The sequence below is a fragment of the Lepisma saccharinum genome, chromosome 13, assembly GCF_977018435.1.
Source record: "Lepisma saccharinum chromosome 13, izLepSacc3.1, whole genome shotgun sequence".
NCBI classification, from domain to species: Eukaryota; Metazoa; Arthropoda; class Insecta; order Zygentoma; family Lepismatidae; genus Lepisma; species Lepisma saccharinum.
In genome coordinates this window covers 67,904,537-68,192,894 of record NC_139241.1, presented here as the reverse complement: position 1 = coordinate 68,192,894, position 288,358 = coordinate 67,904,537, and the positions used below count along the sequence as shown (strand labels likewise).

The 288,358-nt window shown below is 39.2% G+C and overlaps 3 protein-coding genes across 3 annotated transcripts; 1 reads left to right on the top strand and 2 right to left on the bottom strand.

Moving 5' to 3' along the window:
• The first annotated feature begins 65,978 nt into the window (after positions 1-65,978).
• Positions 65,979-67,871, top strand: LOC145996808 (putative glutamate receptor). Its single transcript, XM_083133341.1, has one exon. It carries the CDS (start codon positions 65,979-65,981, stop codon positions 67,869-67,871), a length of 1,893 nt encoding a protein of 630 aa, XP_082989467.1.
• An 8,441-nt stretch (positions 67,872-76,312) lies between these two features.
• LOC145997022 (carboxypeptidase B-like) lies at positions 76,313-233,273 on the bottom strand. Its single transcript, XM_083133643.1, has 5 exons — positions 232,735-233,273; positions 89,424-89,529; positions 84,904-85,053; positions 79,354-79,923; positions 76,313-77,573 (listed from the first exon to the last, which is right to left on the bottom strand). The coding sequence occupies exons 1-5, from the start codon at positions 233,203-233,205 to the stop codon at positions 77,380-77,382; spliced, it is 1,491 nt and encodes a 496-aa protein (XP_082989769.1). The 5' UTR covers positions 233,206-233,273; the 3' UTR covers positions 76,313-77,379.
• Positions 233,274-254,892: 21,619 nt separating this feature from the next.
• On the bottom strand, positions 254,893-288,102 carry LOC145997021 (glutathione S-transferase 1-like). Its single transcript, XM_083133642.1, has 6 exons — positions 288,018-288,102; positions 281,386-281,552; positions 278,889-278,947; positions 263,078-263,219; positions 262,316-262,433; positions 254,893-255,246 (listed from the first exon to the last, which is right to left on the bottom strand). The coding sequence occupies exons 2-6, from the start codon at positions 281,524-281,526 to the stop codon at positions 255,011-255,013; spliced, it is 696 nt and encodes a 231-aa protein (XP_082989768.1). The 5' UTR covers positions 281,527-281,552; positions 288,018-288,102; the 3' UTR covers positions 254,893-255,010.
• Between the last annotated feature and the right edge of the window lie 256 nt (positions 288,103-288,358).

The window sequence follows — 288,358 nt, the reverse complement described above, 5'->3', positions numbered from 1 at the left end:
CATGAGTTACGGGAGAACATCCGCCGTGAAATCCAGGCAGTGACACCCGACGTTCTGGCAGACACATTCACAAACTTACAACGTCGTGTTCAAAAGTGTTTAGACGCTGGGGGAGGACATTTCCAGCACCTCATGTGATTTCATTTAATTTATCACATATACAGGTATATCAGGTACGAATTTTGTTTCATTTCCTCTCTACCTACCCTTTTTACACAACAATTTCAATGCAATGGTCATTAAGGAATGGTATATTTGAGTTTGGTAAAGTTACGTCAGTCAATATTGCGTATTGTAGCATCACACAGCACGAGCGCGAAGAAATGGGTAGGAATTCTTCTGCTGTCGTCTGCGTCGGAAGGCAGGAAGGGTCACATGGGCTCTAGAACCAATCGCGTGGCTCTCGGCTCCGTACGCCGGCGTTCAAGAAAGCATTGCGCGCGTGCTGTAGAGTTCCAAGCTTTCCCTCCAGATAGGCAGCAAGGAATATAGAGTCCTTTACGCCAAACCTGCCCGGCGTCCGGCCAAAAAAGGCATTGAAAGAAAATGCTAAAACGAGTGTTGTTACTGGAGCGTTGCTTGATTGATTGACTTTGTTTATTTTACTTCGCTTTTTTGTGCCACTTTTGGCTAATTTGCGAAGATGGGGATGAGTGATGATATGATGAAATTGATGAATGGACACTCACAAATATCCATGCTCAGGTCGGGATTCGAACCCAGGACCCCTGGCGTCGTAGCGTGATGTGCTAACCACTCCGCCACGGGGGCCGGCTGGAGCGTTCCAAGCGGTTCGCGAAAAATAGGTATTATAATGCCATGAAGGTCAAACATATATGAAATTAGTCAAGTTTTACTTTATATTTACAGCATTTACGCATTTTTGAAATTTCAGGGAACGCCGGGCGTATGGGCGTACTAGAACGCTACGCCACTGCATATTTCACTAAAAAAAAATAGAACGTTTACGGTCAGGTAATGAAAAATGTTTGCAACACTTAATGAAGTTAGTTGTGATACATGGTATCACAATTTGCCCCATACTACATGTCACAACCAGCCCTAGGGGTATAATTTTCCTTTTAATGTCAACTCTTGGCGTAAGTTTACTTTTGTTGGGTTCAAAACCGCTCGCATCCTGACTATATTGTCTAAAACTCTCAGGATATATTACTAGTAATTTCAGTTATCATGAAAACTTTAAACCCAGTGGGGTCGGGTGCGGTTCACATACGGGTGTTCACAATAAAATTTTTATACTGATTGGAGATTTACTTCTCTCCCCTTGTAACTTCATATTCAATTGAAAAAGTAAGAATAACAGTTCAACTTATTTTCAACTATTTCCCACAAAAATCACGCTATATTTGAAGTAATACAAGATTTTTCATTCAATTAACACACTTTTGATTACGCAATTTACAATTAGTAATGGCTAGTGCAAACTAATTAGTATAACAAGCAATCTCAGGTATGTACAATGCAAGACTACCATACTTCGCAATCTACTTTCTATTACACCGACCATATGTTAACCAACGATATTCATTCAGCTTTGAAAGCACGTGCATCGTTAGCGGGACAAAGGGGTGGACGCGTCCAGTTCAGAATAAAATATTTTGCGTATATAAGATATTTGGGTATTATACAGAATGCTCTCGCCCCGCCCACAATATCTCGGTTGGGAGTACTTACATCTTGTACAATGCAGAGGTTTGGCTGGTGAGGGCCCATCCTTTTTACTTCCGTTTGTTCTGCTTCGCTCATTCGCGAAAATGAAGTTTCTTTCAAACTCCTAACAGTATTTATAGTGTACAAAACACAACACTACACTACACTACACTACACACACGCACGTCTGAAAGCCAATGCACATAAATTCACCCAACCGCTTGCCAATAGATATCGCGCTCTCAACACCACTCTAATCGCGTTTTGCCGGATGCCGCCAAAGAGCATAAGCTTTTTTATTGGTCCGCAAAACGAACGGAACTTGACCTTTCCAAAAATAACATGTCCCCTTGAAGTTCTCCTACAGCAACAGTGTTGCCAACAATTGAAACGCAGAAGTTGCTAAATCTTCAACATGCGCTAAAAGTTGCTGAATCAAATTTACAGGTGAAAAATGCAAAATACATTTTTAAAAAGTGCTGTAAAGAACAACTTACATCAGGTTTATTCCAACCAATAAATTAAATTTCAATGTTTGTGCGTTTATATGTAGATTGAAAAATTACTTAATTTCAAATGAGATAATTTTATGCACATTTCGTTTTAATTTTCTAACTTCAAAGAAGAAAATATTATGTGCAGCAAAAATGCATCTCTAGTATTCTGAAAGTTATATTTTGTTCCTCACAATAAGCATATTCTAATAACGTAGAGAATAGTAAAAATAATTTTCTAACATCAATTGATAACTGTTTTCGGTAACAGGTATTTACACCTAGGACTCCATACTATTCTGAGTATAGTTACCAAAAAAATGCGCGTTCAATTGATGTAAATATAGACCGCACTTTCCTTTGCAATTTAAGTTGGTGAGAGTTATTTTTTTGCATTAAAAACGTCGATTACTAAAAAAAAGTTGCATAGTCTGAATGGCCCTTAGACGCAAATCATATAAACCTTGAAAGATATGTAACTCCTGCAGACCAGTTTCTAAAGAAAAGTCGCTCGTCACTATTCCGTGAACTTTAGCGCCCACTGGAATTTAAAATTCGCCAGTTTGAGCGATTTCTCACTAAAGTTTGCAACTATGTAGCTCAGACTATCTCGAGTCCCCCTAGACATGCCTTGTATATGCTGCACTCTGCTGCCGAATGCAAGAAGTATTGCTGCTTGAATCAGGGCTCCCAGCACCATATGTTCGCACAGCCCAGTGAACATTTTCGCGGTATAGTGGCCAACAGGCACGTATCCAGAGGGGGGGCTTAGGGGGCTCGAGCCGCCCCCGAAAGTTTTAGGTTTACACTAGATAAAATGACGTTTTTGGTTTCTTGTGGTGTGAAATAAAATAATGTGACAATAATTTAAGGAGAGAAATAATTATCGAGGCAAGACGGCGAATGTTTCGTAACCCTGTTATTGATAATAGCACGTATCCAAGATGGGGCACAGGGGGCTCGACCCTCTCCCCAGGAAATTTTTCAGTTTACGTTAGATAAAATTAGGTTTTTGGCTTCTTGAATAATGTGAAAATAATTTAAGGAGAGAAATAATTATCGAGGCAAGACTGAGAATATTTTATACCCCTGTTATTGTTAATAGCACGTATCCAAGGTGGGGATGAGGTGGCTCGAGCTCCCCCTTAGGAAATTTTTCAATTTACACTAGATAAAATTAGATTTTTGGCATCTTCAATAATGTGAAGATAATAAATTTATAAATCTGAGAGAAATAATTATCGAGACAAGACGAAGACTGTTCTATAACCCTATTATTGTCAATAGCACGTATCCAAGGTGGGAATCAGGAGGCTCGAGCCCCCTTCAGGAAATGTTTCTGTTTACACTAGATAAAATTAGGATTTTGGCTTCTTGAATAATGTGATGATAATTTGGGAGAAATAATTATCGAGACAAGACAGAGAATGTTCTATAACCCTGTTATTGTTAATAGCACGTGTGCAAGGTGGGGTTGAGGTGGCTCGAGCCCCCCCCCTTCGTCAGGGATTTTTTTTCACTAGATAATAATTTAAGGAGAGAAATAATTATCGAGGCAAGACGCGAATGTTCCGTAACCTTGTTATTGATAATAGCACGTATCCAAGATGGGGCACAGGGGGCTCGACCCTCTCCCCAGGAAATTTTTCAGTTTACGTTAGATAAAATTAGGTTTTTGGCTTTTTGAATAATGTGACGATGATTTAAGGAGATAGACAATTATCGAGGCAAGACGGAGAATGTTCTATAACCATGTTGTTGATAATATTGCACGTAAACTTTTCTTGCGTTTTCGGTGCTGTCGCAGCGCACTTGAGCACTATGTAGAGACTTGTCAGCATTTGGAAGCTGCACAACAAAGGTAGCGCCACACGTAGGGCGATTCGTTGTAATTTCTAATCTCTGGAAGGCGAGAGAGGGTACGTTCTTGACTGAGAGGAGTCAACTACTGGCAATATTAACGAATCGTTTTATCTGTGGAACGTTCTAGAATATAATGAAAATATAAATACGCGGATTCAATTTTTCGGTTCATCTCTACAAAGAATCGGTTAATGAGATTTCAGAGGTAAGTGTGACAATTCATACAGTCGATTAGTGATCAGTCAGCGTCCTCTGGTTGCTTTAAAAGATATAGTGATTCGAAAATGAAGACATTGATGACAGTAGAACTTCCGGGGCCTCAATGTAGTGCTAGTTCGGGTCGAGGGCCGAAGAGATCAAGCCCTCTCTCTCTCTCTCTAAAGTGAATATTTCAGCAGTACTGGATTTTGGAGTGGTTTATTAAAACAGAAATAAGCTGCATAGATCAACTGAAAATCAAAGTTTTGAGTGATGATTTAGTTTTGCCAGAACTAAATTTCGTATATGCAGTCCGAGAATTTCATGCTATAAAAAATACTTTTGTTTAAGCCTACTGGGTTCAAAATACATTCAAACACTTAACTACCATAAAGAGACAGCCGAAAATGTTATGAATGTCGAGAAGAGAAAGCAAGAAGATGTTGCATATGTAGACATTTTAGGCGGAAATCGCAGGCTCTACCAGGACCCGAATCAGGGCTCTACCAACTAAGTCACCTAGCCATCCTTGACTTCATCTGATTTTTCGTTAAAATGTCTACATAGTACATGTCCTGTGTAGCTATATCAAATCGTAAGGTGTTGCCTGTATAGTGAACAAGCACAGAAAATATAGGAGAGAGAAGAAAACTGAGGAGCATTCCCATCGGTTGATGAGAAATTTTTTCTTTGTGGTCAACAAGAGCTACTACTTCGAGGTGACAAGTGACAATGACAGTGGCCTAATAAGAGAGATTTCACACTGTGTCGCCTGAGGATTTCACAAGTCGAAATTAGGTTTGTGCGGCCTTTTGTGTCGCTACGGTGTGAAACGTTGCTGTTGATTGGCCCATTCCAATCGACATGTAACGCGTGTCCCTTAGGTCTGAAAACTTCCTAAGTCTTGAAAATCCAAGTCACAAGGATGGAAAATTAGGGCCTTGTTAAGGTTAGGTGTGAAGGCAGGCAGACGACAGCACCTTAAAGGATCATATACAAACCTACAGGAAGAACACATCTTACTTCAATCTCCAATACGGAATAATAAAACTTCTGGTGAGTTGATTTTAAAAAATGTGTCCGAGATAAAGAGTGGCGTGCCCAGGATTTTCGGAAAGGAGAGGAGTTAGGCATACTATTTTTGGTGGTCTGTCCTGATTTTGTCATTTTTTCCTGTCATTGACGTTCTTTTTTTTTTTTTTTTAAAGGAATATTGGGTCAAATGGGGTTATGACCTCACCAACCCTCCCTTGGGCACGTCACTGGAGATAAATGAGTAAGCATTTGATCATACTGGGAGACGAAACATTAAATGTGTTGGGAACAGAAGGGTTTTCATTGTGCATTAATTGTTTCGTGAACCAGCTGTATTCGAGAAGACTTCATTTGTTTCGTGCCGATATATGACAAGACAGGGGAAGCTGTGACAGGCATTTTTGAACACTTGTGAGTGCTAAGGCCTGAATCTGAACAATTGGGTGGGTTTCGGCTTTTATGTTTTTATGCCTGATGAGAAGAAATGGGCAAACACACATACTGAGATGGTTCCGGCACACAATGTTAATGCATGGAAACAGAGGAGTCTAGTGGTAAAAAATGTTCCGATTTCACTTTCTGGTTAAAATGACAGCCTTACAGTGGCGACGATTTAAGGGATAGTTGCTCCCCATTTTTTTTTGCCTTAACATTTTGGCCTCTTAATGTAAAGCCTTGTCTACCAAACTTTCCTTGCACCGTCCCCCGCCCCCCCCCCCCCTGTTTTGGAACCGAATTGCCACCATGGTCTTAAACATACAATTGTGAGGTTCTTACTATACCCCTTAAAAAAATGGTGTTGAGCCCCCCCCGAAAGGAATTCCTGGATACGTGTCTGGTGGCCAATAGTCCCTTAGCTGTCCGTCTGATGCGACACGCACAGCAATTGTGTTCAACGCAATCCGTGGAACACAGTGGGAGTCAGTGTTACCAACTCTCTAAAAAAAAGTTATCAGACGTGAAAGACGTCGACTCCGAGTAAATTGTGTGTATATTTTCGAACATCAAAGAAGTATTTTTTCGAAAAAATATGTGTGTGTGTGTGTGTGTGTGTGTCTGTGTGTGTCTGTGCATTTAATATGTACGTAATTTAAAACATTTACATGAGTGTTCACGTGCTCATGCGAACATTATGACGCGACGCGCCTGTGTAAACCCGATAATATTTAGGACAGAAATTAAGTGATGACTGCTTAAAAACGAGGCAGTGTCTGCTGCCACGTTCTTTTTCTGCTGGAACCTCAAAAGAGATGCGCGTGGCAGCAGACTCGGTCTTTGTTTTATCGTGATTTCATCATGCTATGTATGCAATTACGTCTGTAACACATACTGTGAAGTTGTAGCGATTACTTTCACATAAATGTTTTAATATTAGGTTCCTTAGCATTGTTCTAATAATAAACCTAAATGCTCTCGTAGTTAGGTTAGGTTCCGTTAGCATTAAAATAATATCGCTAAATGCTTTCTAAAGAAAAAGGTTCTAAATTTACATTCATTCCCACTAATCATAAACTTGCATTTTTCTCATCTTCATCTGTTCTAAAGATTTGTAACATCCTCTTAGCAAACGAATTACTTGGCAGGAGCAAATTTGACGCTTATTCTTACTGCTGACACTTGCGTGGCAGCAGACTCGGCCTAAAAACAATACATTGCTGCCCACTAGTTCTTTCTGGTGCAAGGCACACAACTAGACAACTTTGAGCGTACTCCTGCTGTCATGATGCCAATATTGTACATATTACCAGTGGCGTATCTTGAAAATTTGAATAAGTTTACTGCAAAAATTCTTACTTATTATGCATGGGCGTCCGGAAGGGGGGGCAAGGGGGGGCCGTGCCCCCCCTGGAAAATGAAAGTTAACCAAAAATTATGTATTTCACACATATAATTTCATTTTAGCCACAATAATATGTGTTAATTATTGCATGAACACCATAAATTCAAATTTAAGCAATGTTTTTTTAGGGAACAACACTATTTTTGGGGAAAATGTGCCTTGTTTGCCCCGCCCTGGAAAAAAATACCTTCCTTGTCCCTCCCTGGAAAAAATCCTGCGGACGTCCATGTTATTGTGTATATATCCGTTATCTATATAAATTAGATATAATAGAATTAAAACGCCAGTGCATGCAAGTAAAACTTAAGCTAGAGTCCAACAACTTGGACTTCAAATTGCCCGGCAATTTAGATATTTTTTATAAAATTTCCCTTTTACCGAAAATTGGACCTGGCTTTCTCTTCACCAAGGCAAATTTCCCTTCATGTAGGAACACTGTGTCTGCCGATCGCAGGAGACAGGAACAAGCAGTTTTATTCCGGCAACGATGTTTCGGACTCCCCGTGGGATCCATGAGTATTACCGTGCAAATTGTCCATCAGCAAGTTCGTACACTTTATTTGACCCAGTAAGAGCTTCAAGAATTAAAAGAAGACCCAAAACAACCTCTTGACAACTTCTGCACCAGCATACATAAAAATCCATCGCTTAAAAACACATAAGGATGTGAGAGAAAAATTAATGGAGGTAGTCATGTAAAATTGCACGATAATACTAATGGATCCCAATGTACAAACGGGAAGGAAACCCGGTCAACGAATACCAACTAAACATTAGTTTTGACACTGTACAATATTTTGTAATTACACGACTTTTGTAATTACCTTCGTTCAGTGGTGGCGATTGGGTTCCAAAACCGGGGGGGGTTAAGGTGCCAAGGGGGGGGCAAAGGCAGTATATTTTACTTTGTATATAAGGTTTTGCATAATGCGGGGGCAAAAGTGGCGAAAGATTGGGGGGCAATTGCCCCCCTCGCCCCCTTAATCGCCGCCACTGGGCTTCGTTTTGGAAGTTGTTCAGAGACAAAAATGGTAATTGGCATCGGGGGTGATTTTAAGGGGGTTTCCATTTACCACTTTGATTTTTTACTTAGTTCTTTACTGTATTAATTTGAAAATTTTAGTCTCCTCAAAATATCAGGAGGAGTTGTAATCCCATCAGCTCCCCTCTGCGTACCGCAATGAGTAGCAGTAATCAGTGTCTGAACATCATTGTCCCTCGGCATACTGAGCGGGAATTGATTGATTGATTTAGTTTATTTTATCTTGCTTTTCTGCCACTTTTGAAACAATCAAATACACACACACACACACACACGCACACGCACCCCCCCCCCCCACACACACACAAACAGAACAAAGATAAGCCTGATACAGGATTATTCTGGCCGTAAAGTAAATTCGGACGCCAGTCTCTCGTTAGTCTGCAAAATGCAGTCTAGGATGTACAACGTTGAACAGAGGTTGATATTACCAAAGCTTAACCAAAGCTAGGGTGACCAGATATTTGTTGACCAAAAAGAGTATAGTCTATAGGTTGAAGGTGCGCATGCACAAAACATAAAAAATAAAACGAAAATAAGGGTGGCTATTTGTTATTGCTTCTATTATAGCTCCTATAAAATACGCTTGCACTCTACAGATTCAAATTACTTATGGGTCTAATGTAATTAGCTAATTACAAATACTTCCTCACCAATAGGCACCATCATTCATACTTCTGGGATGATTTTGCTTTCTTGAGTATGTTCAAGTCATTCTTTATTGCCAGTCCAAATTCTTTACATGTCATGTCCACATTGAATTTCACTTGCATTACTTGTTCAAGTGTTGACACCAGGAGTGTACTTTTCCTCTCTCCAATAAGTTTTCATGACACTGAAGACTCTTTCACAATCAACATTTGTACCAGGCAGAGTAAACAAGAATTTTACAAGAGGCACAATCACTTTGAAATTTGACTCAGCCTGTACTGACATCCACTTACCCATCATTGGTTCTTTTCTTTCTGTGGATTTTAACGCATTTTTATGCGTAAAATAATGAATGAAATTAAATAGCAAGGAAAAGAGTATATTTGGGGATTTTTGCAAATTGAAAAGAGTATAGAGTATATGAACCTCTAAAAGAGTATAATACTCTTAAAAAGAGTATGTCTGGTCACCCTACCAAAGCTTAACTGATACCCAAAACAAAATTATGGTTCTCAAGTAGCTCCCATATTATTGACATTGTGAGCGCTGTATTTAGCAATATTCAAGTTTTTCTAACTTGAGAGTTCGCAACATGCAAACCAACGATCTTTCTGCGGTGCGAAGGAGTTCATGTTTCAGTTTAACTGAGTTCCGAATTGGAAATTGGTATGGCTTGATGTCACTTCGGTGTTTGCACGGAACGACCGATTGGTTTCTCAGAAACGGTGATCGGAGGCAAGAGACTTCCGTCAAATATACATTGAGTGATAACAGAGTGTAAGGTGACATTGCAGAAGTGTACCCATTCACGATATTATCTTTATTTCTCCGGATACGACAGCAAAACGTAATTGATGTACCCAATGTTCATCACACACGACAGTGTGTTGTCTGGCTGAGATGTATGGGCAGAGAAAATAGCTACTTCTCTTTGAATGTCATTTATTCATTCCCAAACGAGGGTCCCAGCTTTTCCTAACATGTTCAAGCTTGAGTTGTTAAAAGAGCCTTTGTTTGCATGTTTTTTCGTCACCTGATAATGATGAGTGCGGGTGAGTACTCATGTAAGGTATTGGAAATTGGTGCAAGAGACAGTAAGTATGAGTTGAAACTATCTTGAAGAGGAACGATGAGTTAGTCTTGGGTTAATCGCGGGGGTATGCGGTAACCCGTAAAGTTGGGACAGGGATCGGGAAAATAACATCCCCATCTCGACTTCAGGAAATGATTTCTCGACCCTTCGGGATCCCGAAGAGTTGGGAAATTCCAAATGTCATTTTAAAAAGTGGTTAATTCTCAATGTTTTCTGCATTTTAAGTGTCTGATACTACTCGGAAATTGTTAGTTTTCATTCCACAAATGCAAAAAGTAATCACTCGAGGGAAAAATCACATGTAGAATTCCAACGTGTCTGCAAAATTCTTAACGTCGGGAAATTGAGAATTTTTTTCCGTCCCGAACGTCGTGATTTAAAAAAATTCCCGTCCCGACCAAAACATTTCTGTGCCGCACACCCCTAGTTAACCGAGTATGCTCTGCAGAAGATTCATATTTTTAGGGAACTAACTTCACTCTTAACTTCAGTCCACCTTTCGTCATCAGCAGTACACGTTATCGAAAATTACGTCAGCAACTGTCTTCAGTCTCATGTTTAAATACTTCAGTCAGTCAGAAACTGAAGTTGAGAGTGATGTTATCTCCAGAACTCACTGGTCGATGAAATTCCCAAGATGAGAGTGAACTTAGTTCCCGAAAGCTCGGAGTCTTATCCAGAATACACGGGGTCGATAAGATGGGCTTACGTGACACTTAGCTCCAGAAAGGAAACTTATTACACTCAGAATTCCTACATCGTAAAAAACTATTCGATATTGTCATCATCATTGCTAGGGTACTTGTCAAATCAGAACGAATAATTACAAAACCCACATGGAAATCGCAACTGAGGACGTGTCTAAGATAGCAACTAATGGTGGCACATTTCATACATGACGCAATGGCTCATCAACTACTTCGGGTGCTGCATGCACAATGAATTGAGTGTAGCCGTGAAACAAGATCCTTTAACACATGCATATTATTATATGAATTGTATGCTAGCAGCATCGAGGCTCAAGGGCATATGCCTTCGAAGAGGATTGTCAAAAATTGCTCCCAAGACAAGCCGTCAGAAAAACAGGCGTCAAGTATACCATTCTCAATCGATTCTACTTATTAAACATAAATATAAAAATGCAATAAATATATTTTTTTAGCCCACTACTATAATTATCATATAAAATAACTTTAAACCAACGTCGTGATAACGGAGTTTATTCCTTGAAACCAAGGTGCTAACAACGTTATCTATTGAGCGGTAGACATTTCGAAGTATGACGCCATACTTTCCCAGACATCAAAGCGGCAAGTAATGCGTTACGAAATAAAACTAATTTTGGTTACCCATTCATATCTTGTGGCAGTTTTTCCACCCTGCCTTTCGGTTTGAAAATCATTGGCTACGAACTCAACGACCACATTACATATAATATTACCAATTTGATTTTTATTTTATTTTAGGGTTCCAATGTATTTTGGCATGCGTTCTCATGATCGCTTGTAGACCGTAATTCTTATGAGTGTACACTTCTCTTTATTTACGAATTTATAAACCATGTAGAGTAACATAATTTCTTCTTGCTTTTTGCAGGTTAATGAGTTTCTGCTTCGAAGAATGGTGCAAAGCATTCCGGATCAAAACATGATTGTGTTGAACAAATGTTCTCTTAATATCTTCTTTGTCTATATGTTATCATTTCACTGCGGCCATACATTTTACACCTCCCAATCTCACCATGAAGTGGAGCAGTATCTTGGAGCACTATATTCCAAATACTTCTCGTGGTCCAAATTCATTACTGTTGTTGATGCTACTGAAGATGCAACTTGTTTTTCGGTGCAACACTTTCTGTTTTTCGCCAACTACCCTCCTGTTTTGCTGGAAACATATGGGAACATTTTCAGCAGACGGACGCTAGAGACAGTGCCTGGACATCTGATTCTCACCCTTGTAGAAGACACTGAATCTCTGAGGTATTATGCGACTCACGGAATGGACAGGCTTTCTGGAATTGGAAGAGACGATTTTGTACTGATTCTCATCTGCGATTCAGAGGATGTGGGTGAAATATTCCAGTTTTTCTTAGACGCGAGAGTGTTGAATGTTGTGGTAGTTCAAAGTGAAGTTTTGCCAAACTTAGGTGAAGATGACAAGCGTGGTATCATAGAACCACGTTTTGTCATATCAAGATACTATCCATTCCTCATTTACGTGCAGAAGGAATCTCGTGGCGCATCTGAATTGAGAAGTGGGAACACTGGTATCTTTTCCAGTTGGAAGCCGAGAAATCTTCACAGAAGCTCTGTGAAGGTAACAAGTGTACAGGCTGATGCAATGCCATTCTACTGCAAATCACAACTAGGTGGTGTTTGTCCGCACAACGGATATTATACCACCATATTGAAGATCGTGAGCGAGAAAATGAACTTCACAATGAATCCCTCCATACTGCACAATGAAGGAATGTTTGGAACGAAGTTACCAAATGGAACGTGGACAGACTTGATCGGCGATCTTGTGTATAAGCGAGCTGATCTTGGATATTCTGTAATTGGATTTCTCGCTGCGAGGCAAGAGGTTATTGATTATACAATTCCTGTCACTATTCTCCCAGTAGTCATTTTGGTCCAGAAGGGAAGGAGACTACCTCAATGGATGTCGCTAGCACTTGGCTTCACACTGGATCTCTGGATAGCCATAATCCTCACACTGGTACTAATAACTGTGTGCTATAGAGTTTCCAGTAAGATCTCACCATATTCGGCTAGCAGGAATAGCTTCATGATTGCATTCCTAGATATGTTTTCCGTACTTCTGCAGATATCATCGTACCAACCAAAGTCTATATCACAAAAACTTATATTCTATTGCTGGGTGTACTTTTCGTTGATCATAACAGCTAAATACCAAGGCGGGATAATTGACTTTTTGACAGTTCCTAGGTACTATTCAGATATCAATACCTTACAACAGATCGCAGATGCAGGGATTAAAGTAAGTGGCTTCAGATTTTACCAGAGTTACTTTACTGATGTAAACAATCCAACGTTACTTGACATATACAACACGTTTGATACAATCTCAGACTATGAACCTAAGTATAGAGATATGGGGCATAGCAATGCGATGGCTCTCATTGGACCGAAGACAACTCTGAACTTCAAAATATCCACGATTTTTGACTGTTCATCGTTCCCTTTTCACTTTGTGAGGGAACATGTGGGACTTCAGTTTCTTGGAATTGGTTTCCCAAAGGGGTCACACCTCGTTCCCGGATTTGATCACATCATCAGAAGAATGCTTGAGAGTGGACTCACTGAAAAATGGGCAAGAGATATTATTAGAACGTCAGAGAAACGGAAGAATTGTAAGAGCAACTGCCGCCCACAGGGGACCATAAGACTTTCTACTGGTCATCTGACAGCAGCTTTCTCCATATGTATAGGAGGATGTGTCATGGCTTTAGTTATATTTATATGTGAAATTAGTTTTGCATAAGGGCAGAAGAAAACGAATGTATCTATTGTTGAGTTATTGGCGACGAATTAGAACGAAGTGAAAATCTTCTTTGCGTACACTGCCATAATTCATTATTACGTAAGTCAGTAACAGTATTGTTCTCTTCTTAGGAAGAGTTATGGAGTTTTGCTGTATATTTTTAGAAACTTTGCCTATCCCAAACTTCACTGTTTGCATTGTGTGTTCAGCAGCGGCACTATTGTGTTTTGACGTGACGTAGCAATCATCTTCCAATCTACTGTATTTTACATTCACATCACATCACATGTACGTATATTGCAATAATTATGCTATGACTTTATGTGATTAGAGTTAAGTTGTTTTTAATGGGTGCTGCCGAAGATATGGTAGCCGCTTCATTCGAGTGGTGGTCCACCCTCCCTACCTCTTCATTTAACGTTGCGACTGGTACGTTAGGAGAAGAACAATATCTACCTCAAGTGAGGAAACTGTACCGAATTCTATTCTTGCCCCGAAAAACTTTCACAAGTGTTTCTCCTCAAGTAAAGGGACTTGTTGTAAAGTGGGCTACTCTCTGATGGCGCTCTAGACTTATGTTGCCAAGTTAACGATTTCTGTACTTTCATATATTTCAGGGCATTCAGGTATTTTTTGGAGAATTGTGCATTTAATTCAAAGTCTTTCCCCCGATTGGGTGAGGTGACTACCATCCACGATTTCAGTCTGTTTAAATTTTAAAATGGGAAGAGAGTTCGAGAAGACTCGTGTCCAGTGTGTTTTATACTATTTTGATGTCAATGTAAAATTTTAATAATAACTAATATTCATTGTACTACAGCGTATCATTTCACTGGTTGTAATCTCGTTGCTCTAGTAACCACAGACATACAAAAAGAGAACACAATGTTATGGAAAATAAAGCGTTAAGTTCCGTGAAAATTTACATTTCGAGACAGGATTTTGATTTTACATGGTAATGTGCGGGCTTATTTTGTCGAACTGTAATTGCATGGAGTAGTTTCCTTCCATATACGGATTTTCTGCTGACAGTGCTCCTTTTTAGGCTCTTCAATAAGAGATAAGCTCGCGCATGTCAATAACAGCTGGTAACCATTCTACTATGAGTGTGGTACGCTCGAGCATAGAACGCTGGAGAGTGGGTAAAGCCCCTATCACACGGAACTGGATTTCTAGTTGGAATGCCCTAGTTGGCGCTGAACAACTAACTTTCTAGGTAGCAATCATGGCCGCCTGGCTGACTGCTTGACTGGTTTGGAGGAACAGGACATGTTCTAATTGCTACTTGCTTTCCTCGACTGGATTCTGTGGAACAGCCAATCAGAGCAAAGTTTCGCCATGTGAAGATAATCTGTGAGTGTGCAAAGGAGCGTTTTTGTCTGTGGTTTCCGAGTGTTACTCCAGCAATGTATAACGTATACAGCATGAAAGGCGCGTTGAGTTACACCATCTATGCCAAGTGCATGGTGTTTAAATTTGAAACAACTAAAATATTCTTCCATACGTGTACAGTAAACGTTGTAAAGTATGCATTTAAGCAGCGCCATTGTTTTGTACCTAATAACGTTTTATACGAAACGTTATTCCTCTCGGTTGAATAGTTATCGGCTTTCAAAAATGTGAAGTGATACATTGTTTACTTCTCACGCGGCCGCCATTACAACTTCCCTCGTATGGGAACAAAAGTCTATCGACAAGTACGCTGATAAGTATCGTGTGAGGCGAAAACTAGCAAATTGATAGCAAGTCCAGCGCCAACTAGGGAATACCTACTGGAAATCCAGTTCCGTGTGATGCGGGCATAACTCATACGATTACAAGAGAGTGGTCCTATGCAGGACTGGAGTCTGGAAAATTTCTTTATTTATTTAAAAAAGGATTCCAAATACAGCATTAGACATATTACTTCGTAATAGAATATCAAATAACAATAACAATTAACAATATAAACTAAAATTACATGTGATAAAGTCACTTAACATATTTTTACACAACAGCCTACTAAAACGTGTCCGCTTTTAAAAGATGTATATTCGGTTTGCTAGATGTTGTATTGGCTGGGTAGTTTGTGGAAGAGAGAACGCTGGATGAGACAGAATCTTGGTTTCTGAGGCAAAAAGTTGAGTGCTTCTTGTGGTTCGAAACTGCACTCAAAAGTGAATTTCATGGAGAAGGAATGCGATCAATTCTGATGTTCCCATTGGCTGTTTCGTGGAGTAATATATGTTCTGGCAGTCTGTGCCTCTAATGAGGAGCATGGATATTTAACATTTTCAGAAGTGTTGCAAGTTTTTTGTGGATGGAATTCGGTGACGAGAAATGGCTAAGAAGAAATTTAGAACGGAATTTAATTTATCTGAACTTGAGCGGCATGCCGTAGACCAGATCTGGGTGTAATATTCAATTTTAGATGAAATAAAGGCTTTGTAAAAAGTGCTGAGAGCAGTCAGGTTGTTTATTTCAGTGAAACGATAGAGTGGACTCAGCACACGCATGGAACCCTTAGTGACTGCGGAAATGTGCTCAGGGAAGGGGTGTTTATCATCAAATAAGACGCCTAGGTCCTTCTGTCCGGCAACTCTTTGAACGCTATTATTTTCTATGAAATATTTATTGTTATTTTTCTTTAAGTAAGAAGCAGCTCATGGTAACATATTTATGAGGGTTAAGTTTCAAGTTCAATATTTCACACTACTTTATAAGGGAGTCTAAATTCTTTCGAAGAAGTACCATGTCATTGAAATTTGATGTGGTAGTGTGTATTTGGCAATCATCAGCGAACAAAAGATGGTTTCTACGTGAGTCTGAAAGATATTCTGATCATCAATGAACAGTAAGAATAGTAGAGGTACAAGGACACTGCCTTGGGGTACACCAGAAGATTTCACTAGATCAGAAGAGGTTCCGGAAAGTTTAACCTTTTGTTGTCTGTTATAGAGATAGTGTTTTAGCAAGGAGATAATTTTTTTTCATGAATATTGAATCCATGAGATAATGCATGTAGTACGTAATTGTGGTGTATCGAGTCAAAAGCTTTCGAAAAATCAACATACATTACGTCCACTTGGTAGTTTTCAGATATGCAGGGGTCCAAAAGTGTGGAGACACCCGAATGAAACTTGAATGACATACTGTTCAGCAAAACTAACATTTTAGGTTTGTAATAGGGGTGGGGGAAAATGTTATAGGGCATATGACGTTGACGACCGGCATCTTGAAACCCACCATCTAGAATTCAACTTAAAAGTTTAAATAGGAAGGGGGGATATAATATATCAAATCAGGCTAGAATTTCACGAGAAATGCAATGGTAAATATTTTTTCGACGAATCTTTAACCAGTAAAACGTTATGACTGAATTCTTGTACCAATTTGCTCCTTTTCGAGATGTCAGCAAAAAGCATCAAAATGTTATAACGATAAAAGTTGTTTTTGGACTTTTAATGTCGCAGTTTCGTTTACGCTAGAACATATTTTTGTTTTACATTTCTAATTTACACTTTAAAACTGCTTAAGAAAACCCAAGGATTCTTTACTGTTTTTTATCACAAACTTTTAAAATGAACTAGCGGTTAATTCATTTTTAATTTGCCCTGGAAAGCTGGAGGGCTTTGTTTTACATAGTTAAAACTAATACAAAAATTACCTCCAGTTGCCTTCGGTTAGATTAATCTTAGGTTAGTAACGTGGATTAATAAACAGAAAATAAACACTTTAACCTCAATTAAAAGAATATGGTCGACCTACTTACGAAATTTACTCAGCGCTGCGATTTCAATTTGACTGTAAACAACACTTCCGATATAAAAATAAACATCTCGAGAGCTCTCGACACTAAGGGGGGAAACACTATCGGCAGTGGCGGATTAAGCTTCCTCGCCGCGCACAAACTTAATGTGCGCCCTTCTCAAAAGAAAAGTAGTAACTTATTTGCACTAACCCAGTACGTAAGTTCCGTCTGAATATGTGATTGAAAATGGTTCCCCAAGGTCCCAACAGATTTCTGCCTTGGTTAGAGTGCCAACTCGCAGTTTTTGTGTTCTTCAGAATTTTCGTGTGATGCTATAAAAAAATAGAATATTTGAAATGTTTTTCTAGTCTGAAATGCCGTGAGTTGCGATGTTTGTCTTGCCCTTGAACAACCTGCATGATGCACAATAAACGGCACCAGTGCTGCACGAATATACCAAATTATTCCGCAAAATTGATTCTCCATTTACAAGTTTACGAAAAAAACACTATTATTTAAAAATCTTGTCTTACCTGCTATGAGTCTTTGCGATTTAGAAAAATCGTTTTCAGCATTCTGATTAATTCTACGTCTTAGAAGAATGTCAATTGTAGATTCGTTCAGACACCACTCGGCAGGATCGTCACTAACGAAATTTGCACTCTCACTGTCACAATCAGGAACTCCTACGAACTGAGGGGACACTACCTCAGGTGCACTTTCTTCCTTCACTAAAACCACAATATTTTCGACATTTTGCGTTTCACAGAGTTCACTCGATGTAGCCGCTTCCACTTCAATTTTTGGACTGCTTTCGGAAATCACTTGTTCCTTTCGCCTAAAAAACGTGTCTACTACCAAGCTTTTTCTGTAAGGTTGCTTCTCTTTCACGCTTTTCGTTTGCAAGTTTACGATAAGCCGCCCCACTTAACTTTGTTCGCTTCATGCTGCCTGCTGCATAAAGAAACAAAAAAAAAAAAAACAAATCGCAAACGCACTAGCGACAAACTGAATGCACCAGCCAGAGAATCCAGTAAGACAAAAACTAGTTGCGGTCCACGCGAAAGCTGCACTCACTCACTCACTTATCAGCAGTATGTTTATTTTTTTTTTTAAGACTGGCATTGTTACAGATGCGAGTTTCAAGCAATCAGTCTTCTTTCCTGCCTGGCCATTAACAAAAGCTTAGCGGAAGATCGAGTGGTATGTATTTACAAAAACAAATCAACAAAGGCTGGGCGGCTTGCATTGTCATTGTAAGCGATAAAAGCCACAGAAAGGGTTAAAAACAAATTGATTGGCGCCTGAAGGAGGTAGAGCAACGAAACATTTCTTGATAACACATAAATTCGATACATCAAGGTTTCTTTCGTATGAAGTTAAACTGTTGCAAACCGTTGATTTGAAACATTGGTTTCATAGGTCTATATTGTCACTGTGTACGTAAGACACTTTTTATTATTCTGGAACAAAGGTTTGCCGCCCCCAAGAGTTGCCGCCCCTAGGCACGTGCCTAGTGGGCCTAGTTGGTAATCCGCCACTGACTATCGGCAGAAGCTCCTTGAAGTCTTCTTTCCGCCGTTTCTTCTTTCCCTCGAAGATCTTCGAAGTCTATCTTCTTTTCACTTCTCGCGCTATAAATGTTGCCACGAGAAAAACAGTCTGTATTTGAATCAAATTCCGAGCGCACTTTTCTCAATCACGCGAACGTTCAAATGTCCGGAACACAGGTCACTGTTAACTGTTCACTAGGCAGACGACATCTACAAAAACAGTCCAAGAATAACTAACTGCAACTTGCTGCCAATAGCACAGGCAAATTCGCGAATTCTCCATACCCAGAGATCTCTACGCCAACTGCTGCATGTAAACTTCTGCAGCCTACGCGCGACGTAACGCGGCCTTTCACTCAAAAGCTCTACAAACACTGCTCGAAAAACTTCACCGCGTTTTTCTTTGTCCCTTTACACAATGCATAATAAGGACAGTTCATTTTCCCCGAGGGGTGTTAATCTCTCTAACCTCTTTCTTCTCGGAAGAAATAATCAGTCCTCAAAATAATCTGTTATAATGTCTTTAGTGCGTAATTATATTGCAGGAGTCCTTAGAAAGAGCGCTTCGCGGGCTAACAGCAGACGTCGCTCGCACACAATTGCCGATATTCTCTCGTGTCGTCTGCTCCTCAGCCGAACAAACAGGCCGAGGTAGCAAGAGGCAACCATTCGTAATGCGCAGCTTTTCGTGAATGTATCAGATTAAAATCGTGTGCAATGGAATGCGAACTTCTCTCCCTAGACGTCACTTTGATCTCGATTCGTTACTGACCCTCTAAAGACATCTTAATGCTTTTTCCTGACACCTCGAAAAGGAGCAAATTGGTACAAGAATTCAGACATAACATTTTACTGGTCGAAAAAACCTTCATCATTGCATTTCTGGTGAAATTCTAGCCTGATTTGATATATCATATCCCCCCTTCCTATTTAAAACTTTGAAGTTGAATTCAAGATGGTGAGTTTCAAGATGGCGGTCGTCATCGTCATATACCCTCTATCATTTTCCCCCACCCCTATTACAAACCTACAATGTTAGTTTTGCTGAACAGTATGTCATTCAAGTTTCATTCGGGTGTCTACACAAAGTTGGACCACCCGGTACAGTTGATAGCGTCGGATAGTGAAATGCTCAGGTTGGTTAAGGAGGAGCTCTGCTGCATTTATGTGTGGAGAGGTAAATTTGTAGACGCAGTTTTTTATTTTCGTTTCACAGGCGATAGCTAGTGGTGATGAGAGGGAAATGTGTCTGAAAGAAGCAACAGCACCCTTGTATGCAGATTTATATAACGGCACCTCATTAGCCTTTTGACATGAATCTTTGAATATGTCCTCATTGAAGCATCTGTTTAATAAAATAGAGAAGGGGATAGGGAGAGAACAAGCAGCGTTTTTGAGGAAACTAGAAGTAATTTCAACAGTACCATTTGCACGATTTTCAGGTAATAGAGGTAAGATACATTGCAAGAGAGGTTGATATTTGGATAGATTACATCCTCTACCAAGCGGGAAGAAATGTCTTTACCAAGAACTAAAGTTTTCCTCTAGGGAATAGTGAATCTACAGCTATGACTAATACAAATAACAAAAAGCTTATCTGACTTCATCAATACAATTATGGTTCTCCAGTGGTTCCAACATCTATGATATTGCGAGTGTTGTAGTAACTAATATACAACTTCGAATCTAGGAGACCACTATGTGCAAACCAACGACCTTTTGGCGGTGCGTAGGACTTCATGTTTTAGGCTATCTCAATACCGAATTGGAAATGGTTTCGAAAGAGAGATGTTGATCAGTTCATTCCCATGGCTTGATGCCAGTTTGTTGTTTGCACGGAACGACCGATTGGTTTCATTCGAAACGGTGATTGGTGCCAAGGGACTTTTGTCAAATGTACATTCACTGATAGTAAAGTACGTGGTAATATTGCACATGCGTACCCATTCACGATAATATCTTTATTTCGCCGGGTACGACAGGAACACGTAATTGATGCACCCAACGTTCACCACACACGAGAGTATGAGAGTGTGCTGTTTAGCAGAGATGTATGTACAGACAAAACGGTTACTTCTCTCTGAATGACATTTACCCATTTTCTTTCTACAGCTTTTCCTGACATGTTCTAACTTGAATTGTCAAAAGAGCTTTTGTTTCCATGTTGTCGCGTCAACGAAGACAATGTTAGAGCTTGCTGATGAGTGCTGGTGAGTACTGCATGTAAGGTGTTGAAATTGGTGCAAGTGGTAGTAAGTATGAGTTGCAAATATCCTGCAGATGAACGATGAGTTATTCTTGGGTTAACCGAGTATGCTCTGGAGAAGATTCAGAATTTTAGGGAGATAACTACACTTTTAACTTCAGTTCTCATTTCTAGAGTTAACTTTACTGTCATCAACAGTATACGTTATATTTTATTACTTATTTCAGGAACTGTCTTCACTCACATCTTCTAAGATTTCAGTCAGTCATTTGAGAGTGAAGTTAGCTCTAGAACTCATCTGGTTGATGGCATGCCCAAGATAAAGAAAGCTCGGAATCCTATCCAGAATTCTCGTGGTCGATAACGTGGGCTAATATGAATAACATTTGCTACAGAAAGGAAAATTAACATAATCAGAACTCCTACATTGTAAAAATAACTATTCGATATGGTCATCATCATTTCTAGGGTATTTGTAAAAAAAAAAAAAAAAAAAAAGGCGTCAAGTATACCATTCTCTTGAAATAACTTTAAAGCAACGTCGTGATAACGGAATTTGTTTCTTGAAAATAAGGTACTAACAACGTTATCTATTGAGCGTTAGGCAGTTTTCCCTCCTGCCTTTCGGTTTGAAAACCAATGGCCACGAAATCAACGACTGCATTACAACCTTGGGTTGTATATTACCAATTGCATTTTTTACTATTTTATAGTTCCCCCAGATATTTTGCAATGTGTTATCATGATCGCTTGTAGACATTAATTCTTATGAGTGTACACTTCTATTTATTTACGAGATTATTAACCATGTAGAATAACATAATCCCTTCTCGCTTTTTGCAGGTTAATGAGTTTCTGCTTCGAAGAGTGGGGGAAAGCATTCTGGATCGAAACATGATTGTGTTGAACAAATGTTCTCTTAATATCTTCTTTGTTTATATTATATCATTTCACTGCGGCCATACATTTTACACCTCCCAATCTCACCATGAAGTGGAGCAGTATCTTGGAGCACTATATTCCAAATACTTCTCGTGGTCCAAATTCATTACTGTGGTTGATGCTACTGAAGATGCAATTTGTGTTTCGGTGCAACACTTTCTGTTTTTCGCCAACTACCCTCCTGTTTTCCTGGAAACATATGGGAACATTTTCAGCAGACGGACGCTAGAGACAGTGCCTGGACATCTGATTCTCATCCTTGTAGAAGACACTGAATCTCTGAGGTATTATGCAACTCACAGAATGGACAGGCTTTCTGGAATTGGAAGAGACGATTTTGTACTGATTTTCATCTGCGATTCAGAGGATGTGGGTGAAATATTCCAGTTCTTCTGGGACGCGAGAGTGTTGAATGTTGTAGTAGTTCAAAGTGCATTTTTGTCCAATTTAGCTCGGTATGACAAGAGTGGTATCACAGAACCACGTTTTGTCGTATCAAGATACTACCCATTCCTCAATTACATGCAGAAGGAATCTCGTGCTGCATCTGAATTGAGAAGTGGGAACACTGGTATCTTTTCCAGTTGGAAGCCGAGAAATCTTCACAGAAGCTCTGTGAAGGTAACAAGTGTACATGCTAATATAATGCCATTCTTCTGCAAATCACAACTAGGTGGTCTTTGTCCGCACAGCGGATATTATACCACCATATTGAAGATCGTGAGCGAGAAAATGAACTTCACAATGAATCCCTCCATACTGCATAAGAAAGGAATGTTTGGGACAAAGTTGCCAAACGGAACGTGGACAGATATGGTTGGCGACCTTCTGTACAAACGAGCTGATATTGCAGACACTGTATTGGGATTTCTTGCTGCGAGGCAAGAGGTTATTGATTATACAATTCCTGTCACTATTCTCCCAGTAGTCATTTTGGTCCAGAAGGGAAGGAGACTACCTCAATGGATATCGCTAGCACTTGGCTTCACACTGGATCTCTGGATAGCCATAATCCTCACACTGGTACTAATAACTGTGTGCTATAGAGTTTCCAGTAAGATCTCACCATATTCGGCTAGCAGGAATAGCTTCATGATTGCATTCCTAGATATGTTTCCCGTACTTCTGCAGATATCATCATTTCAACCAAAATCTATATCACAAAAACTTGTGTTCTATTGCTGGGTTTACTTTTCCCTTATTGTAACCGCTATATACCAAGGAGGCATCATTGGCTTTTTGACTGTTCCTAGGTACTATTCAGATATCAATACCTTACAACAGATCGCAGATGCAGGAATACAAGTGAGTGGCTTCAGATTTTATCAGAGTTACTTTAGTGATGGAACCAATCCAACGTTACTTGAGATATACAACAGATTTGAAATAATTTCAGACTATGGACGAAAGTACAGAGAGATGGTGCACAGCAATACAATTGCTGTAATTGGACCGAAGACTTCTCTAAATTTCCAAATATCCACCCTTTTTCGCTCTTCAACTTCCACTTTACCTTTTCACTATGTGAAGGAACATGTGGGACTTCAGTTTCTTGGAATTGGATTTCCAAAGGGATCACACCTCGTTCCCGGATTCGATCATAGTATCAGGGGAATGCTTGAGAGTGGACTAACTGAGAAATGGACAAGAGATATTATGAGGACCTCGGAGAAACGGAATAATTATAAAACCATTCACAAAGAGCAGGGCACCATAAGACTTTCTATTGCTCATCTAACAGCAGCTTTCTCCATAAGTATAGGAGGATGTGTCATGGCTTTAGTTATATTTACATGTGAAATTGGGTGTCGTAGACGGATCCAAATTGTACATGAGGGTAGAAGAAAACGAAGAGCTGTTATTTACAGGTGAAAACGACATGTTTCGTTGCTTTGTGTCACACAGCAGCTACTCCTTTCTTAGTAAAACATATAAGTTGATAACAGCATTGACCTCTTCAGAGGAATGATTATATAGTTTTTCTGTATATATTTAGAAACTTCGCCTAACATCTCTGTTAGCATCTTGTATTCAGCAGCGGTGCTATCGTTTTTGACGTCACTTAGCAATCTACTATATTTTACATTCACATCATTTGATTTGATTTATTTTACTTAGCTGCTTGTGCCACTTTTGGCTAATTTGCGAGGATGGGAATGAGTGATGGATGATTGATGAAATTGATGACTATACATCACAAACGTCCATGCCCAATGCGTCGCAGCGCGATGTGCTAACCACTCCGCCACGGAGGCCGGTTACATTCACATCACATTACAAAATATTACATATGGCAATAATTATGCTATGCCTTTATGTGATTAGGGATATGTTTTAAAAGTGTGTTGCCCGCTTCATTAGAGGAGTGGTCCACTCTGCCCCTTCATTTAACATTGCGACTGGTACGTTAGGAGAATAACATTCGCCTGAAGTAAAGAAGCGTTAACGAATTCTATTCTTACCCCGGGAATAGAACTGTTTAACCATGACTCTGAATTAGATGAACAGGAACAACTCTGAAAGTGGCATACAAGCCATTCGCACTTATCGTTCATAAGGGTTCCATTTCCATACACCGCTTGCCTTCTTATTCAACTATCGATATAAGGATAAAGTTTTTATATCTACAACAAAAGCAGAAGAAAGAAAACCGACACAATTCCATAATATCCCCCTGAATAATGGACAAAGGAAACTACAGCAAGGTCTTCCCGAATAGAATTTACAGGAAATAGTATTTTCTAATATCAGGTGCGTATAATTTCTTGCTTGTACGTTTGCAAGCGTAATATATTGTGAAATATTTGAATAAATAAACAGATGGTATTGAATATCGTTTCACTCTTGGATAAAGACCGAGTAGATTGTACTTTGTGACTAAAATTCAAGGATCACTTTATGATTTCGGGATTAGTTTACTTTAAATGTACGGAGGAAATCTTAGATGTATTTGTTTGCCTCACGGATAAAATATAAACAAGACCTATTGTGTTTTATTGCATCAAAGGCTTCGGCAAAATCCAAAGGGAAATTTTAATAAGTAGATCTTATGGTTTAAGTTATTCAGATATTACTTAATCATGTCTTATTGATCGGGAGTAGCGACGGTCTGGTTGCTATACCATCTGACTGCCGTGCGGGAGACACACGTTCGATTCACGAAAGTGGACGATTACAATTGGGAATTTTTCCGTATGAGCACATGTCTAAGCCGTTATGGGGTTCACCTATACTGATCCATATATTTTACTTCAGCATCTCATATACATTTTGTGAGCTTTCCCACAGATTTTCCTCTTTCCAGTGAAGCCCCTTTGTAGATCGAGAAGGTACTGAAATCCTAGCCTAACCACAATTTATATTTGTTTACCATTGGGCAAACTTTGGAATAAATGGGGTTCCAATAGCTTTCTGTTGCCAATTTCCATTTCCTAAACATTGCAATGCTTTTAATTGTGTGTTTCCATTAATCCTTATTTACTTCTTCCTGTTTAAAGTGGAATATCGTCCGAATGTTTCTGAAATCTCCTTTTAACAGTTCCTTCGGTTTGTCCTATGTAGTCGATCAAATAAACCTCAGGCAAATCTTGCGGGTCACCATTATCCTTTAGTGCTCAACGTTAGGTTCTATAGTTACAGGAGGTTCACGCATTAATTCAACGCCAAAATCTTTAAAATTTTTGTAATTTTTAACAGTATTGATCCAAAATTGTATGGTTCAGGATATTGCTTTTTGTCTTAATTCAAATTGACTTGCAGCAATTAGAAACATTTGTTGTAACAGACATTTAATTTTCTCTTTGTCTATAGCCCTCGAGAGAGACAAGAGAAATGCACTGAAACTTTGAACTGGTTCGCAGTTCAACCAGCCATTTATCACATGAATTATTGAAGGTGTTTCCAACTCAAGGTAACTTATTTATGTTAATTTCACATGAATACAAACCCATTGTTGTGTTTGGCATCCTCACAAAGAACGTTATAGAAAGAATTGAATATAAATGTGTGGGTTGCTTGTGTGCTTTACAACGTAGGTGTTCCTCATGATGTTTTCCCGTCAATATTCACAATACGCCAGGAAGAGTAATATACAATTCCGTGTTTTGCTCTTTAGAAGCTCGTCGTATTTGGTATAAAGGAAAGTCGTGCTGTTGGTTCTTCAAGGGCAGCACAAATGTTACGTCTCAGTCAAGTTCGTTTTTTCATTGTCACAATCTTTTGTTCGCAACAATATACTCATAGTTTCATCAATTCCCAGCCTGAGTTTCATGTGGAAGAAAACCTTGGAAAGTTGTGCTCCAAGTACTTCAGTTGGGCTGAGTTCATTAGTATCATTGATGGGAACAAAGGGGAGTATTCTGTGACACTGAAAAGCTTCATCAGAATGACAGATTATCAGCCTGTGCTGATCACGACACCAGAAATTTCAGGAAACGTGGACAGAGGATTGGGAAAAGGTCTCGTTCTCATGTTTGCAGAAAACGCAAAATCCCTGAGGAATTACATCACTAATCTGGAAAGAAACCGCTTCGGAAACAAGAGGGAGAACTTCATAGCTGTCTATCTGCGTCATGCGGACACTGAAGAAGATACGAACGAAGTACTACGATTATTTTGGGATGCAACGTTGTTCAATGTTGTGCTGATTCTGTCTGTAGGTACGCTTGAGGATAGTCGAACTAACAGCAGCAGTGATTCTATCTTTGTGATATCAAGGTACAATCCTTTCCTCAATACCATCACAAGACAAACATTTACCTCCTCTGACATAGAGACTGGGAATATGGCGCATTCTGAAATCTTCACCCATTCGTATCCAAGAAATCTTTACTCTTATCCAATTAGGATCACAACGATGCATACAAACTTTCTGCCATTTTTCTGCAAACTGAAAGAATCGGGTTCTTGCTCGAGCGAAGGGTATTACTCCACCATATTGCAGATATTGAGCGAGAAGATGAATTTCACCATGAAATATTCCAGAGAGTACTTAGGACCAAAGTATGGGACGAAGCTGGCAAACGGATCGTGGACTGGTATGATTGGAGACCTTGCCGGCAAGAGAGCTGACGTCATACATGCAATCACGGGATTATCCGCTGCAAGGTTAAGCGCTTTAGATTACACCGTGCCTGTGAATGTCCATGAATCAATTATTCTTCTTGAGAAAGGTAAGAAGGTGCCTCGGTGGAAATCGCTCTATCATGCTTTCACTGTAGAACTGTGGCTTGCGATCATTGTTAGTCTGAGTGCTGTGTTGATATTTTACAACTTTATTTGGAACTGCCTACCATATACCTCTGGAAGACGTACCTTTGTCGCAGTGTTCCTCGACATGTTTTCGATCCTTTTGCAAGTGTCTGTGAATTTACCACTAACTGTTTCACGACGATTCTTGTTTTGCGTGTGGATATTTTGCTCACTGGTTGTGTCGTCCCTTTACCAAGGAGGTATTGTTGATCTTCTAACTGTTCCTAGGTACTATCCGGACTTGAATACCTTGAAGCAAGTCGCAGACGCTCAACTGGAGGTCACAGGACTTAGGTTTTACAAGTCACTTTTCGACGACAGGTCAAACCCAACTATGAGTAAGATATACAACAGGTTCCGCGCTAAATTAAACTACTCAGTCATGGACATATTGGCGGACGAGAAGGTGGCTCTTATTGGACAGAGACCCAGCATGAAGTACAGAATAGCCAGACAAATGGGATGCTCCTCATGTAGGACACCATTTCACTTTCTCAAGGAAAAGATAGGGATTCTACAGGCTGGTTTCGGCCTTGCGAAACATTCACCGTATCTTCCCAAGTTTAATGAAATCATCAGAAGGATTCATGAAAGTGGACTTATCGACAAGTGGGAGGAGGACATCCTGAGAGATTCAAAGAAACGGAGTGAGTGTAAGGATACGTGTAACTCAGACTCGATCGTCAAACTTTCTATGTCTCATTTGCAAGCTGCTTTCTATATTTTGATGCTGTGGTGTTTGGTTTCATTTATTGTGTTCCTGTGTGAAATTGCATCCAAGAAACGGAGTTAATTGTACCGAAGCGTGTAAAGAAAGTGAAATTTACCAACTTGATTTTGAAGTGAGTTATACGATTACCATGTAGGTTGTCCATCTGTGCTCCCATTAACTTTTCTTTCCCATTCTCTGTGTATTCAATATAAGCATTTGCACTGATAAAAGAGTAGAGGCCCTCTTGTGTTTCGCTGTTGTTTTTCTTTCACTTCCTGAGCCTTGCATCGCATACCACGTCAATAGCCACACTGAGGGCCAATATTGCGTTCTACTATGTTTGGGATTGACTGCACGAATCACTATATTTAAAGAAACTGTACATTTGTCATTTATTGTTATCAATAGCTATGTGGTCAACCTGATGATTGTTCGCCAGTGCACCTCGATGAGCAATTGTCATTATTTGTGAAATCTATGCCATACCATATATTTTAGGTCGTTTGTACTTTTTCCATGTACACTTTAATTGCTGTAGTTACTAGTTTTTGGAATGCAACTAGGGTATTAACTTATTTTGTTCATAGTCAAATAAAGAATTATATTTTGAGAAATCTTCTGATTAGGTGCTTCAATTTCGATGTAGTAATTGATGTACTTTAGTGGATTACGTGTAGACATGTGCGTATATATAGTTCACGTAAGGGAGGGGGACAGTGGCGGATTAAAGACATTCTCTAGGAGGGGACGGGCATCCATTACGGTGACCCCCTCCCCCGAACTTTCGGCGCCCAGCACACTTCCCTCACAAACTACAGTCCTACCATATGTCATAAAATCACTGTCGTAACTAAAATGTTGGAGACCCAGCCGTGTGCATTTTTTTTAAGACATAAAATGCATGATAAATGTATTTCGAATATAATTATTTTTTTTTACATGTAACATATACCGTGCGTCCAATTCCTTGCGAGGCCGAGAGATCGGGAGAAGTGTTGAGGGTGGCGCTAGCGGAGATGCTGACATTTTCGACCAGTAACTCCCTAACTACGGGCCAAAAAAGAGTCAATGTGAGCGAAGCGAGCAAAAAAAAAATTACAAAATGTATTTTTATTTGCATAATATTTGACATCGAAAGGGACAAATGTCCCTCTGTGTCCCCCTTAAGGTGCCCTTGTCTGTCAATATTTACCCCCTCTAGAATTGATTTTTTGTCATTGGCGGGCAATGCCTCCCTGTCCCCCTGGGGTTGCGCCACTGATGTAACATAGAGCGACGTGAAATATAAAATACACGCGCAACATGTGTAACCTGAATTACATAAATTTTCTCTCAAAAGTGTCTCCCTTTCTTCCAAACAATTGTTCATGCGTTTTAGTCAAAATCAATAAAGAGAAGTCTTACTTCTCTCTCTGGTAAATTACAGTGCGTTACAGAAAACAAAATACATTGCGAGGAAAGCGAGAAAGAAAATTTTTAGATGCATTTTCTTGCAAACTGAAAACAATATTGATTTAATATGGCGCAAATAATTCCACGGGGCGCTATGGCAGCCAGGGCTGACACCCGCCGCCCCCTAGCTACGGTTCTGAACTTGATGAGACTAAGAAAAGCACGTAGGTATTGCGAGAGAAGCGAGCAAGAACATTTAACGAAATGTATTTTCATTTGCATAAAATTTGAAACCGGGGGTAATTCCCCCTACAGGTGCCCTTGGCCGTCAATGTTTGCCCCCCTAGAATTGATTTCCGTCCAAGGTTGGGGAAGGAGAAATGCCCTCTGCTTCCCCTGTAGTTACGCCACTGTGTAGCACACCAATCATTCTAAGTTGTTTAACTTCAATAAAGACTAATAGATTTCTCAAAAATCAAAATACCTTGATTTTTGATTCCAATAGATGTAGCTAACTGTCGGGAACAGTGGAGCGGAGCAGTTTCACGTATGTCTTGCCCCAAACAGGCAAAAAGAGCGCTGCTGTGTCACCTTCCATGGTTGCTAATTCTTAGCTCTTGGGTATCTCATAAAATGCCATAATGTTTGATACATTTCGTTCCAACTTTGTGAATTTATCAATAAATTAAATAAAGAAAACTCTTGTGAGAGGCGCAGGAGAAGAATGATCGCCCCCTCAAGCCTTTAATTCGCCCTTGCAACAAGAAGATTGATAGTTGTACTTCGCCTAATTTTTCCTTGTCACCCTAGTAGCGCTGGGATGTCAGCTGTTCTCTCTCCATGGCTATGGCCTTTCCACAGTGACTGTGTCATGAGTCACGAGGCAGAGGTAGCGGGAATATTTTCTAGATTCTCTGTGAAGGAGTGGTCACCTCACGACTCCTTTGGTCCACCCTAGGACCTTCATCTTAAGTTCATTTCGTGCTTATCTTTCGTTACGCCTTCCCCTTACTTCATCATCCTTACCGTCATTCCTCCCTCTTCGTCTCCTATCTGTCGTCTCCCTCTAATATTTTGTCGGCTGCCATCTTTCATCACACCCATCCTTCTTAATTCTTATCTTTGTTCGCCCCCTGTCTCTCGTTTATCATTCGTCGCCCCTATCTTTCGTCATTCTTATCTTTGTTCGCCTCCTGTCTCTCGTCGCCCCCTTATCATTCATCGCCCTATTTATCGCCATTCTTATCTTTGTTCGCCCCCTTATCGTTTGTCGCCTCCTATATTTTGTCGCCCCTATTTTTCGTCACTCTTATCTTTGTTCGCCCCATTATCATTCGTCGCTCCTATCTATCGTCATTCTTATCTTTGTTCGCCCCATTATCATTAGTTGCCTTTTATCTTTCGTCGCCCCTATTTATCGTCATTCTTATCTTTGTTCGCCCCCTTATCGTTTGTTGCTTCCTATCTTTTGTCACCCCTATTTTTCGTTACTCTTATCTTTGTTCGCCCCCTTATCATTCGTCGCTCCTATCTATCGTCATTCTTATCTTTGTTCGCCCCCTTATCATTCGTTGCCTCCTATCTTTCGTCGTCCCTATCTTTCGTCATTCTTATCTTTGTTCGCCCCCTGTCTCTCGTCGCCCCTTATCATTCGTCGCCCCTATGTTAGCCACTCGTTGCACTCGCCGTTAAGCTTCCTGCTCCCCACAATGGTAGTTCTTCGTAAAATACCACAATATTTGCATTTTGAAGAAATAAAATGAGATCCTTAAGGGTCTGTCGCCCCTCCGTCCCCCCTTTTCCACTCTTGTATATTTCTTAATTGACACTACGTGTCATATATTTCATTCCAACTGTGTATATTATTTATCAATATGAGAAAAAATAAAATAGGTCCTTGGTGGAAATCACCCACGACGCCCCCCTCAAGGGCCTCAGAGGGGGCGGTCGCCCCCTCCGCCCACCCTTTTAGCCACCCTTAAAGGGTGGTCAACTTTTGGTATGATTAGGGTTGCTATATTTTCATAAGTGGAAATCCGGAACACTGCTGGCCAGAAGCTTGTTGGGGAGGGGGCGGGGTGATAGACCTGACAAAGTTGTGTGTATGTACATGTCCATTTACACTTCTTAAAAAAACAACAGAAATCCATTTCGAAGTACGTATAGGTATATCATTAATCTTGCAATTCCTTTTCGTTGTCATAATGAACTAAGCTGCTATCTCACAATGTCGAAACTTTATTTGAGAACTGCGGACTGAACAGTGCGGACACCCAAGCACTTGACTGTTTACGGTAAACAGCTTACTATGCAATGGAAGAGATTTGCAACTGAAATTCAGTGCTGCTAGAAGATGGCGGCGCTATCGTGAAGTCAAATATATTTGCAGCATCTTCTTGTAACTCGATAACTCTTTTATTATTGAGAGGAAGCGGTTCAATGTACAGTTAGATTGTTTAGTAAAATGAGCATTTTAATATTACGCATTTAAATATAAATAATGTTGAGGAAAGTATAGTCTTAATCATTTCTTCCTTCAAACCCGATTCCAGAACATTTTTGCATCCCGACGAAACTATTCGGGACACCAGGACAAATTATATCCTTCCGGGATTGTCCCTCAAAATCCGGGACGTATAGCAGGCCTAGGCATGATTAGGCTATCAGAATCCAATCTATCAACCAGGGCATCCAACAATTTGACACATTGTTCCAATGAATGAGGGATAGCCATTTCACATTTTTGGAAGAAGTTGTTGTAATTTTGCAATGTGTTGAATATGTTCAGAGAAACGTGAGTTCAATTCTACTACAAATGGACTAAAACTGGACAACGAACAGGGGCGGCGCCAGAAATTTTCGACCGGGTGGGCAGAAGCTCCAAAGTGATAGATTAGGGTGGGCAGTATAAATGTAAGACCATGTATGTGTACGTAAGACGTATGTATCCCCCTCTCTCTCTTACACTCCCGATTTTCCTCTTACTTCTTTTCCCTTTCCTTGTTTTCTTCTTTATTCTTTTCTAATCTATTCTCGCATCTTGTTCCATTTCCTTTCGTTTTGTCTCTGATGGACACAATTATTTCAAGGAAGTGTTTACACATGCGCAGCCATACCCCAGCCATACATTCTAATCACATTCTTTCATGCATGTTAATACAGTGAAATAAATGTGAATTAGGTTTAAGCTTGTTTGCAAATACAAGGCACATACTTGATTTTATGTATTCGGGACAATGATAGAAAGTGCGATGGTAGACAATCGTGAAGTTTCTCGTAATTTAAATGCATGTTCCTGAGCATAATATTTTCATCGTACGAGTTTTTGATTGAAAGAGTTTTCTTACTCCTTGGGGGTTACTTTTCTTAGCTTACAAGGTTTGTACAACTGACAAATGTATCTGAATATTTGTAGTAGCAGCGATTAGGTGCCAACATTTGAGGGGCAAGGACAATATACGCAGGGGTGCCCATCCCCCAAGGCAAATGGCGCATCCCCACAAAAGTCATGTCCATGTCATCTGCCACCCCCCAAAAAAATCATATCATTTGCACCCTGAAACTATATCGTAATCCCTACACCGAAAGTAACTTTTTCTTAGCTTTATGTTACAAATGATGCACCTGCTTGAAAATAAGCAGTATACCAACACTAAGCACTATATTTTAAGAAGTGATGTTACTCATGAATATGGAGAATATCGCTCATGTCTTGTAACGCAGCTATAGCACATCCACCTCAGTAAAGCGCCAAACGTGCATTGTTGTAACAAACACATTATTGCGAGCGAAGCAAGCAAGAACATTTTTACATCCATTTCATTACAGGCTTTCAAGAATATTAATTTAACGGGGTGTCAATACTTTCTTAGGATCTCGGGATATTTAGTCTTATCCAACTTCTGTTATGGCACGTTCGGGGTCGAAAAAGTGTGGATACCATATCGCTAAATACGGTCTCCAAAATTTAATGTTCAAACTCTCTCTTCGCTACAGAAATCTCTTGACAATCTAAGATTTAACACTTTATCAAAAGCTTCCTATCTCCCCCTTTAAATTTAATACTCAATCCTACCACAAAAATGTCCATGCCAATTTTAGACTTACTGTTGATATTGAAGACTAGATATTGCCTCCTCCAAAAAATTAATTCTCAGTCTCCACATCAGAATTTCTGCAACATTCTAATACAATAGTAACACACAAGAATTGGATACCTTATTGCTCAATGTCCCTCTAACTAAAATACCCGCCATAATCTAAGACAGAGTTGAATACTGTCCCCCGCCAACGTTTAATTCAGAATTTCCCCCAGAACACATGTGTCAATTAAGGCCTCTTATATATGAATTTGGTTTGAATTGGTGTTTTGAGTCCACTTTATGCACAGTAAGGCTAATCGGGACTGGACCTACAGTGTAAAGTGGAATCCGAGCTACTTGTGCCTCCACCGGTATCGAACCTGGGACCCCTTGATTACAAGGCAATGACGCTACCACTGCGCCATGGGGGAGGTCTGTCTAATATATATGAGTTGGACATTTATCCCCACCTCGCACCTTCAATAATGACCTTAAACGCTTTCTTTTCTTCATCTAATGGATTAAATATGGTGAATTTAAAGTATAAAATTTTTACCTGTATTTTGGAAAAATATATAAATGTTCAATTTTACATTATTTGAAGGGAAAAAATCCCCCAAAGAATCTCGATGGCGCAGCCTGCACCATAATCCCCCCTGTGGGCACCCCTGAATATACGTTTTCTTGGTAGAAAAGACTTAGTATAAAGAGGCCATAGTGCGGGGGCAAAAAGTGGCAAAATGTGGCTGGGGAACTGCATTACCCACTTCCCGCTCCTCCTAATCGCCGCCACTGAATGTTTGGATTAAAATGAACGTCTTATTAGGAATGATTTAAAACACACACGGAAAACAAATTATTTGTTCATTGTCCATTAAGTATCCCTAGGCTAATGAAAGGCTAGATTGACAAAATATCACTCGTCATAAGTAATAAACAAGTAAGATTGAGAAATCTGTTCAGAATTTAAGAGATGATTAGCTAAGTTGCTATTCGTTTTCTGATGAACTGTCATATTACTAATGCGGGAGAAACAATAACGTATGGTTACATGAACATATTTTTTGAGGTAACAAAATGATTTAGGACACAAGGAATTCATCGAAGTTGATCATCGTACCAGTAATACTTGATCTATTTTTCATTGGGTTGTATGGAGTGACCATTTCGAACACACTAGAATGTCAACCTCTATCCTGTGCAGCATACCCTGCAAACTTTATTCTTTCAGGGCAACGAGTCCTTGGCGCCTGGAACCACTGTCAAAGTAATAATTTATGAGTGTTTGTATTTTGAGTGTCAGCGTGTGTTTGTTATCGCCCCTTCGTTACTTTAATCTAATCACCATTGAACCTTAAACGTCGTCATTATTAAAATTAGCAGAACAATGACTTACAATAAAACAAATCAACCAGAACTTACTCTTCCAAAAATGGAGTTGAGGTGGTAATTTCAATCGCACTGCGTTTCAGTAGTGGATCAAGGCAGCTAATTCCGTGAACAATGACGTTGTTTTCCGAAAGTCTCAAATATTTGTCTCAGGCAATCACCCTCTTAAAATATACGCATCTTCTGTGGTGACAAAATGCCACGTTTGTTGCGAGTTCTTTCTGTATATTTTTCCCCAATGGTCCTGTGTTTGACTCCCCCCTCTCCTCTGGTGGAAGCACAATGCACACTGGTTCGGACTACACGTTAAACTGTAGGTTTAGTCTCGATTAGCCTATCTGAGCATGAAAGTGGGCTTAGAAGCAAACTAACAAAATCGTCTTCTATATACTTCGTGACATAACTTTTTTCTTTACTTCAGCTGCATCTACAGATTCTGTTGACATTTTCGGCTGATTCAGGTGACAAAATTTATGTGTGGAACGAGGATTTCTAAATAGGATAAGCCACTCATTAGCAATTGAATAATTCTGTAGCTTTTTTCCATATATAACTGATTTATTAAAATTTATTCACTTCGGTATTGTAGTGATTGTTGTGATCCCTTCTTATTAGTAGAACGAATATAAAGTTGATATTTCGTATACCATATTGATATTTGAAGATGACAAAATGAAAAAAAAAGGACACTTCTGGAATTTCAATGCAGAGCTAATTAAAATTACATTATACTCTGTAGCAGGCATATCCAACTTCAATCAAGCAGTGATCTACTTTTTTATTGTCACAACAGGCAGTGAGCTACTATTAATCGTTCATCTTTGCAAAAATTTGTACCTACTCAGACATTATACATTATAGAAGTTGAATTCAAATAATGTATATTCGTATAATTACAATAGATAACTGCGATCGACCAACAAACGCCCCGCGATCGACCGGTAAATCGCGATCGACGCGTTGGACATGCCTGCTCTATAGCATACTTAAACCCGAAGGTTTATGGCTTCAGCAACACAAGCCTTCCATCTGTCCCTATCCTTGGGCAACATCAATACAATCTTTCCCATCATTACCGATTTATTTTAGGTCCATCTCAACGTTATCCCTCCATCCTCGTCTTATCCTTCCTACTGGTCCCTTACCATCAGGTTTCCCAACAAGAATCCTGTAAACTATTATTTCCTCTGCCATCTCTGTCACATGACCTGCCAATCTAACTAAGTCTTCTTGATTAAATTAATCTAATATTAATTAAAAAGTCGAAATAATTTATTGTGTTGCTGGAGAAAGTAACGATAAGATGATATTTATTTTTGTTTATTTGGAGATTATTTTAACCATAGCAAGGCCAGAATATATATACGTAGTGGATGCCCGGAGCTGCAGCCCTCAAGTTCACCCTCAATTCTGATTTAATCTTGATCATACCCTGCATAATTTTGAGCCTCCTAAGCCTATTAGCTGCTTTTAAACATGGAAGTATTAATTTGATCACAGTTTTTGTTTCAACAATGACAAAAGTGGCTTTGTATGGGTTGATAATATGTGTACATTTCCAGCATAGATAATATTCACAAGTAAAATATACATGTTATGAACACCAGGTTACACTTAAATATATAATCATTCATATATCCCCGAGTGTATGCACTTATTGAATTTGATTGGGTGGGCAATCGGGTGGGCACAGGAATTTTTGGGTGGGCACCTGCCCACCCGTGCCCACCCCTGTCGCCGTCCCTGACAACGAAGGTACATTGTAATATTATTGTGTGCTCTCACTGGTGCAGTCTGTGAAGTGAAGTTACTACAATTAGTAACTTCTATTATTACTAGTAAATTGTAAAGTCTGTGACGTGAAGTTACTAAAATTAGTGAATACAATTCCACGTCACGCTACTTAGTATTGATTCTTTTTCTGTCCATCTTGTGTCAAACAACTTGAGAATGTTAGGATGTTTACCTAGTTTTGTTGCACTGCCTTTTTAAAAACCAAATTCCTTTAAGAAGACTCGAGGGGGAAAAAATATAACTGATTTGACAGTCCCAATGCAGTTTCTTATCGCAGAAATTCCGAAACTATCAGGAAATTGCAGACATTTGGTCTGCAGTCCCATCTGTTGTGTGGAATTACATAATTTCCTTCCCATCCGTATCCCGTCTTATACATCTCGAATTTAGGAGGACAAAATAAGTCCGAAGAAATTTTTATGAACAAGCGGATAAAACAGGAAATCTGGTATTTTTACTGAACCAAAAAAGGGGGGCGAGTTTGAACTCGTTGAACCCCCCCTTAAATACGCCCATGTAGACATATCTAGACATGAATTTATAGGCTACACTATCTCTATTGACGCTTCGCTACTGCACAAGAAACAGTTGAGGAAAAATATCTCACGATATAGTCTACTATCCGACTTGATGTTGAGTCTGATGAATAAAAAGAAGCAGTTGTGAGAGTGAACTATGCAATAGTGGAAAATATCGCGAGTGTGAATCTGATAATCCAAAATACGTGCTATAAAGTTATGACAAGGTCCTTTATAAAAGGTAAGCTAAGAGGTTATAGGCGACGATTTTAGGGGATGCCAAGCGGGCATAGTCATGGTACAGCGCCTAGAATAACGTAGTGTGGAAAACGGCATGCTTCTGCGCTCTCTGGATGGTTCCACTCGAAAATGATCCGCTAGAGGCGCTGGTGTTGACCCCGGTGCTTGGTGTTCGACTGCTTATAATGGAAGTAAATGGAGTTTTCGCTGCAACGTCTGATTCTTTTACATGAAGCATTTCTATGAATGTGAACTTTGCTATGATATTTGGTACAGTGGTCGCGAAGATATTAACGAACATTCCAGACAGTCGACCACGTCCTGTTATCGTCATACTTTCGTTAAAAATACGGGAGAAAAAATACGCGTGGAATGCTCTTTGCAACTAAATTTTTGTGTATGAATTAGGTTCGTTATTATTATCATCATTTCTTTTAAAGATATACACACTGAAGCATTTGTATTTTGGATATTTACGGTCTCTTTTCTTCCGCTTTAAACTAATCGCGGCGATGATGATAATGATGATTGCATGAAACGACAAGGGGAACCCCACAAAACTTTCTTAGTGCCATCGACATGAGTGTAAGGAAACTTTCAAACCAATGGGACAAGCGACACGGGATATTCACACTGTCACACTAGTGACACACACTTCCAGACTGTAAAATAGCATTCATTGCACATGAGGGTCCAAACAGAAAACGATACGTTCATATGGCGTATTCGCGTGCTACTTGTTACTTCGATCGGAAAGCTCCTTAAAGGAAGGGTGCTGAGACCGAAGCGACGCGCTACAGGGGGAGTTCCCAACTGAGTGACAAGCGACTTGGTGCCTTCAGTCTATTAGCAAGCGTTGCTTGCGAACAACAGATAGGCGACACATTACAACTACAGATCTAGGCGACACGATAAGCAACACGTGTCGCTTTGTCGCTTCTGCGTCGCTCAAACTGGGCCATTTCCTCAATAGTTTGCAACATGTTGCAGTGGTTTGTTGTTCGCGCATACACGATGCAATGAGTGTCTTGCTTTAGTGAGATTGCGCACCAAAGCGACAAGCGGCACGCGACACTTATCGCTTAAGGATTTCACCAACCGAACGCTGGCCTGTGCTTCCCGTCATGCCGCTACGATGTGAAATGTTGCTCTTGATTGGCTCGTTTCCAAGCAACATGTGTCGCTTCGGTGTGAAAGTTGCCTTGGACCGAAGGACCCGTGTCGCTTTGGTGTGAAATCCTCGTATCGTTTGTCGCGTGTCGCTTTGGTGTAAAATCTCCTTGAGGAAACGGTGCAGTCAGAGCTTGTGTCCCTACGGTTCGAAAGGCTGCATTGATTTCCGACTGCTCGCTTTCAAGCGACATTTGTGGTTTGTCGCCTCGGTATGAAATATATCTCAGGATACTATTTATATCCTAATAACATAGAAAAATAAACTCTAATACACTGTCCAAGACCTGACGTCCGAAATCACATTGCGATGTTTCTTCTTGTGTTACGCATGCTATTTATTTATTAATTTTATTTTACTTTTCTTTCCAAATTAATGCCATTTCGTGACTGCAAATCACTCCACAAATATAACTGTTTCCATCAATTCACTTACCGCCTTTCTAGAGAAACAAATGTACACAATATATTCCAAAAACTAACTAAGCCGCATTACTTTCATAACAAAATTAGCACCTGGGTCGATCGCACTGCCATCTACTTGTCATCGACTCGGGGAACCAGTTTCTTGGGTCGTTTTCCACACTACGTTTTTCAAGGCGCTGTAGTCATGGTATCCCTCGAATATTTACTGTGTATTAAGAATTTTTGTTTCAAACTGATGGAGAAAAATATAGCATATTTCAAAGACCTTGTGGTAAGTTTCTTCTCTAAATCACTTGCTCATTTTCTAGATATTTACACATGATGTACAACTATCTACTACATTATTGTGATTTTTTATTGCTATATTAAGGTTACTTTTTGACTCTGCCTCGTATAAAATGCAGAGTAAATATTGTCTTACCTAACCTCACGTAAAATGCGGTCAATAGAAAGAATTGGACGTGGAGTACATGAAAGTTCCAAATCAACTCTGGCGCTGTAAAAGCTGACAGAAAACAAGACGCATTAGTTTACGCCTTGAAAATATTATTAATTGGATACCTCAGTCAGATTCCTAATCTTCTGCTTCGTCACTAATGGATCTATACAGTGTGTTTAGAAAGTCCTGGAGAATTGTAAAAACCTATAACTTTTAAAGTAATAGATTTATTACAACGAAATATTGTTTGTTACACAGAAGAAAATTTAAAATTAATGTTTGATGTGATGGTTTGGTTCATCGCCAGATCTCCAGCTGGACACCATTTACGTCCGAACACTCTTGCACAGAGGCCTGCACAAGACCTGGAGCAGACATCGCTCCTGAAATGCCATGCAACCTGCGCAACATCCTCGCTTGAGCAGCTTGTATGCCCACCTGCCCAGATCGTTCCTGGCAGGCATTGTAGACCCGCCGGGTACCCGCAGTCTTACGATACCTAGTAGGTCTCAGTTCCTTCTTTCCATCAACTGCAGGCCCCTCCCTCTGCATGACGTAGTTGCTTCGAGTAGAAACTGCACCGGGCCCACACCGTTCTGCAGTGTTGCCAACTGCAATAGATTTTCACTACTTAAAAAAGGGAACTCAAAGCTTCGTAAGCCACATCACCAATGAAATGAGATTTACGAATGTTGCTACCCCCCCCCCCCCCACACACACACACATTGAAATAGGTTTTCCGTGGCACAGGATCCATAAGTATATGTCGTAAATAACCAATATACGTATATATAGTGATATAGGGCAGGACTGAAACATGTCACGTTCGACGCTGACGTCGCGAGTCAAACAACACACTGTTCTACTGCGAACACCAGGGCCGTAGCCAGCCAGGGGCATTGCCGTTACCCTCGTTTGAGGGGGGGAGCAAGTACTTGGATAAACGTAACAACAACAACAATCACAATAATAGTAATAAAGTAGCATGAAAGGCATTATTATCCTCATAAATCACGCAAAAAGGGGGTAGAAGTCGGTTCTCACGCATTTGTGTTGAAACAGAGGATTAGAAATATTTTTTCAACACGTCAATTTCACATTAGCTAATAATGGAAAACAAGCACACAAACTATTTTTGAAAGAAAGAAAGTGCATGATAAATGCATTCCGAATGTACATACATATGGCATGTAAAATTTCCATCTACAGTATTTTCTTTTCACATGGAGCGACGTATTACATAATTAATTCATCCAACTCGTAACAAACCAACATTAATAGCAAATAATATCACGGTCCGCCATAGCATTCTCTGTTTTAAAACTTTTCTCACTTAGATCGTTCGGCGCTCAGGGCCGACTCCCGCTACCCCTTTGCTACGGCATTGAACTTGATGAGACTTGTACTTTAATGTTTGACCCCCACCCTGACCCCTCCGCTAGACAATTTCCGTCCAAGGTTGTGAGCAATGCACCCTGCCTCCTCTGGTTGCGCCACTGCGTGCCTGGTTAAGGCACCATGCAATGAAAAACAATTAGTTTTCAGTGAGGAGATTTTTGTTTGCTCGATCATTCATTTAGATAAATGAAACTGTAATATTGCGTGCATTTCCTGGCAATAAAATAAAAACTGCTTACGCTGAACTGAAATCGCTAAGTATATAAATTCTCCTTGGAGAAGAAGCTCCTCCTAGGACTTCGTAGGATTTAGTAGCTACGTAAGTAGGCAACACTGGCTGCAGCCGTCCACGTGGTGATGAAACACCTGGAGCGACACGCTGCCGGAGGGCTGTTTTTTTCCAGCAGGTTTTGCAGGCGCCAGGGTCTTGTTGAATGTCCAGGTACCTTGTAAGCGCAGAGCGCCTTGAAGATCAAGAACCCGGGTAAAGACGCAAGTCGACTCGTTGCCGTGGGCAGGCGAGCAGGTAAACCTGTTATCGCGTGCAAGCGGGCAGTGGGTAGGTAAAAGGCAGACTATGCTGGCCCTTGCATCTTCACTTGAATCGAGGGTTATAGTGCAGTTACTTTAGACGATTTTTTTCGAAATAAAGGATCTTATTCATAACAAGAGGTAATTTGGAATATAGCTTCTTTATAGAATTAAAAGTCCCCGGCGATCACCCTGCCGCCAAGTCCACCATATTGAAAAATGGCGCAAAATGAATTTTTTCACGAAATAAAGGAACTAATTGACAATGGCTTGGTGTTTGATATATATATATATATATATATAGGGTGGGCACAAAGTCGCTTTCCCCAAAACAATGATTTCTTCATTTATTGGGGAAAGCGACTTTGTGCCAACCCCCTGTATGCGTGTGTGTGTGTGCATGTGTGTGTGTGTGTGTGTGTGTGTGTGTATGTGTGTGTGTGTGTGTGTGTGTGTGTGTGTGTATATATTTCTTATAACACTAGTAACATCAATTACAACATATTAAGTGTTCTGCAGATCATTGACACGGTAGATAACACCGCAATATTGCAAAAATTTCAATGTTTCACATGAGAATGGAATTGACAGATACCAGAATGGAATTTGGCAAAAAGGTTTAGTATGCAACGTCCACCCACGCAGTGCTCAGCACCACGGCGCAGGAGTACTGGTACTGGCTGCGTTCAACACGCTAAACACTGCAGTTGGATGGTCGGCAAAAGTTACCCATATGTGCTAACTGATTCAGTGGTAGTACAAGGACTCAGAAATATCTCAGGGCTTGCTAGGTGTAAAGAAAGACTAAACCAGGTTTATACATATATATGTAACAGTTTATTATAATCGTATCACAAAGATGTCCTTTAGCACACTTACTCAAGTGTCTTTACCTTTACCCTTACCACTCACTTGCATCAACAAATTGAACAGTATAAATGACAATAAAAATGGCTAACCATCTCATGTCATAAAACATTCACACTGTACTCAGAATTTGAACTCCAGGCCTTTCTGCCAAGTACTTACTGATTTCAAAGAGTGCTTCTCGCTGAGCTAATTTACATTTTTTTCCATTTCACATTCCACTTTTCTGGTTTTTGACCTTTAATTATCATGTCCCAATAATTGATAACATTTACCAAATACAACGTCCACGCAGGGTCTAATCCTGAGCTAAGTTCATCAACGTAGAGGTGGACCCGTTAACATTTACAGAATACAGCGACCACGTAGGGTCAAATAAAAATAAGCGAAACTAATAACCGTAGAGGTGGATCCGTTAACACATTTAAACATTTAGCATGCATTATTCATCCATACCTTCCCAACAAAACACAATACTGCGACTTCGCAGGGCTGTTAAATGTGGCGACCTCGCAGGGTCGTTACATACGCCCCTTCCTCGGGCAAAAATTTTTGGTAGAAATTTAAAACTTACAATTTCTTAAAAAGAATTTTACTGGAAATATTAAAGATCAAACTGGTAAGAGTCTCTGTCTCTTCTACACTAAAGTCACTTGGTCCTCTTCTTCCCCTACTACTTCTCTTCTTCGCTCCGGAGAACATCTGTAAAGGCGAAGGTTGTCGAAGTTGACTCTGTCGACTGGGTTCTTGGTCGTCGGGTTCAACAGCAGGGCAGTGTTGCTTCGAACATCCGTAGCGACATAGGGGCCAATAAACACCTCAAATAGCTTGGTGATTGTCTTATTCCTTCTGGAATTCAGCTTATGGTTCCTGACAAGAACCAAGTCACCTTCTTGCAACAGGAATGCATTTCCTTTTACTTTAAACTTCCTTTTCTCACTTTTGGAGCGTTCTCTAGCTCTTGCCATGAATAACTTTTGATCCCAGTTGTCTATTTGGGAATCGGCTTCATCGATGGGCCAGTTGAAGTGGTCCAGAACTTCATTAGGCACAGGCCTGTTAAAGAATAACTCTGAAGGTGCGTATCCTGTAACGTCTGAAACAGAGTTGTTTAGGAGCCATGAAATTTCGGTTAGATACTTTGACCAAGACTGGTGCTCACGATGACAGAACAATCTGAGTAACCGCACTATTTCTTGGTTCATTCGTTCGATGGTATTACTACTGGGGTGATAAGCAGTGGTGAAGTAATACTTAATCCCTTTCTTACCTAAATACTCCTTCCACAATCCCGAAATAAACTGTGTTCCTCTATCAGATAGAATTGCTCTCACCTTTGGAAAATGGGAGAAATATCCTCTCTCCATTACATTAAGGATTTCCCTGGCCGTTCCTCGTCTCAGAGGGTAAGTGGAGACAAATTTGGTCCCTACATCTACCATGGTCAAAATATACTGGTACCCATGAGACATAGGTAACTTTCCAATTAGGTCGACTGATAAAAGTTCATGAGGATTTTTCTGGTTAATGTGTAGCTTATCCTTCAATATACCTAATTTGTCCATTTTCGTTTTAGCGCAGGTGAGACAATCCCTAACATGTTTGGCTATATCCATCTTCAATTTAGGCCAAAAATATCTACTCTTAATTCTCTTAAGAGTTTTAGCCATGCCGAAGTGACCCAGTTCGTCGTGGTTCTCCTTTAGGACCCTCTTTTTCAGATTCTCGGGGACACACAATTTCCAGGAGACTTCATCTCCAGATGTTTTCCTAAATAAGAGGTTTCCATACACTTGATACAACCTTTTTATCCTGGATTCAACTGGGGAGTCGTTAACTTCCTCTTGCCTCAGAACCTTTAATACCGGCTTGCAGAAATTATCCTCTTCTTGGGCCTGGATCCAATTCTCTACATCCTCCACTTCTCCCCTTTCTTGCCAAACGTAGTTCACATGGAAAAATTTGGTGTCCTCATCCTTGACGCTCTCTTCGACTGGATAACGGCTGAGTATATCGGGAACCGTGTTTTCCTTTCCTTGTATATAAATAATTTCAAAAGAGTAAGATTGTAGTTTCAGGGACCATCTGGTGAGTCGACAGTTCCAGTTCCTGGAATTTTGGAGCCAAACTAACCCTCTGTGATCAGTGTAGATTTTGAAATGTCTCCCGCGAAGATAAATCTCAAACTTGCTTACTCCAAAAAGTATGGCCAGGCATTCCAGTTCATGAATGGAGTAGTGTACTTCATTGTTCTTTAGCTTCCTGCTAGCATACTGGATTACAGCTTTCTCTCCGTTCTGCTCCTGAAATAAGACACATCCTAAGCCTTTGGTCGAAGCGTCACACTGTATGCAGAACTCCTGGTCTAAATCAGGTTGAGCCAGGGCAGGAGCGGTTACCAGTTCTTGTTTAAGCTGGTCGAAGGCGGATTGTTGCATTGAACCCCAGTTCCATCTAGCGGTCTTAGAGAGTAACTTAAGCAATGGTTCTGTCTTAATTGAAAAATCTTTTATGAACTTCCGTCTCCAATTTGCGAGCCCCAAAAATTTCCTGACATCTTTCTTAGTTTTAAGTAGTGGAAACTTCAGGATGGCTTCGTTCTTTTTCGGGTCTATTTTAATCTTATCTCCCGAAATTAAATGGCCTAAATAAACCAATTCACCTTTAGCAAAGTTACATTTGCGAAGTTTCACCTTAAGTCCAACTTCTTCTAATCTATGGAGCACCTCTTCTATATGTTGGATATGGCTGTCGAAATCCACATCAAAAATCAGAATATCGTCTATGTACACTGTCAGATAACTTTCAGTTTCAGGTCCAAAAACTGTATGCATAACTGACACAAAGGTAGACACAGCATTAGATAAGCCGTAAGGCATCTTCAAGAATTCGTACTGGAGACCTTTGTACGAAAAAGCAGTGTATTTTCGGCATTCTGGTTTCAAAGGAATCTGTAAATAGCCTGAAGCTAGATCTAAACTCGAAAAATACTGGGCTTGTTTAAATCTCTGCAATGACTCATCAATAGGTGGCACTGAGCTTTTAGGAACAATCATAATAGCATTTAATAGTCGAAAATCCAGGCACGGTCTTACACTACCATCGGGCTTATCCACCACTAGTAATGGATTTAGATATGGTGATACCGATGGTTGAATAATGTTCCAGCTTTTCCACAAGCTGAGTTCTTTTTCTAGAGCGGCCCTTTTCGAGAGCGGCACTGGATATGGCGGGCGATGAACTGGTTCGGTACTTTTTAAAAGGATCTCACATTCTGCACTTTCCATGGTACCGGGCTTCTCTGAGAACACAGCTATATATTGATTCAGCACTTGCAGCAACTCCTGTTTCTGGGAATCATTCAGAATGTCTATAGTTTCGACCTTCTCCTTGAGGTCTGTCGGTTTATACATCCACTCTTCGTCTCTTTCTTGGACCTTTTGGATGTACCGCACAATTTCAACATCCAGTGGATTCCCTACATCTTGATCCGGAGTTTTTCCAAAATACAATTTTACCGAGTCTCTTCTGAAATTTATCTCGGCCTCGTGCTGCTTCAAGAATGGCATGCCCAAAAGAAGATCTGTACCAAACCCTCTCAATATAAAAACTTCAGTACTGAACACCATACCCTCAATCTCCAGTTCCACACGTCTGCTGCCAAAGACACGCTTCCTATGGCTCCCAGAAAAATCCACCAATCTTATCTCTGGAACCTTCTGCACTTGAATACCTGGAATTTGTTCCTTTAACTTAGTCCAAATTTCATAACTTAAAATAGAGCATTCGCTCCCAGTATCTATTACACAAGTCACTGGTATATCTATTAACTTTGCAGCCACTGCTGGTGATTTATATCTAATCCTTGATTCCCTTGCGGATTTCAGTTCACTCTGTAATTTTACTTCTTCTGTTTCAGTTAGTTGAAAGTTAACCTTTAGTTCTTGGATAGTTGTATCAGGTCGCTCCTCTGAGGCCCCTTGCCTAAATGGGAACGAAGCACCTAGACAAGGATCTAGTTTGTTTGGCAGTATTGAGACCTTTGATTATGCAAGAAGTCCCGGGTTGTTTCTAGGGCTTCCTCCTGCTCAGAGGTCAAAACTTCTCTGGAGGGTGACTGTCTTCCACTTGGTCCCGATTCTCTAGGTGAGGGTCGCCTAGGAGAATTAGGACTACTGCGTCCCTGATTGTTCCTCCTCCAATCGGGAAATCTGCGATCTGGCCCTCGATTTGGTCGATAAGATTCCCATCGACCATTCTGGTTACGGTTCAGTCCTCTGTTACCTCCAAATCTATTAAAATTCCGAGTGCTCCAAGAGTTTTCAGGTTTAGTGTCACCCTTGGTCTCAATGCTTCGCACTTTGAAATTCTTATGGGGAAGTTCTCTACCTTTGAAGTCCTCTTTATTTCTCCAGAAGTCGGGGTCATCATATATTTCAAAGTCCTTGAGGAAACTGGTCAATTCGTCGACTGTTCTGGGAGAGTGTGCAAGGCAGAGATTTCGAGTTCTATAAGGTAACTGACCAATGATTAAATTCAGCACCTCGCTCTCGCTGAAGTTGTCACTTAGATTCCTATAGGCGGCGTAAATGCTCCAAGCGAAGCTCTCCATATTTTCATGTACTGGACGGGAATATCTTCTATTTCTTACTGCGGTTAATTGTCTCTGCTTAGCCTTCTCGGAGGCAAACTCTTCTTTAAACTTTATGCAGAAATCAGCATAGCTAACAAAACTGTCTATGTTACCTGCCAGCCAATGTTCAGCTTTACCTGTGAATACTCTAGGTAGCAATTCGAGTCTGTAATTGTCAGGCACTTGCATGAGCTCGAAGCTTACATTGAGCTCACGAAGATATTTCTCAGCTGACTGAGCTTCGATATCACCCTTGAACTTGGGGATGTGTGCGATGTCAGACATTCTAGGCATCTTAAATTCGGTTCTTCGCCGAGGAGATGTCCCGCCGGAACTATCTGCTTCTCTAGGCCGCTTACGCTTATCCGATTGAATGGTTCCCATATAGAAAGGATTCTGCACCACTCTAGGAGGTTCATAAGAGGCTGCTTCAGGATTCAGACTTCTATTTCGTTCAATGGAATCTGGGAGAACATCAGAAGGCACTCCCGGTTGTAGCTGCAACCGTTCAATTTTATCTTGCAGTTCGCCTACTCTTCTGACTATAGACCCAGTCTGCTCATGTATTTCTTGCCGAAGAGATACCTCCAATTTCTGTGTCTCTCCGCGAAGAGAGTTCACCTTTTCGCAGGTTGCTTTAGCCATCGTTTCTGCAGCTACTTTCTGTTCTTGGACCGCCTTCTCCATAACTATGGTCTGCTCACTCAGAGTCTTTACTGCTGAACTTATGGTTTCTATAGATGCTTCTATCTGCTTAACTCTCTCTGGTTCTTCACTTCCATTTTCCGTCGTAGACTGAGCTACCAATTGCAGACAGACCTCTAAATTTTTCTTCATTTGTTCCTGCTCTTGCTCCATTTCACCACGCCAGACAGCTAAAGGTTCTAATTGTTCTTCCACTACTTTCACTACTTCCAGCTGACAAGAGATTCTAATTTTATCTAATTCCTCCCTAAGACTTTCTAACTGGTCTGTCTTATGTTGGGAGAAAAGTGTTCGCATCTCTGTTCTGCTTCTTTCAGCTTCTTGCTGTCTCCTCTCTTCTTGACCTTGAACTAAGGCATGGAGAGTTTCTAATTCTCTTTCTCTCTTCTCTTCTGCTTCTCGTTTTTCCATTTCTCTTTTCTCTTCTGCTTCTCGTTTTTCCATTTCTCTTTTCTCTTCTGCTTCACGTTTTTCCATTTCTCTTTTCTCTTCTGCTTCACGTTTTTCCATTTCTCTCTTCTCTTCTAGAGACTCTATTAGCGACCTAAATTCTTGTGTCTCTAGTTTTCTTTTAGCTTCTTCTTCTGCTTTCTCTTTCTTTCTAGCTTTCTCTAATTGAGCCATATCTTTCTTTCTCTGCTTCTCCTCCTCCGCTTTTTCTTTCTTTCTCTCTTCTTTATCTCTCACCAGCCATTCTAATAACCAATGGTCTGATGGGGTCGTACTAGGAGCACTTGGTTCTTGTCCTAAAACCATCAAGGGTACCGATGAGCAAGTCTTGCATCTGGACTCTGCAGTGGAGACTGAGGTCTCTTCTTGCCCCTCACATTTCCAATGAAACTTCTGTAGACATTGGCAACACTGGAAAGACTCCATCTCTCCTCCGGTATCCTCACAGCATCCGAACCCAGTTTCTTCATCTACGGTTTTCCTCCCTCTGCTTCTTAAGCTCATACTTGACGCGTCCCTTTCCATTTTGGCACACCGTCTATGGTTTCTTCCACTACCGACACTATATCTTCACCTTCGTGAATTCTTTGGAAGAACACTAACACGACACTTATGAGCCCTTTCTAGTCCTTGTAGCTAAAAGGCTCCCACTGGCTTGCTGGTTTCAGTCTTTACAATCTCTCGGGCCCCACGTTGAGACGCCAAAACTTTATGCAACGTCCACCCACGCAGTGCTCAGCACCACGGCGCAGGAGTACTGGTACTGGCTGCGTTCAACACGCTAAACACTGCAGTTGGATGGTCGGCAAAAGTTACCCATATGTGCTAACTGATTCAGTGGTAGTACAAGGACTCAGAAATATCTCAGGGCTTGCTAGGTGTAAAGAAAGACTAAACCAGGTTTATACATATATATGTAACAGTTTATTATAATCGTATCACAAAGATGTCCTTTAGCACACTTACTCAAGTGTCTTTACCTTTACCCTTACCACTCACTTGCATCAACAAATTGAACAGTATAAATGACAATAAAAATGGCTAACCATCTCATGTCATAAAACATTCACACTGTACTCAGAATTTGAACTCCAGGCCTTTCTGCCAAGTACTTACTGATTTCAAAGAGTGCTTCTCGCTGAGCTAATTTACATTTTTTTCCATTTCACATTCCACTTTTCTGGTTTTTGACCTTTAATTATCATGTCCCAATAATTGATAACATTTACCAAATACAACGTCCACGCAGGATCTAATCCTGAGCTAAGTTCATCAACGTAGAGGTGGACCCGTTAACATTTACAGAATACAGCGACCACGTAGGGTCAAATAAAAATAAGCGAAACTAATAACCGTAGAGGTGGATCCGTTAACACATTTAAACATTTAGCATGCATTATTCATCCATACCTTCCCAACAAAACACAATACTGCGACTTCGCAGGGCTGTTAAATGTGGCGACCTCGCAGGGTCGTTACAAGTAACATTTTGCGTCTCATCAGGGGGCTATTTTCGTGTGTCTCGTTCTGTTCACAAACTAAATTAAAGTTGCTACAATCGTAATGTACACCTGTAGGTAACACACCACAAAGGACATATTTAATCAAAGAGGTCGCCGCTTTCATCGTTGTCATGAATAAAAAGGAGTGGATTTCGTGCAGGACACACCTTGGCAAAGGGCACGGACATCTTAACCCTGCTTGCATGGAACTGCATTCTCCACCACAGTTTTTGGAACAGATTTGTGATCACAGATGGGATGTTACCTAGAGGTGTACATTACGATTCTGACAATCTGATTTAGTTTGTGAACAGAACGAGACACGTAAAACATAGCCCGCCTGATGAGACGGAGAATGTTATGGAATGTTGTCATACCTTACATACCAAATCCATTTGTCAAAACGATGTTACTAGTGTTATAAGAAAGATATATATATAAAACACCAAGCTAATATCAATTAGTTTCTTTATTTCGTGGAAACTTGAATTTGTCCGCCATTTTTCAATATGGCGGACTTAGTGTATGGGTGATCGCCTGGGACTTTTGATATGATATTATTAATGCTATAAGAAAGTTGTATACTAAATTTCAGCTTTTGAATTAGTTTCTTTATTTTTCCTAATTTGGCTGCTATTACCAGACGTTCTCTTTTACCCGAACATAACCTCTTATTCAGGCCCTAAAAATGGTCCTGGAGGGTTTTTAGGAAAATGGGAAAATGTCCTCTTTCTTGGCGTATAGTAGACAATTACTTCAACCTCAAGATTCATAACACAATTTTATATTTGTAAATAATTGTTAATATTGTTTCCGTGATCAATTTCAAAGTACGGAAATACAACACTCTCAATTGCAAGCGCAAAGACAAGAAAATTTTCTTCCAACAAACAAAAATTGTTGGGCTTTTGCGTCTCTTCTGTTGTCGCCGCCTAGGGCCTCCCCGATGGCGCAATGGTAGCGTCGTCGTCTTGTAATGAAGGGGTCCCGGGTTCGATTCCCGTTGGAGGCACATAGTCTTTAAACTTTAGGTCCAGTCCCGATTAGACTTACTGTGCATAAAATGGACTTAAAACACCAATTCAATCCATATTGTCGCCGCCGCGTCCCATGAGGTTTTGATTTCAAAGCATTTGCGACATCTACCAAGTTTCTAACAATAGGCAAGAATATGCGAGACTTCGTTTGATTTGAGTTTCATGACATGAGAATTCAGCATTAGTATAACACTTCTGTAAAAATCTTTTGTGAACTCTAAAAATGTCCTCTTTTTTAAAGTTTGTCGTCTGGTAATTCTATTTGAATCCGAGAATTGCCTTCTGACGGTGCTCGTGTGAATCACACCACTTATCTTGAACATCAGGTTGTCAAGATTGGTCCGTTTCTGTTCATCTTGACGTTGTTTGAAACCTTCTCCGCACCGCACCGCACCGCAGGAATCGAAGCCGGGATTTCCCGCGTGGTAGTCAGACGCCTTAACGACTGGGCCACTGCGACTCAAATACCCGTATAAACTATATGAAACAGTAAAATAATAATTTAAGGAAAATATTACTGTGCATTCAAATATATTCACTTTCTTGCCTCAAAATTCATAAGAAGTTGCCAACACTGTTACAAATATATCTTTATTTGATCCTCCCTGGTAAATTTTGCAACTTCGTTGATGATTCTGTGGACTCGTTTCTTCTTCTTTTAAAAGAATCCTTTGATTTGCTTTGTGAATATCGAATGTTGGATCAAATATACTGATTGAGAAATCACAAAGGAGCTTCAAGTTTATGAAACAAAACCGTATTATCTATTTATAAATGTTCACTTGCTACACTTCCGCTTTGTATATTCTCTGTGAGAGTCGCTTTCGGCAAGATCAAAGTAGTTCCGGAAACTTCCTGTTCATTTCATCCTCAATATGCGTATTGATAATTGAATTATACACTGTTAGAAGTTATCGTAAAAGTCACGACGTTCTACCGTTAAACGGTCTGTCTGCTAATTTGAAGAAAAAAACCGCGACCGTTTTTTACATAAATTTGAATACTTTATAAATATATTTGGGGCATTCCTCCTTGTCAATGTGCCCCTGAATCTCAATTTTTAAACTTAAATGCAATGCTGTAACTTTTATTCTATTTTCTGAGTGAACAATTTGGATATAAATTCAAATATCATACATAATGAAGTTAAAAAGTAGAAGGTATTTTACAGATTGTTCGTTTAACTTTTTGATTTTCTTTTGTTTTCTATCGTGTCCCACCCGTGCACAGTGGTCCAAGTGACTGCAAAACCTGGCCAAAATCCATGGGCGGAGTTTGAGCTTTTGCTTTGGGCGTGCCAGACTCTGGGAGAAGCATATGATATTATAAACTAGGGGATATTCAATAACCCTCAGGTATTGAATATCCCCTAGTTTATAAGGGGTGCGGAGGCCTTTCCCCGGAAATTAAAAACAACAACTTCAAAACACTGCGTTTTAGGCCTTTTAGATTTGAAAATATTAAATTTCCTCGCTTAAGTAAACACATATTAGTTAGTATATTGATTGTCAGTTTTAAAAGAAGCAAAACAGTACGATTATTGCATTTTGCATTTTATTATTTTTTTATTGATTCAATACTCGTATTACTTTAAAAAAGTTACGGTACAATAGTAAGTTTCATAAATTTTAGAAAAATTAAATTGAAAAGTTATTTTGATGCCTCAGCAGTAACTGTTGACTCAACACAAAGTAATTTTACATTTTTCTTTCTTCAAACTGTATACATCAATCAAATCGTCTAAGACCCGCTATTGCGGTGCAATTACCACACATGCCATCATGCCAAACGTCAAGATTTGCGGTATGGTTCATAACAAAAATGTATAGCTAAACTTAATCATGTGGTTTTTTTTTAGTCTCTTTTAAGTTGGGGGCTAGGCCCCTCCAGAACTCCGCCTATGCCAAAATCTCCAAATTGAAATTGTGAAAGTAGGTTTGGTACCCTTATAATTCTAGAGTAAACGGTCCATTCTATTGAAAACTACCTGACGTTACACAATAAGTGTCGCTCTCAGTTGGCTAGCAACCCTTGAAGTGTGGCTATGATGTTTGTTGCAGAAATGACTTTTCCACGTAGTTAGTTTTGCGTCTTTATAAATATTTATCGGATGCCAATTGCGGTTTGAAACTTATTTTTGTTAGTTTTAAGCTTTAGTTATCAGGAGATACTTTGGTCATCTGGTTTAATCAAGTATTAAGTTGTTAATGTACCGGAACTCAAGTTAGCCACAGATTTCTTCTTTTTCAATACTTCTCGTTGAGTTACAAAACGACTCAAACAAGCTCAAGTTAAGATTCAACCATCTTATGTTAGAATAATGTTTCTAGTTTCAGGATCCAAAAGTAATTTTTGCCCGTTGTTGCCCCTTTTCAAAAAAAAAGTCGTAAAATGCAATTGGATGTGCGAGATCATAACGCTGCTTAAGTTGGGTTGGGATGGACATCTCGGCAATTTCAATTAAGCAGAGAGCCAAAGAAGAGGGATTTCAAGACACAGACAATTTCTTCACATCCCTTGTGCAGCTTAAGATACACTATGAATGTAAGAAACTTGAAAAAGTTGCTATTTGAAAAAATATTTGACTTTCAACGACAAATTTTGCTGTCCGATCAGGCTTCAATTAAAAATGAAACCACGGCTCTCACTATCTTATGGAGTAGGCCTAGACGTGAAATTTGAGATGGGGACCAAGCAGAAAATTGAGCTGCACTTCTCGCTCTATCAACATGCCAGCTTCCATTCACAAGATACTTGTCCAGCAATTATTTCGGCTGCTTAAGATGCCGGAAACAAGCATATAAAGAACTATTATCCGTAGCATCATACCTGGACCAATTTTCGGGAGGGTAAAAAGATGATGAATGTTATCCTTCGACTCCTTAAATCCAGTCATCCCCACAGAGCAGTCTGAGATAGACACTTCAAAACGATGTATTAGACTTCCTTAAACGTCCCCTCCAGTCACTGGCTGATGCTGATAATGAATTGGCATTAAAGCATCATAATACTGTCCAATATTGTGTTCCTTCCCTAAGGTGATAGAATATGTGAAAAAAATCTGCATTCTGAGATCATAGACTTCATTTTTTATGAATTTTTACCAGGTTTTCCATGCATCTGGACCACTATGCCGTGACACCAAAAAACAATGTTTCCTTTAACTGTTAGAACGGAATTGACTTTTGAATATTCTAGTGGAGTTGAGGGAGAAATGTAACAGTTAAAGGAAAAAATAATTATTTTTTGGTGTCACGGGTGGGATACAATAAAAAACAAAATTAAATCAAAAAGTTAAACGAACAATATCTGGGCCAATCCATAACACTTCAGAAAGTAAAATTAGTCCAAATACTATTTAAACAGCATTAAACTTAAGTTTTAGCTTTACTTTAGGGCGGGACACTAAATAGTTACTAATTTAATGTTTACATGTCCTTGAATGGCTTTAAGAGTCCAGATTAACAAAGAAAAGTGGAAAATGTGATAAAGGTTGTCTTCTTATATTAAGACTTGAGTGTATAAGCAATGCTCAATAAATTTGTAATTTTCACAAATAAATTTGGTTATTATTAAAATTTATGAGTTGAGGAGGTTCTTTTCCCCTATGATATTGTTAAGTTAAAGTGAATAACATGGTATTAACTAAAGTTAATTAATGAGATATTCACATAGGGCACACCTGGAACTTTGAGTGGTCACACCCGGAACTTTTTTTTAAAAAAATATTAACAGTAAAAATAAAAATGTTTTCACTGGAATAAAATACATGACATGAAAGGTTACAAGCTACATAATAAATAAAAAAATATGATGGATTAAAAAGTTATAAAAATACACAGAGTTTTCAAGTTGTGTGGCGGTAGGTGAAGCTTTTACGACCGTGTGAGTCACACCCGGAACTCCTGCTATTCTTGAATTGCCCAAAAACAACGTTGTTCACAGAGCTCACTCTTGAGGACAAAAACAATGTCATCATTCTGAAACTATAGTAATGCTATGGATGAGCTCAATGTTTTTGTTCACAAAATATTTGGATTTGAAGCGTGTGAGTGTCACACCCGGAACTCATGGATTGGCCCATGTAAAATACTTTCTAACTTAATTATGTATAATACTTGAATTTTTATCGAAATGATAATTTTAGATTGGTCACTCACAAGATAGAATAAAGTTACAGCACATTTAGGGTGACCAGATATTTGTTGACCAAAAAGAGTATAGTCTATAGATTTAAGGTGTGCATTCACAAAACAAAAACAAAACGAAAATAATGGTGGCCATAGGCGCCGACTCCATGGTGCTTGTGGGGGCTTGAGCCGCCCCCCCCCCCAATGTTAACGATGTGGTGACAGAGCCCCCTAAATAATTTTGCTTAAGAGGATCTAATGTATTATTTTGCTTCTCTTGTAAAGTTTACTCTGAATTGTGCCACATGAACTTAACTTTAAATACACATTTGAAATGTTCTAGACCATCAACTTTATGGGGGGGGGGGGTGAGCTGAGACTGCTAAACCATCAACTTTGGGGGGGGGCTATGACCAGAGACAGCAAAACACATGAATTATTACTATATACTAACCTATATAATTATGAGTATTGTTAACATTTTTACTAAAAAAAGTTTCAAAAGATGTGCATGAACTAGGAGAGTGGATGAAACGTTCGGGCTACAAATGGGTCTCACATGATATTCAGAACGAGATCATTGATATATTAGGGAGATCTGTTTTGCGCTTCGTGGTAGCAGATATTAAAAATCGGGAATATTTTGCTATTATGGTTGACGAAACTTGTGATATATCCATCCGTTAACAATTGACATTTTGCATTCGAACAGTAATTGAAAAATTTAATATTTTTGAGGAATTTATTGGGCTTTTAGGAGATTCCGAACACTACTGAGGCCAAAACTTAAAAAAGGGAGGGAGGGAGTCATTCATTAATTTATTTCAGTGATCAGAGCTCCCCCCCCAATAATTTTGACAAGTCAGCACCCCTGATGGTGGCTATTTGTTATTGCTTCTATTATAGCCCCTATAAAATAGATCTACACTCTACAGATTCAAATTACTTGTGGGTCTAATGTAATTAGCTAATTACAAATACTTACTCAGTAATGGGCAACATCCTTCATACTTATGGGATGATTTTGCTTTCTTGAGTATGTTTAATTCGTCCTTTATTGCCGGTCCAAACTCTTCACAGGTCATGTCCACATTGAATTTCACTTTCATTACTTGTTCAACTGTACTTTTTCCCTCTCGCCAATAAACTTTAATAACACTGAAGAGTCTTTCACAATCAACATTTGTACCAGGCAGAGTAAACAAGAATTTTATAAGAGGCACAATCATTTTTAAATTTTACCCAGCCTGTAGTAAATCTTATACACTGACCTCCACTTACCCATCATTGTTTCTTTTGTCCCCCCTCCCCAATCTTCAAGATGTTTTTCAACGGCTTTTGAAATTGCACAGTAAGTGTCAAAAATATCATTATCATTAAATTCCAATGAATTTGAAATATGTTTTGATTGTTGATGGAATATGAAAATGACTCATAGGAAATTCTTGAGTCAAGACCTCAGTTTGTTGGCATCTTGACGTTTTCCGTTCTGTGGATTTTAAAGCATATTTACGCGTAAAATAATGAATCAAATTAAATAGCAAGGAAAACAGTATATTTGGGGATTTTGGCAAAATGAAAAGAGTATAGAGTGTATGAACCTCTAAAAGAGTATAATACTCTTAAAAAGAGTATGTCTGGTCACCCTAAGCACATTTAATTTTAAAAGTTGAGATTCAGGAGCACTTTGATATGGATTGCATCATAACTATTAAAATTGCATCATCCTGTTTTTTTTAACCCAACCCACGGTCATAGGCACGCCATGAGTTACGAAATCAGCTGAATTCTCAGATATCGGATATCAAAGAAGGTTTCGTGAATGGTTTGTTCACTTTGAAGGACAGGCTTCAAAGATTCTTTTGTGATTATTCTATTAGCATGTGTCTTCGTAAAATCACAAAGCAATATAAAGGTTTACAGTTGCGTTCATTGTTGATAGATTTCACACCAGGAACGTCAATTTCGATGTATTACTTTCCAACACGTTTCTGACTAAGCAAATTACTTAAACGTATTGAAAGTTTTGGAACTAAACTAAGAAGAGACATTTATCGCTTCAAAGAGTAAGTATATCTTAAACTATGGTTAGGAACAGTGCCTCCAACTTTTGAACAATATTGTATAAATTTATAAAACACACAGCATAATGTCATAAGCCCATATCCTCAATTACTTTGGAATACTGACAAGTATCAAATTGGAGCTCTAAGAAGCAGGGCCCGGGACTTTGTCCTATAAATATGTGAAATATGTATGTAGTCATGTCATAAAAAGTGAAAAATATGTCATGAAAAATTAAAAATATGTCAGAAAAATGCAGAAATATTCCCAGTAAAGCCAATAATACCCACAACAGTACTTTCGAATTTCTCATTATACGGGATGTCAGTATCTTCCAGGAAAGATCGGCTAGGACGGGGGTTTAAATTAACTCAGAATACTTTTAACCGAAGACTGTAGTGGGAAAATACTGAAAATATCGTGCAATTATCCTAAGTTCAATAAACTATTATGTCAGATTTACACCTTTGTGGAACCTAAAGCATAATTGGAAGTTTGTTACACCTCTGCTAAATCTAGGCAATCAGTACAGAAACAACTTTTTAGACAGATTTTGATGTTGCGCAGTGTATAAATTCTGCAATACTGAAGATCTCTTCGAATATTCTACCCCGGTTTCACACAACTTGCGAAACAGAATCTTGTCGTCTGTGGAGAACACATCACTCCTAAATTATTTTAACATGCGTAGCTCTTCAGTCCCACCGCAATACAGGAGGCATTCTATTCACTCGCATTGCTACATATTGATACGTGCCTGGCTTAAATGACAAGTGATCTTGAAACTCCCGTGCATGATTGCCAATATTACCGAATGTTATATTTACTTTTGTTCATATTATTCGTCGATGAGCTTACCGACGACCTCACAGCCGCTTCTATTAATTACCTTCTTCTCGCAGATAACTAAAATTTTTAGAGAAATTTCCACTTCCAACGATACTCATCTTCTTCAGAATGACATAACAACGTCTTTTTCATGGTGCCTGACATGGAAACTTTCATTAAATCCTGAAAAATATAGTACTCTCACCATCTCTCTCAAAAAGAATCTTTTAAAGTCATCTTACTCCATCTTTGGCAATAACATCAAAGCAGACCTAGGCATTGTTTTCGACCAAAAACTCAGATTTGAAGAACATATTACAGGCACGACAAAAGAGGCTATGCGTCTCTTAGGTTTACTGAATCGTTTCACCGAAATTAGTGACATCTCAGCCCTCACCTTGTACTTCAAATCATTCATTTTCCCAATAATAGAATACTGCTCTCCCGTCTGGTTCATGGCATGTCCCACTCAGCTCTCCAGAATCGATTCTGCTCTTAACTTTCTCCTTGCTATAGTTCCTTACAGGGTTCCCTCATTACTCAACTTTCCAACACCACATCTCCTGTCCTTTCTAAACTTACAGACTCCCTATCAGCGCCGTTTACTGAATGATTTTAGGTATATTTACAAAATTGTCAATGGCAAAATCCGTTGCAACACGCTCCTCCAGGAATTCCACTTTCGAGTACCTATGCGCTCAACACGCAACACAAATCTATTTTACACCAAAAAGCCTAGACTGGAAATTAAAAAAAGATCGCTCTTCCACAGACTTCCCACTCAATATAACGACCTCCCATCAAGTCCTGATGTATTTTCCACAGAGTACGCCTTTCGGTCAACCATCAAAACATATGTTGCTAAATAATATTTAATTGTGCTGACTTGACTTATTTATATTAATATTTTGTCTTATTGTGCTATTTTTATTTTTGTTCTTTTCACTGTTACTGATTTCAGTGGAAAATGGTAGCGTGCTGAATCTGAAATGTTATCAATAAATAAATAAGTAGTAATATGTATATGTTGCATAAATAAAGTCTTATGATCCCAATATAATCCTTGCATAAATAAGTTCGGTAGAAATAAATAACCCTCGATTAAAAGGAAGTATATTTTCCTTAATTAATTTAAGTTATTTTATTATTCCATTATTTTCGTTATTTATTTTTATGAACTTAGTAAATCTATCGGGTTGGGGGTTCGGACCCCCTGGATCCTCCCACTAAATACATCCTTGATCATAGAATAACTATGTGTCAACAAGCAAGTACCATGTGGTAACAATTATACGAGGGGATGCTGAAAAGTTCGTAGCCCGGCGTACAAGGAATGCACTTGGAGTGATGAAACTTCGTAGTTACCCAACACACTCCCCTCGAAGCTCAATGCACTTTCTGGCCCGGTGCTCCAACTTTTGCAAACCACTTTTCTCCTCGCACCAATGCTCAGCAGGTTCGTAGCTAGAACTGATTTCCAGGGGGGGCTCACGGGTTATCAGGGGGAGCTTTGTAGACCAAGTCCATTTTCGAAAGTTTAACAGTATTAAATGAAGGTAAATTACGTGTGTGTGTGGGGAAGGGGTCATCAAGTTAATGTAAAACATAAAATTTAGAAATATGCAAATACTACAGTTTTTTTCTATATCTTCTAAAACATCTCGTGAAGTTGGCATCAACCCTTACTACACACTCCATACTACTTTTGATGATGCAGATACTTATATCATACAAGGAAAAATACACAATATTCATGGTGCCTACAGTACATTCCACCCCTGCCCGAAGTAATAAAACTCTCCTTCGTTCCCAAAAATTGGGAGCTGTCGACCTTTGACGCAGATGTGGAAGGGGCAGTGAACTTTCTAAAGTCTAGAGAATCTTCGATCTTCTACCTAGACTTCGGCTCATAAACAAGATGAATGGATGTAATAGTTGCTGTCTGCATTTTCAATTTCCACTGCAAACAAATTATGGCAGTAATCACCTCCTGACAATGCCCCTGCCCATCGAGCAGCAGCAACACAGCAGAAATTGCGAGACCTGGGCTTTCAGTGTCTTGATCCAGTGGCGTAGGCACGGCGGTGGGCTCACCCGGCTCAAGCCCCCCACATTTTCAATAAAACTTTCGATTTTAAATTAGAGATAGACGACCGAGTACGAGTGCGACACATTACATGCTTTTTCTCTTTATATTCCGTTAATTGTCCGAGGACAAAGTCTCATAGTTAAACTGAAATTTGGGCATCGATACATTGCGAGTTGACACTTGGATGCTTGGTCATAGCATCCCTGTTTATGGAATGGCTGGAGTGGTCACAGTGCATGGAAGGAAGGTGGGTAGAATTACACGGTCAGCTGGCCTCGGTATTTACTACATTAACAGGAAATCTTACTGCCCTAGGTTTTTCCTGGGTTTGGAAAGTTGGGGAAACGGAGTTTTGAAGACAAGAGAATGCGGTTAGTGTCTGGTCGGTGGAGGTTCTCAACAGACTCACTTTGCAAAGACGGAGACTGGATTTTGTTTTATAACCTTTGGTGAGTCTAAATTCATTTTAAATTTCATTGCATTATGTGTATTGTATTTTAAAATATGTTTCATATATAGGTTTAGGGGCAAATTGTTTAATTATGTTCCCAAAATCCTCCCGCCACCTTTCCCGCTTTTGAAATTCCTGGCCATGCCACTATGTTTCTTAATTTTAGGCGCAACTTTGTTAAGTATTTTCCCAACAAGCATTGCCCCCCCCCCCATTTGAAATTTCTGGCTACGCTACTGTCTTGATCATCCACCCTATTACCCCGATCTGGCTACATCAAACTACTTTTCTGTTTCCTCAGCTCAAAGAACACCTGAAGGGACGCCATTTTGCCTCAGATCAGGAGGTGATTACTGCCACAGAGCATTGGTGCGAGGAGAAACTTCAGATTTTTTTTTAAGTGATTTGCAAAAGTTGGAGCACCGGGCCAGAAAGTGCATTGAGCTTCGAGGGGAGTATGTTGAGTAACTACGAAGTTTCATCATTCCACGTGCATTCCTTCTACGTCGAGGTACGAACCTTTCAGCATCCCCATGTAAGTTAAGCCGCAGTTTCAGCCGGCGCGGGGACCGCCTTTATGGCAGTGACCCTCTGTTGCCGCGTTTACATACGAAGGAACTTGCAGTCAAACAACCAACCTTAAAATCCCTCCTCCCCAAAGCAGCCAGCAGGGAAACAGGATTTTGTCAAAATAACCGTTCTTTACTGTGAATGGACACAGCTTGACACGGCAACTCCACTGTAAGAACAGTGTTAAGTACGAGGGCCACTATTTATATTTTGAGCCTTGGCAACACTGATTGAAGTTAGGCGCGATTTGACGTTTCCACGGAATCGTCTAGCATTATTGACCATAACGTACTTCAAATGTTTTGTCAATAGCTTCATTTGTGTTGTTTATGTTGCCTTGGAGATTGCGCGACAACAATAAAATGGAATTAACTCGTGAACATTTTCGTGCGATGATTTTTTACGATTTTCGACGTGGATTATCAAGACAAGAGTGCATCGATCAACTTACTTCCACATTTGGCGATGAAGCCCCATCCTTTGCCACTGTGAAACGCTGGTATAACGAACTTAATCGTGGCCGCCATTCGCTCACCTATTAGATTCGCGAAGGTCGTCCAAAATCAGTTGTTGTTCAAGAAAACATTGATGCTGTGCAAAACCTAATACTGCAAGATCGTCATGTGACATACTGTGAGATTGAGGCAACCATAAGCATTAGTTCCACCAGCATATATAAAATATTACATGATCATTTAGCTGTGAGAAAGGTATGTTCTCGTTGGATCCCACACAATTTGACAAAAACTCAAAAAGACGCTCGCGTCAATTGGTGCAAACAAATGCTCAATAAATACAATCGTGGTGCTTCAAAAGAGGTATATAAGATTGTAAGAGGTGACGAATCATGGATATATGCATGTGAGCCGGAACGTAAACAGCAGTCGACTGTATGGGTGTTTCAAGATGAACCCAATCCAACAAAAGTTGTTCGCGCTCGAAGCACATCGAAACAAATGGTCGCCTGTTTTTTCGGGAAAACTGGTCATGTGGCAACTGTGCCTTTAGAGGAACGTAGAACGGTCAACTCTGAATGGTACACAACAATTTGTTTGCCAGAGGTATTCGGTCAAATACGGAAAACACACAAACGCCGTCGGATCATTCTTCATCAAGACAATGCCAGCTGTCACACATCTCGTCCAACAACCGACTTTATGAACAGTCAAAAAATCGAATTGATGGGTCATCCGCCGTACAGTCCTGATTTGGCACCCAATGACTTCTTCTTGTTCCCGAATGTCAAGAATAAATTGCGTGGACAACGATTTTCGTCGGCGGAAGACGCTGTTGATGCGTTCAAAAACCGTATTATGGAGGTGTCTCAAGAAGATTGGAAAAACTGCTTTGACAAATGGTTCGAACGAATGCAAAAGTGTATTGACCATAAAGGAGAATACTTCGAAAAACATTAAAGCAGTTTTCAATGCCAAATTCCTGTTTTTTCATTGTTAGGCTCAAAATATAAATAGTGACCCTCGTACAACTACATCAGCCCAAAGATGACCGCAGGATTTTTTGTAGAGGGCGTGGGAGAGGGGTCAGAGTAAAATGTCATAGGGACCTTCAGGCATGGAGACTTATATTTTAGCTCTTTTTGTTGTTGTTATTATTATCATTTTGCAAATCATGAAGTTGAAACTTTGCCATTGTTGGCAAGTTCATACTTGAGTCCACTACCATAATAATAATCTTTGGCGCAGTCCGAAAGGTACAAAGTTCAGACTTCAAGTATGGTCTTGGCGGAAGTGACGCCACTTAGTACAGTTCGAAAGCGCCAAGAACAGAAGCATGCAAGTGCACAGCTCGCAGTGCAGATAGTTGGTGACTAGGTCACGTGATTTCCGCACTCGTTGTTCATTTGTTTAAAATCACGGAGGTAGAATGCCAGCGACACAGGTAGATAAACGTTATGGCCCAGCAAGTTGTTGGTTATAGTTCTTCTAATGTGTGGAAATGTATGTGTATGAGCATTTGAAAATGCTATGTGATTTCTATTGTGAAAAACAAGTGTTTAAACGGCGAGGAAAACAACGAGTACTCAGTTTTATCTACTGATCGTATTTGGTGCTGCAGTCGAAGTGCAATTCGAAAGACGTGTACTTCCAGTCCACGACTTGAAGACCGCATTCCAAGACCATCCTCGGAGGATGCTCGCTTTAAGTACGGTCATGCACCTTTCGGACACGGCCTTTATTTATTCGCTGTCCTATTATTTCATGGGTATGACTATCGTCATGGAAGCTGGATTCGCCTTGCTTTCTTTCCTTGCCAAAATTTTGAGAAAATCAAAATTTTCTGAAGAACTCGAGGATAATCAAAAGTTGTAAGGGCAAACCCCCCTAAAATGACACCCGATTACAATTTTTGTCTTCGAACAACTTTCAAAACTAATGTTAAAAAACAGCAATTACAAAATATGTTATAGTGTATCCTGTCCTCCTGTAGAAAGCAATTATGCAACATCAAACTTTACAATTCCAATCCCCTCCTCCAAAGAAAGAAAATCTGCGTACCCTAGGGATCCAGCACACCCCTAGTTACGACAGTCAGCATAATTTTAATGCCTGTGGTGAAAAGGTTCTCTCATTTATTATTTTGTTGGACGTGTGTTTTAACTTACACAGTAATTTCTGTAAATCGCAGAAAAGAATATTCTTTGCAATAATCTCACCATTCGAATTTCATGAACTTTCTCCAGATATCTCAGGGTCGACCAGTGCCCCTATGGCTTCCCCTTGTGGGTGCCCTTGCATCAGCTTATTATAGTACACAGATTCTGTTAATAAGAATAGCAGAATTTAGGTACAGTGGGATCCATGAGTATTACCGCGCAATTGTACATGACTACCTCCATTAATTTTTCTCTTACGGTACATCCCATGTGTTTAAAGCAATGAATTTTTGTGTATGCTGGTGCAGAAGTTGTCAACAGCTTGTTTTGAGTTTTATTTTAATTCTCGAAGCTCTTATTGGGTCAAATCAAGTGCACGAACATGGTGATGGACAATTTTCATGGTAATACCCATGGATCCCACTGTACTATCCAAACAGGGTGTGAAATCATTGAAGAGAGGGGCTGGGGTGGGGGAGAAAGATCTTAATCTGTACACACGCTCCCGCTGGACGTAAATGTATAATGGTACAAATACATTATTTATGTTTAGTTTTGCTTTCTACTAGGTAAAGCAATGGGATTTCATATTTATATTTTTCTTGCATTCTTGTGCATGTACGTATAATGTCATTGGTGTAGATCTGTTAATGATCTTTTGAAAGAGATAGTGTGTGTTTTCAATATTATCCTTAATAAAGTATATTTGAAGTCAAAACTAATTGCTTATCTTTTGTTGTTATAACAAAAACTTCCCCCCTGAAATTTGTGGTGGGGGAATCCCCCATCCCCCCAGGATTTTGCACCCTGTATTCAAATACTAAATAGCTCATTAGCAATTCTATTTACTATATATTAAATTACAAGAATATTAAATATACATGTAATCTGAAGAATTTTTACGTCATGAATTAATGCAAAAATCTATTGCACGAAACAAGGAATTGTGCAAAATTCCTAAAAGTTGCATATGAAGTAAAGGAAGGCAGGTCACAACAAAATCATGTTCACTTAAATTTTGTAAATTGTAATATTATCAGATGAATAAATAAGTAAGAAAATCAAACAAAAAAGTTGATAGAGCAATAGCATCAGAGACCTAGGTTCAAGTTTAGGTTAAGCCTGCATTTTTCACTGAAAATGTAGTACATTGTACATTTCCCGTAGTAGTACATTTCCTGTGTGCATCATATAGTATATGTTTCACATGAGTATTGCATGGCAAAAACAGTTGAATTATATATTGCTATAAATATTTTATGTGCGGTGTAATTTATATCAAATAAATGGATGATAAAGTTGTGTTGAACCTTTTGGCCTTTGTAAGAAAAGTAGTTTTCGAAAATTCATTCTCTTTCAGAAAGACTATGTTATATTCTAAATTCTGAGAAATTACATCTGCTTGGATTTCCTTTTAGAGCATTCAAATGAATCTCCATGTTGTTTCTCTTCTCTGTTATCTAGATATCTGTGATAGTCATGGCACCATAAAAACCTATTTTCTATCATAGATATATAGACTACAGAGGAGACTAACAAAATGGTTATTCACTTGAATGCTCTAGAGGGAATTCTAAATAGATGTAATTTATCAGAATTGGGAATAACATAGTGTTTCTTGAAACTACTTTCCTTGTACAGGCCAAAGCATGGTCGTAAATCTGGAACAACCATGTAATTTCTGGAGTACATTCCTAGTTTTGTGTAGCTAACTTTACACTCATTTTCATGCACTGACAAGGAAGGAGTACAGTATGTTGTCGTGTAGAGAAGAATATTATACAGTGCATTGGAGAGACAATGTCAAAGTATACATACCATAATATTGCTAGTTGATACGATATGGGTTCTAACAACAGAAGATACAGGGTTTCAAAATTAATTAGATTACCATAAATTAATTTTCATCAACATATAACAAGTTTGCACATACAGGCTTAGAACAGGATGGATTTTTGAGATATTAAAGAGAATAATGATATATTATGTAAGCCGGACATTGCTAATGTTTTAGTTTCTTGATTTATTGGGTAACGTAAGGGCACACCATCCATGCATGGAAATATGTGCACACTTCCCACAGGGAATAAAAAGAAGGAATTCAGAATTCTATCTGAAATGCTTGTCCATCAATCCACTTTCCAACTTTCCACCTTAGTGGAATTTGAAATGGACCAGAATGGCCTTGAAAAAATTAGATGTATTTGAGAATTGAGAAAGCATGGAGATTTAAAGACCAAGGAAATAGTATGTCAATGAAGAAATTAAGAAAATGCCAGGTGACTTTGCGGCACACACCTGTTTATTTTGCCAGTCTCAACTTTGTGTTAAACTATGACCTTTCAAATTCGTTGTCCACATATCATGTCCAAACGCCGAGATGAATTATATTTTGGTCATGTAAATCTACCTACAAGAACTGCTACAGAAAACTTGCAGAACTTCCCTTGGTCATGTTAGCTGATGTGCTTGAAAATGCCTTAATGTTGGGTAAATCAACATTCTAGCATGCTCAATTCTCTTCATTTCATTCATTCGACTCTCTTCCTCCTACAATTATGGCCCACAGCAGTTAAACATTTTGCAAAACACATCTCTCAAATAAAATCTTCTAATTTAAATCACAGCAACAATATGTCATACTTCTTCCTTGTGAGTGATGTGTCTCGATTGGCTAGAATCTTCTCCAGATCTAAACTGGATAGTATCAGAGAGTATCTCTTCATCATTGAGCACCAGGATGTACTTTAACTATAAAAATGTATATGCAAGAACCAGGAAACAACAAGCTGTAACAATGTTCTGCTAATTACAGGTTCTTTACTGACTTCTGCAAGAAGAATCTTACCTTAATACAGCAGGTTGTGACTAGGAGATGGTTACCTTGCGAGAACTTCCATCAACTGCCTTGTTCATTCTCATAATTATTACATCTCAGTATTCTGAAAGTTACATAATTTCTCCCCCTCAAGATCAAGTGGCAGGATACATTGACATGTGCTCCAGTCTCTTTCCATGGGCTGAATTCGTTACTGTGATCGATACAAGTGGTCAGAAATCTTCTGGGCCATTCAACAGTGTCTTGGAAGCATTTAGACACCTTCCTATGTTCGTTGTCACACCTGACAACTCGTGGGATGAAAATGATCTCCACTTTCACAACAGATTGTCCAATGGTGTGATTCTAGTATTTGCTGAAACTGTAGATTCCTTGAGGAACCACATCCTACAATGGATGAATAAACTTTTTGAAAATGCCAGAGAGAATTTTATAATTGTTCATGTGTCTGATGAAGATATTGATGCAAGTGAAGTATTGAGAGTGTTCTGGAATGAGAAAGTACTTAACGTTATAGTCCTTCAAACAGTAAATTCACCGAAGAACTCCAGTGGTACTTTCCCAGAGATTCAGCTTGTATCAAGATACAATCCTTTCTTCAATGTTCTCCGGAAAGAAACTTTCAAATATTCTGAATTGAAGAATAGCAATGTAGCTCATTTTGACATATTCAAACGCTTCAAACCCAAAGATCTACAATCATTTCCCCTTAAGGTGGCCATGATGAACATAGACTTCTTACCCTATTATTGCAAAGCAAAGAGTTCTGGTTCATGCACAAGTGAAGGCTTTTATGACATTTTGTTTAAGGTTCTGGCCCAGAAAATGAATTTCACCATTGAGAATGCTGTTGTCTACAATGGTCCCAGATATGGAGTGAAATTGGGGAACGGGACATGGACTGATTCTGTTGGTGATCTTGTATACAAGAGAATCGACTTTTCTCATTCGATGATGGGTTATCTTGCTGCTAGGCAAGAAGTTATAGATTATACAGTGCCTGTCAATGTCCACCCAACAGCTATCTTGGTCCGGAAGGGAAAACCATACCCTCAATGGATGTCCCTACTTCTAGGTTTCAATATCCAGCTCTGGTTTGCAATATTAGCCAGTTTGATTTTGGTGACAGTGTGTTATAAGTACATCAAGGCATATTCCCAAAGCTCTTCGAGCATACCTGACATGGTCTCAGTGTTTCTCCACATGCTATCAATCCTTCTTCAAGTCTCATTAGACGAACCTCGAGCTACGTCACAGAGGATCTTGTTCTTCATGTGGGTGTACTTCTCAATGATCATTGCTACTCTGTACCAAGGCGGTATTGTTGGTTTGTTGACGGTTCCTCGATATTACCCGGACATAGACACTTTGAAACAGGTTGGAGATCACGGTGTCAAGGTAACAGGCCTCAGATTTTTCAAGACCTTTTTCGACGACGAAGCAAACCCAATATTGTATAAGATATATAACAATTTCCATCTTGTCATAAATTATACACAAAAGGTTGAAGAGATGGCTCATGATAATCAACTGGCTATCATAGGACAAAAAAGTGGGATGAGATATGAGATAGTAAGGGTGATGGGGTGTTCAGCTTGTGGCTCCCCATTTCATGTGGTTAAAGAAGATGTTGGGATTCAGTTGGCTGGAATCGGTGTTTTGAAAGGATCGCCTTACCTTCCAGAGTTTAACTTTCTGGTTAGGGCAGTACTTGAAAGCGGACTCATTGATAAATGGGAAGATGACATCTTCAGGAATGGCAAACGAGAAGGAAGTTGCAAGAGTGCTTGCAGCTCAGAGGATAACGTTAAACTCTCTATGAATCATCTTCAAGCAGATTTCTACATTCTGATTGGAGGTTGTATCATTTCACTGCTCATATTTGCAAATGAAATTACTTGTAGCAAGCTTCACTTGATGAATTCATAGAAGGATCATACCTTGTGCAGAGACATGCAAAGTCTTCACAACTCAGGGATGGCAAAACTTTATTAGCACCATATTTGAAGACAACAGGGAAAGAACGTGCTTTCTCCATTTTATTGATTTTACAGGAGATCACTTTATTTCGGTTCACATGGTCATGAGCACACTCTTTCCCTGCATACATGTTCTATTCTTGGACAATTCTTAGTTAGAAAGACCTTCACAGAGCTATCTGATAACACCTTTACCTCAATTTGGCTAAGAATGGACAAAGCATGTTTTTACCCTGTGTTCTTCATTTGCAAATGTGCATTGACTAGATGGAAAATTGACATAGTTTGAAAATAGTTGTGTGGATGAAGTGTAATAATTGCCAGAAGATGGAAACATCAGTGGTGTATTCCCCAATGTTACCTGGTTTACAGCCAGTAAAACAAACTTTTTTTTTCATATATGTAGAAATTGCTGGAAAATTTGAAGTTGTCAGATTTCCATTTTTCTTTTACTTACATGCCTGCATTGGTGTAATATTTCTATTATGTCTAATGAATATATTATAAATATGTACAATAAATTAGAATTGTTGCGGTAAACCAGGTCAAATTTCAGAATATGCCACTGGGTAACGTATTGCAATCCATGGCCTGCCAGTGATGATGTTGCATGTAAGCAGAATCTCTGTGCAGGCCTTATTATAAAAATTGCACTGGTTAAGTAGGGGTTGGTTATATAAATAGTATACTGATAGTACTATTAGAAAGCAGGTGGTGTCTGGTCTACAAGTCACCGTGAGAGAATAAGCTCCAAATTTGTATATATACTTTATTCAAGGAGTTGAATGCTACAGCATGTTCATTTCGATATTGCATATCAAAGAAAGCAGTAGAGAGGTTACTAATGTTCTTAATGTTCAGTGTGTGTACTTCTGTATGTGATGTGTGTGGATATAAACTTTTTTTTATGATGGGTAGATAACTTTTTTATGCAGATATGAGGAACCCAACTTACAGGTTGTTCAGTTTGGAACATGACCATGATTATAATTTCATGTTACTTTGCTTGACAGATGGCAGTGAGGTGCTGCCGCATGAAGGATTACTCATGTGTGTGATGTAATAGAATTCGAGTCATTGTGTGTGAGAGAGAGCAAGTCCGACATGGTCACAAGTCATGCTATTTCACCACCTTACAAATCGTGCTCTTTTGTGTAATATCAAGTTATTTCAATACACTTTTGTAACTGTAAGTTGTGTGAGATTTCATTTGTTCACCCAACATGGGCTCAACACACTCCTGGACTTGTGGAAGTGTTTGAATGGTGTAATGCCTTTATTCATGGTCATCAGGATATTACAAAATTGAACATACGTGGTGGACAAAAAAGTATGAACACTGCGATATGACACAAAATCTTTATTGGTATGGGGTTTGCCTGAATTACAGTCAGTATTCAATATGAAATGGACAAATACAGGCCATACATAATGTTCAAAGGAATAATTACACTCTCATTCCTTCTGCAAAGAGGTCTCTAGTTTAGAAACTATGGCTGGAGGTGGAAACCTAGCACACATTTTGGCCTCCAAAATACTACCCAAATGTTCAATTATGTTAAGGTCAGGCCACTGAGGAGGCCAGATGAGATGTTCCACTTAATCCTTGTGCTCAACAAGCCATGCTTTGACACCCAGTAGTGTAAATGGGGAACATTTATGTCTTTGAAACACAGGTGTTTGCCAGGGAACACAGTCTGGATCATAGGATGGAGATGAAGGCCCACAAAGCTGCGATATTCTTCTGCTGTGACTCTTCATAGCAGGACTACAAGTAGTCAAAGACCATGCCAAGTCAAGGGGTCCCGGATTTGATACCCGGTGGAGGCACATAGTGGTTCGGATCTCATTTTAAACTGTAGGTCCAGTCCCGATTAGCCTTACTGTGCATAAAGTGGACTTAAAGCACCAAATCAATCAATCAATCAAGACAATGCCAAGATATCACACCCCACACTATCACTGACCCTCCTCCATGCCTAACGGTAGGAGGCAGTCAACATGAAACACTTCTCCAGGCATTCTCCACACCCAAACACATCCAGTGGTCTGGAATAATGTGAATGCAGGTTCATCAGACCAGATGACCTGTTTCTGTGCTCTTGGCACCATATTCCATGCTTCACAGCAATACGAGGTGTCATCAATAGTTTTGGAATAGCATCTGTGCCATGGATTTTCACAGTTCTCGGTTTCCATGGGATACTGTTAATTGATACAGGGACCTAGAGATGGGAGTTTATTTTGAATGTAATCTGGAATACCAATGTCTTGTGATTATGGGCTACTATCCACTTCAACACCCTTCTATCCCTGTCAGCGAGCTTCAACTCTCGCCCACTGTTCTGTTTTGAAGATGAAATTTTGCCTTCTTTACCATAAGCTGTTATCACAGTTGACACTGTGCTCCTTGCAACCCCACAAACGTGACTGTTTTCATCACCGAGGCTGCAGCATGGGCGTCGGTGTAAATTTTTGCAGGTGGGTTTCAGGCCATTGATAAACGTTGATAGTAGAAACAATAACAACAATAATTATTATTAACACAGTTATAAATTCTAGTATACAATAACTAATATTATAAACTAAAAAAAAGTAAGCACATTTTAGTCAAAATAATTTTTTATTATTAATATTGTTATTTAATGGGGAGATTTTGCTATAGTGGAACCACAAGCAAAACAACCTGCGCAGACCCTCGACTCCTGTGCACCGTACCCCTGCAAGTAGGGGAGGAGGAGAGTGGACCATGCTTACTTATAGCCTGAGGTGGATGGAAGAAGAGAAAGCTGCACGGGGACTTTTCGTCCCAAGGTTTTTTCCTTGTGGTCAATCTATACTCAATTCACCAGAGGAGTAAATATCCAGCACAACGGTTTTCTATTTTTTTTTTTTTTACATTTCATGCAGTTAGTGTACTGAAACTCGCAGTTGTTGTACTGTACTTTGTTATTAACTTTCATGTGACTTGATCAAGAAAAGGCATTCAAAGTTAAAATAAATTTTACTAATTAACTAACTAACTAAACTAACTCTCTAGCCTTCTTAAACCCGAAGGTTCATGGCTGCAGCAACACAGGCCTTCCATCTTTCCCTATCTTTTCCATCCCTACCAATTTCCCTTAGGTCCATCTCAATGTTGTTCCTCAATCTTCGTCTTGGCCTTCCTACAGGTCTCTTACCATCAGATTTTTTTTGTTATTTTAGTAATAACGTTTATATTGTATGACCTCTAACCTAACACTATAATTTTTTGGAATTTTTAAAACTGTGGAACCATCTGTTCTTTGGATTAAATCGCAGAATATGAAAATTTAACCTGGTTCCCATATTATTCATTTTCAATCTAAGGCATTTTTTACTTTGGTTGCTCTGTTTGCATACTAACTACATGTACTTTATTTCTGTTATTAACAATGAAAAGAAACTTTCTGCTTTTTTGTAACTTTAAATGAATGATGCTGATTTCCAGAGGGAGGTGGTTCAATGGAGCCACTTGACCCCCTGGCAACCCCCTTGGGCTCCAGCTAGGTGCGCTCCAATGATCACGCCTCTATGGAAGTTTGAAAGGTCAGGCATAACCTCGTTTCACTGGTAGCAAAATGTTCACATACAACCCATAAAACTGACTGCTGATACCACTATGTGGCAGACTTCTGTACCAGGTGGTATGGCTGTACTGCACGAATGGATTACAAGTTTCCATGTGGAGGTCCATATTAATTTGTCCACCACTTGTATGTTTACAATGACAAACATCCAGTACTTGAGGAGAAAATAAACACTAGTATCGTAATGTTACAAACCTTTATTTGCATCTTTTTATGAGTTTAAAGAAACACATTATTATCCATTATGGACATAAAAATAGAATCACTTAAAACATAATCCACAATAACTTCCTTCTTCAGTATGCTCTAGTCAAATAAATAAATAAATATATGTACATATGTACAAAATACATAGAGCAGATTGAAAAAGGAATATTTGGATTTCTTTTCATGTGCAGTCTTCATGATATATCAGAATGTTACAATTGTAAATTCTATAAATTAATTGCAAATTTGTAACCAAGAACTCGCCATTCACAATCACTGACCATCGAAAAGAAATATTACAACATAACTAATGCATACAATTGGACTGAAATCAGTGCATTGGTACTCATTATTTGGTATTAATAACTACCATGTTTTGCAGTTTATATTTCAGGGGTATATAGTCTACAGAAATTATATCATTATTAATGTAAACTGAGAAATAACCATTAATATAATTATATTGCTCTGAATTATGAAAATATACTCTTTCGCTTGAAAATATTAATAGTTCCCACTTGTATAAACAGTATACTGTCTAATATGTATGTAGACCTACAGATGTATGTTGCATTCAATTGTACAGTCACAGACATTTCTGCATTGTAGCGATTTCATTGAAAGTAAATGAGGTCATTACAACCCAGAAGTGTCATTGACTGTACCTGCACTATATGACAACACAAGCTTTTCTAAAATGTTGAATGGAAGCTAATAAATTGAATCAATAATGAAATTTAGAAACATTATAAATAAATTTTGTGTTAAAATATGTCATCTTAGCAGTTGAAATACATAATTCACTTCTGACATATGATATTCCTTGGTTTCAAGTTCCAATTCTTCCGTGCTTATGAGACATTCTAAGATATAGGTAGAGATAATATCTTATTGGTGCCTGCATTCTAAAAACATGAACTAATATTGAGCTAATAGAAATTGCAATTCATATTTTCTAGCTTTTCAATCAGTGTATTCTTCATATTTGAGGTTTCAAATTTTAAAAAAATGTTTCATTGTAATATTTTATGCTACATAAAGATCGACACTTCTTTTCATGTGTTGTTTTCATGTAGTAATTTGATTTGATTTGATTGTCTACATTGCCTCAGTACACATTTCAATTTATGTTAGGTTTGTGCTAAATGTTAGTACATGAAAGAACAACATTTGTCATACATTTACTGTAAATATCCTCCAAATATACTCACAACTGCTATCATAGCTGGCGCCAGTGAGCTGCTTCTTGAGTACCTATTTTAATTTCCACACTTTTTACAATTTTTGGGCAATTTGTGGGGATGTTGTGATCAGCACCACTCTCCAGCTGCCTTTACTATCCAGGTTTGCCCAAAGGTAACCATTTGTTTCAGGTTGGGTGAACCCCACAGCCATTCCATCTTATGATATTGTTTGAAACTACCCACTCCAAGAATTGAACCCAGGTCCCCTGCATGGCAGTCAAATTTCCCATTGAATGATCCACTCTTTATTGGCTATCTCAGAGAGCATCATGCATAAGTTTCTAGTAGGTTAGCAAGATGCCAACAGATGTCTCTCTAGTAGGTACAATTAAAAAAAGAACACATCTGTTTGGAATTCCTCAATGAGAATTCTAATCAATCTTCTTGTGAATTGAATTTTGTGTGGTCTAGGCATTTGTGTTATTTTTGTTTGTTTGTTTGAATTTGTGTTTTAAGTCCATTTTATGCACAGTAAGGCTAATCGGGACTGGACCTACAGTTTAGAGTGGGTAATGAACCACTATGTGCCTCCATCGGATATTGAACTCTGAAACCCTTGGTTACAAGGTGACGATGTTACTACTACTGCATCGGGAAGGCCCTTGTGTTAGTTTTGCATTCCCATTAACCTACTTCAATTACATGTGTCTAGAGAATATAAAGTGCAGTCTGTGAAAAAATTCTCGTAAGTGTCTAAGAGAAATTCTAAACTAAAACTAAAGTCCCACTCCCTTTCAGGATCAAGATCAAGAAAGTTGCTTTTCACTGGGTAATATGTAGTCAATATGTTAAGCTTAATTACCACCATCTTCTAGATCAGAACCTGTTAATTAAAGTACATCACCTATTATACTCATGATACCGAGTCAACACAGAAATTTTGGGTTCCCATGGAAAATTTCAAATAGATCTAATTTTACATAATTTGTAGTGTTACTGTGACATCTGGATGATATATGGGAGAATGAATTCCTGGTGTGAGAGATCTCAGATGGAATTTTTGCTGCATAAAAGCAACTTTGGGGCTCAACCTTTAAGCAGTGTATACCTGGAGAGTAAAGATAGATTGAGTGTGATGCTAATCACATCACCTCCAATATGGTATATGCATGCGTACATTGAGAATGTGCAAGGTACTACTTCTACATGTCTTATCTAAGTCCACGGCATAGTGCAATGTACAGAGAAGAGTTTTGTCTCACTTTCTCTTGCATCATGGTTTTTTAAAATTAGTGACAATATTTGAAAAGAAAATGAAATGACATGAGCTAGAGCTCTAACAGAACTCAAACTACTTTGTGTAACAAATATATTGAACTGTACATTGCTTTTTATGTTATATTTTCTCCTTTCTTAAAACAGTTGACACATCTACACAATCGAAGAACCATCAGGACACCAAGTATCATAAGAAACTGAGAATTAGCATATTGACAATAATTTCTTTTATATATATATCACCAATATAAAATAGATACTTCTTGTTGTTAGTTTTTTCAATCATTTAGCATTTTGACACACACACACACGTATATGCTTTTTTCAGTACCGAGAAAAATTAAACAATGCATGAGGAAATACAAAACAATCATGTTGAACAATAGACATAATAAATACAGTAAACAATGGAACCTCTAAGAATAGTTTCATTATTTAAATTTAAAACTTATACTGGATTCCTTTGCTCTATTATTATTTCAGTAATAATGTTCTGTATTTTCTAATACATTGTTTATTTTTCTTTCTTGCAAGATGATATGTATAGTGTGCGTGCCAGAAAGTTCAGTGAATAAAAAGTTCCAACCACAATAAATTCATTTTTTACACTGGTGTTTAATATAACATGGTTGTTGCTACAAAAACAGTCTGGTAACAGTTTATTGTTCATTTTGTAATCTCATAAAGTTATATAACAAAATTATGAGAATCACATCTTTACATTTCCAAAGTATGAATTACAAAATAGAGAACATATTCATATTTGTATATTAAATTAAAGAGACTTTTGTAATTCTTTTACTTTACAACACAACATTATGTATACACACATAGTCCAGTATTACAAAAATAATTCAATTTTAGCTAACGTTTCCCTCACTTGTTATTCAGTTCTAAGCACTTTGGTATATGTTGCTTCCAAGTTTCTAAAAGACTATACACAGCCAACAGAAACCATTTTGAGTTCTATTTAGTGATTTTTAATAGTGAATTTTAAAAATACATGGAGAATACATATCTTGGCACAACACACTGTCATGGTATATCTTACTATTTTTCAATATTCCCAAAATACAAATTTCTACATATTTTCTGCTTTAACAACTGAAAATTAACTTATTTCTGCTACTTAGATTGACTTAGATTTTCTCACAAAATGAAAATTGCACATTCCTAATCTTTTCAGCAGTAAGGAAGGTTATTGTGTTTAATACATTCAGCTAACTGATTGGTATATTTTGAATCCTGTGCAGATGATATTGTAACTTACAGGTTTTAATGTGAATCAATGTCAAAATTGTTGAATTTTCCACACAAATAAATGCAGATTACAAACATTGAACAAATTTTGAATTACCGACGGGCAAGAGGTACAGTTTATATCATAGAGCATAAAGAACCAAATAAGTTGGAGATATATGCTGCCTGCTGCTGGACAAAGCTAGAATTTTACACGAGCATTTTTTTGGAGGTATTGCTGTACTTACTTTAGGAACATGTTACATAATTTAGTCTAATATAGCCTAGTATGTTTAGCTCAAGATCAAACTGAATCTAGAAACTGAATTTTAAAGCTTTTTCTTTGACTTGCATCTTATAGCTAAATGTCTCGAGCAAACAGTGGTAAAAAGTCTACTGCTCTACGAGTTGGTGTACATATAGTCTGATGGATTTTCCAATATGGCCATCATGTATTCCTGTATGCAACATGAGTCATCATTTTGGCTTATATCTTCCTTGGTATCACACATACAAAAAAATTGTCTTCTTAGATAAATTATTAACAACAAAATTTCTGTTCTTCTGATATAAGAATCGTTATTGTAGGATACACCTTGCAGCTAATTTTCTTCTCAGAAGTTGCAAATTTTTCAATTGTGACATTATAGCTTATTTCTTTTCCAATTGGATAAAAATCTTCTAGTCCAAGGTTTTCCTTAAACAATTAGCCTTAGAATGAGATCCATTTTATGATCTTACACGAAGGCATCACCATTGGGGAGGGGGCGAGAAGAGTATGTAGCTATTCTAGTGAGCAGGCAAGTGGACCAGTGCCTATTAAAGCCCCACCAATGGTGATTCATTTGTGTAAGACCATGAAATGTATCTCATTTTAAGGCTAATTGTTTAAGGAAAATCCTTAGACTGGAATATTTTTATCCAAGTTGAAAAGTAATAAATTATAACTAAAGAAAGTAATGACACGATTAAAAATTTTGCATGTTATGGGAAGGCAATGTGTATGTGAGGTGTAATATTATATCTAAAATAATGATTCTTATCTCACAAGAAAGGTAATTTTGTTGGTAATAATTTATCTAAGAAGAAATAAAAATCATATGTACCAAGGAAGATGTTAGCTCATGTTGCATATAGGAATGCATGGCAGACATTTGAATTTGAATTGAATTTGAATTTTATTTTCTTCTGTTGAAATTCACCATACTGGACATTGCTAGACTTCTCACCACTGTTTGCTCTGGGCATTTGGGTATAAGATATTACTCAAAGAAATTGCTTTACAATTACTTCTAGATTAAACCCTAACTTGCTTAAAATAATAGGAAGAGATTAAAGACTGAACAGAAAAGAGAAAGTTCGAAGAAAATGTCAGACTAACAATGCCAAACTTGCTTTGAGTAGTGAAAACACTAAGTTAGACAGGCAGTGTTTTCATTGTCCATAACAAAAAAACAGTGGTATAGATAAGTTTGTTAATGCTATTTTTAATAGCCATTATCTATCTTAATAACTGACAAAAAGGGTTACTTGCATCTGCCACATGAGCAGAAATACATACTCTAGAATACATAAGCGTTTTTTTTTCATTATTCAAGCATATTCCAGTAGAATGAATAAATATGTACCTTATGCAAAACTGTACCTCGTATCCTTAATATGGGACCAAATATATTGACTGGCTTTGACTAATAGAAATATTAAAGTACCAAACAGTTCAAAGAAATATTAAAGTACCAAACAGTTCAAAAGAAATATTAAAGTACCAAACAGTTTATTGATTCTCTGGAGAGAGTTCAGTCTATTGAATATAATGTATCTGACACATTTATATCCAACATTATACTTCCTTGGGGTTATAATCTTTGAGATTTTTATATGTATATTTGAAAACATTCTACCATGTTTTAAACAAAATACACATGTAAGGAAATAATTATTATCCTCTCTTTTGTTTGGATTCTACACAAATAAGTGTCTTTGCCATTGCTTTTACTGCTGCAAACATTTCCTTGCCTGTTGGGATTATTTGGGAAGCTGGAAGAAGAAATCCATATGTCCCAGTGTCTCGCAGTTCCACGGTGTATGAATACTTGATTCCAGCCACACCTTTAGCCCAGTCATCAGAACCACCTGTAAGAAACAAAATAATTTATCATGAAAATTAAGAGAAGGGGAATATTTCTACAAAACTACACAGGTTTGTGCCTATGCTGATGACAGTTTTGATAGCACAAAATGTGAATAGTCTAAAGGAAATTGGCATAAATTTGATTCAAGAAGAAAAGAAAATGAGATTGAAAATTAATGGAAGTAAAACAAAATATTTGAAAATGACAGCAAGAAAAGGAAGAAATAGTATACAAAACCTAAACATTGGCAACTATAACTTTGAAGGGGCCATAACTTTTGTTTATCTTAGATCATGAAAGTATATAACACACTAATAAGACCAGTGGCTCAGAAAGTTGAAACATTAGTGTCGAAGATGCAAACAAACTACGTGTATTTGCAAGAAAAATTGTGGAATTTATGGACCTGTCAGAGGGGGAAATACATAGAGAATACACAATAATATGGAAATAGGCAATATATTAGAAATGGAAGATATTGTGAGAATTGTAAAATCAAATCGATTAAGATGGATTGGGCATATTGAGAGAATACAAGGAGGAAGGATACCAAAATATATTCACCGTGTCAAGATGGAACGGAGAAGAAAGAGAGGAAGGCCATGAAACCGCTGGCTAGATGAAGCCGAGAGCAATCTGAAAACCCTAGGAGTTAGAAATTGGAGAAATGCTGCAAAGGATAGAGAAGAATCGAGAGCTGTGATTGAGGAGGTCAAGGTTCAACCAGAACTGTGGTGCCAAAGAAGTAAGTATGTATGTATCATGAAAATTCTTCATGATGAAGTTAGTGACCAATTCAAGAAAAATGCCAACCTTGATGGTCAAAATTATGAGTGAAGAGCAATGTCATACATTGTTTCAAAGAACATCATCTCTAGATTGTGAATATGCAACACATGTGTTTCTAAACTCTAGAATTTGTCTGTAAAAAATTACCTCATCAAGTACTATTCCACTAACTTTGATTCAGAGAATCCAGGTTCATAGGTTGCCAATTGCGTCAGTCTGTTACCTTCAACTTTAATTTTATATAGTGCTGGCAGAATACATTTGAAGGAATTTGCTATGCAAAGAAAGAATACTACTTGTAAATTTCCTGGGTTGTATTTGTTCATTATGCAGGGTGTTTCACTAGCTCTAAGCCCCTGATTTTTGCTTAAAAAATCAAACTATATTGGTCATAATGTAATGAAATTTGCTACGGATATACCTCGGTGTATGAGAAGCATGGTGATGTCATTGGGGATGGTGCCACAATTTCTCTAGTCCTTGCATGGGCATGTGCATTGGCCCTGCTGTTGTAATGCACCTGATAGAGGTTCATGTTTGTTTTGGGTTCGGTTGAAAGTTCATGTTCACAATCAGTGGTTCGTGAATACAGTACAGTAACAAAGCAGTACAGTATGAGTCAGTAATCAGTGTTTATCGTTTGCACGTACTGGAAAATGGGGTCCATAAAGGAGCCTATATGAACATGAACCCGTATCAGGTGCATCACAACACAGGGCTAAAACTCAGACTGAAAGCACACATCCATACGATTGGCATTTAACGGCAGAATCGCCAAGATGCATGCACATGTCTAGAGGGACTGGGGCGCCATCCCCAATGATGTCACCATGCTTCTCATGTATGTCCGTAGCAAATTTTATTACCTTATGACCAATAGTTTGATTTTTATAAGCAAAAATCAGTGGCCGAGAGCAAGTGAAACGCTGTATGTTTCATGAATCATACAGAAATAAATAAAATATAAATAAAACTGAATCAATATATCATACCTGCAGAGTGGTACAACAATGAAGTGGAAGGCCCTATCTTGTATTGTGTGCCATGAACCTTTGCTAGTGCAGAAAGAGCCTTCTTCCCCATTGCCATCATGTCGTCATAATCCATAACCTTTTTCCTCGTATATCCCCATGGAAGCAACCACATTTGAGCATATGAGTGGAAAGACAAGTACACTCGTAGATTCTCCTTGTGATCCAAGATGAAATCGGACATCGCTTGGGTTTCAGGCTCTGAAAAGGCCCTCGGCCCAGCGTACGTCTCATCACAAGGATCGTCCGAAGCACCCTTTTCCCCCCAGTGGAAGTCCCAGTTCCTGTTCGGGTCAACCCCTTCACATTTACCGAAGAATATCCGAGATATCCCCGATGTTGTTTTCGATCTCGTCTTCCTCCACAGTCTGTCCGTCGTATGGGTATATTCGTAGCCATCTGGGTTAGCAATGGGTAAAATGTACCAGTCGATTCCTTCTACAATTTTTTTATTCACTTTGAAATTTTCTACTAGCTGCTTCAATATGTACATGACTACTGCAGGCGATATCCATTCTCTTGCATGGATACCTGAAAATAATAAGAAAGAGACTGGAAAATGATCTTGTTTCAAATTAACTGTCATACATATTAATTTCCATACTACAGTACAAAAAAATATTTCCTGTTATTATTACTTGCTGTCTTTCTGTTACTATATGTGAGTGTGTGTGTTTGTAAGTGTGCATGCATGGAGGAAAGTCAAGTGGCTTTTTCTTGGGTGATGCATGATCAGCGCTTCAAGTTTGATCACCATTGTTTTCCTTCTTTTGAGGCTGGAGCCAGTGGCGTAGCCCAGTTTTATGTGCCCCCCCCCCAAGTAAAATATCGGGGGCCCCTCACTGAAAAAAAATTATCGAGAATACTATAATGTACATACCATGGGAAAAGTCAGATGGATGGACAGATGTACAATAGTTAACTATTACCTCCACCCCCTCGAACGTACACACAGTTGTAAGGTTGGATAGTTGATGTATCTTTATCTGAATAGGAGGATATAAGAAATTAACTTTGCCCAAAATACCCAGCATTTACAGTTCTTGTTATCAACTTACATATCAATGTGGTAGCTTCTGGAGACTAAATCAGGATATGAATCTTCTCTCTATATATATAAAAATGGATGTATGTGTGTATGTGTGTATATGTGTGTGTTTGTTTGTTCAGCAATAACTCTTGAACGCCTGGAGAGATGTCAACCAAACTTGGTACACGTATCACTTGCAACCTGGAAAGAAATACTGTGGGGGTAAGACACCCCTGGCACCCCTGGGGGTGGGAAGGGGTGGCATGTAAAAATAATCGAGAACCACCGATATTAAATTCAGCACAAACAGATATCCATGACTCTATGCAATCAGCAAAATGATAGTGTTTCCTGGGTTGTCTAACATTCAGGCTGTGTTGCCAATGGAATCCATAGTTTTCGTGACACTCCCAATGCGGTTGAACTCCAAGTTCATCACCTATCGGCAATGGGGGTGAGAGGGGGTAAAAAATAAAATGCCACAAATGACCTAGATTAGTGTCGAAGCCATAGTTTTCGGAATCGCTAAGCTAATTGGTAACATTCACGATCACATTTAAAATTAGTTACATTTTACACTATAGTTAGAATTCATTATTTTCCTGTCTAATACAAGATTGGGATAAATAAATACTCGGGCAACGCCAGGTAATCAGCTAGTTTTCGCTTGACATTTTTTAAAGAAAGAAAATAGGTTACATTAATGCATGCACAGATATAAAAAAAATAATGTTATGGGAAATTGTTTAAAGAGTAGTAAATGTTGAAGTGGATTAGGTTTTAGACCCCAAAGCCATCCCTTTTGTTTGCGCCAGTTCAAAATTCAACAGAAAAGTCGCTCATATTCGCCTACTAATACTAATAGTGACAAATATATTATATATATATAACAGATTACCATTTCAGTTTTGGAGGTTAAACTGAACCTCCAGATTGTGGGTGTTGAGGATGACCCAAGGTCAGTTTGAATCTCCTAAAGATAAATACTCGCAGACGCCAGTCTTGAGAGATAGGTAATTGAGTGGCGATGGGAATCTATGTAGGACACAGAGTTTTAATGTTAGTGGACCTCGATATCATTAATCATAATTTCAACGATGCCATTCCTTTTCGATATATCACTGAACATATATTTTCAGACTTCTTTTTTTTTTAAAAAAATGCCGTTTTTTAATGGATCATCACTGCAGGAAGTGTTGGTGGGACACAGGGAGGTTGCTATCCCCACTAATTAAGAACATTTTCACAAAGCATTCCCTAACTTGGATTATTTGCATGAGCATCCCCCACCTACTGCAATGTCTCCATGTTGATCCAATTGGGCATTATCTCTCATATCGCCAAACTCGATCAAACATACTCTCAGCTAAAAATTTTCATTTCGAGGACTGTAATATAATCATATCAGACTGGAAAAGAAGAGCTGGTTCGACAGAAAGTTTTAAAATAGTAAAATTGACTTTAGAAAATAACCCAAAATAATAGTGACATTTAACGCATGTAGTGTGCGACAGATGAGGTACTAGCCCCTAGAGCAAGGGAATAATTGTCTCCTGGGCCCCATCTTCTACTGAGTTTCAGGACCCCTTTGAGGTGTTTAACAGTTCAAAGAAAAATCTACCTTGTCACACTATAGCTAAGAATCGAGAATAAAGTGTAACACTTGACAAGTGTGGATAATGTAGGAAATGCACATTAACTCTGATTTAAAATTAACACAAGCTTGGAGCCCCCTTAAAAATATTTGTTGGGAAGATACATTTTAAATACCAGATTTAAAACTAATGTAGTACTACTCCAAGTCCATGAATTATGAAGTTTGACTTTTTATTGCTTGGCTGAAAAACTGGATTGATAACTATACAATTTACCCTCTAGACGTTTACAACAAAACTGTATAGGAAGGTATGAGTGTTGTTGTTTTTTCCCCCTATCGATGGCTAACTGCAAGTAAAATAATTCTGCATTTTGAAGAGGATCCACATTGGCTGATCCAGTTTACCCATGCTTATTAACGGATACATTGTCTTATGATATTCTACTGGGAACCCACTCGACCACATCTCACACATTGAAAATTAATAATAATGAACACTGAGTTGTGCAAGTTAATTAATAGTTGACTCGTACAATACAACGAAATCTATGGATACATATTCTAAGTTCATGGACAGTAAATAAATAAATAAAATTATTGCTCGCCTTAAAGAATTTCTAGTTTGAATTGTGTGATTGTTGATACAATCTGTCTCGTAAATAGTTATTTTTTTTTTATTGTAAGCCACACTTCAAAATTTCAAGAGCACGAAGAGCATTGAGGGGCCCTTACATAATTGGGGGCCCCCCGCACCATGGGGGTTGCAGGGGTGGCTGCTACGCCACTGGCTGGAGCCCTTTGCTATCAGTTTTAAGAGCTCCCTAATTGTCCCTTACAATCATGAGCATCGCCAGAAATTTTTGTAAGGGGAAAGGGTCAGGCCATTTATAGAACTTGAATAGTAGAAATAATAATAATGATAATAATAATAATAATAATAATAATAATAATAATATAATGGCTATGTATTATTATTATACAAAATAACTATAATATACAAATAAAAATAACCAATTTTATCCCTAATTATTATTATTATTATTATTATTATTATTATTATTATCAGGGGTAGATAAATTAAAAATAATTCAGGCACTAGCCCCTTTCCTCAGGAGCCAGCCAGCATTTAAAAATATTATTATTATTATTATAACCACTATTTTTTGCAAATACAATCTAAGAGAGCCATGGATCCAACTAAGATAAAGTTTCACATTTTGAAATGTGACATTATAATATCTAATTAATTAATTAATGCATTACAAGGTTGGAATAAAAGTAAGTAATTTTTTGCATGGAAGTGGCCTTCCTAAACAATTCTATGTACATGATGCTACTGGTAACAGCATGAATAACTATGCAATACATTTTAATATATTGCAAAGGTAATGGAAATTCCCATAATTGAACTCGAAATATTAAAATGAATTAGAACTCAATTTGAAAATTCAGGTGCCATGGCAACCGGGCATCCTGTATTTTTGTACCCCTGATTATTGTAATTATTATATCCTTGGGGAGACTCTTCTGCTCGATCCACCAAATGAGTGAATATGTGGCACATTTTTCATTATTATTATTATTATTTGCTTTATTTTACTTCGCTTTTTGTGCCACTTTTGGCTAATTTTCAAAGATGGGGATGAGTGATGATATGATGAAATTGATGAATGGACATGCACAAATATCCATGCCCAGGGCAGTATTAAAAACCTGGGACCCCTGGCATCGTAGCACGATGTGCTAACCACTCCACCACGGTGGCTGGCGTTTTTCATTATTATTTTTCACATTTCGTAGAGTTAGTGAACTGAAATTTCATATAGTTATTCTACTTTTACACACCTCATTGAAGAAAAGCTTTAAAAGTTAGGGAGATATTTTAGTCATAAAGTTTATGTTGCGTGACCTTTCACATACAACACTAATTTATGGAATTTTGAAAACTGTGGAACCATTGGATTAAATGGTAGAACATGAAAAAGAAACATCTCTAACACAGTTTTTCACTTTGGTTATTTTATTCAAATACTAACTAATCTAACTTTTTTTTTGTAACTTGAAATGAACAATGCCAATTTCCATGGGGGTCGGTGTACCGGTTCTAACCCCCTCCTGACGTCTATGCTTACAATGCTAAGACAAGATCCATTTTTGGAGCTCCCACTGGGAATCGAACCCAAGACTGATTGCACTAAAGGTGAGAGTGCTTACCATTAGGCCAGTGGGAGTTCCTGCGACTGCTAATATGATATAAAAAAATAAACTTAGTGCAAACATTGTTCTTTATAAAAGTGAAGTTGACCATTCCCCACCATGTATTGAAAGCAGTCTTAAAAAATTTCAAGTGTAGGGAAGGTTGCACATCCAGTGGGTTTCATGTGATGTCAGGATTCGCACAACTGCCATGTTCGTGGCCAATTTTGTTTGTCGTGTACAAGGAAATATCGTGAAATAACGTGAGCTTCTGTTTGAACAACCAAATACTGCAAAATGATTGATTGATTTGCTTTATTTTACTTCACTTCTTGTGGCACTTTTGTCTAATTTGCAAAGATGGGGATGAGTGATGACATGATGAAATTGATGATTCGAACTCAAACAACCATGCTCAAGCTGGGATTTGAACTAGGGACCCCTGGCATTTTAGCGCGATGTGCTAAACAAGATTCAAATCTCCAGCCTACCCACTTGAATTCCGTATGTTTACAAGAACTAACTGCTTGAAGACACAATGCAACAGTTTGTGATGCAGGTGAAACATACTTATACTTAACTCGCATTATTATAGAGCATTTGCTCAAACTACAGCCTGTAAATAAATTAAATGTGTCTAAATGAAATAAAGAAAACTAACAATGTGTGTAAGATGCAAAAAACTTACCTCCATCTATCCATATGGCCGGTTTGGGTCCATCTCGCTTAGACACTTTGACAACTTTTAGTGGTAGGCCTTCTGATGATTTCCCAATGGAGAGGATTTCGACAATATCAGGATAGGCACTTGTTAGATAATCCATATATTTGAGCATATCTGCACAAGACAGTAGATACAAGAAAATAAGAAACAATAAAGTTCATACTTTATCTTCTAATACAGATGTATATATATCTACAGGAAAACAGTTACTACTCTTTTCTATGAGAAGAATTCAACTAGAGAAAAACAGGACTCATAAGAGAAGAAATTAAATGTTATTTGGCCGATATATAAGAATATCTGTTACACCTTAAATGCATTCATGCATATGTATCACCACTGATATAGGCAGAATTTGAGCAATGGTAAACTTTCTGCCAAAAGTTATGAAAGAGATTAATACATCTGCGAAAACAGATGTATTTCTAGTAAGTGGAAAATGACGACTAAAAAATTTAATTGTTGAAAAAGCATAAGTGCCTATGTCAGTTTAAATGCTATATATGCCATCTTGGTGTCAAAGCACATCACAATCTTGCCACCAAAGATTCCAGGTCCCAGGTTCGATATGTGGAGGTACATAGTGGTTCGGATTCCACTTTAAACTGTAGGTCCAGTCTCAGTTAGCCTACCTGTCCATAAAAGCAGACTTAGAACTCAAATCTTACCAAACCAAAGCACCGAAGGCTCCAGATTAAAATTCTGGCCAAGTATTGGAGTGCTTTTGTTTCAGTTTTAAGTCTACTTTTATGCACAGGTAAGCTAATTGGTAGTGGAGATACAGTTTAAATGGGATCCAAACTGCTATAACCCTCCACCAAGTCCCTCTTCCATGACCCTTTCATTACAAGGCGATGATGACATTACCTCTACCCATCAGCGTGACACTGTGTGTTTCTTTGTAAGTGTCCGTTCATCACTAATCATCACTCATACTCATTGTTATGATTAGCCTAAAGAGGCAGAACAGTGATGAAAAGTAAGAATTGGTATATAGTGTAAGAATATGTGAATTATATCAGTTGTTTTGGAATATATACAGAGCACCATTATATTAAAAAGTTACTTACCTTAGCACGTCATAAAATATTTTTCCAATATTTTACCAAGATCGCTTGGCTTTGTGAATGATACTGAAACAGAAATGTTGAAATATGGAGATGATGGCATTATAAAGATAAGAAAAGAAGTACCCATAGGAGGGCTAAAACGTTGCTATGAAATGGTGACTTCTGACCATCGAACTTACACATTCCTAAGTACAAGCCTTATTCCAAATAGACTCCAATACGTGTCATCTTCACATTTTAATATGTAATTCTAAAACCTTTTAAACCCTCCTACAGCCACCTGATGTTATATTTTTTAATATCACCATCTCTACATGTAAGTTCAGTTTTTTGAGTTTTTTTCAAGTCCACTTTATGTATTGGAGAGGCTAATCAGGACTGGACCCACTGGTTAAAGTAAATCTGAACCACCATGTGCCTTCACCCGGTATCAAACCTGGAACCCTTTAATTACAAGAGCAAGGACATCACCACTGTGCCATGACGTTTCTGTTTCAATATCCCTCAAGAAGCCAAGTAAATAATAAAAAATAATAATAACCCATCGCGCAACAGCCCATAAGAGTCAGGGCCTACCTACTAATGGCCAGCCTCACTCATTCAGTTACAGGGTGACGTGTGATCAGCATGACGAACCCACAGTCATTGTTGTAGGTTTCCATGACTGGGTTACGCTACTCATTCGTAGCTCCCCAATTTCCTCATGATGGTGGGTGGCCATAAGTCCCGTACACTGGTTGAAATCTCAAGAGAAAAGTTGTTATGCTTCCCCCAGAAGACTGGAAACTTGTGAGTATCCCGCAGCCCGAGCCCAAAGCATAACATCTTCCATTGTATGGGATCAAGAAGTCAAGTGATCTTGGTGAAATATTGGAATATTATTTTACCACCTGCCAAAGTACATAACTTTTTTTTAAAAAAATATTATCATGTTGACTATGGTGTGAGTCAAACTCATCAGAACCTGTATGTGTCAACGGTTATGGACAGATTTCAATTGAGATCATATGTGCAAGAGTGGGGTGTGAGAGGGATAGTAGACAAGTAAGATTATACAGATATAAGATACTTAAATAAATAAAATAGTAAATGAAGGTAATATTTAAAATGAAATGAAGAAACTCTCCAATTTCAGAAGTTTTACAAGTATGGATGAATAACAATGAAAATATATGTTACGTAAATAAGCATTCATTTGTTGAATAGGAAATGTCCCATTTCGACACAGAATTTTTGTCAAGCAACAAATTTTATATTTAATACATGTAACAATGTTTATTAACATGTGTGAAAGTTTATCTTTGTTATGTGTAGCTACATGACTTCATAAAAATAACACATGTGTATAGAAATGTTGTTAATTCAAGAAATTTTAGCTCAGTTGGTATAGCATCTGGCTACCATGCAGAAGACCCAGTTTGAATCCGGGGACAGGTGATCTGAATCAGGATTTTTTCTGTTTCTGCTTGGCTCTGAGGCCCACCTAGCCTTGCATCAATGGGTACTTGGGGGTAAAGGTGGCTGGGCATGATGCTGATCGGATCATGGCAACCATGGCCAAGATCCAGAATATGTGGAGCTCTCCCTCCACATCACCTCATATGTTTTCATGGCATGTGTGCGCATGCATAGGGGTGTCTCCACCCACATACATTCAGAGGTATGCACTTTATGGCCTGGTGCCTTTAAATAAATACCAGGGTGTCAGTTTTCTCTGAATTATGGTTCCCTCATTTATTTATTCACAAACCTTGAGCTTCACAAATACAATTATTCCTGGTCTATTCTGGGATCCAGAAACAGGTCGGTTTTGCACACAGTTTTGTACTACCTATTATTATTTTGGCTTAATTCTAACTGTACATTTTGCCGGACCCTGTAGCCGAGGGGTTAGTGCGATGCCAAGGGTCCTGGGTTCAAATCCTGCTAGGGCTTCGTTGTTTGTGAATGTCCATTCATCAATTGCATCACTCATCTCCATCTTCGCAAATTAGCCAAGAGGCACACAATGTGAAGTAAAATAAACTAAATCAATCAATCAGTCAATCAATAGCTGTAAATTGTGAGTTAAGTATCTGGGTTTAGTTTTGTTTCAGTTCTAGAAATGTGTGTCTAGGTTTATTTAAGGCTATTTGTAAATGAGGAATTGATGTTCTGTTTAATGAATAAGACGTCATATGAAATGGTAAATGGTTGCATGTGTAAGTGACATTTATTGGGTTCATGAAATTAAGTAAAATAAAGTGGATGAACTAAAATAAAGTTATTTAAGAGGTAGGGTAAAATTTATTTTAGTTTGGGGATTCAGATTAAGTGTGAGAGTTGTTTATATTTTTTTTCCATTTCTTGATTTTTTTGTAATTTTTATATAATTTTTGTCACCACTATGACACTTTAGTATGAATAAAACTTCTCAGTTGGTTGGCTTGGTAGTTAGGTTGGATAGAGCACTAGAATGACCTATACTTTCAGCTAGAAATTTTCAAATTGTCTATATTTAACTTATAATTTTAATATAACTGAATTTGATACACGAGATTCTTTATATGTCCATGGCTATGTGACAAGAATGCAGTTATGGTATGGTAAAAGTGACCTTGAGATTAAATGAGAATTGAAAAGGTGGAACTTTTGATGAAATTAAAGCTATTCTGCTGACTTAATTGTGTAATGGTGAAGCTAAAGGTTTCATGTAAAATATTCACAGCTGACTGAAAGAAAATCCATTTGATTTTGTTCACAAGCATATTTGCCACTTTCCTTATCATATTTAAATTTTCGAGCCTCGGTGCATTGCCCAAAGAACATTATACTTGCAGTAAGTTGCTAATTATGTATATTATTCTTTTATCAAACATCATAATTGTTCAGAAAAATAAATCGGGATTAAAAAATACATTTCCTTCCTCCCTCATAGAAAATTGATATGTATTAAGCTTTATACAATGAAACTTTTCTGATGTGTCCAAGGAGTAGGGGTCCTCATAACCTCACTTTGGCTGAATATTCCTAAAAAAGAATGAACATCAAAGGCAGGAAAAGATGGCAAAATAAGGGCTGACTACTAAAGAAAAGTATGCATAACCCCTCCTTTCAAAAATCCTGGGCACCACACTGATTTCTGATGGTGATTACAGAGATATAACAGCCACAGGAAGCATCGTAAATCCATGCAATAAAATCTAGGTGCTTAAAACAGGACAGTATGAAATAAGAAACAAAGAAATTGATGCCAGAAGATCGACAAGTCTATGTAAGCCATCTCACATATTCACTTGGTAGCTCAGTGACAATTGATGGAAGACAATAGATTTGAGCTTGTAAATTCCAAATGGTCATCTACCTTGTTTTATATCTCATTAAGAATAATACTTAACTTCACGGTGAAGTCTTTTTATAAATAATCTGTCTTACCTCCATATCGATGGTACCTTTTCCATGACATTGGGTGACCCTGTTGGCTTCTAATTTCTTCTCTCTGCTCTTTTGTTAATCTTGGATTCTGTGTTGTGATTGTTTTCTGCAAGAATAGAAATGATTCTCTTTAGTGAACAAACAGTGTTGAGTAGTCAGTGACAATCTGTTGCATTGTACAGTTAACCAAAATCATAATAGCGTGGAAATTGTCCATCACCATGTTTGTTCATTTTGTTTTCTGCAACGTTCTTCAAGAATTGAAACATAAAGTATGAATAAGCGGAGGGTAACATCTGCTCCAGCACAAGTACAATTACAATTACTAAGAACAGACTGAATGATTAAGAAAATAAGCAGGAAAGTTACAATAGCAAAACTGTTAGTGAACCACATAAAAGTTTCAAATGTCATCTGGACAAATCCATAATCTTATGTGAATGCCCTATGTAAATCCCCACAGTTAAAGCCCTATTTTTACCTGAAAAGCACCTTTTAGATCTTACACGTTATTTTAAAAATAACTTTTATTAAGAACAACCCTTAATTTCAACCACAAAAGGTTTGAGACCCTTGAACCTTGAGACCTTGAATGAATCCAAGCGGCAAAAGAAGCAATGCAACATCAAGGGGTGTCAGCGTTGGTGCAAACTTCCACCACCTTCCAGCCTGCATCACGAAATTGTTAAAATGTGGAGTGAACTGACTGGATGAGGCATTCTCCATTGTTGAATGCTGTACTTTCCAAGTGATTAAAAGGACCATATGTGTAGCATACCAAGCAAAGATGTGGGCAGTTTTGAGACAGAATCCTATCTACAAAAATCATTCAGTTGTTAAAGCAGGGCTGGCATTATTCCAGGCCTCCAACAGTGTAAGAGCACATGAAAATTCCAAGAATATCCCAGTCTAATTGGCTGTTTCGAGTACCTGATGTGACTGTGATGAGTAGGGAAGGCAATCCCGCAAGTGACCAATGACACAACAGTCTAGGTGAAAGGTGATGGTTTGTGCTGGAAATTACACCTCCTGCCCTAGTATAGAAGCTGTTTATCAAGGAGAGAAGACCACTGCAAGCCTGCCTGCAATTTGAGTTTTGAGTGGGTTTTTTTTTAACCTACTTTATGCATGGATAGGCTAATTGAGACTGGACTTACAGTTTAAGTGGAATCCAAACCATTATGTGCCTCCACCAGGTATCAAAGCCATGACTTCTTCATTACAAGGGATAACGTTTAGACAGGTCAATTTAAAGAAAAAGAAAAAAACCTAACCTAAAACAGATTCCAACAAAAGGTCTGTAAACGGGTTTTGTTCCTACTTGATGTACTGATCAACAGAGATGGCCATCGGTAACCTTGAAAATCAGAGAAAGTCCTATAACTTGCTTATTTTTAAGCGTAGAACAATTATTTTTTCATCAATTGTACAGTTTTTATAATCAAGGAATTCATTTCAACCAACAAATTTTGTCTATGGGATCAAAAAGTGGAACCAACAGTGAAAAATAAAAGTACAATACCTGTTTGTAGGTCTAAGTAATTACACAATATCAAGTTATAAGTTTGTATTATCATCACACATTTTAACTATACTGCATACATAATTTTTTCTGTAAAATATCTATTTTACAAAGTACACTTTAAATTAGGTTATGAAAATGTGCAGCAATATGGGTGTACAAAAGTCTTCATTATCCATTAGTCCAAATCACTGTCCTCTACTTCATCTGACACCTGGTTGTCACAATGCGTAACTTGGCACGATCCACATATGGAACTGCATGGAAGGCCGTTTGTTCTGAAACTGCAACGGTTACCATTGCAACCAGTTCTGCAATAGGTATCTCCCTTTTTCCAGTTCAGCTTGCTTATCAAGTAGCCTCCATCAATAACGTATCTTTCCGTACACAGAACAGCATCAATTGAGGTTTGAGTATTACAATGCTCACGGATGGCATGGGCTAATTGTGGTTTATCTGCCTTTCTCAGAATGTGCATGTCCTCAAACAGTGATGTTGGGTATGCAGTAAGCTCATACTTCATCATCACCTATCGTAAAATAGACAGAGAATATGCAGACTTTACAATTCAACACTATGGGATTGCAACTGTTGTGTTTGATGGGTATAACACAGGTCCTTCAATAAAGGATAATACACATAAGAGAAGGGGACCTCCAGATGGCACCATGGTAGCGTCATTGCCTTGTAATCAAGGGGCCCGGGTTTGAACCTGGTGGAGGCACATAGTGGTTCGGATCCCACTTTAAACCGTAGGTCCATTCCTGGTTAGCCTTACTGTGCATAAAGTGGACTTAAAACACCAAATCAACCAAACAATCAACATAAGAGAAGGCAACGAAACATCCATCATCCAATAGTTCATTTCACCGGTGATACTGAATTCGAAGGGAAGCAGGAAGAATTTCTTTCAGTGCTACATAATAAACAACAACTAATCACATTAATCAGTGAGGAAATGGTTATGAGAGGCTGTAAGGTTTTTCAAGTGGAAGGTGACGCTGACGTGGACATTACAAAGGCCACAGTTAACAGTGCGAAGGAACATTCCACCATGCTCATTGGAAATGATACTGATTGGGAATGATACTGATCAGTTCATTCTTCTCTTATATTACGCTGAAGCTAATGGCAAACTACTGTATTTTCGATTGGATAATCAGTCAAGAGGCACTCCAAAAGTGTATCACATCAATAACTTGAAGTCTATTCTTGGCAGTGAGTTATGCGCACAGTTCACAGGATGTAATTCCACCTCCCGTATTTATGGTGTTGGTAAAAAATCGGTATTAGAAAAACTTTTAAAAGGTGATCGTGTCTTTTATTCCTGTGCAACTGCATTCACTTCACCAGGTCAGAACCCTGTTGATATTGGTAAGTCTTGGCAGTCAAGCGATGCTTGTTATTTTTGGTAGCAACAGTACAAGTTCTTTGGCAGCCTTGCGTTACCAGACACTTACAAAGAAAGTCATCAATGACAAATCGTTTGCTGCCGGACCCTGTGGCCGAGTGGTTAGCACATCACTCTGTGATGCCAAGGGTCCCAGGTTCGAATCCCGCTCAGGCTTGGTTGTTTGTGAATGTCCATTCATCAATTTCATAATTTCATCACTCATCCCCATCTTCGCAAATTAGCCAAGAGGCACAAAACGCGAAGTAAAATAAACTAAATCAATCAATCAATCAAACCAAATTGTTTGCTCATTCAGAATGTGTTCCTCCAACTGAGTCTTCCAACAAATTCCACTGTCTAAGAGTGTAGTATCAGACTATGACATGGACATGGATGAGTAGGGCTAGTGAAATGAATCCTGTGAATTGGCGTTGGCAACTTGATGACGATGAACTTGTACCAGTAATGTGTGGTATGAATGTTGCACTAGACACTATACTGAAAATTATACATTGCAGTTGTAGAACTGGTTACAGTGGTAACTGTTGCAGTTGCAGAACAAACAGCTTTCCATGCAGTTCCATATGTGGATCGTGCCAAGTTACTCATTGTGACAACCAGGTGTCAAATGAAGTAGAGGACAGTAATGAAGACTAATGTACAATGAATACTTTTTTTACCCCCATATTGCTGCACATTTTCATAACCTAATTTAAAGTGTACTTTGTAAAATAGATATTTTACAAAAAAAAAAATATGTATGCAGTATAGTTTAAATGTGTGATGATAATACAAACTTACAACTTCATATTGTGTACTTACTTAGACTTACAAACCGGTATTGTACCTTTATTTTTCACTGTTGGTTCCATTTTTTGATCCCATAGCCAAAATTTGTTGGTTGAAATTAATTCCTTGATTATAAAAACCGTAAAATTGATGAAAAAATAATTGTTCTACTCTTAAAAATAAGCAAGTTATAGGACTTTCTGTGATTTTCGAGGTTACTGCTGGCCATCTTGAAAATAACCCACTTCCGGTTGCCAGATTTTGGTAGACTTTTTTTTTCTGTTGATCAGTACACCAAGTAGGAACGAAAACAGTTTACAGACCTTTTGTTGGAATTTGTTTTAGGTCTGAATGTTATATTAACCTGTCTAGTTACCACTACGTCTCAGGAAGGGCCACATCTGCCTTGGGAATCAGCACCAGTTGCATTTATGAAGTTTGCACCAATAACTTCCTGTGGTGTGGTGAATAAGGTTTTCCATGTACAAGCGCCTACTCACAGATGAGTGGAAGAACTTCACCACAGAGAACATTGAAAAGCATATGGTGGTGCAGTACTTTAAAATATGATAAAGATTTTGTATTGGACAAATTGTATATTGCTTATAATCAAATAATAGAATTGTGCCTTTTTGTACACAAATTGCATCTAAAACTGGTTACTTCACTAAATTAAAATTAATTAATAATTACAGCTAATTTATTGTGAGCAGCTAAATGTCCAAAAATGGCGTTCATAAGTCCTAAATCCATCTTTTTTAGCACCTCAAAATCCGTTCCTTACTCATCATTCATTGCCTAGTGCTTTTTTGTCTTATTCCAACACAAATAAAAAAAGTTAAAAAGAAACAATGGATAATGTCCAATTAGCATTGCATGCTAGCAGTGGCAGTGATTGGGTTCCAAAATTGGGTTGGCAAGGACAGTTTACTTTCCCTTGGTATATAAGGTTTATCATAGTGCAGGTGCAAAAGTGGCAAATAGTGAGGGGGGGGGGGTCAACTGCCCCCACACAACCCCTAATTTGTCGCCACTGCATGCTAGTATTAATTCTTGCTGAATCCTATTTCTGCATTCTCACAGTTATTATTTAAAGTTATGTGTCTGACATTTAATGTGTGTTACCTTTTTCAAAAAAAGTTAACAATACTTCTGCTCAATTGTTTTTCAGCAGCGATATTATCAGCAATTGTAACTATGAAGTATTGTTAGTCCTTGAAAAAATGCATGGTTACCAGTGGTGTAGTCAGAGAGCTTCACAAACTGCATAACAATGACAAACAAGATGTTGTCATAGTTATTAACACAAGTTGCATAACTCCACTCTTCATGAAAATTGAGTTACCAGTATAACTGTGTATACAGTTAGAACCGAAGTATCAACATTTCAGTCCTAAGACTAAAATTCTTTCTGATAGAGGCACCATTATTATTTATGCTCCAATAGCTAAACATAGTACAACTGTGCCATTTTCTCAAAACTGTCTTGAAGGGAGTTACACCACTTGTGTTCTGATGAATCCCTTATATAGAACTAATTACACACATTTAACATATATCACTGACTAATAGCTGCCACAACTGATTAAAAATCTCAAGGAAGATGAAAGAAAACTAAAAAAACAAAATAGACTGTTCAACTATTTTATTCATATTGTATTTAATATAAGTATGAACTTATAGGGACATTTTAAAGAGAATGTTAGTGAGGAAGTACCTTTTAGAGTCATGTTGAGAGAAAACGTACGGAGATTGGTGTTTATTGTGAGAGAATATTGAAACCAGTGGAATACATGCTACTAGGTCTACTACCTGGGCAATCATTGTTAACAACAGTTTTTTCCACTCTTTTTTAGCAGTTAAACTAGTTGAAGAGTATTAAGAAATTGAACCATCCATTCAATGTTAACCTCAATCTGAAAATAAACCCATAAACAAATAGGTTTTGAAATAAGGACCAAAGGTAAACATCTTGTATGCATACAGTCTGCATGATAAATGATGCATTGTTCCACCTTTTTTTCATATGCATCTGGGAAGGACAATGCAGCACAAAAAAGGGTAGAAATGCCTTGTCATGCATTATAATACATGGCATCCTGGTTAGAGCTTGCTGCTCTTACTGTCGAATGGTTTGTTTTGGTTGTGTTTTTTTTTTTGTTTTTTTTGCAAGGTAATTTCATGACAGCAGGAAACAGGAAGACAATCAAAGAAAATGAGGTATTAGTATTCAGTACACAATCACACAGGTCAGAGGTTGACAGGGTGAACTGTGTGTGAACCCGAAAGGGAGTGGTTCTGTGACAATTGACTGTCTTGTGCAGTTAAATAGGTTCGTTCATGCACAATTTGAATTGAGTTTAACCATCTGTTGTTTGAACTCTAGTGTTTTTCTTCCTTAAATTTTTCATCCCATATGCAAAGCACTGCTCCGTGACATGTTAACTGGTCAACCTTGTTTTTGTGATTGATTTTGTTATTTCTTTTTGACAGTACAGATAGGGAGGGTGGTGATATATGCATATAAGAAAGGAAGTGTAATACAGAAGCAAATTGCAGAAGAGTTTAGGAACTCTGCAGCAATTGGGCAATAAAGTTCAGCTCCGATATCATCACATGGTGCATCACCTGATGTTGTTTACATGAGCACATGAAAACTTATGTGTGTGTGTGTGTTTGTGTTATAGGAGGGAATGAGTTATCTGAAATGCAGTTACAAGTAGCAGTTGCTTCTTTGAGTAAGGATATCACTAAGTGAACCAGTTTTCTGAAATGAAAGATGGGTGAAAAAAATGTGCATAAATTTGTTTATTCAGTAACAAGATGGTGTTTCAGGAGTTTCATTCTGAACTGCCTCTGTGTTTTTAGAATCTGGCTTGCCCTGGCTCTGTGGCAGAGTATATTAAGTGGTTGACTTTCGTTATCGAAGTTCCCAGGTTCGAATCCCAGCCTGGTCATGCGTGATTATTGACATGTATAGTACAAGCACCTTCCTCGATCCACGTACTTAACGTGCAACGTTAATAGGTGTGGAATCACTTGAATTACATTTTTTTACCCAGTAAGAGTTAAAGTAAGTACAGAGCCATACATTTTCTAGAAGAGGTTGACATTGCCTATAGTCAATTGCAATACCCAGTGGAGGCACAAGTGGTTCGGACCCCACTTTAAATTGTAGATCCAGTCTCGATTAGCCTTACTGTTCATAAAGTGGACTTAAAACACCAAATCAACCAACCAACCAATTGCATGTCAATATTTTTAACAAGAATAGCTCATCCACTAGCCTCACATACAACCTACCAGGTGGCAAACAACTTGTATTGCTTTTCTTACACATTACTTAGTCAGTAACAATCTAAGCAGGCAATTTTAGGCACAACAGAAAGCCTACATGGAAACACAGGTATTTAGGGGAATACTTGGGCTCTATTAATGAGCAATTTTCATCTACAATTTTTGCAAAAGGAGAGTAGTGACGATGCCTAAGGCATGGGTGGGAAGGTGGCCAACTAGGGATGGGATTGGGACAAGTCTCTGTCTCCTTCAAGACTTGTATGATATTGAAAAAGATTACCTAAAAAATGTATTGAGACTTCTTCAGACAAACCAAACGAATATCTACTTTATTATTTATAGGTAAATATATAAATTTATAGATAAATCATGTATTTTGTTTGTAGTAATTACAAAATTTAATTCATTAGTTGAAATTGGGATCCTGTGCTGTGTAGATCCATATTCAGGACGAATTCCTATTTTTTTTTTTAAGGTTTGTAGCTTTTATGACATTTAGACGGTTTGAAAGTTCGTCTGGTGACACAATGTGTATGTTGTTTACTATACATTTCAAGACTCCAGACAATACACACTTGTCCTTGTATGTATAGGAAGGCTAATCGAAACTGGACCTACAGTTTAAAGTGGGCTCTGAACCACTTAGCGACTTTAATATAACAGAAGTTGCAACCACAAAATTTTTAGGATTATGGATAAATTCAGAACGAACATGGTATAAACCTAAATAAATTGAGTCAAATGTGCTACATGATCAGGGCAGTAAGAAATATTATAAATAGGAAAACAGTACTCATGCTATATCATGTTTATGTTGAATCAATAATATCCTTTGCGACACTTATATGGGGATACACGCCAAAGATACGTAAATGAAATTTTTAAAACACAGAAAATGATAATAAGAATTATGGCATTTATGCCTAGCTTCATATTCCGTAAACCATTATTTGCTACACAAAGAATCCTGACAGTCCCCTGCACATTCATTGGAGAAACACTAAATATCATTCACTTAAACCAATCAAATTTTACCAAAAACCATGAAGTACACAGATACCAAACAAGAAATTCCCACTGTTTTCTTCTGGAGAGACACAAAATAAACAGTTCAACTAACAGTATTTATCATAAAGGTCTTGTAATGTACAACAAATTACCTCAAAATTACAAATCAATGAATCTCATGGACTTCAAGAAAAACATTAAAAAACTGTTACTAAAACATTACTTTTATTCTATAGCTGAATGCCTTGCTGCACAACTGTAAGGGGATCTATTCCACTTTATTTGAATTTATATACATATTCTGTACATGTTTGTGTGTGTGTGTGTGTCTATGAATATCAACCTATGTATGTGTGTAAGTGCATAAGATTGTAATGATACTGTACATTGTTTTAAAAAAATGTACTCTTGCAAGAATGCATTGTATTTAGAATTTGTACAATTTTAATTACATGACAATGATATTGTATTGTTTACAAAAATGTTAAAAAAATATGTAACATTGACGAAACTATGGATTATTGTAGTCCCTAAAAGGTGAATCAATCTATCATGTGCTTCCACCGGGTATACTATAGAACCTGGCAGATCTGTAGCCAGGCAGGGGTCAGGGGGGGGGGGGGTACTCAGCATATGTAGATAGCATATGTTATTTTGTTCACAAGTTCGCGAGAGATAAATTCACAGAACATAAACAGCAGCTATTAGATTTGTTCATCTTGTTTTTGACCAGAAGTCTAAGTATACTTAGATATATACCGGCAAGTGTTTAGAAGATTCTCTAAACTTTAGAAAGTTCTTTCATAGTGAAGCTTCTGTAACTTCCCTGCCCCTGTTGCAGCCTCTCGTTTGACAAATATCTGTGACTTTAACGTCATAATCCACATTCCTTCCACAGCTGCGTCAAATGCCAACAGATCCATAATTTTGGGAAAGAAGAGGAGTTTTATTGCTTCGGTCGGGGTACGGTAGGCACTATGATTGAAGTGAATATTGTACATTTCTACTTGTATCATTTAAATACCTGTATCATCATAAATAGTGGGCCTTCCCGATGGCGCAGCGGTAGCTTCGTCGCCTTGTAATCAAGGGGTCCCAGGTTCGATACCCGGTGGAGACAAACGCCACAGTGGTTCGGATCCCACTTTAAACTGTAGGTCTAATCCCGATTAGCTTTACTGTGCATATAGTGGACTTAAAACACCAAATCAATCAATCAATCATCAAAAATAATAGTTGTGTATTAAGGGATGGTGTGAGTAGCAGTTAATTAACACTTCAATAGATGTTTTAGAAGATATAGAAAAAACTGTAGCATTTACATGATATTTCTAAATTTTATGTTTTATAATACACTGGTCGACAATTGATAAGGAACAAACACATACTGACCCATATCTTTTTCATACACAACTCCGTGTCAGTTTGTTGTCAGAAAGAGACCAGTCGAGGGAAGCAAGGAATCGTTGCGCCAATTCAGAAATGAACGTGTGCGCTTGGAGCATCGTTATCAGGAAAAGACTGCAGTGCTGTGGTAGGAGGTGGTACCCGCGGGAGACAGTCAAACACGGTAGAGGCCGTTGGCAGTGCAATACTGATGTGAAACAGAAGAAGCGTGTAGGAAGATGGCGACAAGTGTACATTTAAGTGATTACCAACGGGGCAGAGTGGTCGGTCAGCTGGAGTCTGGGCGAAGTGTCACTGAAGTGGCACGTGTTATGGGGGTATCGAAAAGTGTCATTTCCTGACTTCAGAAAGCTACTCGTACCAGAGGAACAGATTTACGTATGCATGGTGGAGGTCGTGGAAGGTGTACAACTGCTTGCCAGGATCGGTACATCGTCCAGGTGGCAAAAATAAATCGATCTGCCACTCCAGCCCAAATTGCTCAAAACCTTGACGTGCTTCAGGTGTCCTTGTGTCCCCAAAAACCATTACACGACGACTGAATAGTGCTGGGTTGTATGCCCGGAAGCCAGTTAAGTGTGTGCCATTAAAACCAGCTCACCGTCGTGCCAAATTACACTGGTGTGTGCAGCATCGTAACTGGGACCAAGACAGATGGGCAAATGTGATGTTCTCTGATGAATCGCGGTACTGTGTGACAAGTGATTCTGGACATCAAATGGTGTGGAGAGAACGTGGAACACGATATAATGCACAGCACATCTCTGAAAGTGACAGGTATGGGGGACCCGGAGTCATGGTATGGGGGGGAGGGGGCATAATGAAAAATGGGAAAACACCACCGCACATCTTCGCCTCAGGATCCGTTACTGGAGCACGGTATTCTACCGAGATCAAGGTTATGTTCGTTTTTTTCGGGGTGTAGTGGGCCCTGACTTTCTTTACATGGATGATAATGCCTATCAACACAAAACTGTCCAAGTGACAGAGACACTGGAAAGAAAAAACATCACCTGCATGGACTGGCCTGCATATTCACCGGATCTCAATCCCATCGAACATGCGTGGGATGCTCTCGGAAGGCAGGTTGCACAAAGTAATCCCCCAACCCGGACCCTCCAGGAGCTGAAAACTGCACTTCAGGAAGAATGGGACAATATACCCTTCGCGCTCACTAACACTCTCATCGACAGCATGCCAAACAGGTGTGCAGCTTACTGTGCAGTCCGCGGTGGCCACACGCCATACTGATTTCCTCTGGACTCACTCTACACATGCCAAATTGTGATTCATGTTCTTTCTTCACTTTGTTTTGCTTATGCTGGTTTTGCTTTATGACGTCCTGTTTCTTTGATTGATGGGGAATCCCCGTCATCTTTTCTCAAAAAAACCTTAACTGATATCTGTACTTATATATTGTTCACTTGTTGCACCCTGATCACGTAGTCAAAAGTTATTGGTTAAAACGTGTTTGTTCCTTAGCAATTGTCGACCAGTGTATAATCCCCCCAATTTACCTTGATTTAATACTGTTAAACTTTTAAAAACTGGACTTGGTTTACAAAGCCTACCTGATAACCAGTGAGCCCCTTGGAGATCAATTCTGGGTACGGGCCTGGAACCCGGGACCATTTAATTACAAGGCAACGACATTACCACTACGCCATCGGGGAGGTATTTGCCCTAGGACGTAGGGTTACCAGATCGCTGTAAGGGAAATGTAGGACATGCTGCCCCAAAATGTAGGACATTAAGTCAAAATGTAGGACATTCTATAAAACACGTTAGCAAGTAGTTGAAAAATGACACTTTTCAGTTTTTTAAAAAAATATTTTCCAACGAATGTTTAAATACAAAATTTCAAAACTTGCAATCATACTAATCAATGCACCTCTTACTACTTGATTTAAGTGCTACAGAAGGTTGTTCGGGATCTCTGGTGACGATTTTGAAAGCCGCTGGCGGCGATGTTATCAACGTCAGTCCGTCCAAACGGTGCATGCTGAGACATGTCAGTACCGAGAACGCGTGTGCAGAGTGTTGTGCCATTTACCTACAACGATGCCGAAGAAAATTAAACCATACTGGGAGGGCTACATAACAGCCCTTTCCGATGCTAAATATAGCTATTCGGCAATCAAAGGAATGTGCAAGAAGCGTGGTTTTGTGATATCGAAGAACGGGATCGGTGCGGTGTTGAACAAAAAAGGCAAAGGCCGACTGGGCCTAATTCCACAGGGGAAGAAACAGGCAAATCCACGAGCAGCTACGAGTCGTACACCGGACATAGTGAGAAAAGTGAAGGCCCTTGTGTCAGGTGGTAACCCTGCCCCCCAAAGGAGTATCGCACGTAAGTTGGGAATGTCTGTGTCAACAGTGAACACCTTAATCAAGAAGGACCTGCAACTAGAAATGCGGCATAAGCGGCGAGTTCACAAGCTGTTGCCTCGTCACATTGCGGAACGTCGCACGAACGCTAGAAAGCTCTATGAGACCTATCTTGCAGGGGAGAGATGGAAAATTGTGGTGACATTAGACGAAGCATATGTCTACCTTAGTGACTTTCACAAATCCCGCGCTATTTACTACCGCCCTCACGACAAAAACAATTATCAAACATTGTATCGAGAATGCCAGGAAAGTTTTCCACGGGGTTTCATGATCATCGCTGGATACTGCTATAATGGCAAGCTAGCAATTAGCCGTGTAGCTAATAACGTGAAGGTGAACTCCACGTACTATCAGGATGAGGTTTTAACACCCATTTATAACATAGATATTCCGGCACTGTATGTGGGGGCCAAAAACCAGGTCTGGGTGCACCAACATAAAGCATCCAGCCATACCTCCCGTTCGACTCGTCTGTTCTTACAGCAAATGGAGGTGGAAACTGTCATCCGTGCAATTCCTTATAGCGACATTCCGGTCAAGGCGCCAGATGGGTCACCCATGGACTTCTGTGCATTTGGACTCCTAAAACGGGCCTTAGGAAAGAGACGTCCACGCACTCTCAATGGCCTCTGGAAAGCCTGTCAGGAGGAGTGGGAAAAGTTGGACACGATAACTCTTCGGAAAAGTCTGTTGCAATGGAAATTTCGTTGTCGGGCTATAGCGCAGAATGCTGGTTTTCCAATTGAGCATGATCGTTGGTGGCGACATGGGTTTTCATGAACTTATCACCCTTCCAACATTGTCCTGAGAGATCCCGAACGACCTTCTGTACTTCTCAGAGGAGACAATTTTTATCAAAATTTCAGGTTTAGTCAAACTATATATTGATTTTAGAGTGGACAGTCAAACTCGTTGAAATAATAGGGACCAATACCAAACATTTTACAGAGTTTATGAAAAATAATTCTCCCATGAGTCTGTTGTGCTGATGGTAATGAAAGTACTGTCTCAACATTTGAATTATGACCTGTAATGGCAAACAAATATTCAGCACTTACTGTAATTTAAAATGGTTTCATCTTGGGTAGTTTTTAGTTCAATAACAGGGTGTCTACCAAAATAATACATCCAGAAATCTTGACTTTTTCTGGACTTTTCTACATTCTACTTAGGTAAAGTTGGAAATTAGTAATTAAGAAAATAAATATTTATTTAATGAAAATCCCTACCAAAGGAACAGTTAAGATGAAAACTGAAGCTGAATTTAAGAAGAGAATTAGATCTGCTATTTCGTATTAATGCATCCTGAACTGTGTTTGGCAGACAAGCGAGGCTTTGGCGTCTGGACGCACAGCCAGTATAATCTTATGTGGGGTTTGTGTCGGTTGTCCCTATATGTTTATGACTATCCATTCATCCATCTTATCTTACCATCATTCATCCTCATCTTCGCGATTAGCCAACGGGACAGAAAAAAGTGAAGTAAAATAAACTAAATCAACCAATCAATAGCAAAAATTCTTGACCACAAGAATAATGTATTGCCTACTTGTTGATTTTTTACTTTTTCTTGACTTCCATGACTTTCTTGACTGGCAGACACCCTGAATAACTTTGTTCTCTATACCCCTGCTTTACAATCAAATTATATTGAATAAGAATGGCAACACCTTGTTCCATCAGTATAAACCCTAAGGCAAGAAATTCTGCTCAGGCATTGCACAGTGACGTTATCAGAAAGTGGTCCCAAGACTTTGTTCATTAATTGCTTCCGTTTTCCCGTTTGTTTAATAGCAGCACAAACTTTATTCTTTTTGTGCAATGACTGAATCAAAATAAATTTCACTATTGAGTTTGGAAGCGCAGTCCATAGACTTGTAATTTGCATGACTTTTTTCTGTTACGTATTTTCCTAATTAATATTATGTGACGCTCAAAATGTAGGACATTTATGATATTTTTCAAATTCCTCCCGGACGCCGGACATAAGGCTAAAATGTAGGACATGTCCGGGAAAATCCGGACGTCTGGTAACCCTACCTAGGAGGCCGATGTTATGAAACGACAAATGAGACTGCCTTGTCTCTATTTGTAACCATCCTTACCCCTAGTAATCAAGAAAGACTATATCAATACATGCTTATTTATGACGATTACGTTCTTTAGAGGCGTCGTTACTGAATAACAGCATTGAAAATACCTCTACTCTTCATGTATTATACATGATGTTATGATAATGTGTCAATCAGTTTGTGGCAATTAGTGGTATATTTTTAGTACCGTTCTCCATAAATCAGCCCGTCCATTTCAACTTAATATTTAGCGTAATTGTTTGTGCTTGCAATCATAGGCGTAGCTAGAAGTTTATATTTGGGTGTGCACAAAGAAAAGAAATGAGGTCTTGTACCTTTTTAGCATATTTTGCAACACAATCACTTGGCTCTTTAACTGCACTGATGTTTGTAAAGGAATATAAATTCACTAAATTACAGTGTTGAAAATTTCTGAATATATGTAGTAGAAAAAATCAAATTGCATAGAAATTACACACACACAAAATGTTTATAAATGTTACAAACAAATACATCAAAATACACGTCATCTATAACAAGAGACGTCTGTCAAAAGGTACAATGTTCTTAAACTCATCAATAACTTCATTTACATCAATAGACTAAGCTTTTTCCTGTTCCACAAATAGCAATAGCAGGGCTTCCAATCTATCCTGCTTCTGAGTTGCTCTTAATTTAGTTTTAACTTGGGTAATCTTGGAGAAAGCTCTCTCTCGCACGTGCAGCTTGTGACAGGTATAGAAGGAAGGCGCTGTAGTACAGAGTAGAATGCAGTAAATATATCCTTTCTCCAATGACATAAAAAAATCGAAAAACTACAGACACCCGTTTCATCAGCGATAATGCACACGTTTGTACCAAGTAATGACATTTTCAACTTCTTACAAACTGCCGCTTATTTTCTCTCTTATTGAAATATCTGTCTTTAATTCTCTTTGATAAAGCAGCCCATTAGGGTGTGCCTAGGCACACCCGGCACACCCCGTACCTACGCATATGCTTGCAATACTGGTTAACAACGAATTTCATGCTAACAGTCTTATCTTTATTCCCCTCCCCTCCCCACACAAAATGGTCCGCAGCAGTGCTAATTCCCTCTAGCGGAATTTCATTAAACTGCAAAATAACCATCAAACAATTTCGGAAATGAGGATGCTTCGGATTTACTTCACTGTTCGACACGTTTTCAGGTTAATTGTCGCGTCACTTTTCGTGGAAGCGAAATGCATGCTGGGAACCTGCGAGAACACGACACGCTATAAACTCATCACTGTGTTTCCTTTTTCCAATCTTTTTCGTGATTTCTGAAAGATAAGAGAGGTCTTTGTAAAACGGACAAGAGCGGATGCTCATGACTTGCTGTAGAGTCGCTATTGCATTCAGTGTCACGCCACGTATTAGGACAATGGCTGCAGAAAGTAGGTGCTCCCTTTTCCATAGCAAGATTATTAAGATAAATTGTCTCGGCTAATTACTAAATACTATATTTATGAAGCCATGCAACTGTTTAGCCCTTCACTTGATGACAAATTGGGAGGCGAGAGGCATCGGCCTTGATGGAATGTACGAGGGGAGATCAAAAAGTGTTGGCAAGGACCCAGCACGTTGAAGGATCAATCTGGCGGTATGTGTGAATCCAGTATCATTTGTGCTGTATGTTGGAGTCAGTCTTCTCCCTTGTCCTGTTGAGCTATAGGTTTTCTGTCGAAATATGTCTGGCCAGAATCCTTTGATTCAACGAGTCAGTCTTCCACCTCTTCTACTCGTAATTCTGATTTGTCTAGTCGGGCTGGATCATTTCTGCCTGTGGTTCGAGTATGTTTTCTGCTTGATGTTGTCGACCCGACTGTTTCCTGCTTTCAATCTAAACAAGTGGCATCAGTCTTCTGCCTAGGCTTGCCAAGTCGAACTATTTCTACTGTCACTACAAAAATGTCTAGCCTAGCTTCTGTCTCGTCTAGTTGGACAGGACATTATCAGTTCTAATAAGTTGAGCTGGGCCATTTCTACTGACAATTCAAACAGGTTGAACTAACCTGCCTCTTTTTAGAACAGAAACATTTCAAATTAGTTGAATCATCAAACATGCTAAACCAATTCTACCTTCCCAGTTGAGCAGAAACATTGTACTATGGGTTCAAACGTGGCGATCCACTCTTACGTTGCGTCGAGCTGGACTACTACTATTGTCAGTTCAAACATGTTCATCCAATCTTCTACTTCGCCTAGTCGGGCAGGAGCATTCCTACTGCAAGTTCAAACATGTCGAGTTAATGTCACTCTTCAACTCTAAGCAGTAATTTTAGACAGTGCCACAAGAGGTCGTACAGGTCAACTGGGAAAGCATTCCATCCAGCTCGACGAACAACACATTTTCATTTGAACGCTGCTAACTAGTAGTTTTTCCATTATTGAGACCGGCAATGCTGTGGAGCAGCGGCGGCGCCAGGATTAATCATCTAGGGGTGCTGAGGGGGTGCGGAATGAAATTTAGGGGGTGTGGTGTTGAAAACAAAACAAAACATGAAACATGCATGCATGTTTTAACCATTACATCAAATATCAATTAGTAGGCTTCCATGCCAATGAAATTGAACACTACTAGTTAAACTTCATTTTTGCTTGCTTTAACCACAACCACCACATATTTTGTAATTTGAAACAAATCTTGTTTGAGTTTTGTTTTAACTCCACTTTTATGCACAGATAGACAAATTGGCATTGGATCTACAGCAGTGGCGGCGATTTGGTTCCAAAAATGGAGGGGGGCAAGGTGCCAAATCTGGGGGGGAGGCAAGGACAGTTTACTTTCCCTTGGTACATTAGGTTTAGCAAAACATAGTGCAGGGGCAAAAGTGGCAAGAAGTGAGGGGGAGGAACAACTGCCCCTCCCAATCGCCGCCACTGATCTACAGATTAAAGTGGAATCCAAACCACTATGTGCCTTCACCGGGTTTCGAACCCGGTACCAATTGATTATGCAGCGAACCCTACACCATAAGAAATACAAGCACAAACCTCGTTTAGGCAGGCAAATGGCATATATTGTGTCTTACCATAGAAGAAAACATTCCTAACAACAATAATGACGAAAGAAAGACAACAGCCGCTGACCACTGTAGAGACTGTCCCCCAGTGCATGGAAGTACGGCTTCTCTTTCAGATAAGGATCAAAGGCTTGCCCATTGTATACAATAACAAGGGTCTCACTTCAATACAAAACATTCAACGCTCAATATGACGACATGGTTTTCATAAGTGATAAAATAACTACGACAATTCATGACTTAGTGTTTTCGGTTAATAATAGGTTTTGAAAAGGGGGTGCGGCCCCTGCTGTGGAGCCACAACCAGGGCCTAGCATGATCAGTGGCGCAACCACAGGGGGGGCAGGGCGGAAATGAGTTCTAGGGGGGGCAAGGGGGCAAACATTGACGGCCAAGTGTACCTGCAGGAGGCAATTACCGCCCAAAACTTCAAATTTTATGCAAATAAAAATACTTTTCGTAAATGTTCTTGCTCGCTTCGCTCGCAATGCCTACTTTTGTTAGTCTTATCAAGTTCAGAACTGTAGCTAGGGGGCGGTGGGAGTCGGCCCTGGGCGCCGAACGATCTAAATGAAAATAAGTTGTAAAATTGATTGATTGATTTGTGGTTTTAAGTCCACTTTACGCACAGAAAGGCTAATCGGGACTGGACCTACAGTACCACTGTGCCATGTGCCTCCACCGGGTATCGAACCCGGGACCTCTTGATCACAAGGCGACGATGTTACCACTACACCATCGGGGTGGGGCAAAAGTTGTAAAAGAGAGAATGCATTTTCGTCCCTTGAAATTATTTGCACCCTATTAAATCAATATTGATTTCAGCCTGCAAAAAAGTTGGATGTAAAAATTTCCTTGCTCGCCTCTCTAGCACGCTCGCATTCTCCGTAATGCATTGTAAATTACCAGACAGAAAAGTAAGACTTGTCTTCATTGATTTTGTTTTAAATGCATGAACAATTGTTTTGATGGAAGGGAGCGTGCACATTTGAGAGACAATTTATGTAATTTTTGCTGTTGGTTAATTGTGAGATGGATGAATTAGTTGTTTAACGTATTTAAATAATATATGTTATATATAATAGGGTATGTATTAAATAAACTTTGAATACGCACACAATTTAGTGTCCACATCACTCCATGTTTCATATAGGATATATCGTGCATGAAAGTTATACATGTTAATGTAAAAAATAATTATATTTGGAATGCATTTATCAAGCATTTTCTGTCTCAAAAATAGTTTGTGTGCTTGTTTTCCATTATTAATGTGAAATTGAACGTGTTGAAAAAATAATTCAAATCGTTTGTTCGAACACAAATGCTATAGCACCAATTTCTACCCTCTTTTTGCATAATTTACGAGGGTAATAATGTCTTTGATACTAATACTACTACTACCAATGTTGATCCCGGGTTCGAATCCAGGCTTGGGCATGGATGTTTGTGAGTGTTCATTCATCAATTTCATCATATCATCACTCATCCCATCTTCGCAAATTAGTCACAAGAAGCGAAGTAAAATAAAGCAAATCAATAATAATAATAATAATAATAATGTTGTTATTATAACATCATTTTATTAAAATTATTATTATTATTATTTTCATTGATAGGGCTACGTTTATCTTGGTACTGGGCCCCAAGATAAAAATTCGTGGTTGCGCCTCTGAATTCCTACGAAAGCGAATCCATGTGCATGTGCAATTTGTATCTTCTGCATCACATGGTCATGCGAATTTGAACACAATGATGCTCCCAGCAATTGTCTCATTATGATGAGAGATTCGCACGGTAAAAACAGAATAAAGGGACTCGTATCATACTGTTATGGGTTAAATAATTTTAAAATCTCAAACGTATTATTGAAATTACAGGCAAATCCACACTTGGTTTCGCTTAAATTTATTCTTAATGATTTCCACTTCTCATTGTTGAGACTATTAGATTTCACCCTGTGTTACTGGTTACTAGTGTTTGCGATTAAGGAGTTACTTGCAATGCAAACACGGGGGCCAACTTGTCAAAATTATTGGGGGTCTCTGATCACTGAAATAAATTAATGAATGACTCACTCTCTCCCTTTTTTAAGTTTTGGCCTCAGTGTTCGGAATCTCGTTAAAGCCAATTAATTTCTCAAAAATATCAAAATTTTCATTCACAGTTCGAATGCAGAATGTCAATTGTTCACATTCCCGACTTTTAATATCTGCTACCACGGAGCGCAAAACAAATCTCCCTAATATATCAATGATCTCGTTCTGAATGTCATGTTAGAGCCATTTGTAGCCCGAACGTCCCATCCACTACCCTAGTTTATGCACATCGTCTTTTGAAACTCTTTTTAGTAAAAATTTTAACAGTACTCATAATTACATACTTAGTATATAGTAATAAGTCATGTGTTTTTCTGTCTCTGGTCATAGCCCCCCCCCCAAAGTTGATGGTTTAGCGGTCTCAGCCCCCCAAAGTTGATGGTCTAGAACATTTCAAATGTGTATTTAAAGTTAAGTTCATGTGGCACAATTCAGAGTAAACTTTACAAGAGAAGCAAAATAATACATTAGATCCTCTTAAGCAAAATTATTTGGGGGGCTCTGCCCCCACCACATCGATAGCAAGCAACTATAACTTGGTTACTTTCTAAACGAATAATTGTAACTCATTCATTTTCTTAAATTATTAGCTTTAACTCAGCTAATGTGCACATACATATCAACGTTTTATTTCTATTTCTTAACGAACTATAATACAGTTATTGAGTTACAATTAGTCATTTCAGAAAGTAACCGAGTTAGTGCAACTCATTTCACAAAACAACTTAGTTATACAGTTACTCATTTCAGCAAGTACCCATTACCCAGTTATAGATACTCGCGCAACTACAGGGGGGACAGGGGGCATTGCCCCCAACCTTAGGTTGAAACCAATTCTGGGGGGCCAAACATTGAAATAAAGAAACGTAAGGCTAGCAAAATCTAAGAGTTGCAGGATAAAATGATACTTAATATACCCCCCGCCCCAGCCAAAAATTCGTGGTTGCGCCTCTGCAGTTACTCAGAAACAGTAGGTAACTGTTGCTCCTAAATGAGTTGCAAGTAACTCAGTGTATACAGTCATATTCATGCATCAAGGTTAGTGAATAAAAGTTCCATCAATCATTTTAATCAGGCTGTTTAGTTTTAAAGAATGAGGACCTAATAAAAATCAAGACTGTCGTGATTACTTTTTTTTTCTTCACAAAAATAACATGACACGATTTCTGAAATTAACCGGCCAACTTGGAAATGGCTGCTGCACATATGATCTGGCAACGTTGATACATTCTAGGTTGCACCAATGCAGGTCGTTCCTGTCCGATACAGCCAAAGGCATGATTACACATGTTGCATACACAGTTGCTTTATGCAGTTCAGAGAAGCGAATGCAGCCGTTTTTCTTCAGAACTGTTGGAAAAACTAGTTTTAAAAATTATACTGAATTTGGAATGTCTGCTGACCAGAATTTTTCAGAATGATGGAATTTGTTAGGGAAGTTTTGGCACTGTGTGGGCCCATCAACCCCAAGACCTGTGACGCACCCCCTAAAAATGTAGAACATTCCCGCCGCCCCCCCTTTATGCCGAATTACTTACTTACTTTATTTTTGTGAGACAAAATTTGCGGGACAATATAATACATACATATTTAAGCTATATATGTTTACATTAGGTATTGTTTACAATGTAAACATTTGCATGTATATTGTATATTATTTTGACATTGATTCAAATAACATTTTACATAAATGATGATTACTTCTGACGTTGCAAAGTTGTTGCAGAAACTATATTGATAATTTCCTCTTTTAGAAACACTTTAATAAAAATGTACTCACAGGATGAAATTAAGGTAAACATTAACCACTTATCAGCCATGCACGAATCTGGTTTTAAGGATTCTCATGACACTCATTTGATTGTGCGTTCTGTAGAGCAACTTGTCACTGGTATGAAGATCAGAATTTTATGTAATACCTGCAAATTTGGAAAGGTCGAGAACTGAAGAATAACAACTGGTTCAGCAGACAACTGCTTGACTAACCTTTTGTTAATGCGACCAGCACATCCCCCCTTTCCAAATCAATTGTAAAGGCATAAGACGTGGTGTTTAATTTCAACCCCATCTTCGCGATCAACTACAGGTAGGTAGAACTTGTAATGACCCCGAGTTTGCCATTACTTCGCGGTTTTATATTATTATTATTAGTATTATACAGTTAATAATTCATATATATATTCATAAATATATTAATGCCTTCAGCCAATTTTCTAATATGGCCGCCTTTATAATCAAAATTATACACATATCTACAAGTATGAATAGCGGCAAATTTAAGCAATTTACATAGTTTCAACGTTAATCGTTTCATTTGCTTTTAAATATTCTAAAGATTGTTGTAAGTTTAATTTTAATCAAGTTAGTAAAGCCTAAGTTAATAATTTCTGAGTTAAATTCCTTATATCTATTTGTTGTTTCATGTTTCTGGCAAACGCCGTTCGTTTCTCTTATATTTTGAAAGCCATTGTTGATTTATTTAAACTCTTGTGGTGTGAGAAGATCACGCGCTTTTCATTGCATTGTTGCCACCACATACCTAAATTCACTGTGCCAGATTACTGCACATTTCTAATATATTACTGTTGGCTTTTATCAAACTTCCTAGTATTAAAAGGTTATTGTGTCTGGTAACACTGTGTAACTGAGGAGGTGTTTTCGCCTTCCAGAAAAACGGTTAGTAGTTGCGCGGAGAGATTTGAAGTAGCAAGAGGTGCTTCGCGTTACGGGAAAGATAGGCTTACGCATCTCGTGCTGTACCGTTCGAAAGTATTTGAATTGTAATTTTAGTCTTACATGATATACGTGCGTGTCTATAATAAACGTAAAGTTGAACATATTCCGGTTTTTCTTTATTTCGAAAGTGTATTTCGTACTTGTGGATACCTGCATCAGGAGGACAACCTCGTGGGTTGTCATTGGACTTCACCTGTGGATCCAAGGGGAAGGAACGCAGTAACTTAGCCCGAACCCTGGGATTATCCAGCATGCTCTGCTGAGCTTATAAGGTAAGTGTACTTGTGAAGTGCACCGCTACGCGGGACGTAGCAAACTGTACATACTAACTAGGTAGCGGAAGTTGATGACCTAAAAAATATAGGTATAGGTATATGACCTATAGAATGTCCTAAAAAATGGGAAAAATGACGTGAAAATGCAAAAAAATTAGCATTAAATTTGTTGGTTTCAGGTTAAAGAGTGAAATGAAAAGGAAATTAAACAAAATGCAATCTTGCTTTAAAAAAAAAAGGCACAATATACACATTCAAATAAAATATACAACGAGGATTTCCAATGGAAACAACCGAATAATTTTAAAACAATTTAATGAAAAAGTCGTTTCTCCCGAGAAGACAAAGACTGTCACCAGTTCAGCATTTCTTTTGCTCGTAAGTTGCAATCCTGCGAGAGATATGTAGACCTATGATCACCTTGATGAAAAGACTCAAGAATATTACCAAAATTAAAGAAGTGACAAAATATGACGAAACAATACACCGAATATTGCGAAAAATGACGGAAAAATACCGAAAATTGGGGAAAATGACCTAAAACTTGAAAATTGGCAAAAAATCCAAAAAAATGTACTTTAAAATTTCCTTTTTTAGGTTCTAGACGAAGTGTAATATTGTGTATATTTAATGGGCATCTTGTCCGAGATGTCAGAAAAAAGTTGACATTTCATCAACTTCCGCTCCTTAGTAATAACCATAACTAAAAATCAATACGTCAATCAAATGAAACGACCCACCATTTTTGTGTGAACATATGTAGAATTGGTAGCTAAACGATAAAATGCTGTTCCCCCCAAAAATTTCTATGACGCAGTGGCGTCATGAATCCCCCCCTGTGGGCACCTCTGTGGGTTCTGCATGAATTTGCCTGTTTCGACGTACAAGATCATATATTACGGTGCCTATACTCTTATGGAGCTTTCACACCAACGTGAGAAGCGGCATAACCACAAACTACACACACAAGCAAGGATAGGGACAATTAACATCCAGTCTGTAGAAAAATGCTCACTGCGCATGCGCGACGAACATACCGAAGCGACACGGTGCAAACTGTTGAGTAAGCGACCGAGTAAGCAACAAGCGATGTGAGCAGCTTGACGTGCCATTCCGGTTTAGGAACCTTCGGCCGAAATCCTTCGCGCACCTTCCCCTCCATCGGTTCAACTCGTGTTGACTGTTTCAGCCCCCTAGCCACCCTTCTGTCCTGCGTTGCATGTCATGGCCAGCTTACGCACCCGACCTCAACTGCCAGGGGCAGCACTACAGGTATTCTTCTGTCTGTGTTTAACATAGGGGCAAAGGCAGCGGAGGCGGCCCGAAACACATTTGTATCAAGTTCTGCGACACGATAATGCACACCCACACTCCGCTAACATGACAAAGCTTCTATCACATCCTCCTTACTCCTCCGATCTTGCGCCCTCGGATTGCTACCTTTTCAGCTCTCAATCCATCAATCTTCAAGGAAGCTCCTCTGCTGACGAAAATGCTTTTCCAGCTTGGCTTGACAACGCATTTAACCCCAAATCAGCTGATTTCTTCAGGCGTTTAATTGAAAAACTGCCCCAGCGTTGGTAGATAGTCATAGACAATGAAGGAAAACATATTACTGATTAATTTATGACTCTTGTTCATCTGAAATTAGTATCAAATAAACATACTTTTGCCACGGTTAAAAAACGCTACAAACTTATGCACCAACTCAATATTACCAAATGCACTCCTCAGTCTCATACCTTGAGTTCAAAAGATGCAAATGTATATGTAGTATAATATTTGAAAAATTTCCAATAGGGGGAACCCCCGCTCATTTCCCTATACATCGTCACTGCCGACATTTTGAACAGTGCACATCCATATTCTGCACCTAGAGATCAGCTCACAGTGAGGTTCTGAGCTATTGAGTAAAAGGATCAGCAATACTGCTCTTAGGGTTGGCAACGCTGTGTGAATGCTTTTCTTTACAATCGACAATTAATAGCGACCTGCGGCATACAAAATCAGTATGTAATCTGTACCAACAAGCCACAGTCACGTTTGCAGGCATAAAGCGGATAATAGGGAGTCCATGACCATATGACTTGTTCCATTTAGCAGATAAATAATGGTTTAGAAAGAATTTAATTCTTGGCTTTTGTCCGCTGCATCTACGGCAGATGAATGAAATCATTCAAGCATGATATCAGCATGTTCCCCATAAGATAAATCATCGAGATATATTGTGCGGTGTGTAATACGTATTTTTTGCACTGCTGCTGTAATTGTATTCTTAAGTTGCACATGTACTTTGGTGTTGGTTTTGGATAATATATTTTAGTTCTAACTAGTGGTACTCAGAGAAATGTCTTCTATGGCTGCACTTACCTCGTCTCTACTACATTTCTCTTGTTTCCAGTGCACTTAATTTTTCTTCAATACACTTCTCTGCTTTTAACTACACTTTCTTGCATCGCTATGCTTTTCTTGTCTTCATTGTACTTCATTGCAATTGGCATATCTTCATTACACTCCACTTCTCTTCACTACACATCTATTCTCTTGATTGCATGCCAATGCACTTTCCCTCTTTTCACTACACTTAATTTGACTTCAATGCACTTCTGTCTTCACTGCACAGCCTTCATTTCTCTTTACTCCACTTCTCTTCATTGCATCCCTATTCAATACAGGTCTCTTGTCTTCACCACATCTCTCTTCTCTTAAGTACAATTCAATACTCTTACCTTCTCTTCACTACACTTATCTCGACTTCAATAGATTTATCTTGTGTTCACTAGACTTCTCTTCTCTTGACTACACTTAAATGCACTTATATTCTCATCGCTCTACTCAGCTTGCCTTCAATACACTACTCTTTACTACACTTCATTTGCTTCCACTACACTTCTCTTCTCTTAACTGCACTTCTGTCGTCTTGATTGAGTAGCCTGCTTTATCTACTACCACAAGGGTCGAACTCCATAATTATTTTCAACTGGTACCGAAACTAAGATGTTGCTACACCTAAAGCAAACGATTATGATGTAAATAACGATAACAAAAAATAACGGTAAAGTATGTACAATTGGATAACTTTTTGGTTCAACAGCAATTAACAAAATTCATTTTCATGAAGGATAGGAAGAAGTAAAGTGTCAATCTTCATTTTTAAGTAACAGGATTTTCCTTTAAAATTTCACCTCTATACCTTATACATTTAAAAATAGTGTGTGACGTTCTTTACAAATTAATGAAAATATTGTCATCAATGGAGAGAGAGAAACGGTAGGCTTGTAATTATTTCAAACATGTTTAACAGTTATAATTTATTTTTACTCTTACTTTTTAAGGTAACTATAAATTGTAATTGCGATTCAATTAATTGATAAGAAATACCTTTACAAACTCTGATACACGTGACACCCAAAAAATAATTACAATAAAATATTACTGTCCATACATATATATGAGTGTCTCTCTCTCTCTCTTTTGTCTCTCACACATACACACATATACAGGGTGACTTGTAATTAGATGTATTCCCTGAAAGGGGTTAAAGTAGAGGCAATTTGCAATAAATTTGACCATTCTAAAATTAGTAGTTTTCGAGATAATCGAATTTCTATTGTTTTTTTAAAAAAATGACAATTTTCCACATATAAAGATGAATTGAGAAAAAACTGCTCATTGTATGGCACATATTTCAGCGTTTTCTGATAGCTAACAAATAAGTGGTTCGTTGAAAAAAAAAAGTTTTTTTTCCCAAATAACAATCACATGTAAGTAACGGGTGGGTCTAAACTTACAAGTGGTGATAAAAAAAATACACTCTTAGTTTACTAGGCAACGTATTAATAACAAAAATGGTATGGCACGAAGCGTACAAATTACTCAAATTACTTCCTTGAGTCATCGGCTATCCAACAAGGTACAAATGTTGCTAACATTCACATTTGTGTACAAGAAATAATACTTCATTCATCTTCATGTGAATGGAATAAAAGAACGTTACAATTAAAGAACATTACACGTCTTGCTCAAAGTGGGCACCTCCGTTACGAATGCAGGCCCGGAGGTTTTTACGGACATTTGGTCTCGTAACTCGTGATGTGATGGTGTCCTTGATGTGTTGACCAGCTGTTAAGATCCTCTCCCTGAGCTCTTCTTGCGAGTTTACCGGTGTGTTGTAAACTAAGTATTTCATGTGGCCCCAAATTAAGAAGTCGCAAGGCTCAAATCGGGGGATCGAGCCGACCAGGGAATCGGGCCGCCTCGGCCAATCCATTTCTTTGGGTAATTTTTATCCAGCCACTGTCGCACGCCCAGGCAGAGCGTCACGAACAATCATTTGATCGAGCCATTTTTCCTGCCCCAAATCTTAAATGGCATCACTTATGAACATTTTTTGAGGAACGGGGTGGCAATGTTGTTGGAGGATGTGCTTCTAGCTACAAGACGTGACATGATTTACCAGCATGGTGGCTGCCCAGCTCGATCCCCCGATCGATTTGACGCCTTGCGGCTTTTACATTTGGAGCCACGTGAAAGACTTAGTTTACAAGACACCGGAAAACTCGCAACAAGAGCTCAGGGAGAGGATCTTAACAGCTGGTCAACACATCAAGGACACCATCACATCACGAGTTACGAGACCAAATGTCCGTAAAAACCTCCGGGCCTGCATTCGTAACGGAGGTGCCCACTTTGAGCAAGACGTGTAATGTTCTTTAATTGTAACGTTCTTTTATTCCATTCACATGAAGATGAATGAAGTATTATTTCTTGTACACAAATGTGAATGTTAGCAACATTTGTACCTTGTTGGATAGCTGATGACTCAAGGAAGTAATTTGAGTAATTGTTACGCTTCGTGCCATACCATTTTTGTTATTAATACGTTGCCTAGTAAACTAAGAGTGTATTTTTTTTATCACCACTTGTAAGTTTAGACCCACCCGCTACTTACATGTGATTGTTATTTGGGAAAAACTTTTTTTTTCAACGAATCACTTATTTGTTAGCTATCAGAAAACGCTGAAATATGTGCCATTCAATGAGCAGTTTTTTCTCAATTCATCTTTTCATGTGGAAAATTGTCATTTTTTAAAAAAAAAACAATAGAAATTCAATTATCTCGAAAATTACTAATTTTCGGACGGGGTATCATATGGTCAAATTTATTGCAAATTGCTTCTACTTTAAATCCTTTCAGGGAATACTTCTAATTACAAGTCACCCTGTATATTGTGTGTGTGTGTTTTGTGCGACTGAAAGCGTTAGATGGTCGTGTTTCGATCTTGGAACCAAAGTTGCTGGAATCAAGTATCGACATGGAAATGGTCTTCTTTATAAGTGTCCATCGACTTCGTGTATTCAGCACTCACCCTTATAATAGAGATTAGCCAAAATTTGGTAGAAAAGCGCCTCTAATTACGAAAACCACAAACACACATATACACATTGCCGCTCAAAAGTCATAAAAGGTCAACGCCACTGCCCTGCTTATGGCGCTAATAGTCACAGAGTTTCTATCAACCTTCTGTGCCGCCCCTCCACTAAACCAAAATTGTTTCCCAACACCTTTAATTTAAAACATTGTTATGTATTGCTCTACTCTATAAAGTGGGTAAATAGACACAAAAGGTGCTGGGAACTGAATATCCTTCCTACCCAGGTACAATAGAAGCAATTGAAGCATGCTAATAGTATTGTATGTCCAAACACGCCACGAAGAGTACATATGTGGAACAATGGGGCGGGGAGTTTCACACTATAATTGCACTCGTCATGTCTACAGCACGCAGCCTTTGCAAACGTAGAACATAATTGGGGTCAAGTGAGTCAGTTTCTTGTGCAAACGGATCGTGTGTAGTAAAATGTTTTTGTTTTTTCCCTAAGTTTTTACGGTAATTATTGCTTCTTCGTTCCTGCTGTATGAAAATCTGACTTGCTTTAACAAGTTTCAGCTTTGTTCCTATTGTACTTCTTGGAGTTCATGCATTCTCGATATTTAGCATGTACCCGACATGAGTCTTTACGAACACTTTTTGCTCTGGACTAGGCGTTAAACCTAATACAAGAGAGTTTGAATTCCGTACCAAGGATTCCTGTTGGAAATTCCCAAACCTGTTCAGTTGCAGGAATCGACACAAAACTAGAATTTCCTAATGGATGGATCCAATCCTGTCGAAAGATATGGTTACATAGAACGATTATTATTTTATGTATACGGATAAAAGTAGTCAAACTACTTTCGGAGGTATGCGCTTATGCCCTGGTACCTGAAAATTAACCCAGGGCGTCAGTTCCGCGAATTTTTTACGGATTCCCCCGCTTTTCTTTGATTCATCCTATATTTTCCATTTTTTTTTTACAATCATTCACTGTGACATTGGCAAGAATGCCCCAGTGTGAAGAACCAAATTTGTTCGGTTTTCCTGAACAAAGTTGGTTTTACATCATTCTACAAGGTAAGAAGATTAAGATAAAGGTTAGAAATAGTAAGAAGTAAATAAGTGTTAGTGTTTAGCATTAATATTATTTATGATCACAGATACGAAATTACATAAGTGTGTAATTGGGTGAGTAATGTTTTCTTAGGATAAGTTTTATTGTGTGTCGTGTGCATTAGTGTTGATGGATGAGATGAGGACTAGACATTAACACGATTCTATGAATGTTAAGCAGGGTCTATGTTCTAGTATGTGTTACGTTCCTAGCAACTTTCCTCACCCTTTACTCCTATAGTCGGGAGCATGGAGTCTCTAAGGGTCTACACTGAAACCTATCTTCAGGGTAGGTGCAGAACAAATCCAACCAACGTCGTGAAGTTTTAATGAAAAGTTTATTTACTGCTTGAGTATTTACAGCCAGTGGTTAGGTAACTCGTAACTGGAACTTGGAGGTCAATTGTTAATAGATAATTTCGAACTTACTAGAAAGGTCAAACTAGGGTGGTCCAAACCTAGGTTTTACAGAAGAGCGGCATACACCTATTCATTTCTTCCTAGATTAGACCGTTCCTATTTGGCCAGTCTAGGTCTTTAAAGAAGAGCGGCTTGCACCTATTCACTTCTACCTAGACTGACACCAGAACAGACCTCCTCTACGGACCAAATTCCTTCGTATTTATACCCAAAGTTCCAGCCTCGAACACCGGTCTTTAGGTAATTTATTATTACAATACTCTAAATTACAACAGAAAGATATTTGAAAAATACATAGTTTGGCAATTAATAATTTACAAAGAAAGTTTACATATTCATTTGAGTTAACAATTATTTCTTTAACGTTGATAAAATCTTACATTTTGGAAATATACAAATTTAAATGTTCCGCCATTATTTAATTACAATTAGGTTAGTTCATCAAACATGGATAATCTTTGATTGGCAAATCTATATTTACATCATAATAAATGCTCGTTGTCTTAAGCGAGCTGTCTTCATTTGATAGTTACAGAAAGGTGAATACATTAGTTCAACAACGCCTTGATTGGCGCGTTCATATTTGCGTCACAACATGTAGTATCACGGACATTAACAATGACTTGAGGTAACACTATATCAATTTTTCTTTTTACATGGAATTGCAAAGTTACAAAATAAGTAAGGTCGTAACATATGTTATGTTTGAGATAGTGAGCGTATTATTGGCTTTGAGATGTAAGTATTAATAGTAGGAACGGATATGAAAGAACGAGTGGTACCTGATGTCGAAACTACGATTCGATGTTAAAGTATCCAAACTTATGGAAGTCTACGATTCGTTTCTGGAAGTAGGCTATACTAATGTACCTGAACACAATATGGCCTAGTACCCAATATGGCCTATTTGCTGTTAGTTACATGGTTAACTTAACAGATGACGCTAGTATGTCATTTAGACTGTCCGAATGACGTGATTGAACCTGTTGGCTGTACCTATAGTACAGTAACTTGAAGACAAATAAGTGAAATAGCTGAGCCTCTTGATTGTGTTCTTTGTGATCTAATATTGGATATGGAAGTTATTACTTTCTGTATCTTCCAAGTGATAGGTGTTTATATCTCTAGCACATATTATGATGGCTCATGATTTGTACTTTAAAAACAATGTACTTAGTTTATACTTTACTCTAAAGTACTGTTTATAACAAAGGAAAGGCCTGCTTAGAAATATGTCGTGAAGGACATGCAAAAATGTGACATTTGTTACTTTTATGTTCACGTAGAGTGTGTGGGAGTCACTAAGGATGATGAAGGGGCTTTTATTTCACAAACTGTGATGTGTAATCCATGATCTTCTGGTAACAAATTGTGACATGTCACTCCCTTGTTTATTGGTTTGTAAAAATGATATTTCTTTGTGCAAATCTCATATGTCATTATGTAAATAAAATATAAGTGTATCAATACACTTATCTACCTATAAAAACAACATTGTGATACTTTCTTTACAATTTCCGTTGCATATTTTGATGTGAAAGAACAAAATATAGGACTAGGTCATATTGAATACATATGCACCCAATACGACCTAAAAGTAACTTTTTAATAAAATCTTCCTTTCACCCTTGTTATTACTTGGAATTCGCTCTAATTTTCAGTAAACGTTCAAAAATATTCCCTCTTTTGAATCTTGCAATTAGTTTTATATTTCTGACTTTGTACACCATTACATACATTCGCAAACCTTAGGTAGGTCATGTTGGGTTCAGATACCTTATATACAGGGTGTCATTTTAATGGCGCCCACAGACCACAGATTCGTACATAGGACATCAAAACAAACAACTTTTCTCAGTAACATTTTTCTCGTTAGTGCGTTAGTGCGCCTGGATTCTGGCAACCCAACACAATATTTGATCGTATCTGTGACGTAATTTCCTGCTGCGAAACAGCGCACGGCAGGGTTGCAAGGAACACACAAATTTTGTAAAAAATGACAAACTACCAACCACATTATTAGCTGTAAAACGAAGCGAGAAACGCGTCCAGTAGACCGAACATCATAGCCTACCAGCCAGAAGATCAGCAGTCATCTGTCATCTCAGGGGAAGGGGGTAGTGAACCAACGATATGAGAAATGGTAAAAAAGTATTCAAAATTAAGTGTCAATATCGGATTTTGTCTCAGCCTACATGTCAAATATCAACAACAATACATTTTATTGGACTTAAGCTTACATGTGGCTGTTTACGCCCAGCTACATATCAAATATTTGCAAATCTCGTTGCAAGGTTGATATCTACAGGTTTGTGTCCAGATGCCTTGTGGTACTTTTGTGCTGATAACGGAAGTATCCGAGGTTCACGTTGTTACATTACGGCAAAAACATGCACAACCACAGTAACAATCTAATTATGAATCAGTAGCGAATATACTGCCTTGTTCACAGTTGCAAAATATTACATGTGTATCCGGTGCATAGATAAAAACAGTCGTATTGTATTACTACTACTACTTATATCCCTGTTTTTTCAACCATTTTTGTCACTTGCCTCATAATGCCCTGAATATACATTATATTATGTGTTGCTTACCTTTGGAATTTTGAGTTCTTTCATTTCTATTTTGTCATCTGTTCAGTGTGTCACAGACAACTAGTATCAGAAGGACGAAGTGGATAGAGTAAATTGTAGATGTCAACTTGGTAACTAGATTTGCAAATATTTGACATGTAAGCTGAGACAAAATTCAATATAACCACTTCCACTTGAATTCTATTTTCTTTCTACCATTTTTCGTATCGTTTGTTTACTTCCTGTTGGGTTAACGTGTTTTCTAGTTTTGTTTTACGGTACAAAAGGTGGCTGATTGTAACTGTCATTTTTCAGAGAATATGTGTGTTCCTGGCAACCCTGGAATGCATCGCTTCACGACTGGATATGACGTCACAAATGCAATCAAATGTTGTGTGTAGTTGCCAGCATTCAGGTGGTAAAACGGGCTTTTTTAACTACTGTAGCGCCGAAATGATGCACCAACAAGAAAAATGTTACTGAGAAAAGTTGTTTGCTTTGATGTCCTCTATACATATCCGTGGTCCGTGGGCGCCATTAAAATGACACCCTGTATATCCAAAACCTCTTCGAATACAGGATTCGGTACTGGATGAATCCAAACTTGTTTAAATATCACATTTTCTGCTGGTGGTATCCACGCTTATTTATATTAAGAATATGCCACTGAATGCATAAAGATCTATTCAAATCAAGGATTACTCCTGGAAGTATCCTAAACCTATTCGAATACAGCAATCTCTAGCAGAAGTGCCCAAACTTCTCCAAAACTAGGATTTATCCCTGGGAGTACCCAAATCTATTGGAATAAAAGCACTGGGATGTATCGAAACTTATCCAAATTCAGGACTTACTCCTAGAAGTATCCAGACTTATTCGAATACAGGAATCTTTACCAGCAGTATCCAAATTTCTTCAAAACAAGGATTTATTTCTGGAAGTATCCGAATCTAACAATATCCAGGAACCTCTACCATAACTATCCAAACCTATTGCAATAAAGGAATTTGTCCTGGTAGTATCGAAATATACTCAAATCCAGGATTTACTCCTGTAAGTATTCAACCTATTCGACTTTTAAATAGGTTTTAAGTCAGTTAGCACAATCTAATTTGGACTGGACCCAGAGTTTAAAGTGGGATTCGAACCACTACGTGCCTCCACCGAGTATCGAACCAGGGGCACCTTGATTAGAAACCTATTTGAACACAGGAATCTTTAGAGAAGAATCCAAACCTCTTCAATGCCAGTATTTATTCCTAGATGTATCCGAACCTAATCAAAATCAGGAACCTCTACTAGGAGTATCCGAACTTTTTTCAAACCTAGGATTTACTCCTGGAAATATCCAAACCTATTCCAATACAGGAATCTGTGCAGGAAGTATCGGAGCCTCTTCAAATATTGGATTTATTCCTGGAAATATCCAAACCTATTTCAATACAGGAATCTGTACAGGAAGTATCCGAACCTCTTCAAATCCAGGATTTACTCCTGGAAATATCCGAAACTATTCCAATACAGGAATCTGTACAGAAAGTATCCGAACCTCTTCAAATCTAGGATTTACTCCTGGAAATATCCAAACATATTCTAATACAGGAATCTGTACAGGAAATATCCGAACCTCTTCAAATCTAGGATTTACTCCTGTAAATATCCAAACCTATTCCAATACAGAAATCTGTACAGGAAGTATTCAGATCTTTTCAAATCCAGTATTTATTCCTGGGAGTATCCAAACCTTTTGAAATCCAGTAGGCATCAGCCTGTTGAAATTCAAGATTTCCTGGATCAACATAAGAAACGGTGGCCAATTTAGGAAGAAGTAGTGAATAACTGTAAGGCTCACTCGGATGATAGCCGAGTACTTTGATGGACAAACCTAAATGAAGACGTGATACACTTACTTGTGTGCAGTTGGGGAAAGTGTTCTTCCCGCTCCATTACTGTTGATTGCTAGAACAAAAGTGAATTTAAACCGTGTCCATCTTGGGTGTCTTAAGGGGAATCTGTGGCTCGCCGCAACCACACGTGGGACGTTTTTCTTGCGGTATTTGCTTTACCCTCAAGTGCGATTATTTCTTTCTCTTTGCATTGCGTTTTCTTTGCATTGAGGTCACCCAATTTAAGCCCAAGAGGCTGTCTTTTAACGTTTTGATTTGATTTCTACTCCTCTCAAGCAGCCAAGAATTCTTGATGAGACACTCTGTCTAACAACAGTTCTCACTGAGAATGAAATCTGATGTGCAATGCCGTTTTCGAGACTAAGGAGTATACTCTGATTCGATTGAATGACAAGGTAACCTAGTGCATATGGTTCCTCGGCATTGAGAGGTGCTGGGATCAAATCTATCGATTTTGAGTGGGCCACTCAGGGTGCTCTGCCAGCGAGGTGGCTATGAGTGGATAATTACCCAGCATCTCCACATGCCTCGAACTTCAAAGAACACGGCTCTTGCTTGTACGTACGTGCAGAGGACGATTAATATGCGAAATACAGAGTTTCAATATTATTCCCAATATCGAAAATGTGCAGCTCCTGAAGGAAGGAAACATGGCATTGTCTGTCCGGCGCAATGTTGATTATACGCAAAAGGAGCAACCGCAAATAGGATTAAGCATTATTGGACACCAGAATGACAAAAAAAGAAAAAAATTGATACAGCGTCCAAACCTTTCCCTTTTATTTCCCAGCGAACCGGCATGCATGGCAAACAAAAAATTTGAAACAAAAATATTCAGTCTGAAAAATATGGTACTGATGTTGCTAATACAAGTGGTGGTGCTTGTCAGCTATTGGCGTACAATAAACATGCTGATGAATAAACACCAATTCCTTATCAACACTAAAAGAGGTGTTCTGTCACACTAACTCTCACCATGTGCAATGCCATGCTTTATGCTATCCTGCATTCACGTTTTACAGTGTGGCATGAAATTTCTAGCGTATTTTTGTCTATGAGTGGGTACTTCGTTATTTTTCATGTGTATATATCATGTGACGTATTTTCTTGTATCCAAGCTAGGCAATGAGGATGAAAGATGATTTGATTAAACTGATGAATTGGATGCAACCAAAAACATCCATGCACAAACCAGAATTCGAACCCAGAAATTCGGTAGCGAGATCCTGATTGGACCACTCAGATACTCTGTCATGGAGGTGCTTATGTGGATAAGGAACAGTAAAAAAAAAACTATATCATCTCATTTCCTCCAGGTTCCATGTGAGAAAAATGCAACTTCACCTTTCTGAAGATTGATGCCAAGAAGGCAGTGGTACCATAGTAGCTTCTCAAATTTCACCCAACACTTTTTATAACACCGGCTTGTCTGCTGCGGTTATTTTTTTGCCAGTTTGCGGATGTTATGAGAAGTTATGGCTGGCACTATTCGCTATGGGTCAAATTGTGGAGATCAAAGGAGAGAAATGGAGCACCTAAATTGAATTAGTGTTTCGGCCTTGAAAGTCCTGGTAAAGATGTCGAATCGACCAGATGTCGAATCCCCTCCAGGGAACGCCGCCTTAAAGTAGCACTGACCGTGCGGGCGGAGGGGTTTGCGTGCTTTGTTGAGGCTGAGAGCTATGCCAGCGGTAGATTTTCTACCAGCAGGGTTACCCATGCTGGACAGGTCTCAGAAGAGAAGCCAGACTAAGGCGTTCTGCAACGACCCATCTTACCTAATATTCCCTATCCTAATATTCCTACCCAGTCCCAAACAAACAAATGCGAACATCTGCATCTGTGTCCCACATTGTGGAGTGGCAAGTGCCACGGCCTAAAGATGGCAGCCCCATCATGGCACTCGGGGTCAGAGGGCCAATAACCCACTACCCTTAAAATAGATTATTAAAGAAACCAAACGAGGAAATAGCCGGACGGACAAACTGTTGACGACCTTTGGACTTAAAAAGAAAACTCTAGTGGGGTTCTGGAATGTTAGAACATTATATGAGGCAGGAAAATTGCAACAAGTAGAAGCAGAAATGGAGAAATATAAGTTGGACATCCTGGGAATGAGCGAAGTGCGTTGGAATGAATTTGGAGAGATGAAAACATCTAGTGGTATGACATTCCTCTATTCAGGTAGACCAAATGAAGATGATGAACATCGTAATGGAGTAGGCATACTCGTAAACAAGAAGACTGCTCGAAGTATATTGGACTGGAAGCCTGTATCTGAACGAATAATTATGGTCAGATTACAGGCAAAGGTTAGAAATGTGAGCATCATACAATGCTATGCACCCACAAACCAAGCAGAAATAGAAGAAAAACAAGGGTTCTACAAAGAATTACAAGACACTATAAATAAGGTTAAGAAGAAAGATGTTATTATTGTAATGGGCGATTTAAATGCAAAAATTGGCTCGGAAAATGTTGGACTGGAGCAAGTGATTGGCAAGCATGGCCTAGGTGATAGAAATGAAAATGGGGAAATGTTTGTAGATTGGTGTGCCTCAAATGAAATGACTATTGGAGGTACACTATTTGCACATAAAGATATACATAAGATCTCTTGGGTATCCCCAGATCATAGAACTCAAAATCAGATTGATCATATAGCTATAAGTAGGAAATGGAGAACATCTTTATTAGATGTAAGAAGTAAACGTGGAGCAGACGTTAGCAGTGATCATCATCTTATGGTAGCCAGTTTTAGGGTAAAAATTATGGCCGCAAAGGAGAAATTTAATAAACAAAGCACAAAGTTTGACATTGGAAAACTACAGAATAATAGTGTAAAACAGGACTTCAAGTTGCAACTTCAAAACAAATATCAAGAACTAGGGGAGCTGGATGGTGATGAGGTGGAACAAAACTGGGAAAAGGTGAAAAATACATTTACAACGGTATCAAAAGAAGTTTTGGGATATAGAAACCCTAAGAAAAAGAACTGGATGTTAGAGGAAACTTGGAGGAAAATAGAGGAAAGGAAACACATTAAGCAGAAGATTAATATGTGTAAAACTAGGAAAAAGAAAGCAGAATTACAAGAAGAATATAGGAAAAAAGATCATGAAGTGAAATATAGTGCGCGAGCTGACCGTAGAAAATGGACCAGTGAGTTAGCCGGGAAGGCAGAAAAAGCAGTAAATGAGGGAAATATGAAGGAAGTATACCAAATTACAAAGATCTTGTCTCAAAAGAAAACCATACGGAATCGCCCAGTGAGAAATAGAGATGGAGTACTCCTTACGAATAAGGAAAATCAGCTCAATAGATGGAAAGAACATTTTTCAGAAGTATTAAACCAAACCATAGAAGGGACAGAAGATTTGCTTGAAATACCGGAAGAAATGCCAGAATATGAAATAGAAGATGAAATAACTACTAAAGAACCAACAAAAGAAGAAATTAAAAAAGCATTGAGAGAACAAAAGAGTGGTAAAGCACCTGGAATTGATAACATTCCACCAGAAATTCTTAAGGAAGACATGGAGATGACAATAGAAATATTACAACCACTTTTTGCAAAAATATGGAAAACAAAATCAATACCAGAAGATTGGAAAAGAGGTTTACTAGTAAAAATACCTAAGAAGGGAGATATTACTAACTGCAATAACTGGAGAGGCATAACACTACTTTCAGTTCCTAGTAAAGTTCTAAGTAGAATTATTTTAAACCGAATTAAAGGATGTGTTGAGAAAAAGATCCGGAGAGAACAAGCAGGCTTTCGAAGCAACCGTTCCTGTATAGATCAGATAAATACACTGCGTATTATTATAGAACAGAGTATGGAATACTTCTCTAATATGTACCTTATATTTGTGAACTTCCAGAAAGCATTTGACTCTGTAAATAGAATGAAAATGTGGACAATTGTAAAAGAATATGGCATTCCAGCACACATGATTGATCTTATTAAAAACTCCTATGATGGTTCCACATGTCAAGTTGTGCATGAGGGAATACTTACGGATCCAATACTAGTTATTTCAGGAGTAAGGCAAGGATGTATTTTGTCACCAACAATATTTCTGATGGTAATTGATAAAGTAATGAAGAGGGTAACGGAAGGAAAAAGGAGAGGTATAAATTGGAGTCTCACCCAACAGCTAGAAGACTTGTGTTTTGCAGATGATGTTTGTCTGCTGTCTCACACATACCGTAATATGGAAAAGAAATTAGGAGATTTGGATAAGGAAGGGAAAAGAGTTGGTTTAAAGATAAATAGTACAAAGACGAAATCATTAAGAACAAATGTAAAAAAGATGGAAAATTTCCACTTGAATGAGGAAAATATTGAAGAGGTTAAGGAGTTTACATATCTGGGGAGTTTGGTGACAAATACAGGGGGAACAGAAGATGATGTTAGATCAAGAATTAGGAAAGCAAATGTGGCATTTATTCAGCTATATAAAGTTTGGAAAGCCAGAGAAATTTCAATAAGAACTAAGCTGCGAATTTTTAGAACAAATGTGGTCAGTTCTCCTTTATGGATGTGAAACTTGGAAAGTAACGAAGAAAATTACTAAAGACCTACAGACATTCATAAACAGATGCCTAAGGAAACTTCTGGGAATATATTGGCCAGATATTATCTCAAATGAAGATCTATGGAAACGTACGCAAGAGGAACCGGTGGCAATACAGATCAAAAGAAGAAAGTGGAAGTGGATTGGCCACACATTGAGGAAAGATCCATCGGCAATAGAGAGACAAGCATTGAGCTGGAATCCACAAGGACAACGTAGGAGAGGAAGGCCAAGAATGAGTTGGAGAAGGACAATAGAGCAAGAAATATGGGAAGCAGGAAAGACCTGGAACGAGATAAGGAAGATGGCTGGAAACAGAGTCCGTTGGCGATGCTTCGTTGAGGCCCTATGCTCCGTAGCGGAGTAACAGGAAATAAGTCAAGTAAGTCAAGTCCTTATCAACACTAAAAGAGGTGTTCTGTCACACTAACTCTCACCATGTGCAATGCCATGCTTTATGCTATCCTGCATTCACGTTTTACAGTGTGGCATGAAATTTCTAGCGTATTTTTGTCTATGAGTGGGTACTTCGTTATTTTTCATGTGTATATATCATGTGACGTATTTTCTTGTATCCAAGCTAGGCAATGAGGATGAAAGATGATTTGATTAAACTGATGAATGGGATGCAACCAAAAACATCCATGCACAAACCAGAATTCGAACCCAGAAATTCGGTAGCGAGATCCTGATTGGACCACTCAGATACTCTGTCATGGAGGTGCTTATGTGGATAAGGAACAGTAAAAAAAAAACTATATCATCTCATTTCCTCCAGGTTCCATGTGAGAAAAATGCAACTTCACCTTTCTGAAGATTGATGCCAAGAAGGCAGTGGTACCATAGTAGCTTCTGATTGTTGGGAATCAGCCATTAGTTTATGTCACACCTATTTCACTATCCTGATAGTTTATATAGCGAATATTTGATGCCCATTTGTCAATACTGATAGTCACAACCTTTACAAAATAGTGAATATTAAACGTTCTCTGACGTTTCACCGACGCAAGCTCTTCCTTTGAGTTTAATGGAAGTCTTGGATTGTTTTGCAGTCACCTCAAATTTCACCCAACACTTTTTATAACACCGGCTTGTCTGCTGCGGTTAATTTTTTGCCAGTTTGCGGATGTTATGAGAAGTTATGGCTGGCACTATTCGCTATGGGTCAAATTGTGGAGATCAAAGGAGAGAAATGGAGCACCTAAATTGAATTAGTGTCTCGGCCTTGAAAGTCCTGGTAAAGATGTCGAATCGACCCTTCTAAATAAAAATATGTATCATACACCCTTGGAGAGGGTATGAATCAAGGATTCCAGAAATGTAGGATTTAGGGTGAGGGAACAATTCGAAGTGGAAAAAAAAGTAGTATTAAATTTGAAGAACGTCCATTATAGGTAAATGAAACGTAATGAGCCTAATCTACGTGCAGATGTAAGGCTAGATGCCTAATTTGTTATTTTAGGCTTGTTGAGTTTAGTTATCTTAGCACAAATAATACATTTACAGTGTATTTATGTTCAGAGAACCAAACCTAACACACCTAACCTAACAACGTAAGCATTCCTCGAGTGACGTCACAAATCAAGGATGTCCTTACTTTATGCGATAAGGGAGACAAGTGAAGTCAGGGTCTCCCTTATCGCACAACGCTAGAACAACTTTGAACAATAAAATCACCAAAAACCACTTATTTTCCAAACAAATTCAAGTAAAACAATTTAAAATAATGAAAATAATTTACAGCTACTAAAAAATAGAAAATTCAATATCCAAAAATAAAATGAAAATCGTAAATACGGATGAAGAAACGAAGTAAAGAAAGTTGAATCCTAGTGGAAATTCGCAAACAATCCAGGTTAAAAACCAAAGTTCGACCTGGCAATACTGTGTGTTTAGATCATGGATTTCGATAAAGGAAAGCTCCTATGGTAAGTAATGTAAGAAAGTTTATATTATTTCACAGAACAGGAACTTCTAATTGAAAAATGCACAGTGCCAAATCGATGCACGATTGAAGTATTACGAGTGAACATATTTTTCTTTTACGCCGAAACGGTAAAACACAAGGGTCGATTGTGCAGTCTAGCCGGTGAGTCACGATTGGAGGCTCTTTTTCATTACAGCGTGTAACTCACAGGCATTTCAGCATGTTTTGCAGTTAAGAACATAAGAATGGACATTTACTCGTGACTGTTCTAGTGTTGCATTGGCGACTTTGTTACAACTAGAAAAACAAAGGGCGTGGATGGTGTTTACTATTTTGAAGCGCCAGAACTTTAAAACATGGACTAACAAAAGGTTTACAGCACGGTTGTTCGTTAAGGAATACGTTTATCGGCATAGTGAGGAAATTGCTTGAATTGTTGAATGCAAAATAATGTTCGTAACATGTTCTTTCACTAAAGAATAAGTTTATGGGAATGTTTAGGGAGGAAGTTGCTTGAAATGTTGAATGAAAAAGAAATGTTTAGAACGTGTTCTTTGACTAAATAATACGTTTATGGAAATATTTATGAAATAAGTTGCTTGAAATGTTGAATGAAAAATGAATGTTTGCAAAATTTTCATTCATCAGAGAATAGGTTTATCGGATCATTTAGGAAGAAAGCTGCATGTAATGTTGACTGAAAATGAATGTTTAGAACATGTTTATTCACTAAGGTAAACCGGGGTATCAAGGACCACGGGGCATTAAGGACCGTGTGCTAGAATTTCGTAAAAAGCTCAAAGAAATGCAAAGCGGCAGGCGCACCAGCTGTGTGCACGGCCTGTGATCCTCTTTTGTTATTTCAAATGTTGAATGGAAAAGAAATGCTTACAAAATGTTCATTCACTAAATAGTATGTTTATGTTAAATCAACAAAAAAAGAGTTACTTGAAATAATTGATCAGTAAGGTTCCAAGCATAAGGGAACAAGAATTGAAAATTTCACCTCAAATGAAACGATGCATTAAACAGGCTAGCAAGACCTTCTTGAAGAGCTGCCACAGGACACTCCTGCCTCCGAGAAAGCCTTGCGCTATGTCTGTGCTACTTAGCACACCTACTCTCATTACACTTAAGTGGCTAAGTATTCATTTGCAAACACTTCTCCCGACGCGCGATACGTGCTGTCTCCTCCACAATTGTAATTCTACCACACTCGACGCTGCAAAACAGACTAGCCAAATGACTACTTGCCATTCGAGCATCGTTCCACGTCGCTTCCGGGCAGGTAACTGCATGATTATAAAGGCATTGCCTCTTTGCTCGCCCGAAATTGACGTGTCCTGAATGGCGCCATCCTCTTAACAGGAATTCTGCAAGGTTTTGCAAATTTGCAGAACCCAGTGTCAGTCGTGCGAGGAACTGGAACGGTGATTTCGCTACGACGCTACTAAAATCCGTAACAGACTATATTTTAAATATTTTGAAATATCTATGTAGTGACGATTAATGAAACGGAACACACATGCCGGGACTCGAACCCAGACCATTCGGTGGATGACCACCCAACACTACGATACGGAAATTTCTATTCTGATTCCAATATAAAATTAAAAAAGAATTCCATATTATCCTACTATGTTTTTGCACAATGTCAGTGTTAAGAAATGTTACAGTGTGATATGAATTCCCTCTGGATTTGTAGCTTTCCTGATGACGTGATTCGAACAAGTGGCCTCGGGTTAACCAGGCTAAGTTGATGTTGGCTTCCAACGTTTCGAGCGCATGTTGGAAGCCAACATCGACTTAACCTGACTGGTAACCCGAGAACACTTGTTCGAATTACCTCCGGTACACCATAAATTAAAAGGGTGTAAGGGGTGACACTTGTGAAGGCATCAAAATGTCGTTCTCTCTTCCACGTAGAACACCCTGGACAGATTTTTGCAGTCTAGCGAGGCTCTATCATCTGGACTCACAGCCACCATAATCCTCTGTGGAGCTCCTGTTGTGTATGTAGCCCATATGTTTGATTGTCCATTCATCCATATTACCATTCATTCTCATCTTCACGATTAGCCAAAAGTGACAGAGAAACAAAGTAAAATCAAATCAATCAATGAACCATAAACTAAATATTGAAGATACAACTCCATGGGAAGTATTGGTGGCGCATGGGAGGTGCACCCGTACCGACTACAATGCTATATAAATTGCCACGCAGAGTAATTTCCCCATGTTTTTCTCGTCACACTTAACCATCACTACCTTGTCGAGGGTACTTTCCATTTCGTGGTGCAAAATCCAGAAAATCTTCGCAACGCCGCTTGATTTATTTTACAAGATCCCACTGTATGGTAATTTTGCCCCTCATTATTGACTTCCAAAGACACAAGTTCAATTAAATTATCAATTGAATGAACGTTACATGTATGCCACCTTAGCGCGGTTGGATAGCAAGACAAAATGGAAGAATATTTCACTTCCGGCGGAGAACGTGCCCTTTTGGGGGCGGATACTACATTAATTTCCGAACCTAAAACGCCCCTGTAATGGCGTCTTCAAAATGGCGGTAATGACGAAGATTCTAAACCAGCAACAAGTTAGTTTATTGCAGTTATTTATCATTCATGACGTCCTACTTTAACCTAACTTACAGTTTAAAACTGTATTATGATAATAAGAAATTATAAAGACCACTTTATCAAATAATATTAGATATGGCGGCCAATATGGCCGCGAGAAGTCTAAAAATAACCCTTTCAGTTATTTGATCATGTTTTGGATCAAACCTTATGTCTTGGATGTGCCAGAACTCAACGGTAGCATCAAAAATAGTGTGAGACTAAGCCCGTGAAATAATAATAGTTCAATTTTTGACAATCTGTATATGAACAGGGTGTTTCAAAAGTCTTGACACCATAGGACAACTGCGTTATTAGTGCAGATGGTTAGAAAAATGAAAGACAGGAAAGTTGTTGGAAATTAGAAGTTTTCAATATAATGTGCTTGATTTTTCGACGTAGTATGCACCGTTCAGGCTGTTCGCTGGTACGAGTCTCAATGCGAACTGACATTGCCTTGTTACCATATGCTTCGTTCTTTAGGGAACATTTATGTTATCGCAACACCGTACTGTGGTTGGTAAATTGAGAATGATGACGCAAAATTACAGACAAAGTAAGAAGTGTGTGTGCGTGTGGACAGAAACACACACTCACACGCACACATACGCACAAGCACACAACTACAAAACCTGTAATTGTGGCTAATGTTATCTGAAATAGGTTGTTCATTAGGGCATAGTGATATGAACAAAGGATAAAATTTCCCTTCCAATCAGGGTACATCACCACTAAAATATATTTGAGCTCAGACAACATCTTCTGTTGGCGCAAACCGGAAATGCCAATAATAGTGACGATTAAGAGGGTAACGGTTCACGCAGACTTCGCCTTCGGTGCACTAGGTTCGCCGTATCCAGTAAGTTGTGTGTCTCAATGAATAAGAAAAGACATCTGGTACCGTTCATCAAAAGGAAGAAAGCAATGGAGTGGACCAAAACCAGCAGGAAAAAAAATATTAAAAATGTAATGATTCGTGTGTTACGGATTGCTATCTAACGTCATCACTCTGCTTCTCCTCCAGACGCCTCTGGCTCACAGCCAAAGGGCCAGCGGAACGTGTGGAGGACGTCGATATACATATCCAATCTTTAGTCCCATTTTTGGAGATACTGTGGACAACTGGGGCCCTTAATCTCTACTGGTTAGGCTGTCCTTCCTTGTCCCAACACCTTGCTTCTCAGAACTACCTTCGAGGTGTCCTCTACCGTCACTGTCCGGTGGTCCTATAGGGCTGCAGTCACGACAGCTACTGTGGTTATGTTGCTGATGCAGTACATGGGACCTCCCTTGCCGCCGCAACAATTTTGGTTTTTATTTTGTCTTCTCCACGTAGACGGAACGTAGTCTGGATCATATACACCTTCATCGTCCGAAGTGGCAGAGACTTCCTGGACGTCCTAAGAAGGTACTTGCGGTTGATAAATACGAGTACCCTGTTGACACGTATTTTTAAGATCTTTGTTTCTCTCTCACGGTGGCTGGCAGTGCCATCAAGTTCTTCTGGATGATCTTAGCGTTTGTTCCTCTCATGTGCAGGAGTCTCCTGGATCTCTGATCTTGTAAGAAGTCACACTCTATTTTCAGAATTTTCACGGCACACTGGCACTTGGTATAGTTCTCACATTTGCATGACGAAGTGTAAAAAAACTTTCCCTCTGTAGCCGTTTAAAATGACTCCACTTTCTTCCGAAACTGTTTGTTAATCTGGAACTCCAATTCTTCGGAAGCTGGCGGATTCTTCCATTGCTGACTGTGAAAATGAATACTGTCGCCCACAAGTTCTTTTTATATTCTAGAACAAGCTCTGTCACGTCAGTAAACGTCGGTTCCCCCCTCCGACAACTACATCTTGTCTGTGCTGAAGGTAATGTCTCATCACCTCTGCTTCTCTCGGAAGATGAGAACTTGCTAATGGTAATGAATCGCTCAAGAATGTACATTGACTATTAATTTTATTTTAAAGTTCAGTTTATGCACAGCTATGGCATGCAGTTTAACTTAGCTGCGAACCACTATGTGCCTCCGAAGAAAATGCATGACAAAAAAATAATTCTGGGGAAGTTAAGCTACCAGAATTGGTGCTCCGTCGTGACAGTGACGGAGAACACCTCGAAGGTAGATCTGAGAAGCAAGATATTGGGACAAGGAAAGACAGCGTAACCAGCAGATGTTACGGTCCCCAGTTGTCCAGAGTATCTCCAAAAATGGGACTAAAGATTGGATATGGATATCGACGTCCTCCACGCGTGCCACTGGCCCTTTGGCTGTGTGCCAGAGGCGGCTGGAGGAGAAGGAGCGTGATGACGGAAGATAGCAACACACGAATCATTACATTTTTAATATTTTTTTTTCTGCTGGTTTTGGTCCACTCCACTGCTTCCTTCCCTTTGATGAACGGTACCAGATGTATTCATTGTGACACACAACTTACTCGATACGGCGAACCTAGGGCACCGAATGCGAAGTCTGCGTGAACTATAATATATTTTATATTATATATATATATAAATATATTTTAGTGGTGATCTACCCTGATTAGAAGGGAAAAAATTAAGACCTCTTTCGTTTCGAAATTTTATCCTTTGTTCATATCACTATGCCCTAATGAACAACCCTATATCAGATAACATTAGCCACAATTACAGGTTTTGTAGTTGTGTGCTTGTGCGTATGTGTGTGTGTGAGTGTAATTTTGCGTCATCATTCTCAATTTACCAACCACCGTACGGTGTTGCGATAACATAAATGTTCCCTAAAGAACGAAGCATCTGGCAACAAGGCAATGTCAGTTCTCATTGAGGCTCGTACCAGCGTACAGCCTCCACTGTGCATACTACGTTCAAAAATCAAACACATTATATTGAAAACTTCATATTTCCAACAACTTTCCCCTCTTTCAATTTTTCGCCATCTGCACTAATAACGCAGTTGTCATATGGTGTCAAGACATTTGAAACACCCTGTACATATAGATTGTCAAAAGTTGGACTATTATTATTTCATGGGCTTAGTCTCACACTATTTTTGATGCTAACGTTGTGTTCTGGAACGTCCAAAACATGATCAAATAGCTGAAAGAGTTATTTTTAGATTTTTCGCGGCCATACTGGCCGCCATATCTAATATTATGTGATAAAGTGGATCTTTATAATTTCTTATTATCATAGTACAGTTATAAACTGCAAATTAGGTGCAAATAAGATGTCTTGAATGATAAATAACTGCAATAAACTAACTTGTTTCAGGTTTAGAGTCTTCGTGATGACCGCCATTTTGAAGACGCCATTACAGACAAACGAGGGCTTAAAAACTTGGGGTCTGGGGCGCTTTAGGTTTGGGATTTAATGTAGTATCCTCCCCTAAATAGGCACGTTCTCCGCCGAAAGTTAAATATTTTCCGGCGTTCCGACCCCACTACCTTCAATCACCTCAGGAAAATAATATCCCTGTGTTGCCGAGATACGTTCCCATGTTTCCATCCTCAACATTGTAGCGTCGCGTCCAACAATGGCACATTAATGACCCTACCATCATTGCCAGGTGACACACACACTCCATACAGGACTATGGCGATACCTTCTTGTTGCGAACAATGCGAATTACTAGTTACTTGATGGATCCTATCTGTAGCTGTCACTGCTTTGTCTTCATACACTTTCCGGTTTCGCGATAAAAGGTACACCTTGCAGTGTGCATAGGACTACATGAGCGTCCGTACTTAATTGTCCTATTAACCTGGATGACATCACCCCTTTCTTCCAGTTCTTCTTTATTCAGCATGCTGCATCCGGTTTTTTCGTTTGTTTCTTTGTTTTTCTTACATTTCCGGAGTTGTGAATGTACTCTTTTCGAAGTTCCCCCAGCACCCTAGGTCTACTACATTGTCACTTATTTAAAATAACCATAATTGCAATCTCAATTTTGAAGAAGAAGCAGATCTGTGTAGAATTCAGTATTGTCCTTCGTGTCGTATAGCCACATTGGTCCTCTAAATTCTGAAGAAGTGGATCTGAGCAGAATTCGTCCATGTTGATGGATTCGAGTAGGTGTTCTAAATTCTGAAGAAGCAAATCTGTGTGGAATTGGAATTCGTTCATGTTCATGGTTTCGAATAGCAACAATGGTTTTCTAAATTCTAAAGAAGCAGATCTGTGCGGAATTCGTTCTTGTCCCTAGTTCCGAATAGCCACAATTGTGTTCTAAATTCTGAAGAAGCAGATCTGTGGAGAATTCGTTCATGTCCCTCGTTTCGAATAGCCTACATAGTGTTCTAAATTCTGAAGAAGAAGATTTTTGCAGAATTCGTCCATGTCCCTCTTTTAGATTAACCACAATGGCGTTCTAAATTCTGGAGAGATGGATCTTTCTGTTCCTGTAGATTATTTGGAAGGATCCGGTTTGAGGAAATTTCAGTAACTTCCTTGAAAGCTTTCGGTTATACATACAGGGGGAGTCTCTAATTTTCTAGTAAGCTAATAGTTTGAAAGTATATTATCTATTGTACCAACTATCAACGTCACTTGACAAAAACGCATTGGACAAATCGATAGGTTTTATTTTGAGGATTTCTTGTCCCGCTAAGGAGTATACTTCGAAAGTTTTAAATTTAAGATGGAGTAATAATGCTTAGTTTCCTGTATCTTTAGTTTGAAATAACTTTTGTAGGAACCATTTTCTGTTTCGTCCATGCCCCTCGTTTAGAATTGGTGTTCTAAATTCTGAAGAAGAAGATCTGTGCAGAATTCGTTCATGTCCCTCGTTTCGGGTAGTCAAAATGATGTTCTAAATTCTGAAGAGAGAGATCTTTCTCCCTCCTGAAGATTACCAACTTCGCAAATTCAGGATAACTTTTAATTATATGTTTCCGAATTCATGAAGTTTCCTCCCGGATCCTCTTAGCCACACTCACATGCAGATACCAGACCTGCAACATTTGCGAATAGCCAATTTGAAATTCATAAGCTCCGTGTTGTGACTTGAAGGGATTTATAACTGTCAGCTGTTGTGTATAGCTTTCTTTTATGGCAGCCATTAACAAATAATTTTACACAGCCTAAAGGTGCCTTGCACAGAGAGCTCAGTTTCACAGGAGTTGGGAGAGGTCATGACCAACAAACGTGCTCCGTAGCGCATAAGCATATTATCCAGTAGTTCTCAATTAAGGTCAAAAGGGGTGGAAACGGGAGAAATATTAAGGAAAAGCTGGGTGAATTTTATGATAATCAATCTACCGTTTAACCCACATAACTGACGCCAAACCCAGAATCTTCGTTCCATGTGAAAGAAATGGGACATGTCGCCATGCTTTTTTTTTCCAGGCTGTGTTTTTTACCATAGTTATCGATGTCTCGAAAGAGTCACGTCTAGAATTTCAAGTTTTAGCTGGGGGAAAAAATACACCAAAGTCTAAACTGTGAAGCGACAGTCGTTGAGTGACAACTGGTTACTGCAGCGGATATCATTACCAGAGGCATTCCAGCGTTACGTGTGTGACATTCACACATAATATGCAAGGGTCTTGACATGCAATCAGATTTAAATATTCGTGATGCACTTACTTCATGGAATTATGAGGAAAAAAACTTGAATATGATGACATACTCCGAGTGCACGAAAAACATTACTAAAAAATGTGTTCCAGTACGTGTGTGACACTTTAGAAATGCAACAAAATTGATCTGTGTCCATGAAGCACATCAGCTACAGAATTTTTACTGGTGAAGCATGCAAACTGTATGCATTCACAAACATTTAAGCCTTAATACATTGAAAAACAGTCAGATTGATTCATTTTGTTACATGGAGGACCACATTCTGTGGAATTTCCCACCAGTGTTTCGAAGTAACTAGCTTTCTAAGGAATTCTTACTGTAGCTAGCAACTTTTAAAAGTAATCGGCTGTAATTGTAACATTGCAATAGTAGTAACGTTATTAATAGTTAATTTTACAGTTAGTTTACAAGACTTGAATTGTTAACTTGTAATGTGATGCAACTCTGTTTCAAACTATGTGTCTGCTATTGATTTCAAGGTGAAAGAATTTTCGTGGAATCGCCTAGATTACTAACAACAATACTGTTTCTCAGGATAAAATATACATTCCCTATACCCTGTACAGTGTCTCTCAAAAGTTTTAGGACAACGACATTTTAAACTAGGCAACCCAATTTACACAAGGCGTTGGTGGGTTGCGTGTAGAGTTAGGCTCAATTTCAGGGTTTCCACATGCACAATAGATATTTATAAAATACGCGAAAGAAATAAAAACAAATATTATTGTATACAATTATTAAAACTATCACTATTATATCGCATGTGACAAAATTCTTTCTCAAAGAAAGAAAATAGGTTTTCTAATATTTCATCGCTGATGAGTCTACAGAAAGGAAAAGAGGTGAGAGAAAACGAGAGGTGACAAAGGACAAGAGAAAGAGAAAGCGAAAGGATAAGACGAAAAGTAGAGGAGAGAAGAAAGAGAGGATAGACGAGGAGAGGAGATGTAGTGAGGAGAATGGAAAAAGATTCTACAAAAAAAAAAAATAGGAGAGAAGAGGAAAATGGAGTAAAGAGAAAAGAGAAGGAAAACGAGATGAGAGAAGAGACGAGAAGAGGGGAGTGGAGAGTAGAGTAAAGGAGAGAAAAAGAGAAGAACGAAAAGAAGAAGAGAAGAGTGCAGTGGAGTCGGAAATCTAAGACAGGAGAGGAGATACGAGGAGTGGAGATGAGTGCGATGGAGACAAGAGGGGAGAAATAGAGGGAGCGCGATATGAGACAAAGCAGAGGAGAAGGAGGGGAGAGAAGACTGAGAAGGAGAAGAGAAGAACAGAAAAGACTGGAGACGAGAGGAGGGAAGATGTAGTTGCAGAAAATATCGTCTCGGCGTCAAGAATTGATGCATTGATCAAATTTTCGACATGAAACATTCAATAACATTTTAAAATGTATTGGAGAATAGATCGGTGCGAAATGCCTTTTGGCTTAGTTCAGAACAAGATAAAATCTTCCATGTAAGATCTTTGATTTTACCTGCGATTATAGCACTAAAAGCATGAATGTAATTTTAATATTTATAAGAATTATCCAATTTTTGTCCACTTCTCGGTTCGTTGAAATGGAGATTTTGTAATTTAATATTTCCCTGCCCCCCCATCGTTAATTCCAAACTGAATGATTCCGTTTCACACGGCGTGGACAATGAACACAATGGGATAGGTCTAAAACTTACGAAAATTTTCTGCCACCGGAAGGGTTTGAACCTACGACGATCAGATTGACAGTCCTGAACGGTAAACACTACCCTACAAGCTTTCGCTCCTGAAAGTAAGTAGAAGGAGCTGACCAATGTGTAGATGCAAACAATACTTGTTTGTAACAAAGAAAACGAAGGTAGTACGACTCGGCGAAAACATTTAATGGAGAATTGCACATGATGAGACGCTATGCGCGTCCCTGCTCCAGAGGTAGCTGGGACAGAGTATAGATAAAAACGGAGGCTGTAAAGGGGCACTCAGCACACACAAGGACAAACACAGGACATCACGATCCAACAGAGAATTGTTGTGGCCACGGGTTCACGCCAGAGCCTCGTTGGCCTTAGAATGAGGTTGACTTTTGAGCGCCTTCTTTGAGCCCCTTACAACTCATAGCAGTTCTGACCCATTTCTGAACTTCAGCTTCAGTCACTATTGGACTGTCTGAAGATACAAACTTTGACTTCACCGAGGCCTTTATCGCCAGACCCTGTGGCCGAGTGCTGTCGACCTCCGTGGCGAAGTGGTTAGCAGAGCGCGCTACAACGCCAGGGGTTCTGGGTTCGAGTCCCGGGTTCGTCCAGTGGATAAGAAACAAAGAAAAATGTAAGAATTGAAAAGTGTAAAAGTGAGAAAAAGAGTGAATGTTGGGGGATACCTCCGTGTAGGGGGTATTTCCTTAAAAAGAAAAAAAAGTGGTTATCTCATCGCGCTGCGACGTCAAGGGTCCCGGACACGAATCCCGCTCGGGCTTGGTTCTTTGTGAATGTCCATTCATCAATTTCATCCTTTCATCACTCATCCCCATCTTCGCAAATTAGCCAAGAGGCACAAAACGCGAGGTAAAATAAATCAAATCAAATCAAAACCGAGGCCTTTCTCGCTCTCAGCCTTGTCTCGACAAGGTTAGGGTTTATTCTCGTTTTCATTTTTGAAAAGACCGTCGGGGCCTCGCTATACCACCCGCACTCTTTCGTGGTTAACATGTCAACTAGATCTTATTTTTACCACGATTTCTATTTACATGACTCTCAGCTCTTCATGTGATAACCCCAAGGGGGCAGAATCTTGCCCTGAGCTGCTTTGGCTTAACACACACATATTCCGTGTCAAAATCCATTAATGTTATAACGAACGTGTTCTCACGGCGCTGCCTTCTTCCTCGGAAACTTGGTTGGTTCATTCCTCTTCTTTTTTTGTCATCCATTAAGGAAGAAGCAAGATAACCAGTTTCTTAAGCTGCTCGTCAATGTTTCCAGGTGGAGCTCTTAGTAGGTCACTGTTTGTATTTGGGAGGAGATGAAATGCTCTGTGGCATCGCAGGAAAACTAAATTTAACGCGACACTTAGCACAACACGTGTAATTTGCTTTTTCTGCGGAGTAACCGCAGGTTTTGGTTTCCGCGAGAGCCATGTACAGTTGTTCTTTCTGCAGATTTTCGCCTCAAGTTCTCGGAAACAAAACATTCTGTTCCGCTCCAAAGGAAATGCTCTAGAATCTGCAAATGTGACACTTGATTGTCCGTCAAGTGTCATTCTTCAGGACGATGGGAACTCATGTCTAGAAGGGTATCCAATAAGACTCCTCCGGACCTGTCAATTATAAGCTGAAGCTTTTCGCGGTTTAACGATAAGGTGAGTTCCGGGGAATATTAAAACATTTCAGGTGCTAGCTTCACTCTCATCTTCAGTTTAATTTAACGACCGGTGAGTTTTGGAGATTCCGAGCTTCATTCGCATCTTTAGTTCACTCTATCGACGAGGTGAGTTCTGGAGAAGATTCCGAGCTTTCGGGTGCTAACTTCACTCTTATATTCAGTTCACTTTAGCGACCAGGTGATTTCTGAAGACTCCGAGCTATCTGGAGCTAACTTCACTCTCGTTTTCAGTTCACGTTATCGACGAGGCCAGTTGTGGGGAGATTTGCTTTCGGGAGTTAACTTCACTCTCATCTTCAGTTGACAATATCGACTAGGTGAGGAGAATGGGGCAAAATAATTATCACTACTTGCTATTTTTTAAAAATAAAATTACGTTCAGAGACGGTCATGACCCCCTTATCAACCCTTTGAAGTTTGTATTTGTTTATTTAACACATCTGTCCTATCTATTTAGTACATCGACGAGGGCTGATGTACTATAACGTTTGGTGGAAAACGTGTTTAATTTTTTAAGTGAAACTTCATAGAGGGTTCAGGTATTTGCAGATGCATATGCAGATAGGCCTAAATGAAATTTAGGTTTCGTGCTAAATTATCACTTTCATGAAATAGCTAAATTATTCCGTCTGTATTGGAACCACAATACAAGCTATGCACTTGACTTGTATGTGTGTGGGGCAAAAAGTGAGCGGGGGGGGAGGCAACTGCCCGCCCCGATCGCCGCCACTAGTCCTCACACATACATTGGCAGAATTGAAAGAAGCTGATTTTAAGGATTTAAACACGTGCCGATCCAAGGGTTATAATCTGTGAATCGTGTGTGCTTGTAGGAATGGAAAAATAATGCTACGTTCCATGCTGTTCTGGTGTGGACGTAATGGCCGCCAAGAATCAGCAGAAATTGTCTAGGAGATTGTGTTTCTGAAAGTGCTAAAGCCGACTCATAAACGCTGCTTCGTTCACATAGCCGCTTTCAGTGAAATCAATCTTGTATCCAGGAGGTAGACTGTCTCCAGTACAGGACGATCTCTCATTAGCATCCTTTGCAATTTTCCTCATATGTACGTGTCCAGAGTTACATCGGAACACAATAATACATATTTAACACGCTAGATGATTCCAAAATGCACTGTAAGCGCGCGTGCACATCTTGGTTACGAGGCCACATGCCAGGTGTTCCACTGTCATGAAATTTCTCCTAAAACACTGTCTGCTGTACCTTACCTACTGCGTACGTAATACTATCGTATATGCATTTTATCGACGTGTACGAATTCACCTTTCTGTCTTTGAATCCTCGTGTCTTCCACAGCAACCACCGACAAGGGTGCAAGACGCTGTCAGACATCCGGGACACTCCAACAACTACCCTGAACTACGATATAATGCCATGCGTACTACAGGGTCCAGACAGGATTACAAAACGTTACTTCTGTCCAGAGTCATCTCCCGTCCAGAGTCCCCTCACCTGATTCTATGGCGAAACTGTCACCAGCAAGGGAAATATTTTGTATCCATCATTTAACACTTTGAGCAAGCCCAATCTCCGGTGTCGACTTATTAAAATGTCCAGTAAATTTAGTTCCGACAAATATATTTGTTTCATTTGAAAAAGGATTGCTCGAACATTGTGTTCTTGTAATAAAACATTACCAATACTAAATCATTTCTTTCGGGAGGGACACGTGCCCCAGTGCCCCTCCCGCTAAATCCGCCAATGTGTGTGTAAACATTACCCATAATCAGTTGCTGCCCTAAGTGCCGAGGTCACCACACGCCACTGATAATAACATGGCGTGCGCACGAGAATTACGCGCTGACGGTAATGCGACAAGAAATATGATAAAGAAGAAGTCAAAGCGTGTTTTCCTTTGGCTCAGAATAGCCAGAAAAATGCAGCACGCAACGATATAAGATGCAAGGTCAGGAAATTACAGCGAGGAAACACGTTTGACAGCCTTCAGAAATCTCAGCCCTTAAGGTAGATAACCTATAACCTCATGCATTCAGTTTGCATGTAAGAAGGGATATATATCCTTGTACTAAGGTTCCTGCCGCTCCTAATTTCCACATATTAAACCTATATATCCATTGGTTTGGTGTTTATATGCGACAATAGAGGGTAATTTATTTACTTATTTGAACACAACAGGCGAATGCCCAATTACAGTGTTCCATATTTTCTGATAAACATAAAGTATGTCAACGATAAAGTACATTGTAATGTACACAAAAGGAAGTATAGTTACTAAAAAAAAAACATTAAAATAATAATACAAGTACGATTGAAAGAGTAACAAAAAATGTCCAATACAAAAATTGCCTACATGAACATAAAATTTCTAATATTACAACGTACAAATAATATCTTTACACTCAATGTTTCAGATCTGAACCATCACGGACAAAACAAAATATACAGAGATACTTACATAATGCATTATAATTTACATGAAATTGATATAAACACAGTAAAATTCAAGGATGGAAGATATAACCTAATGGTTTGTCTTTATTACATTATGAACTATAGTGAATTGTAATAAAACTTCATTTTGGAACCGAAGTCCTGATTCGTTCTGAGTATTTCAATGAGTTGATATTTAAAACAAAAGATTCGGTAAACTATTAAGTAATAAATATTAGCATAATTTTACAGTCCGTTTTTATTCATTTATAATAGGTAACAGATGGTAAAGCATCAAAGTTTGTGCACAATTCGACATAAGAAATAAACCCAACAAATTCGAAATTACAGTTATTTTAAAGTTAGTATCAGAAGAAGATTAAAAACTCATACCAGAGCTTAGTGCATAAATAGGCGTACAAAATAATAGCCCAGTGCAACCTAAGTTAACTTTCGACCAAAACTTTCGACAGAAAAGACTCAATTGGAAGTTTGTTGGGGGAGGGAGGGGGTACTGAAATAGCACCTTACCATGCACCTTCATGTTATTACGATTGTTATAAATAAATTACTACATACAAGGCTCACGATATAATATTTCCAATTGGGTTCAGTTCCATATCACCTATTATTATTATTATTATTATTATTATTATTATTATTATTATTATTATTAAGTATTATTATTGTCATTTGCAAGAAGATCTTGAAATAGAGGGCTTCTGTCAATATATTATTCTACATCTTAACGTATTTTATCCACGTAATTTTTTACTTGACTTAATTCATTGTAAATGCTGACCACAGTGTACAGTCACGGACACTTCTGGGTTGTAATGATATTACCGTAAGTCAATGTTGTTGTAACAACCCAGAAGTGTCCGTGACTGTACAACCTAATACAGAACTATCATCATTATTATATTTTGTTTAATTTAATTTTGTATATTTCGTACATGTATCTATTTTACATAGCTTGCTGCCAAGGGTCCCGGGTTCGATTCCCGGTCTGTGCATGGGTGCTCTTTGTGAATATCCTTTTATCAATTTGAACATATCATCCTTTTGATTAGACAAATGTGCGGAATAACAATTATGTACAAATATTATATTCAATATATGTAATTATAACTCATTACAACTAATTTGTACCTGTATGGTGAAATTCCACTGAAAGATACCGATTGTTAAAGTTGATTATTTGCGATTATGTAATTGATTACTTGTACTATCGGTCTATGCATGTTTGTATGTATGCTAATTGCATTTGTTCTGTTTAGCCCAGATAACCCTAAAAGAGGACTATAAATAAAAACAAACTTTTATTTGCATAAAATGCTTCATTGCCAACTGAAATATGTGAAAAAAAATAATTATACACTTTCGTTCATATTTGGTCAATTATTTGGCCCGTCCTATATATAGGACGCCAGGAATGAGAATGATACAAATGTCTTGCTAAATTGCATATGTTTTACACAGTATGGAAATCCACGAAACATTTTACGTGCAATCCAATGTCACACTTTACACACCTTGTTGTTGCTTTTGCATGGCACTGTCGGCATCTTGTCTGTTTCTCTTGCGGTATTACCAAGTGATCAATTCTATCGTATCGCACGTCTTCGTTGCCAGATGCGTTTGGGCGTCCTTTGGAATTTGGTTTTGAGATTCTGGCATTGCTTGCAAGCAGGGATGCTGCAATTCGACGACGAAAAGAAAGCAGATCCAGTTCACCTTTGCGAGATTTGTGTATTTGCCATGCATTATTTACTGCTAAGTCAATGCAATGAGCAACAAGAGGAAAGTACCATTTTTTCCCCCTTATGTTGACTCGGTAGAGGCTTATGTTTTGATCACAACGATCTACACCACCCATATTAGAATTGTACATGTGAACCAAATGTGGTTGCTGCACCTGTATGTTCTTTTTCTCCTTCAGGGAGTACCTTTTTGCTGAATGAATAGGAAATACTCCATGTCCATTTGAAGCTAAACACACTACACTGTTATCGTGCCATTTAGCCACAACAATGGATTTGTCACCTGTCACTCTATAGTCAAAGAAACCCCTGTCTTTTTTCTTCATTTCTCGTGTTTCAATGAGAGGACACTTACAAATTCGGTTTTCTCGCACAGTTCCAGTTCCTCTCACATTTTTTTCTGACAACTTCTGAAGTAAGTGAATGGACGTAAAAAAGTTATCAAAATACAAATGGAAAGGAGAATCAGGACTAATACTTAGCAATATATCTGTATATTGAAGTACAACTGATGCTCCCAAACCAAGTTCCTTGTACAGTGGATTGAGTATCGTCCTAGCACCTTGATAAGGCTCAACCCAAGTGACATATCCCAGCCGCGTAGCACCAGTCCAAAGTTTATAACCGAAGCGGATCGGTTTTCCACGAATGAATTGTTTACAGCCATGACGCCCATAATAAGGGACCATTGCTTCGTCTATACTATGGTTTTCTTCCAGTGGAGCCAACTCTTGGAACTTCCTGTTCAGAATATCAAACAAAGGGCGAACCTTAGCAAATTTGTCTGCAGGGTCCAGTTCATTATTATCAACTATGTGAAGATTTGACATGATAAAATCAAATCTGTCTCTAGTTAGGGCTTTGCACACTAAGTCATTATGAGCATCAGAACTCCTTTCCCAGTACATTTTTCGTCGAGGAACTTGTACGTATCCACTAAGGAGAAGAATTCCAAAAAAACATTTCATTTCGTTTGAAGTGATATCTGCTGGACTGTTCTTTGCAGCTGCATACATGTTGCTGTAGGAAACGAACATGTCTATCACTTGTTGATCAAATATTGAGCAAAACAACTCCAGAGGGCTCTCTTGATTTTCAACCAAACACTACACTGGCCAAACAGGTGTATTTGTAACTAAATCACATTTTTTCCACGAATAGATCTTTCGTGTTTTCACGGGAGGAGGGGAGGGCAATTCACTCGCATCTCTTCCCACAGTTTCTGTGGCAGCTTTCCCATCTGTTGCGAAATCTTGAAATTCCTGTAAATGTTGATCACCAGTCTCTTCAATTTGAATTTCGGCGGCTGCTCGCAGTTGGCTACCAGGAAGATGATTTATTGAAACATTATCTTCTTCTCCTGAATCTTCATCCGTGATGTTACCACAGGAGTTGACTGGTGGTTGAAGACAAATGGAAGCACCGTTGGCCGGTATGTCGTCATCATCCTCTTCAATCATACTCATAATGGTATGAAGAGTAAGCCCTCTGAAACAAAAAAAAAGTGATATTCAGCCAAAAGCATAAAATGGATTATATATAAAACAAACGAATTTGTAACAATTCTCTTCCAAGAATGACTTATTGGCTTGCAAAAACATAAACACAGGTTATTACTAACCTCCCTGCTTCCCTCTCACACACACACAGACATACAGTCACTTTTATAGTACATAAGTACACAGGCTCTTAGATCTGATAGTCATGAATTCAAAAAGACTAAGTGATTCTTTGCAATTGATAAAGGATAGCCAAATTCCTGGCGTCCTTCATGTAGGACACCTAACTTTCAGCAGTTGGCAAGCCTGTTTGACAGTTGTTCTCAAAACAACGAAAACTTTATAGACATCTTGGATATATACTAAAACAAATAATCAGCCCACCAATTCAAAAGCACTGTAAATAATGTGTGTTTGACTTACCTGTCATATTTGAAGCGGTAATTCTCCATTTTCTGTCTGATTACTCAACTTAATTCTTGCATAACACAGCACAAATGGCAGTAAAACAACGAACACTAGCTCGATTTGATACGACAAACCTTCTACAAAGTAGAGATGTAGGCACCATCTGTTGGTAGTTCCTTGAACTACGTCCATAATTTTTTGAGTAGGTGTTCTACATGTAGGACGGTAGGGGTATCTGGGTTAGTTTTTTGTGAGTGTGTGTGTGTGTTCATAAATTTATCTTTTGTAAGATTGCTTATCTGCTTTCTGCAATTGCAGAATCTACCTCTGTTGAGGCAGTAATTTAATAAATAAATAAATAAATAAAACAAACCAAATCAATCAATCAGACTTATATACTTACTGCCTACATGCTCTACTACATTTGGTTAATCGTGAGGATGATTGATGATATGATGAAATTGATGAAGGGACACTCGCGAAGGGCCCAGACCGAGATTCGAACGCAGGACCCTTAGCGTCCTAGCGCGCTGTGCCTAGTTCGCTGCACTTTTCGACTCTCTCTCTGCACTCGCGCGTCTAGATGGTTACTCGGTGCAACACAGACTCGTCAATGGCGAAGCGTGACATTTTTACGTAGTCATCGCAAGATTTGCCAAACGTCAGGGACTTTCAACGGAGGGGGGCACAATATTTCTCTGCGATAAACTCCAAGGTCATTGTCAATCCAATGGAAAAGCTCATACCCCAGGCCTTACACTACAAACGACACATAATTCTATCCCATGCGATTAGAATTATTAAATATGATGGTAACTGAAATGCAAACACCTCAATTGTCGCGTTTAAAGGTAAGAACCTTTATGGTCTGCCGCCAATTGTATTGATAATAAAAGGCAGATTTCATATCGTTCAATGTGTGTTTTTCCTCTTAAGTGGAGATAGCAGAAATTCGCAGTAGTAAGCCCAGGATTTTCGAAAAAAAGGGGGGTATTTGTACTTTTTAGTAGTCATTTCTCAATTCCTCATGTTCCCATCTTTTCCTGCCTTTGACCATTATTATTATTGAGCCTAAGCAGGGATTATGACCCTCACCAACCCCTCCTTAAGCACGCCACTGGACACACTGAAGAATCTTGATGACTCCAGAAATACCCTGCCGTGGCTGTAAACATGGGGATGGGGGCTGAAAAAAAGGGCCTGTTATGATTGATTGATTGAATTTAAAATTTTGGGTGCGTCAGCACTAAGGCTATTTTGCACCCGTCATATTATACGGGGTCCAGCCCCTTATCGTTACAAATAGCAACTCTATCGTTGCAGAACTAAAATCATAAAATATTAAAATATTCTGACTTTCGTTAAAAGCTGAGGCTGTACAGGGGCACTCAGCACACACAAGGACAAAACAACAGGACAACACAAACAAAATTATACTGGCCATGGGGCCAGTCGCCAGAGCCTCGTTAGTCTTCAGTCCAGGGTGTACTAACGTGGAAGTGAGGTTGACATTTGGGTGTACTACGTGGAAGATCACCCCTTACACCCCTGGGGGGCCTGTTATGACCCAGACCTTCAAGAGGGGGGGAAAGTAGACGTCATTGGACCTTGTAGGGTGTCTGCCTGTTCGGAAGCGTTCGGCTGTTCTCGGCACCGGCAGAGGCCAGATGGATTTTTAGTTTTGCAAACAATCCCTGTCTTTGAAATTCTGTAAATCAAAAACAGGTTGTCCGATCGTTATGAAATTTTAGTAGGGTGCAGGCAGAAATGTTTTAAAGACAATTGTTAATTTTCAGGTTTTTCTTAGTATTAGGTAGTCCTACAAATACAATATTGGTCTTGTTTTGAAGCTCTTTGCATCTGTTTTTAAAATCCACTATCGTTCTGAATTCACATTAAGAAACCGATGTTCTACAGATTTTTATTCAGCGGAGTAAAGCTGTACGTGGAACGTGGCAACACCGTAAGCATTGAATCGCTTCGCCCGCCGGTAGTTTCCGCTGTTAACGAATATCGCTGTGTGCGCCAAATACACAACCACAATACAAGAAGGAAAGATAATTATTACCAGAATCAACACAGACTCAATATCTCAAAACAATCAACAATGAATGCCGGGAAAATATACTACAGCCAGCTGCCTCATAACATAAAACTGATATCTCCAAAAAATAAACAAATACAAACAATAAAAAAATATTTGACAGAGAGAGCTCTCTACAGTCTCACAGAATTTATGGAACAAGACAATACATGGCCAATGTACTAAACAATATGTATTTTAATTGTATTCTTATTTCAATCATGCAACAATGATAATGTGTTTTTATTTTTATTGTAGTGTAATGTAGTGTGTTTTTCAATTTTTACTTTGGTGTAGTGATGTAATGTACTACACAATGTTTATTCTTTTTTGTTATGATGTGCTAAACTAAATATTATTTCATTATGTATCTTGACGTTTTCCATGCCCTTTTAATCAAGGGTCAACGGAAGAAAATAAAATTCAAAATTCAAATACCAATATTATATTTATAAGGCTATCCAATACTAAGAAGTTGTTTGGCAATTTTTTTAATTTTTTTTTTAGGAATTTTGAAAACCTGAAAATTAATAATTGTGTTTAAAACCTTTCTGCCTGCACCCTAATAAAATTTCATAACGATCAGACAACCCGTTTTTTTTATTTACAGAATTTCAAAGAGAGGGATTGTTTGCAAAATTAAAAAAACAGGCCCCCTTTTTTTCTTCTCACGACGATAAAAAAATAGAAGGCATACTAAAAAAAATATTGGCTATTATAGATTAACGCAGAATTGAATAAGCTAAATTTTGATGTAACTCTTTTTCATGTTGCTCTACTGGTTAATTTTTAATTAGGAGTCCAAACTCGACTATCTATAATTTTTAATTCGATAGTAGTACCAAAGGGGCAGCGAACTGAATTAGACAGGGCTAATGCAAATGGTGCAGGTACCAAATGAACGGAGTAGACGAGTCGGTGTTGAACCATGTAACCAACTAGAAGTCCGAGTGCAGAGAGAGTCCAAAAGTGCAGCGAATTAGACGGGGCTGTTGGATTAGCAAACCATTCACTTACCACTATGAGGACTGCATTCTAAGTGGGTTGCAAGTGCACTGCCAACTCTAGGAAATTCCAATTGAGCAAAGATACGATATGAATGAATCATCCATAAAGTTCTACTTTCAGAACTGCACCCAGATCACGAAGGAGCAGGTTACACTTGAATCGTTGCCAAAAGGAAGACCAAGCTTTTTTAAAAAAAGTTGCACGGGCGTGCCCAACTTGACTGCAGTCACGTATACATTCCCCAGTTGAGTGTTCTGTATGGGAAAGAGGTGGACGGACGTCGCAGGTTGAAGGAAAAATTGCACGAATACTTTCTGCTGGCTGCGAGGGTGAAATGCGACCTTCTTTCTTGGTTCTCGCGTTTTTGGCACACATGACACGGGCATAGCTTTGAAGGTCATCACGTATTTAACCTCTCTACTCGAAGACCAGGAAAAACAAATGAAGCTTGACTTCTGTCATATTCTTCGTTTAACTTGTGGCAAGGCAGTTCATCTTGTTATAGCCAGTCTTCAATTCTTGCAGGGTTGCCAACCTTTTAACACTTCAAAACCGTGTACACGTGACATTAAGTTTTATGCTTTGAAGAGGATCACGGGCGTCGCCACTGGGTGGGCGAGGGTGGGCTATAGCCCACCTTAAAATCGTCTCAGCCCACCCAAATAGAATGAATACATAATATATATTATTTAGATAACGCAAAGTAACAAGCTAGTAAATAATTATAGTATAAAGCACACAAAGAGGCCTTAACAATTGACTAACATAACTCTTTCACTTCTAGATTCTCCATTAGGTTGGTCTCCTTTCATTCCAAAATAATCAAATTAATATTTTAATACATGTAAAAACAATGAGTAAACCTACAAAATATAGGAAAACTTTATTGAATAAATTCGTTCAAAATGGTTATTCCAGAATTATTTTTAGTATTCTGGTAACTGTGACTAAATGAGTTTTGGTAAATTAAATATTTTTTTCTAATGTTATGAGTTGAATATAATTTTTCCATTATTATGTTTACAAGCTTCGTTTCTCTTGTAAAAGCCTAGAGAAACTTTTCTATAACAGATGAAAGCAAATTTCGCTTAATTTTTATAATATTCATTTTTTTTTTTTTTTACAAAATACAGGAAATTTAGACTATATGCCAAATTTTTAACAGTAATAAAAATTGCATCCACATTTTTGTAACAATTGCATTACGAGTATGAATTTGAGCCATGAACAAGAATATGCTCCAGTACAGCACAATGTTCGTGAACGTCGCCCCACTTTAAAAAATTCCCAGCGCCGGCCCTGGCCACGACCACAGAACCAGAGCCCACCTAAAGATATTTTATCCACCCTTGAGCCGACCCCAAGAAAAATTTCTGGCGGCGCCACTGAGGGGGATGCCCACTCAGTGGCGTATTTGTGATTTCATTTTGGGAGGTAGTTTTATTTGGGGGGGTATGGAAGTTTGTATGTATGCTACGAGTCAGTAAACTAAACTATTTCCTTCCGGTTCTAAATACCCTAGAACAGTGATTCTAGCCTAGGCCATTAAATCTATGGTAACATTACACATAATGTAGAAACACTTACTATATTTACATCCTCAGAAAACCCCTCATACACAAAACAGACCGATCGAAGTAATACACCGAAAACTTGACCAAATTCCCATTGCCTGCCACAAGTTTAAACGTAACGTCCATCTAACCTAAACTTAACTTCCATCTAACCTAAACTTAACGTTAATCTAACTTAAACTTAAAGTCCATCTAACCTAAACTTAACGTTAATCTAACCTAAACTTAACGTTAATCTAACGTTAACTTAAAGTCCATCTAAGTTAAACTTAAAGTCCATCTAACCTAAACTTAACTTCCATCTAACCTAAACTTAACGTCCATCTAACCTAAACTTAACGTTAATCTAACCTAAACTTAAAGTCCATCTAACCTAAACTTAACGTTAATCTAACCTTAACTTAAAGTCCATCTAACCTAAACTTAACGTTAATCTAGCCTTAACTTAAAGTCCATCTAAACTTAAAGTTAATCTAACCTAAACTTAACGTTAATCTAACGTTAACTTAAAGTCCATCTAAGTTAAACTTAAAGTCCATCTAACCTAAACTTAACTTCCATCTAACCTAAACTTAACGTCCATCTAACCTAAACTTAACGTTAATCTAACCTAAACTTAAAGTCCATCTAACCTAAACTTAACGTTAGTCTAACCTTAACTTAAAGTCCATCTAACCTAAACTTAACGTTAATCTAGCCTTAACTTAAAGTCCATCTAAACTTAAAGTTAATCTAACCTAAACTTAACGTTAATCTAACGTTAACTTAAAGTCCATCTAAGTTAAACTTAAAGTCCATCTAACCTAAACTTAACTTCCATCTAACCTAAACTTAACGTCCACCTAACCTAAACTTAACGTTAATCTAACCTAAACTTAAAGTCCATCTAACCTAAACTTAACGTTAATCTAACCTTAACTTAAAGTCCATCTAACCTAAACTTAACGTTAATCTAGCCTTAACTTAAAGTCCATCTAAACTTAAAGTTAATCTAACCTAAACTTAACGTTAATCTAACGTTAACTTAAAGTCCATCTAAGTTAAACTTAAAGTCCATCTAACCTAAACTTAACTTCCATCTAACCTAAACTTAACGTCCATCTAACCTAAACTTAACGTTAATCTAACCTAAACTTAAAGTCCATCTAACCTAAACTTAACGTTAGTCTAACCTTAACTTAAAGTCCATCTAACCTAAACTTAACGTTAATCTAGCCTTAACTTAAAGTCCATCTAAACTTAAAGTTAATCTAACCTAAACTTAACGTTAATCTAACGTTAACTTAAAGTCCATCTAAGTTAAACTTAAAGTCCATCTAACCTAAACTTAACTTCCATCTAACCTAAACTTAACGTCCACCTAACCTAAACTTAACGTTAATCTAACCTAAACTTAAAGTCCATCTAACCTAAACTTAACGTTAATCTAACCTTAACTTAAAGTCCATCTAACCTAAACTTAACGTTAATCTAGCCTTAACTTAAAGTCCATCTAAACTTAAAGTTAATCTAACCTAAACTTAACGTTAATCTAACGTTAACTTAAAGTCCATCTAAGTTAAACTTAAAGTCCATCTAACCTAAACTTAACGTTAATCTAACCTAAACTTAACGTTAATCTAACCTAAACTTAACGTCCATCTAATATAAACTTAACGTCAATCTAACCTAAACTTAACGTTAATCTAACCTAAACTTAACGTTAATCTAACCTAAACTTAACGTTAATCTAACCTAAACTTAACGTCCATCTAACCTAAACTTAACGTTAATCTAACCTTAACTTAAAGTCCATCTAAGATAAACTTAACGTTAATCTAACCTAAACTTAACGTTAATCTAACCTAAACTTAACGTTAATCTAACCTAAACTAAACGTCCATCTAACCTAAACTTAACGCCCATCTAACCTAAACTTAACGTCCATTTAACCTAAACTTAACGTTCACCTAACCTACCTACAAGTTTCTTGTGAACACTTCAATTCATGTTAAGTATTAGCACTATGCCATGAAAACTTAAGCTGAAAACAGGTGAGGTTTGTCAGTTGCAGAATGGTGTCTGTCTTTAATCCACAAGGCTGCATACTTTTCAGCAGGAATATCTTTGATGACTGGATCATAAATGGACAAGAATAATTTGTCAATTATTACACAGTTGAGAAATGGTGTACGATATGCTATCAATTCCATTTTCTTTGAGGGGAGGGATACAAACATCCCTGGCAGGGATGAAAATAATTTTATTTTGCCGGGAATTATTCTTTGTGCGTGGGGGGATCTCCGGCACCTCCCGCGTTAATTCGCACACTAAGTAGCACTGTGTAATTTATACAGCGAAAGTTTGATGTACTCATTAAAATATTTCGTAAGTTTTCACTGAGAAGAATTAAGGTCTAATTTCTAGGGCTAGAACTTTAATGTACAAGAAAATGCTCTAAAAAACTACAATACTGCCTTAAGAACACAAAAAGTGTTGTATAAAATTTGCAAAATGCTCTTGTTCATTCCACCAGTCTTCCATGCAATGCACTACTAACGCAATAGGTTGTCAAAGGAAAGCAAGTGCCGATTGCCTCTCAACAAGGACTCATCATTCATCCTCAACGCCGAGATGAGTTAAAAGTAGCGTTGGGTGATATATCGTCACGACGATATATAGAGATATTGAAAAAAGAAAGTTCAGGCGATATCAACTAGACGACATATCGTCACGATATTTTAGCGATATATCGTCACGATATTTGGCAATATACGTATATCATGGGGACGATGTATCACCGATATCACGATACAGAAAAAAATATATGGTCTGTAACGATATTTTCTTGACGATCCATCGCGATATGAAATTTCCGATATTGTGCATCCCTAGTCAAAAGTAGCAGAAAGCAATGCGGAATAACCTAATTCAAAGTATTTTCGTCATCGATCATAAATTGTATTTTAGTTTAAGAACAAGAAGAAGAACTAGTTAAATATTTGTTGAAACAGTGTACATATAATACATCTTTAGCAAAACTATTTTGCCATTATGATCACACAATTTACTTTCTCTTTATAGTGTATGAGAAAGTTATTATGTAATCCTCATTACTGCAAACTATTCTATTCATTTATTTGCCGCACGCACTGCCATCTTTCGGTAAGAAGAGAAAACACTCAAAATTTTAATTCTCCTTAATCCACGTCGTCATAAAGTTCTCCGTTTCCTAACTCTGTCTCTATCTTGAAATGTTTTAGTGACCCAAATCGCAGCATTTGCAACAACTATGACGAAGCTCCAGTGGCGCATTCTCCACGTTCCTGCCGTTAAACAAACTTATTATGTATTATGCAAAGTATTAAAACAAGCCTTTAAACCAGAATTTAAGTAAATTATTTGAAGAACTTAAATACTTGTTTATGTGCGTCACTGATCATTCTCCATCGCAACCTTCTGACGACCTGGTTGTACGCAAAGAGGGCGAGAGAGCCGAAGCCACTGCAAACAGCGTTGGCGGGAGAAAATTACTTATTCTTTCTGCTTTTGTGACACGCTTGGCAAAGGCAGGGGAGATTTCCCTTGGTGAGAAAGGAATTTTATGAAAAATATAAATTTTTCCCCAAAACTCAAGTTTTAGATCATGTGATTTTGTTTCACTTGCATGCATGAATTGGTGTTTTATTTCTATTATATATAATTAATTTAGATACTGGGTATATATAGTAAACTGGAATTGTTGTGGTAAGCAAGTCAAATTTTCAGTATATGTTATTGTGAAGCCCTCACGGTCACCAACCAATCAGCTTCTGACGTGAGTGATATGTAATCATGAACACGAAATCCAACAAAAAAAAATCAAAATGTCGCACACAATTTGCAAGAAATTACGCCCCTGATATCTACTCCTTAACTGCCCCATTAAAGAAACATCTTCGGCAACTTTACAAACCTAAAAGCAGTGGCTAGACCATAATTTCTTTACGGGAGAGAATGTGATCATAAAGGGATGGGAGGTTGATCTTGGGACCCGTGATTGGCCATACATTCTCGTAAATTTCGACTACTTAAAATTTAATCGACAGTTTCCAGTATATTATCTAATATTAAATTTACTTAAAGATGCGAAAACCACAAATAAACAAGATATTTAGCCCTGAAGTTTGACCAGCTTTCGTTCAGTCAGCAAATGAAGAAAAAGCACGTGAAAATTCTAACAGGATTAAACTTAACACTCCCAGCTAAAACAAAAGTAAGATACTATCAGCATCAATGTCGTTCTGTGATAAATAATACGACATAAATTACCATTTATTATCTCGCTATAACACGTCTCCGCTACATAAAAACAACACAGAACATTCAGATTAAACACAATCTTTGGATACATTGTAAAGTTCTCTACTTTCACGTTGATGTGAACGCACACAGCTCTGCACTTTAGATTGCTGAAGTCAAGAAAATATGTAACAAGGTTTAGCACTGTACTTGACAATGAAAGTAGCTCTGCACTTCAGATCACAGAAGCCAAGCCGTAAAGGTAACAAGGTTTAGCACTGTACTCGACAATGAAATTAGCTCTGCACTTCAGATTACAGAAGCCAAGAGAAATGTAGCAAGGTTTAGCACCGTGCTCCACAATGAAAGTAGCTCTGCACTTCAGAGTACTGAAACCAAGAAAATATGTAGCAAGTTTTAGCACTGTGCTCGATAATGAAATTAGCTCTGCACTTCAGACTATAGAAGCCAAGATGACGTGTAACAAAGCTTAGCACCGTACCCGTTAGTGCACGTACGTAGATCTGCATTAGCGACTTCCACCTATCAGATGGACATGGAATAAGGCGTCTACAGGATATGTCCAGGCAACGGAATGAGACATTTTAAATTTTTGCATTCTTGTGATGAATCTTTATTAATCATATCTCGTTATTTTTTTCTTTTTAATTAACAGCCCCCTATAATCAACGCAATGTGATTGATTGATTTGTTTAATTTTACTTCGCTTTTCTGCCACTTTTGGCAATCGCGAAGATGAGAATGAGTGATGATATTGATGAAGGGACAGTCACAAAGAACACCGGGACCCCTGGTGTCGCAGCGCGTTGTGATAACCACTCAGTCATGCAGGTTGGCTCAAAGCACATCCACATATGGATGTGCATGAACCTCAGCAACTTCTGTCTTTGCCATAAAAAAAGGGGCGTTTAGGTTTTGTCTGCCTCACTATTAAAAAAAAAAGCAGCAACACAATCTATTGTCTGTCCTAATAGACCTCACACGTCCTTCCAAACAGGATTCTAAGAAGCAGCAGGTTGAAGGAAACAGTTATGTAACGTCTGACCTGCAAAGACAAACACCAAGTTTCTTGCAACCCAATTTTGAAGGCCTCACTGAAGAAATGATAGAGTTAAGTACACGGACACGCATTGGGATATTGGTTCGAGGATTTTCCAGAGTAGAGACTTCCCACGATAGACCAACAAACCAGGCTACCGTGATAGCCATTTGTGTGTGTCAGAGAGGGACATAATTTGTACTCTGTTCACTCTACCGTGGTACGGGCAGTATTCAACGACTCCATGTAATTTCCTGTGTCGTTGTAATCATAATGTTGCAGTTGCTAATCCCCATGTAATTTTTGCGAATTCGTGGAGATTTTAGTTGTTTTTTTCGCAGTTAGTTTGTAAGATTTGGAGTTCCTTACGCAAAAGTAGCGGGGTCCGCTGTAAAAAGCTTGATGAAAGAGATGCAAGTCTTTGCGCTGGCAAAACTTGGCCCTGTGAGAGACCCACATGGTTGAAATTGGCCCTGATAAGGGCCGTAGTGACTCGGAGCTTAAGCGTTAAGACCACTATTCTAAAATTGGACGAGGTTTCCATTAAAGAATGCCTGTATTATGCCGCCGGCAGGATTTTTCTCAGTGGGGGCAAGAGTGCTTACAAACACAAAACACATTTACTTCTGATTGTACAGTGGGATCCATGAGTATTACAGTGCAAATTGTCCATCACCATGTTCGTGCACTTTATTTGACCCAATAAGAGTTTCAAGAATTAAAAGAAAACTCAAAACAAACTGTTAACAACTTCCGCACCAACATGCATACAAATCCATCGTATAAGATGTAAGAGAAAAATTACGTAATGAAAATGGTCATGAACAATGTGCACGGTAATACTCATGTATCCCACTGTACAAGTGTGTGAATATGCATAAGTAAGTCAAGGGGTGAAGTTTGAATTACTTACAACATAGAAAGCCATTGCACCATCATAGGCCGAACGCTTTGTAGATCACTCACCTGCAACAAAAAAAATGATAGTCTGTGATAATTAGAGTACGCTATTTAAATAAATTAGAAAAACAGTTATAATGTATACAGTAGAAAACTTCTTTGATGGATCATTCAGAACAGACACGTTCAAATGTTACTCGAAATCACTTGCAGAAGAGAGATCGAAAACTTATTTCGAAATATCTAAATTAATCTCAGTACTACCATTGTAAGTCACATTTTTGATCACTGGCCATTACTACTGGCTCATATCGACTTACTTGATTTTATTTTTGTTATTTAGCGTTGCTTTTCTGCCTTTTTTTTTTGGCTAAAACCAACAATGAGGATGGGTGATGATATTGGTGAAGGGACAATCACAAAGAACACTCATGCCCAGACCGGGATTCGAACTTGGAACCTCTGGCGTCGTAGCGCGCTGTGATAACCACTCCAGCATGGAGGTCGGCTCGGCAGATTCCTCTTTTGGAAACTTCATATGACTACAAGGTACATACACTATTCATGTTACTGTTATAAATATGATTAGTACGTGGGCTGTAAATGTAAAAGTGGCAACACTGTTAGGAAGTGGTTGCAATGTGGTTGCAACACTGTCAGGATGTGCTATCAGACAGTGAGCACTGTCAGCTGGGGCCCATGTAATTGTGTGGAGTACCAAAAGTGGTCGGTGCAGCGAGTGCTGATGTGTATGTATGAGGTTTGCACCACAATGGGTAAGTGAATTTCTTCAGAAGGTTAGGATTTGTCAATGAGAACTTGAGGAAAATTGCATCATGCTGCGTTCCCCATATTGCCATCATTATGCAACTATCAGATACGGCTATGTATTGTTGCTACATGCTTCATGCAAGTACAATGGCAATCTCGTGCATTCTTGCCACGGGCCACCTTGATTTTGATCCAAAATTTTACCTTGGGAAACATGTTTTAGAGCAGTACTCAAAATGGTGTTAATTTCAACCTCATACATACACAACAGCACTCGCTACACCGGTCACTTTTCGTACAGCACACATCGACACAGGCCGGAACTGACAATGCTCACTGTCTGATAGCACATGCATGGTGGTATCATCTCTTCCTGACCAGTGTTGCCACTTTTACATTTACAGTCCACGTATATAGAAAACATGTAAGTTATGTAGCCTACACACACCAACCCATGCACATTTAACCCTCTTCATATACTTTATCAGCCTAGCTACGTCCTGTAATTAACTAAAATTCGAACGAGAAAATACGAGAGAAGGTGAGACGAGACTCCTGGCCTCTATGTCTCGGTCTAGTGTCGATTTGTAAACTCGCAACAGACCATCTAATCATGGCTATCAAGAAGACAATTTGTCTTCCGGACCTGTCTTCCTCAGACAGCCTGTTAGCAGAGCAGAACGCACCACAATGTAATCATGTCCAAGGTTAATGGCTGCCTTGAACTTCTCGATTCCAGTCTTTCAGTAGCCACTGATGGCAGGTTTTTGCTCCCACGAATCACCACGGGAAGACTAACAATTGAGTTGTGTCCAAAATAAGGCAGCGTGACATCACTTTCTGGATTTAGCTATTATCCCTGGTGACGAGCTTTTGATTGTCTCTTGACGACAAAATAGCCAACAATTGCCTCAAAGTTTATACTACCGGTATAAGCAGTTGATGCCACACACTAAAAAAATATGCTACAGAGTTACCACCAAAAGTGTTGCCATCTTAGCTTCCAAAAAGTGTTGCCATCTTAGTTTCCAAAAAATGTTGCCATCTTAGTTTCCAAAAAGTGTTGCCATCTTAATTTCCAAAATGTGTTGCCATGTACACATAGAACCCAAAATGTGCCAATTTTAAGAAATCTGCCTAATTATTTTATTGCGTTAACACAATTAAGTGCTGTTAATTATAGGCTTTTGTGTATTAAAATACATAGAAAAATGCATTTAAGGGCACTTTTTACCAGTTGTTGTCCGGTGTGATGTACTAAATGCATCAACTGACACAATCAAGCACCATAATTCCAAAGAAACCAAAATTACATGTTTAACTGTGGCAATTGATGCACCCCACACGTTCACAATCACGGCCATTTCTGTAGGTAAAGTGATCAGCACCACGCTTCTGTCGCCTTACACCACAGGTCACTGTGCGAATTTAGCTTTTTGCTTTTGGGGGTTGGTTAATGTACACTAAGTGGAGTATATGTGATTTTATTTCGAGGGGGGTGGGGTTAGAGGAATGCAAACTTATTCAATGTTACCAGTCAGTAAACCGAACTATTCCCTTGCGGTTCTAAGCACATTAGAACAGTGGCTCTAACATTGCATCTCTATAATAAGCTTTACAGGTTACTTAGAAACAGTATATTTATTTGCACATTCTAAGAATATCCAAACGCATACACAAAAAAAGCTATTGAAGTATTAGCACTGAGATAACTTAACTAAATTTATTTTGTCCAAGTTCAAATTAAATGTAAGTAAACAATATGCTATTTAAAAATAGAACTCCAGACGAGAAGTAGGATGCAAAGGTTTTAAATATTAAATATCTGATTCCCGAATGATTTTTCAGTGATGTTCGTTCCATAGTTAGGAAATTTTATAGGCTATTATATGCTTTCAATTCAATTTCTTTTGAAGGGGATAAAAACATTCCTGGCATGGATAAAAATAAAATTCTTTTCCCGGGGATATTTTTTTTTGTTGGGGGAGGGGATCCCCGGCATGTCCCTGTTAATAAGCACACTGCCCCAAGTACCCATTCATTATTGGATGGGTGAACCTCAGAGTTGCAACATGCATGGGATATTGCTGGGGGAAAAATCCACCTGAAATAACCCACGCCGGGAATCGAAGATGGGTCTTCCGTTTGGCTCACCAAAGCTATGATTCTGTCCATCCCCTTTCCCCCAGGGATGCCCACAGGGGGGAGGGGATTTTTTCCTTTCAAACAATATAAAATTCAACATTTATATATTTTTCTAAAATATATGTAAGAATTTAACTCCTTAAATGCACCATATTTAATCCCTTAGATTAAGAAAGAAATTGTTTAAGGGTATTATCGAAACGGGTTTGGGGGAGAAATATCCAACTCTTACTTATTAGGTCTTAATTGGCACGTGGGTTCTGGGGGTGATTCTGAATTAAACGTTGGGGGGACAGTATCCAATTCTAGGTCTTTGATTATGGGGTATTTTAGTTAGAGGGGGATTGAGCATTAAATTGAGGCGGTATCCAATTCTTGTGTATTATTATTGTCTTAGACTGTTGCGGAAATTCTGGTGTGGAGACTGAGATTTTTTTGGGGGGGGGAAGACAATATCCATTCTTCAATATCAACAATAAGTCTAAAATTGACATGACATTTTGGTGGTAGGATTGAGCATTAAAGATTTGAAGCTCTTGATAAAATGTTAAATCTTAGATTGTCAAGGGATTTCTGTAGTGGAGAGAGAGTTCGAACATTAAATTTTGGAGATTGTATTTAGCAATATGGTATCCACCAGTTTTCGAACGTGCCAAAAGAGAAGCTGGAAAATACTAAATATCCCTAAGAAAGTATTGGCACACCATTAAATTCATATTCTTGAAAGCCTGCAAAGAAAAGGATGCAATATTTTTTTTTTTGCTCGCTTCGTTCGCAATAATATCTTGCGAGAATGCGTGTTTGGAGCCTTACGGAGTGAATGTGAAGTTTCATACTACAGCTGCACTAAAAGACATAAGCGATATTCTCGATATTAATCTCCGTATTATATTATCGCCCTGGGCTTAAGATTTTCTAGCTATGGTTCTGTAATGTCTGGTGAAACAATAATTGAATCGGTCATACGGCTGGAGCATGTTATTTGGTTTACCAAGGTTGAATTTTCTATCTTTATCTGAAGTTGTGTAACAATTTGTGTTAAATACTCAAATTGTGAGTTTTATATACCCACTCACAAAAAATATTTATATGAATATTTACATAGTTTAATTTACTACATTTAACCAATCAACGTGCTAGCTTTAAGTGTTTTTGAAAATCGAACACTTAAAAAATATGGACAGTTTAACATGTCATTTCATTGAAATAGGCATCAATTATTACGTATTCGTCCAAACTATTTTGGGAGATTATGATGAACGATTTTAGGGGCGGTCTTGATTGATGGGCACCCCTGTTTAGGAAGGATGGGTAGATCAAGTATAGTGTTCAGTAAGGCTAAGGAAAAATATACTTTTGGTAGACACGCTGTCGTAATTATATAATTTGTGGGGATTACGATATGGTTTGAGGTCTGTTGCTCAAAACGAAACTCCAACACAAGTTGTAAAGTATACAAAAATATGTAACCCGTGTTTTGGTTGGTTGGTTTCAATATTTCTCCACATGAGTGAAAACTAACACGTAACAGCCTTTTTTTCTTCGATTCAAATCTGCCCTGTCACAGTTTCCAAGCTTGTATCTCGTCCGTCAAGTTAGACACGTGTAATCGAAATAATTTATTTAAAAAATACAATGCGATATACGGCATAGATTATATTTTAAATAACCGTTAATGTATGCAGTGTACCAGTGGCCTCAAAACATGTTGATTAAAAGTCACTCCTCGAGCTTCTTGAATCCAGGGAAAACGTGACGTGTAGATTTATTAGTCTGTATCATTGGGTGCAGTGTCAGACCACAGTTACAAGATTTCTTGGCTTCTGTTGTGTGGAATTCAGAGCTATAGCCTGTGCATCGTCGGGCACTGTATCAGGTCTTAGCCGTCGAATTTCTGATTTTATATTTCTTTTCAGAATCATGTATGGACTATTGAACTCTTGCAATTTTTCCATATCCAGATACCACGTGCCAGCAGCAAATACAACTTCTTGTGCACAAAAGCTCCAAGGTTTTCTTCAGAACAAAAGTCTATAGACTAGAAATCCTTTAACAAACAAACTTGCATCAAGCAGCTGAAGAGTTAATAATACTAGTTTTACTGTCGTTATTATTAATAATTACGTGATTCAAAAGTCTCTCGACATACGAGGGAAGAGTGAAAAGTTTTGAGCCTCACAGGGAAGGGGTGTTTGAGCTACAGTATCTCATTATGATTCCTCCACATAATCACATAATCTCTATATCACCCCCCAGATCAATGCACTTATGCATTCTGTGCTGCAGTTTGTTTACAGTCATCTAGTAGAATGATTTGTCCTGAGTATCACACCACTCAATGACCGCCTTCGTCCGTGTGGAAGTGAAGTCCTCAAAGTGAATTCTTCAAAGCAGGGAAAAGATGAAAATCTGACGGGCAGGTCGGGGTAATAAGGTGGATGGGGAAGTGCGGTGAAGCCACACTCGACCAAATCAACCTGTGCAGTGAGGCCTATCCGACGGCACTGTCGGCCTTTCTTCTCGGACACTTCATTCATTTTCAACCTGACAAAAATAGAAGAGAACATGTGAATTTCATAAAAGTTCGCACAGAGTGTCCTAAAACTCACACCTTGCATTGTCCACAATTTTAACTACCTATCATCACTCCTTCCATGTGAGGTTCAAAACTTTTCACTCTCCCCTCGTAATAGTGTTCAGGATGGGATAAGAAACACTGTTGTTTTCCAGCAAGATGGTGCATCACCCCACTTCGCCAGAATCGTTCGGGACTATCTCGCTGACACTTTCCGCGATAGATGGATCGGCCGTGGCTCACTAACACTTTGGGCAGCTCAATCTCCAGACCTGACTCTCCTGTCTGGAGTTTCAATAAGTCTAGTCTTTACCAAGTAAAGATCAACGCCATAGAGCAATTTACACAGCGAATAGCTGCAGCAAGGAGAAAAATGTCTTCCGGTCTACGCAAAAGAGGTGGGTGCTATGCCTAGACTTACAGGGCCACCACATTGAAATGTACTGAGTTTGTTTTCTATTCTAGAGTACGTTTCAGCAGCACTGTCAATTTTGTCAATAACATGCTTTTTGATTGAAATGTCAAGAGACTTTTGAATCAGCCTGTATGTATATGTGGAATTTAGTGAGTTATATTTCATTTTCAATATTGATATCCTGATATAAAATCAGTTTATTCTAAATTCAGGCATTTTCTATACATAATGTGTTTGGCTTCTGTTGCGAGTGCAGAGCTTTCATCTTTTGCATCTTTTATACTTGTTACGCAGGGTGAGGCAGAGAGGACGAACGTTTTTGGAATGGCTAGTACTCAGTCCCATGGGGAGGGGCAGATGTCCAGCAGGTACCATTCGGTTAGTGGGATCTAAGCATTTGTTTTTCAGGCGAAATCATGGCGCCGTGGACGATGGAGCACTGCGTTTTGGCCTACGACAGTTTCTTGAAGAACATCGAGCCTGTCACGGCAGTGCAGCGTGAGTTTCGTCGCCGATTTAACATCCATCGAAATCAGGCTGTTCCTACTCGTAGCACGATCTTTCGTTGGATTCATGCACTTCGTACACGCGGTACATTAATGAATAAAAGACCGGTGGGCCTCACGAACAGTACGCACCCCAGAAAATGTGGAACGAATCAGACAAGCTTTGCTGCGCAGTCCGAGTCGCTCTGCTCGGAAGCATGCTTCTGAACTTGGCATAGATAATGGTTCGGTAAGGCGTATATTGCATGAAGACCTGCATTTTCACCTCTACAAATTGGTCGTTGTGCAAAAGTTGAGACCAGGGAACTACGCACAGCGGCTGAACTTCGCACGCCAGATGGAAGCAATTTGTGAGGAAAATGACAACTTGATTTTGTTAATGAGTGATGAAGCTCATTTTTATCTCAATGGTATGGTGAATCAACAGAATTGTCGTTACTGGGCTCTTGAAAATCCGAGAGAACTGCACCGCTGCACAGCCCAAAAGTGACAGTTTGGTGTGCCATTGGAAATGCAATGGGAATGCTGTTACTGTGAAATCACAGTGTTACATCAAGATGATAAACAACTTCTTTGTGCCTGAATTACGACGAAAACGTATTCCTATCCGGCGTGTGTGGTGTCAGCAGGATAGGGCGACGGCCCACACAGCCAGAGCATCAATGGACGTTCTTCTGCGTCTTTTTGGTGACCGCCTCATATCCAAGTTTGCTGACATTTCGTGGCCTCCTCGGTCCCCTGATTTGTCCATGTGCGATTAATTCTTGTGGGGACACTTCAAGGCACGTGTATACGTGTAGGCTATTGGACGATTTAAAGGCAGCTATTCTCGTGGAAGTCTCCTACATCGACTTCCAAGAACGCATTCAGAAATGCCTAAATGAAAACGGACACCACTTGACAGATGTTGTTTTTCACACTTGATGTTGTCAAATGCTAATGCAATAAGAACACATTGCTGTTAATTTTTTAAAAAAATTAAGCAATAATTAACGATTTTGTGATTGTTTCAAAAACGTTCGTCCTCTCTGTCTCACCCTGTACATCGTTGAATTCAGTGCCAGGTGGCGTTGTGGGTGCAGAGCTGTTTGCATCGTCTCCTTCTCTTACTCGTACAGTCATAGACATTTCTGGGTTGTAACGATTCCATTGAAAGTTAATGGAATTGTTATAACCCACAAGTGTCTGAGACTGTACAACAAAGTGGAGGCTAATATTATATTCCAATGAACGAGTGAACATATGGACGTGCGCTGTAAGATCACAAGATGTCAAGCGGAAATAATAATTGGCCCATTTTCCCCTTCCTTCACCGCACAGACGACCTGCAACGATGTTGCATAACAAATGTCCATCAAAAGCTGTTCTCAATTAATCATACCGCGAGCCGAAAAATGCACCAATGCCTTATAATGAGAAAAAACCCTGTCGAATCCGGAATGCACTTGTGTAAAAACAAGTCTTTAATTTTTTGTCGGACCATTGACTGGCGAAAATACAGTCTTCGTGACCTTAAAGCTGAAAACCGGTTTGCGATTAGGTTTTGTTTTCTGCAAGGTAACTTGTTTCAAGACTATCGAACGGTGGTCAGGATGGCGAAATTCATTTAACGCGAAGCAGGTGGAACGTATTCATGCATGTTTATGGTAGACGAGGTCGTACATTCGGCTGCACGCGGTCTGTCCAAATCACAGCAATTAACGCCGACTGGGTGGTGGTCAACGCTCATCCTCATCGTCGCGATTAGCCAAAAGTAGCGCAAAACGATGCTACAAATATATAACACTTACAATTGATTACGTTGCAACAACGGACATTAAGGTAACGGGAAATGAATAGCCCTTTATAATGCTTATGTCAGATCTAACAATGAAATTGCTTGTAAAGTATAGCACCGTCATACCCAGCAAAACTTATACAGATCATATTCACCCATTTTTTTTTCATATGCTGTATACTCCTACAAGAAATATACTGAGTTCAGAACAGTGATGTGCGTCTACGCGTAAACAACGATAGTCTACATTCTACACGTAGACTATTTTATACACGTAGATTACGTAATCTATGTAAACAACTTGGCGAAAGGTGATAACTTAGCAAAGGGCGCCGTGGAATTAAAAGAAAATTATACTGCGTATCAGTTACTGATGTGTGAAGAGAACTTTTCACACTCTTTCTTCCAAATTCGAACAATTTCTCATCTAGGAAGAAATCTAATATAGGAAATATTCTAGTGTTTTATGGGGAAAAGACCACTCTTGCCTCACGACTGCCATCTGTTGTTGTTTCTTTCATACTATTTATCTTCTTCCATAGTTGATATATGAAAGGGAAGTGACATTTTCAACTATATTGGTTCCTAACGAAATGTAAAGAATCCTATTTACAACAAAATTTATCTTCTCTTATATTAATTATAATTAATAGAAGAGAAGATAAATTTTGTTGTAAATAGGATTCTTTTCATTTCGTTAGGAACCAATATAGTTCAAAATGTCACTTTCCTTTCATGAAACCCTTTGAAATGCACTTTAGATTGTCTATGTAGTTTATGTAAACTACAACCCAATGTAATCTACGCGTAGCTTACGTGTAGACAACGCATGTAGACGTAAACTTATAGTCTACGGCACATCACTGGTTCAGAATAATCAGCGTGGGCGTATTGGGTGAAAATTCTCATGGGATTACAAACTAGGCTTGAGATTCATCGATTGTTAGGTCTAACGAACGGAATAATAGTACAGTGTGATCCAAGCAAATTGTCCATCACCACGCTTACTCCGTTTGTTTTACGCAATGAGAGCTTCATGAACTGACACAAAACATCAAACATTCTACTTACAGCCTCAGAACCAGTATACGTAAAAATACAGTCCTTAAAAATACACAGGATGAAGATAAAAACCAACGAAAATAGTCATGGACAATTTGTTGAGTAATACTTATGGATCCCACTGTACGTACAACGGATGACATTGGGTTAATGCGGTGCAACGTCCCCAGGTTGGACACCAGTCATCACAAAGTTAGTTACACACAAGGGTGTCGGGAACATGATACTCTTTATCACTCATCAGGGCTTGCTGGGTAGAAACACAACACGGTATTCAAAGTTAAACGCAGTTTTATGATCACTTATATTTCCTATCGTATGTGGACTTACAAGCAAGGTGCAGATTTTCTTACGTTTCTGCCTGTAGAGACGTAAAGAACAATTCTATAGCATATTAAATCACATCACAATCACTAAACACACTTGCATATACGTAGAATTAACGATGGACAAGACAAACGTAAATACACGAAAGTTTCTGTACTTAATTATTATTTCTGAGTATAGCTAGAATGAACCGAAATTAATTACCAATTACACTATTCGGGCATTCCATTAACCGTTACCACGTTTCTGTTGATTTTTCACCTTCACCTGTTTTTCAACTCAGTCTGTCGTCAGGAGAAAACATTCAGGCGGGTTCACTTCCTCTGCTGAGATGAGAAAGTGACGTCAACACGAACAGATTATGACGTATTTCTAAACACATACACAAGTTCCAACCACAACTGTATCAATCTAACTATAGTTGTCTGTGACAGCTTGCACATTATTTGAAGCAACAAACATTTTAAAAATCTTAACTTCTTACAAATATAAAACCTTAAACGCTCAGGTTCGTTACAGCGGACAATTAGCCATGCATAACTAGAGAAAGGAAAGGAAATGTGTGTAGTATTTGCGGATCTGGTGAAAGCATTCGATAGAGTGAAGAGAATTGGTGAAGATTGAAAAGAGGGAGGAGACTCTCATAAGTAAGTACACGAAACAACGAGTAGGGAGAATAGGATAAGAAATGACAGAGAGATGCAAAATCATTTGCAGCAATGTCTATGGCTTATGTCGTTCAATTTCCATATGGAAGAATTGGTAAATTTCTCGTATCGCCCAAACGGATTTCTTCAAATTTACAGGAGAAATTACTTACCGAATGCAGTTTCTTTATAGACCGTGTTAAAAATGTAAACATAAACATTGGTGAGGTCTTGCTGTTGTTGCCATTGCAGATTCACCAGCATAGGAAGTAAGAAATGAGCACTTGTTTTCATCAGTTATGCGACAATAGTCAACAAAGGTATTTGTTAAAGTTCTACTATGAAGGTGTGGACGTCTAGAATCCGTCAGATGATCAATTGCAGAGCAGATTATTAAAATATGACGTGTCTTTGAGGCCGCCAGTTGTATAGCACACTACGTACCACAGAATCTACGTACATACAAGTATCTTATGTACACGCACGACGAACGTTTAGATATATTGAATTATTTTGTAAATGGAAAAGTGAGGGAAAGATAATTCTATAAAACAAGTGATATTATTATATTATAAAGTATGCTTAAGTGAATCTTTACCAACAAATCTGCAGAAGTAATGACACATAACAAATGCTAGTAAATATATGTGCTTTCAACGTCGCCTTTCCGCCTGAGCGATTTAGGGAAAACCTATGATATGGCATGCCACTTTCACTTGCATGAATTTACTTCAAGCAACAAGGGGGTTTTCAGATTGAAGCGACAAGCGGTATCGGGGTTTCGCACAGAAGCATTCGATCTAAAGCAAACAATTCACCAGTCACGCTTGCGCAAATAACAGGCCGGGGCAACACAATGCACGGTATTGATAAAGCGGCCCAGTCCGAGCGACAAGCGACACCTGCTATTTGTCGTTCGGAAGGTATTGTTTATTTTTTAATATTGATTTCCAAGAGACACGTATCGCTGCAGTCTGAAAGCTTCCTTACGCGTCGCTTGGACTGGACTGTTGTTTTCTCAGTACCATACATCGTGTCGCCTCGCTCTATTGTACTCGTTTGCAAGATGAATTGTTTCCTTTAGAGTAAAGGGGCTGTTGCTTGTCGCTTCAGTGTGTAATCTCCGTGCCACTTAAAAGTGAATCCTCAGTGATCAATGAAATTTTTCGAACCGAAGCGACACGACAAGCTGCACGTGTCGCTCAGATTCCCAATGGCGTGTATTGTGCCGCCTGAGACTTCATTTCCCAGAGCGGTAAATACTTATTTATAGACTAAATGGGCCTGTGTCGCTTGTCACTTCGGTACGAACCACTGCTGTTGCGTGTCGCTTCGGTGAAACCTCACTAAGAGGCGTGCTTTTCACCACAACACAATACGCAGATAAACGATCAAAATGGTGTTAACAAAATGCAAGTCGTAAAAATCCTTTCCGGGTATCAGTCCTTTCTTGTTCTGCTTGTATCAACAGGTTTCGCCTCTCTACGTCCGTCAGGAACCTACGAAGTGATACTTGACTCAATAAATTTGTTCCCGATCGAACTGTGCAACCATATGCTACGCAGCTGACACCCTATTTCCTTGTAAAAGAATCTCCACTTTGCCCTTTCATATTAACGTCCATTGCATCCTTAGTGTAACCGGATGTTCGAGGGGTACCAGACGAGTGCGCATGCTCCGCAGTAGCTCCGCCTTTAACACCGTCTATACTTGTGGAAGTTCGGGGCAGTGTTTTCTCTCATCGTTCATTGAATTTTGCCGGTAAATCATCTATTTTTCTATATAAATGTGTGACCGATGCACGAAAGCTCTTGCATCCATTTACTTCCAGGTGGATGTAGCCTGTGTGTGATGACGTAATCCCGGTCAATCCCGGTCAGTGTTTCCAAACACGTGTTTTTGTAACTGAAGAAGGTACGTTTCCGCAAATGGTTTGTGGGGCTATGTGTCAATGGTTCGTGGGGCTATGTGTCAATGGTTCGTGGGGCTATGTGTCAATGGTTCGTGGGGCTATGCGAGAATGGTGTGTGGGGCTACGCATACTTTTTTCGAAACCAATTTTTAACTATTGTAACCTAAAGGTGACCCTACCTAACCTAACCTTACCGGAAATGGTTCGTGGGGCTATGCGTCAATGGTTTGTGGGGCTACGTAGGTATTTTTGGGTGCAGTAGGGTGGAAACACTGCATGCCGAGTACGGTAGTGAAACTGTGATCGCCATTTTGCGTCTTACCGAAGGCAAAAGGAAACGAAGAAAACTTACTCGATATGTCGCAAATAGAGCTTATTTCCGTGAAATAAGGGAAATGCCACCTTCAACAATGTTTCTCAATGCAGAATACGTAAGTACGAAGATTCAAATTAAATGAACTAGCAAATTTCATCCGTTTGTCCGATACGAGAAATTTACAAAAGAATTAGTAAGGAAATGTTCTCATGATGAGGGAGGAGTAATATTAGGAGGAAGAAGAAAGAATACAATTTTTTTAAAAAAATTGAGGACGACATGGAAGACGAAAGAACGGTGAATGGTATGTTAAGAGGAGTTCAATGCCTAATGTGAATTGCAAAAGATGAAATTAAATGTGAACAAGACAAAGGTAATGGTCATCTCAAGAAAAATTAACGTCATAACTCGAGGTGATGAATTACGATAATTGGGATGTTTCATAAGCAGTCATAAAGTCAGAGTGAGAATTGGAACAAGTGTTTAATCTGCACCTTTGAAGAAGGAAATCTGGACGCTACGAAGTAGTAAGAAACGGCATCTAGACGTTTTAATAATGTGGCTATGGAGAAGTACGGAGCGAGTGAAATGATTGATTTTGATAGATTGATTTGGCGTTTTAAGTCCACTTTTCGCACAGTAAGGCTAACCGGGACTGGACCTACAGTTTAACGTGGGATCCGAACCACTATGTGCCTCTGCCGAATGGAACCCGGGACCCCTTGCTTACAAGGCGACGACGCTACCACGCCATCAGGAAGGCCCTGGAGCGAGTGAAATGAACCGACGCGGTAAGAAGAGAAACTGTGCAAGGAAGAGTTGGCGATAAAAGAGTAAATGGATCAAACATTAACAGGCATAGCGCACCTTGCTCATGTACCGTTGGAATTTGGAAATCCCACCTCCCTAGTGCTTTGCAAGGTCACCTACTTTTCTTCAGGCTCCAGTAACTCTTCTTCAGAGGCCTCCGATGAAAGTACGTCGACATTGTTCACGAGCCCGCGAAGCCGCCTCAACTCGCTGATCACGTCGGGGTCCCATTGTGGATGAAGTTATATAATGTTGTACATATTAACGAATACGCTACCACCATTGGGGTCATGCAGTCGGTCAGGTGGTCAAGTTTTTTTTTTAATTCCGTCAAGCTCAAGCTGTGAGGATGAAGCGATCCTTAAAAACACGTTGAGACCCCCTGCTGCAGTACACATTTGATCTTTCCGCTTTTATTAACAGCTGCCAATGTATGGACTCATTGTTGAGGATGGAAAAGAGTTTGGAATGACGTGGATTGGCAGTGATATTCTTGTAAGGAACACAATGTTTTATCTCTGATTCTATTTCGGTGTATTCTTACTTCAGATTCTCTATGCTCTATGACTGACGTCATCCACTTGCAGCAGACATTTATGTACAGTGTCTCCTGCTTGTTTCATTGTCAATAACCGGCATCTACCGGGGCCAAAAGGGTGGTGCGGATTGGTAAACGAAACCAAGGGGATGGTGAGATGGAAAAACGAAAGAGAGGGGATGATGGATATTGGTAAAAGAAAGCAAGCAGGTGGTGGTTAATGGTATACGAAGGCAGAGGTGGAAGGTGATGGTAATTAAAGTAATTGGCCGGTGGCATTAACACATGGAAACAAATGGGTGGTTGCCGTTGACGTTTTACGGAAACAAACAATCCTCCTCACCTCCAGAAGAAGGTGTTGACCTGAAGAGGTTTCGGAACCGCTGCTCTGTTCGCTAGGTTACCATTACCAAGACTTGCCATTTGGCACGTATTACCGGAGCAATCGAACGAGCTCACGAGGGAAACCGTGCCGTGCCTATTCGACCCAATGGAGCTCCTGATCAACAATCGACCGTTCCGCACACGGACTCGGCGGAGTTTGAAATCTGCGCATCCAGTTCCCAATCCCAACCACCCGTGCGTGAAGTTCACACCCGCTGTGCGTGAAACCTGACCGATTTTCCGATGCGTGCGTTGATACGCAGCGAAAGGGAACGCTGCTGCAACAATCGGTTCTCGGGCGGAACGGTCGGCCGAACGGATTTGCCTTCTGGAGGTTAGAGGTTCGAACTCCTGGAGGTCTTCTGTCGCATGCTGAGAGATTCTGATGGCTTCCGATAAGGCATCCTGTTTTCAGGGGGTTGAATAAACCTTGTAATGTACACGAAGAAAGTAAATAATGATACAGGTCCGTAGCCAGGCAGGGATTGGGTGGGGGAGGGGGGGCTCAGTCCCCTTGGAACTGCCATCAGCCTCCCCCCCCCCCTGGCACTGCCGTCAGCCCCCTTGATATTAGATAAATCTATTTTGTGTAATTTGTTTTCAGTGAAGAGTGAAAATGTAGACAGCAGATACTATTTTGCTCACAACTTTGGTGAAGGATAAATTCACAGAACATGAACAACAGCTAATACATTTGTTCATCTTATTTATAAGGATAAGTTTAAGTAGCGGCAAGTATTTAGAAGATTCTCTTCTCTAGACTCTAGAAAGTTCGTTCACAGGGAAGCTTCTTTATGTGTACCTTCGCTGTCCCTGTTGCAATCTGTGGCTTTAAAGTCATCATGCAAATTCCCTCCACATCTGCGTCAAAGGTCAACAGCTCCCAAATTTTCGGAACGAAGGGGAGTTTCATTGCTGCGGCCGGGGGTGGAATGTACTGTAGGCACTATGATTGAATATTGTGCATTTTTTTGTTATATGATATAAATATCTGTTTCATCAAAAGTAGTGTAGTGTTCAACCAAGTAGACGAATAGCAGTATTCAAGTTCAGAAGTTTCAAGAAATGCGTGTCTGCTCTTTAAACATTCAGTTGATTAGTTAGCATGCACCAAGTGACCGTACACCACACTTTACACCACTCCAGAACATGGTACACCAAATAAACTAAGTATACGAGTCGGTGTTGCGGCGTGCTACCAACTAGACATGTGAGTGCGGAGAGTCATTCCTTGCACCAGCCTGTCACTGGGATACACCTGCACTACACCTAGGGTCAAAAAGTGCAGCCACCTAAACGAGACTGTTCTATTCAATAACAAAGTGAAAGTTGCAAAATGGGTATCGAGCGTGCTGAAACGTGCACTTGTCGCGCTTTTCACCTCTCTACTCCAACTCCACCTATTCCCCGGATTCGGTCTAGAAGAGTACGGATGATTTCGCGGACTGAACGTTGCAGTACAAGGCAGCAGATGTCGATTCGGACACCGCCTGTGACTTCTTGCAGAAACCGTTCGCTGAAAAAAAAACATTCACTTTATTCATCATTGCGAGAAAGAAAAAAATCGTGATCGCTTTCGCACAAAACGTGTTGACAGGCTGAGACATTTGAAGCCCATCCTCCTCCTTTAGGCGTTAAGAAGTTGGCCTATAAATTAACCGTTTCAATTTCCGTCAAAAATTAGCTGCATGTCTGAAGTGTGCCCTGAGTCTCATAATCTATCAAGAAGATTCAGGCAACAAGCACGCGTCGCAGCTGTAAAAATGGTAGTTAAGTTTTATGTACTGATAATTGCCCGTCGAGTATAATGTGGAACGACACTATATTGAAGGCTTTTGTTTATAGGCGCCCAAAAGAAGGTTACGAGGGGGGACAAAATTTCCTTTTTGTCGACCTCCGTGGCAAAGCGGCTATCCTCACTCTACGATGCCATAGAACCCGGGTTCGAGTCCCCGGGTAAGAAATGAATGTTTGTGTTTGTCGTGGATGATAAAAGTAGACAGTTGAGAACAATTGATATTCAAGAGAACAGAGAAACAGAATAACAGAGCCGTCTGACTGTCACACTGGAGACCCGGGTTCTATTCCCGTGGCAGGTCGTAACCCTCGCCTTGTAATCAAGGGGTCCCGGGTTCGATACCCGGTGGAGGCACATAGTGGTTCGGATTCCACTTTAAACTGTAGGTCCAGTCCCGATTAGCCTAACTGTGCATAAAGTGGACTTAAAACACCAAATCAATCCAATCCGTGGCAGGTCGTAATTTTTCTGGTCTTGTTCTGCATAAACAGTTTTGGAGTTCATTCAGCCTTAAATAAATGAGTATCTAGGGCAATCCTGGGGATGAAGGCGGCTGGAGCGTGGTGCTGATCACATCATTTCCAAAAAAAATGGCCGAAGAGTGTGTGGGGTCCCTACCTCCACATCCACCTATGTGCCTTCATGGCAAGGCACAATGTTCATTGCGGGCTCCCGATGGCGTAGTGGTAACGTTGTGGAGATACATAGGAGGTACATAGTGGTTCGGATCCCACTTTAAACTGTAGGTCCAGTTCGATTAGCCTATGTGTACATAAAGTGAATCTGAAACAAAAACTCAAATGAAATTATGCTCAATAATGTACATCTAATTAATTCAAGGTTTATTAAAAACTATTGAATTTACGGCAAAATGTGTAATAATCTTTCTTTAAGACAAGATATTGTGCTTTAAAATGACACCTCTTTCATTAAAATCCGTTGAAAAGTTTCCGAAATATTCAACTTAGAAATCTGCGGAGGGGCCATTTTGATGACGTTACTGCGCGTGCCACCCTTTTCTAAGGTTGTGTTAGCCAAAGTTTCATGCTAGTGTCCGGAAGTGAAATATTTTTAGGGTATATAGTGCTTGTTTCCGCTCTACTGGGAGGCTTACCCTTTACCTTACATTGTCTACGGCTAGAGGCCAATCTGTTCTTATATGGTGAATGAAAAACAGATGTGGACTACGACAAACCCAACTCACCAAAATTTCTCATCCTCTGTGCATGCCTTCCAGGTAATTCCTTATTTAAAGAGGTCTGGGTGTCTTCTAAATCATTGAGCTTCATTAGTTCTCCATTGGGACACCGAATCTAACACCTTTCGTCCCCTCCACGTGTCCGCCTGATTTGCATTTAGGCCGTGTAACTGGGCTTATCACGGGATCGCCTTTGTGAGCCGCGCCACGAGGTGACTTCAAATGGTTCTTTAATTTCGAGGTGACTGCTGGGATCCGAGGCATCCGGAAGCTCTGGGCTTTTTACTCATTTTTATGACCCGCCGAGCCATTGGGGAAACGTATTCCGAATACTTCCAGTCACTGAATGTTACCATAAAATTCGGTGTGGAAGCTCCACTTGCCAGCCAGAAACGGAGTTTGAGGTATGGAACCCCTGAGGTGAAATTCTCTCCAAATGAGCCTAAATAGTCCTGCTTTCCTGTTCATTTATTGCCTGTTTCTCGCCTATTGTTTGTTTCCTGTCATTTTTAATTGCTGCTTGCCAAGTATTTGTTTACTTCTCTTTACTTGCAGTGTCTGCTTCTCTTCCATTTAGTACTCGTTTCCTTTCAATTTTAGCACCTTCTTCCCTTACATTTAGTGCCTGTTTCATTTTCATATAGTATCTTCTTCCCTTACATTTAGTGCCTGTTTCATTTTCATATAGTATCATCTTCCCTTACATTTAGTGCCTGTTTCATTTTCATATAGTATCTTCTTCCCTTACATTTAGTGCCTGTTTCATTTTCATATAGTATCTTCTTCCCTTACATTTAGTGCCTGTTTCATTTTCATATAGTATCTTCTTCCCTTACATTTAGTGCTCGCTTTCTCTATATTAGTGCATTCAATTGTATTTAGTGCTTGTTTTCTTTATATTTAATGTCTGTTTCATTTTCATTTGGGGGCCTCTCCGATGGCGTAGTGGTCACGTCGTCGCCTTGTAATCAACGGGTCTTTGGTTCGATACCTGATGGAGGCACATTGCACAGTGGTTCGAATCCCACTTTAAACTGTAGTTTCAGTCCCGATTAGCCTATCTGTGCAAAAGGTAGACTTTAAACAACAATTGAATCAATCAATCATTTTTATTTGGTACCTTCTTCCCTTTCATTTAGTGTATGTTACTTGTTAATTTAAATCCATGTTTCTTGTTCGCTTATGGTGCTTACTTCCTTTCAATTTCGTAGTTGTTTCCTTTCATTTAGTGCTTGTTTACTTTCATTTAGTGGTTGCTTCCTGTATATTTAGTGTCCACTTCGCTCCTATTTAGTGCTTTTTTCATGCTTACCTAGTATAATTTCCCTGTCCATTTAGTGTCCACTTCGCTTCTATTTAGTGCTTTTTCCATGCTTACTTAGTATCTGTTCCCTGTCCATGTAGTGTCTTTACTTCACTTTAAGTTAGAGCCTTTTTCATTTAGTGATACTTCCTGTACATTTAGTACCCACTTCCCTTATACTTAGTGCTTCTTTACGTACATTTAGTGCCTTCATCTCTTATATTTAGTCATCTTTTCATGTCCACTCAGTGCTTGTTTTCTGCCCATTTAATGGCTACACTTAGTTTCAACTTGGTGCCTCTTACTTGGTCATTTAGTGCCTGTTTCGTTACATTTAGCGCCTACTTCCCTTCTATTTAGTGCTTGTGTCCTATATTAGAAATTTTGATACGTTAAATCCACCATTATGCGGATTATAAACTTCTGTCGAATGATCAGCTTCACAACTCAACTTTAAAAAGAGTATAAAAGTAATTCATAGCATTCTGAATCACAAATTTCTATGTTTTCTTCATTAATCACTGTACGTGCCATCAGCATTTTGAAGATATCTTTAAGAGCTCTAGGATTTCTTACCAATTGCATTTTTAGAAAAGGTGTAGGTCACCGAGGCAGTGTTTATGATTTTTCTTTTTTTCTTAAAAAAGATACTAATTTGTTACGAAACAATAAGTGAAATTATAATTGAAGGAGCAGGGTAAAACCAGGCAAGGCAATTTTCTATGGCGTGTTGTCCTGCCATGTTGATGCTTTTTTTCTTTCGTTTCATACATTGGACACTTCCATTCATGAAATCATATTCTTTTTTCACTTTTTCATTGACATGTTCAGTAACATTTTAATATTGAAACTTAATTTTCCTGGAGTTTGACGAGCGTTCACTTGCCTGGTTTTTTACTCTGGCCCTCTAAATAATACTTCCAAACTAGGATTGTACTTGCTGTGCCATAGTATACCCAGCTTCATGTTACTTAAATTATTCATACGTGGATTAAAGAGGCTTGACCTCCACGACACGTGTCACATTCCAATAATAAGTTAACACGACATCGGGATTTGGATGTGTTCGTTCTTTCCCCGTGAGTTCATTACTCAGGAAGATTGAACGTGGAACCCAACCGGGGGACATGTCTGGAGTGCATGTAGAACGGATGCAGACTGAGCCTCCGAACCTGTTTGACTTGCTGGCATGAATTGGCTTCAACGTGAAACACTGTTCTTGAATGTGAGGTTGAGCTGAAGGTTGTGGGTCTGCATGTCCATCGGAAGTTCCTATCCTGCACTCTGGTAAGAGCAGGCACATTCAGGGACGTCGAGTTTTAAGTCCATTTAATGCGCATATAGGCTAATCGGAACTGGATCTACAGTTCAAAGTGAGATCCGAACATCTGTATAGTGTGTCTCCATTACAAGGCAAACCAACCTCCGTTGCACGCTACGACGTCATGCATCCCGGGTTCGAATCTCGGGGTGTTCTTTGCGTCCCTTCATCAATTTCCTTGTATCATCATCATTCTCATCTTCGCGATCAGCGGAAAGTGTCAGAAGTGCGAAGTAAGATAACCAAGTCAATCAATCTATTACAAGGCTATAACAGAGCACTGTAAAAGCATGTTGGAGGGTGTGGAGTTAGGGCTCCCACACATTCTCGATCTAGCCCACAGTTGAGGTGATGTAATGAGCACCACACTCCGGAGACTTTACCCTGGATCACCCACACTGAGACACAACCCCTGATCTCAGATTGGACAAGCACAGGCATGACACCACTGAATGGACAGACGCAATAGTTAGGGTGGTGGGAAGCAGGCAATAAAAGGAGGGGAAACTCATGATTTTTGTCATTTAGCGTCGATTTTCATCCACTTGCGAATTTACTCGTTGCTACAGGGAGGTTATTGCAGCATGACACCGCAAGAGCGTCGGCCGCTTGCCGGCCCAGTCATGCAACAGGTGCCGGCAAATTGCGTAACAGATAGCCCGTTACACAAACCGCTTGTTTTGTAATGTTTCCACTTTTCACAATTATAGTTACAATTACAACTTAAATAAGCACGTACCTTGCCGCAAGGATGCTGGAAAAGGTGTCCTCTAAAATACAAATATTTCTGGCACTTTATTTCTGCCCATATCGCTTCTGACAGCAATGACTCATCCAACATAAAGGATTCAATTTTTCATTCTTGTCTTGCCTTCGAATAAACAAAACCGTGACTCTTATTTTGCAGATAACACAAGATTAATCCTTTTGAACACTAGAGTCAGTGGCGTGCCCAAGATTTTCGAGGGGGGAGGTTACGTATACATTATTATGCAAAACGAAAGCGCAGATAAACGAATTATTTAACAGTGTCACTTAATTTTAACGTGTGAATATTTTTGAAGTAAAGTAGCGATCATACACTGTGTGCGTTTTTTTTTTCTGAGAGCGCCATTTGAAATAAGCACTTTTCCCCTTTTGCTACTATGGGATAAACTGAATATAAAAGGCTATAACTGCTCAACAACTGCATCTTTTTAAGAAATTTAAATTCTAAATGTAAGAATGAACAAAAAGCAACATTTTATGTAAATTCCGACAATTGTGAGTCCAGGGGGAAACGGGGGCCAAATCCCAAAGTTCTATTTTCCCCGTAATTACGCAAAATTTCTGAACGTCGTAATTTCCATATTTTTTTTTTTTCAAAGTTGCGGCAGGAGCATTACATATCCTCATAGAGTAGTCTTTTGTTGTGCTTCCCTCAAAATTTGGTCCATCCAGTGTCTATAGAGCCGACGCTAGAAGCGAAATTCCTCAGATGTCGCAAGAGCGTCAGCGGCTTATCGGAGTAGTGGTAAGCCGCGAGAAGCCTCTCGATACTACGCGAATGCGACAGCTGTCGGCTACCAGTTGTTTAGACGTGTTCACTTCGGTTTGCGTTTATCAGTACTCGTGTTGTTCAGTGCTAGTGCTTTATCGTGTGTTAATTGTTATTCATTCATTAGTTATGCCGCCAAACAAATATAGTCTTGAACAAAGAGTTTTTATGTACGATACTTACGTGAAAACGAACTCTTGCAGAAAAGTAGTCAGGCGATTCGCAAGAAAATTTCCTGGCAATCCTGTTCCGGACAGACATACTGTTTACAACCTCGTTAAAAGATTACGAGAGACAGGATCTCTTGAACCTAAGAAACGTGTTTCCAGACGACGTGTTCTTACGGAAGAAAAGCTAGACGAAATTGGTGAACGACTTGAACATACTCCAAAAAAATCCCTCCGTCGGCTTGCTCAGGAAACAGGCATTTCAAAATCCTCAGCACGAAATGCCACTAAATTACTTAGATTAAAACCCTACAAAATTACAGTGGTTCATGAATTGCAACCGCGCGATCACGCGACTAGAGTTCGATTCTGTAACTGGATGCTGGATAATATTGTTGCTGGCAGAGTAAATCCAGAATTAATCATATTTTCAGACGAAGCTTGGTTCGAATTGAATGGCCGAGTTATTTCACAAAACAATCGCTATTGGAGCGCAGAAAAACCTGACCTTGTGCATGAAGTTCCGCTCCATCCTGCAAAAATTGGTGTGTGGTGTGGTTTGAATGCGCCTAGAATAATAGGGCCTATTTTTTATGAAGGTACTATCAATGGTGAAAGGTATCGAAGAGACATACTACAACCTTTTTTTGAACAATTAACGGACATTGAATGCCAGCAGTCATTTTTTCAGCAGGACTCTGCTACTGCTCACACTGCTTATGAATCACTTAATTTTATTGCCGAGATTTTTGAGGACAGAATTATCAGTACTGAGTTGTGGCCCTCTCGTAGCCCCGATCTTACTCCTTGTGATTATTATTTATGGGGAACATTAAAAAACAAAGTGTATCAGAATAACCCGCGTACAATAGAGGATTTAAAAGAAAATATAAGAAGAGAAATTGCCAGAATCACACCTGAGGAGCTTATGGATGTTCAGAGGAATTTCATACGCAGATGCCGGAAATGTATTGGTGTTGAAGGAGGTCATTTTCAACATCATTTATAACACAGAAGGTTAGTGATCATCATTATTATTAGTTTTAAATATAATTTTACACTTTCGGTTTGCTTTATGCGCCGCGATGCTGTTTCTGTTACGGACTATCTGTTAGGCAATTTGGCGGCACCTGATGCATGACAAGGCCGGTAAGCGGCCGACGCTCTCGCGGTGTCTAAGAAAGATTACATGTCAAAAATAAAGTGCCAGAAATATTTGTATTTTAGAGGACACCTTTTGCAGCATCCTTACGACAAGGTACGTGCTTATTTAAGTTGTAATTGTAACTATAATTGTGAAAAGTGGAAACATTACAAAACAAGCGGTTTGTGTAACGGGCTATCTGTTACGCAATTTGCCGGCACCTGTTGCATGACTGGGCCGGCAAGCGGCCGACGCTCTTGCGGTGTCATGCTGCAATAACCTCCCTGTATAAAACTCGCTCGATGTAACAACGTTGACTACAGTCCGGCAGAATTAACTTGAGGGAAATGGCCGCTCTGTGAGTGATGCAACCGCGGTCGAATTGTCTAGAGCGGGGGACTTCCCGCTGTAACGGCCAACGGAAACCCTAATGTTCGGGCGCGCGGAATGTTACCAACTGTTGAAAGGACTCACGTGCAGTGACTGGTGAACCTCGGGTGTTTTCAAATTACTGATTAAAGGTAAATAATAAACTGTTTATCCATTTATTGCGTAAGATAGAAATCTTATTGCTTATAATTTTCTTCAAATCTCCCATCTCCCGTTGTCGGCTGATTGCCCGTGATTCACGTGAGAGTCAAACGTTCGCTGTAGGTTGGTACTCCTACAGCGGCGCCGGCAGCCATTTCTCTCAAGTTAATTCTGCTGGACTGTAGTTAACTCGTCGTTCGTTTTGCTCCAGCGAATGAAGTTGAAGACTGTGCTACTTTTCTCGCTACTCGCTTGATATTTTACCGTCTGGCTAGTAAACTCGCTGTGTGTTATATATCGCGCTAGTAAAATCGCTCTATGCGTAGTTGTGGTCGAAATGTAGGAAGAAGTAATACGTGCGGGAATTGTTGTTGTTGCTCTTTTGTTACGCCTGGAGGTTGAAAAAAAATAAGAAAAAAGGCTACCGAAATATTATGAGAATGGACGGGAATTTTTCTGTTCGTTTCCATTTTACCTACTTCTTGTCTATAGCCTTGGAGTAAGTCCTCGCTTTCAAGCTGTTTGTACATTTTTTTTGAAACCTTCGTCTTTTAATTTTACATTACAACAGTCTCTGTGTTTGATGTTGCATAACTTAGGATATTGTTCATAAATTTTTAAAAATACAACAATATCGTTGCTGTTCCACTTCATCTTACTAAACCATTAAAAACACAGAAACACCTGGAACGCAAGGTAAAATCTCTCTCGAAACCTCTAGAGCGGGTAGCGAGTTTTTACTAGCTTCGTGTAATCGACACTCGCTGCGTTAGTTGTCACACGTTCACTCGCGGACGAGTTTACTCGCCGGCGAGTAGCTAGAGTGTGCGTCAAATCTCCTGCATATGGCGATAGCCAATAGCAGCGCACTGCAGCGGTGCCATGTCGAAATCTCACACGGAAAAAGAGACAGCGTGGTTGAGCGAAACGCCTTGTCACGGAACTAGACAACGTCGCACGTCTGTGATTCGCTGGTGCTGTTCAGCCGTTCAAGGCCATATGCAGGAGATTTGACGCGCACTTTAGCAAACCCGCCAAATGTATTTGAGCCTATAGGTAGGCACTAACTGATGGTGAATGAAAACCACTGATTCCTTGGAAAACAGACTCTAAATAGATGGTAGAAATTACAAACCACTAAATAAATAGATGCAAAATTACATAAAGTGGACGCATAGACCAGAGAAGCCCCTGAATGGACAGACAAAGCGCTTAAAGAACAGAAAACAAAATGAACGAGAAACAAGCGCTGAAGAACAGAAAATGCACTACAACGACAATATATATATAGGCTTTAAATAGACAGAGAAACCATTAAATACGAAAATCACTAACTGGACACGCAAACATTGATAGAAACAAAGCACTAACTGGATGGTGAAAGCCCTAAATGAACTCGAAGACCATTAAATAAACAAAGAAATCACTAAATTGCCAAGGGAACCACTACATGAATACAGATAACAATTAATGGACAATGTAACCAGTAAGTGGAGAGGAAAAAAACATTAAATAACAAGAATATTAAATAAACAAGGGAGTCACTAAATGGACAAGGAAGCCAATAAGGGAATCACTAAATGGACAAGGAAACCAATAAGGAAATCACTAAATTGACAAGGAAACCAATATGGAAATCACTAAATGGACAGGAACAAGACAGGAACAAATGGACAAGGAAGCCAATAAGGGAATCACTAAATGGACAAGGAAACCAATAAGGAAATCACTAAATTGACAAGGAAACCAATATGGAAATCACTAAATGGACAGGAACAAGACAGGAACAAATGGACAAGGAAGCCAATAAGGGAATCACTAAATGGACAAGGAAACCAATAAGGAAATCACTAAATTGACAAGGAAACCAATATGGAAATCACTAAATGGACAGGAACAAGACAGGAACAAATGGACAAGGAAGCCAATAAGGGAATCACTAAATGGACAAGGAAACCAATAAGGAAATCACTAAATTGACAAGGAAACCAATATGGAAATCACTAAATGGACAGGAACAAGACAGGAACAAATGGACAAGGAAGCCAATAAGGGAATCACTAAATGGACAAGGAAACCAATAAGGAAATCACTAAATGGACAAGGAAACCAATAAGGAAATCACTAAATGGACAGGAACAAGACAGGAACAACGCACAAAGTGGATAGTAAGAGCACTAAATGCACTGGGAAATCAGTAAAGGGTAGGAAACAAGTACTAAACAAATCGGAATTGAGCATTGAGAATGATAATTATATAAAGGCGGAAAGCAAGCAGCAAATGCGCAGGAAGGAAACACAAGAATGAAAATAAGCAATAAATAGATGTGAAATAAACACTAAAATCACGAGAAATAGGCACTTATAAACATTAATCTACCAAATTCACTTATCTGTTTGACTAGTTCTTCCCAAACCCCAAAATAGTGATAGTTTACGCAGCTATTCTGGCATTTTCGTTATCTGTGAACTATTTTGCGGAAGGTTCTGTATGATACTTCTTTTAGAATGAATCGCGTTAGTGCCCTCAAAACGGGAGAATATTAACATACCGGAAGGACTAGGTGAAGAAACAAATGACCACATTAATGTAGGTTTGAAAACCGAAAGATGGGGCCAATTAGGTTGTTTCAATTTAGTGACAAGTAGCAATTATATTTTTTTCGCATCACAGGCACAAAAACTGGTACTTTTCTGCGAGCCGAAAAAGAAGGAGCTTGATGAAAGGCAATTTTGGAGCGAAAGGTGCCAGGACAATAAAAAATGTTGAAGATCAATGCGGTAATATTACCGCAGTCATTCAACGGGGCCATTCGAGCCTTTCACGGTAATTTTGTACGTGAGTAAGAGGCGTAAAATATTCTCAATTTATATGGCTTCTCTTTCCGGCTATTTTTCTGGCTGGAGCTATTTCTATCTACCAATCGTCCTGAAGAGGGTGCCAATATCAGTTCCAATGTGAACTTTCTAACAACAACATCGGATATGCCGGCTCCCGTGGCGGGGTGGTTAGCACTTCGCGCTACGACGCCAGGGGTCCCGGGTTCGAATCCCGGGGCACAAAAGCGAAGTAAAATAAAGCAAATCAACATCAGATAAGTTCTGGGATCAACATCTGTTATCTTCTTGGATCATCATCGGCTACGTTCCAGGAACAACACCTTCTACGTTTAGGATCAATTTCTGTTACGTTAGGAACAACGTCGCTACGTTCTAGGATCAACAACGTTGCGTTCTAGAATCTACACCTGCTACGTTCTAGGAAAAACATCGGCTACGTTCTCGGAACAACATCGGCTACGTTCTCGGAACAACAACGGCTACGTTCTCGGAACAACATCGACTACGTTCTGGGAACAACATCGACTACGTTCTGGGAACAACATCGGCTACATTCTGGGAACAACATCGACTACGTTCTGGGAACAACATCGGCTACGTTCTCGGAACAACATCGACTACGTTCTGGGAACAACATCGGCTACATTCTGGGAACAACATCGACTACGTTCTCGGAACAACATCGACTACATTCTGGGAACAACATCGACTACGTTCTGGGAACAACATCGACTACGTTCTGGGAACAACATCGACTACGTTCTGGGAACAACATCGACTACGTTCTCGGAACAACATCGGCTACATTCTGGGAACAACATCGGCTACGTTCTGGGAACAACATCGGCTACATTCTGGGAACAACATCGGCTACATTCTGGGAACAACATCGACTACGTTCTGGGAACAACATCGACTACGTTCTGGGAACAACATCGACTACGTTCTGGGAACAACATCGGCTACGTTCTCGGAACAACATCGACTACGTTCTCGGAACAACATCGACTACGTTCTGGGAACAACATCGACTACGCTCTGGGAACAACATCGGCTACGTTCTGGGAACAACATCGACTACGTTCTGGGAACAACATCGGCTACATTCTGGGAACAACATCGACTACGTTCTCGGAACAACATCGACTACGTTCTCGGAACAACATCGACTACGTTCTGGGAACAACATCGACTACGTTCTCGGAACAACATCGGCTACGTTCTGGGAACAACATCGACTACGTTCTGGGAACAACATCGGCTACGTTCTGGGAACAACATCGACTACGTTCTGGGAACAACATCGACTACGTTCTGGGAACAACATCGACTACGTTCTGGGAACAACATCGGCTACTTTCTGGGAACAACATCGACTACGTTCTCGGAACAACATCGACTACGTTCTCGGAACAACATCGACTACGTTCTGGGAACAACATCGACTACGTTCTGGGAACAACATCGGCTACGTTCTGGGAACAACATCGACTACGTTCTGGGAACAACATCGGCTACATTCTGGGAACAACATCGGCTACGTTCTGGGAACAACATCGGCTACGTTCTGGGAACAACATTGGCTACGTTCTGGGAACAACATTGGCTACGTTCTGAGAAAATCATCGGGTACGTTCCAGGATAATCACCTGACACAATCTATACTGTTACAACATGACAATGAACACATTGGTCTATTTATCACCTGTGCAAATTTGAATTTGAATTGTATTCTTAAAGTTATTAACAGTATACAAAGTGAAAATTCACAGAAGCAATATCAAGGAAATCAAAGAGAATAACATGCTGTACTGCATCCCTCACGTTCAAATACAATAAATACATATTTTTAAAAATGCATTCTCTATTGAAATATGCTTCATTTATGCCAATTATGGGTATATTATCGTCGCCGTCATCATCATCAATATTCTACTATCAATGGATTTTTTTGCAGAAGTTAAATTATTTTTATGCACATATGTAATGAAAATATAATCCAAAGTTAATGGAGACCTGATCTCCCCTTATCGTTCGACGAAACTTAGCGTATACCCCCTAGAGAGTTTGGGACTATAGCACTGTATCTAACGTCTAGGTGAAGCTTTGATAGTCCTGCAAGAAATACACTGTGATAATAGGGCAAAAGCATTATTTCTTGGGAGGTTTAGCCTCCTTAGTAACCCCAGTGGCTTTGCTCTTATGCACTTCACTCAAACAGTAGCGACAATGTAGACATTAGTGTCCTCCAGCGGGAGCCACTGTCAATAGCGGCTAAGTAAGGCAAATAAAACCAGGAGTTGCCGGCAGCCATAAGCAAGCGTGTGCTAACAAGTGTGTAATGCATTCTCAAGTGCTGTTCCCGCCTTGATTCACACTTTGGGCCGGAGGACGGCTTTGATGTCTATTTCTGGTGACTTAGCACAATCTAGTGTCAACTCCCTTCTCCCTTAAAGAGCAACTTAATATATTTGACAATTAATTTTACTTCACACACGTCAATTTACGTTAATTATTATGAAGGACTGTTAATTACAAGCCAGACTGGTGTAGACTGTTGCAGGAAACCGATAACTTCAAACTGAGGCAGTGTTTCTGGTGAGAATGCCTAGGTCCGCTTTAAACGGAAACATTTTCTTTAACATGTTTGCTAGCATAAATGCTATGTAAATGCTTCCAAAAATCTTGTAGCAGACAGTACTTTACACGCAAGCACTTCATGTAACATTCCGGTTAGCTTCTGCAACTGTGATGTATAAAATATAAACAGCACGTCTGGTTACATCACTAATGGTGAGTGCACAACTAAAATATTCTTTCATACGTGCACTGGGTACGTTATAAAGTATGTATTTAAGCAGCCCTATTGATTTGTACCTTATTACCCAGTGGCTCAACCACAGGAGGGCAGGGGGCATTGGCCCCCAATCTTGGATGGAAATCGATTCTAGGGGGCAAATATTGACGGTCAAGGGCACCTGCAGGGGGCACAGAGGGGCAATTGTTCCACTCGATTTCAAATTTTATGCAAATAGATATATTTCGCAAAATTGTCTTGCTCGATTTGCTCGCAATACATTCTTTTCTCAGTGTTATCAAGTTCAGAGTGATTGCTATACCCTGTCTCAGCTAGCTGTAGAGCAGGGCCGCGCATATCGGCAGAGGAGGAGAAGGAAAATCGAGTGGTGAAAGCGCAGCGTTGCCAACATGTACGGATGTACGGTCCAGACCTTAGTACGTAGGCTAAATGCACGGCTTGTCAAAATTTGCTCTTGCAGTTGTATCCCTAATATTTCCCTAAGAAATTCTTAAACCAATCGTACGGACCTGGAAACAAAAATACGGTCAGTTTGCCATGTGCGTTCGGTATTACCCTTTTCAAAAGTTTGCAACGCTTAGGAGAAAATCGGGTAACTCCCCTCGCCCATTACACAATCCCGTTCCTCTCACTGTTCGTTGGTGGAGCCGTCTCGCGTCACTACTTGCGCAAAGACTTGTTCTCGTTCGTCTGGTCTACAGTTAGCTGGTACGGAGTTTAGTGGCCGGAGACATTCGGGCCTGGGCGCTGAACGATCAAAAATTTAGATCATTGGGCACCTAAGTCCGACAATAAAATTTTAAGACTCAGTTAATAAATTTTAGAGCCCAACTTCGCGACCCACTAGGCGCCCCTCTCGGGACGCACGCCCCATAGGTTGACAAACGATGATCTATATGAAAAAAATGTGAAAGAGAGAATGCCATGTCGCCCAGTCAAATTATTTGCATCCTATTCAAACAATATTTTTTTCAGTTTGCAAAAAGAATGGATCTAAAAATGTTCTTGCTTCGCTCGCAATAATTATGTGATGAATTGTAAATTACCAGAGAGAGAAGAAAGACTTCCCTTAATTGACTGTCTTAAATGCATAAACAATTGTTTGGAGCAAAAGGAGCGTGCACATTTGAGAGACAATTTATTTAATTTATCTGTTGCTTTATTATGAGGTGGATGCATCGATTATGTAATGTATTTAAAAAATATATGTTGTGTACATAGTGGTAAAGAAACTTTGAATACGTACACAATTTAATGTTAGAAAGTTGCATGTGAATTTTCTTATTTTACGTCGCTCCATGTTGCATATGTGTAAAACATATACTCTACATGAAAGTTATACATGTTACATGTAAAAAATTATTATATTCGGAATGCATTTATCATGCATTTCCTGTGTTTCAAAAATACAGTTTTGTGTGTTTGTTTGTTTCCCATTATTAATGTGAAATTGAACGTTTTGAAAAAAAAATATTTCAAATAGTTTGTTCCAACACAAATACTTCAGCACCAACCTCTACAACTTTTTTTTTTTGCGTAATTTACGATAATAACGTCTTTGATACTACTACTACTGCTACTAATAATAATGCCATTATTGTTGTTGTTATTATTGCTATTGTAATTGTTATTTATATTGGTACTTGCCTCCCCCCCAGATAAAAATTCGTGGTTGCGCCTCTGCTAACACCATGTTTTAGGAAACGTTATTCCTCTCGGTTCAATAATTATTGGCTTTAAAAATGTGAAGTGATACGTTGTTTACATCTCACTCGGCCACCAATTCATATGCATTCGTGACCCAAAGTTAGCTTCTGATTGGTTATGCTACGAAAAAGTCTACGGAAATAGAACCAATCATATAATTGATAAACGTCATGAAATATGCCATGGCATCTAAAATGCCATAAGAATTTTCGCTTTACAGTTGTACCATTGCAAAAGAATTACTGTTCCAAGCAAATCCATTGCAAAAGAATTACTGTTCCAAGCAAATCCATTGCAAAAGAATTACTGTCCCATGCAAAATCCTTTGTAAAAGAATTACTGTTCCAAGCAAATCCATTGCAAAAGAATTACTGTTCCAAGCAAATCCTTTGCAAAAGAATTACTGTTCCAAGCAAATCCTTTGCAAAATAATTACTGTTACAAGCAAATCCATTGCAAAAGAATTACTATTGCAAGCAAATCCATTGCAAAAGAATTACTGTTCCAAGCAAATCCTTTGCAAAAGAATTACTGTTACAAGCAAATCCTTTGCAAAAGAATTACTGTTACAAGCAAATCCATTGCAAAAGAATTACTGTTCCAAGCAAATCCATTGCAAAAGAATTACTGTTACAAGCAAATCCTTTGCAAAAGAATTACTGTTACAAGCAAATCCATTGCAAAAGAATTACTGTTACAAGCAAATCCTTTGCAAAAGAATTACTGTTACAAGCAAATCCATTGCAAAAGAATTACTATTGCAAGCAAATCCATTGCAAAAGAATTACTGTTCCAAGCAAATCCTTTGCAAAAGAATTACTGTTCCAAGCAAATCCTTTGCAAAATAATTACTGTTACAAGCAAATCCATTGCAAAAGAATTACTATTGCAAGCAAATCCATTGCAAAAGAATTACTGTTCCAAGCAAATCCTTTGCAAAAGAATTACTGTTACAAGCAAATCCTTTGCAAAATAATTACTGTTACAAGCAAATCCATTGCAAAAGAATTACTGTTCCAAGCAAATCCATTGCAAAATAATTACTGTTACAAGCAAATCCTTTGCAAAAGAATTACTGTTACAAGCAAATCCATTGCAAAAGAATTACTGTTACAAGCAAATCCTTTGCAAAAGAATTACTGTTACAAGCAAATCCATTGCAAAAGAATTACTATTGCAAGCAAATCCATTGCAAAAGAATTACTGTTACAAGCAAATCCTTTGCAAAAGAATTACTGTTACAAGCAAATCCATTGCAAAAGAATTACTATTGCAAGCAAATCCATTGCAAAAGAATTACTGTTCCAAGCAAATCCTTTGCAAAAGAATTACTGTTCCAAGCAAATCCTTTGCAAAATAATTACTGTTACAAGCAAATCCATTGCAAAAGAATTCCTATTGCAAGCAAATCCATTGCAAAAGAATTACTGTTCCAAGCAAATCCATTGCAAATGAATTACTGTTACAAGCAAATCCTTTGCAAAAGAATTACTGTTACAAGCAAATCCATTGCAAAAGAATTACTGTTACAAGCAAATCCTTTGCAAAAGAATTACTGTTACAAGCAAATCCTTTGCAAAAGAATTACTGTTACAAGCAAATCCATTGCAAAAGAATTACTGTTGCAAGCAAATCCTTTGCAAAAGAATTACTGTTCCAAGCAAAATCCTTTGCAAAAGAATTACTGTTCCAAGCAAATCCATTGCAAAAGAATTACTGTTCCAAGCAAATCCTTTGCAAAATAATTACTGTTCCAAGCAAATCCTTTGCAAAATAATTACTGTTACAAGCAAATCCTTTGCAAAATAATTACTGTTACAAGCAAATCCATTGCAAAAGAATTACTATTGCAAGCAAATCCATTGCAAAAGAATTACTGTTACAAGCAAATCCTTTGCAAAATAATTACTGTTACAAGCAAATCCATTGCAAAAGAATTACTATTGCAAGCAAATCCTTTGCAAAAGAATTACTGTTACAAGCAAATCCTTTGCAAAATAATTACTGTTCCAAGCAAATCCTTTGCAAAATAATTACTGTTACAAGCAAATCCTTTGCAAAATAATTACTGTTACAAGCAAATCCATTCCAAAAGAATTACTATTGCAAGCAAATCCATTGCAAAAGAATTACTGTCCCATGCAAATCCTTTGCAAAAGAATTACTGTTACAAGCAAATCCATTGCAAAAGAATTACTATTGCAAGCAAATCCATTGCAGAAGAATTAGTTCTCCAAGCAAATCCGTTGAAAAAGAATTTGGGTTGGGAAGCAAATTAATTGAAAAAACAAATTGGCGTGGTAATAGAATCCAAAGGGATCAAATGCATGCTAAGTTACAGGAAACGTGCACCTGTTGTGACATTCAGAGTTCGGAGTACACTTTAGTATCACCCAATAGCATCCAAACGCTCACAGCGCAGCCACAAGTACATTGTTCTACTTCTTAATGCTCCGACCGCCACTGGAAGGCACATCGTCTGCAACCAGCAATTATGAACAATGTCTTCTTCTTTTTCTTCTTTCTCACCTCGGGGAACCACATTAACAAGCTGCATTCAAGTTGGCAGACGTGAAAATATCTTAAATTGGTCACGTCCTCAAGCCGCAGGTTGTGATATTAGTTGGAGGCGCACTGGACAGCGGCTGTGAATTTCCTTCGCGAATGCAATTGTCCTCGCCAGGCACCGAATACGCTCAGTGGTAGATTCATCATTTTACCAACAAAGGTTCAGGGTTTTATTTAAAGCATTGTTGTTCCTTTGTGAGTATCTTGTCATAATTATAATCTAATCACCATTCATTTTCATGGTCGTAATTCTCTTAAATACAAATATACATTTCCGGTGTGTTCAAGAAATATCATGAATTTCTTTCCTTTATTCTTAGGGCTGTTTATTTCACTTCGCTTTTTTATGCCACTTTTAGCTAATTTGCGAAGATGGGGATGAGTGATGATATGATGAAATTGATGAATGGGCACTCACAAACAGCCATGCCGGGATTCGAACCCGGGATCCCTGGCGTCGTAGCGCGATGCTCTAACCACTCCACCAGGGCGGCCGGCCCGAGATACCTTGATAATAGGTTTGTTTATTTATTTACTCCCGATATATCATCGTTCAGTTTACCGTAGTAATCGGGGGAATTGTGATAACGACATATCAATAATAACCAGCACTGAAACGATATTTTTGCTAAAAAATACTCTTAATCTCTAGAACATGGAAGTTACCTTGGTTCCTGTTCACAGTACTATATATACCACTGCTACACAATGCAGGTGTAGCTTAGAGTTTATTCTTGGCAAGTACCCGGCTAAAAAACGCTCTTCCCAAATGTAACTTCCGGTTATGCCACTGGATCCGAACCACTGTGCAATATGCCAACACCAGGGATCGAACCAGGGCTCCTAAATTACAAGGCAACACCGTGTCGTGAAGGTATATTAGAAGGTGTGGAGGTAGGGTTTCCAAACATTCTCGACCTAGGCCACAGTGGAGGTGATATGCTCAGCACCACGCTCTGGAGGCCTTTACTCCAGGTATCCGTTAATTACAAGCTGGGTGAGTCTGAGAAACGACACGGGTCTCGGATGTTCTACTAACTAGACCATTACAGCTACAACACCAAATAGACCGGTGCGAGGCATGAACTAAAATGGCGCTGACGGACACTGATAAAGTAGCCACTAAATGAACGTTTTAAACAGGCACTAACTGATACTGAAAGCCTAAGACTGCTTGGGAAACAGGCTCTAAATGGAAGGTAGAAACTCTAAATTGGACTGGGAAACCACTAAAGTTTTGGAAAATGACACGAAATGGACGGATAGGCTATTCGAGTTTGTGTCTTAAATCCATTTATTCACAGTAAGGCTAATCGGGACTGGACGTACTGTTTAAAGTGGGATCCGTAAGAACTTCTATTATATCCACTGTACTTCTAATTCGGCAACAAGATACCACAGTTCGTTTTATTTATTTTTAGTCCTGCTTTTATCTCTATCTGTACTTTTAATTTGTTCACAAGATATCATGAGTTTGTTTTCTTTATACTTATAGAACTGCTGTTATCTCCGAATGTCGTGTAAATTATCGAGCTTAATTTCCTTAGCATCTCGCTTAGCATAACCAATCAGAAGCGATCTCTACACACAGAAAACTAAATGCATCGTATCGATTGATGCACCAGAATGCATCTATTGATGCACTGAAGTGTGTTTTATGGCTTCTTCAAAGAATCAGATTCACATTTGATGCATTTGGGTGCATTTTTGTATGTCGTGAAAAAAACACCAAAGTGCATCCATCATTTGATTCAAGTGAGGATTTCTTTCGAGATGCACTTCAATGCAACAGTTGATGTTCCTTGCTGCACCTTCCTGCATCTTTTTGGATGATGCACTTAAACGTTTCGTCTGAGCAACATAAACTCTGTAGCTCACACGAAACGTTTAAGTGCATCATCGAAAAAGATGCATTCTGGTGCATCAAAATGCATCAAGGCGCATTAAAACGCATCAAATGATGCATTGAAGTGCATCTCGACTGAAAGAAATCCTTACTTGAATCAAATTATGCACTTTGGTGTTCATAGGCGCCGACTCCATGGGGCTTGGGGAGGCTCGAGCCCCCCTAATGTTAACGATGTGGGGGCAGAGCCCCCAAATAATTTTGAATAAGAGGATCTAATGTTTTATTTTGCTTCTCTTGTAAAGTTTACTCTGAATTCGGCCACATGAACGTAACTTTAAATACACATTTGAAATGTTCTAGACCATCAACTTTATGGGGGGGGGGGTAAGCTGAGACTGCTAAACCATCAACTTTTGGGGGGGGGGCTATGACCAGATACAGCAAAACACATGACTTATTACTATATACTAAGTATATAATTGTGAGTATTGTTAACATTTTTACTTAAAAGAGTGTCAAAAGAAGATGTGCATGAACTAGGAGAGTGGATGGGACGTTCGGGCTACAAATGGCTCTCACATGACATTCAGAACGAGATCATTGATATATAAGGGAGTTCTGTCTTGCGCTCCATGGTAGCAGATATTAAAAGTTGGGAATATTTTGCTATTATGGCAAAACGTGTGACATATCCATCCGTGAACAATTGACATTCTGATTCGAACTGTAAATGAAAATTTTAATATTTTTGAGGAATTCATGGGCCTCTGGAAACACTGAGGCCAAAACTTAAAAAAGGGAGTGAGTGAGTCATTCATTAATTTATTTCAGTGATCAGAGCCCCCCCAATAATTTTGACAAGTCGGCGCCCCTGTTGGTGTTTCTTTCACGACATACAAATATGCACCCAAATGCATCAAATGTGAATCTGATTCTTTGAAGAAGCCATAAAACACACTTTAGTGCATCAATCGATGCATTCTGGTGCATCAATCGATATGATGCATTTAGTTCTCTCAGTGTATGTCACAAGTGCAGATGCAGTGGAAACTACTTCAGGCAGATATCATTGGAGCATACAGTACACATATGGAAGAATACATAAGTTGTTTCAATTGTAAACACTCGGCACTGGCTCGTAGACAAAAATATCTCAATATATAATGAAGTTGGTGGTTGCTCAATGTTTAAAAAAAAATGTGTATAGTTTCAGTTTGTTTACACATATCTCATTAATGAAATAACCATTTGCCCCTTCTACCTCTTTAAATTTATTAGTAATGTTTTCTGCACAGTTCATCGGAATCGCAAAAGCTAACGGGAAATGCTTCCGTGTAATGTATTGTCGGCTTTTTGGAAGCATTTGCGTAGCATTTATGCTATACTCTGTCCGTTGAACCTGTGTAGCAAGGCAGCGCATAACGGAAGACAAGGGGAGAAAGCGAGCTGGTGGAGCGAAGCCGTGACGACTGCTGCAAACGGCTGGTAGCTGTACTCACAAGTTCATTGCTCCAGCCCTCTCGAGTCGCTACTCGTTCTTGTTCGCTCGCTCTAGAGATTCCCGGGACAGCGTATACCAATAATGTTTAAGGGGGAGAGGGACAATTTCCCCTAGGGCCTTCCCTCTGAGGCAGCTGGAAGCACTGTTGCCAACTTACCTCTTTTGAGGCCAGATCTGGCTCTTTCGTGCACTCGCATGGCTGTGAACTGTGGCACCCGCCCCCTGCTCCACTATGCATCACTAGCCCCGGACATAGACCAACTTTTGCCATGCGTATACATTTTGCACGTGACATGATATTATTATATTGGCTGCGTCGTCTCACCCCCCCCCCCTCTTACCTCCCCAGCTACCTTTATATGGCGCCTTGACTGAGGTGAAGATGAAAATATTGTTATCCGGTAATCCCTTATTTTTGATTCATACAACAATCGGTCGATTTTTGAGATCGGTGATGCCGTCAGATCTACATGGTGAAAACTAAGAATAGATTGTCATCACTTTTAAGTTACCGGTAATAGCATCGCCCCCTCCCCCTTGGCAACTAAAATTACCATGGGAAGCACTCAGCCTTTCTAAATGTAGCTCCTTGAAAGTCAACTTTAGCTAAATTTAAGGTGAGATTTAGCTCTTTTATGCACATCAGGTTGGCAACACTGGCATGATGGCTGTAGGAGGCAAGGAGAAATGCATTACGCTTATAGGAGAATTATTTTACTCGTTTTCTTGGAGATACCAAACTTCCGATGGTGGAAAAAAATATATGATCGAGTAAAGGATCCATTGAAGATGATATTTGCGCTAGAAATAGTCGAAACTCCCATTTCTTTAGCTGTAACTTCAATTTGAAGTTGTCTCTCCATAAGGAATACATGGGATTCTGTAAATACTTATTCATCACATTTTTCAAACATGGTATCTAGCTTAATAATCAACTTTAAAAACCACTTCCACTTCCAGCATGGGGAGAAATTCATACTCTCTAATTATGCGTGGATTTTCTTTAGTAGCAGGGCCCATTCCGACGATATTTAAATAAATGCATAACTGGTGCGAAATTGTCCCTCCTCACCTTAAGGAAATGCTTCCGGCAAAAGCGGGTCTAACCCCGTATGGGAAAGCAGGCAACGAAGATGACGCGGACCAAAACAGACGTTTACATGACGTCATATTTGCGCATGTCGTTTTGAGGTTAGGTTACATGCTGGTCACCTGCGCGGCGGTCCCCGGCCATTCGTCGCTGGATGATCGTGATCGCGGCCACGTGTTTCGCACATTCTCGCCTCAGCGGAGAAGAACTCCGTGACGTGGATCTTCTGGAGATGCCATTTTCCCTCCAGCATCCACCGTCATTAGGCATGCACGTGTTGGCTCCGCAGATCTTCGCTTGCAGTGTTGCCAATTCGATTATTTTTGGACTAGAAATTCTAATGGGTTCCATTGGGTTCTTCTGCAGGACCGGAACCTTTTTTTTTGTCGCACAATTTGAATTCGGTCCAAGTTGTGTATTGTTTCATTTAAATACGGAACTTGGACGCTGTTTAAACTGATCCGGAAAAAAGATTCCTGGACCGCATTTGAATTTATCCAGAGAAAAGGTTCCTGGACCGTATTAAATTCATACAGAAAAAGGTCCTGGACCGTATTTAAATTGATCGGGAAAAAGGTTCCTGGACCGAATTGAAACACTTTACAGACAAAAAGGTTCTTAACGGTACAGAACCCATTTACGCTTGCTGATATTTCTCCTGGACCGGAATTGAATTTATTTAAAATTCCTGGACCCGCAACAACCTTGGTTTAAGAATGAGAATGAGAATCTTTCCAGATTTGTCGAGACTAGACCGAGGCTATATATCAAATTACAAGGGTTGGATAAAAAGTAATGGCAACACTGCTTTCCCGTGAAAGGGGCGAGTCCATAGACAAACTACTAGGAGAGACTTGTTAACTCAATGTTAAAATCTGTGGCCTTAATACGTCACGGGCTAAACTAGCGACACCTATTGGCAGTGCACCCAACTACGTTGCCGATTTGCTTCTCTGTGGGCACGCTAGATGGCAGGCTGTGTAGAGGGGAGGGGGTTGTACCAACAAATATATTTCAAATATTTTTCTAAGTTTCTCCTTTTTACCTTTTAAATATCCTACTGTTAATATCATCTTCTCTTCAATGAAAGCATGAGCGAAATAACTAATTTTGCAGCTATAGGTTACAATAACAGTGCATTAAACTGCATCCACCCACTGCCGTTGCTAACGAGTCCAAAACAAAGCATCCTCCATACATCAAGCTGCACCTTCGACCATTGTCTATCCACGTCTATTGTCCAACTGGCGGTGACAGCCGTTTCAAATTCAAAGCTGAGCTCGCGGAGGCTGGCGAACGTTGAATGAGTGTTGCTAACTCTACCCGCAGAAAATGAGCTAAGCACTGAATGACAGAAAAAAATGTTTTGTGGAAATAAATATCAATGTGAAGCGCTGTGTAATATAAGCTTCATATTACAAGCATCAAATACCAAGGATTACATATAATTCATAATTAATACTAATTAATAAATAATTAGTTCTAAGATGTCTACAGTATTCTTTGGGAACTCAGGGCCAGATTTCGAGTTTCTTATTCAAGGAAAGAAGTTCAACACTGTATTACATAATGCACATGATGAATAAGACCATGTCGCATCCCGGATGGCGTAATGGTAACTTCGTTGCCATGTAATCAGGTGTGTCGGGTTCGATATCACACTGGTGGAGACTGGAGAGTGTGTTCGAAATGGAAGTTTTTAGATGAGGGAATGCTAGCTCGAACCGTGAGTTCAGTTGTTGAATGCTCCTATATTTTCAAATAATAAATTATAAAATAGGACAGATGGGGATGCTTTGCGTAGATATTTCTACCTTGGAGATACCCCGCACATCGTTGTCCATTTCAAGCATTTAATTGTGTGATCCCATTTTAACCTGCTGGGCCAGTCCCAACTAGCCTATCTGTGCATAAAACAAACTTAAAATTCAAGACTTCTTCTGGAGATATTCCTGCGAGAACTTTCAAGTAGATGTCCTAAAAACGTTCAATGTAACTAGGATCAGCAAATGTACATTGTGTTTGGTTTCACTGTTAGTTGGCGATGGAGTGACATCTAGCGTAGAACTATGAAATACTTCGCGACTGAGAAGCGCATAACTTGGGTGCACTGCCAATAGATGTCGCTAACATCGCTGACGTCACGAAGACCACAGCTCGCGGCATTAGAGTTTCACCCCCCGGGGCGAGTCACAGCGCCACAAGCGTTTCGTGGTTGATAAAGGAATGTCAGACGAGGAAGTATAGTGAGTGGGGTGCGATTGTATGTTATTCAGTCAAAAACAGCAGTGCTCTGAAGCAGAGGACGAGAGTGCAAACGCCCTAACAATATGTTTAGGCAAGAAGAACAACGTCTCTTAGGCAGACGGTCAACGCAGCCTACTTCTGCATCTTCTTGCAACACCACCTTCGTCTCGCATTAAGAAGGAAGCGTCGGCACGGTGTCCCATCACCCTGCTTGACAATGCAAGGTGTCACACTGCGAACAATGTGACGGCGCTCCTGCATAACTGGTAGTGGGAGGTACTGGAACATCCACCGTATTCACCGGTATGAGACCGTGTGATTACGACCTTTTTGCCAAAATGAAGGAACCACTGGGCGGGAAGCACTACGACACGCGCGAAGCCATCATACGTGCTATAGGGCGGTCACTGCGGGACATCGACAGAGATGGACGCGCTGACGGTGTACGACGCCTTCCATACGTGTGGCAGAAGGTCGTAGAGATGGGGGGGGGCGATTACATTGAAGGAATGTAACACGTGCTCCTCTGCCAATACAGTCAAGTAGCAATTATACCAGTGTTGCCATTACTTTTTATCCAACACTTGTAGAATGTAAACTATGCGAATGGTTTTGCGTAAATCAAAATTGCTTTATTGTGAAGTTAAGGTGTAACTACCTTACATGATAATTTAGGTAGGATTTTATGTTTTTGCTTTGTTTAAATATTGATTATAAGTATTATTTCTGAGCGAGATCGAGCCTTTCCTTTCGAGATAGGGATTTGTAACAGATCGCGAGACGGGACAAGATTGTACCAAATCTCGTCTCGTTTCGTGTCTGTCAGCATTAAAATTGGCTAAATATCTCAAGAAGCGAGGCCAGATTGGAAAAAGTACGTTGATATTCTGTGAATTGGTTGTTGTTACGAAATAGTGTATTTCATGCATAGGAGGAACAAGGGTTTGTTTTGAAAAAGAAGTGTCAAATGGATCATATTTTGAAGTGTATATGTGTGTGGGGGTCCTGACATTGGTTGATTCAGGTGGGTACATGTATTTCAATTTTTAATTTTACAGTCTGTCTTTGGTGTCCTTCCAGAGTCAGTGTTATTAGGATGAACGTCCAATTTGATGGTTACCATATTTTATCGATTATAGAACGACGTAAAATTAGTTTTTTCCCGTTCGTTATCATGCATACATTGTTACCATTGGGATTAACCAATCGGGTATTAAGACATAGGAGAAATGGATCGTTCATTGTATTCGAAACCAGAGTCCCTCGTGTCGCAACATACTATGGTTCCTAGTATGACATGAACACAATTCGTACGAAATCTTGTTTCTTCTTGTGACTTTTGCTCCATTCTAGACGCGATTAAGCTCGTTCTTAATATTCATATTTGGCAACACTGGCCAATTGGCGAACTGAGACGAGAATGCTTTTTGCTCATTGGATGAAGACAGAGCGTGAGAATGTTCAAGAAGACGAGAACAGTAACGTTAATGGAGTAATGGAATAATTTTCCTTCCAAAATTGGTTAGAGGTTGAGGAAAAGTAGGGCTCTGTTGGCCAGGCTTTTGAGATCTTCTCTCGTGGCACCTCACTTCCTCCGTCAAGAGCTTTCAAGGCAATTGCCTCTTTCCCTCCACTGACAGGAAGAGGTGCAGAGTAGCTGAGATAGACGACTTACCCTTATACTCCCAAGAGCATCGAAATGTTTAGTCTTCTCGGTTCTAATCCCTGTAACATGGTGTTTGTTGTTCACCTACGTAATCATAGTTCATCTTTGTGATTAACCTAATGAAGTCAATGAAAAGCACAGCATCTCTTGTGTCCAGCCCAAGAAAGTAAGGAGAAACGATAGCGTTCCCAGAATCAAAGAAAATAAACATATCTGAATAATTATTGTTTGATGGCAACGCCACTGCTAGAGAAAAATACTACATCTTGTGAACTAAGTTAAACATCAACGTTGGGACAAAAGAAATGTGTATGAATGAACAATTCGAATATGCAAGCCAATATAGAAGCGATGCTTGTCAAAAGAAAAGTGGTGATCTCACTTATGGAAAGAGCAAGCAGAGATAATGGAAGCACTGGGACAAAAGATATTGAACTGATGTTGGCTTATTCGCCACTTGACAGTGCGAGTAGAGATATATGAACTCATCTCAGTTGAAGAACCTATGATAGCTTATAAAACATCTCTAAAAGCAAGTAGAGATAATATCAGCGTTAGGACAAAAGCAAATAAGCATATGAGTGTTTATGAACCATCTCCAAGAGCAAGTACAGATAATAACAGCGTTAGGACAAAAGCAAATAAGCATATGAGAGTTTATGAACCATCCCCAAGAGCAAGTACAGATAATAACAGCGTTGGGACAAAAGCAAGTAAGCCGATGATATCTTATGAATGAAACATCGCTTCAAGTAGAAATAATAGCAGCGTTCATATACATTCAACATTTCTTCTATCATCCTACCCGCGACCACTTTTCTGTCAACCTAAAATGTCAGTACACACCTCTGTACCAACTCAAAGGAGAAAGTACCCTCAGCAACTGATACCGCATTGTCGTAGGTCAGGAGAGAGACTGCGATTACGTGATACCTGACACCACAATTGGAAGGAGAGGGGAAAAGAGAGTTGGCCGAGTGGCCACTTGAACACGCAGAGTCATTATCCTTTATTGCTGGCTTCCGCAAACGAAGGCTCTTTGAGGTTTCACGGCCCGCAACCCAACAATTGCCCTGTGGCATGTAGGCACTCTATTAGGTGCATTGTTGAAATCCAGAGGAGGGTTGTACTCTCTTGTCAATGTTATACTAATGGTTTTGTTGATGACCCTAATCGAGATGTCACATATAGTTCCTCTGCTTAACAGTGGAGAATCATTCATCTTGTACATTGGCGTAGCCAGGAAGGGGCTTGCTGAGACCTGGTCCCAACACGAAATTGTGAAAAATTAAACTAATTAGAATGCAATTTTTACAGAAAGAAATAAGCAATTTTTTTCACAGATTGTGTGGTGATTCGAAAGTAACATAACTGTTTTGATTGACCCTTGCATGTCTTCATGTCATGTTTGAGTTTTTAAGTCAACTGTATGCACAGATAGGCTAATGGGGACTGTACCTACTGTTTAAACTGGAATCCAAACCCCTATGTGCTTCCACTGTGCGGGAGAGTGGGAGAGGAACGTGAGAGAGAAGAATGAGAGGAAGAGAGAGACAATGGATTGAAACTGAGAGAGAGAAGGAAAATATAGAGAGGAAGAGAGAAATGGAGAGAAAAAGAGGCCATCGAACCCGAGGCCCCTTGAGTGGTCGTAGCCTGGGAGCGCACAAACAAAAAGTTGCGTGCGCTTGTGGTTAAAAATGTATACCACGAGCGCACAAAATCCATGGCGATGTTGCCACGTTGTGTAAACTGTTTTTGCCTAACCTAACCTAACCACGTTAACAAATAAGTTACAAACGAAGTCATTCGTTGTATTCATGAAAGTTTTGTTATAATAAACATGTGTAATACTTCTTGATATTTGACTTTTTATGCAATTGATTGAGTGATTGATTGATTTAGTTTATTTTACTTCGCGTTTTGTGCCTCTAGGCTAATTTGCGAAGATGGGGATGAGTGATGAAATGATGAAATTGATGAATGGACATTCACAAACAACCAAACCCGACCGGGATTCGAACCCGGGACCCTACAAGAGGCAACGCAGCATTGGATGTTCTGCGCTCGTGGCACCTTTCGTATACCACGAGCACACACTTTCACATTTTTGTGCGCTAGTGGACTGCACCCCCTTGAGTGCAAGGAGACGATGTTACCACTGCAGCACAAGAGAAGTCCGGGTAATTATTTATAAGTATATAAAATTATAAAAAGTAAAGTAAAGTGTTCCCCTGTGCTTAGCACCACGCCATGAAGGCGTATAGGGGGTGTGGGGGTAACGCCGCACACTTTCTTGATCCGGTCATGAGTGAGGGTGATGTGATCAGCATCACGCCCCTGACCGCCTTTACCCCCCAGGGTTTCCCCCAGGTACCCATGTTATTCGACGCTGGGTGGGTGGCGATCGAACCGGGGACCTTGAGCATGGTAGTCAGACGCGTTACCGGCTAAGCCACCGCGGCTCAGTGGTATATGGTATGTTTAGTATATATAAAATTATATACTAAACATATTTTGTCATTCATACTAAATGCTGAAATACTGTAAATGTGACATTTTTGCTATTTTTAGTGTTCTCACAAATTTTACCAAACTTTCTGCACGTTTTGGGAAAATAACATCGCATATAGAAAACTTTCTGCAATCTGAATTTGATTAGTTTGATAACATTGTGGAAAAAGTGATATTTTATGAATGTTCAGCAGTCACAATTTATATTCGTAGTGACAGATACATTGCAAGTTGATATTTTTAAATATTTTTGACCATTAAAGACTGTTCCTCACACACTTTATGGAGAAAAAAAATCTGCCGCCTCTTACCTCAGAGTGTAAGTGGTGACCTCTTGTGGAGGAATTTAAAACATTGAGGCATTCGATGTCGTCACTGCTCATAGTATTCTCAATGATTTTCACCATTAAAACTCTCGCATATTTTATCTGGAGGTTGGTTCGTTTAGTCATATTAACCGTACATCAGCAGCAAAGCTTCAATTCCCATTTCACAATTCTTGCAGCTGAGATAAAAATCAGAACAATCCTCTGATGATGGTAGAGCATGATATAAGAAAAGCGCTTGCCTGCGTTGAAAATGAAACCCACGCGTGGTCTACTTAACGCCTCGGACACTGTGCGCCACATGCCCCTAATTTTGCGACTGAAGTAGACCTGAAACTGTTCTGAAAAAAACAAAACGAAAAGAAACATTTTGCTGTGTGAAAATGTTTCCGTCTGCATGTGGATCTGTCGGTTTTCCTCTCTTAATTATTTTCAATCTGATATCAAAAATTCGTCATCATCTATCTTCATTGTTTGTAGTCCCTGGCTGGGTTGGCATAAAACTGTAATCTCTCCAGCTGCTTCTTTTCTAACACTCTAAGTTTTTCTATTACATTCCAGTCTTGCTCTCTTCTTCTGACAATTTCCGCTCTGTTATATATTCTTATGTTTCATCCACCACTATTCATTCTTGTCGATCTTCTTCTTTCCACTGTGTTCCAATCTTGCCTCCACTTCTCACAGTCTTCACTCTCTTCCACCCTCTTCTGTTTAACTGTCACTCTTTTCTTTCTACTGTCTTCCAATCCTCCCCTTTTGTGTTAATATACCAGTCTTCTCCTTCCACTGTGTTTTACCTCTTCTCTCTCCCCACTCTTATCCATTTCATTCTGTTCATCTGTCACTCATTTCTTTTCACGGTGTTGAATCATGTCGTTTTCTCACTTTCTCTACTCTCATCCATCTTCTGTCACTCATCCCTTTTCACTGTGTTCCAATCCTGCCTCCTCTTGTTAGTCTCCACTCTTCACTATCACCTCCTGTTCATCTACCACTGTCTTCTTTCCACTGTGTTCCAATCATGTTCTCTTCTCACTCTCTCCACTCTTATCCATTTTCTTCCGTTCATCTGTCACTACTATCTTTTATATGTGTTCCAATCCTGCTTTGTTCTTCTACCTTTCTTTTCCACATCCACTTTGTTCTTCTCCTTGCTCTTTAACCACTATGCACCCCGTTTTATTGCACCATCTTCTTCTATCGCTTAGATTTCCTGTACGATCCATATTAGTCAATAGTGGACATTAGCCTGCGATCCATATTACCCAACCCTGCCGCGATAGGTTCGCAAAACCAACGTGACTTGCAGCACGAGCAAGAAACATTGAAAGGCTACGGAATCCTGCCAATTCATCCGAGCCAATCTTGCTTTATCTGCAGCAGCATTGCAGTCTTCCCGAGCTGCATTGTCCCCCGTTAGCAGGTTCTTCCATTGAGGCCAGCGGAAAGGCAATAGGCAATGTGCACTGCAGTATCCACTCCAATCGCCGCAATGGGGTATTAAGAAAGAACTTGCAGAAATACACGTCCAAGTTGCAATTACTCACACGTCGTTTTGCAGATGTCGAGACTAATAGCAAGTGCCTTAGGGAAGGGGAGAGGGGTCACAAGCACGGCTGCGTTGTTTACAAGCACATCCTTCACGTGAATCCCCGCGGTCGAATTATTTTCTTTTGCAGAAGGCTGGACGACTGACCAACTACCCTCCATACTACTTACTGCGGGATTCTAACCTGGGACCTTCTCGTCAGTAATAAAACAATGTTAATTTCTAGTTATTGTGTCAAGTGGAAGTCTTATTTCGTTGAAGCTCAGTGACACAATACCAGAAATATATTCAGGAAGAACCCACTTACAGCAGTGGCGTATGCTGAGTCTAAAGACCTGGGCTATATCACTATGACACCTGGTCCTAGGCTATGGAGGAAGGGAGAAGACTAGGCTCATTCTTGACGTCTTCAAGGAAAGCACGTTGCCATCCCAACGGCAGTCAGGTTGCAAACTTATAAAAAATCAGGTTAGCCAACCCCTAAAAAATCAGGTTGCCAACTCCAAAGAATTCAGGTTGCCAACTCCAAAGAATTTAGGTTGCCAACTCCAAAGAATTCAGGTTGCCAACTCCAAAGAATTCAGGTTGCCAACTTCAGAATCGCCATTATCTTCAGTATTTTACTTTCTAGGCTTCAGGCTTTGCAGATAGCCTAGCTAGCCTGGAATATACGCCCCTGTCTTACAGTAATAGTAATCGTTCTCCTTGGCGACCTCTAATCAGGAGGTCTTGGGTTCGGGACCCGGTGGAGGCACATAGTGGTTCGGATCATACTTTAAACTTAGGTTCAGTTCCTATTAGCCTTTCTGTGCATAAAGTGGACTTTGAAAACAAACTTGAACTCGTAGCTTCCTCTGTGACGGAGTGGTCAACATAATGAAGTCAGAAGTGCAAGGGTCGAAGCTTTGGTAAGTTATGTGTTTGTCTCATCATCAAGTTAATCTTTCATCCTTGTCGTAGCGATTAGCCAAAAGTGGTTGAAAGGCGACTTCGAACAAGACAAATACATTTGAGAGGGAAATGCCAAGTTTTTTTCCAGTTCACTTCATGCACAGATAGGTTAATCGGAACTGGATCTCCAGGCTAAAATGAGATCAGATTCACTGTGCAACCTGCCTCCAACGAGACCTCTTGATTATCAGTCGGAAAGGTCCGTAAGAGCAGTGGTATGCCAAGGATTTTCGAAAGGCTTTTTTTTTAATAGTAGTCAGCCTTCATTTTGCCATCTTTTCCTGCATTTGACGTTCTTCTTTTTAGGAATACTGGGCCAAAAGGGGGGGGGGTGTTATGAGACCCACCAATTCCCTCTTGGGCACGCCACTGCATGAGGAGACAGACAGAGAGAGAAATATTATTTACATTTATAACCAACGATACCCCAATACCATGTACCAGAGCGTGGAGAGGTGCCGACATTCATGGACCAGCTTTTACGATGGAAAAAAGAAAGTTGCATTTTTTTTGTAAATAAACAGTCAGACCGTAAAATTTTAATCGTAAAATAATGTAAATTTGACTTTAACTTCCAACAGTGTATGAAAGCTCCTAGAACGTGAAATGTCTGGTCACTACTTCATGTTATGACCACACATATGTATACCAGAATGCCCCCTCCCCCGCTACATACTAAAACCAACCACTTTCATGTAAAAACTGGCTCCGTCAACGTCATATACTATGCAAAAGAGACATTTACGACTGGGACAAGCGTCGAAAACCTCTTCATACCTTCTCGCATTATGCATGAGGATCGTCCATCAGGATTTGTCCTGGTCACTCATCATCAATTATATTTTTATTATATTTCCATCTCCTTCTCTGAATGACTAATAATTATAAGGCAATGGGTGCCCTTAGAATATAAAAAACAACCTGTGAGTTTCAGGATCCTGTTCTGTTTTGCTCGCCTTGTAGTTCAAAGGTCCTGAGATGAACTCCCAACTAGGACTTTATAGAGACTTTAACATTTAATAGTCTTGTGGATGCCAATGGCGTACGCAGGATTTTATTTCGGGAAGGGCTCGAATTGTAGCCTAGTAGTTAATATCTGCTTTCTAGAAAGACTGCATACACAATACAATATTTCATATTTCTAGAACTTTCCACTCTCACAAATGACAACCATCAGTCATTTTAAGGGAGGTATGCATTTACCACTTCGGTTTATCTGGAGATCTTCACTGCTTTTATTTGAAAATGTTGATTTTCTCAACATTTTGAAGGGGGCTATAACCCATCAGCCCCCTCTGCGTACGCCAGTGGCCTCAGAGAAGAAGAGTGAGGAGGTGTTTCTGAATCTCAAAATCTCCTCTAAGTAATAGCAATACGTCGTGGAAGGAATTTACATACTATAGCAAGGTCAACGAATTTAGTAGTAAACATTCTCATTCATAGAACGTAATTAACTTATTTGTGGTAATACGTCGTGGAAGGAAGTTACATACTATAGCAAGGTCAACGAATTTAGTAGTAAACATTCTCATTTATAGAACGTAATTAACTTATTTGTGGTAATACGTCGTGGAAGGAAGTTACATACTATAGCAAGGTCAACGAATTTAGTAGTAAACATTCTCATTCATAGAACGTAATTAACTTATTTGTGGTAATACGTCGTGGAAGGAAGTTACATACTATAGCAAGGTCAAAGAATTTAGTAGTAAACATTCTCATTCATAGAACGTAATTAACTTATTTGTGGTAATACGTCGTGGAAGGAAGTTACATACTATAGCAAGGTCAACGAATTTAGTAGTAAACATTCTCATTTATAGAACGTAATTAACTTATTTGTGGTAATACTGATGCATTCATTTCTATTCTTAGTAAACTCGTTCAAAAATACTCACTAAAACTAAGAGACTGTATAAAATGGTAAGTACTTCAACTTGGAAGTAGATTAATAATACCGATCGAAATGCAATTACATCTCAATGTTCTACATTTGGATTCTTGGATAAGAGGCTTGAAGTGCATGAAAAGATGAGCAAGCTTGGGTAAGCTGTTGTATATTTTGATACTTTATGTTCCTCTTCTGCTACTTCTTGTCTGATGAGAATGGGTGATGATAGGTGATGAAATTGATGAAGGGATACTAAGAAAGAACACTCATCCCCAGGCCAGAATGAGAACTCGAAAGTGTAGTGAAGTTAAAACAAGAGGGTGTCTCGTGAATATAAGAGAAGTGTAGTGAAATGAAGATAGAGGAACGTCTAGCGAAAACAAAATAAGTGTTGTAGAAAGAATGGAAGAAGGCTATGTAGCGCAAGGAAGAGAGGAAAATGTAGTGAAAATAAGGGAAGAGTATGTATAATGGAAAGAAGAGTCGAGTAGCAAAGATACGAGAAATACAATATGATATGGATGAAGGGACAAACATACATGGGCGATACACACGAGGCCCACAGGACTATAGTGGCTGCGAGTCGATACGCCAGATCCTCGTTAGTCTGCAGTCCAGGGTGCATTGCATGGAAGGCAGATTGACATTTTGATATCCTCGGAAAGGATCACCCCTTACACCCCAATTGAAGATAAAAGAACGTGTAGTGAAAACAAGAAATGTGTAGTGAAAAGAAGTGAAGAGGTTCTAATGAACAGAGAAGACGATTAGCACAGGTACAAGAAGTAGAGCAAAGAGAAGAGAACAGAGGTTTGTTTGAGTTCACTATATACGCACACTGGCTAATGGACCCACCGAACCACAATGTGCCTTCACATGGTATCAAACCCAGGGTCACTTGATTACAAGGCGACGACATTACCATTACGTCATCGGGGAGGCCCAGGAAGACAGTAGTGTAGCCAATAAAAAATAAAAATAAGGAAAGTGTAGAGAAAAGAAAAGGAGATAAGTATGGTGGAAGCATCAGAAGAGAATGTGTAGGGAAAAGAGGAGGAACCTATGAAGAAGAGAAGGTAAGTGTGCTGAAAATGAGAGAGGAATAGTGTAGTGGAGAAGAGAAAAATGTAGTAAATCACCTTTCCCCTATTGTAAGTAGCGTTTATTTAAGAAACGATGTCCTCCTGCAGCCTTCACACTATTTAAGCCACCTTGCCCTAGAAGGGAAGGGAGAAACCCACGGCAGTCCTTAGCACTCACGCGATTTGAGCACCAGTCCAATCTCCCAACATTAAACTCCTACAAGAGTCGAATGACGGAGGCTTCCTTCTTGCAAATAACAGGCTGCGAGTAGAAAACAAACAAGGGGAACTTCTGTAGCGGATGCCCACATACCTTATCAGTGGACAAATTGCACATCTGCATGCAACCTGTCGCTCCACTTTGCTGGGAACCTGAAATCTCCTCCCAAGGCCATCCGTGACCAGTTTCCAGATACGGAACTGCAATTTTTGTGGTTAGTTTTTTACTCCGATTTTGCGCCTTGACTTGTTATTACTTGTATAACTCATTAGGCTCATCTCCGATTCTCCCGTTTGAGGGAAAAGTATAGAGGAGGAGTGCCAAAGTGATTGGCACGAGAGGATAGTGCAACATATCGAGGAATGTGGACAAGTCTGAGCTCTGTTAAGTACAGGACTACTACACAGAACGTAAATTACTATAGGAGACAATAAGAAAACTCTTTGCAACTTAAATCCTTACGCAATTGAAGACATTCATCAGCTACTTTTTCTACGTAAGCTACTGATAGATTGATCTACTTGTTGTTTTGTTTACTTCGCTCTTCTGTTACTTTTGACTCATGAGGATGAGAGTTCATGAGATGAAATTAGAGAAAGGACAATCACGAACACACATGAACAGGACAGGGGTGTGAAGGGCGAACTTCTGGCAAGTCACCCAAAAGTCAACATCACTTCCACGTCCAAGGTGCACTATACGTGAAAGGGAGATTCACGTTTCGGTGCCTTCAGAAAGAATCGCCCAAATGGGTGACTCGAACCCGGGACCCCTGGCGTGGTAGCGCACCGTGCAGTGAAGTGGCGTGTAGTGAAGTGGATAAGAGAAATGGAATATAGCGAAGAGAAGAGACGTGTAGTGATGTAGAAAAGAGAAACATGATGGAAAAGATATGTGTAGTGAAGAGACGTGTAGTGAAATGGTAAAGATAATTGTGGTGAAGAGAAATGGAATGTAGCGAAGGGAAGAGACGTGTAGTAATGTAGAAAACGTGGTGAAGAAAATATATGTAGTGAATGGAAGAGGAAATAAATGTGGTGAAGAGAAGAGAAGTGTAGTGAAGTGGTAAAGATAAATGTGGTGAAGAGAAAAAGAATGTAGCGAAGGGAAGAGACGTGTAGTAATGTAGAAAACGTGGTGAAGAAAATATATGTAGTGAATGGAAGGGGAAAGAAATGTCGTGAAGAGAAGATAAGTGTAGTGAAGTGGTAAAGATAAATGTGGTGAAGAGAAAAAGAATGTAGCGAAGGGAAGAGATGTGCAGTAATGTATAAAAGAGAAACGTGGTGGAGAAAATATATGTAGTGAAGAGAAGAGGAAAGAAATGTCGTGAAGAGAAGTGTAGTGAAGTGGTAAAGATAAATGTGGTGAAGAGAAATGGAATGTAGCGAAGGGAAGAGACGTGTAGTAATGTAGAAAAGAGAAACGTGGTGAAGAAAATATATGTAGTGAATGGAAGAGGAAAGAAGTGGTGAAGAGAAGAGACGTGTAGTGAAGTGGTAAAGATAAATATGGTGAAGAGAAAAGGAATGTAGCGAAAACCAGAAAATTGTAGTGATGTAGACGAGAGAAATGTGGCTAAGAGAAGAGACGTGTAGTGAACAAAAGAGAAATGAAATATAATGAAAAGAAGATAAGAGGAGTGTAGTGTAGAAAAGACGAGAGAAATGTTAATTTTCCCCTTGCTATTTCCCTACCACTTGTTCTGTTTATTTCTTTAACTGTTTCCTTCTACTCGTTCTATATTTTCTCCGTTATCATACCCTATTCTCCAGATTATCTCTCCTGATTTCTTTACTTCTTCTTAGTTACCCCCTCTCTGTTTCCATTTATGTTTCTGTGTCTTTATTTGCAACTTGTTACCTTTAACATTTTTTTTTCGATTTCTCTTTCATCTTAACGAAATTTCTTTCTCTGGTTCTCTTTCCCTCCCTATCTCTCCATTTTCCACCTATCTATCTGCTGGGATATAGCGTAAATGGTTCATGGAGCCAAAGTTCTCCTTGGACATGTTTTGGTCGAAACGGGCATTTCCATCTTTCCCAGTCACAATTTGATTCAAAATAATTTTAAACTTCTTGAACCTTTCCCCCTTAAAAAATCCTCGTTGTGTTTGTGGCTATCTATCTCTCTTTCTCACCTATTTGCATTCTAGTTCATTATCCTTCCAACCACTTCCAAACAAAGCACCAAACAACCAATGGACGTGTATAACAAGTGGAACGCGATGACGCATATCATATAGAGGCTTAGAATTAACGACATATGTGAGGATGTGGAAATATAGTCGCACAGATTCAGAATACCTGTTCCAGCCGTGGATGTACCTGCACCTGCCACTTTTCAAATGTGACATAAGTGGGCTCTTCCGCTACTTTGAAGACTTTAATTGTCCTTTGATCTGTTCTTGTCTGTTTTAATGGATTGGATTACAACCGTGGCTGATAGGGATGCAAATTGTGTGGGACTGTTGATATCAAAGTTATCAGTTACAATTAGGTACGCCGCCAAAAGCGGGTAAGGGTGGGCGACGGCCCCCATTGCTGAAAATAAATGGCACCAGTCCTGATAGCCTACTCAAATAGAATTTAAGGCCCCGCTGAACCATTGACTGACCATTTTTGGGGTTATGTTACACCGCTGATTGTCAAACAACGCCAAGTGTTGTATATAGGCTTCCAAGATGACGTGATTTAAGGAACGATTTGATTAATTTCACTTAGTGTTTCTGCCACTTTTGGCTAATTGCGAAGATGAAGATGAATGGAAATAAGATGAAATAGATGAAGGGACACATATGAACAGCACACAATTCCCACAGAGGATTATACCAGCCTCGTTAGTCTGCAAAATGTGGTCCAGGATGTACTACAAGGAAGTGATGTTGACATTTGGGTGTCTTGAGAAGAGGTCACCCCCCAGATGACGTAGTGCTAAACTCTAGGCCCAGTCTTGATTAGTCCATCTGTGTCAAAAGTGGACTTATAACTCAAACGGAAACACCAAATACAGAGGTATTCAGCCCTCGATTTCAAGTTGCGGTACACACCTTGGTAGCATATCAGTAAAATTTGATCCTATACAGCACAAATCTCAAAGGGATATCCATAGGATATTCACAATGTCCAGATCAGATCGATTGATATTATGGCTATATTCATTATGATATTCCTTGGGATATCCAGGACTGGAGATTCCTTAGTCCAGAATATATCTTTATTCATAATCAAATTTTTAAAGAATCCAGATAACGTCCCGTACACTTGAACAATGGCCCCACTGATGTCTGAAACATATTCAAAAGTGATCAATAGATTGCCCAGATAGGATCCAAATGTAGTCAAAAAATGTATTTTTCTTATCCTTACAGTATCCAAAGTACGAACAAAAATCTCTAAATTAAAGCAAAACAACCAGATAACGCCCCACTTGCATTCGAAATTTGTCCAAAAGTGGTCCTGGACATCATGTGTGCCGACAAATAGATATCCAGGGGACATCCTATGAATGTGTATTGGATATTCATGCATAGCTTTCGACATGAATATCCAAGGGGCATCCACTGGATGTCTTTTGGACATTTATGTGTTGAGTAGGATGTCCTGTGAAAGTCTGTCGGTGTTGACATTTTAATAGTAGGCAAATTGTCCACCACCATGTTCATTCTGTTCTCCTCAGAATGGGGTAAAAGAATTGAAACAATGATCACGAACGAGGAACACATACGAACATACAGAACGGAGAAAATATTGGGAAAGTAGCGATGGACAACATGTCAAGATCCTTATCTTCCACCTGGTCAGGGGCAAATTGGCAGACAGGCGATTGCATAACCTCACTCTGGAATCCCCTCAAACAAAGGAAGTGTGGCAAAGGTACGTTTTCTTTGCGGCTAATTGTACGGCCTCTTTTAAGATCTTTAAAATGTAACAAACATATAATTTGTGTTACTTGAAGTAAGGATTCTTGGGAGAGAGAAGAGAAGTTCATACTGATTCTCCTTCTGTGAGAAACGCTAGGTGGAATATTGTAACTTCTACGTGTCTCACTGTACCTCTTCTGACAAAGGAATTGCTATTCTGTGGGCGTGCATTAACTTCCTCGGTGCGAAAAGTGTCTGGGAGACACATCCGACTGATTTCCCATGATGCCTCGCGCTGTTTACACAGCACGTGCTCGTTTCTGCCTTTCTGACACTTCTGCCCCACTTCCTTTGTTTGAGGGGATTCCAGAGTGAGGTTATGCAATCGCCTCTCTGCCAATTTGCCCCTGACCAGGTGAAAGATGAGGATCTTGACTGTACATAGTTTGTGTTAGGTTCACCAAATGCACGGACAGGCAAATTTCGCCGGGATTGAGTCACTGAAATGTACTCTTCCTGGGAATCGAACCAGGAACCTATATATGTTCAAAGTTGGAGGAAATGTATATGTAAACACTGGCTAACGTAAACTGTTCTATTATATCAGTCTTCAGGACGTTACATTCTTAAAATTAACCCAGTTAAAGCAAGGGAGGCTCCAGTGCAGGGTGGGCAGAGTGATCCACAGCTCACAGTCAGGTTGGCGCACCCTGTAAAAAGGTAATAAGAAAATTTCGCCATAAAAAATCATTGAAAGTGTAAAAATGATTATGAATATTCATTTTTCTCTGAAGATTTTTCCCACCTAAATCTTGGACAGCCTCACCACAATGTCTGGCGCCACCCACCGAGTTAAAAGTAACTCTAAAAAGTTACTCACCTTGGATTTTTTTATTCACGTCATAATAACAATAACCAGTGCTTTTTTTTCTGGCTGTACGTAACGGTACACCGTACCGGCACCTATTTGTAGGTGATTATTTATGAACATATTACAATGTTTGGAGTAGTTCTTATGATGAACACAGGAACAAACGAACTTGAAGAGTACCGGAATCTTTGTTCCCAGAAAAAAAGCACAGACAATAACAATTACGATTGTTAATAGTAATAGTTAATAGTATTAAGATCTTATTAAACTTTATTACTGTTATTACATATGTGCCTGTGTCCTACATGTTCTAATGTACGTATTGTGGGATCCATGAGTATCATCGTGCAAATTGTCCATGACTATTTTCATTAATTTTTCTCTTACATCCTATGTGTTTTTAAGCTATGGATTTTTATGTATGCTGGTGCAGAAGTTGTCAACAGCTTGTTTTAAGTTTTCTTTTAATTATTGAAGCTCTTATTGGGTCAAAAAGTGCACGGACATGGCGATGGACAATTTGCACGGTGATACTTGTTGATCCCACTGTACATGCACTTGGGACAATCGTAGCTGTGATTTTAGAGGCAAAAATGTAACATATTATCCCACAAGTTGAATTTATCAATAGTTCATCCGTTCTTTTGCGGTAGCATTTGGTTCAAGGCATTGCGGTCGAAGAAAATTTCATTCCACACAGGAACCGTAAAGAAAAGTAACTCTTACTTTCGTTACTTGAAAGAGTAATTGAGTTACCGTCACTTACTTCAAAGAAGTAGCTAGAACTGTTGTACGCATGATTTTATTCTCGTGAGGGGCAGGAATTGTAAAAAGGTGGATAGTACACAACTTCGTTCTAGAGGGCGGGTAACACAATAAAACATTTCGTATATTTGGAGCTTTTCACTCCATTAAAATTGTACTCCAAGATGAAATTAGTATTCCGAGATCATTTTACATGCGGATTGAATTTACACCTTCCGTTTCTTTTGGTTTTTTTTCGAGTTTTTAACTGATTTTAATTTGAAAATTTTGATTTTCTCAGAATTTCGAGAAGAGGCTGTAGCCCCATTAGCTCCCTCCTGCGTCCGCCAGTGGTAACTAGTTACGGTTTCCGTTATTCGAAAAATTAACTGTTGCTTTCAAAGTCTGTAATGGATCTACAGATGTGAAAGTCAGAAACATGTATAATCCGTTAATATCCTGACTAAAGAGGCACAGATATTCTGGGAAGTACATTTTCTTTTTCAGAAGTACCAAAACTCATAAAAGAATTGAAATGGTGTGCACATGCATGTTAGCATAACTTAGAGCTATCACCCGTTTCCTAAGTACTTCGTTCTTCACCTATCACCTTCCAGTGAGACGACAAAAACTTGACAATGGACGCTGACAAATTAGCATCGCTTGCAGAAACATCTCTATGGCCTTGAAATACATCCACGACCAGCAGCGTGCTTCTGGTACAGGAAGGATCGTGAAATAGGGCAAAAAACGTTGGAGGAAGTTGCTGAAAGAAGTAGGTTATATCCATTCGGGGGTATCGCCACCTTTTCTCTGGTTAGGACGTTGTTATTTTTTTTTGAAAAGTTGAAAGTTTTTAGTTGCACCCTTGAAGCTAAGTAGCTCTTAAATATTTACACTGACGCCAACGTGTGTAGGAGACAATGTGTGTTCGCGTGGTTATTCTGTGGTTTCCTCCACGCCACAAGGTGCAAGAACATGTTTGTGGCTTGTAGGTCTTCACCTTTTGGTTCTTGTTGTGACAATCAATAGACCCATACAGCAGAAACCTCCATGGAACATCCATAGGATAAGAACAATGTTCAGATCACATATTAGATATCCATTAGACATCCTTTGGGGGATATCCAGCTCTGGATATGAATAGGATCCCCAGTGCTGGGTATCCATGGGATATAAGGTATATGAACGCGCATGTTGTGATATCTGTGGGAAGAATCGTAATGTCGAGACATTAGATATCCATTAGACATCCATGGGGATATCCAGTTCTGGATATCAATAGGATCTCCAGTGCTGGGTACCCATGGGATATACCATACACGGTATATGTACGCGAATGTTGTGATCTCTGTGGGAAGATTCGTAATGTCTAGACATTAGATATCCATTAGACATCCATGGGGGATATCCAGCTCTGGATATCAATAGGATGTCAAGTGCTGGATATCCAAGGGATATATCATATACGGTATGGTAGACCAGGGCATTACGGATCAATTTTTCTTTACAACAGTTTTTATTGGCCAAGGAATTATGCTAGCAACACAAAACTCTACCAAAAAATTAATTATAGTTTCTACTACATGTGCATAGCATTGAAAGAACCAGAAGTTGAAAATACAATTCAGAAAAAAAATAATTTGTGAGACACTGCAATTGATCCGTATTGCCCTGATAGCAGGGGTAAAGCGGATCACTAACGGGGCAATATGGGTCAGTTTAATTTATGTATATAACATAAGATTAAAAACATAAAAAACATAAAAACAAGTACCGTATACTGTATTACAGTTTTGGGATCTGACATATACCGCACACAAATTGTTTTCTTCCGACAGCATTTACGCAACGCTCATGATACCATTTACGACAGGACTGACATTGAATCCAATCTCCCATCTGCGCACATCTTGGGTCATCATATGAAATGTTACAAAAACTACAAGAATTGCTAGCAATCATGTCTACATTCGACATGACATTTGTTCGTACGCCCTGACTAGTCCTTTTTCTTTATTAAAGGGATGCGGTATGTTCTCTTTCTTTGCAACTTGAAAACGGATCTTCGCACAGCTTTGGGTGTTGGCCCGAATCCTCTTCGAGCTAAATCACACAATCTCGAAGAAAGAGCCTGCTCAAACTCATCACCAAACACTTGCTTTACACCAGGACGACCAACGTCATCTGATCCACCAGATGTTCTTCGTTGCAATGAAGTATATGGCACACCACAAAGTTCCGCAGCTTGCCGAATAGTCTTTTCTCCGGATGTCACCAAACGCACAGCTTCACACATTTCTACTACAGACCACGAATTTCTGGTGGACTTTTTTTGATAATCGCGAACTATGTGGAAATCGAAAACGTCGTGTTAGAAGAGATACTGTTAAGTAAAAGTACGTAAAACGTACTGAAAGTGGGAGATCCGTTTTGCCCCGTTTTGGCCGATCCGTAATGCCCTGATTTACATATTCTCGACATATGTCCATTTAAATAATAACAAATAGGGTTAGTCATATCAAATACTGGCACATCGCAAAAACACACCGTACCTTATCACATGTTAAATTGTAGAGCACTTAAACCCCTACATTCTACAATGCAACCTTACCAAACGTCGAACAAAACTTACAATGGGTACTTTTCCTGCACCGTCTCCACCAACTTGCTTACAACAATCACTTGTTACAGACGCGCGCCAACTGCCACAGCGAACAAAGACAGGCAGCTAGTAAGCGGACAGATGGCAGCATGATCCGCTATATTTTTCAAGTTCGTGCCTGCAACAGTTTTCTTTGCAGGTCACGTGAACCTTACATTGATCCATAATGCCCTGTGATCCGTAATTCCCTGGTCTACCCTATATGCACGCGAATGTTGTGATATCTGTGGGAAGATTCGTAATGTCGAGACATTAGATATCCATTAGACATCCATGGAGATATCAAGCTCTGGATATCAATAGGATCTCAAGTGCTGGGTATCCAAGGGATATATCATATATGGTATATGCACGCGAATATTGTGATATCTGTGGGAAGATTCGTAATGTCGAGACATTAGATATCCATTAGACATCCATGGGGGATATCCAGCTCTGGATATCAATAGGATCTCCAGTGCTGGGTATCCAAGGGATATACCATATACGGTATATGCACGCGAATGTTGTGATATCTGTGGGAAGATTCGTAATGTCGAGACATTAGATATCCATTAGACATCCATGGGGGATATCCAGCTCTGGATATCAATAGGATCTCCAGTGCTGGGTATCCAAGGGATATACCATATACGGTATATGCACGCGAATGTTGTGATATCTGTGGGAAGATTCGTAATGTCGAGACATTAGATATCCATTAGACATCCATGGGGATATCCAGCTCTGGATATCAATAGGATCTCCAGTGCTGGGTATCCAAGGGATATACCATATATGGTAGCTATATGCACGCGAATGTTGTGATATCTGTGGGAAGATTCGTAATGTCGAGCCATTCAGCTATGTTAGGACTCAAACTCTGTTTGATTTGATTATTTTTATTTAATGCCGCTTTTCTGCCACTATTGGCTAATAGCGAAGATGAGGATGAGTGATTATATGATGGACTTAATGAAGGGACAATAAGAAAGAACACACTTCATTAATTCGAATTTCGGATAAATCGAACTTTCTCGTGTCTCCTTGGAGTTTGAATTAAATAGAGCACATTATAGTTAGTTAATATATACAGGGTGTTGCCATACAACACAGACACACTTTCTACAGCGTGTATTTTTCTCCTTGAGAGCTCGTTTCAACACTACGAACCCTCAAACCATTTCCTATCCTTTGTGCATGCAACCATCTAGACGCTCGTAGCTTCAAACCTTTGAAAACAAAAGTTGTTGGTCATTAAAATGCTTCCATGCTTTATGGCGACACCCTATACATGGCAACACTACTATCCCATAGACCCATAGATGAGAGGCTGAGTGGCTCCCAGAGCCACATATCAACGGGAAAGCTGCTATCCAAGATCAGCAACCGCGTGAATCGAACACGGGTCTCCTACGTGGGTAACCAGGCGTATCATTCCGGCAGTCAACGCCGTCGTTTATTGGAAGCCTCTCTTCGAAATCGCCGGATAATATAGCGAGATATGGCAGCACGCCACTAGCCCTCGGGGGCCACCATATGTGGTGTTCCACATACGGCACATAACCACTTTGCGATAGCCTCGCAGCAACGTAGGACACTAATTGCTCATCTCGGAGTTACGGTATAGAAAGCCAAAGGCGTTTAGAGTTTGCGTCACTTTTGTATCTGTACCTGCCAATTAGCATAACATGCTGATAAACCGTCTATATTGCCTTGAAATTTCCATTCAGTCATATTACTCTTATACAACACTGTCAACACAGTACTAAATACATGCGTACACAAGGAAAATATTACTAATCTCTTCGTTACAGGGTCAGGCACGTCAAGAAGTAGTCCTCTGATTCTTCGACTAATATTAGCTAAGAATGTTATCCACTGATTCTTCGACTAATATTAACTGAGAAAATAGTCCTCTGATTCTTCGACTAATATTAACTGAAAAAATAGTCCTCTAATTCTTCGACTAATATTAGCTAAGAATGTTATCCACTGATTCTTCGACTAATATAAACTGAAAAAGTAATCCTCTGAATCTTCGACTAATATTAGTTAAGAATGATATCCACTGATTCTTCGACTAATATTAACTGGAAAAGTAGCCCTCTGATTCTTCGACTAATATTAGCTAAAAATGATATCCACTGATTCTTCGACTAATATTAACTGAGAAAATAGTCCTCTGAATCTTCGACTAATATTAGCTAAGAATGTTACCCACTGATTCTTCGACTAATATTAACTGAAAAAGTAATCCTCTGAATCTTCGACTAATATTAGTTAAGAATGTTATCCACTGATTCTTCGACTAATATTAACTGGAAAAGTAGCCCTCTGATTCTTCGACTAATATTAGCTAAAAATGATATCCACCGATTCTTCGACTAATATTAACTGGAAAAGTAGCCCTCTGATTCTTCGACTAATATTAGCTAAAAATGATATCCACTGATTCTTCGACTAATATTAACTGGAAAAGTAGCCCTCTGATTGTTCGACTAATATTAGCTAAAAATGATATCCACTGATTCTTCGACTAATATTAACTGAAAAAGTAATCCTCTGAATCTTCGACTAATATTAGCTAAAAATGTTATCCACTGATTCTTCGACTAATATTAACTGGAAAAGTAGGCCTCTGATTCTTCGACTAATATTAGCTAAAAATGATATCCACTGATTCTTCGACTAATATTAACTGCGAAAATAGTCCTCTGATTCTTCGACTAATATTAACTGAAAAAAGAATCCTCTAATTCTTCGACTAATATTAGCTAAGAATGTTATCCACTGATTCTTCGACTAATATTAACTGAAAAAATAATCCTCTGATTCTTCGACTAATATTAACGGAAAAAATAGTCCTCTAATTCTTCGACTAATATTAGCTAAGAATGTTATCCACTGATTCTTCGACTAATATTAATTGAAAAAGTAATCCTCTGAATCTTCGACTAATATTAGTTAAGAATGTTATCCACTGATTCTTCGACTAATATTAACTGAAAAAGTAATCCTCTGAATCTTCGACTAATATTAGTTAAGAATGTTATCCACTGATTCTTCGACTAATATTACCTGAAAAAGTAATCCTCGGAATATTCGACTAATATTAGTTAAGAATGTTATCCACTGATTCTTCGACTAATATTAACTGAAAAAATAGTCCTCTGATTCTTCGACTAATATTAACTGAAAAAGTAATCCTCTGGATCTTCGACAAATATTAGCCAAAAAATGTTATCCACTGATTCTTCGACTAATATTAACTGAAAAATAGTCCTCTAATTCTTCGACTAATATTAGCTAAGAATGTTATTCACTGATTCTTCGACTAATATTAACTGAAAAAATAATCCTCTGAATCTTCGACTAATATTAGCTAAAAATGTTATCCACTGATTCTTCGACTAATATTAACTGAAAAAATGGTCCTCTGATTCTTCGACTAATTTTAACTGAAAAAGTAATCCTCTGAATCTTCGACTAATATTAGCTAAAAATGTTATCCACTGATTCTTCGACTAATATTAACTGAAAAAGTAATCCTCTTAATCTTCGACTAATATTAGCTAAAAATGTTATCCACTGATTCTTCGACTAATATTAACTGAAAAAATGGCCCTCTGATTTTTCGACTAATATTAACTGAAAAAGTAATCCTCTGAATCTTCGACTAATATTAGTTAAGAATGTTATCCACTGATTCTTCGACTAATATTAACTGAAAAAATAGTCCTCTGATTCTTCGACTAATATTAACTGAAAAAATAGTCCTCTAATTCTTCGACTAATATTAGCTAAAAATGTTATCCACTGATTCTTCGACTAATATTAACTGAAAAAATAGTCCTCTAATTCTTCGACTAATATTAGCTAAGAATGTTACCCACTGATTCTTCGACTAATATTAACTGAAAAAATAGTCCTCTAATTCTTCGACTAATATTAGCTAAAAATGTTATCCACTGATTCTTCGACTAATATTAACTGAAAAAATGGTCCTCTGATTCTTCGACTAATATTAACTGAAAAAAGAGTCCTCTAATTCTTCGACTAATATTAGCTAAGAATGTTATTCACTGATTCTTTGACTAATATTTACTGGAAAAGTAGTTCTCTGATTCTTTGACTAATATTAACTGAAAAATAGTCCTCTAATTCTTCGACTAATATTAGCTAAGAATGTTATCCACTGATTCTTGGACTAATTAACTGAAAAATTAGTCCTCTGATTCTTCGACTAATATTAGCCGAAAAAGTAGTCCACTGATTCTTTGATTAATATTAGCTGAAAAAGTAGCGGGTGGCTCATTCGACTAAAATAAGTTTGAAAAGTAGTCCATTAATTCTCCTACTAATATTAGCCGAAAAACTAGACCACTGATTCTTTGAATAATATTAGCCGGAGAAGTAGCCGATGGCTTATTCGAGTAATATTAGCTGAAAAAGTGGCAGATAACCCTAGAGCCGCTTTTGTAGAGATATCAACTTAATATTCTTGAAATATTAGCCGAAAATGCTGTCCACTGATTCTTCAACTAATATTAGTCATAAAAATAGCCGATGGAGCTTTTGGCTAATGTTAACCGAAAAAATAGTCCACTAATTCTTCGACTATTATTGGCTGAAAAAGCAGTGCACGGCTTGGATTCTTAAATTAATATTAGGGAAATAATTAAGAGAATAGATTCTGCGATTGATATTAAACTGACAATTTCGATTACAAATGTAGAAGTAAATATAACACCAGTATCATGAAGGTGATAGGAAGGGGGTGGAGAAAAAATCGCGAGGTGTTAGATGTTATGAGTGAATAACTAGTCACAAGAAACATGTGGTTAAAGGTGACGTAGAATCTAAGTAGTACGAATAACAAACTGCATTTGAAATGAAATCTCTCAGTGTAAATACGTGACGAAGCATTACCCTGGAGGGACAAAAAAGAAAAGTAACGAATCGGGAATGGAATACAGCTGACTACTTAATGATTCAGAATCGCTTGTTCCAACGCAGACCTTCACGCTATCTTTGTTCCTTTGATGCTGACTTGTATGATGGGATAAATGTGGAAGGATGAGTTACTAGTAGTGCAATACCAACCAAGTCGTGGTCACGACAAGCTTTGAAATATTTGAAGTGAATATGATTATTATTCTATCAAACAGTGTATCTACAATCGCCATAAAAGACAAGTTAGAGCTGTAGTACCTCGCTCTCCCAACAGAATAAGGGGTTTAGGGGGTGACCCATCCTGAAGAGACACAAATGCCAACCTCCCTTCCACGTAGTACATCCTGGACTGCATTTTGCAGACAAGCGAGGCTTTGGTGTCTGGACTTTTAGCCAGTATAATCCTATCTGGGTCTCGTGTTGTGTCGTCCGCATATGTTTGTAACACTCCCTTCATCCAAGGGCGCCGACTTTCCAAAATTTCTGTGGGTGCATATCAATGGCGGTTAGATCTGTAATTATCAAGTATTGTATACTTTAAACAACTTACATGCACAATGATTGCAAGAGGCAATGTTATTATCAACACGTTACTAAAAGAAAATACCACATTCATACAAATTAAAATGAAAAAATCTTCATAAATGCAAATAATTTTAATTGTATTGCAGAAAGAACTATGCAAGGTTTTTGTTGTGAACAGAAACTACAAAATGACTAACTTCATGTACCAAATAATAATAATAATCATCATGACTTGTTAACTTTCAATATAAAACACATTCCTTCTTACGTCATTTGCACTTATGAATTTCTTTATGAACATGCAAAATTGCCAAATCATTCAATCTTTTTTGGGTCATTGTTGACCGCAAAAACGTTTTCATTTCGAACAAATGCATTACACGAATCCCTGTCTGCAGAAGTAGCAGTTGCCGACGGAAGCACTATACTGGAATCAAAAGTGTTTTTACATACACAACAGAACACTTTGTCCAATTCTTTGTCGTAATAAATCCAAGGAAATGTATTTTTCCATCCTTCATGGTATGACCTGCCTGACGATTTATTGACACTTGTTGCTAATGTACTACAGGAACTGGCAGAAGACACATTCTCGGGTTCCTTATTTTTTGACTGAACATGTTTTTCACTATGTTCAGTGTCAGTAATATCCACCTGTGATGACGACGACAAACGTATGACGAATTTATCCATAGCGACTAGCAAACCTACTGTTCGAATTCGAAAGTATGTAAAGAAGCAATACTCAATATTGTGTTTCAGCTTTCCACACGCGTCCCGTGCCACGTTTGGAAATTGCGAAAATTTTTGCCCGGCGAAGTAGAAATTTTAACTTCCATCTCAATGTTTTAATTGCTTATTATTTTTTGATAATGGCAAGTGAGAAATATTTATTTTATTTTGTTTTTATCAAACTAAAAATCTTGTGGGTGCGGCGCACCCACACGATTATTTATGTGGGTGCTCGAGCCCCGGAGCACCCACGTAGTCGGCGCGCATGCCTTCATCCATCTGAATATATCAACATTCGTCCCCATCTTCGCCATTAGCCAAAAGTGGTAGAAGAGCAAAACAAAACAATCTCAAACCAACAGAACAAATCCATTATATATCAGAATATCAACAATGAAAACTAGGTTATAAAGTACACATACAATACATACTAAATACAATAACGACAGTGAAATAAGTATTATCAACTCTTCAGCTGCTTGACACAAGGTTCATTCAGTCAATTCAATTAAATGGTATAATACATCTACGAGGGAGAGAGTGAGATGTTTTGAGCCTCAAATGGAAGGAGTAGGTAGTTAAAATTTTGGAGGATGTAAGGTTTGAGTTTTAGGACACTCTGTGCGAACATTAATGAAATTCACATGTTTTCTTCTATTTCTTGTCAGTTAGAAATGATAGAAGTGTCAGAGAAGAGAGAGGTCGACAGGGCCGTCATTCGGCACCTCTGTCGGCAAGGCCTCACTGCACAGGCTGCTTTGGTCGAGTGTGGCTTCACCACATTTCCCCATCCACCTTATTCCCCCGACCTGCCCCGTCAGATTTTCATCTTTTCCCTGCTTTGAAGAATTCACTTCGAGGATGTCACTTCCACACGGACGAAGGCGGTCATTGAGTGGTGTGAGACTCAGGACAAATCATTCTACCAAATGACTGTAAAGAAATTGCAGCACAGAATGCATAAGTGCATTGATCTGGGGGTGATTGTAGTAGAGGTTGTGTGATTATGTAGAGATATCATAATGTGAAACTGTAGCTCAAACACCCCTTCCCTGTGAGGATCAAAACTTTTCACTGTCCCCTCGTAGTTAGTTCGTACCCTAGATATAAATGAAATGTAAACCAGATACATTAATGTATATTGAATATATAATGTATGTATATATATATATATACTTTGTTATTTTAAATTTGGAATTATACACGTATCGGTATCGGTTCAAAGTGGTATTGGCTCAGTCCTACTTGGATCCTTTCTTGGCTGATCTGAGTAGCGATTCATCGTTTGAACAGAAGAAATTTTGCACAGAGAAGACTAAACCGTAAGGAAAAAGTGCATGATATTCAATATACATTAATGTATTTGGTTTACATTTCATTTATATCTAGGGTTTAGCATAGTGCGGGAGCAAAAGCGGCAAAAAAGGGGGCAACTGACCCTCTCGCCCCCCTAATCGCCGCCACTGATCACGTAAAATACATATTGGTGTTTTATTCACCCTTACACTTGCAATCATCCGTGAACACAAGAATAATTGTTGATTTACCAGCCTTGGATACGTCGTCTAAAACTAACAGTAACTATGTAATGTGAAACTGTAGCTCAAACACCCCTTCCCTGTGAGTCCTTTAAGAAAGAGAATAATAATTAGTAAACGAAATGTAAGGGGAGAATGAAAACTTACCAGTCTCTTGCTTCTATGTTAGGCGATTGACTTCAGTACAGTGATATTCCGAAGTGACTTTGCTTTCGATATACTTTCGGCAAATGATTTCTAAGAAAATTTAAGTGCATAGTTCTGTCGCTTGGCGTTGGAGGAAATCCAAACCCATCACCACACTTTCCGGAAACTAACTGCGGTCATCTGTCGTTCAAAGACAATTATTCCGAGGCCGCGTTCCTTGTGCCGAAACACGCCTGCTGAAACCCAGTCGGAACAAACAAAAGCCTAAAGTTGGAAAGGAAAAGGGGGGATTAGCCCAGGTATTTGAATTTCCAGGAAAATGCTATGTCTGAAACACGTCCACCACTTTCATGGGCGATGACCTTTTTGACTGCGGGAGGTCACTAAAGAGGGGGAGGTCGCAAACACCAAAGAAAGTTGAAGGATTATCCACAGGTGCTTCGTTGGCTATCGGGATCTCATTGGGGTTACTGTTACACGAGACCGCATCTGTACGAACAAAGCCTGGTAGACTCGACGAGAACTAAACAGAAGCAGCGAACTCCTATGTGGATAATTTCACGTTACGCTTGATTTGCAAGATACTTGACCTGCGTACAGATCTTTTGTGTCACGCACTTGCTGTTCCCAGAAACTTGAGTGCAGGTTCATTTAACAAATGCACAACTATTTTTCATTTTTTTTTCAAAACCAAAGGTAAAGGTGAACGAAACTTTGAAATGGAAAAAGACAATTGGTTCAAAAACAATGGTACCGGCTAGTATTGGTGCAAAAATATCAACCAATACTTACCGATACCCTAGCCCTAGATCTAAGTAGTAAATTATCATTCCCCTAACCTTAGTGATGCAGCTATAGCAACGGTGTCACACTGGAACAGCGTTAACTGCTCAACACTCGCTCCTTGAATACAAAGCAGAGACATAAACAAGTGTACGACCCGGGACTATTTGCAACCTCGATTCGACAAGAAGAATCGACGATGTTGGCCGGACGAGTTGGCTGAAATGTGCATCCGTTTTTTTGAGCAGAAGTGAAACATTGTTTGCAAGGAAAGGCTCGCACTGTTAGCACAGTTGCAGTTAAGTCAACATGCATATGTGCATCTGAATGATCTCCATTGCAGCAGCCTCGGAAAGTGTTGTGGTCCTTGAGGAACTCGCAGATATGAGGCTCACGTGTGAATCAACAATAACCCTTCTCTTCTTCGTGGATGAGTGAAGGCGGCTTTAGACGAAAGCATTTCCTTTAACATTTTGCTAGCATAAATGCTACGTAAATGCTTCCAAAAATCTTATAATAGATAGCACCTTACACGAAAGCATTTTATGGAACATTTCGGTTAGCTGTTTCAATTACAATGTACAATACACACAGCACGAGAGGCATGTCGAGTTACACCGCCAGTGCTGTGTGCACGGTGTTTACAATTCAAAAAGCTAAAATATTCTTCCATACGTGTACAGTAAACGTTGTAAAGTGTGTATTTTATCAGCGCCATTCTTCTCTACCTAAAACCATTTAATACGAAGCGATATTCCTCTCGGTTGAATAGGTATCGTTGTTTAAAAATGTGAAGTGATAACGTTGTTTACATCTCACGCGGCCGCCATTACAACTGCACTCGTGACCTAGAGGTCGCTTCTGATTGGTTACGCTACGAAAAATGATACGGGCCGAGCCTATCCTTGAGAAATGCCATGAAATATGCCATGGCATATGAAATGCCATAGGATTTCTTACTTTACACGGTAGCTTTTTGGTCATGGCACAAATGTTAAGAAAAATGCTAAGGAAAATGTTTTTGTCTAAAGGGTCCCTTTAACACCAGGTTTAACCTATGAATCCACAATGCAGATTTAACTCTTGTCACTGAATAACCACTAATCTAAATACACATTTTTGCACTGAAACTGTACAATATGGAAAGGGGGGGGGGTATTTCTTTTAGCTTGTTAACTTTTTAATTTCTCCTTCTTTCATTTATCCTATTTTTATTTTTTAAAAATGTATTATTAATAAGGATATTTTATTTGTGTGTTGTTTCATGTTTAATTCTACGTTCTAATCACGTCCAGTGGCGGCGATTGGGTTCCAAATATGGAGGGGGGGGGCAAGAACAGTTTACTTTCCCTTGATGTATTAGGTTTAGCATAGTGCGGGAGCAAAAGCGGCAAAAAAGGGGGGCAACTGACCCTCTCGTCCCTAATCGCCGCCACTGATCACGTAAAATACATATTGGTGTTATATTCACCCTTACACTTGCAATCGGCACTAGTCAACTTAATATTATTCCATGTAGTCCACCTGTTAAAATTAATATCAGAATCCAGCCACTATTTTTTAGTTATATTAATATAGGAGTCCATCTACTAAAGGTTCCGCAAATGTTAGTCGAATAGTCAGAGGAGTACTTTTATCGAAGAATTTTTGGACTACTTTTTGGGTAATATTAGTCGAAGAATCAGAGGACTGCTTGTTAAGCTAATGTTAGTCGAATAATTAATGGACTACTTTTTGAGCTAATATATATAACCAGTGATGTGCAGTAGACTATAAGTTTACGTCTACATGCGTTGTCTACACGTAATCTACGCGTAGATTACATTGGGTTGTAGTTTACATAGACTACGCAGACAATCTAAAGTGCATTAAAATTAATTTTCAAGGGTTTCATGAATGGAAAGTGACATTTTCAAGTATATTGGTTCCTAACGAAATGAAAAGAATCCTATTTACAACAAAATTTATCTTCTCTTCTATTATCAATTATGGAAGAAAATAAATAGTATGCAAAAAACAACAACAGATGGCAGTCGTAAGGCAAGAGTGGTCTTCTTCCCATAAAACACTAGAATATTTCCTATATTAGGTTTCTTCCTAGATGAGAAATTGTTCGAATTTGGAAGAAAGAGTATGAAAAGTTCTCTTCACACATCAGCAACTGATACGCAGTATAATTTTCTCTTAATTCCACGGCACTCTTTGCTAAGTTATCACCTTTCGCCATGTTGTTTACATAGATTACGTAATCTACGTGTATACAATAGTCTACGTGTAGAATGTAGACTATCGTTGTTTACGCGTAACCCGTGAGGGCAACAGGCCGTGTCTACCTTCCGATCTCACTCCCACCTGCCGAGGTGGGAGATCATCCAACCAGTTTCAGGGTGACGTGTGGTCAGCACGACGAACCCCCAGTCGCTGTAGATTTCCATGCCCAGGTTACGCTACTCATTCGTAGCTCTCCAATTTCCTCACGATGGTGGGTGACCACCGGTACCATATACGGGCCGAAACCTCAAGAGAAAAGTTGTTACGCTTCCTCAGGAGACTCGAACCAGCGGCCGTCCCTAGCCCGAACCCAAAGCCTACGCCTTAGACCGTACGGCCACGGTACGGAACTTTCAGCTAATACTGTATAATCGCAATATATTATGATTTACTTATGGTATTGGTAATAAAGAAGTTTTTCGTTTTATTTGCTAATCCTGGTTACAAATTTCTCATCAATATGTCTTATATCTTGTTCTTGGTGAGCCACGAATACGTAACCAGGCTCCACAGTGCCCCCTGCCAGGGCTTATTTATAATTTAAACAGGGATCATTTCCAGCACCCCTTACAATTGAGCATTTTAGAAAAAATACGATTATTGTAAGGACTATATTAATAGTAATAAAGCAGTAGTTATACATTATGCACTTACTTGTTGTTCGTAGCACACTCTGTATTTCCAACTAAAGTTAACAACAGCTAAATTTGTCTATTTTGTATTTCATTGACTTCTATGGTGTCGATTTTGAAGAGAGCCCCTACCCAGGGATCAAATTCTCTTTTGGCCTAAGGGACAATACCGCCCTGATTCGTACTCTGCTTGTGCAGGCTTCAATAGAAATGGAGCTTATGTTCCTTGGTCCACCTCGTGATCTTTTATCGAGGCGATAACTTTGTAATTATTGTCGAAACCATTCAATTACTACCTCTGGCTAAACATTGTCAATATTTGTGGCGGTGAGAGCCAATTAATCTCGCGCGTAGGTGCTATTTATGGGGGATGTTCCTGGGTAAACACAAAAAATCGATCTGACAATTCGATTATCGAAGGTGGGGATGGAACATCCGGTTTGGCCAAGTTCCCAACGTAAGCAAGTGGAATACGGATTGTCTTCGAGTTTATTTTGTTATAAAAGATCGGATACAAATTAGATCACTTAAAAGTTTTTATATAGAGACACAAAGGTATCTCGAAAGGGACAATACTAATACTTCCCAAGCCAATGTTGATCTTCTACCAACAGTTTCGTTTTTGATAAGACTTCTGCAGGTTGAAATGAAGCTTACATTAATTATAAACATTGAAATACTTCGATTACAACAGTAAAATAAATTATAATTACCAGAGTTATAATTGTTATTATACACTAATAATATAACCTAAATAAATACATTTTATTCGAAATTTATTATTATTGTTGTTGTTTATTATTGTCATGCTATTCCATCCACAAGCCGAGTGAATATACAGCACAACTATTTTCCATTCATTTACATTTTATAGTTACTATACTGAAATGCACAGAACTTTTGCAAGTGTCGTTCAAGAAAGGTCTTTAGAAGTTAGAAAAAAATACTCCTTAAGTTTATATTGTGTGATCTCATCTAAAATTATAATTTTTCGAATTCTGAAAATTATGGAACAATTTATTCTTTGGATTAAATGGTAGAATATGAAAATATAACAAGGTTCTTGTATTTTTCACTAATTTTATTTTGATCTAATTATTTTTTTACATTGCTCTGTTCGAATACTAACCAAGTGAACTTTTTTTTGTTTACCCAGGAACATCCCCCATAAATAGCACCTACGCGCGAGATTAATTGGCTCTCGCCGCCACAAATATTGACAGTGTTTAGCCAGAGGTAGTAATTGAATTCCGTTCGACACCCACTCCCGGCGCCCATGTATAGGGAGCGCTTAACTACAACCAAAAGGCAAATACGTTATAATATGATTATAAACAGTTGCAACTTTTAAATTTAGTCAACACATGTGCATTAGACAATTTTAATTGTCGAAACACGGAAAACATTTCCATTTGATTTGATGAAGTAGTGCCTACTGCAGAACCTACTCCCTAGTGTTTGTGTCCAATCTTTTCGCTTTACCGCCTGAATCCACTGATTTTTCCGTATCGGGTCTGTCTGAAAACGATGCATAGATACCTTAGAACAATTACTTGTTCCCCATCTCATGTTGAAACCAAATACCACACAAAGATTGTCGCCTTTTCATAAGACACTGCCTTTACACCTTTGAACTCCATGTTATTATTTTCAAAACCGGAAGTGCAGTTCCCGCCCGCGCGAAGGATGCACAGAAATATAAACATCCGGTGAATAGCCCCTATAATGAGGAACATGCGTGGGCAAGGGGGAACCCCCCTCAAACTAAGAGACGAATAAAATCATCTCTGCACAGTAAATTGTTGTACACCCAATGGCAAAATAAATGGTATGCGCATTGTCCATCACCATTTTGCTCCAATCTGTTTTCACACAATGTGATGACCATGAATTGACATGAAAACGTCAATAGGCAGAGGAAAACATCTGCTTCGCATCAACAGAATTCCACTCTTTAAAACAACATAGGATGTAGAATAGAAAAAGAATGAAAATAATGCTGGACAATTTGCCTACTATTATCTTTGCCGTTGACTGTACAGGTGATATTCTGAGAACCAGGATGCATTGTTTTTCGGTATCCTTAAAGACGGTGATTTATTCACATGCTCCCAACACCCAACCCACTAAATTTCAACACGCCTCCAAACTTTTTCGCAAAGATCCAATTTATGGCTATTTCGGCTCTAAATTTACATGTACAGACCCTAATCACGAACTATCACCCTCCCATATGAAAAATTCTGGATAGACTCCTGCTTCCAGATACGGTTTCATGTGCCACCACAAAATGTCCTGTGGCATACAAAAAGTATTACTAGATTCTAATAAAAATACACAAAATATATGTATTTTGGATTATATGTGTGAATTATGTAATATATATCGAAATTTAGGCTCCCAAACAGGGTGCGAAATCCCGGGGGGACAGGGGGGGAATTCCCCCCACCAACGATTTTGTCCAAAAGTTTGCCACCCCACCAAACTTTTCCAGGGGGGGATAATTTTTTTGTTATAACAACAATAGTTAAACAATTAGATTTGAAGTCGAATATACTTGACGGGAATAATATTGAAAACACACACAAGAAACGAACAACAGAGCCTCGTCTCTAAGGACACTCACCTAGCAATCCCCAGAACACAGAAATTAGTCCGATTCGTTATTTCTTCTCCATTTCTCATCGCATTTCGTCAGCTACCGCAAAGTATATAAATATATAAATAAAAAAAAACTTATTTTTATATTGGCAACTATTATCTTATGTGTCTTAATTTTGGCCACTCCCCTTACTCACGCAAATCATTGTTCAGAGCATTAGCAGTGTAGTAATATCTAAAATTTGCAATCGAATTTTGAATGAAGGACAATCGATATAATATATTGTATATTTTATAATATAAGTGCATATTTTGATGATTGACATATATTTAATGACACACACACACGCACACATGTATATATATATATATATATATATATATATATATATATATATATATATATATATATATATATATATATATATATATATATATATATATATATATATATATATATATATATATATATATATATATATATGCCTATGATAATACAGAGAATAGATCGAGAACAAGACATGGTGTTGTAATGCGAGACGCCTCTCCTCGTTCTCCTCCTCCACACGAGAACGAGATTGTAGTTTAGAATTCTATGCGACCGAAGATGCTGGTTTACAAGTAGATCAATTTAAAATTCTAGACGAGATCGATAAAGAGAAGTGGGTTATGAATCGAGACAGGACCAAGAATAACGAGAAAGAGACGGTGGTTTAGAATTCTGGCCTAGACGGAAAACAAGACAGAGGTTTGAAACTTTAGCCTAGACGGAAAACAAGACAGTGGTTTGGAACTTTAGCCTAGACGGAAAACAAGACAGTGGTTTGGAACTTTAGCCTAGACGGAAAACAAGACAGTGGTTTGGAACTTTAGCCTAGACGGAAAACAAGACAGTGGTTTGGAACTTTAGCCTAGACGGAAAACAAGACAGTGTTGAGTCGAGTTGGTGTTTTAAGTTAACTTTATGCACAGTAAGGCTAATCGGGACTGGACCTACAGTTTAAAGTGGGATCCGAACCACTTGTGCCTCCACCGGGTATCGAACCCGGGACAACAAGACAGTGGTTTGGAACTTTAGCCTAGACGGAAAACAAGACAGTGGTTTGGAACTTTAGCCTAGAAGGAAAACAAGACAGTTGTTTGGAACTTTAGCCTAGACGGAAAACAATACAGCGGTTTGGAACTTTAGCCTAGACGGAAAACAAGTCAGTGGTTTGGAACTTTAGCCTAGACGGAAAACAAGACAGTGGTTTGGAACTTTAGCCTAGACGGAAAACAATACAGTGGTTTGGAACTTTAGCCTAGACGGAAAATAAGACAGTGGTTTGGAACTTTAGCCTAGACGGAAAACAAGACAAGTGGTTTGGAACTTTAGCCTAGACGGAAAACAAGACAGTGGTTTGGAACTTTAGCCTAGACGGAAAACAAGACAGTGGTTTGGAACTTTAGCCTAGACGGAAAACAAGACAAGTGGTTTGGAACTTTAGCCTAGACGGAAAACAAGACAGTGGTTTGGAACTTTAGCCTAGAAGGAAAACAAGACAGTTGTTTGGAACTTTAGCCTAGACGGAAAACAATACAGCGGTTTGGAACTTTAGCCTAGACGGAAAACAAGTCAGTGGTTTGGAACTTTAGCCTAGACGGAAAACAAGACAGTGGTTTGGAACTTTAGCCTAGACGGAAAACAATACAGTGGTTTGGAACTTTAGCCTAGACGGAAAATAAGACAGTGGTTTGGAACTTTAGCCTAGACGGAAAACAAGACAAGTGGTTTGGAACTTTAGCCTAGACGGAAAACAAGACAGTGGTTTGGAACTTTAGCCTAGACGGAAAACAAGACAGTGGTTTGGAACTTTAGCCTAGACGGAAAACAAGACAAGTGGTTTGGAACTTTAGCCTAGACGGAAAACAAGACAGTGGTTTGGAACTTTAGCCTAGACGGAAAACAAGACAGTGGTTTGGAACTTTAGCCTAGACGGAAAACAAGACAAGTGGTTTGGAACTTTAGCCTAGACGGAAAACAATACAGTGGTTTGGAACTTTAGCCTAGACGGAAAATAAGACAGTGGTTTGGAACTTTAGCCTAGACGGAAAACAAGACAAGTGGTTTGGAACTTTAGCCTAGACGGAAAACAAGACAGTGGTTTGGAACTTTAGCCTAGACGGAAAACAAGACAGTGGTTTGGAACCTTAGCCTAGATGAAAAACAAGACAGTGGTTTAGAACTTTAGCCTAGACGGAAAACAAGACAGTGGTTTAGAACTTTAGCCTAGCCGGAAAACAGGACAGTGGTTTAGAACTTTAGCCTAGCCGGAAAACAAGACAGAGGTTTAGAACTTTAGCCTAGCCGGAAAACCAGACAGTGGTTTAGAACTTTAGCCTAGACGGAAAACAAGACAAGTGGTTTGGAACTCTAAACGAGACCGAGAACGAGGCTGGTATTTTGATTTTGTACCTCCCTAAAGACGACGACGGCCTTGAATGTCCTGAAATTTAACCCATGAGAGAGGTTCATCGACCTTGACTCAAGAGATTCTTGACTTACATAGCTAATTGTTTGTACTCACCTGAACATCACGTATCACTATCTCATAGTCGATGCTCTTCTGCTCGAAGAAAAGCTTCACCTGCCTCGCGATGCTTGGTGGCACCAGCATATCCACGGACTTATTCCTCCCTGGGAGCGTCCAGAACTTCACCCCATCACCCTCCATTGCCTCCACCTCGTCCAGCTGTCCGTCCGTCCTCGGGAATGCCCTGAGGAGCTGGTACTTCCGGTAGTTCACACGTTTCGTACCCGTTCCGGCCGCACGGCCCAAAAGGACATTGATACCGGTCTTGAAATACCCGATGAAGGACTCGAAGAAGGAGCCGATGAAGCGCGGTTGTTCTGACGACCTCGCCTCGCCCTTGAACTCTCTAGAGTATTGGAGACTCTGGTGGTGGTAGAGGTCAGTCTTTGGCTGCCCCACCGTCAGAGACACCAGGAGGAAGATTACGCAGGAGCAGGCGATCATATGCCTCACACGCATCTTCATAAACACACGCGGACACCACACTTGCACATCGCTCGCAGAGGAAAACCCCCGCACCGTACTCTGTCACTAGGTCAATGTTCTCGAGGTACTGAGCTTCGGAAACGTCGTCCCGCGGAGTTGTAGGACACCGCAACCTGGTTGGCTCGTCTGGTTTTCTGGACGTGTGACGCAACCTCCACCAGGAAGTGAGGATGGTTCACTTACCTCCAGAGGGCGGGGGAGGGGAGGTTCCCGTTCAAGGTTGCCAGGTATGGTTTTCCAGAGCAGTGGAGGATTTCGTAACACTGCCTCTCCCATTGTCCTGGCGTCTCCTCTGTACTCATTCCAATCTAGTCTCCGTCTTGGCATTGGAGCGGAATGATTATTGGTCTATTGTAGATTACCATGGGGGCGCATCCTCTTGCATGTTTCACTACTATTTACAGTCTTTGATTTCAGGTTCTGGATTTCTTGGAGACAAACGTGGCCATCAGACCAGTGTCAACCTCCCTTCCACGTGGTGTACTCTTGGGAACTGCAGGCAAACGACGTTCTGGTGTCTGAACTCACAGTCAGTATAGTCTTCGTGTTGGGTCGTTCATCTGGAAGTCACATTACAGCCTTAGCGTTTGTCTGTTTTCGTCTTAGATGTGCTCAGATCTAACACTTATCCGAATGGTTTGTGCTTTCGACTTTGGTGCGAGCGGTCTCGGGTTCGATCACTGCGTGGGACCTCCAAAATTTCGGTGTTGGCCCATTGTCGTGAGGACAATTGAGAACCTACCTGAAAGCACGGGCGCCAGAATAGGTACTGGGTGGCAACAATTAAAGTTGCCTTTCTCAGAGCCCTCTGGAGCCCGTTGAGATTGAGCTGAAGCATAGTATAGAGGCTATGGAGACCATGAGGAAACTAATGCTGATGGAAAAAAAGTAGTTCAAATTTTCACCACCAGGTTGAAATGTGGCGCTGAAGTAAAATCAACCAGTAATTTGAGTTTATGTCCGTACAGCACTGTTCAATATGCGCCCTATCAACGTGGATGACCCTTTGGAAGCGTAAGACAGTATGATCGATCAATGGTCGCTGCAGAGGGCTCCGAGTATGCCGACTTTAATTGTGGCCACCCAGTAAAAAGCCAGACAGCAAGGGCAATGGATGCGCCGGCCATCCATCATCCGCTTGGGAGGCTCCTCACGATTGGATTTGATTGATTTGGTGTTTTAAGTCCCACTTTAATCCGGACTGGACCTACAGTTTAAAGTGGGATCCGAACCACTATGTGCCTCCACCATAAATCGAACCCGGGACCCCCTTCACGAAAATTATGGGGCAATTACATTGCTATTTATGGTGCTGGAATTATTGCAAGACGTGATGGACACGTCACGTTATTTGAACACCAGAAACAGCACGATACTTACCTAACATTTTGTAAAAGAAATCCATTCTTTTACATTCTAAGCGCATTGCATTATACGCAGGAGTGTTGGTTAACCATTTGTATTCAGTCTTCTTCCACAATCGAGTGACCAGATTGTTATTCTCCAAACATGAACAAAGCATTGTTCCAAATGCCCATCGTTCCTTTCCACCTAAGAGCTGTTTATCCGAATTCCTTCAGCATTTTGTCCATCGCGGCAATTAGCGCCATCTCTTGGGGTTAATTACAAGATCTTCGGGTGGCATGCCCTTGGTGCCAAAGAGCAGTGGATTCAGATTCGAAACCTGGCCAGTGGGTGAGCACTCTCGCTGGCTTCTGAAGACCCGGTTGTCTGTGGCCGTTGGTTCAAGGTCACCTTTTAGCCAGTCCCCTGAATGATAACGCCGAGAAGCGTAACGGTCACAGGAGGAAAACTACATGCAAAGAAAGCAAGAAGAAGAAACCGGTAAATGTAGGCCAGAGCGGTACTTGTTTTCTGAACGCTCGCATTTGGAGTCCAAACAGGATTTTAAAGTCAGTATCAGAAGAATGGGTGAGGCGTCGACTTTCCACAAGCTTTTTCGGGGAATCTGAATAACGCTGTCCTGGATTGGGTCTTGGCTATTTGGAGTGTACGGTCGGATGCGTCATCACATAGATTATTTTCTTGCATTGACGGATTGAATGAAAGGGGATGAACCGATAGCTCAATGAGTAGTTTTTCAAGGAAAAAACAGTGGCGGATCCAGAAGAGTTTCAAGGGAATGACCTGAAATGATAAGATCATGCATTATAGTCCAGACTAGAGTCTGATAGAACGCCAATGGTAAAGGATATATATTATTTACAATCCATTTCCGTTTTATGATGTTACTCTCGTCGCCCCTAGACAATCACTGCAGCTAGGGATGGTTCCTAGACGAGAAACGTCTGGGACTCACCTAGAAATTTCGAGGGGATACCATAATGGTCTGTTGAAAATCGAGGCGAGAACAAGAACGAAGCCGTCGCGACGAGGATGAGAACGAGGCCGGCCTCTATAGCATGGCTTCATTTAGAGGGGGGGGGGGGGTTAGGGTTCAAACCAAACCAAACTTGGTAATACATTTTCAAAAAAATATTCGCAGTTTCACAAAAATACAACAGAGACACAATTCTGAAATGATCTAGCTAGAATTTTCAAACGTTTTGAATTCTGAAATTTGAGCGAAACGGATTTAATTCTCAGAATCGCAGCCCACCCGCGACCCCTTCATTTTCACTTCTGCTGTCCTCTTTCCAGTGCTGTTCCTGGATCGGACTGAAAATTCCCTTGTGATTGTCCTAAAATTCCCATTTCAAATTTTAAATTCCCTGTTCGATAAGGTACGGCCTCCCCGATGGAGCAGTGGTAGCGTCGTCGCCTTGTAATCAAGGGGTCCCGGGTTCGATTCCCGGAGGAGGCACATATAGGTTCGGATCCCACTTTAAACTGTAGGTCCAGTCCTGATTAGCCTTACTGTGCACAAAGTGGACTTAAAACAACAAATCAATCCAATCCAATCCATGTTCGATAAGGGTTTAAATCCCCCTTATAAGAGTTCAAACCTAGGATATTTATTTATTTATTTAATTGCAGTTGTCTCCAACAGAGAAAGCTTCTCCAATTATGGGAGACTTGCATACAGTTTAAATATACATACATAATTAACAATATATAAAAACACACATACACACAAATAAAGAGATACCTCACACAAATAAATATTTACAAGACAAAACAATACAAAGCCATACCTACACTCATAGTAAATGGTAACAATATACCTCACCCATGATATATATACATGTTTAGAAATCCCTAAATGTCTACACTTACAAGACAATAATTTCTATAATTTCTTGCGCAAACCATAATGATTGAAATTTTGTATTGCAAACATTCAGGGAATACAAAACAATACAAAGCCCTACATACACTCATAGTAAATGATAACAAATAAATACCTCACCTATAACATATATTTATATTCAGAAATCCCAAATATTTGCACTTATAAGACAATAATTTCTATAATTTCTTGTGTATGCAACTTGGTAGCGCATTACATTTACTACCCTTCACCAAGCGGTCGATATAGTACATACCTGGATACATTTAACCTATATGCGGTCCTATAAAGCAAATACTTGTATAGTGCATAGTGGTTGTATATAATACTGTTTGGTAAGTATAGGAACAAAGTGGAATCGAACTGGTCTATGGAAAACACCCCCCGAATTGACATCGTATATTGCAAGTTACAAAGTAGCAGAACGTTTGTTAGTTTTATTGTTAATAACGGAAATAAAGTACAGTTAGTTAGTATTCGAACAGAATAACCAAAGCAAAACGGCGTTAGATCGAAAAATTTAGGTTACATTACAGGCATACCAGGTTACGTTTTACCATTTAATCCAAAGAATAACTAGTTTCCACAGTTTTCAAAATTCCAAAAATTAAGTTTTATGTGAATGGTCAAACAACATAATCTTTATGACTAAAGTTTCTCTCTCTTACTATTAATAACAAAATATAATAGCTGTGCATTTCAGTACGCACTGCATGAAACGTAAAAGAAAGGAATAAAAAAAATTAAAAAAAAGTTCTTCTGCATGATGGATAAAGTAGAAAAGTCTCCTCAAGGATATAAGGACAGCATTAATAATAATAATACGTTTGGATTCAATTAGTTATTTATTAGAAATTTTAATTATTTTAAATTAATAATCATTATTGTTATTATTTCTATTATTCAAATTTCTTGCGACACCCATGGGAACAATTATGAGTGAACCCCTCCCCCGAATTTTTTTCCTGCCTACGCCTCCTTCGGTGGCGTAGTGGTAACGCCATGGTCTTGTAATGACTCGGATCCCAATTTATAACTTCAGGTTCAGTCCCGATTAGCCTATCTGTGCATAAGGTGCACTTTACACAAAAGCTCAAACTCCGACAGAAGAGTTAGAGACTTATGTAAAGTCGAGATGAAGTCCGCACTTAGTGTTCGATACTTTCTTTCCCTTTCTTTTCTTTTCCTATTTCAGTTATTTTACATCTCCTTTCTACCTCTTGGTACATCCGTGGCTGAACCTGTAACATCTGGCTTCGAAGTGCGTTACTCTAACCAGGCCCGTAGGCAGAAATTTATTTCAGGGGGGAGCTCATCCCATCAGCAGCCGCCCTCTAAAAGCGAAAAAGTGAGGGGGGGTATAAGCCCTGAAGAGGAATTCCTTAGACTATTACAAGTTCTTGTACAATATGCTTAATCCTGCTATGGAATTAAAATTCATTACACTATTTAAATTAGATATTTGTAGGATTTCGGGGGAGGGTCTTCATTCCTCCGAGCCCTTCTGTCTACGTGCCTGATTCTGACCACTCAACCACGAAAACTGGCTAGACTCTTGGTTTCGTCCAAGACTTTCTTGTCGTATAATGTAACCAATTTTACTGTAACATGAGACTATTTCAGCTATTCCAAGCTTACCGGCCGTCTCCCGTGGCGGAGTGGTTAGCACATCACGCTACTACGCCAGGGGTCCCGGGTTCGAATCCCGACCTGGACATCCCGTTAATCAATGTCAGAACATCATCACTCATCCCCCATCTTCGCAAATGAGCCAAAAAGTGGCACAAAAAGTGAAGTAAAATGAAGCAATTGAGTCAATCAAAACCAAGCTTACCCCCCCTAAAGCCGCTCACTAGGGTGTTGAGAATCAGAGGTGTAAGTGTATGATCGAAAACTACAGGGTTATAGGTACTGCTGTGCATATTCCGATGTATATAGCTCTGTTCGTTACAAAGTCGTGACTAGTTGGAATCTTTGTAATCATTTTGGAACACCCTATATATGCAGGTCGTTCAAAGAAGCGATGCAAGAAGGAGTAAACCTCTCAATTGCTGATTTTGGAGGTATTTGGCACTGAGTTACTGAGGTCAGAACCCGGGTATCTCCGTGGTGCAGTGGTTAGGATTTCGTGGACGCACGTGGGCGAAGCGCACAAGGGAAGTTCGGTGGGCGAAGCGCACAAAGGGAATTCGGTGGGTCAGGTCATTGGTTATTCTTCTGTACAAGCAACTTGTACATTACTAGAATGACTAAGCCTAATCCACAAATACAGTCGGAAAATATGCAAATGTTTACAAAATGGCATCGCCATCTACAGAGATTGGCATGCTATAGACTTAAAATTATGGCACCATATATATAAATGTATATACAATATGGCGTTTTTCGGGTCGTGTCGCACAATGTGTCATAAGTAATTACAAAATGACATCATTTACAGAGATAACCCTTATTCTACAGAGCATTCCCTGACATTCACTACGAGACTCGGCGGCAAGCGGCACGGCATCAGCGCTTGTCTTTCCCGGTGAACGGGTCCGCGACAGTCGCTTAAACCTCGTACAAAAGTTTAGAGTAACAGGGTCAGTTCTTAATAAAAGTGGAAAGAAAAATGGGGAAATAAAGTATACAAAGGCAATTGTACAAAAAATCGGGAGAATTACAGTAGACGAACTTGCACGTGAAAATGCCAATTTCCTTGGGAGATGCCAGGAATGTGTTGCAGCAGAGAGACATCATTTTCAACATCTTCTGTAGTCAAGATTAGTACACAATATGAAAACTGTAATTTTAATAGCCGACTCTGTACCGCGTTTGTTACAACCTGTACCCTTTCACGAGCTAGGGAGCGATCGACAGTTTCGGTGCCAATGAGAAACGAGGAAAAAATCGTCTGCTGGGCAGCGAGGAGCGAATGGAAGCCAGAAGAGAGGCGCTTACGTAGACGCTGTTGCGACGTTGCGTATTTTAATTGGCTGCCTGGCTTTGACTTTCCCCAGCACCGAGAAGAGCCAGGGAGCAACTAGCGCGGGAACCGGGACAGGTTGTAACAAACGCAGTTTAGCGACTGTCGCTGACCCGTTCACCGAGGAAGACAAGCGCTGACGCCGGACCGCTTGCCGCCGAGTCTCGTAGCGAATGTCAGGGAATGCTCTGTAGCTTCGTAATATACGCCAGTGTACGTAAGCATTTCAGCAAATCTCCTTCCAAGTACATATTCAGAACCCTCCGTATTCGTTGGTCAACCTAACCTAACCTAACCTAACCTAATAATAATATTCACGGGCTCAGGTTCAGTCCAGGTTAGCCTCACCGTGCATGAAGTTAACTTAAGTCACCAAATCCATTAATCAGTCAATAACAATATTGTTTCTATACTATAATTATAATAATAATACTAATAGCACTCCTACGACCGACAACTCCTACAACCCTCCACTCTACTATCTTAGTCCGCGAACCGCAAGTTAGGTGCAGTCAAGGCCACGATGTCAGGTCCGCTTCAACCACTGTGCGCTTCACCCACGCGCGCTTAGACCACGGCACCGTGGTTAGAATGAAGCTGTGAGAAGCTGCGGTACTGGATGACATCAAGACGAGGCGAGTGCAGGGAAAGTACCGAGACAAGGAACGTGGACTCAGAAGAACTGAAGACAATTTGAGATGTTCTTAAAGGTCGAAATTTTTTTTTCTTGACGATAGCTACAACAGCCTGTTTCAGTAAAGTCTAGTTACATCTGTCGAAGTAGAGAGAATATTTTCTGTATGTCGAAAACTTAAAACAAAAGCCAGAGTGGCAGAGTGGTTAGTACATCGCGCTACGACGCCAGAGGTTCCTGGTTCGAATCCCGGCCTAGGCATGGATGTTTGTGAGTGTCCATTCATTAATTTAATTACATCATCACTCATCCCCATCTTCGCAAATTAGCCAAAAGTTGGACAAGAAGCCAGGTAAAATAAAGCAAATTAGCCAAAAGTGGGACAACAAGCGAGGTAAAATAAAGCAAAATAGCCAAAAGTGGAACAAAAAGCGAGGTAAAATAAAGCAAATTGGTCAAAAGTGGGACAACAAGCGAGGTAAAGTAAAGCAAATTAGCCAAAAGTGGGACAAAAAGCGAGGTAAAATAAAGCAAATTAGCCAAAAGTGGGACAACAAGCGAGGTAAAGTAAAGCAAATTAGCCAAAAGTGGGACAAAAAGCGAGGTAAAATAAAGCAAATTGGTCAAAAGTGGGACAACAGGCGAGATAAAGTAAAGCAAATTAATCAATCAAAGCTTGAAACAAAACTAGTGGCTGTGTGCAATGAAGACAAACAAAGAAAAGTAAGATTGTTATTTCGATGTAACTTCTTGAATGATATTATATAGAAATAAGCAATGGCGGCGATTAGGGGGGCGAGGGGGGCAGGTGACCCCCACTTTTCGCCACTTTTGCCCCCGCACTATGCTAAATCTTATGTACGAAGGGAAATATACTGTCTTTGCCCCCCCAGTTTTGGCACATTGCCCCCCCCCCCCCACCCACAGTTTTGGAACCCAATCGCCGCCACTGGATGTAAGCACTGTGCGAATTAGCTTTTGCTTTTCGGGGATTGCTTACTCAGTGGATACAAATAATTTTCTTTTGCCGGGGATGAAATGTTTTGTGGGGGGGGTGAAATCCCAGGCTACCCCCCCATTAATTCGCACACTGGACATAGTGACTAGGAATTTGCTACTTTTTTCGGTTTATTGTGCCTATTTTTTATATTATGCCTTTTTGCCTGCCAATTTGAACCAATATAAGCGCCTGCACTTCCGGTCTTTACTAATCAGGTAATTTCTCTCTTTTCTCAGAGTGGTTGTCTTCTGGATTTGAACCTGTCACCTCCACAATACGAAGGTAAGTACACCTTATTGATTTTATAAGCTTGTTTCTAGAAATTTCGTATTTCAGACTCATTGAAGCTACAAAAAAAACTTGAGTAGTTTCTTTTAGGACAATATTAAAAAATAGTGAGTTATTCTTTCGATACAATATGTGTGAAGATTCGATTTTTGCATCGGAAAGGAAATCGATAAATCTGAAAAGAAATCGATTTTTTATTCAGATCGGTCTATCCGCATCTTTCACATTTTAGAAGATGGTGAATTCATGTAAGCCGAATATTTATTTGTTTATTTATTAGACAAAATTATACCACAGAATATTGTTTCATTGAGGCATACATCTACGATATTGTGCATTACAGAAATTTTACCATGTACATAAATTACTATACTATACAGAAGATCTCCTCACTCCTTTCTCCACTGCCTCAGTAGGGCTCTTTTGAATGAGTGCAATAACATACTGTTTACATTAAGCTCCGTTTCAAGATAGTTGGGTGTTTCATATAAACGAATTCAATAGCGACACTAAATTGGAAGAAAGCAATATTTACTTCTTTTGTCGTCTTTACATTTTTAAACATAATCGAAAAATAATTGTTTCCGTTATTACCCGCACGTTCCTATGTCTCAGTAATAAATTCCGACGCTCATGTTTTGAAATATGAAAATTTAAATCACTTAACGTAGTTTTTGGGCCGTCCGTTTCCATGGACAACAACAAATATGGCTACCTCGAAAGAATTCTTACATCTCTAAACATTTCACTGAAACATCCATGATCTAGATATTTTCGCATTTTGAGTATTCAGTTGTAAATAACTGTTTATGTAATTTCTGTGCTGCTGAATCTTCCTATGTAGTTGTCACTATTGTTTGTGCACGTTTTCTAACTAGGAATTGAATCATCTGCGTACTGTTGATCTTGGGGATAAAGTATGAGAAAAAAATGCCTGATTTCGCCACTGGAAACGGACGTTGCTAGAAACTTCAAAAATGGATACTTTTGCCCTTAAAAAAGGGATGAGTGAATGGTTTTTTGGTGTTCTCTGGGTGTTTCCAGACAATTTCATGGGGGTTCGTAATGGAGCATTTTTTGCCTCCGGGGCTTTCTTCACGGAGAACGTTTGTGTCAGTGAGTGGTGGGATTCGGGCTTTATACATACTGTATATATATTGATAATGGTGTAGTAGTCTAAAAGCTGAGCGTTTATATAGCCTAATGGTTAGCGCTCTCGCTTTTGGCGCGAACGGTCCGGATTTCGATCTGGCCCGAGCTCCCAAAATGTATTCGTCATCGTGAGGACGATTGGCGAGCTACTTGAAATGAACAATAACGGACTCGATCTCAAAAGCCAGAAAACGGCGTCCACCATAAGAGCAAACTCAATGTAAACAAAGCACGTGATTTCTGATGAATATATTTGTAGTAGCTGTACAGCTCATAATATAAGGTCCTACAACTTCAACAGAGCAGCTACGTTGAGTGGGGTGGCTTTACCTTATGCACTATATCCCTACGCGCAAGATTCATGCAGAACTGCCATTCAAACAACAAATAGGATTTCACGGAAGAAATAGTTCCTATCCTATGTGTTAGTTCTGGCGTTGTTTGCCCATGAATACATTGGACGTAGATGTATTGTACAACTCATATTACATCTAACTATAGGAATGGCTTCTAATTTCAAAATAACGAACTTATTGGCATTGGCGCCGATTAGGGGTGCGAGGGGGGCAGTTCCCCCCCACTTTTTGCCACTTTTGACCCCGCACTACACTGTAAAAAAAATACACTTCTTGTACACTTTTGGTACACTTTCTTGCATATAATATGCACAAGATGTGTACTGAAGGTGTTGCAAAAGTGTACTTAAAGTGTTCTAGATGTGTGCGAACCGAAATGACGAAATTTTGTACACTTGTTGCACACTTTGGGGACACATTCAAAGTTGTGTGCACTTCTTCAACGCTTTCTGTACACTTTTGTTTAAAGTAAGTCTGTACACTTCTTGTACACTTTTGTAGCACATGATTTCATTTTGTGTTGTTGGTCATATCGATTGTTATTTTATACTTTTTTGACAAATGAATATCTTATGAACATAAATCAATTTCATTATATAAAGCAGTAACACACTTGAAGGCAAGCAACATTAAACAATAACAAAATATAACTATTTTTTTCCTGGAACACATGGAAATCGCATTGCATCATGAAACTATCAATACTTTTTTGTTTAACGTACCAATTTGATAATTGGATAAATCTCATTAAAATTGAAGAAGGAGCAAGTTGAATGTTCCGAGGAAATTAATAGATTTTCTTAAATCGAACTATTCATCTTTAAAGCACACCAAAACAGATCGTTAACTTCGGGGGGCTGGTTGTTCCTACACCGGCCGCTAGATGGTTCTGTCAAAATGTGTACAAGAAACATAAGTTTTTGTACAACAAATAATGATACGTTTGATTGTAATCATAGTGAAAAATTGTGCTTTAACACTCTTCAAAAAATATGTGAACATCTAAGATACAAATTAAAGAAGAAAATGTACTGCAGTGAATAAAAGTGAATCTCCCATGAGCAACCTTTTTGATTGTGGACTATATCAGTAGAAGGTACGTGTGTCGCAGAGGAACACGTCAGTGCGTCGAGAGAAAACCCCCTTGGAACATTCGCTGTGACTGTAATTTCAGTACGTTTGGAACGGACGACTGGAGGTAATTGCAGTCTATACAGTGGTTTGGTGTTTCCGAGGTACATTGTTGAACGCCTTGCTGCGAAGGGATATCTAGCTCGAACGACACTTTTCAGGTGGCCGCAACTAGGTTGTAGCCCCAAACTTTCAACGGTGGAGCTCTGGTCACAGTACTGCTTATTTTGAAGCAAACCGTGTTTTGCAACCCACGCTTGCAACACGTGCTTGTACAGGAGCAACCTGTGTTTGCCACCCAGTTATATCTGGAGCAAACTGTGCACGCAATTCCCGTTTGCAGCACTTGTCACTCTGTTTCTCATTGTTGTTTCCGCCTTGTTGATTTTAAGATAAGTATCGGTAGGTCTCCTCCCTGTGTTCACCATGCATAAAGGGCTCCCCCAACAAGTTGGGGGTGCACACGCTCGAGACAGGAACATACAAAAACAAGACCGAGGAAAATCAAGAAGCACCTCAGCTGATTCAAAGACAGCTAGGGATCGCTCTCGATCCCCTCTCCAACAACAAAAGAAGCAAAAATACCACGAACAAACACGCAATCCAAAGTTAAATCCCAGAGATACCACACAAATTGATGGCCGAACTGAAGAAAATACCACTGTCTACAACTTCCTACTACAAAATTACGACCCCAAGTACAGAACTCCTAAGTTACTCCTTCAACAATTACAAAAATACCTCCCCCGAGCACAAGTAGAACAAATTATATTCACCAGAAATGGCATCATTATAAAATCCAGAGATCCGCAATTTCTATCCACTTTGAGAAACAAAGTTTCGTTCGAAATTTTTGGACCACAGGCTGCTCTATCCCAACTGACACCCAAAACTGCCAAACAATCACCACCCCCAAACAAACCACCTCATATGTCAGTCGTTATTAAAGGCGTAGATCCAGAACTCGCTGACCAAGAAGTATTAGAAGAACTACGTTTGGAAGGGCATGAAGTTATAAAATGCGTTCGAATCCAAAACAACAACGGACCAACTTACCTGATGCGAGTAATAACAGATTGTTCCAGCACAATCGATCGCTTACTTCATGAAGGGGCTTATATATATCGCCAACGACATAGGGTTGAACCATCGCATTCAAGGGCACCTCTTCCGTTACGATGTGAACGCTGCCAGAAATACAACGTCCACACTACGGCAAATTGCCCCGAAACACCTATCTGTGGCTATTGTTCTGGCCAACACACGACTAAAGAGTGCACAAATCTGAATGCACCACCCAAATGTAACACGTGCAAACAGGCTCATCCCTCATATAGTTACCGTTGTACTGCACGCCCAAACCCCGAAGCCTCACGCCCTGACCTAACTGTACCATTAAGAACTATGGACTCTACAACTCCACCACAGAACTCTCTGAAACAACCAGTGACTGTTGAAGATCTACTTAGATTTCAAACATTAACCCTACAAAATATCCACCCATTTCTACGCCAACATATATTACAACAGATAGTACAGACAGCTAAGACTCTTTTTCGTGTCCACCTGTTCGCTACATATTCTGGTCCACATGTACATTTTCAAATTGTACCACTGGAAACTGAAGTTTAGAAACCTAACTGTTATTTATATAATTATGGCGGGCTATATACAATATAATTTCCTATTTATGAACATCCGTTCTCTACCGAAACATAAAGCTATATTCCAGGAACTTCTCCTGGAAGAAGACATTCATTTCTTTGCACTGAATGAAACCCGTATCCCCAAAGCCACACCCCTTTACATACCCAGGTATTCCTTGCTACATACACCTGGTCCTACAACGGCGCAACGATTATGTGGTGGAGTAGCCCTAGGGATCAAGCCAAAATTTCCCTATAGAACAAATATATTACCACCTCAATTACCATACCAGGAATATTCTATTGCCACACTTTATCTCAAAAGTATAAATGTGACATTGGCTACTGTATATATACGACCCACTAGCCCTCTACCTACGGACTTCTTTCTTTATATCGCTTCTACATACCGTCACTACTTCATACTAGCTGATATTAATATACATAGTCGAACAAATGCAGAACGAACAGCTTTCCACACTACCATCGATAACAATACTACAGGTATATTTCAAGATTTACCATCTGCAACTCGTCCAGAGAGTAACACAACCCCCGATGTAGTTTTTGTGTCACCTTCCTTAGCTGACAAAATTAACATGGAAGTTCTAGCACCGATAGGAAGTGATCATGCACCAATTAAAATAACTCTACCAGTGCACCACTATACTCAACACAAACAGGTTCCTCCAAAGCGGATCTATGATTATAACAGAGCAAATTGGGAAGGTTATCGAGAAGATCTCTCCACTGTCTTTCAAAATTTCACCCCTCCAACGAACTCTAACGAACTAGATAAGGCTGTAGAAAACATCACGTCAGAAGTCAAACAAGCAGCAAGTACACATATACCACAGATAACTGTGAACAGTTTTAAACCTAAATTACCACCTAAATACCTTCATCTAGTGACTGCATCACGTCGTGCCTATCGGGAATACGTACAAACAAGGAATCCTGAATGTCTGCGAGCTCACCGTCAATGGATAAGAAATGTCCTTAACTACATAAAGGCACACAAACAACGTCAGTGGATAAACACTTGCAATCACCTTGATGCTGAAAGCCATCCTAGCAAATTCTGGAAACGATTTCATATGCTTACAGGAAAACATACAAGTACTACGTATCCTCTTCTCTCACAACAACAAGCTCTTACAAATGATTACGAAAAGGCAAATGAATTTGCACAAATTCTCCAAGACACATTTACTCCTCCGCTTCCGCTTGCTCCTAATAGCAGATTAGAATCTCAAATAACAAGGAAGGTACATCCTGAAAATAGACAACTGCAACCCAGCCCTCATCATGCTATCAACGCAAATCACCCTCTTACTACTTTAATTACCACAGATGATATAACAAACGCAGTCCGAAACAAAAGAAACACTGCCCCAGGGTTTGATTCCATAACATATGTTTTGATAAAGAAAGCTCCACTAGCAATGTTGTCATTTCTCGCCTTGATATACAACTTAATCCTTCGCACTGGATATTACCCTGTCGAATGGAAAGTGTCGAAAGTACTCATGTTTCCGAAACCTGATAAAGATCGTACAGATCCAAAATGCTATAGACCTATACAACTAACATCAACACTCAGCAAAATCCTTGAAAAAATTTTAGTCCGCCGATTACACTCTCACTTATTGTCAAATAATTTTCTCCCGATACACCAAGCCGGATTTAGGCCACACTTTAGCGTCTTGGATAACCTACTAAGACTCTCAAATCGAATCTACAACCAGTACAATACATCTAAACCCTCTTGTTTAATACTATTCGATCTTGAAAAGGCATTCGATAAAGTGTGGCACACCGGCCTCATATATAAACTGCATAAGTTTCGCCTTCCTCTCTGTTACATTCGTTTAATTTTCAACTTTCTTACCAACCGAATGGCATATGTAACAATAAATAACAACATGTCTCACCCTATCTTCTTGAACGCCGGAGTACCGCAAGGATCGGTTTTATCTCCACTGCTCTACTTACTTTATGTCGCAGATATGCCAACATTCTCTCAGGTGTCAACATACCAATACGCTGATGATACAGCTCTACTGGCTTGTGGTTCTACAATTCAAGCAATAAATCGCATTATGCAACCAGCTATTAATGTATTTCAACGATGGTGCGACACTTGGAGACTCACCATCAATAGCGCAAAAACTCAAGCCATAATATTTCTTCCTACAGGATGTCGCTCACGGATACAAAGAAATCCAAGTCTGTTAGATCTTAAGATCCGTGGCACACGCATAATACCTACCAACAGCGTCAAATACCTTGGTGTCATATTTGACACAAAACTAACATGGACACCACACCTGCAGAACATCAAAAAGAAAGCCAAAAACAGACTACAGCTGATGAAGAGACTTGTCGGCACGAACTGGGGACTTCGAGCAAACATCCTCCTAAATACCTATCTGGCCTTTCTTCGGCCCGTACTTACGTATGGACACACAGCATGGCTCTCAGCAGAGGACTCGTTCTATGAACGACTACAAATCATAGAGAGACATGCATGTCGACTGGCATACAGAATCAAACTACCAAGTCCAACTCGACTCTTATATACACAAATAAGTTTTCCACATATAACACTTCACCTAGAGGCATTGCGAAAAGAATATATAAATAACAGGATGAACAAAGAACACCCACCGTTGGTTCACACAATCCGTGAAGATGCAATACACGACTGCTACCCGTACAGATTGTATACTCCATTACAACATCTTTTAACTCTGTATACTCTGACCATCGGGCCCAGACATCCTGATTATGTACTATACACCATTCATCATCCACCACAACTACGACCACATTTATACCCTTCATATTGCAACTAATAATCAAACTACAAGAAAGGGTATTTATTTACTAACATAAGAATGAAAGTAGGGTGTTATATAATATAGCATGAAAATCCAAGGTCATTTCAAGACCAGGTTAGTGTTCATTTCATAATTCCAAAAATAGAAAAAGTGCACTTAGCCTATCTATTATTATTATTATATATTTAAAAGTATCAGCACGTACCGAAGAGAGGGACATAACCCTCTAAACGGATGAACGAAAAAAAAAAAAAAAAAAAAAAAAAAAAGTGTCGCAGAAAAACAAACACGCATCTCACAAAATTTATTTTTCCTCCTTCAATTGTCAAGTTAAATGTGAGTCAACTGTATTTTTATTCTAGAAACTAAGTATGAGTACTGAATTGCGATATATCTCATGTGTGCAAGAAGTGTCGCTCAAGTATTTTCACAAGTGTTCCAAATGTGTAAAGTGTACCAGAAGTGATCAAAAGTAGTTTATGCAGCACACTTCTTACACACTTTTGGGATACCTTTATATTGGAAGTACTTCTTGCACACTTCCTGTACACACCTTTTGCTGCACTTTTTGTACACTTCCTGTATACTTTTTAGCACTTCGTGTACACTATTGAAGCACTTCCTGTACACTTCTTGTGCACATTTAATGTGTACAAGAAGTGATCAAAAGTAGTTTCTAGGAAGTGTTCCAAAAGTGTGCAGAAAGTGTATTTTTTTTACAGTGTATGCTAAACGTTATGTACCAAGGGAAAGTGAACTGTCCTTGGTATTAGTGCAGTGCATAGGAACGTATTATGGAAGTTAGGTACACAGTATTTATTTACTTTTAAAACATAGGTATCATGTAAAAGAGAAAGTAAAGTGCTCCTCTGTACTTTGCACCACACCATGATGGCGTATAGGGGGTGTGGAGTTAGGGCCCCACAATTTCTTGATCACGGCCGAATGTGGGGTGATGTGATCTGCACCACGCTCCTGGCCGCCTTTACCCCCCAGAGTTTCCTCCAAGTACCCACTTTATACGACGCGGGGTGAGAGCCGGGCCGGTTTCCCTTGAACAGGTGGGAAAAAATCCTGGTTTCTGGGATCGAACCCGGGTCTCTCGCAAGGTACCCAGACGACATAACGACTGGGCTACCGCGGCTTATCGCTAAACAGATTTTATATGAAAATGTGTGCCGTCACGTTTTTCCTTCAGGAAAATATGAAAAATGTCAGTTTTGTTGTTTGAAAAATTTGGTCACCTTAGCGCACACCATCCAATGAACAGCCTCAAAGAGCAACTACGTCACTATTTTTTTTTCTTTTGTGCCTGGACACTGATGTGTAAATGTTTTCTTTTGAAGAAGCTAAGAATGAATCACACGGCCAAAAAAAAAAAAAGTGGTACGGATTCGTGAATGCCTAATTCCCTTTGTCGCCAGCGCATGATTCTCTGACGTGTGAGAAAAGTAACAGTGGAATTTTCCAGAAGAGGGCTCTGTATGTAGGTCTACGGACGGGTTTTCCAAATGACTCCCACCTCACTGCTGAGGGCCATAAAAATATAGGAGCACTCAACTTCTTCATTTGCGAGAACTATAAGCGTGTCCGCTGACAGGTTATTGGGGATCTACTTTCAACACTTTTGGTAATTATATCATGGATCAAACGGGAACCAACCTGATTTTCATGTCTGGAGATTAAATTGATTAATTTGGATAATTTCAATTAGGTTTTGTGCCTCTTTTGGCCAAAGCGCGAAGATGATGATGAGTGATAAAATTTATGAAGAGACGCTCACAACACACATACCCAGACCGGGACTCGAACCCGGAACCCCTATCGTTTTAGCCCGCTGTGCTAACCACTCCACCACGAATTCCGGCTCTAGTGTTTAGAGTATTGTTTTGCAAAAATTGGGAATCTTGGTTGAAATAGACAGTTATCATTGTATGTCGTTATCATGATAAACGATTGAGCCACCTCGATGGCGTAGTAGTGACGTTGCGGCCTTGTATCGATTGATTTTGTGTTTTAAACTCCACTTTATGCACTGTAAGGCTAATCGGGACTTGACCTACAGTTTAAAGTGGGGTCCGAACCACTATGTACCTCCACTGGGTATCGAACCCTGAACGCGATTTTTTTTTCCAGTCAACTTGTAAATGTGGGTTCATTTCTTGCTCTCTGATTGGCTGTTCGAATGTTACGGTGCTCCGATTGCGAGAATATCTTATTTCCTATTTTCAGCGCAAATTTGCTGCTTTCTAACCTAACCTAACCTAACGTAGAGCACACGTTGACTAGAAAAAGAAAAGGCGCACCCTGGACCCCTTGATTGCCAGGCGAGTACGTTACCACTATGCTATCGGGGGTGGCCTTTCGTTGCCTTGTAATTGTGTATGTCTATATTAGGCTTGTTGACAAATGTAAATATTTGTTTATGAATATTGGTAAGCAAACTGAAATGACAAATTTCGCGGTTTGTACTGAAGCATTTCTCGAATACAGGTAGAAATCTGAAGTAGTTGAATAACTTGACACCAGATGGCACTGTTATCATCACGAATCCGTGCTGCACTCTAACGTCGTTTTCTGTAGTTACACTGGTCAACACTGGTATGGTTGTCTCGAAGATGACTTGTCTGTCTATAGATAATATTGGCATGTTGGTTTCAAAAATAAAATCCATTTTTACCCATCACGTCGTTTTTCTTTAAAGGAAACAGCAATACATTAACTGCTTTAATTTCACATATAATCCATTATTTCTTTAGTTTGACTTAACTAGAGATTAGTGAGTAAACCTCAAGCGAGAGTCAAACAATGCTCTTGTTTATTTTTCCGCAACAATTTGCGTCGGACTAAATGTTCTTATCGATAAATGCAAGTATTGAGTTATGTCAAATTTCAGTTTTAAACACTTCGAGAATGAGGAAAAAGAGAATTGCTGCCTTTTCTGTTACTTTATAGCTTCTTATTTTACAATACTGTTTCAAAGGTTTTTATTTTTATTTCATACAGTAAAACCTCGTTAATCCGGACTAATTGGAGTCATAAGTTGACCGGTTTAACGAAAGTCCGGATTGACTGGAATAACCGAAAAGAACAGTAGAAAGTGCATTAAAAGTCCGTTTATAGCAACAAAACACGTTTATTATGGTGTATTTAAAGGGCATAGGCCTAAATACACTATACAGTACAGTACAAAGTCTGCGGGAAACAGAATTTCATCAGTGGTTGGCTGCCTTTTCTTTGGGAAGTTCTCTTGTTGACTTCTAGCCACATTTAAAACCTTGCATTCTTTTTTCCCCCCTTTTGCCTGTCCGGATTAAGCGGGGTCCAGATGAACGAGGTTTTACTGTATTATTAAAAATATTAACAGTATACAAAGTGATAATTCACAATAGCAATATCAGCAAGGAAATAAAATAGTATAAAATGCTGTCCTGTGTTCTATAGAATGCTATTGCAGCCTATTATGTTTAAATGTAATCATTAAGATTCGAGTTTCATATATTTTTTATTTTATAAATTCCTTCTTTAGTGTAATACACCTCTTTTATACCAATTATATGTATATCACATTGTCCTCCTCCGTGGCCGTACAGTCTACGGCTCTGTGCTTTGGGCTTCGACTAGGGGACGGCATGGATTCGAGTCCGCCTTGGTTCAGTCTCTTGGTTCTCGGCCTGTGTATAGGACCGGTGGCAACCCACCATCGTGAGGAACTTGGGGAGCTACGAGTGGGTAGCGTAACCCGGTCTGTGAAATCGCCTATAACAGCTGAGGGTTCGACGTGCTGATCCCACGTCACCCCATTACCGGTTGAAGAACTCCACACTTGTACTCGTATGTAGGATTGTGAGAGGGAGCTGGCAGTCGGAAGGGCGAAGGCCCTTCAAGGGCTGTCGAGCCATGGGTTGTTATTGTTATATGTATATCATCAGCAGCAACAGTATACCAGGTGTAGAAAAATATAGGGCACACCGTGAAATTTTTTATATATACAGGTTGTTCCAAAATGAATATGGGGTTTCAATGAAGTGTATCTTCTATTACATATACATTACAGAAATAAAACATACCTTAAAAGGAAGGGTAACTCAAACAGTTTTTATTTCTACTTCGCAGGTGATGTTTCGTAACTCCTCCGCAGCACGGCGCTAGTAGTAAAGATGGAGATGACTCCTGAGCGTAAAGCCTTCTGTGGCTTGGAATTCGCAAGGTGTAACTCAGCAATTGGAGTGCAACGTGCTTTTTGGCGGGAATATGCATGTGATCCCCCATCGGATAACAACATCCGAAGATGGTCTACCAGATGAGCAAGTGGAACAGGTCAGAGCAAGTTTCGGTAGGAGTCCCAGGAAATATGTAAGGCGGGCGAGTCGAGAACTGTCAATGCGGTCCACGACTGTTTGGAGGGTGATACGAAAGAGACTGCACATGAGGCCGTACCGTCTACATCTGTTACAGGCCCTAAAGCCTGAAGATAATGTGACCCGTGCCAACTTCTGCGAAAATGTGCTGGACATGGAAAATGATTTTCTTACACGTGTGATCTTTAGTGATGAAGCCTCATTTCATCTTAGTGGACGAGTAAATGCGCATAATGTGCGTATTTGGGGGTTGAAAATCCACACCAAATAGAGCAGCACATGAGGGATTCGCCAAAAGTGAATGTATTTTGTGCTCTATCCAAAGAACAAGTGTATGGACCTTTCTTCTTTGCGGAAAACACTATCACTGGTACTGCTTATTTGGACATGTTCCAGCAACGGTTCTACCCACACCTGGATAGTGAGCAAAAAAGGAACATCATCTGGCAACAAGACGGCGCCGCGCCCCCTCACTTCCATCGTGAGTACGGAATTGGTTGAATGCTGTTTTTCCCCAACGATGGATCGGTCGTCATTGTGAGGATGACGTGGCTCTTCTGCAATGGCCCCCAAGATCTCCCGACCTCACCCCCTGCGATTTCTTTTTGTGGGTGTATGTAAAGGTTAGTGTATACATGCCACCGCTACCTACCGACCTCTCTGAATTGCGACGCAGGATTGATGCAGCTGTGGAGTCTGTTACACCAGACATGCTAGCTTCAGTGTGGAAAGAAATTGCCTACAGCCAAGATGTGTGCCGTGTCGCAAGGGGATTCGACATTAAACACTTGTAACTTGTGACAAAAAACTATTTGAGTTACCCTACCTTTTAAGGTATGTTTCATTTCTGTATTGTATATGTAATAGAATATACACTTAATTAAAACCCCGATATTCATTTTGGAACACCCTGTATACACACACATACAGGCACGCAGTCAGCGGGAGAGCTTGGGGGCTGAAATCCCACAAATATCTAATTTCAATAGTGTGTAGTGATAATTAATTATACTTCCTTAGCGAGATTAAACAATCTTTCATAATATGAAGTAACAATCTGATAAATTTATCTTCAGGGCTTCTATCCATACCCCACTCTTTTCGCCTATAAATGGCAGCTGCTGGCAAGGGATGACCCCCCCCCCGAAATCAAATTCTGGTTACGGGCCTGTGAGTGTGTCTGTGTGTAATTTTTCGTGTTCGCCTGTGGGAATTTCCATTACCTTTCATTTTTAAATAATTTTAAATAACAGATTGTGTTTTTCATGCGTTTTTTGTGTAACAAGTAGGCCTATCATTAAATCAGAATAATAAAAATGCCATTATAAATCACTCCAATGTTGGTAGCTGAATTTTGAAATCTGCGGTGATATGGTAGGGAAGGCCACTTTGGTACAATAATTAATTAGGGGGAAGTCTTGCAGTACCGGACACACCAAGTTTTTTGGCAATAATTAGAAAATGAGTAGGCGGAATATAAGTTGAAAACAAGGATATGGTTCTTCAAGAACAGGGAATCATTGCGGAAAAATGGAAACGAAAGTACAAATAAAATCGCAAACAAAAAATAGTAGCATTTGAAGAAAAGCGAAAATCGTCGTCCAGTACCGGACAGATTATATCTTTCATCCAATCTTGTATTAGTTAATAAATCAAATATTTTAAGATCATATTTCAAAATGCGTAGCTTTATCTTAGTTGGATTCATGGCTTTCTTAGGTCATATTTGCCCCCCCCCCTCCCCCCTTGAAAAACCTGGCTCCTGAGAAAAAGGCGCTGGCGTCTGAATTATGTTCAGTTTTTTAACCTCTCCGGTTGCTTCTTTTTGTATACAAGTTAAACGATATTGTCATTGGATATATACAATCGCAAGTTGGCAATATATTTGTTGTAAGTTGTGATATCGATTCCGTTCTTATCTAACAATTGTCCAATACACATTACCGAAGGCTGTGCCCCTCCTGGAAAAAACAATTCTGTCTACGGATTTATCTTGAAGGAGATATCGAAAGTACTATATAAGATACAGAATAAGGATTTTGATAATTTTTATTGCAAATTTGATTCGCAAAGATATATGTTTACGGCACAATGAAACTCTGACAGAATACAAATTCATTCATGGCTACTGTTTTCTCCAATTTAATAGTGCTCCATCTCATGTCCGCTTGGTTGGGTGTATGGGATGGTCCAGATGGGACATGTCCGGTGGGCTTTTCTCGAACTGGGCTATGAGCCCAATCGCCTCCTCCGTGGTGGCCCACAGCTGGGCGTTCTCCTTCTTGAAGGTGGAGTACCACGTGGCGACACGTGGATAGGGGCTGAGGTCGAAGGCAACAGCTTCAGCACACATCATTCCAGTGGCCAGGTGGAAGTCAGCAATGGTCACGTTGTCTGAAACGAAAGATTGATTGGTTTTATTTTGATTTTCTGCCACTTATGCCTAATAGCAACGATGAGGATAAATGGCGGTAAGATGAGAGCGACGAAGGGACAGTCACAAACATATATGGATAGGACATAACATAATCATTAGTCCAGACCACTAGAGTACGTAGGATCTTTTTTTTCTGTGGGGGTGGCTTGAATTGTAACGGTGGATATTCTAGGGGCTGGCCGTTACACACTATAACATACAGTAAAACCTCGTTAATCCGGATTAATGGGGGGGATAAGTTGACCGGTTTAACGAAAGTCCGGATTAACTGAAATAGCCTAAAAGAACAGTAGAAAGTGCATTAAAACTCCATTTATAGCAACAAAACACGTTTATTATGGTGTATTTAAAGGGCATAGGCCTAAATACAATATACAGTACAGTACAAAGTCTGCGGGAAACAGAATTTCATCAGTGGTTGACAGCCTTTTCTTTGGGAAGTTCTCTTGTTGACTTCTAGCCACATTTAAAGCCTTGCATTCTGCTTTTTTTTTGGCCTTTTGCCAGTCCGGATTAAGCGAAGTCCGGATTAACGAGGTTGTACTGTATTTATTAATTACCAGTTTTAACCTTCGATTTAAAAGTCATTCAAAGACAAGAATAGTAGTCGGGGTCATTTTAAGAAGGGTTTTTATTTGCCACTTTAGTTTTTACGAGTTATGTTTTTATTTGAAAATTTGATTTTCTCCAAATATTGGGAGGGACTGTAGCTCCTTCACCTCCCCTTGCGCCTGTGTGCACCAATGGTGCAAACGCCAGTCTCTCGTTTGTCTGCAAAATGCACGGTGAGAGAGATTGGCATTTTGGCATGGGCGTCGGGAGGGGGGGGGGGGAGTCGAACGGGTCCGTCGACCCCCCTTGGAAATTTGGATTTTTATTGTTCATAACATAAACAAAGTTATTTTAATTAGTACTCAAGCAGAATAAAAAAGTTAAAACTGCATTAGATAAAAAAATAGTGTAAAACGCAGGAACCAGGTTGTATTTGCATCATCTTTAATTTAATCAAGATAATAAATGGTTCCTCAGTTCCTACAATTCCAAAACGTATAGTTTTATGTTAGAGATCACACAACATGAACTTTATGAATAAAATTTCCCCTTACTTTTGAAGTATCTTTTTAACAAGATGTGTAAATTTAATAATAAAATACCATAACTATGAATTTCATGACATTAACTGTATCACATGTAAAATATAATGGAATACAGTTGTGTTGAATATTCATGAGGCCGAGTAGTAAATCTTCCCATTTATATAATAATAATAATGATAAATTTGAAATACACTCGGTTAATTTTAATATTTTGTAATAGTTATTATTGTAAAACAACAATCACAACCGTGGTAATTATTATTAGTAGTAGTATTAGTATTATTATTATTTCTACCAATCAAGTTTTGACCCCCCACTTCAAAACGTTCTGGCGACACCCTTGCATTTGGGTGTGTTCACCTTACACTCCTAAAACGAAATAATTTTTATAAATGTTCAATAAAAATCAATGTAATAAAACCAAAATTGTTAATATTTAACAATGTGTTTGGATTGTGTATTTTATTATTATTATTATTATTATTATTATTTTTATGCAGTGCTCGAAGTGGAAATTCTTAGGTTTATGGGGTGGGTGTATCTAGATTCTTGGAGCTAACTCGGGGCATCTATATTTTTACATGGAGACAATGAGACAGCTGGGAGGGCGGGGGTTTCATCCCCCTCTATTTTGACCACCGCTTCATGCATATTTTCTTTCTTTCAGACTACATTTCTATCATCTCAATTTTCGGAAAACCACCAGCGCCAGACTGGCAATTTGGCAGTTCCGTCAAATTGTGACCCAATTTCGGATGATACATAAAAGTCAGGCACTGTTCAAAAACTAATTTACGGTAACAGTTTCATACATCGGAGACCCATTTCTTGAATTTTACACAAGAAACTACTTACGGAAATGAGTTTCTCCAAAGTTTACAACTTTCGTCGAGGTATTTTCTTTCATCTGGAATATATTTGACCGGGAAATCATGAATTTTTCAAGACAAATATCACAGCGACGCACAATTGCCGTTGCTTTCATTTGCTTGCTCTACGACAACCGGATGCTGCGTACGTTTGATGACGTCAGCCCCTGTCAGTGTTTCAACCCCCGTTTTTTTTTTACTATGCTTGCCTAACCCAACCAAACCTAACCTAACCTTATCGGAGATGGTTTGTGGGGCTATCCGTGAATGGTTCGTGGGGATATCCGTGAATGGTTCGTGGGGCTATCCGTCAGCTACCCGTGCATAATGTATAATTTCCACCGGTGACGAACACGATAGTAGGTATTTTTCGGTGAAGAAGGTTGAAACACTGCATAACCACAACGTGAGTCAAGATGTGCCCACCATACTGTGTGTTCCGGAAGCGAAGAAAGGAATAAAAAAAAGCACTCGGAATGTGAAAAATTGCGTTTGTTTTCGTGTAAAAAGCATAATGGCACCTCGAACTATGTTCCGCAATACACAATTGGTAAGTACGAACCATATGAAACACAAAATATGCGATTTTAATGTGTCTCCGATCTATGAAACGGTTACCCTAATTTACTTTGACGATTTTGCGTAGTGCAACACTACTGCAGAGCATCATTGACAGTCAACCTCGCCTGAGTGATAGTTCCACCCAAGAGGGCAGACTACTTGAACTAAAGATGAACATGATGACAGGTGCCGCGTTATTTCCGCTGTGTACATATATCCAGGGTTTACTTGATTGTTTTCCCTGACTGAAACTGAAATGTTACCCAAATCGAGAGCGTCAAACCCGCCGCGTGCAGAAAAAAGCTTTCTAAACTTGTAAAAACAAAGGTTCGAGAAAGCTGGCGGCCCTGTTTATCTAAATGCTATATGCTGACTATTTTACATCGCTTAGTTTTTGAGAATTTTCATGGATATAGGAAAATATTCCGTTCCGCCATATTTGTGTATCACATTCGTCTGTCCCAAACTCAGAAAACTTGTCCGACATTATTTTGTGCTCATCTCTACCTGATGCTTAGTTTGATAGTCCAATTAATAGTGTTTTCTAGGTTTATCTAGAACTTCTATAAGTTAAAGTCCATTTTACACGAGGTGGTGGATGGATGGGGAGACAATCAATAGATACATTAATTCAAGTAGAGCTAAGTGTCAGTCATTGATGTATGGTACAGTGGGTTCCACTAGTATTGCTCGGCAAATTGTCCATGACTATTTTCATTAATTTTTCTCTTACATGTGTTTTTAAGCGATGGATTTTTATGTATGGTCAAATAAAGTGCACGAACATAGTGATGGACAATGGACATTTCCACTCAATTTTTTTTACAACAATTTTAAAAACTACACCCTGGAAAAATGACCCCTGCAAGTTCTCGCGTTTCTCTGCGTCCAGTTTAAGGGAGAAACGAGACTTCCAAAGTTGCGAGGCTAGCATTGCGCTGAAAACACGCCGCCGCCATGTTAATACGTCACGCCTTAGAGAGAGCTCGTTTGTCGTCTGCTTCGAGCGTCCAGTTCCGGATGGGTAGCCCACGGTGAGCGAACACGTGCAACAGTTTTACAAATCTGTACCGATTTAAATAATGGAAGAAGGAGCGATAGGAGAAAGGAAAGCTATGCTTTGTAATGATCATTCTTCTATGAAATATCCGTGCTGCTCACGTGCAAGATTAATGAAAGGGTTCAGCTGCGTGTGTGTTCTCAGGCAATGTGAAAAATATTGCTTATAAAATTGGTTGCTGACACGACACTCAAAAATATTTTTTAAACTTATATTTATCGATATTTACCGTAACCTATGTAGTGCAAAATAGGAATTTTCACATTCTTAACTTTATTTATAAAGCCTATTTAACTTTCTTTTCCATAAAGCAATTTCAGTTTGTGTTCCATTTCTGTTGCGCAAATTATGATCAAACATTTTTGTGCAGATAAGAGAAAACACACTGAGAAGATTACATTAGTTGCACAATACATATCTATACTTAGTTTATGTATAATTATTACAAGGAAATAATGTGTATAACCATGGACGTATTTAAGGGGGATTCAACGGGTCCAACCCCTCTCTTTTTTTGGTTCACTAAAATTACCAGTTTCCTTGTTCTATCCGCTTGTTCATAAAAAATTCCTTCGGACTTATTTCATTCTCTTAAATTAGAGACGTATAGGACGGGATACGGATGGGAAGGAAATTTCGTAATTCCACTCACCAGATGGGACTGCAGACCAATATCTGTAATTTCCTGATAGTTTCGGAATTTCTGCGATAAGAAACTGCATTGAGACTATCAAATCAGTTATTTTTTCCCCCTCGAATCATATTAAAAAAATTTGGTTCTTAAAATCGTAGTGACACAAGATGAACAGAAAAGTATCAATACTTCGTGACTACAAACACACAACTTTGTCGAGTCCAACATCCCCTCCCCCCATGCTCCCCAACAAGCTTCCGGCCAGCAGTGTCCTGGATTTTCACTTACGAAATAAAGCAACCCTAATCATGCCAAAAGTTGATCCATCCCTATCCCCCGTGAACTATATATACGCCCATGTGTATAACAATATCCCATACTGAAATGGTGCGATATAATTATTTTGAATTTTGTACTGTGAAAAAAGCCGCCTCATCTCGTTACCCGAACGCATTAATTGGTTGGTTCACAACTTCACCACTAAGGATCATATCGAGACGAGACATGGCAGCCTTGGTCTCGTTCTCGTTGAGAGTTGTAAATGTCTGTCTTGTGTTTATTTGTAAATGTCTCATTGACAGTCTCGTCTCAATTTATAAACATCCGTCTCGGTTTGGGAGGGCAATTCTCGTTCTCGTCTCAAGTCTAGAAAAATATAGAATTAACAACGTATGCAGAGGCTTATCATTATAAATACAAAGAAAACCTTTCTTAATATTTTTTTTATTATTATTATTTTTTTTTTTGACTCCTCGTTTCGACGGTACAGCCCTCGAAAACTAAATATTATTTTGCTTATATATGCAAACCAAACTGCAGATTCAGAATTACCAGGAATGAACTGGCGTTGTAATTATTATATCGTACACAAAATTCATGATTTATCTGAGGAAGTCGCATGTTCCAGGTTTGACTCTCGACCTGGGCATGACTGTTTCCTTGTGAGTGACATTTCATTGAACTGGAAATTGTTACATGGGAGGATGTTTGCTCGAGACTTTGGGGACAGCTAGGGGGATGCTTCTATTGTTAATGTTAGTGTTGCTTACGAGACGAGGCATGTTCCGTCTCGTCTCATAAAAGGAGATGGGACAGAAGAAAAAGTTCGTCTCTTAGCATGGCAGGTTGGGTGGGTAGTGTGTGTGGGAGGGGAAGGGGGATGTACTCCTGCACCCCGACTTCGAATACAGCTTGTAGTTATTCATCTTCATTGTAACGATTATCCAAAAGTGGGAAGAAATGTGATGTTAGAGATGATAATTAATAAATAAATTATAATAAATTAACCATGCGTTCTCATCGTTGCGGTTAAACAAAGTGAACGGAAAAGCGACGTAAAAGTAGGCTAAATACAAAAATTTGCAATATATATATTAACTGAAGAAAACTGTCATTTACTGCAGGAAATTGAAAAACTCACCGCACCTTTTTATACCGTATCACCTCTTATATTGCAGAAATTGGCGTGTAAACCAGTGTGTTCTAAAAGTATTATCTTAAAATTTGTGAAGAAAATATTATGACGAAAATAACTGTAATTCCAGAAAAGGCATTCCTATAATATTAAGTTCTTGCCAGTCAGAACTAACCTATGTATTCGCAATGAGCAAGGCTGTTCACGTGTTCAGCCATTGACTGTTACAAGGTTTGCTTTGTCACCCTAATGGGAAAACCCTCTACCGAGTGGCTGAATTATAGTAAATACTACCATAGATGATACTACTATACTGCTAGGGCATAATTCATCTCCAAGAAATGGAGCACAGATTTTTGCACTGGAAGTTGTAAGATACTTGTTTTACACAGTAGCAAGTGAATTTTCTGTCGCTTCCGTGGCTCATGCTAAGTTGACGGGACGAGCAGAAGCCCCGCCTGCACGCATTTCTAAGTGATGACGTCAGAGGACCTCCTGTCTGTGGAGAGGACGTTTTCAAATCCGTGACGTAGGAGGTGAATTTCAGCGGTGTTTGAAGGCGTGTTTCTCGAAAACCGAAACAAATATCGCCGAGATATTTTGCACATCTCATGTTTGTGTCATTATCTGTAAAATGAATGGATTTAAAACGTTTTTCATGTCAAAGTGGAAATGTCCATTTGCACGGCAATACTCATGGATCCCACTGTACATTCAGTATAATTTCAGTTCAAATAGAAACTACATTACACTTTGAAAATATAAAGTTGAAATGGAAACGTAAGTCTATTTATCCTTTCCGTATTCTGATGTGGGATGAGTTAATAAGATACCAGAACAGAATTCCCCCCCCCCTCCCCCAGCCAGTTTCCGACAACTACCATGAAATATCTAATGTGAGAAGAAATGAAAGAAAGGCGAAGCAAGAAAGACATAATTAATATAATAAAATAATAAATAAATAATAAAAGAGCTTTATGGAAATTCACAAAGATGGGTTAATGAATGTGATGTGGAATGAGTTTCGTTCTTTCAGACATCTTCATCGCGTGACCAGAGTTGGTTATATTAGCTCAACAAAGTAAAACGTTACTGTGACATTTACTTTGCTTCCAAAAGTAACGCATAGCTGTTACTTTTACATACACTAATGACGTTTAACTGTTTACACGAGGGTTGCACAGTAGGTTTGGCAACCTGCAGTCTCTCCGAATCACGTTTGTTTGGTGCAGCGAGTGGTGTTCGGCACCTTGGGACACGAAAGTAAACTATGGCAGCCGAACACAATTGAACCGATCTCTTATTGGTCCTTTCCCAGCCGCCAGTGGAGATGGCGCCAGGTATAGCCTGTCTGAGCCTAAAAGTGGACTTAAACATGCTTTTTCTCTTACCTCCAGCTGCATATTTCTTTCCCTGTCTGTCTAGGATTGTGTCAAACACATTGAGTGCCAATTGCATCCTCTTCAATCCATCAGGGGTTCTTTTATAAGCGTAGAATATGGGAGCCATCTGCAAATAAATATAACAAGAATCAAATAGTGCACTTTTATTAAGGTGAAATATAATATGTTACAAAATATAATTCTATTATTATATACAATTAAATGATCTTTTAACTACAGGGTGAGGCAAAATTCCGGCACCACCCTTATAATTTGAAAACGACTTGACGGAGGGCGATGAAATTTCGGATATGGGTAATTTGGGGTGGGGGCACACTAGATGGGCCTAGTGTGTATCGTGGCGACCATCTTAAAAGTCGCCATCTTGGAATTACATCCAGATTTTCAAATGGGAAGGGGATCATGTAGCATATCATTTTATATGTGCGTTTTCTCAGAAATAAGCATATGCAGTTATTTTTCCCTCACCGTGTAGATTATATCGTAGTCGTAGCAATACAGAAAAATGTAGATTATGTGTTGTACATCGAAACGTAGAGTAAACGAATAAACTGTATCCACTACAGAAACAAAAAAAGTTTTATTAATAATATTATTTGTTTAATCAAAACGTAGACGATAAACATTTGTTCGAAAAAATAATTGAAAAACTTACTGTCGGTAACTTCCTTTACAGATTACATCTACGGGATATTAAAACTTTTTTTCAAGTCTTCAGCGTTAACCACAACTCACGCTCTGTACACTTACCACATACATTCCTATGTTCTGGTAGAGTGTGGTCACATTGAACATCAGCCTGTGGTTAACGATTGCTCTCTTCTGAGGGTCACGTGGGTATAAAGAGTCGTCCTTTCCATACTTGTCAACCAGATATTGTATGATGGCCACACTGAAATAAAAGAAGATGCTTCAAGAATTTGTTGACCAACATGTCAAATTTAAACACTATTTCTTCAGACAAGAGCAATGACGGCAATAGAGTTTTTGGTGCAGGTGGGTCTCCGGATGGCTGTCGAAGGTTTGGATGGTCAGATCATCAAATACAAATATGTTTAATATACCGGGTGGCCAGCAGGGGCGGCGCGAGAAATTTTTGACCGGGTGGGCAGAAGCTGTATATTGATAGATTAGGGTGGGCAGGCATAAATGTATATATATATATATATATATATATATATGCAGTGGTAACGCGTCTGACTACCATGCTCAAGGTCCCGGGTTCGATCCCCGGTCGGTTCAAATCCGGGAACTTTTCTAACGTTGGAAGCGGTCCCGGCGCCCACCCAGCGTCGAATAACATGGGTACCTGGGGGAAACCCTTGGGGGTAAAGGCGGTCAGGGGCGTGATGCTGATCACATCACCCGCACTCACGACCGGATCAAGAAAGTGTGGGGCGTTAACCCCACACCCTCTATACGCCTTCATGGCGTGGTGCTAAGCACAGGGGAGCACTTTACTTTTATATATATATGCATGAAAGACACATATATGTACGACATACATGCATATGTATCCCCTTCTCTCTTATACTCCCGATTTCCATTCACCTCTTTTCCCTTTCCTTTTCATATTTTCTGTTTTACTCCCTAAAGGTTCTTTCTTTCCCAGCTTGTTACCTTTTTATCCGTTTCACTTTCTCTCGTTCCATTCTTCAAATGTTTCTCTTAACTGCCATGCACACACACATCACATGTATGTGCGTGTCTGTTCGATGCCTCCCCTCTTTCTACATAATCTATTCTCGCATCTTGATCCACTTCCTTGTCTCCGATAGACACAATTATTTCAAGAAGTGTTTGTGTGCGCGTGGCCATACATTCTAATCACATTCATTCCTTCATGTCAATGTAGTGAAAGAAATGTGAATTGGTTGCGTCACATTTTGTCCTTCAAGTGCAAAAATATAAGGCACATACCTACTCTACTTTATATATTAGGCGACAGTGATAGAAATTGTGATGGTAGACAGTGGTGAAGGATTAAATTACTTTTTCGTGATTTAAATGCATGTTCCTCTTTATATTATTTTCATCATATGAGTTTTTGACTGAAAATTGGGGGTTAATGATCACTTTTCTTGGATTACAAGGGTATTAGAACTGACAAATGTATCTGAATGTTTGCAGTAACGGCTATCGGGTGCCAAAACTTGGGGGCTAGGACAGTTTACTGTTTTGCTAGAATAGTCTTAGCATTAAGAGACCATAGTGCGGGTGCAACAAGTGGCAAAATGTAGCGGGGCTGGGGTGGAATCCCCGCTCGCTCCTAATAATCGCCGCCACTGGATATTTGGATTAAAATTAATGTCTTATTGGGAATGTAAACACACACACACACGAAAAAACAAATCCTTTGTTCATTCTGCATAGAGTATACCCAAGCTTATGAAAGGCTATTTTGACAAAATATCGCCCAAAAGTAATAATCAAGTAACATTGAAAAATCTGTTAACTAAGTTGTTATTCGTTTTCTGAAGTAAGTCTTCATTACTCATGCGGGAGAAGAAGTGCCGGATCTACACATCTTGCCCCCCCCCCCCACCCCGCAAAATATTACGAAAGACCCCTCTACCTACCTACCTTTACACAATAAGGGGGGAACCCCCGAATACAACCAAACCTCCACCCGTATGCATTCGAGGGCATACGCTTGTCCCAGTGCCTCTGCAATAAACTGGGACGTCTTTTGCTCGAATTACGGTTCCCCCGTTATCGTTGTGCACTACTATTTTATTGATAATTGCAGATACATCAGACTGAAAATAAAAAGAAAACAATACAAGGTTAATAACATAGTTAATAAATTGAGTTACATTACATTACATTTGTAGACAGTACAATACTATACATTTTTTCCACGTGAATAAGTATCTTCCGTTACATATTGTTTGTATTACAATTTTTGGTGATATGCTGTAATGTGTGGTGATCTAGCATGTACCGGATCCCGGGCTCCAGGATCTGTGAGTGAGAAGTTTTTGGAGCTCGCACGCCCTATACATTACATATATTGTTTATTGATGCATCTTGCATCAGGAGCCGGCAACCGAGAGCGGGTGAGCTCTTGGTTTAAGACCATTTATTTTTACGTTTTGCAATTACTGTTGTCAAAGAATGCTCCACCCCAGAGGCTAGGTGTTCCGCTGTCGGTGTCCAGCCCCCATCTGTACAAAAGTTTGGGATTTGGAGTTGGTAAGAGTGATTATAGCGCGCGCGAGTTTCCTTAGAACGGGTATGTGTGGTTTCTTAATGCTTTGAGATAAAAATTGTATATGAGATAATAATAGATATAAAAATTTAAAAGAACATAATAAAATAGAAGAAGAAGAAAATATATTAAAATATATTAAACACTGGAGCTCCAGCGTAGTGAAAACATGGTGCTGAAAGTGTAGATATATGGTGATGATATGAAACTGAAATATAAGCCACTGGTGTACCAGTGCAGGGATAAAATGTGTAAAGTGCACTTTAGCATGGCAATTTAAAGATATGTGTTATGTTTGCGTCTGATGAGGATATTTATATGAGTTAGAGGATTAATTTACATGTTTGATGTTCTGGATGCAGCCACCCTTATAAGGTAGTCTTCATTTTTCTCACCAGGCATTCTGATTGGACGAATTCTCCTACGCTCCTCGGCTTCCTGCCTTCCCAATGAGACAGCGAAGAATCTTCTTCTAGAAGCATTTTCCGGGGCTTCCTCCACTTCTTACACTTCGTCTTCTTCTGCTTCCTGTTCGTCCAGCCGAGCCGGTGCGGGAGGCACATTCCTGGTGTGTGAATTCCTTGCCGGTTGAAACCTGATTTTCCTTACTTCTTCATTGTGTCTTGCCGGGATGGGCGCTTCCGGTTGGGGATTTTGGAGCCGAGTATTAAATTTTCTTTGTTCTTCTAATGATACTGCATTCGCCAGGGCTCTAAGCTTGTCCAACTGCTGAGGACATAAGAGTGTTTTGACGTCAGTGGTTGGTAGTTCCCGTCTTAGTCGTTTGATCTCTTCACCAGCTGCCTGGCAGAAGAAGACTTTGTGTTCTGGCGTATCTCTTATCACACCACATGCGCTGCACGCAGGTGTGGGTCTGCTGCCTATTCGGCAGAGATGCGTACCATATGGGCCATGGCCTGTCAGAAGATGTACGAGTCCTCTTGAATATTGATTGCTGGCTAGTTTATTGTATCTGATGTTTTGCACAAAGCTATATACTCTTCTTCCATTCTCAGCAGTTTCCCACTCCATTTGCCATTCATTTGTCAATCTTGCTCTTATATCGTGTAGGGTAGGGAGGAAGATTCCAACACATTTCGTCAATTCCTGTTCATCTCCTTTCCTGAACTGGTATTTGGCTGCTCGCCATCTCACTTCCTTGTCTAGTGGTATGTTACCAGTTACGGCAAGGAGCGCCTCCGTGGAGGTCGTGCCAAATGCTCCCGTCACTCTCAGGAGTATTCTCCTTTGTGAGGATCGAAGTACCCTAACATTCTTCTTATTTTTGAGTCCACCCACCCAGACCGAGGACGCATATGTGGTAATCTGTTCATATATGGACTTTATGTATGTATCCATGATGCCTGGTGGCAGGTTATAGTTTTGGGCTGCCAGTCTCGTTAACTTGCTCATGGTATTTTCGCCTTTTTGGGTAATTTTTCGAATGTGAGCCCCAAATCTCATCCCTTCCTCCAGTGTCACACCCAAGTATTCAAATTCTTTTGTCCTTTTCACTGTTGAGCCAGATATTTTAATGCTAGGATTCCTCTTATGACTTAGATGTCCTTTGGCAATAAGGTATTTCGTCTTAGAGGACGAGAGTTCTAATTTTGCGCCTCTGCACCACTCTGCCAACGTTCTCAATGCTTGATTTGCTTTATTCTCGATTTGAGCTCTCGAGTTGCCCGAACACACCACCGCTACATCATCGGCATAAGCAATAACTTGGTCAATGTTTTCGTCATTTTCTAGCGCTCGAAGACAGGGTTCAAGGTTTACATTCCATAGATGCGGGCCCAATACCGAGCCCTGTGGACAGCCCTTTGTAGTTATTTTTAATACCTTTACTCCATTTAAGTCGAGGTGAACTCGTCTGTCTTTGAAGTAATTTTCCAACAATCTGAGGAGTGTAACCGGGCAGTTTATTTTCCTGAGGGTGTAGAAGAGGTGGGGCCACCACAAATTGTCGAAGGCCCCGCTAATGTCCGCGAAAACGATTACGACGAGCTTCGTTTCTGATTTTTCCACAACTTGTTTTAGCTTATTTATAGCGTCCTCCGTAGAACGACCCTTTGTAAAGCCATACTGGTTGTCATTTTTTCCTACCATGACGAGGAATTCCTGCAGACGCTTGTTTATAAGTTTTTCAAAAAGCTTCCCCATAGTATTTAGCAGGCAGATGGGTCTGTACGATTTTAAGCTCGCAGCATCTTCTTTTCCTTCCTTCCTGATTACTACTAGGCGTCCCTCCTTCCATGCCCTGGGGAATTCCTTTCCTATAATACATTGGTTGAAGAGGGCTGTAATGAAAGGTAGTGTTTTTGGAAGCGTTTGCTTGATTACTCCAGCTGGTATGCCATCTGGGCCTGGCGCCTTGTTACTTTTCATTGATGTCAGCTCTCGGACAATTTCTTCAGATGTGAATGGGGCTATGGGAGTGTTGTTAGGATAGCGTCCACGTTCCCTCCTTATCGCGGCATTTTCCTCGTTGTCCGTTTGTTCTTCATCATCTGGGAGGAGTCCATGCAGCATCAGTTCCGCGGTTTCCCGTGCGTTATTGGTTAGGGTTCCATCAGATCTTTTTAAGGTTGTTGTCACCTCTCTCTGTTTAGTTTTGCTCGTGATAATTTTATACGGCAGACTCCATTTATCCTTATTAAGATATCTATTTACAAAATTATGCCACCTTTTCAATTTGAAGCTTTTCAACTCTTCTGCATATTTAGACTTTGCTCTTCTATAGTCTTCTAGATAAGTTGCTCTTATGTCAGGAATGTTTGGTTTTTGGTATAGTTTTCGAGATCTGCGCATGTTGTTCCTAAGCCTTGTCAATTTGTTTGACCATGGTTTAGGAGGTCTGTCCATATCGTGCCTAGGCGTGGATGCCTCTATGGCTGCTTGAAGCTGTTTCGTGAGCAATTCTGCCAAATCATTTGCGTTATTTGCAGATCTAGAGCATTCTGGCAGATCGATGTTGTTTAGCAGAGCAGTCTTGTCCGTTTTTGCCCAGTTGTAGGTAGGTGGTCTAATCGTGTGGGTTTTTGGAGCACCTTCCAGGTTGACATAAAACTCAATGACGTTGTGGTCACTGGTTGTTACCATGTCCAGGACTTTCCATCCCTCTATGAGAGGGCTCATGCGGTTGTTGGATAGAGTTAGATCAATATTACTGCTCGCCCCCGCTCTACCCCGGTAAGTTGGTGGGTTACCCGGTTGATTTTCTACATTTAAGTTTAATTCAGCTAGAAGGTTCATCATTTTTTCGCCATTGGAATCCATATCCCTGCCAAACCAGAGGGGTGAGGAAGAGTTGCTGTCTAGAGTCACCAGAATCTTGTTGTATGAATAGGCCCTGCAGGCTTTTCTGATGTGGTTTATATATTTGTCGATGCTGTGACTATATTGACAATAGGTGTTTATGATTGTAAAATTTTGTTTATTGTATCCTATTTCTACGCAGTTTGTGTGTGAATCAGATAACTGTTCTATTTTGAGCATATTTATGTTTATATTTAGTGCTACTATTGCAGTTTTGGCATTCTGGTTTTGGTTATAGGCTAGTGTAGCGTCCATCGGTGCATGTATCACCTTTCCGTTTAGAATGTAAGGTTCTTGTAACAACAGCAAGTCGACGTTGTTTGTTCTAGCTAAGATGAAAATCTCCTCCGTGGCCAGTTTCGCTCCATTCAGATTTACCTGCAGTATGCCTAACTTGTTTCTCGTCAATGTCTTATTACAGAGCTCCACGACGGCCAAGGCTTGGTGGCATCCTGGACAACTCTTCCATATCCCCTTGCGAAATCTTTGTAGACCTCTTCTAAGTCTAGCTTTAGGTCCCTTCGGTGAAACGTTTGTTTTAGTAAGTCGTGCAATTCATCCGGACTAACCGGGATGTTGCTGCATCTTAGGATCATCTTATCCACAGCCTCCGGGTAAGGGAATGTGATGGATTTTCCGTTATCATGTTTTAATCTAACCAGCAAACGCAGCGCAGTGATTAAATTATCCCTCTCTTCAAGCCGGCTAAGTTGTAGATCAAGTTCGAATTTACGGTATATCGTTGCTGGGTTGATGTTCGTTTTTGGGGTATCTTTGAATTCTGGTCGGGGTGGGTTCATTATGACTGGTGCGGTAAAATTTAAGTATTTTGTTTGTACTTGGAAGGGAGGAGCTTCCGGGTTTAGATTTGACCGACTTGGAGGTTCGACTAGGTCAATCAGGGAAGGAGAATGAGACGATAGATTGGGGCAGGGGCCATTCTGGAGGTCTTCATAGCTATGAGAGAAGTATGAGGTGGGGCTGAATGGGGTGTGTGAGAAAGACCAGGAGACTGGCGAGGATTGTGCAGAGTGTGAGTGCGGTGGTGTGAGTAGGACTGATTCAGGGGGAGAAAGTGAGAGTGGTGATGGCGGGGGGGATATGGATAACTGAGGGGGAATAATGAAGGCACATGGTTTCAGGCCAGGTATCGGTGTGCTAAGAATGGGTTTTTGACAGTTATAGTGAGTAGGTAACGGCGTTAGTGTGGAATGAAGAGAGAAGTTGCTGCGGGGAGGGGTGGGGGGATAAAGTAGTTCTCCGGAGATTAAGGTATTGAGGTGGAGAGGAAGATCTATTGTGAAACGGTGTTTTAGAATTTCCTGAAGTTCACCCTGTTTCCTTACTGCGTATGCCGCCGCTCTTGTCGCATTACGGCGTCGGCGGCTAGGGGTGTTCCTATTTCTCTTTCTTATTTGTTTATATTCCATAATTGGTTTTTTCTATTAATCTCTGCTGAAAGAACTTCATTGTAGGGCAATCCTTTATATCGGCGTTGCACGTTCTTTTCCTTCTCATGCAGGGTATGCATAATTTTTCTACCCTCTCCTTTCTGCATTCCTCCCTAGAGTGTCCCTCAGCTCCACATATTAAACAGTATTGCTCCCCTTTGCAGTGCTTCGCGACATGTCCATATTCCAGGCACTTGAGGCAAACCGGGACGACTAAATAGTCCTTCATTGACAAGGACAGATAGGCTAAATGTACCTTATTCATATTTAGGATAAGTTTCCTAATTACGGGATCCACCTCGTATACTCTGTGCGAGACTGGTCGTTTCCTGGGCCCGGTTTTAAACCGAAACTTGAATTTGGTCTTGAATTCATCTAGAGACATGTTCAAGTGTTCCTCGATACCATTCAGTGCATAAAATTCCTCTGTTATATTCTCCTCTTCTCTTTTGATTGGGATTTCATAAATGATCATCAGCGGGTTGCGTTTTTTAGGGAGTTCCACATTCAGTTTCTTGGATTTGAGGTTTTGATTATTCATTATTTTTTCAAGGTCCTCTCTGGTGGCGGTCTCCACAATAAGGGTTTTTGGGGTGGTTCGCATAGCTTCGATTTTTACCCTCTCACGGACTGGATTTATTGCCATAGTGAAATTATCCCATATATCACGAACCTTTTGATTATCTTGCGCTGTGATAAATACGGTATGTTTTGCTTTGCTGGTGATTTTTTGTATTTGAGCAGCTTTTTCTCCCTGCTGTGCTGGATTGGACAGTGTTTGCGCATATGTTAGCTTTTGTTGAGTTGCTACTGTTTGGGGGTTATTATTAGTTTCCAAAATACGGCACGCCGTTCTTAAAGAACGGGACTCTACTATGGCTTCTGTATGCACTTGATTCATTTTGGCCAGGATTTCCAGTAGTAGCGTCTTTTTGTCCGCCGTGATATTCTTATCTTTCGATATCACGGTAGTAATATCTAAATGTAGCCTCTGGTACATTCCCAAGTTGTATTCTGACGAGTCTGATACAATTGTGCTTATTTGGCTTCCTGGGGGGTTTGGGGTGGGAGTTAGGTGTGGTTGGGATGCAGCGGTCTGACCGGGATTTTCCTGCTGCGAAACTGTATGCTCTGGGCTATCCGACAAGTGCTTCCTCTTGGAAGGGGGTGTGCGTGCTAACCCTCCACCCCTTCTAAAGGGGTCGGTTGTTTGCTCAGAGGGATAATCCATGCTGTGGCGGTTATTGGTAGTCTTAGGGGTGGCCCCCGTGGGAGCCATCCTTCACACTGCACTTCGTTGCGTTACAAAGCAGCGTATCACTCGCGGAGAACACAAGACAGCTTTCCCGCCAAGAGCGCACGTGGAGTTTGTTGTTGTTTGACACGCGCTGCGAAACGTCAAACGATCACAACATCAAACGTGTATCACCACGTCACATCCCTTGAAGACAGGACGTGTCAAGCCTGGGTCGTCGCCCGTGTCCACGTCCCACCGCTACAGCGATTTAACTGCAACACATGCCGTCACTCTGAAGGGGGTGGTAGAGTCTCTTTTTCACTTGAAGGGGGGGTAATGGTCTTGGTGCTCGGGGGAAGGATGGGGCTCTTCGGGGGTATAAGTCCCGCCCCTTGGCAAGGGCTAGTTCTCGAGTTATCGGGTGGTAGACACAGAATGCACTTTTAGTCCTTTTAAGCCTAATCCTTGCATAAGGATAGCATGGGGGTGGTTTAACCTATGTAGAAAAGTTTGTACTCACCCGATTGCGTCGGTCGAGGTGTCTATACGTTCACTGAAATCTCCTCTTTGGGGTGGGTGCGGTCTCAGAGGTAAAACGGCTCTGGGGGGGTCACTGGAAGTGTTCCATTCTTCAAATGTTTCTCTTAACTGCCACGCACACACACATCACATGTATGTGCGTGTCTGTTCGATGCCTCCCCTCTTTCTACATAATCTATTCTCGCATCTTGATCCACTTCCTTGTCTCCGATAGACACAATTATTTCAAGAAGTGTTTGTGTGCGCGTGGCCATACATTCTAATCACATTCATTCCTTCATGTCAATGTAGTGAAAGAAATGTGAATTGGTTGCGTCACATTTTGTCCTTCAAGTGCAAAAATATAAGGCACATACCTACTCTACTTTATATATTAGGCGACAGTGATAGAAATTGTGATGGTAGACAGTGGTGAAGGATTAAATTACTTTTTCGTAATTTAAATGCATGTTCCTCTTTATATTATTTTCATCATATGAGTTTTTGACTGAAAATTGGGGGTTAATGATCACTTTTCTTGGATTACAAGGGTATTAGAACTGACAAATGTATCTGAATGTTTGCAGTAACGGCTATCGGGTGCCAAAACTTGGGGGCTAGGACAGTTTACTGTTTTGCTAGAATAGTCTTAGCATTAAGAGACCATAGTGCGGGTGCAACAAGTGGCAAAATGTAGCGGGGCTGGGAGGGAATCCCCGCTCGCTCCTAATAATCGCCGCCACTGGATATTTGGATTAAAATTAATGTCTTATTGGGAATGTAAACACACACACACACGAAAAAACAAATTCTTTGTTCATTCTGCATAGAGTATACCCAAGCTTATGAAAGGCTATTTTGACAAAATATCGCCCAAAAGTAATAATCAAGTAACATTGAAAAATCTGTTAACTAAGTTGTTATTCGTTTTCTGAAGTAAGTCTTCATTACTCATGCGGGAGAAGAAGTGCCGGATCTACACATCTTGCCCCCCCCCCCACCCCGCAAAATATTACGAAAGACCCCTCTACCTACCTACCTTTACACACACACACACACACATATATATATATATAATGTATGTGTGTGTTATTCTTGATCTCATGTTGACAAAGCCACATATAAGGAACTAAGCCCCGCGACAGGTTAAGTTTGCAGAAACTTTTCGCATATATAGACGCAAACGTGCACGCAGAATATAGTTCCGCTGCAATACTGCCGATTTTCTTACTTTCTGTGATATGAACAGCTCGGAGCCTGAGGCAAGACTGGCAAGGGAAATGCTGATCGTCATATTTGCGTGGATTAATACATAAAACCTGCTGCAAACTTAACCTGTCGCGGCACTTAGAGAGTAATTCAAAAGTCCCTTAACACCCCCTATAAAAAGTAAAGGAGTTAGGCTGGATACAATTGGTCATAATAGAAACAGCTTAGGCTTAGGGGGAACCACAAGTGTGTTCCAAACGGACGTCCGCCATATTGAATTCAATTCAAAATGTTTATATTGATGTGATATATACGTATATGACACTGTTTTCTCACACCTGGAAAATTATACATTTGTTACAATCAAGCAGTCATAACTTTTTCCTGATTAAAAATAGGTTCAAGAAACTTTCACCACTGTATTTATCGTGAAATTCTAGACTGATTTGATTCTAGTCTGACTGCCACGCGGGAAACCCTGCTTTTTTTCCCGCAAAAAAGAGCTCTAAGGCCCACCCAGCCTAAAATCAAATGGTGCGCTACCCCCACATACCCTAAATGTTCCTTGATGGCACGGTGCCATGCGCATGGAACATTACCTTTACCTGAATTTATTGTATTTGTTTCTGTACCCCTGAATAACTACGTTTATTTTTTACATACGCATGTACGAACCCTCTACCCCTCTGAGGGCCCCCAAAATGCTTACTTGTCTCCGCCCCCCCCCCCCAAACTGTGGGGTTTTGCGGCTTGTAGATTATGCACTGGGGAGAAGTGATACACGTATGATTAGGTGAACACATGCACTGAGGTAACAAATAGGTTAAATTTTGTAGAATGTCATTTTGGACACAAGGAATTCATCGAAATTGATCACTATACCCGGTAATTCATATCTTTTTCACAGACGACTTGGGTTGTATGGTGTGACCTTATCGAAAGCGCTCAAATGTCAACCTCTATCCAGCGCAGTATACCCTGGAAACTTTAATCTTGCAGGAGAACGAGTCTCTGGCACCTGGAACCACAGTCAAAATAATAATTTGCGGTGGGTTGTATTTTCAGTGTCTGCGTGTATTTGTTTTCGCCCTTCGTCACTTTCACCTAATTACCATTGAACCTCATAGTCGCCATTAGTCAAATTAGCAGAAAAGTGACTTCACATAGAACAAATCAGTCGAATCAGCAACAACTTACTCTTCCAAAAGTGGAGTTTCATTAGTTCAGGTGTAGTTAGTTGAGGTGGTAGTTTCAATTTCACAGTGTTTCATTGTTGGATCAAGGCAGCTATAACTCCGTGAACAATAACGTTGTTCTCCGAAAATCTCAAATATTTTTCTCTGGTAATGCACCCTCTTAAATGAACGCATCTTTTATGGTGGTGATATAACACGTTCCCTGCGAGTTCTTCCTGCATATTTTTTTCCCCAATGGCATAACGTTGTAGCCTTATAATGAAGAGGTTCTGCATAATGCACACTGGTTCGAACTCCACTTTAAACTGTAGTCTTAGTCCCGATTAGCCTATTTGAGCATAAAATTCGACTTAAAAACAAATAAACAAAATTTTCTTATGGATACTTTGTGACATACCCTTTCTTCTTTACTTCATCTGCATCTACAGATTCTGTTGAACTTTTCAGCTAAACCTCTAATGCTTCTAAAGTTTAAACTATTCTCATCGTCATTGATTAGTTCTCTGACGCACTCAAAACAAAGCTTTCCTTCCAATCCCTTCTTGTTTTAATTCTACGTAAGTTAACCACAAGAAAAATCGCATAATTACGTAACTGATAGGCAAAATGTATGTGTGGAACTAGGATTTCTAAATAGAATTAGCCACCCATTATCAATTCAATAATTCTGTTGCTTTATCCAAACTCACATAACTGTTACATCAAAATTAATATACCTCGGTATTGTAGTGGTTATTGTGATTCCTTCTTATTAGTATTTATTAGTAGAAGGAATACAAAGTTGTTATTTTGAATACCATGTAGATATTTCAAAATGAAATATAAAAATTGTAATGAAATAAAGAAAACCTACTTCTGCAATTTCAATGTAGACCTAATTAAAAAGTCGAAATAATTTATCGAGTTGCTGGAGGAAGCAACGCTGAGGTTTTTATTTGTTTATTATGAGATTATTTTAATCATACGCAGGTACGCAGCCCGGGATTTATATACTATGTGAAGACCCGGAGCTTACAACACCAAGACCCCACCCCAATCCCCTCCACAGTTTCAGTTATAACTTTTCGCCAAGCTACATGAGGTGGTTAGTTATATGTATTTCGACATTTTTTCATCACATCCAAACTACCTATTATTTTCTTTATGTGGTACTTTTTAAAGCAATTTTTTCCCCCAGTGAAGGCCAGGAGCTGCAGCCCTCAAGCTTACCCTAAATCCTGATCTTATTTTGACCATACCCTGCATAATTTTGCACCTCCTAAGCCTACTAGCTGCTTCTAATCATAGAAGTATTCAATTGGTCACAGTTTTCTTGTTTCAAGATCTCTAGTAATTCCTTTTGCTTTCTAATAGTAATGACAAAGTTAAATCAGCTTCTATGGGATGATTATATGTGAACATTTCTAGTAAAGATAATATTCATGAGTAAAATATACATGTAATGAACACCAGAATACACTAATTTATTGCAACATTCACATATCTCTAAGTATATGTACTTAGTGAATTTGATTGGGTGGGCAATCGGGTGGGCACAGGAATTTTTGGGTGGGCGCTTGCCCACCCGTGCCCACCCCTGTCGCCGTCCCGCCAGAATTAAAGTTTCCCAACTCAGAGCCCTCTGTAGCCTGTTTGAGGCATCGTAGAACTCGGAAATCCACTATGCAGACCATGGGGAAGAGGAAGGCGATAAAAAAGTTCAATTTTCCGCCACCAGGTTGAAATATGGCGCTGTACTTCCATGATGGGTTGTACAAATAATCACGTTAAGTGATTTAGCTGAGTTATTAATTAGAAAGGCATTTGTTAGTGGCTGGAAGTTGCGAGAAAATAATCTCTCGTTTATTGCAAGATTGCAAGGTAAAGGCAAATAAATAACCAATTGGAGCAGTTTTCGTCATTATTACAACCCATTATGGAAGTACAGCACCACATTTCAACCTGGTGGTGGAAAATTGAACTATTTTTTATCGCCATCCTCTTCCCCATGGTCTGCATAGTGGATTCACCAAATTTCAGAGTTCTACGATGTGTCAAACAGGCTACAGAGGGCTCGGAGTTGGGTAACTTTAATTCTGGCCACCCTGTATTTTGATATTCACATCGATATTACGTCATCGAAACGAGGATTCATCATCAAATAATTGAAAACTTGTACTGGATAAAAATAAAACTATTCAAATTTTTCATTGTAAATGTGTTGAATTTAGGTTTAGATCTCAATGTTTGTCTTTTTTTTTAGTTTTGTTATTTAGCGTTGATTTTCTTTAAGGTCTGTCATCATGATGACATATTTTGACAGAATAAGTCAGACTGATTTTGGGTGGGCTACACGACCCATTCTACACCCCCCTTGCCGCTACCCCTGAATGAGAACTCTATATTTTGTATTCTTTGTACTGTTGGAGCTGATTAGTAATTAAGATTTTCAAGTATAGTGATGCCAAACGAACATAGGTTACACATCTCTTTGTTGAAAATTTGTTACTTTTTACATGAGTAAATCCATAAAATGTATTTCTTATTCCAGAAGACAAGTGATTTAATTTACTGTTTACATAGATTTATATAAAATTTTCTTAAATGGAAAGTTAATTGTGAAAATCTAGAAGTAATCAAAACAATGGAAAAAAGTGACGAATGAGTGCTATACAAAAATCATTGATCAAAATGTTAACAAAATTTACTGCCTTCACTAGTAAAGTATCAAGAACAAACTTTTAGCATTGGGTAAAATAATGTAGAATGAAATGGGTGACTTAACTATTCCAGAAAGTGAACAGGGAAATATATTTATAACAATGATATGTAGAAAAACTTCAGCAGGTGCAACATTTATTCATTCGTCATCAACTCATCCACGTTATATTAAAAATGCAATATTTAGTGCAAAAGATATAGAGCAAGAAACAGCATTGCTCAAAAAATAGGCTTGACTATCCTCTAGCAATAGTAGACAATTCTTCCTTTAAAAAATACATTAACTTTGCAAAATATGTAAAACGATAACAAACATGATTTGGAATACCATACAAAAAGATGAAAATGTATCCGAATATTAAAAAGACGTGATCTTAATATTGAATTAAAATAAGGCAAAATCGATAATATCAAATATAAGAAGACCCTTTCCAACACAGAGATCTATGGCAAAAAAATGTATTACTTGTGAAGAAGAGTGCATGGGATAAACAAAATAACAAAATACGAAAGAGTTTTGGAACATTTTAGAGAAAAAAACTAATGATTTTAAATACACTGTTTTTTGCAACACAAGCTAATGTTTCAAATGTTTCAAACTAACCATGTTTAAGTTTGAAGCCTTTTGAAGTAATGTTTAAATTGTCTGGTTCTTCTATCTACATTGTTTGTGTCTTAACACAGCTTAGCTTAACTCAGATGACAATTTATTTATTATACCTTTTATCTAATCATATAAGCGTATTAATTTTTAAAAAGCAAATACGAGAGAAGTTAGTACAATTATTTTGTAAATGTTTTGGTTCGAATTAACTTAAAATTAGTTCGTTCAATTTTCATTTAGAAAATTTGATTTATCGGTTCATTGCGATGAGATATTTCGACTCGTTGGTGAAATTTATACAGTTTGCTACGTTCCCCGGATTATTCTCAATGGAACTAATTACGTTTATTCCTCAACGGCGAGCCTTAGACTTATCAGCCTACTATGAAGCCCTCAGGTTGTGGGAAATCAGATAAGGATATGCTTACGTAAACCTTACTAACTCTCGCACACAAAAATATATTTAGAAGTCAGTTAATGTTAATATATTACACTTGAACTCACAATTAAACTTCTTATTACAAACAAAAGTGTATTTAGATCATAATACTTCTTCACTACACAAATTAAAACATTCACATTTCCAAAATCACTTCCATTATTCCAGCAACATCCATAATAATCTCTCTCGCCTCACAACCCACAATCAAATGTTTTTAGGTTAGTCCATAACCATAACAGACTACCCAATTGAACAAAACAAATTACGTCATAATAGACAATTAACATATTAAACATATCAAACACTTAAAATGATACAATAAGTGGGTGCGTATCAAGTTCATGGCAATTTTACCGATTGCAGCATGATATTTCGAATAACACATTTCCCTGTAGATTTCATTGTAAGGAACAGATAATTATTCGAAGAAAATCTGCGAAAGTCTCAATAACATCCTAGAGCTCTGCTTTATCTACTGTTGCTCCCAGATGTTATACCACAGAAAAATGTATTAGACATTTGTCTGTGGTTATACTGAATCGTACCTTCGAATTTCGCGTTAAATGCACATTAAACTCTGTAGGATATACCTCGGAGCAGCAGTAATTATTTGAACAACACCAGAATTAACTTCTAACTTAAAAACAAAATTTGAAGGGATTTTTATGACTTACCTCTCGCTTAGTAGAAAGCCATTGTCATCTAAAAGGGGAACTTCACGTTGTGGATTTAGCTGCAAGATATAATATTCTGTCAGTCCTGGCGCATAATCGACAATGAGAAAATGATTTTTATGAAAAATATATTTCTATCTCATTTATTTATCCAATATAATAATATCGATAGAAACAAGCCACAAGAAACAAGTTCGTGCATGGAAGTTCGTAGTATTTTTTTTTTTTTTTTTTGGTTAAAGCAGGTAGTGTCTGCGTACGCAGGATTCTTTTTTTTCGGAAGGGGCTGAAATTGCAAAGGTAGTATTGTCCTCGGGGGGAATAAATAATGAAATATTTCATAATTACCTAATTTAAACATCGCTTTAAAAGTTGTTGAAAGGCATAAATGGTCATCGGGGAGGGTGTTCATGCATGGGCGTCGCCAGAAATTTTCCTAGGGGAGGTCGATTCGAAGATGTCAAGGACACCCCCCTCAAAGATATTGTAACTCAGACCAGTGGCATATGGAGAAGTATGTCAAGGGGGGATCATTTTTAAAATTATTGCATTATCGGTATTTTAAATTGTTATTATTAGCATTATATTATTACTAGTACTACTAGTAGTAGTAACAGCAGTAATAGAAGTAGCAGTTTTAGTTTAGTTTATTTTAGCATCCAATAAGTTTATTACATGAATAATATACAGTATTCGTACCAATTACAACCAAGATTACATAATAGTTACTTCTAACATTAGGAGCAGTAGCAGCATCGGAACGCAGTTTTTTTTTGCAGCCATGCAATTAATAAATTTTAATTTCTCTTTAATTCTGTATTTTTAAAAAATACCTATCTCGCCAATATTACATAATAATCAAAATCATACACATCTAAACAATTAAACATTAGACAACAATTTGCATAAAATGGGTAAGGGACTTTAAAATAAATAAATATTTTGTAGGAAAAACAGATTTTTTAAAATTAGAACATTTGAGAAGAAACAGGAGAAATATTTAGCAGTTGAAAACTACATGTTTTTCCCCTCACATTTCAGGAAGTCACGTATATCTCACAGTTTACACTCAGTTTCGTACTATCACCATCAGAGTGCACCACACAGCACAGGGCATACGGTTTAATGGACAAAATGTATATTCATAGCATTGATTTATGTTGAGAAAATGTTTTTATACTTCGTAGTCGTACATCAAATCAAGTTCAGAGATGTTTTTACTTTGTAGCTCAATCAGTATATTCTATTTAGCAGGGGGGAGACAAATCGCCTTCTCGGAGATAAAATTGCAGTAGGCTACACTAAGTAATGGTTCACTGGGACATTACTATTTATACAGAAGTTGCATACGTCTGGAATCTCACACATCCAGGACATCAGAAATGAACTGATTTTTGTTCTTGTTTATTATGTCCCTTTGAAGGCTCATCATGCACAACCCTGTTATTCGATCTTCAGACATGGTCTACCTTAGCCGAGTTTCCACTCGTCGTAGTGTGCTAAAACTTCTTTCCACGACGCTGCACGTTGTCCAGGCAGTGTAATACAAACATGTATTGCTTCTTTTACAGACCATTTTTAAACAATTACGTAAAATGAAGTGAAATAAAGTGCTTCGTTTATAAATTGCCATAAATTGAAAAAAAAAGTAGATGGAAATTTCCAGGGGGCTCGATTATCTCGAAATTTCGGTACGGGCTGTAGCCTGACACGTCCTTTCCCATTGCACTAATATTATTGTTATTAATTATCTTTTCTCCAAATGTTTATTGTTCTTTAATCTTAATTTCTGTAATTTACCTATCACTGATAATGTCAGGATAGTGACTAACCTGTATATACTTATCTTGTCAAGAGCTGTTGCCATGGCAATTACGATTGTGTTTTGTCTTGACTTTAAAAACGTTCGGGCTCGGTTTTTGAATAGAGTGATCAAGTTGAATTATAAGAAGTTTAATTTCTTTAAGTGAAATGGATTATATGTTAGGCATATAAGTATTTAGTTTGCAAAGCAGTAAAATAGACTTCCTTTTTTCTTAGTGCAAACTTAACTTTGATATTTACTTGACGAACTAACAGAGAGATACTTCTAATAATCTTGGATATTACCCCATACCCTGAGCATTACCTTCTCTATATGAAAGCCTAATGGCTTGGTCCGGTCACGTGACTAAGCGTCATCAACTGGAGGCGGGATAGCCGCCATGTTTCATTTGCTTCTTCGGAATCGATGTTGGACCTTTTTAGTAAATATGGAATTGCATTGCAAATTTAAAAACTAATCCAGTGTACATGACGTGTAAATATGCTTAAATGTGCAAGAGGTATGGTGTATAAGTGTTGTGTGCTCAATTGCAAAGGCAATAATGATGAAAAATGTAAGAGTAACGTTCACATTCACGTTCAGTTTCCTCAGGTGTGTTTTCATGACGCCAAGCATCAAGGGGCGTGGCTTGTGCTCCATGTACGTGCGAAAATAAATACTCAATTCTCTTACCTTAGCGTATTCGTTTTTTAAGTGTTCGCCGTTCACGAAATCGACGTCGACAAGGGAGAAATCCAGTCCAAGTGCCTGCAATGTTAGCCTCACTGCCAATGTCGGGGGGCTGTCCTCCACTGAGTATAATTTTATCGGCATGTTTATTGGCTGGAAGTGTTTTTATCCTGAAAAGCAATTGGAACAGTTTTGCAATAATTAACAGTTGTTAAAATACAGATTAATATAAGTGTTTAAATTTTCCACTCTAATTATATGAATCAACTTACCAGGATTTTTGCTTTAAATATTTTAGAATTACATCATAATATTAAATTACATGCTGCGTTTTTCACAAAATTCAGTTCTTTCACATAAAACTAGTGCAAAATAAAAAGAGACTTCTAATTTTGCATAATAATTTCCAGGATAATTAGACTTTTAGAAAGTGTCATGTGGGATTTTCTCGCGGGGTCCTAAAAAGACCAAAATGGCGGGAAAATATCGATATATGTATCGATAAATAAATTCCAACCCATAGTTTCCGATACCGATACCACTGGTCATGGACGTCGGCAGGATTTTTTCCAGGGAGGGGCAAGGAAAGTGTTTTTTTAAAGGGGGGGCAAACAAGGTACATTTTCGCCCTAAAATAGGGTTGATCCCTAAAAGAACATTGATTAAATTTGAATTTATCGTGTTCATGAAATAACTAATACATATTATTGTGGCTAGAGTGAAATTATATGTGTGAAATACATAATTTTTGGTTGACTTTCATTTTCCAGGGGGGACACGCCCCCCCTGCCCATGCCACTGGTATTTCTTGAGTCCCAATTAAAATATAAACTAAGTATTGCGATCAGATTGATGTAAATCAGATTATTTAAAAGAAAATCCCTGATTTAAATTACTTTAAAAGAATAATTTAAAGAATAATATGCATAAGGATTTTGTAGATATCAGATTCACTTTTGGTGAAAGTACATTAATCTCGTAATCATTTAATAGTGTTTATTAGGCTCTAAGAAAGGAAAAGAAAGGAAACAAAATATGCACCAGAATGCATCGATTGATGCACTAAAGTGTGTTTTATGGCTTCTTCAAAGAATCAGATTCACATTTGATGCATTTGGGTGCATTTTTGTATGTCGTGAAAGAAACACCAAAGTGCATGCATCATTTGATTCAAGTTAGGATTTATTTCAGTCGAGATGCACTTCAATGCATCAGTTGATGCGTTTTGATGTACTAAAATGCATCTTTTTGATGATGCACTTAAACGTTTGGTCTGTGCTACAGGGTGCGAAATCATTGAAGAGGGGGAGGGGTGATCTTACTCTACAAACATGCGCTTGCATGTATATATAATGGAATATTGTTATGTTAGACAATAGATGATAGACACGGCCTTGGAATGCAAGAACACATGGTATCTGTCTGGTGGAAGTTCCTGATTAATATTTTATGCAGATTATTATAAGTAGCAGTGTTCACAAATCTTCTTTAGTATACTGTCATTCGAAACCATATGATCGCAATATAATCCTTGCCTTCCAATAAGTTCGGTGAAAATGCTAGATAAGTATATTTCAATTATTTGATTAGAGTACTTTGTTAATTCTTTGGAGGGGTTCGGACCCCCTGGAACCCCCCCTAAGTACGTCCTTGATGAGGGATCATTTTAATGTCCCCCCCCGAAATCTTTACTACTTTCATTTGAAAATTCCGATTTTTCTCAACATTTTGGTGGGGGCTGTAGCTCCATCAGCTCCCCCGCTGCGAAAACGCTAGTGTTAGAATGACAGCGATGACTATTTTATTATGCGTTCAATGTATTATTGTACTGTATCCTTTTGTTATTATGGTTAGGTGAAATTCATGCCCACAACAGCCAGTGGCGGATCCAGGATTGGCAGTTGGGAGGGGCGATTTTCGCCAGGTAGATTACAGTACCTTACGAAGCCAGGAAACTATCCTGACATACGTTTTCAATGGTTATGTAAACAATGCTGCTTCAAAGAGAAGCTGAGTTGTCGCCTGAGGTCTCGTTGGTAGCGTTCCAAACAAGGGTTTGAGAATTCCAATTCTAGACTCGTTTCTTTTTTCATAATTATCGTAATTAATTCCAACTTCGTGACACACACATACAAATATGCATCGTAAATCTGTAAATAAACTGATGACAAACAAAACTGTCACTCATTACATGCACCTGAGGAAATATTGTCACCTTGGCAGACTGCGATATTCTTTCGGACTACAATGCAGTGAGACAGAACTACTTCATAACTTAAAATGTAAATATCAAATACACTTCCTCCATGCTACTAATAATTATAATATATCAAAACATACGTTTAGAGTTCAATTCATTTTAACAAGAATAAAATATTGGTACTGTACCTGATGATATCGGGGCAGATACAGAAGCTAGAGGATCAATACGAAATCGCAAAAATTCACGGAAATTGCCTTCATTGCAAGGGACTGGATCTTTAGTTTCATATTCACAGAGTTTTCCGTCATCCCTGTGAACCTCTGAAGGGAACGTTTTGACTTCCAAGCAGTATGACAGTTTTCACAATAGGTAGTAAGTAACTTTTCCCTGTTTTCAGCTATTTGTTCTAGGCGTTTGTTTTGCTAAATATTTATTACGTCGAGACTAGGATCACTTCGCATCTTCAAAACCCGTTTCTCATCTTCCACTGCCTTTTTGTGATAATCTTTAGATTCGTGAACGACCAAATCACCATTTTTCCCTGTTAAATTTGAAAAATCCTTCAAAGGTTTCGCGACTAATTTCCCGAGTGTCGCATTGTATTTAACCCCCTTCCTCCGACTTGACTAAGTACGAAAATGGGACAAATTTTACGCAGGTAGCCCTGAAGGTGATCTGAAATGACAAGCCACTCGAACGATTCCAGGTGCTTTTTGGAAGCGTTAAGATGGCCATCTTTGTCGCCTTTCCTTTGCAAGGAGAACAGATATATATATCCAACCGGCGGAACCCAATGGCGCCTTAAAATACCCTCTTTTGAAAAATTATCTAGCTGTCCCCCCCAGGAATTTTCCAATATCAAAAATGAGCCTCCTTGATGTCGCAGCGGTAGCGTCGCCGCCTTGTAATCAAGGGGGTTCGATACCCGGTGGAGGCACATAGTGGTTCGGATCCCACTTTAAGCTGTAGGTCCAGTTCCGATTAGCCTTACTGTGCATAAAGTGAACTTAAAACACCAAAAATCAATTAATCGAAAAAAAATCAATCCAATATAAAAAAAACATAAATGTTTCGAACTCGCTGAGCTGTTTCACTTTCCGCGCAAATTGCATTGTCTGCACTCAATCTGGTCGAATCTGTAGATTCTACACTGTCACATAAAATATCCTCGTCCAGACTACTAACTGAATTTACTCCCTCCTCTTTTTCATTGCTCCCTTCCATAGCCTGTTTTTTTTTTGTGAAAAAACTCTATATTGTCCTCGGCTGGTGTTTTCTTTTAGCCGTTGCTAATTTTTTTCCTATCCTCACAACTCATATCTTCAATGTAAAACACAAATCACAAAGAAAGTAAGAAACACAAACACCTCAGTCACAGCTCCAACGCCACTCATGCAAGCTACATCTCGCGCAATAATAAAAGAAAACGCTTTTTTTTATTATTATTATTATTATACGCCACACTATCACGATGGAAACGTATCGCACCAAACTACACTACCCATTCAGTCGACCGGAAAAGAACGCGAGAATTGACAAACCCAAAGTTATGTTCACTGGTGCCGGCTGGACCCACCCTCAAGTCCGACGTGGGTATCATATTACCGTGCATGTCCAGTAAAGACTGCGACTTTTCGGTGTTGACTGAAACGGACGGTTTTGGCCTCTCTGGCAGGTTCCACTCAAAAAGGATACCGCTAGAGGCGCTGGTGTTGATCCCGGTGCTTCGTATTCGTCTGCTTATAATGGAAGTAAATGGAGTTTTCCCTGCAACGTCTGATTCTTTTACATGAAGCATTTCTATGAATGTGATAATTGCTATGATATTTGGTACAGTGGTCGCGAAGATGTTAACGAACATTCTAGACAGTCGACCACGTCCTGTTATCGTCATACTTTCGTTAATAATACGGGAGAAAAAATACGCCTGGAATGTTCTTGGCAACTAAATTTTTCTGTATGAATTAGGTTCATTATTATTATCATCATCATTTCTTTCAAAGATATACACACTGAAGCATTTGTATTTTTGATATTTACTGTCTCTTTTCTTCCGCTTTAAAAGTAATCGCGGCGATGATGATAATGATGATTGAATGAAACGACAAGGGGAACCCCACAAAACTTTCTTAGTACCATCGACATGAGTGTAAGGAAACTTTCAAACCTATGGGACAAGCGAGATGGGGTGTTCACACTGTCACACTAGTGACACACACTTCCAGACTGTAAAATAGCATTCATTGCACATGAGGGTTCAAACAGCAAACGATATGTTCATATGGCGTATTCGCGTGCTACTTGTTACTTCGGTCGGAAAGCTCCTGAAAGGAAGGGTGCTCAGACCGAAGCGACGCACTACAGGGGGAGTTCCCAACTAAGTGACAAGCGACATGGTGCCTTCAGTCTATTAGCAAGCGTTCGTTGCTAATTGCGCGAACAAGAGATAGGCGACACGATAAACCGCACATTACAACAACAGATCTAGGCGACATGATAAGCCCACGTGTCGCTTTGTCGCGTGTGCGTCGCTCAAACTGGGCCATATCCTCAATAGCTTGCAACATGTTGCCGTGGTTTGTTGTTCGCGCATGCGCGATGCAATGAGTGTCTTGCGCACCAAAGCGACAAGCGGCACGCGACACTTATAGCTTGAGGATTTCACCAACTGAACGCTGGCCTGTGCTTCCCGTCATGCCGCTACGATGTGAAATGTTGCTCTTGATTGTCTCGTTTCCAAGCAACATGTGTCGCTTCGGTATGAAAGTTGCCTTGGACCGAAGGACCTGTGTCGCTTTGGTGTGAAATCATTGTATCGTTTGTCGCGTCTCGCTTTGGTGTAAAATCTCTTTGAGGAAACGGTGCAGTCAGAGCTTGTGTCCCTACGGTTCGAAAGGCTGCATTGATTATGGACTGCTCGCTTCCAAGCGACACTTATGGTTTGTCGCCTCAGTATGGAATATCTCTCAGGATACTATTTATATTCAAATAACATAGAAAAATAAAACTCTAGTACACAATCCAACACCTGACGTCCAGAATCACTTTGCGATGTTTCTTCTTGTGTTACGCATGCTATTTATTTATTAATTTTATTTTACTTTTCTTTCCAAATTAATGCCGTTTCGTGACTGCAAATCACTCCACAAATATAACTGTTTCCATCAATTCACTTACCACCTTTCAAGACAAACAAATCTACACAATATATTCCAAAAACTAACTAAGCCACATTACTTTCATAAGAAAGTTAGCATTCGTACTGATCGCACTGCCATCTATGTTTGTCATCCGTCTGGGGAACTAGTTTCTTGGGTCGTTTTCCACACTACGTTATTCAAGGGGCTGTAGCCAGTGATGTGCGTCTACGCGTAAACAACGATAGTCTACATTCTACACGTAGACTATTTTATACACGTAGATTACGTTATCTATGTAAACAACATGGCGAAAGGTGATAACTTAGCAAAGGGCGCCGTGGAATTAAAAGAAAATTATACTGCGTATCAGTTGCTGATGTGTGAAGAGAACTTTCCATACTCTTTCTTCCAAATTCCAATAATTTCTCACCTAGGAAGAAACCTAATATAGGAAATATTCTAGTGTTTTATGGCGAAAAGACCACTCTTGCCTCACGACTGCCATCTGTTGTTGTTTTTTGCATACTATTTATCTTCCTTCATAGTTGATAATAGAAGAGAAGAGAAATTTTGTTGTAAATAGGGTTCTCTTGATTTCGTTAGGAAACAATACAGTGAAAATGTCACTTTCATTTCATGAAACCCTTGAAAATTAATTTTAATGCACTTTAGATTGTCTACGTAGTCTATGTAAACTACAACCCAATGTAATCTACGCGTAGATTACGTGTAGACAACGCATGTAGACGTAAACTTATAGTCTACGGCACATCACTGGCTGTATCACTTCAACCGGGAAGTAACGAAGCTCCTGTTGTGGAAAATCACGTTTACCTTGTTAATTAGGGAAATGTAACTTAAAAAACATACATGCAGCACTTAAATTATTAGTAATATCAATCATTATTATATCCCAAAAATCCATCATCAGGCCTGTTGGGGGGGGGCGATCGCCCCTATCCCCCCCCCCACCCCCCGTGGATCTGCGCCTGACAACAGCGCGTTACGACGCCTGGGACCTGAGCATTCTTTGGGCGTTCCTTGTGATCAACCAAAAGTGTGCATACATTGTGTGTTTCGGGACTGGTGACGAAAACGAGATTCTGTTAAGTCTAGTCTGGTTTCCATATCCCCTAACGCCCGAGATTTCAGGGTGCATACAGCTGTGCCATTCTAACTGCTAACACAAGAACACGGTTCCTAGATTTAGTTGCTTTTCTCCTAATTGTGCACAATGTCTACTGACCTCGCTACGTTACACAGAGTCATAAATATGGAAGTGACTTACTTACCCCTGATCTTCACCGCTAACTTCTCTGTAAGATGAAAGCCGGTGTCTGTCTACTCGCAATACAACGACCGGCTTCAAGGTTCTTTTGACAGTGTTGCCAGCTACTAAACGTGAACAATCACCAACAGGCGATTTGGATCCTTTCCGCTTGTGGGCCCAATGTTATAATTCTTTGTTGTTGTTGTTAGACGTGCCGGTGGCTGAGTGGTCAGGGTGACGACCCCAGAAGGGGTAGGGGAGTGGTTCCCGCCATTCGACAGCACCGCCCCTCCTTTCAAGGACCTCTCCGATGACATAGTGCCTTGTAATCAAGGTATGGCTGTTCGGTCCCTGTGGAGACAA

Bases quoted from the DNA above. Each gene is read 5' to 3' on its own strand.
- LOC145996808 (XM_083133341.1), top strand. From the start codon at position 65,979: ATGGTTACCTTGCGAGAACTTCCATCAACTGCCTTGTTCATTCTCATA.
- LOC145997022 (XM_083133643.1), bottom strand. From the start codon at position 233,205: ATGAAGATGCGTGTGAGGCATATGATCGCCTGCTCCTGCGTAATCTTC. The intron at 85,054-89,423 runs GTAAGACAGATT...TGTCTTGTGCAG, and splicing joins AAGGTACCATCGATATGGAG to ATATGCTCAAATATATGGAT. The intron at 79,924-84,903 runs GTAAGTTTTTTG...TATTATTTTCAG, and splicing joins GGCCATATGGATAGATGGAG to GTATCCATGCAAGAGAATGG.
- LOC145997021 (XM_083133642.1), bottom strand. From the start codon at position 281,526: ATGCCGATAAAATTATACTCAGTGGAGGACAGCCCCCCGACATTGGCA. The intron at 278,948-281,385 runs GTAAGAGAATTG...TATATCTTGCAG, and splicing joins TAAAAAACGAATACGCTAAG to CTAAATCCACAACGTGAAGT. The intron at 263,220-278,888 runs GTAAGTCATAAA...CTTTTATTTCAG, and splicing joins GGCTTTCTACTAAGCGAGAG to TGTGGCCATCATACAATATC.